At 41.4% G+C, this 229,199-nt stretch overlaps 17 protein-coding genes across 33 annotated transcripts; 11 read left to right on the top strand and 6 right to left on the bottom strand.

The window, feature by feature from the left end:
- Window positions 1-2,261: 2,261 nt before the first annotated feature.
- bmal2 (basic helix-loop-helix ARNT like 2) lies at window positions 2,262-15,862 on the top strand. Of its 4 annotated transcripts, none has more exons than XM_054733188.2 (17): window positions 2,262-2,415; window positions 7,301-7,430; window positions 7,523-7,576; window positions 8,516-8,557; window positions 8,686-8,843; window positions 8,968-9,047; window positions 9,325-9,417; window positions 10,916-11,033; window positions 11,103-11,252; window positions 11,392-11,635; window positions 11,791-11,897; window positions 12,071-12,221; window positions 12,319-12,389; window positions 14,223-14,334; window positions 14,462-14,552; window positions 15,314-15,413; window positions 15,498-15,862. In XM_054733188.2, exons 2-17 carry the CDS (start codon window positions 7,354-7,356, stop codon window positions 15,653-15,655), a joined length of 1,806 nt encoding a protein of 601 aa, XP_054589163.2. In that variant the 5' UTR covers window positions 2,262-2,415; window positions 7,301-7,353; the 3' UTR covers window positions 15,656-15,862. The 4 variants fall into 4 exon arrangements, with proteins under 4 accessions (XP_054589163.2, XP_015820255.3, XP_054589162.2 ...); XM_015964769.3 differs by lacking the exon at window positions 2,262-2,415 and adding an exon at window positions 2,419-2,648; XM_070550692.1 differs by lacking the exon at window positions 2,262-2,415 and adding an exon at window positions 6,781-6,911.
- A 3,074-nt stretch (window positions 15,863-18,936) lies between these two features.
- ppfibp1b (PPFIA binding protein 1b) lies at window positions 18,937-44,973 on the top strand. Of its 4 annotated transcripts, XM_015964765.3 has the most exons (27): window positions 18,937-19,088; window positions 29,216-29,297; window positions 29,593-29,798; window positions 30,865-30,954; window positions 31,422-31,535; window positions 32,017-32,148; window positions 32,837-32,929; window positions 35,811-35,928; window positions 36,012-36,056; window positions 37,312-37,373; window positions 37,463-37,547; window positions 37,788-37,927; window positions 39,199-39,296; window positions 39,946-40,006; window positions 40,083-40,251; window positions 40,614-40,646; window positions 41,248-41,389; window positions 41,481-41,612; window positions 41,857-42,007; window positions 42,094-42,205; window positions 42,309-42,397; window positions 42,588-42,710; window positions 43,102-43,227; window positions 43,301-43,489; window positions 43,667-43,831; window positions 43,970-44,035; window positions 44,113-44,973. In XM_015964765.3, exons 2-27 carry the CDS (start codon window positions 29,234-29,236, stop codon window positions 44,194-44,196), a joined length of 2,889 nt encoding a protein of 962 aa, XP_015820251.3. In that variant the 5' UTR covers window positions 18,937-19,088; window positions 29,216-29,233; the 3' UTR covers window positions 44,197-44,973. The 4 variants fall into 4 exon arrangements, with proteins under 4 accessions (XP_015820251.3, XP_015820253.3, XP_015820252.3 ...); XM_015964767.3 differs by lacking the exon at window positions 36,012-36,056; XM_015964766.3 differs by lacking the exon at window positions 40,614-40,646.
- Window positions 44,974-45,409: 436 nt separating this feature from the next.
- On the top strand, window positions 45,410-47,760 carry endouc (endonuclease, polyU-specific C). The gene is made up of 8 exons (XM_015964764.3): window positions 45,410-45,556; window positions 45,656-45,709; window positions 45,783-45,888; window positions 45,974-46,085; window positions 46,155-46,276; window positions 46,744-46,856; window positions 46,941-47,091; window positions 47,158-47,760. The coding sequence occupies exons 1-8, from the start codon at window positions 45,546-45,548 to the stop codon at window positions 47,431-47,433; spliced, it is 945 nt and encodes a 314-aa protein (XP_015820250.1). The 5' UTR covers window positions 45,410-45,545; the 3' UTR covers window positions 47,434-47,760.
- A 140-nt stretch (window positions 47,761-47,900) lies between these two features.
- Window positions 47,901-63,169, top strand: polr3b (polymerase (RNA) III (DNA directed) polypeptide B). Its single transcript, XM_015964763.3, has 28 exons — window positions 47,901-48,088; window positions 48,331-48,363; window positions 48,676-48,732; window positions 48,811-48,875; window positions 48,955-49,030; window positions 49,151-49,251; window positions 49,358-49,449; window positions 49,540-49,657; window positions 49,727-49,835; window positions 50,364-50,486; window positions 52,421-52,537; window positions 52,613-52,747; window positions 53,758-53,919; window positions 54,063-54,263; window positions 54,336-54,498; window positions 55,612-55,765; window positions 55,853-55,927; window positions 56,146-56,244; window positions 56,338-56,465; window positions 57,558-57,767; window positions 57,832-57,990; window positions 58,456-58,573; window positions 58,658-58,800; window positions 60,860-60,963; window positions 61,668-61,834; window positions 62,365-62,478; window positions 62,568-62,741; window positions 62,812-63,169. Exons 1-28 carry the CDS (start codon window positions 48,017-48,019, stop codon window positions 62,936-62,938), a joined length of 3,396 nt encoding a protein of 1,131 aa, XP_015820249.1. The 5' UTR covers window positions 47,901-48,016; the 3' UTR covers window positions 62,939-63,169.
- Window positions 63,170-65,010: 1,841 nt separating this feature from the next.
- On the top strand, window positions 65,011-81,313 carry rfx4 (regulatory factor X, 4). 2 transcript variants are annotated; one of them, XM_015964760.3, is made up of 18 exons: window positions 65,011-65,826; window positions 67,508-67,594; window positions 67,733-67,793; window positions 70,550-70,673; window positions 71,638-71,699; window positions 71,837-72,050; window positions 72,488-72,565; window positions 72,648-72,811; window positions 73,775-73,875; window positions 73,956-74,014; window positions 74,094-74,238; window positions 74,521-74,615; window positions 75,025-75,142; window positions 75,805-75,924; window positions 77,948-78,112; window positions 78,234-78,354; window positions 78,435-78,573; window positions 80,113-81,313. In XM_015964760.3, the coding sequence occupies exons 1-18, from the start codon at window positions 65,784-65,786 to the stop codon at window positions 80,383-80,385; spliced, it is 2,169 nt and encodes a 722-aa protein (XP_015820246.3). In that variant the 5' UTR covers window positions 65,011-65,783; the 3' UTR covers window positions 80,386-81,313. The 2 variants fall into 2 exon arrangements, with proteins under 2 accessions (XP_015820246.3, XP_015820245.3); XM_015964759.3 differs by having other exon boundaries at window positions 65,012-65,826; window positions 78,195-78,354.
- Window positions 81,314-81,958: 645 nt separating this feature from the next.
- Window positions 81,959-90,680, top strand: ric8b (RIC8 guanine nucleotide exchange factor B). Its single transcript, XM_015964756.3, has 10 exons — window positions 81,959-82,533; window positions 82,925-82,972; window positions 83,056-83,679; window positions 84,320-84,414; window positions 86,951-87,101; window positions 87,295-87,390; window positions 87,502-87,646; window positions 87,731-87,875; window positions 87,954-88,073; window positions 89,353-90,680. Exons 1-10 carry the CDS (start codon window positions 82,285-82,287, stop codon window positions 89,459-89,461), a joined length of 1,782 nt encoding a protein of 593 aa, XP_015820242.2. The 5' UTR covers window positions 81,959-82,284; the 3' UTR covers window positions 89,462-90,680.
- Window positions 90,681-90,805: 125 nt separating this feature from the next.
- si:dkey-103i16.6 (SIRT1 domain-containing protein) lies at window positions 90,806-100,131 on the bottom strand. Its single transcript, XM_015964758.3, has 8 exons — window positions 99,754-100,131; window positions 92,528-92,759; window positions 92,258-92,440; window positions 91,947-92,179; window positions 91,668-91,768; window positions 91,436-91,597; window positions 91,151-91,363; window positions 90,806-91,073 (listed from the first exon to the last, which is right to left on the bottom strand). The coding sequence occupies exons 2-8, from the start codon at window positions 92,746-92,748 to the stop codon at window positions 90,942-90,944; spliced, it is 1,245 nt and encodes a 414-aa protein (XP_015820244.3). The 5' UTR covers window positions 92,749-92,759; window positions 99,754-100,131; the 3' UTR covers window positions 90,806-90,941.
- A 591-nt stretch (window positions 100,132-100,722) lies between these two features.
- Window positions 100,723-105,498, top strand: tmem263 (transmembrane protein 263). The gene is made up of 4 exons (XM_015964754.3): window positions 100,723-100,970; window positions 101,069-101,291; window positions 103,286-103,352; window positions 104,472-105,498. The coding sequence occupies exons 3-4, from the start codon at window positions 103,286-103,288 to the stop codon at window positions 104,756-104,758; spliced, it is 354 nt and encodes a 117-aa protein (XP_015820240.1). The 5' UTR covers window positions 100,723-100,970; window positions 101,069-101,291; the 3' UTR covers window positions 104,759-105,498.
- A 963-nt stretch (window positions 105,499-106,461) lies between these two features.
- On the bottom strand, window positions 106,462-113,122 carry LOC107388941 (nuclear receptor coactivator 6-like). Of its 2 annotated transcripts, XM_070550419.1 has the most exons (8): window positions 108,631-113,122; window positions 108,283-108,467; window positions 108,089-108,186; window positions 107,855-108,012; window positions 107,573-107,765; window positions 106,838-106,985; window positions 106,687-106,765; window positions 106,462-106,600 (listed from the first exon to the last, which is right to left on the bottom strand). In XM_070550419.1, exons 1-8 carry the CDS (start codon window positions 112,922-112,924, stop codon window positions 106,512-106,514), a joined length of 5,244 nt encoding a protein of 1,747 aa, XP_070406520.1. In that variant the 5' UTR covers window positions 112,925-113,122; the 3' UTR covers window positions 106,462-106,511. The 2 variants fall into 2 exon arrangements, 1 of the variants encoding a protein (XP_070406520.1); XR_011520356.1 differs by lacking the exons at window positions 106,462-106,600; window positions 106,687-106,765; window positions 106,838-106,985 and having other exon boundaries at window positions 107,627-107,765; window positions 107,855-108,023.
- A 3,561-nt stretch (window positions 113,123-116,683) lies between these two features.
- LOC139069795 (general transcription factor II-I repeat domain-containing protein 2-like) lies at window positions 116,684-118,924 on the top strand. Its single transcript, XM_070550755.1, has 3 exons — window positions 116,684-117,362; window positions 118,222-118,367; window positions 118,793-118,924. The coding sequence occupies exons 1-3, from the start codon at window positions 116,735-116,737 to the stop codon at window positions 118,922-118,924; spliced, it is 906 nt and encodes a 301-aa protein (XP_070406856.1). The 5' UTR covers window positions 116,684-116,734.
- Window positions 118,925-126,075: 7,151 nt separating this feature from the next.
- Window positions 126,076-128,745, bottom strand: LOC107372943 (zona pellucida sperm-binding protein 4). The gene is made up of 8 exons (XM_015941139.3): window positions 128,059-128,745; window positions 127,733-127,917; window positions 127,377-127,474; window positions 127,147-127,304; window positions 126,865-127,057; window positions 126,513-126,660; window positions 126,347-126,425; window positions 126,076-126,264 (listed from the first exon to the last, which is right to left on the bottom strand). The coding sequence occupies exons 1-8, from the start codon at window positions 128,624-128,626 to the stop codon at window positions 126,173-126,175; spliced, it is 1,521 nt and encodes a 506-aa protein (XP_015796625.2). The 5' UTR covers window positions 128,627-128,745; the 3' UTR covers window positions 126,076-126,172.
- A 5,802-nt stretch (window positions 128,746-134,547) lies between these two features.
- LOC107372942 (uncharacterized) lies at window positions 134,548-146,574 on the top strand. Of its 3 annotated transcripts, none has more exons than XM_054738196.2 (19): window positions 134,548-134,739; window positions 139,358-139,464; window positions 139,535-139,643; window positions 140,052-140,168; window positions 140,250-140,311; window positions 141,086-141,295; window positions 141,841-142,032; window positions 142,116-142,215; window positions 142,291-142,432; window positions 142,511-142,694; window positions 144,089-144,188; window positions 144,363-144,487; window positions 144,588-144,619; window positions 144,920-145,032; window positions 145,114-145,259; window positions 145,334-145,428; window positions 145,499-145,577; window positions 145,659-145,767; window positions 146,171-146,574. In XM_054738196.2, the coding sequence occupies exons 1-19, from the start codon at window positions 134,685-134,687 to the stop codon at window positions 146,242-146,244; spliced, it is 2,151 nt and encodes a 716-aa protein (XP_054594171.2). In that variant the 5' UTR covers window positions 134,548-134,684; the 3' UTR covers window positions 146,245-146,574. The 3 variants fall into 3 exon arrangements, with proteins under 3 accessions (XP_054594171.2, XP_015796624.3, XP_070406511.1); XM_015941138.3 differs by having other exon boundaries at window positions 134,548-134,754; XM_070550410.1 differs by lacking the exon at window positions 134,548-134,739 and adding an exon at window positions 136,533-136,586.
- Window positions 146,575-158,948: 12,374 nt separating this feature from the next.
- LOC107388937 (kelch domain-containing protein 10) lies at window positions 158,949-168,507 on the bottom strand. Its single transcript, XM_015964751.3, has 10 exons — window positions 168,202-168,507; window positions 167,527-167,619; window positions 167,196-167,417; window positions 163,509-163,663; window positions 163,288-163,436; window positions 163,113-163,197; window positions 162,975-163,041; window positions 162,848-162,895; window positions 162,633-162,772; window positions 158,949-159,486 (listed from the first exon to the last, which is right to left on the bottom strand). Exons 1-10 carry the CDS (start codon window positions 168,284-168,286, stop codon window positions 159,277-159,279), a joined length of 1,254 nt encoding a protein of 417 aa, XP_015820237.3. The 5' UTR covers window positions 168,287-168,507; the 3' UTR covers window positions 158,949-159,276.
- A 1,890-nt stretch (window positions 168,508-170,397) lies between these two features.
- On the top strand, window positions 170,398-174,684 carry LOC107388936 (ubiquitin-conjugating enzyme E2 H). The gene is made up of 7 exons (XM_015964750.3): window positions 170,398-170,689; window positions 172,775-172,851; window positions 172,993-173,067; window positions 173,166-173,205; window positions 173,299-173,351; window positions 173,584-173,712; window positions 173,811-174,684. Exons 1-7 carry the CDS (start codon window positions 170,637-170,639, stop codon window positions 173,933-173,935), a joined length of 552 nt encoding a protein of 183 aa, XP_015820236.1. The 5' UTR covers window positions 170,398-170,636; the 3' UTR covers window positions 173,936-174,684.
- Window positions 174,685-184,012: 9,328 nt separating this feature from the next.
- On the bottom strand, window positions 184,013-195,759 carry LOC107388935 (S-adenosylhomocysteine hydrolase-like protein 1). 7 transcript variants are annotated; one of them, XM_054733167.2, is made up of 17 exons: window positions 195,287-195,759; window positions 192,508-192,619; window positions 192,123-192,260; window positions 191,868-191,968; window positions 190,921-191,023; window positions 190,731-190,825; window positions 189,834-189,940; window positions 189,631-189,747; window positions 189,494-189,557; window positions 189,325-189,413; window positions 189,166-189,236; window positions 188,991-189,085; window positions 188,815-188,913; window positions 184,614-184,682; window positions 184,444-184,522; window positions 184,233-184,353; window positions 184,013-184,148 (listed from the first exon to the last, which is right to left on the bottom strand). In XM_054733167.2, exons 1-17 carry the CDS (start codon window positions 195,584-195,586, stop codon window positions 184,142-184,144), a joined length of 1,767 nt encoding a protein of 588 aa, XP_054589142.1. In that variant the 5' UTR covers window positions 195,587-195,759; the 3' UTR covers window positions 184,013-184,141. The 7 variants fall into 7 exon arrangements, with proteins under 7 accessions (XP_054589142.1, XP_054589143.1, XP_054589145.1 ...); XM_054733168.2 differs by having other exon boundaries at window positions 192,123-192,257; XM_054733170.2 differs by lacking the exon at window positions 195,287-195,759 and adding an exon at window positions 194,602-194,739.
- Window positions 195,760-198,127: 2,368 nt separating this feature from the next.
- On the bottom strand, window positions 198,128-201,697 carry LOC107388934 (muscarinic acetylcholine receptor M2). Its single transcript, XM_054733179.2, has 4 exons — window positions 201,565-201,697; window positions 201,202-201,466; window positions 200,185-201,033; window positions 198,128-198,610 (listed from the first exon to the last, which is right to left on the bottom strand). Exons 2-4 carry the CDS (start codon window positions 201,370-201,372, stop codon window positions 198,290-198,292), a joined length of 1,341 nt encoding a protein of 446 aa, XP_054589154.1. The 5' UTR covers window positions 201,373-201,466; window positions 201,565-201,697; the 3' UTR covers window positions 198,128-198,289.
- A 16,949-nt stretch (window positions 201,698-218,646) lies between these two features.
- Window positions 218,647-224,712, top strand: LOC107388933 (guanine nucleotide-binding protein G(i) subunit alpha-1). The gene is made up of 9 exons (XM_015964746.3): window positions 218,647-218,963; window positions 221,682-221,724; window positions 222,217-222,358; window positions 222,509-222,666; window positions 222,758-222,886; window positions 222,970-223,099; window positions 223,173-223,326; window positions 224,172-224,365; window positions 224,438-224,712. Exons 1-8 carry the CDS (start codon window positions 218,846-218,848, stop codon window positions 224,360-224,362), a joined length of 1,065 nt encoding a protein of 354 aa, XP_015820232.1. The 5' UTR covers window positions 218,647-218,845; the 3' UTR covers window positions 224,363-224,365; window positions 224,438-224,712.
- Window positions 224,713-229,199: the final 4,487 nt, after the last annotated feature.

Genomic DNA, 229,199 nt, shown 5'->3' with positions numbered 1-229,199 from the left:
CAGAACTCTTTTTTTACTTATCTTTAGATCTCAGTTCTACAGTGTTCAGGTTTATTTTAGTTTAGTAGCTTTGTTTTTTACAGGATTTCGATCTGGTGTTCTCTCCTGCCTGTTTCTGCTCCTCCTCTCAGTTTATTAGTCTCACCTGTGCCCAATTCCCATAATCACCCAGCCCCTGTGTATATGACCCTGTCTTGTCTCTCAGTGTTTAGTTGTCTATTGTCTTTGTCAGCGTTGCTCAGTTGCCTCCTGTGCTTTTGTGTGTGTTTGTTTTTTTGTCTCTCTGTGTGTGTTACTCCTCCAAAATAAAGGATTCTTATTTTTGCAACCGCTCCTGCCTGTGTAGTTCTGGGTTCCTGCATTTTGGGTCCAAACCTTCTTCCCTCATTGTGACACTCACCTTCTGTCTTTTTTGCATTCATGCTGTGTGTCTGCATTACTTTGTTCTTTTTTTAACATAGAGAGGAGTTGTTTTACCTTTTTTTGCTGATGTTTAGACTACTGCGGTCACCTTCAGAGTTCCATTTGACGCAGCACACCTTCTGGTTCTTGGCTACGCTGATTTTACCAAGACTTTTGTTCTTGAAATTGATGCAAGTCACGTGGTGGCAAATCAGAGAAAACATCTTTGGAGATTGCAGAAATGACTAAAACTGGGTCAAGAACTGTCCAATACATTATTGAAAACTGGTCTGATGAGTTCAGATGGACCCTGTTTCAGGTTGATGGTGCATCAGGGTAAGAAGAGAGGCAGATGAAGTGATGCACCCATTGTGCCTGTACAAGCCTGTGGGGGCAGTGCCATGATCTGGGCTTGCTGCAGTTGGTCAGGTCTAGGTTCAGCAACAGGATGTGCTCCAAGAATGAGGCCAGCTGACTACCTGAATATACTGAATGACCAGGTTATTCCATCTTCCCTGATGGCATGGCCATATTAAGATGCCAGGATTCAATGGGCTCCAATAGTGAAAGAGTGGTTCAGAGGGCATGAGACATCATCTTCACACATGGATTGGCCACCACAGAGTCAGGACCTTAAAGTAGCTTTCTGGAGTTTTCCTCTTTCAGAACTTATGTATGATTTTTCAGAAATCTGTAAAAGTGATTATCTCATCATGTACTGCGATATAATGTAAGCATTATGTCTTTTTTTTCTTCATAGCACGCTCCCTGCACCGCAGAGCTCCGTGCCGACCAGAACTAACCAATCCGCTTACATGCTTCAAATTTAAGGAATACCTTGACTGATGCAGAGTTGATGAACTTTCACGGACAAGTAAGTCTCTAAAATATAAATATACGAGTACACAACATGACATGAGAATAATACTTGTAAAACAATGTGTTTTAGCTCTGTTTTTTGGCCACAGAAGGACATAAATAAACAAGAAACGTGAAGTTGCCATCTTAAAAAACGAAAGGAGAAACCATTTGTGTGATATGCTTGTCAGCCACTAGATGGTGCCATCGGATAAGAGAAATACTCCGGAAAGAATCTTTGGGACGTGCTGGAGAAGGCTTTGTGCAGTCGTCAGACTACCATCATCAATGCAAGATCTTGGTGAAACATTAATGCAACACTGGATGGAAGTAAATCTTATGACATTGCAGAAGCTTATCCAAACAATGCTACTGCGAATGTGCACCGGAATGAACGCTTAAGTTCCAAGGAAAGTCCAACAAAATATTAGTATTTTGGGTGACCTTTTTTTGGCGTGCAGTGTATGTTTGAAGTGAATAATGAATCAATGGTGGCACTTTACATCCTTTAGTGAGTAGTTCAGAACTCTAACAGGAAGACAAAAACTGCACTCCTTTAATGCTGGAGGGCAAACTAATAGCTGTTGAGTGTGTCACAAAGTGGAAAAGTTTTAGATTTAGTTTAAGTTGCATGATTTGTGTTTTATTATTGTTGACATGTTTATATTGTGTTTGGAATGGTCTTTCCCATTGTGGTACCTCCCAGAGACACTACTTTGAACTAATGGGAACAGGTGTGGAATTCCCACAGGTGCAACGGACTAATAAAACGAGATATAAAGAACTGAGAAGACTTCAGAAGAGCAGCAGACAACAGAGAGATGCATGATGAGACCTGACTGAGAGCAAGAGATGCACCCTGGACGGCAACAGACTAGCATTTTTAGTAACACTGCAGATATTAACTATTATTTTTAAAAGAAAAAACATGTTTCATTTTTCTCATGGATTATTATATATTATTATAAATCAAGAACGACCCAACTGTTAGTTGAAATAAAACTTTTCAGCCCGATTTGGAGGCAGCGGAACCCCGGGGCGGCATCAGCACTGAACCCGGTGAACCAGTAGGAGGAGACTCTCCTCCGGCTTCCGCGTTTCCGCTGCCTCTCCACCGTCGATGTTCTCCACACTGTTGTCATCGGTCCCACACCGGTACCTCTGCTGCTTACCCCTTCATCTTTACGTTTCGTCTTCCGACGGAAAGCATTAAGCGATTTTCAAACATTTTTGCGGCCCCCCCACAGCCTGTCTAACACGAAGCTGTCGTCCGCCTCATCCATGTTTTGCGGGAGTCCTGGGCCCCGGCACACCGGCTTTGGCTCCAATCATGTCGGCAAAGAATGCAGCGGCTGGCGGCGGTGACAGAGCGGGAAGCGAACCGGCAGGTTATTTAACTAGAACGACCCTACTAACTGTTTATGTACAGAGACAGCTGTTTGGCGTCTGGGTTTAAAATGCGGGGAGAATAGTTGTGTTTAAAAGCCGTTTCTCGACCATTGACTGTAACTTTGCTGAAACTAGGTCAGTAGATCAGTGGAGCAAGCGCGCCCTCTACGCCATTTATGTAACTCTACACGACCTTGTTATTCCTTTCACCTGCTAATGTGATTTTCCTATTCTGGGTGTTTGTCCGTAAATGTGGAATTACAAATAAACCGTTTTAAAAAAGCTCGTTATTGGTAATCGTAAACATCGACGTAGCTTAGCGGTGATGCCAAGGCCTGCTTATCGGAGGCAGTGATGTTTGTGATTTGTGATGGTGCTGTGTGGACAGCTTGTTCTGGTCGGATTTTCGATGTTTTGACTCCTGAAATACAAATTATGTCCTGCTATAATACTTCTTCTGTGTTTAGGCTTTACCAAAATGGTTTTTCATTGTCGGTTGGATCGGCTTTAGTCGTTTTGTTCTTTTCGTTTAGCGTTAGCGACGTTAGCCACAATGGCTGTATGGCAGACTGCTGTAACATATAAGCAAATTGTACAAATTTAAATTATTCCTTGTTTTAAATTCACCAGAAGTTTACAATTTCAAAATGTATTGTTTAAATTAACTTTCTTTAGTAATTGCTATTTTCTTAATATATACACTCCTACTAGATGTAGATAATTTTCTGAATGGTTTATGTTTTAGCTATACATCAGTGGTGTCCATTCTTGGAGTTCAATGTTGAAAATTTGTTGTATTTTATTAATTTCCCTGCATAAACCCACCTGTTTAGCATGTCATTGTGTTCAACAGAAGCATCTTACTCGTCCACTGATTCAAATAAGTTGTGTTGAAGCAAAGAAGCATCTAAAGATGTGGTTCTACAATTTTTATATAAAGTAGTACCTCAGAACATACTAGTCTGTCTTGAGTACTACCATTATTACACAGTAGTACAAGCTACTAATACAGAGTTTTAAAGATCTGTTGCAAAATTGGGTCTGGAGTTTATTATGAAGGAAATAAATAACAGAGGCATAGTTTTTGAGCAAGCAAGGTTAATTTATTTAAAAATAGTAAGGGTTTTAACAATCAGATGTAATAAAAGACATATCATAAAAATACTAAAGTGATGCATCAAACTGTAAAACCATTACAAATATCAAACACAAATGGTTAATTTCAAAACCAACTGTCATAGTTCACTTCTGTCCAGCTGCTGTTGAGGGCATAAATAATTTACTAATGAACTGTAGATGTAGGGGTGGGCAATATAGATGATATAAGGTAGAAACAATATAAAATTGGGTAATGATAGAGTTTTTGGCTATACCGCGATATCGTGATAACACATGATGTCACTAAGATGTGCACCCTGCTGACATTGGGACAACAGAATGGCAGTGACTGCAAGCATGGGGTGGGCGGAGGAGGAGGCTTATATGACTCATGTGGCATATATTTGTCACATGAGGATATTTAAAAGCATGTCATTTTGACATATATAAACAGAGGAAAAAATGTATCGCAATATATATCGTTACCGCACATGCTTCAGATTATATCGCAATATAGATTTGAGGCCATATCCCTCAGCCCTATCTAGATGAATCAATTATTTCCTTCTTTGGGGCAGCTTCAGTTTTTGATGCTGAGCTGCTGCAAAACAAATATATTTAGTTATAGGCATCAACCTTGGTTGTTCCTTTTGTAAAAAAGAAATGGTAGCTTAATTATGGGTTCTGGTAAACATGACTATTGTGTGGAGTGATTATTATTGGTGTTCACATTCACTCACTCACTCACTCACTTACACAAGGATCAAAATTTAAGCCAAAGTTCAGTAAAGGACTCATGTTCCTCCCCTGTCACTAGGCTTCTAAAATGTGCCACTAAAGAGTGTTTATGGTTTGGATGCAGGTCTGGCAGTCTCAATTGTAGAGCTGAAGAAAAATAATCGATGCATCGAGGTGCAGACATAAACGATTCTGAATTGTAGATTCAGCGTGCTGTGATCGATTATAGTGAAATGCAGTTTTGTTTTGTTTTTACCCCGGCACTGGCATCACATCCAAATTTGTCAGAGTGGGACGTGTCCTACATTTACTGAGTAAAAAATACTGGTCCGCCTTTATGTGTTGATCCAGGGCTGAGCGCTGGAGTTCTAACCTGAGACTAAGACTGGGCAGTAAATCAAAAATGTATCTTAATCTAAATTTCTGACTCTTAATATCATTTTTCCTATGTCAATAAATTCGATAGTAAATAAAAAGAAATACGTGTGTAGGTTGGGAGCATTCAAGCCCCTGTAAGAAGTGATTCACGTGAAACATGATTTAATGTAATACATGTTACAGCCCCATCTATTGAACAACTTTTCTCTCTGCGCATGCGTGCAGTTATGGTCCATTTATCATTATCAAGGTGAAATCCTCAATATATCGTAGGGCTGGGCGATATGGCCTAAAATTAATATCACAATATATTGAGGATTTCACCTCTAATGATAAATGGACGATAACTACAGGTATGCGCAGAAACAGAAGTTGTCCACTAGATGGGGCTGTCACGTGTATTACATCCAGTCGCAATTTTACATGACTCAAGGTGGTTCAGCTTCTTAAAGGGACATGAACGTTGTCAACCTACACACATCTTTTCATTTTTTTGTTATCAAATTTGTTGATATGGGAAAATTTATCTCGATAATTCAGAAAATTTCAATGCCGATAAATTCTTATTGCCCAACCCTAATGATATTGATTTTAGGCCGTATCCCCCTCCCCCAGCCCTACCTCAGACCTGACCTGAACCGGGTAAATGCAGTTGGTTCAGTCAGATTTGGGCCAGTGAATTATGTTGATTGAGCAGGTTGGGTCGCTCGAAAACGAGAGTACAGGAGAGTAAGCTACAGGAATTCCCATCATCTCCAGAGATGCCATGGACATGAGGAGATAATAAAAGTTACACAGGACAGGTTTGTGGAAAGGTGTGTTTATCTGATTAGTGAAGGAGATCTATCGGCTCGGCAGAATATCATTTAATCCTAATCCAGCCTACGGCCTCCTGTTGGTGTTATCAGCAAGAATAAAACAAACATTATTGGAAGTTTAGGATTTCTAAAAATGTTTTTGTATTTTCTGCATTAAACAGAACTTGATTAGTTCTCAAACATTTCTGAAATGAGATTATTGGGTTCAAACTAAATAACAAACTAAGCCAAACATTTTATTTTGTGTTATTTATTTCTTACACCCTTGAACTGCAGCATAAATATTTGACTCTAAAGTTGCTCAAAGACAAAAACAAAAAAAAACAAAGCTAATATATGGACCCATTATGGATTTTATAACCTAAATTGAAGAATTGGACATGTCCTTTTAAGTTTTCAGCATTTTTTATTTTAATATTGTTAGCTTCTGCAGAGCGAGTTCTCCCATAGCCTGAGATGTTGAATGAGGACACAGATTTTTTTTACTTTGTTAAATCTTAAATGTCTAATGTTTTGCACTTTTACATTGTCCTCAGGTCTGCTGTGAACGAAGAGCTTTTGGGGATGGTCAGACATGTTTTTGATTAAATAAGCAATTATCTGACATCTATTAATCGATGAAACACAAATCCATATGAAATTATCGCGAGACATCAAAATATCGGATTGAATCAAATCGCTGACCCAATCATTGTATCAATGTCCCCATAATGAACAGCAAAGGTGTGCATGCGAGCCACGAAGCCGCTTTCTGATCAGGGTCAAGGAGAGGTTGACCCTGGCTTCAGGGTCTCTCCACCACCACATGTTGAGTTTGGAGACATTTTTGTTGGAGCCATATTTGCTCTTTGCTTGATGCAGAGTAGAGTAAAATGTATTTTTTGTTCAATTTAACATCACGTTAGTCCAACTATTACAGAAATGTTTTTATTTTAACCTATTGCTGTATTGATACCAAAATAGAAAATAAATGAAAAATAATTGTGGAAATTAAAATTTTAAAGAATTAATAAGGAAGTAATGAAATACATTACAAGAATATATAATATTTTCTAAAAAATTTTCCCTAATTTATTTATTGTCTATTTTTGCAGGAAGATCGATCCATTGATACATACTATATATACACATTTGTTAAAGTGCAGCAGATGCTCATTCAGGTCTTAAGTGAATGGACGAGTTAAAGACCAGATGAGCCTGAGAGAACAGCTGAAGGAGCTGGGTAAACGGGTATGTTTACAACCTGGTGACCATTCAGCTACTTGCCGCCTTTGTAGCTCTGTAATCTGGAAAAATTTGGCAGGTTGAGGTGGATTAGGGCCGAGTCAGGTCAGTGCTGATCAGTTAATGAATATTTAGGTCACAGAGACTCTGGAGCTCAGTAGAAAGTAAGTGTCATCAGTTACAGCCATCTTTGCGTTTCTGATATCTGTAAAACTCTGCAGAATTGTGTTTTTGCCTTTTTCTGTCTCACTCAAAATAGAATGATTGCATGCAAAGTCAGTGGTTTCTGACAGTAGTTAGTTTTTGTATGCTGTAGGGGCTGAATTCATAATATTTGCACCTCTGCCTCAATAAACATGATTGAAAAACCCAAATCACTGTTCTTTGTGTTTTAGATGACGTGCTGGTTGAGGAAGAACAAAGCAGGTCAGTGTCTCTGTCCGGCTTGATGTCTCCGTCTCTGACAGCCGGTATGTCCCTCAACATGGAAATGCACAGGAAACGCAAGGGCAGCACAGACAACCAGTGAGTTCTTTATTTTCCATTTAACATGCTAACAAGTCCAAACCCAAAGGCTAAACTGATAGTGATTTTCATTGTTTTTGTTTCTTTATTAGGGATTCAAAGCTGGCTGCAATTGAGGATGGAGATGTGGAAGATGACCAAAACAGGTGCACAAAACAAAAAACTAAAAGCATTCCTGTTTAAATAAACGTAAAACTAATTAAGTTTGTGCCAGTCAAAATTAAAGCCATAGTATGCAACTTTTACATGTTAAAATCATCTCATTTAGTCAGTATATGCTAAAATGAGCCTTTGCAGGGTTAACTCATTCACTGCCAGCCATTTTCTGAACAGAAAGCCTCTGACTGCCAATGTTTTTGAGCATTTTTACGGTTTTTTGAAGAGTCACAGAATATTGTGCTCTATGACCATTTAAACACCAAAACTACCAAAACAAAAGAGAAGACTCACTTCTTCCATCAGGAAGAATCAGCATATTTCTAGCTTTTTCCGTTCTTTCACAATCTGTTGTCGAAGTGTGAGCTGCAGAAGCTTTTCTGGGCCTTTAGGCATGGTGGCGTCCCAAAACAATCTCCTAATTCATGGATTGTCTGATTTCTGATCACATGACATGTGACACACACGGATGGAAATCAACTTTAGAGCTGTGATGTTTACTCTTAAGGTGTGCAAGCTCGTTCCCAAGCCTTCCCCGTTAAAAAACACAATTGACGACTTTAGTCATCAATGGCAGTGATTGAGTTAATGAAGTGTCACTCAGACCCACACTGCCCCCTGTGGCCAGAATATTGCACTTGCAACTTGAGAGTGCTGGTCCGGTTCCTGTTGGACTTAGTAATGTGACGTGTCAGCCTTGCAGTCTGCTTCCAGCATCCTGCATGTTTTAGATTGTGAACACAGCTGATTTGTTTGATTTAGTAATGAAAGGCTCCTGTAGAAACGAATGAAGGCTGAGGAGACATTTCAGCAGTTAGACTAAGGTGTTAAACAGGCAAAAGAAACAGAACACTAAGGGTGCTAAAAGTGAGCTAAAACTGCCTAGTATTCATTTAATCAGCTTAGATATTTACTTTTTCCCTTCACAGGTCAGATGGAGAAGACCAACATGCCAAAATAAAGTGCTTCAGGTATACTCAATTTATAAAACATCAATCCTGAGCTTTTGCTCTTGATTTGGCCATGTTTTGCAGGTTATTGAAGTTGTACGGTAAAAAATAACCTATATATTTACTTTTTTCTTTATTTGTTTTCACAGGGAACCTCATAGCAAAATTGAGAAAAGGAGACGGGAAAAAATGAACAATCTCATTAACAGGCTTTCAGCCATGATACCGACGTGTAACCCCATGTCTCGTAAGCTGGACAAACTCACCGTGCTCCGGATGGCGGTGCAGCATCTCAAATCTCTCAAAGGTGCAGGATTTCAGACTGTTTAGCTCCGCTTCACCAATAGGACAAATTATTAGAGCTTTGAGATTCATTATATTGTGTAGCATGCAGTTATCTGGAACTGGACTAACGGCGTCTTTGTTTTCAGGTTCAGCTAGCACGTTTTCTGAATCTAGTTACAAACCATCATTCCTCCCTGATGAGGAGCTTAAACACCTAGTCCTCAAGGTAAACATGCTGATAAAAGCATTGTTAGGAAGCATCACCTGTCAGTCTTATAATTCACAACTAGGTGATGCTAATACATAAAAATGTTAGAACTTTGTATAATATGTTGTATAATCAAGTTTCTCACTTAGTGCTTATATATTATTATGTTTAGAGTTTCTGCTTTAAAAGTGTAAAATCCAATGTTTTTTGATTAGTTTATAAAAATCTCAGTGGCTACTTGTTCTTGTCTTGAACACACCATCTCATTGGCTCTTCTTTTATTTTCACTGTGCAGGCTGCAGATGGGTTCCTGTTTGTAGTGGGCTGTGATCGTGGAAAAATAGTGTTTGTATCAGAGTCCGTCACGACGATATTAAATTATAGTCGGGTAACACTTTTATGTTTATCACAGAAGAGTGTTTGATCGTGTGAAAACGCCTGGCACGCCAGATGGGTTGTGTTATTTTCCGCAGTTAGCAGCAGGCTGGAGTTCACTAGGCGAGGCTGATTCTTGAGGGACGGGTTTTCTTTAGTAAGCTCAAGGAATGATAAATTATGAAGCTTTTGATCACTGAATTAAAGGTGTGGTTTACTTGTTTATCCAATCATTTGCAGTGTTCCCTGGTGTAAGTCAATGTCTTATGAGTCATAAAAATAAACCTATGGTTCCTTCAGTCTGAGATGCAGAATAGGCTGGCACAGAGGTGAGCTGAAAACAGCAGAATTGCTCATTATTATTAATGATATGCACACAGCTCGCTTCTGACTGGCTAACAGAACACGTTCAGCCTTGTTGCAAGGTGATGACCAAGACACTCGCCGCTGTCCGTCCCAATCCCAACACTTGCACTTCCACATTCACGCCCTACGCCTTCACGATCCCGGCCCGGGGTGCGAGTGTGTAGGGTGTCCTGTTTCTCAAGTGCACAAGTTGATCACGCCTTTTTTGCACCCTTGATCCTCACTTCACTTAAGTTGGCATCGATGGGTACTTGGGCGAAGGGCATTACCCACAATCCTTTGCTGCGGGAGAAAAGTGTCTTTTCTGAAAATATGTATTTTCAAATGAAAGTAGTTTATTTTAGGATGATTAATTGATGCTCTTCATGTTTTAGACAAAGCAGAAATGAATGTAACTTTATTTCAAATAATTGTTTGGTTGTTTCTTTTAAAGTTGTTAATAAAGGTTGTTTTTTTTTTTAAGTAGCACAGCGACCAGCATCCCGGCATGCGTTGAAGTTGATGATACAATGCTCCCCATTCTAATTTGGCAATTATTTGCACACTTGTGTACCACACACTCAAAGCCTTACTGCACACTTCCTCCAAGTGCACTTCACAGAAAATCGTTGGGCGCAGTGCGAGTATTGGGATTGGGCCTCTCTCCTTGCTGCAAAAAAAAAAAAAAACATTTAAAAAACCTGTCCTGTGGGCGATCGTGAGCCAAGATGGCCGTGGCCATGAATGCAAATTCAGTGTGACATAGATATGTGAGGATTTTCAAATCCTAGAGTTTCACTGTCTATTTTCTATCAGAAGCTAATGCAGGATATCTGTGTAGGAGACTGTTTTATGTTCAGCCTGCATGAAAAATTCAAGAGTGGCCGATTATGATCAGAAATAATTAGAAAAGGTTTTTTCTGTGAACCACACCTTTATAAGCATAACAAAATTCTCTTACTAAAGTCTGAATCTGGCTCCATTTCTGCTTCACGCAACATCTGGTGTGCTCGGCGTGCAAATAATCGATTTTTATTCTGCAAAGTATGCATTAACTATGTTTAGTTAAACTAGTAATAACCAGTTCTAGATGTTTTAAACCTTTTTTTCTACATAGGAGTTCTGTTTACGTTTATTTAGTGTTTTTTTGTTTTATTTTCTTTTAGGCGGAGCTGATTGGACAGAGTTTGTTTGATTACATCCACCCTAAAGACATGGGGAAAGTCAAAGAGCAGCTGTCTGCTTCGGAATTACATCCTCGCGAACGACTAATAGATGCTAAAAGTAAAGCATTCATTTTTGTATGCATATGTGAGCGTGTGTGAGTGTACTTATGTCCTCTTGTGTCTCCAGCTGGTGTTCAGGTCCAGGCTGACCTCCCTGTTGGTGCATCACGGTTGTGTTCTGGTGCACGTCGCTCGTTCTTTTGTCGAATGAAGTACAACAAAATACCTGTCAAAGTGGAAAACAAGGAATCCCAGGCAAACGCCTCCAAAAAGAAAGGTACCACCCACAGCGGACGACTCGTATTTCTGAAAAACTTTTAAGTTGAAGGAGCAAATTTATTAGTTTTTAATGCATGTGTATGTGTCTGTTCTCTGTGCTATTGGATGGATGGGATCTTGTGTTTGCTTATGATTAGAGACGCAGAAGTACTGCACAGTCCACTGCACAGGCTACATGCGCAGCTGGCCCACCAGTCAGATGGGAGCAGAGGGCGAGGGCGAGGCAGAGAAGCAGGATAGCTCCTTCTTCAGCTGCCTGGTGGCGGTGGGACGCATCCACTCCCACGCTTCTCCTCAAGTGAACAGGGAGGTCCGAGTTAAACCCACGGTGTTCATCACGCGCTACGCCATGGATGGCAAATTCACCTTTGTTGATCAAAGGTACATTTTAGTAAGAAGATGGTGAGGGGCTGGAATCGGGTAGTTGGTTTTGTTTTGCAGAAATGAGATGCAAGCGTCTTAAATCAGAACTTTTTCATTTTAAAACCCAGTTAATCATTATTATTTACATATTATAAATCCTCTCTCTTTTCCAGAGCAACGACTGTTCTTGGTTATCTTCCTCAAGAACTACTCGGGACATCCTGCTACGAGTACTTCCATCAAGATGACTTACTACATTTAGCTGATAGACATCGAAAAGGTGAATTACTGATATTCTCAGACATCTACCATTTTTATCTTTTTTAATTGTAAAGTAAGGTTGCATCTATATGAAAGGATTTTAAATTATTGCTAATATTTTCTTGCTCTCTGCTTGCACATGCCGCTGTTTTATTTCCAGTGTGTGTTTTAACTTGCTCTCTTCTCTCGTAGTGCTGCGGAGTCGAGAGAAAATAGAGACAAACTGCTATAAATTCAAAACAAAACATGGTTCTTTTGTCACTCTGCAAAGTCAGTGGTTTAGTTTTGTAAATCCCTGGAATAAAGAAGTAGAATACATAGTGTCAACTAACACCGTTATATCGTGAGTACATGGGTTTTTCATGTTTTATTTGTGTCTGAATGTTCGGACAGACGCTAACCAGAGTTTTTCTTTATTCTGTTCCTCATCTGATGTGCAGGCATGACAACAGTCGAACAGGACGATCGGGAAATAAGTCGGATCAGTCAAGCAATTCCAAGATTTCAGAAGGTCAGCTGTCATAATAATAATAAAAAAAACACAATATTTACGGTTTTGACTGTAATTTTCTACCATTCAGTCATTTCTGTTAAATAACCTCGGTCAGACAGTTTGTGGCTGCTGTTGGTCTTAAAAGGATACTTTGCAACTTTTTCATATTTTTCAAATCATTTTCTTGACCCAGTATGTGCTTAAATGTTTACAGGGCTAATGAAAGGCCACACAGCCCCTATCGCCATAATATTCCACTTGCAACTTCAGACTGGCAGTCTCTCTGTTGGGACTTAGAAACATTGAGTTCACATGCCTGATGCTGCAGTCTCGTTCCAGCACATTTTCTGCATGTTTTAGATCATTAACACAGCTAATTTGTTTACTTTTATGATAAACCACTCCTGTAGACGTTAAATAAGGCTGGGGAGACATTTCAGCTGTTAGATTAAAAAGACAAACACACAGCGAGAAAATGAGTTTTCTCTGCAGAGTGGCTGGGCTCTCCCTTAGAGATAGGGTGAGAAGCTCGGTCATCCGGGAGGGGCTCGGAGTAGATTTGCATCTCCTCCACATCAAGGGGAGCCAGTTGAGGTGGCTCCGGCATCTGGTAAGGATGCCTCCTGGACGCCTCCCTGGTGAGGTCTTCCGAGCACGTCCAACTGGGAGGAGGCCTAAAGGGAGACCCAGGACACGTTGGAGGGACTATGTCTCTCACCTGGCCAGGAAATGCCTTGGGATTTCCCCAGAGGATCTGGCCCAAGTGGCTGGGGAGTGGGAAGTCTGGGCCTCTCGACTTAGGCTACTGCCCCCGCGACCGGACTCTGGATAATGGGTGAAAATGGATGGATGGCACAGCGAGGAGATAGATTTTGCTTTCAGTTCTGCAAACGGACACTAGGGGGTGCTAAAAGCAAGCCAAAACTACCTACCGTAATTTACAGACTATAGAGCGCACCTTAATATAAGCCGCACCGGGCTAAAAGCCGCAGATATCTACTGAATTGAAAACGTAGTTTAACTGAACGTAACTGAACTGATCAGTATCAAACAAAACAGAAATTATTGATTAGTTTATTCATCGTCCTCCTGCGCACTGAAACCACTGAAGTCATCTTCTTCAGTGTCGGAGTTGAACAGCCTCAGAAGAGCTTCGTCACACACCTTTTCTGTGGCGATGTCAGTGTCGCTCTCCGTGTTGCTGTCATCCCCGGGTGAAGCTGGGAAAACAAGCAGCGCCGTTTTACTGTGAAAAAAATCCTCCTGGGCGTTTTCCGTAGCACTCCTTTAACCATTCCTTCATTAGACTTTCCAGCATCCATCCTTTCTGGTTGACTAAAGCCGCACCTCATTATAAACCGAACGGTTCAAAGCGTGGGAAAAAGTAGCAGCTTATAGTCCGGAAAATACGGTAGTTCCCCTTTAACTTTTTATTTACCTAGAATTTTGTTTCTAATGAATAAAAGATCAAATCACATGAGAAGTGATTTTAAAAAGAACAGGAACTCATTTAGAGAAAGTCAAAAGTTACCTCCAGCTTTGCAACAAATAATGTGCGCAAAAGTGGGATGTTGAACAATAAAATGTCCATTATAAAGTTAATGTAAACACAGGAGTACAATGCTGGTTTGCTCAGGTACTGTATGTTACGGTAGGCAACTATTTTTATGACCAGTCAAACCTAGCATAGATCAGTTTTAAATGCAGCCATGAGAATCTTAATTACAAACGGTCATTAAAGTGTTACGATTATTTCTATAAAACTGTAAAAATACCAAAATGGTTCTATATCTGAGATCACAGAGTTTGTGGTCATGTTTTAATTTTTCTTTTCATGCTGTATCTGTTAAGACTGCAAAAAGTCCCTTCCAGTGATACCAGGCATCTCCTCTGCACCTGGAACCATGATTTATGCTGGGAGCATAGGGACCCAGATCGCCAACGAGCTGCTGGATTTTAACAAGTACGCTCTAACTCCGGCAGATCGATAATAACACACAGATAATGATAACATCAGCCTTTTTTTGTTGTTGTGGTTCTCACTGCTGTGTTTTATGATTAGGTTAATTTGTGTCTTTTTTTTTCCCCAGGCTGAACTCATCCCCTTCCAGTGGAAACACGAGTCCTTTCAGCCAGCCACAAGATAAATCTCCTCAAACACTCAATCAAATCAGCAACAGTGTACGTTTTGTGATATGTCCCAAACTAAAGCATCCTTATCCACAAAACCTCATGAATGTTGTCGCTCAGTCCACATGTTCAGTGTTAGAGTGGCCCCTAGTGGACACTTTAGCATCAAGCTTTCACAGCTACCTCACATTTCTATTTTTAGCGTTGTTGTTAGGCCATGTTATATTTCAGCTGAGACCTGGATGCTGCACAAGTTCCATTCATCACACTCTGTGTTCACAGCAGACTGTTGAGTTTAGAGCCTGTCCAGCACTTTTCACATGGTTTTGATGATGTTTAGCGCACAAGGCAGACTTGACTTTGGGAGTTAGGGGTGCTGATGACACTTGTGTGTTCAGACTGAAAGTCTGAGGTTTTAGAGATGAACTGGTCGGTGTGCACTTGAGTCGCAACAAATTTCTGTTTCAAAGCTAAACAAGGAAATCTACTTGGGAAATGCAAGTAGAAAACTCTCAAGGTGTTTTAAGGAACTTTCAATCCATCAGATTAGATCGGTTGAGGCTCTGCTGGGTCATTAGTTGGTTTTATCCAAAACGCACCAATGAAAACTAGTTTGCTCCTGCTTGAATGTGGCCCTTTTTAAGTTCAAAATGTCACAGATCCTTAATGCAGAAGCTGGTAATTAGGAGAAAACCTGCTGGTGAATGGGTTTTCAATTGGCCTTTCACACGTGCCCTGTCTGTTTGTTACCACCCCTTTTGATAAAAGCATACTTTGATCACTATAAAGCTCCCGTTTGTTTTGGTCCATAGGTGCCAATGGGCGAAACATCTGACATGGAGATTCCAGGAAAGTCGAGCTCTGAGAGTGAGCCTCAGGGAGCTTCATTCTCAGGAGGAGACTCTCTGATGGGTACTCTCACATTCTGTTTAATATACATGTGCTCAGATACGTATGTCTTTGTTTATGCGTTTTCTCTTGGATCTCTTGCATCAGGGGAAAATTCCCAGCTGGATTTGGACAGTGTAGTTGGACCTGGTCTCAACAGTCTTAGTAACGATGAAGCGGCCATGGCGGTGATCATGAGCCTCCTGGAGACGGACACAAACTTCGGAGAAGCCGTAGACTTTGAAGAGATGCACTGGTCTTTGTAAAACCTGCATTACAGCTGCTGGGAGACATTGTGGGACCTTAAAATTCACAAAGCAGCATTTAGTTTTTTTTTAAGGACATTAAATTATTAGTTGCCCCTTTTGAGCATAAGCTGTGGAGTGTTTGGGTGGTTGCTCTGAAAAGAACTGGACTGGTGAAAATAAGGGACACTTAACGCCTTGCAGCAGTCTGTTTGCCCTGAAACACTGTTCCTCAGTACTTAAACCTAGACTTCTTCCTTCCAACAAACATAGATGGTGGCATTACAAAAAAGTCTTTTCACTTGGTACTGTATGATTAATTAAAGCGAAATGTGAGGAAGAAAGCTTGACACCAGATAGCGCCTCTGCTTAGTTAATACCACGCCAGAGCAAATCCTCCGCCTTTTAGAGTAAACCACGATGTGGCGCTCAGAAAGTTTCTCATTATTGGTGGAAACGGCCCCGTCACCTCTTCTCATGCATGCTGACCCAAACACGCTGTGCATGTGTGTCTTAAAGGGACAGTGTGCATCAGAAGGTTCTCGTTCTAATGTGGAAGAAGAGTTTTTTTTTATCCCTATACATTTAGGAGAAAGTAACTCGTTGTATGAGTGGGCACCACAGAACAACTTCATGCAAAGCGGAATAAGGCGCTTTAAAAGTGCTGAAAATAAGGTTCAAATGCAACAGCCAAACAACCGGAGAAGAGGGGACTCAGGGAGTTAACCAGTTTAAAGTTTTACGTGCTTTCCTACCTGCTGTACCTGATACTTGTTGTCACGAGTACTAGTTCACCTGCGCATCCGTCGTTCTGCAGGTAAACCACCACTTTGTGTTAGGGGTTTTTGTTTAATGTACTTTTATTATCATGCACTGACTTGTTTCTGGACACGTATTAATGTTTCATGTGCTAATTTGAAGCACACAGCGTCATGCCATCAAGGAGTTGTGTTATGCAGAACCATCATTCCTTAAGTTCTAAATTAAAATATGTTCATAAAGTTTTTTTTTTTCTTTTAACAGTTTGTGCATGATTCCTGAAGTTACAAGAACACTTACTGTCTCATAGGTTTGGGTAGAACTTGGGAGTCCTTGAACTTTATGAATTCTGTCACCTTTTACCTCAAATGAAGTTCTGACCTTTCTCTTAGATCTGCACATTTTAGCTTTTTGATTATTTTGGTTGGCAATCTATTGCTCTGTCATATGGTGTCAAGTCTTTGTTACTACATTGCAGAAACATTTACAAAAATGGTCATTTTCCGTCTTAAATGGACAGTCTTGCTAATTTAGCTGAGATAATATTTTTGGTTTTTACCTATAGGGTCAGTTGAAGAAAGCTAATGTTTTATCTGTTTTCTAGGTTCTAAGCATTTTGTTTCAAATTGTAAAATGTAACAATTCCCATAACTTTAGTTCAATTCTTTATGCAGCTAAGCAGAGTTAACATTAAGCTCTTTGTAAATCCTGGGGACTGCTGTGTATGTGACATTTACCCGTTTGGTTTAAGGTGTTGTAAGTCCGATTGAAAGCAACATTAGTATTTTAACAAAATTTGTTTTTCCAAGTTTTTTTTTCATTTTACCTTAAATAGTAAGTACATCTACAGCCAAACATGGGTTAGTTTGAACTGTGTTGATATCTCAGGCCACGATTTAGGAATTGCACAAGGACTGTTAAGTAGGAACTCTTGTTTCTACGGTCAAACAAGTTCTTGTGAATTGTGAAGAAAACTGTCTGTTATGCTTGAATTGTGAAGAGCTGGCTGATGGAGCTGCTGAACCCACAGGATCCCTCCTGCCTGTGTCCGAAGTGCCTTTGGTCATTTGTTCTCGGACACAATCCCAGCATATTGACCGGACGGCTGAAATACAGCATCGGATTAAAGTGATACTGGCATTCGTCCTAAATGACATGGACGAGGAGACTAAACACAAGCTGGACATGTTGGTTTCTGTACCAAACATGCAATGCTATGGAGCCATGCCATAGATGCTAACTGGTAATTTTTAAAGAAAAATGTCAATTTTGTAAACATATTTTTGTTCTTCCTGTGCATATTCTTCCATGATTTCAGTGTTGTGGCTGTCATTTCCCTAGAAAACTAATATATAGCCCAAATATCATTTATTGAAATTTTTGTCTTCTTTTTCCACAAATGTTTTTGTCTCCATTTGAAATAAAAAGTAGTTTTTCAAAAGCCAGAAACCTGTTATTTTAATGCTTTAATGTAATGTTACGTTAGTAGCATTGAAAACATGGACTAGTCTGTACACCAGAGGAAGGATTTTATTTGGGATTATTATGAAGTTTGTTTCTAATTTCCATTCTTGTCCTTTCAAGCTACAAGGTAATTGTCTGCATAAAGGAACCCCAAAGCTTTTGTGTTGATCATTATTCTAAATTATGAATCTTTTATTGGTGGGAGTTTCCTGGTGTTGCCAGGCCAGTTATAGGATTCATATAGCTGCTGCTTCAATCAAACCCAACACACTTCAGCAGAATAATGCACCTTTATAGTTGTTTGAACGGATAATGGTGGGAAATGTTTGGATTTTGTATGGGACTGGCTATATTAGTGCAAATATGTAATCAGTAAAAGCCTCTGTGCATGGAAGGGGTTTTGAGATTAAAGGGGATACCAGTTTAAACTCTGTTTGGATGCGTTCATAAAAGGAGCACTGAGTGATGATTGGATAAGAGACATGGTGGAATGCAACCCCAGCATGGTGAAGGTAGAGAGGCCCCACAGGAGGAATTCTTGCAGAGTAAACCTGCAGACACATGGATGACCTGATCTTTGGTGTCACTGAATAAACTGTGTGTGAACAGATACCCACACAAACCATGTTAAAGTGCCTTTTTCAATATGATTTAATTCTATTTATTCCAATATTTTATCACTAGATAGTTATTGTTTTTAGTGCATCAGGGATGACCTGAACCCAATTACAAATACTCACCGGTAGATGTCGCTTTTTGTCATTTGATGCAGATAAGAATGCTTCCTTCTTGTTCCAGCACAAAATATCGGGGGGAAAATCATACACCTTTATTTTATCAAATGTATGTCGAAATTGTCCATTGTGGAAGGAAATTTGAACTACATTCCCCCCAAACGGACGAATGAAAATGTACTGAACGTCAAACTGTGAGATTCGCGCAAGATTTTTTAACAGGTAATAAAGTTTTTGTTTTTAATTTTCCTGGGAAAACTTGTTTCTCCCATGTTTCACCTACAATGAACGCCCCGTCGGGCGGAGCTTTCCAGGCGTGACGTCCCACTTTTTCCAACTGCCGTGTCACTTCGATATCATGGCGTAGAGATGTGGAGGGACGTAGGGCTGTTCTTGTGGGCACGGAGAAGTTCACAAACTAGCTCCTGTGGATGTCAAAGTTCGCGAAAAGGGTTAACAAACCAAGGGGAATCGTATCTTCTTCGAGGGGAATTGTGGTAAGCGTTCCTGTTGCTTTACTTTTTGTGGGGGTTGTGATTTATTTTAATATTTAATTTAGCTACTGGGTTTAGTAGGGTTGCTGAATGCAGCAAGGCTAATCGTTGGCTTTTAACACGTAACCACTATTACTTATGCCTCCCAGGTATTTTGTTTGTTTATCTTGGGTCAGTCTGGCTCAGGCTCTCGAAGATCCTCTCTTTCTGATTTTAGTACAATAACTGAAAGTTTTGAAACGAATTAATCAGTATGACTCACATCTGATTTCCAGATTTATAACAAGTGTCAACTGCAGAAGGGACTTTTTTTAACAACACAAAGTTTGATTTTAGCGGTTAAATTGTTAGCTTTTTTGTGTGTGTGAATAACCCAATCTATAATAAAGTTTACTGTCTGGAAATGGATCTATATATTTATTTTCAGACATGTAAAGTTCGATTAGTTATTATCTTGACATTATTTTTGTGATGAATCACTGTCCAAAACAACAGAATAATCTATGAATCTAAATTCACATGCTTTCAACATCACAGTTTATTAGTGGGGCTTTTTAACTACGTTTAGGAAAACCTCCCACGATCCTTGTTGAGTTACTTTCGGCTATTAATGCAGTAAAATGCAAGGAGTTCATGTAAATAGAATGAAACATGTTCCAAAACAAACTAAATATTTGAGTGACCCCAGATTGTTACGCATTCTTCAAAACAACTGCATAAAACGCTTGTAATCTGGGCCACATGTGCACAGTGCAGTGTTGAATTTCACTTTGCAGCAATCTCAAGAATGAATGCCCCTTTTATCGAATTAAGAGACAGGTCGTGAGTAAGATGAAAAGAATGCATGCAGCTATCCAACATAAAGGGAAGTCTGAGCTAGTGCATTCATGCTGGAAAAAAGCACATTAAATTTGATTATCCCTTCCATTTCATTTCCATCTTGGGTTCCTTGTTTCACTTTTTAAAAATAGTTTATTTTAGTTAAAAATTTGTTCTTGGATATTATACAATTAGTGATGATACTTTCTGCTCACTAACAGTTTGAAAATAGCTACTGGTTATTCTGGTGCAGCGTCCTGCAGGCGTCTGTATGTTTACTAGTGAATCAAAAGAGACAGCCTTCTCAATGTATTGCTACAAGCCACAGTCTTTAGTGTGGAAAATATAATGACTGTTTATATTTAGGTAGAATAGGATAAATTATTCAAGGTGAAGTTGAGTTTTTCTCATGGAATCCCTGTTGAGATGAAACTGAGCTGAGGCCTGCATGAGTCAAAACATAGAAAGTGTCATTATGTGGAAAGACTTGGCTCTTCCTCTGTCATGGCCTTGGAAATCCTTACGGTTAGCCGTGTAAAAATAGAAAAAGCTCCATGATTTAATGCTCAGTTTGTAAATTCTTCTCTTTCCAAGCTTTTCCATAGTAACTGGGTTACAACCAACATGGGCTGTTAAAGTCAGCGGCTTCGTGGCTCCAAATTCTCTTTTCTGCCCTCCCCTTTTGAATAGATGAGACCCCGAGGCTTTTATTTAGTTTTCTACTTCCTGTGCATGTGTAGAAACAAGTTAACAAGGGATTATGGGACCTTTTTTTTTCAAGAATACTTGAGATCTCAGCTGGTTGTCTTGTGAGGATGGGCTGTAATGGTATTCTCTGCCTAAGGGACCACCTCTGAAGGATCTTACAGCAGTTATTGCGCTCCACTACCCCTCTAGTATTCATTATCTACTTGATGTCTTCGTACGCAATGTAGCTATTTCTTTTACCAAGGGGCAAGATTTCCTTTTGCAGTTGTTTTTATTTATTATATTTTTGTCCATTTTAATTTAGCTTTGAGAATCTTTTGGTTTAAAAAGCTGGGAGATGGTATTGCAAGCATTCGATGTGTAATGCAGCTTTTCATGCCTCTTAGTCAAAATACCCCATCACGATGAACAAGAGGGCTCTCTTTGTGTCTCATGGTTGGTGTAATGCTCAAAGACAGTGATGCTTTGTTTTTGAGAGAGGTGCTTGGTTGTTGAGATTTCTGAGATGTCGCCTTTTGACAACAAACCTGCAGACTAAAACTAAAACTGAATAGTTGGAACAACAGATCCAAATCTGTTTTTGGTTCTTCAGTAATACTTTTTCAGAATCAATTGATGCATGAATTTAACTCATTGTTTAAGTTGTCTAACATGTCTTTTAATTTATTTCCTAACCAAGGAAACAAATCGTATTTAAGGAATTCTGGCCTTTGTTCTGGAAAGACACCATCTCTGTTTGCCAGACAACTCTCATGTGTTTACATATGACAACAAACCATACAAGCCTTTCAGGACTTGAGGACGAAGTGCACCTCTCTATAATTAGATATTCTTTGAGTTCAGCTCTGAATGAAGATGTGGAAAGGCTCAGACAGGTACTTCACACGTTTAGCACTGACTGACACATGGACAGCAGGTTTCACAGCAGCATGTCTGGACCTGGTCGGCTGTGTTTGAAGTATGTTTGCTGAAAGCCGCGTGTTAACTTTACCCATATTTGCTTTACTGCAGTGAAAGAAAACTGACTCGGTCTAAAGGAAGAAAAGTATTACCTACAGGCCTTCATTTCAGTTCAGTCACAACAAACTCTGCTTTGCTTCAGTTACTGTTGAGTGCTGGAGTTGTGATGTTGTTGTAAAGAAGTGTGTTGATTGACACAATATTTTCCTAGACAAAGTATTTACAGTAAATATGGAATATCCAGTATGTGTTCAATACCAGATTTACATAGTGTGTCCTTGTCTCTTGCAGTATGCTGCATAGTGTTGGAACCCAATTGTTTTCCTTTTATATTCGTGGTTTTTAGTGGTCAATTTTAGACTACTGCCTATGTGTATATACATGCATCTTTGTTATTATTTTTCTTCAAATTATTCCCTTCAGTGTTGGTGCTGCTCAAACAAGTGAATTTCCTCACTGTGGGATCAATAAAGTCTATTATTCTATTCTAAAGTCTTCTAGGTTCTGTTTTGTTTTAGTTGGTGAATTAGAGGAAGTAAATATGTAATGATTTGTCCAAATTCTTCTGTTTGATTTATCAAAATTTATGACAATATTGTTTTTCACAGAAAACCTTTTTTTTCTGTGGTTGTTTGTGCATGGTGGTACTGCTGGTAGCACCGCTGCTTGCAGACAAAAGGATGTTTTGAGTCCTGGTGAGATGAAGAAGAAGAAATTATCATTTCTATAGTGCCTCTCAAGATAAAAATCATGAGGCGCTTCACAAAAACAAAAAATTTAAAAATATAAAAAAGCATTTAGAAAATGTTTTAAAATATATTAAATGAGCAAAAATAGGCAATTATGATTAAAAAAATGTTAAGAAAGAGAGAGAGTGAACAGGAAAGAGGGAAATCAGTGGATCCTGAGGAAGGTGGGATAGGTGGGGAGAGCAGAATAAAGAGAGAGTGGTGAAGAAGGTCATACAAAAGCCAGCCTGAACAAGTGAGTCTTCAGCTGCTTTTTAAAGGAGTTCACTGAGTCCACTGATCTCAGGCTCAGGGGGAGAGAATTCCAGAGTCTGGGGGCCACAGCAGCAAATGATCCGTCACCTTTGGTCTTTAACCTGGTGCACTGCACAACCAGTAGGCTTTGATCACTGGACCTCAGGGACCTGCTGGGGGTGTAGGGACTAAGAAGATCACCAATGTACGATGGTGCTTGTCCATGTAAGGCCCAATAGACCAGAACCAGGATCTTGAAATGAACCCTGAAGTTGACTGGCAGCCAATGAAGCTGGAGGAGAAGCGGGGTGATGTGGGTGTGTTTGGAGGACTTGGTCAGAAGCTGAGCACAGGCATTCTGAACCACCTGTAGACAGTTCAGGGAGGTTCTGCTCAGACACGTGAAAAGAGAGTTACAGTAGTCTAAGCGTGAGGAGATGAAGGTGTGGATAACTGTCTCAAGTTCAGAGCGGGACTGAATGGAACTCAGCTTAGCAATGTTCCTGAGCTGGAAGAAGGAAGAGTGAACAAGATAACTGACATGAAACTCCAAGGTGAGAGTCAAAGGTCACACCAAGATTTCTGACAGAAGGTTTGGTGTGAGAAGCAAGTTGACCAAGAGAGTCTCTGACTTTGGAACCAGCTTGTCTGGGGCACAGATGAGGATCTAAGTCTTGTCTTCATTCAGCTGTAGAAAGCTCCCAGCCATCCAGGTTTTTTGATAGAGTCTAAGCAGGTGTGTAACAGCTGCAGCTTAGACATCTCATGGGGCTTAAAGAAGATGTACAGTTGGATGTCATCTGCATAAAGATGGTAGGAGGTTCCTTTGAAGGAGCTCAGGATGTGCTGAAGAGGAAGCAGGTAGAGGAGGAAGAGCAGAGGCCCCAGCACAGAACCTTGTGGGACACCATGGGTAAGGGAGGTGGTGGAGGACCTAAACTTGGAGACGGCCACAGAAAAGGAGCACTCAGAAAGATAAGAGGAGAACCACTCCAGAGCAGTTCCTGATAGGCCTACCCAGTCTCTCAGCCTCTCCAGTAGCAGGTGATGGTCAACAGTGTCAACGGCTGCAGTCAGGTCCAGCAGGACCAGAACAGAACAGTCCCCTGCATCACCGTGAGTCAGAAGGTCATTAGAGACCCTAAGAAGAGCTGTTTCAGTAGAATGAGCTCTACGAAAACCTGACTGTAAGCTATCATAGATGTTATGTTCATCAAGAGCAGCTGTGAGTTGTTTAGCCACAACCTTTTCCAAGATCTTGGAGATGAACGGAAGTTTAGAGATGGGTCTAAAGCTGCTATGGCGAGAGTTGTCAAGACTTGGTTTTTTAAGAAGCCGGTGGATTACAGCGTTCTTAAAGTAAGCAGGGACCTGACCAGAAACCAGAGAAGCATTAATTATAGAGAGCACGCTGGGATCGATGGACTGAAAAGCACTTTTAAACAAAGATGAGGGTAAGATGTGGAGGGGGCATGCAGAGGTCTTCATAGAGTTAACTAGTTTGGTTAACTCAGGCAAAGAAACAGGAGCAAAGCTATCTAGGATGATGGGCCTGGTTGGAGTCGGGAGAGGCAGCGATAAGGCGGAAGAAGAGATGCTAGATCTAACCTTATTGACTTTGACTTTGTCCACAAAGAAAGACAGAAAGTTCTCACAGTCTGCAACAGAGTGGATGGAGGCTGTAGGAGTGGCAGGAGAGACAATGCTGCTGATGGTGTTAAACAGCACCTTGGGGTTCCCTTTGCTCTGGGACACCAGGTTGGAAAAATAGGAAACCCTAGCTTCTCTGACTGCAGAGTTAAAGGATGTCAGAAGATCCTTTAGGTGCAGCAGATGGATGTGGAGATGGGTTTTCTTCAAGCGCTCAATTTTTCTGCATTGGTGCTTTAGGCTGCGGCTGTCATTAAACCAGGGAGTAGGGTTCCCTGCAGGAACTGATCTGGTTCTGACAGGACAGATGTTGTCCAGAATAGAGAGCAGTGCTCATTAAACTGAGAAGTTAAGGAATCTGGGTTGTTATCAGAAGAACAGGGTGGAGAAAACAAGAACTAACCATACGGCGAGCAGGAGGTGGGGACGCAGAAACTGACAAGTTAAAGAAAGTCCTCAGGACAAACACTGTCAGCATTTAGACTCAGGGTAAAAACAAGGTCTAGAGTGTGCCCCCTGGTGTGTGTGGGGCCAGAAACATTCTGGGTAAAGCTGAAAGACTCCATAAGGCTGGAGAATTTCATGGCAAAGTGATCAGAGGGATCATCAACGTGGATATTAAAGCACCAACAATCACCAGTCTGGACAGCTTCACAGTGGAGGATAGACACTAAACTCCTGAAGGAAAGCACTGTTTGGACCAGGTGGACGATAGACCACCGCACAGTAGAACGGGTCCTTACCATCGACATACATATATGGACAATGGGTTTCCATAGACTCCAATAATAAGTTTTTGTACTAAAATGGGAGGTGGCCACCACCGCCATTTTGACCGTGTCACAGGTTCCGTCAAGCCCAGACAATTCCATAAAAGGGAAGAGAGGTGGAGCTGAGGGTGGGGCTGTAAGGCTGGGATCAACTGACGACACCCGGTCGAACTAGCTACAAGCTAACCTGAAGCTAACCCAAAGCTAATGCGGAGGTGGGAGCTAAGCTAACGGAGGTAGCAACCTAGCTACAACTGGAGTTAACTGTGCACAACACCAGAGCTTCTGAGTCAGAGATACGCCGGGCTGACCGCTGGGTAAAACCGGGTGGAACACAGAGGTCTCCGAGACCTCCACAGAGGTCTCCGAGACCTCCACGAGCCAGCAGCCGTATAGCAGACAAGCGCCGCTGTGACCTGAGATGCGCAGAGCTGCCGCTGGGGAGAACCGGGTGGAAAGATGTCCATCCCAGAGCTCCACAAGCCGTCAGCCCGCGCAGCGCACAGAAGCCGCGATCAGACAGAGATGCGCCGAGCTGCCGGAAGACCCAGCCATCAGCCCGCACAGCACACAGAAGCCGCAATCAGACAGAGATGCACCAAGCTGCCGGAAGACCCAGCCATCAGCCCGCACAGCACACAGAAGCCGCGATCAGACAGAGATGCGCCGAGCTGCCGGGAGGCGAGAACGGGTGGAAAACAGAGGTCTCCCGAGAGCTCCACAAGCCCGATAGTCGGAACCCAGCTCCACCAACATGTTATATTTCAACCCATTTTCTAAGTGCAGCATTATGTTAAATGCACTGGGTTTTACCCTATTACATTTAAATTTCATGGTTAAACAGTACTTGTTAAAATCTAAGCTCAGCTCGGCAGTGACCTAAAATACATAAATATAATTTTACTTACCGAAAAAAATGAAGTGGAGACTCCTTGGACGCTCTATTAGTGCAATTAATGCCACAGCAAGTCATTTTGTCCAACAATTGCACAAATAATATCCTAAAAAGAATACACAAACACAGAGACTCAAAATCCCGGAGCAGTTTCCAAGCCAGACCGAGGCTCTACTGAGGCCTTTCCACGAAGCTAGCTCTGTGGTCATGTGGGTCTGAGGCGGTGGTCACGTGGGTCGGATGCTCATTAATTATACAGAATTTTAGGCTTTTAATACACTTAAACAGAAGAGTGAGAAAAAAATTCACCCCCCTCTGAGTTGTCATGAGTGTAAACTAGATAATTTAAACAAAAAAACATGTTTTGGTACCAGGCTGTAAACATGTTTATTTCTGCTGTGAAATTGGTATTTTTAACATGGGAGTCAATGAGGATTTGCTCGCATCTGACACCAGCCCCCAGCGGATGAGGGTGGAACTGCAATTTTTGGTACTTTTGGGTTGAGATCACTTTCTGAGCCGCATTGTGGGGGCTTGGTCCTTACGCCCGACTTTAATCAGCTGCAGTTCAAAGGAAGCAAAGCGACCAGAGGTTGTAGAACTATATGGAAGATGGTCTCTGAAAACAACAGCTAGGCCTCCACCACAACCAGAACCCCGGGGCTGGCTAAGAAAAGAATAACCACTCGGGCAGAGTTCAGTCAGACCAGAATAATCAGATGTTTGCTGCTAAACTTCAATCAGAAACAGAAAATCCAGGTTTTTAGAGAGAATTAGATCACTGAGCAGGAAGGACTTATTGTTAACAGAGCGGGTATTTAATAGAGCCATGCTGAGTGAGGTGGAGGAATCAGAAACTACAGAGACAGCTCGAGTTAGTGGACGTAAATTAATAGGGTTAGATCCATGGTGTTTATTAAAAACCACTTATGTAGGGAAGAGGAGGAGAAACCACTGAGGAATGAGGATAAACCGACCTTAAAAAACTTGGATGGATGAACCGCGCTGCAATGCGGCCTGGCGGGAATGCAGAAGTGGCGCTCAAGTCGCCAAACAAAGTACAAGAAGCTAGAAAATCACGCCGATGTTTACTAGATAAACCACGCTTTAAGAGAAGTCTCATTCTCACCTGGATTCCTGCTCCTTTACCTCTTTTCCTCCCATGTTTTCCCGGGACCGGATAAACATCGCTGAGGCGCCCTGGTTGGAATCGTCGTTTGGCTCCGGGCCAGTGTGCCACTCAGATAAACAAACAGGGAGGTACGTGCTCAGTGCATCTTGGGTGATCGTGAACAAACGGAAGGACAAAACAGTCTGGCGATCATAGGAGATGGTAGCAGGGACACTACTGAAGAGGATCGCAGACAGAAGCAAGGTGGAAAAGAGGAGGTTAGTGGAGAAAAGTTTGAAAAAGTGGCCGGTGACTGCGGCTAAGCCAAGCACAGGCGCCATCTTGTTACCGACCGGAGCGTGTGTCCCTACCTACAGACATGTTAGACACCAGCTCACCGTGACCATCACTCCATTCCCACAGGTTGTTACATTGGCATCGATTTATATACAAAACAATCATCGGTAGAGCGCCATCATATCTTCGCTCATTACTCATCACGTCCAACAAACATCACAATTTAAGTTCCAGTAACCTAATCTCTGTGGTTATTCCCAAAGCTCGCACCTCCTTTGGTTGCTCCTCATTCCAGTTTGCTGCTTCCAACAACTAGAATGAGCTGCATAAATCACTGAAGCTCACTACCTACATTCCATTATCTACCTTCAATAATTTATTGCAATCAATAGTTTCTGATCAAAGAACCTGCTTCTGAGTACTTAAAAGATTGTTTTAAGTCTGTTTTGATTGCGAGTACATATTATATATGAAATATATCTTTATGTCTGTTTTTATCTTGTATGTTTTTATCTTATCTGCTTTTCTTTGGTGTAAAGCTTACTGCGTGTCTGTTGCTGCTGCCTCTTGGCCAAATCGTCGTTGTAAACGAAAATGAGTTCTCTATCAATTCATCAGGTTAAAGGTTAAATAGATCCTGCTGGGGAAGAAGTGAGTTCTGTGCATCCAGCTTTTTATGTCGAAGTGCTAACCAGCTAATATTTTGCTAATTCCGACTTTGGCACAAATCTTCTGAATTTAACTGCAAAGCTAGACTCTACAACTGTCTGATAGTATGTGATTTTATTAGAAATATTTTTGACAAAATTTGTGCTCAAGATGTTTGAGATTTGCAGCAAAAGGTTGAGGTCCAAATCTAAAACATTATTCTCTGCGAATAAACAAAAAGGAAAATTCAATAATCAGAGTTTTTTTTTGTAATTTAGAAATTTTAGGGTCATGAAACCAATATGATAGGTTTCTGCATCAACTTGGTTTGTTTCATATAATAAGAGTAAACAAAAAGTAGGTACGCTCTTTTTGGAAACTTTTTAGCAGTTTAGTGTGGCATGCTGGTTCCTCTCCTCTCATCTCCCCCTGCTGCATGTTGTGACGAAGCTTGTGCTTCACTGCGTGCTTATTTTACACATAATGGAAAATGTTACCACAGAAATGCTGAAATAACAGTCCTGGGTCTGTGGGTGGTTTCTATAAAACTTGAAAATGTTGGGCACTCCCAGGATTTGAGGCAGCGATTGAAGGAAGAGGTGTGTGTGAGTGTGTGTGTGTGTACACACAAGAGGTGTTTGATTAAATATATGAAGAAAAAGGGACTGTTGTCCTTGGAGCAGATGTCCCAGACTGAGACGCTTATGTCTATCTTCACACTCCTCCAAACAAAGTGTCCTGTGTGCAACACACAAAATACTCTGTGCTAAATGCTTAGGTAAATGGTCAGATTGATATTTAGAAATAAATTGTTTATTTTTCTCAGAACAAATTGGATTTGTAGCATTGAGCTGAAAGAAAAAAACAGTTTAAAAAAAGTCCCACTGTCAGAATATCATATGTTAAGATGAAATTTGCAAACTTTAATTTAAAATTCCTGACAAATTGACAAGCATGTCATTTTACCAGCCAGACGTCTCCCCTTAGAGGATGAACAACAACCTAATGCCAGGGTGGTAACATTTTTTGTAAAGATACTTTCAATGCCAAGGTTACTGCTGTGTTCTGACCAGGAATCTCAGCAGCTCTGTAATTGCTTTGCTAAATTTGTCCATGTAGCTGTATCACAAGCTCGCATACCAGCGGCTGCACAGTGTGTTTTTAATTACCTAAGGTCATTAAAATATTAAAATTGGATCAAAATATGTCAGATGGAGATGCATTAATTATGATTTAAAAAATGTTTAATTCTCTGAGTTAATTGTTTTTTTTTTTGTGTGTGTCTGCAGATTCGTCAGTGACTCAAGATGATGTCTGATGCCAGCGACATGTTGGCTGCTGCCTTGGAGCAGATGGATGGCATAATAGCAGGTAACATGCTTCACCTCTGCATTAAATATCATGACTTTTGTATGTGAAATCTAGGTAAGTACAACTCTCAAGGTAGTCATGTTTTTATGCTTTTTTAGATGTGTGAAACCTTTAAAAGGCTCAATATATTATGGCTAAAATATGTAAATGCTGATTAAGGATTTGTAGGTTTTGCTGCAGTGAATTATAATAAGATGTGTGTGTTTTAGTCCTTTTAAGATACTAAGCCACAAACTATTTCATTGCCTATTAAGTTTATCACTCCCTCACTTTCTCTCTTCTGCTGTGCACTCAGGCTCGAAGACCTTGGACTATTCTAATGGTTTATTTGACTGTCAGTCGCCCACGTCCCCTTTTATGGGTAGCTTGCGGGCTCTTCACCTTCTGGAAGACCTAAGGAGTGTCCTGGAAATGATGGACACAGAGGAAAGAGAAAGTTTACGCTGCCAAATCCCAGAATCCACAGCTGACAGTATGGTTGAGTGGCTTCATGGTCACCTGGTAAGACTTGGTAACCTCCTGAAGAATGAGATTTACTCATTGCTTAATGATGACACTTACAGGATGTTTATGAACAATAGATCAAAGAGTTTTTGCAATGATCTCTGGCCCCTTTCTCCTCTAACTAGTCTATCCCCATAACATATCTGTTTACCTGTTATCTGAAGATTTACCTAAAGGACACAGCACTCCTGTTGTTATCTAGATTATGGCACAGTACCAAAAAATTGCATAATAAAGTTGTGTAAATGTGACTGACAGAAATGTGCATCTTAGCGTTTTAGACTTTAAAGGTATGGCGAAGGATGTTTCTGAATTTCAGGAAAGAACCGCCCTCTTCATGTTTTGAAAAAAAAAATGCACTTGAGAGAGAACGCCCAGTTATCCTTTTGCACGCTCTGTTTACAAGTAGCTGCTGGCCTTGCAGCCAACTTCTAGCTGTAATCTGAAATAAATTTCTCCAAATAGCATGGCGAACTTTAGCTCACTTGTCAAGTAGAAAATTGACGATTGAGGCGTGGGGGGCCCAACCTTTGCATCTTATGTGAACCGATGGTTCAGATGATCCACCCGGAAGAGAAAGATCCGCCACTATACCTGTAACACAGTTTTTATTTTATTTTATTATTTTATGAATGCACAACTGCCTGTGCAAGAATTTTTTTTACATTTTTGTACAACTTATTTGTTTGCTGAGAGCAATCACAGTTGTCCTGCTCTGCTGTGTTCCCTGTGAAAGAAGGATGTATTACCCATGTTGATGTCAAAGCAAGGTTTCAGCAAGAAACGCACAGTTTGTGAATCAGAGTTGTTCTTGGGAGGGTGAAGGCCCGTAGGCCATGGAGAGTTTTTGTGTAATGCTGTAACTCGCTCCCTGCACAGCTGTCTGAATGTGAGCCAGCATTTATTTAACCATGTAAGGTTTTATTTGTTCAGAGCAGTTGAATCAGTCAGTTAGATTACAAAGAATAATCTTAGATTATTAATAGACAGATTAAACCCTCGAGAAGGTAATGATGATTAAAGGACTAAACTGTTTTTTTTTTCCTTCTTCCCTTTCCTGCAGTCAAATGGACACATCTCTCTGGGTGGGGGTGACCACTACCAGGAAAGGCTGTCACGACTAGAGAGCGATAAAGAGTCTCTGGTGCTTCAGGTACTGTTCTACCCCCTCTCATCAGCACAATTTGATATCAAATGTTTTTTTAAATGCATAAAAGTGTACAGACTAAAATGAATAAAATACTGCAGCTGCCTTGATTTATTGTGAATGCATTAGATTTTAAAATACGTTGGTCTGATTTGTCACCATTTCCCACACCAAGCCCGCAATACCAGTATTTTTTATAGAATACATAAAACAAATACAATTAGCTTTCTCTCCATTTGTAATTCTTGGTCCATGTTGTGCCTGATAAATCTGTTTCTTAGCATTTATGACATTGCATCATGAAGACTGTTAACTTGAACTGAAACTTTTCACATAGCATGCATGCATTGACCGATGTCTAGTCACATCTGTAAATCAGCTTGTGTGTTTCACTGTTATATCACTGCATGAGTGTTCTATTACTGTAGGAGTGCTTTTGTCTAAACACGCCATCACATCTTGGTTGTGTGCAGGTGAGTGTGCTGACGGACCAGGTGGAGGCTCAGGGAGAGAAGATCCAAGATTTAGACTTGTGTTTGGAAGAGCATAGAGAGAAACTCAACGCAACTGAGGAGATGTTGCAGCAGGTGTGTGTCTGTTCAAGTTTATAGAATAATGCTAAAGTTTCATTACTTCTGTGTATGAAATGTGCTATATAAATAAAACTGCCTTGCCTAAAGTTAAACTTGTCTCACAAGAACCAAGTAACGGTAAAAGATGTGATGTCCATGTAGGAAGTTGGCTCTGACGTTTAACCGACACTGTTTGTGCATTTATGGAAGTAAAATCTTAAAGGGCTGATATAATTTTATATGAAAATGCTGATTATTTAGTAACATCAGTGTGGTTGTTTGTTAGCCATATATTTACAGTCTTAATCCTTTAATAACTAAATGCTTTCTTAATAAAACAGAGTGGTTTTACTAACAACACAGATTCTAAATTCAAAACAAATATCTTGCATATGCAACTGGACTTGAGTTTTACTGTTCCATCAGCAATAAAATCCACAAATGCTTTTATATTTGGTTAATTAAATCTGTCTTCTTGGTCTTTATCATTTACCAGGAGCTTTTGTGCAGAACCTCACTGGAGACTCAGAAGCTTGAACTGATGTCTGAAGTGTCCAACCTCAAGCTGAAACTCAACGCTATGGAGAAGGAGAGGATGAACTTCGATGAGAGGTTCAGGGACAGTGACGTATGTTAGCTCCTTATTCTTGTTGTTTAAAATCTGTGTGAGCAATGTTTATTCTTACAGAGGTTTTTGTTTAGCTGCAAAATTTTGAGATTAGCTGAGAGCCCACTGGAGAAATACCTTCAGCGGTTCTTGTGATAGTAGATTAAAATCTGTATGGTTCGGGTATTTTTATTTATACATCACCTCATTTCAGTTTGCTACCATGCATGCATGAATAGAAAGTTGTTTATGGGAGATGAGGAGATATTTAGTCCCAGATGAACCATGCCAAGTGCTTGGAAGACTTTTAAACATGTCATGTTATTGTTGTTGCAGCAGCGCAGTTGTCTCTTCCACCCCGCTGGAAGAAAAAAAGCTGCTGTCTGTGTTCCTCCTCACAGCACATAAATCACAGCTTCCTCTCATTTTATCTCTGCTGCTGTTGCGGCTTTGCAGCTTTTACTCTCTGAAGAGTTTCCCCAAACACATCTGGGATAGCTTATGGAGTTTGTCTAGACTGCATCATATCGGTTTTGCATATTTCATCAACAAAAGATTTCCTGATTTGTGAGCTATAAGCAGACAAATCTATTTTTAGCTCCAGTTTTACCTGAAAGCTGCTACAATGGAGCGTCTTCAAAAAAAGCAAGCGAAGTGTCAAATTTGAAAGTCTTCTGAGCTCTCAGTGATATTCGCTTTTCTTTTGTAGGATTTGATTCTTGAAATTAATGAACTGCGGTACAGACTGACTGACCTGGAGAGTGAAAAATTACAATACGAAAAGAAACTCAAATCCACAAAGGTGAGTTCTCAAAGGGCTCTTTGCTGTCTCAAGTTCTCTTAGTGCAAAACTTTATTTGTAAATAATTTGGGCACTTTTTCTCTACCTAAATACAAAAAATGATTCAAAGATTCAAAGTCATTTATTGTCATATTCTCCACATGTGCAGGACATACAGAGAAATGAAATTCAGTTTCAGCACACACAATTCAAAGATCAGACATATGTGGGTAAGACAAATAACAAGAATTGGTGACTGCGGTCATTCGCAACATGAGTTTTCTACACTTTTAGGTCATTTTTGCCTCAAAGACATATTACTTTGTGTCTTTAACCTATATTTTAGTATGGGACAAATAAAAAATCGTTCTTTACTTCTGTTAAAAACCCACTGTGATGAGGGTTCAGTCTATTTCAGGAATTCTTATCCGACCAGATTCAGTGTCTCCACTTGATCTTTGTTCATAAAACATCAAAGTAACACATGTGTGTTTTCATGTTGAGACTTAGTGTTTTTGTATTTTCCCAGTTTTACCACACAGTCTCTAAATGTGTGTGCTTTAAAATCTTTTCTGTCCAAAATCATTGAAAGGGTGGCTTTCAAGCAGATCACAGAATACCTCCCACAAAACTGTCTGCTTGACCCTTACCAATCTGGGTTCAAAAAGGGCCACTCCACTGAAACTGCTCTGTTAGCAGTGACGGAATCCTTAAAAGAAGCTAGAGCAACTGCCAAATCCTCAGTGCTTATCTTGCTCGACTTATCGGCTGCATTTGACACTGTCAACCATGGCTTCCTTTTGTCCACACTCTCTAGCATGGGCATCACAGAGAAGGCACGCCTGGTTTGAATTGTACCTCACAGGATGATCATTCAGTGTATCTTGGCTTGGACAATCCTCTACCGTGCACCATCTTGCCACAGGAGTCCCCCAGGGCTCTGTACTAGGACCTCTTCTCTTTGCCATATACACCACCTCACTGGGTGAGATCATTCGATCACATGGCTTCTCCTACCACTGCTATGCAGACGACACCCAGCTCTATCTGTCATTTCCACCGGATGACCACACTGTCTCTGCACGAATATCAAACTGTCTCTCTGACATATCAAAATGGATGAAATCCCACCATCTCCAACTCAACCTCTCTAAAACTGAACTGCTTGTCATCCCAGCAAAACCATCCATACAGCACAATATCTCAATCCAAAATGACTTCCTATCTCTGGCTCCTTCAAAGGCAGTTCGAAATCTGGGTGTTGTGATTGATGAACACCTGACCTTTAAAGACCATGTTGCCTCTGTTGCTCGTTCATGCCGCTTTGCGCTGTATAACATACGAAAGATCAGACCATACCTAACACAGCGTGCCACCCAGCTCCTGGTGCAATCTACAATCATCTCCCGCCTCGATTACTGCAATGCCCTTCTAACTGGTCTTCCAGGCTGTACTGTGAGACCTCCTCAAATGGTCCAGAACGCAGCGGCGCGTCTGGTCTTCAATCGGCCAAAAAGAGCACACGTCACCCCTCTGTTCATTGAGCTACACTGGCTACCGCTAGCAGCACGCATCAAATTCAAATTGCTGACACTAGCATACAAAGTCCGAGATGGTACGACTCCCATCTACCTGAATCCTCTTGCAAAGGCTTACGTCTCGGCCCGGCCGCTCCGGTCATCACAGGATCGTCGGCTAGTAGTGCCTACACCACGCTCGGGACAATCCAGACTCTTCTCATGCATCGTTCCACAAATGTGGAATGACCTACCAAGCACTACCAGAACAGGGGCTTCCTTTTCAATTTTCAAGAAACTCCTGAAGACCCTGCTCTTCAGAGAGCATCTTCTAAACTAGCACCCTCCCTGCATGCGTCCCCCTCTCTACTGTCCACTCCTTGTTCCCTCCTCTCCATGATTCATCATGCTGCCTCACTGCCACCTACGACTGACTGGAAATTGGTTGTTGTTGTTGTTGTTATTGTTGTTGTTAGCCTCAAGGGCAACATGCCGATTATCACTTGTAAGTCGCTTTGGACAAAAGCGTCTGCTAAATACATAAACATAAAATGAGCTTATGGCTTTAAAATTTTAACATTCCTTTTTTCTTGACCTCCTGACTTTTTCTATAAATTTCTTTCATCCTGCGGCTGGTTCTCTACTGCCAAGTCCCTAATGGCTAAGCTTTCTAGTATGAAACTCAGAACGGGCTAGCTGAAGTTTGGGAAACAGAGGAAAGAGCACAAACTTCAGGTTGTAAAGGTTGGATTTTCTCTGGATGGTTGTTGTGTTTGCTGTATGATTGTGGATTGTGGTCTTTCGTTTAATAACAAAAACCTAAAATAAATCTGTTGGCTCTGCCGTCTTAAACTACATATTTGCATCGTGGTTCGATTTTTTGCAGAATAAATTAACTTAATTTATAAAACATTGCGATACAAAGATAAAATAAAAAGTCAAGTGCAATTAGAAATACCACTTCCTCACACCAACAAAGCACTTATTCTGCAAACACGTGTTTCAAACCACAGGTATGCTTTAATTCTAGGTTCTTGCTTCCCAAAATGTGGGATTATTTTTCACCACCTTTTCACACTTGTTAATCTGTTTTCCTTTTTCTGCTCCTCTTTTTACCTTTAAATGTTTGTCTCTGTCCTTGATTTCTGCTCTGGTTTCTTACACCTTTATATTTTGCTGATGTTTTGGTTTTTCCTCAGCCCTGGAAGACATCTGTGCATGCCACCCGCCTCACACACACTACACTTCCAGCAGGTGTGGCCTGCAGGCTTCAAACACAGCGTCGGCATCTGTGAACCTTTGTGTTTTGGTTTATGTTAAGTCAGGGTGGGGGAGGTGATGCCTTTGTGGGGAAAATGCTCTCACTGTTGTCTTGTGTGGGACAGGAGGAGCTAACTTTACTGAGAAGGCAGCTGGAGGGCAAAGATGGTGAGATGAGAAGACTACAGAGTGAGACGGGCTTCAAATCCATCGCCATGAGCAACGCGGATTCCCTAGAGAGAGGTGGGAAACGTGGCTGATCACAGAAATCAAGCATGCCTCCAGTTTAATCTCAACAGTGTTTGTTCATTTTTTGTCCCGTTTAGTCTCTCATCCCGATGAAACGTTAAGAAAAAGGCTGAAAGAAAAACGTAAGGGGGTGGGGTTCTGCTTGTGTTCATTACTACACCCCTTTCTACCTGTTTGCATGAACGAGCATGAGCCACCTGAACTCTGCTTGTCCATCGTTACTCATCCAAATGCTAATAACACAGAACTAGATCATGAACAAACCACTGAACTTGTTTGTTTTTTATAACAGAGCAAGGCCTTTTTGACCCCTCTTCACTGTGTTTTAACAACCAGCCTAAAACAGCAACACAGGCTGTTGGCTTCATGTTTTCTACAGGAATGTGGAATGAAGTGTTGTCTTAACCACTGAAGCTATCCACTCATCTTCCTGACTCGTGTTTTCCAGCAAGAATCACCTCCTGATGATGATAAAGTCTTCTAAACTTTACCTCGTTGGCACCAACGCGTGCGTGCGTGCCTGCCCTGTTAACCTGTACTTTCTTCTTGTTCGTTGTCTGACTGGTAGAGTTAGTAGAGTTGTGCTTGTCCTGTTTAATGAATTTAGGTGTAAGGAACCATTTCATTTTTCAGTGTATGCACACACTCCTTCAGCAAAAGTCTGAACACATTCAGTTTAGTAGATTTTGGACGTTACCATCTGTTCCCTAACTCCTGTTTGATCGTGTCTGAGCTCGTGTGTTTAAATATTCTTTATCTCTGGTAAACAGTCGTAGATTCTCTGTGGATGCTTTAAGTTTCCCGTGATTTCCCTTTCGTCATTTTACCTCGGTGTTCAGACAAAACCACTACATGACAGCATCTCCATCTACAGTTTGCCCCATTTGGAACTGGTTTATATTTTAACTTCCTCAGATTACTCAGAAACCAATTCTAGGCTCTCATAGAACACATTTTTGGTGTTGGAGGCTCAGAATGTGTGCATAACATAATGTTTCCAGACAAGAACCATGTAATGCGTGTTCATTATATGATAATACCTGTTTCTCATTTAAATTAATGTCTTAATGAGTCCAATGGTTGTTTTACTGAAAAGCCTTTTGTTTATGGACTAAATAATAAGCTAAAGTAGGTGAACTGCTTGAACAACCTTGCACCAGAGTGTGTGATCTGAAAACTGAGAATGTTCTAACAGAGGTTATAATCTTTCCTTACACAAATATATTGTGTTATGGTATGGATGACACTGGAATGGAAGTAACATAAATGTATTTACATTTCCACCTTCACCCTGCGATTACGCTTTTTATTCCTCCCACAGTTGATTTTTTTTTTACAAAGCTTTCTTTGATTATCACTGTATTCTGTCCTCACTAGATGTGGAAGTGCAAAGAATGAAAAAAGCAGTTGAGTCGTTGATGGCAGCGAATGAAGAAAAGGTACTTTTGACGTTTTACCCTCACCAGATTATTCAGATCTCTTCCTGGGAACTGAGCCTAATTTTATGAGTCTGACTTTTATTTTGTAGGATCGAAAGATTGAGGAGCTGAAGCAGTCACTTCTTCGGTACAAGAAAGTTCAGGACATGGTGATGTCTGTACAAGGAAAGAAAGGTCAGACTACTGTAGAGTAGCAGACACATATATGTAGCGTTCACAAGTGCAAGCTTTATATTTTTCTATTATTTCTCCAGTTGTTTGAATTCTGCTTCTCAACTTGCACAAACTTGTAATTTGTTTATTGTGTTTGATGAATGGGTCATAAATAATGGCTTTAGATGATATCTGTCTAGTGAGCTAAAGTTTTACACGCCACACGATTTCTTCTTTGATCTCGTTATCCTTTCATACCAGAGAAAACAAAAGATAATGAGTGTGGTGAGAGTCCCACTGATGGATCCAGTTCAGTCTTCTCCTCCATCTTTGGATCTGTGGAGTCTGAAAAACAGGAAGTTTCAGATTTTGAAGAGCTAAAACCAAAGAGGCTGGATGAGGTCAGTAAATTAAAATATAACGCAATAGTATAATTTGCATTTGTTAGCTTTTTTGAAAAGACTAAATTCAAGCCACAGTATGTCTTAAAAATAATCGTTAATCAGTAGGTTTTGTGCGTTTTTCCACATCAATCAGATTTAGTCATTAAACTCGCCGAGTAAAAAATGTTGAGTATTTTTACAGGGTATCTGCGGGTCCTTAAAAATTTGCTTTTCTAAATTTAAGGCCCTAAAAATCCTTAAAAATGACAAATAATCCTTAAATACAGTGTACAAAGGTCTTAAATTACCAAAGACCCAATAAGCAAGATTCTTTTATTTCTATAAAATTTGTGATTTTCTAGTTGGTGTTCAGCATTTTTTGTGTACGATGTTGGCGTAAGCGGAAAAGTACACATTCAGTTGGTTGTGAAAGGGGGCTATTTTTAGATTAGCACATTAGCTGGTTGAGCTAGTGGGAGCTTGCGCCATGGGGAAGTGGAAGTTTAGTCAACACATTCTCACACCCAAGTTGTCAAAATATGACGCATGTGACCAAGCCTCAATATATGGCGATTCGGGACGCACCAGCGCGTCAGAAGACGACGATCAGGGACAAACTGGTGACGCAGTGTCCCAGAGTGTCGGTATCCGACGCTGGTGCTGAGACGGACATTAGAACTACTTAACCTTCCCCTCACCCCAATCATAACCTTAAGGTCACAGTTTATGGACCTTAAGGTTAGGATTGGGGTGAGGGGAAGGTTAAATAGTCGAATATTGTCCGTGTGACCGCGCTCGTCAAACAGTGATGCCAGCGGAGCCACGTGTCCCTGATCTTCGTCTCCTGACGCGCTGGGGCGTCCCGAATCATCATATAGTGAGGCTTGTTCACACGCATCATATTTTGATGCCTTGGGTGTGAGAACGTGTTTGTTTAATGGTAACTGGATGGCAAATCCCACGTTCGCGACGTGGTAAGCACCGGTTCCAGGCAATAGCTGGAAATTATAGCTTAAACTTAATTTTAAAAATAGCTTAAATTTGGTCAAAGTGGCCTTAAAAAATGTCTTAAAAGTCTTAAATTTGGCTCCCTTAAACCTGCAGATACCCTGTTTTTAGTAAAGCGTCAGATTCAAATGAACAAGTTTCAATGTGAAAAATCTGGTCACTCAATGAAATGCATCCGCCCTTTCTGAATGTTTCTTCAGATTTAGACAGTTGTAATGGCTTAACACAACATTTAGCTGGATGTTAAAAACATAATCTGTTTTCTCCTGATCTATTTATAGTTGGAAAGTCTCAGTGGACTGAGTGAAGAGCCTTCTCCTGCTGCCAGCCCTCCTGATCCAGAGCAAATTTCTGAGCATGCGTCAACAAATGTGGAAAAGTAAAATATTTTAAAAATTACATTTTATTTTTGCTGCTTTTTTCTTGTTTGAATAAAGTTGTTGTGGCACATGTTATTACTTCTACCCATATGTACGTAAATTAATCAAATAAGGAAACAGAATTCTAACCATGAATTTGGTGTTTATGCTGTTTGGAGTTTTTGATAAGGGTGATGAGACTAGCTGGCACACTCGTGCAGCATGTTTGACATAAACATCTCATTGCCTCACAGAGTTTCCCGTCGCATTCCAGATCACCACAAATACAATAGTGTCTCTTCATTAGTATGAGACGCGGTATTGTGCATTCAAGTGACAGGAAATCAGACCATTTGAGGCAGAGCTTCACTCATCATGAAAGCAGGAAAGGGCAGTACTTACAAAATTAGGTCAGCTCAGAGTAATCATAACTGTTAAAATGATTATTGAGGAAACAAACAATGCAAATTTATTTACTTTTGTCAGTTTTACAACAAAAAGGAAAAGTGAAACGATGTTTAAAGTCTAATGCATTTACTTTTGATTTGACCGGTCAGCATTAGAGAGATGCTAAATTGTTATAATGAAGCTCTAGCTGCAAGATTTTCTGTCGGCTAAACCGTTTACCATTATTTTGTTGTGCAAAGTCCTGTTTTTATCTCCTTTTAGAAGCCAAGTTGTGACTAAAACTGAGGCCCAGGTGGATCTGGAGGAAAGCAAGGTTGAGAAGGTAAATGGGGGGGCAGACCAATGCTCGTATATTGATATTGAGTCAATATGTAACTTTTATGTTTTGTGTTTTTCAGTGTTCAGATAAAGACAAGGCGAGTGAAAAGCCACCTCTGAATCCATCTGCCACCTTGCCTGCCTCCTCAGAAGAGGACAGCTTTGGCTCCAGGAAAGCTCGCTCATCCTTTGGAAAAGGTTTCTTTAAGATCCGCGGAGGCAAGAAGACATCCAACAGCCCCAACCTCGGTAAGACGGCGCAGTTTGGTTTCATATTTATCACGTTGTCATCAGTAAGACGTAGAGATGTTCACTTGTTCAGTGAGAGATTTTCTTTGGGATATTTTTCTTCCACCCTTAACCACTCATTTTCCCTCTAAACCACACCCATACGGGCCAGGATTATAATTTACAGCCCACATAAACTGTGATTCATGGTTAAATATGGAGGTCTGTTTCCATGATAGCGTGTGCCCTTTGTCTCCTCCGTGTCCTTTCCGTTTGTGTCTCTGTCTCGCCTCCAAAACCGTTATTATTTCAATCATAATTTCTGCCCTCTTGTCTTGTTCTTCTGTTGGACGCTGTCGTGTGTATTTTTGTAACACATGAAGACCGCAGCAGGAGTGCAAGTGCGCCTATGCTAGGTACAGTAATGACTACATGTCCTGAAAGGTTGCTGTAGTTCTCCAACAAAAACAAAGGAAACTACCAGCTGTTTCTTTGTTCTCTTGATGCTTTTCTAAACTCATTCTAACCTTTTTAGGTAATGATTTAGTATCTGAATGCTTTCCTTCACGTCATCTCTGTGCTTTGCTGCACAAAAGCCTGCTCAACATACAGTCCTTGTGCTGTGTGTTGAGACACCTGTGTGTCTGCATGTATAGAATGCACCTTTGTCTATTAAAGCCTTACACAAACCCAAATCTGTGTTAGGATCCAGGTTTGGAGCTTAAAATGTCCGTTTAAAAGTTTTAAGTAAAACAACTAATGATTAAAACGTGTGTTAATGCAGCCTAGGTCAAACATCAGCATGCATACCACACACACACACACACACACACACACACACACACACACACACGCCATGACCTCTCAGTCTGTGCTTGTCTCAGAGTCGTCATGTGTTGCACAGTGCTTTCTGGCACACTGCGCCGCCTGTGTGCTTTAACTGCATCTCTACCAGTCTGTTCACGTCTCTCACCATCGATTCTCACGAGGATGTTGTGTGGGAATTTGATTATACAGCTCAAACAGAACTGCAAGGCACCGACCATTTGGATCTGGCCGGGATGCCACAGAGGTCACCAAACAGTGACAGCACACACACACTTCCTACAACTCTGGAAAACAGGAAGAAGTCCAAAGGAATAAAGAAATTCTTTGGAAAGTGAGTCGAAATCGTACTAAAATGAACTATGTACTATTAAGAGACTACCGTGAGGTTGTTTTAATTTCAAAATCTAAATGTATCGTTTAAGGCTCAAAAGGAGCCAGTCCACTACATTTAACCTGGATGACAACTTGCCAGAGGGAGAGTTCAAGCGGGGTGGAGTCCGAGCCACAGCAGGACCCAGACTGGGCTGGTCTCGTGATCTCCAGCGAGTCAACAAGTGAGTCTGTGCATTCAGCCTGAATAATGGAAGCCAGAATGTGGTTTCTGTGTTTTGAATCTCTGTTCAACAACGACTATGGGCGATAATGAAAAGCGTTTGACAAGAACAGCCTTTGTAGGGATGACAAAGACACAAAAGTCTCAGTAATAATGATGATCTCATATCTGTGTTTTTGTAAGTTGCTAAGGACGAACCTGCAGACATGGAGCTGTTTAAAAATTTTTGTCATCCGTTTTTTCAGTGAAGTAGACGCTCCATTTGCTCGATGGTCAAAGGATCAGGTTTGTGATTGGCTGCAGGAGCAGGGTCTCGGCCTTTACGTGAACATGGCTCGTGTGTGGATCTCATCTGGGCAGACCCTTCTGCAGGCTTCACAACAAGACCTGGAGAAGGTGAGATGCTACAAGTCAGCAAAGCGGTTTTCTAACGCTCACCATGCGGGGTGTAATTATCGCTTGTCTGCCATGTGGATGAATAGGAGCTGGGCATTAAACACCCGCTGCACAGAAAGAAGCTGCAGCTGGCTCTGCAGGCCCTCGGCTCAGAAGAGGAGGATAATAAGGGAAAGCTGGACTACAACTGGGTGACAAGTGAGTACTTGTTACCAAATCTTTTTGTAAATTAAGGACATTTAACAGTTGTTTTGAAGGTTTGTCCAGCTTATTTTGGATTTTATTCGATGGTTCCTCTCAGGGTGGCTGGATGACATAGGCCTCCCTCAGTATAAGACCCAGTTTGATGAGGGCAGAGTGGATGGTCGCGTGCTGCACTACATGACTGTGGTGAGTGTTGTTACACACCTGGTTGAGTAATCTGATTACTTCTGCTGTATCTGAGTGTAGAAACATAGCATTTAGCATCAGATGAGCTCCACAGGAAATGACCTGATTTCTGCAGCTGATGGTTCTGGTTGAACTTTTCTTTCTAAACACCGCTCTACGATGACTAATCTTTGATTGCTGCCTCTTTCAGGATGACCTGCTTTCTCTGAAGGTGGGGAGTGTCCTACATCACCTCAGTATCAAGAGAGCGATTCAAGTTCTTCGACTCAACAGCTACGACCCAAACTGTTTGCGTCGCAGGCCATCGGACGAGGTTTGTTCCGGTTTCTTCTCGTGGTCCAGTTAAGGGACAGCTGGAGGTGTGAATAATGATGATGTTGATGATCAGAAAACGCTGCAAAGTTTCTGCAACAGTTACACAAAATCAGCCTTATAATTACGACCACCCGAGATAGACGGTGTAGGCGGGTTTATGCTCCTACAACCAGGCTCAAATTAAAAATGTGCTTTTCCAGCAAATATTTAACTTTAGTTCTGACTTTCCGGAACCCGTTAACAGTTGCCTGACTTGGTTTTGTAATATTTAAACTGCAACAGAAACAGAAAATATGCAGTTCATGGAAACATTAAAGTTTAAATACAGTTTCATGGATTATAACCATTTAAGCTTAATTAATACTCTCGCTGTACTTTTTTGTCTGTAGAACAACATTTCACCTGCGGAGATTTCCCAGTGGACCAACCACAGGGTGATGGAGTGGCTTCGGTCTGTAGACCTTGCTGAATACGCTCCCAACCTGAGAGGCAGCGGTGTCCACGGAGGCCTCATGGTGAGAAAACCAGGTTTCTGTTTTCTCTCCTCAAAAGGATCAGCTCCTAAAAAAAAGTTTGACTTCTGTTCAGGTTCTGGAGCCACGATTCAACGTGGAAACCATGGCTCAGCTGCTGAACATTCCGCCCAACAAGACTCTGCTGCGTCGACACCTCGCTACGCATTTTAGTTTGCTGATCGGTTCAGAAGCTCAGCAGCTCAAACAAGAGTGTCTGGAAAACCCGGACTACATTCTGCTCACAGCCACCACAAAAGTCAAGGTGATGCTCTGTTCCAAGAAACTGTTTCAAGTCCGGAACAAGGCCAAATTAAAATGTGATGAAAAAAGATGATGTGTTTTTAACTGCTGCTGGATTTATTGAGTTCTGAACGAAACATTATTTAGTCCTTTGACATTAGAAGTTTTAGACCTTAAAGGTGTCGTTATTTGATTCCAGCCCAGAAAACTGCCATTTGGTAACTTTGGCAGTCTGAGGAAGAAAAAGCAGGATGAAAATGAGGAGTACGTTTGTCCGATGGATGTGGAAATGCCAAAGGGGCGGAGCTTCCAAAAAGGCTTTGAGCTTCAGATCTACGAGGACGACCTGGACAGGCTGGAGCAGGTGAACTTGAATCACATTCAGTCTCTAGTTCCAGGAACAATCCTACCTGAATATCGGATATATTTAGGGTTCAGTTCATCTGATCCACATTAGTTTGTGTTTTCTTAGTTTGTTTATGTTCAGCATCTGTTTCTCCAGATGGAGGACTCTGAGGGGACAGTGAGACAGATCGGTGCGTTCTCCGAAGGAATTCAAAACCTCACAGTAAGAATAAAGCAGAAGCACAAAAGCCAAGAGGTGCTGATTTAAGAGCTGTAAGTTGTGACTCTTGTTTTATCCAGAGCATGCTAAAAGATGACGAATTCTTCAAAGAAGTGTCAAATTCACCGTACCCCAGCGTAACGGACGACGAGTCCAACGCGTGAGGCGGCCGTGGACCTGGCTCTGCTGTGAATCAAACTCTGTGCCAACCTGCTCTGTTTGCAGCTCCGTGCCAGCATCGCTATTTTAGTGTTACCATTCAAACAAAGAGCCAAAAGTATTACAGCTTGTGTCTTCTCTGTTTCAAACCATGTGAAAGCCTTCAGTCTGACCTTAGAGGGAACATTTAGGACAACACCACTGTTTGCCTGCCAGCTGGTTTCTGGAGATATTTTCTACTCTTGTTTTATAAACCTTTCTGATTCTGATGGAGCTAAAGTGTCAACCAGCAGGGAAATGCCAATATAGAGTTAATATATGTCTTTTAAACTGCCTTCTGACTGTAGAGACATTGTTAGAAAGGCCTGCTCTTTGGAGAAGATTTCATAAAAGTAAGTTCCTGTTTTTAAACGTTAGAATAACTCCGATAGCTGCTATGTTTTTTTCTACACGACTAAACAATAATGGTCTTATAATTGTATTATTTTACAAAAACTTTCACATGTACTCAAACATTTTCATATATACATGGTTCAAACTACGAAACTTAGAAAATATCCTTGCATGATCTGAAAATTCCTCATATTTTACTAAAGTTTCTTTTTATCCTGGAAGGATTTTGGAAACCTGTTGGCTTGTTGCATTTCTAAGAAAAATGTCAGGCTGAGATATAATGTGATGTTTTATGAAAGGAAGTAAAAATTGTGTAATTCAGGTCTCAGCCTTATCTCTGCATGTAGGTTTTTTTTAACTGTTAAAATCAATAAAGTAATTTAAGAGATTTTGGGATGTCCTCGTGTATAATTTACTCTCCATGCAGGGACTTCATGTTCTAATTATTCTCTGTTATTGTAGTAGTTTATTTAAAACAGTTACGTTCTAGTAGCAGCAGTCTGTCTTTTAATACGAATCCACAAAAGATCGAATGTTTTTCTGGTTTATTTACCACCAGTTTCTTATCTCTTCTTTGTCTTTATAGTTTCACCCTTCTTACTTTATTTGCTAATGCTAGCATTTCTCTTTTTCCTTCTCATTTCATCCCGTCTCGTTTCTGCCCTCGTCTCCTATTTTACTTGATAAATTAAAGCCTGATGAGGGTCATTAAACCTGGGATTTGCTTCTGATGCCTTTCTAGTGATTATATAGGAGATCAATGATCAAGTTAGCCAGTTGTAAGCAAGGATCGTATCGTGAAGCGGTGCGCCCTCTAGTGGCCAAACAAGCTGCAGCTATGTTCTTGTTCATCCAGCCTCCTGAAGGACTTGAGGATCTGGGTGGAGAGACTAGACTTAAAGTCAAACACGAGTGAAAAATCTGTTGTAGTCTGAGCTGGGAAAGCCACCTCTGTGGGATCATGGCTGCAAGGTGTGTATTTTTACTCAAATATAAACTTTAAATGCTGCCTTTCAGACTTAAAATCAGATGTATTCATTAGAATAAACATGTTTAATTTGTGAAATACAGATTCTGCAGATTTCTGCTCCTTGCTGTATTTCTCGGTGAACTGAATGCTTCAAGGTAAAACGTTTAAGTACATTTAGTCTTGTTTTGCATATTTATGTGAGTATTTATCAGGTTTCTACTCTGTCAGTAACCGACCAGCTGTGAACCAGGAGTTATCCAACATTTTTAATGAGCTCTGGGGCTTGGACGTGAATCGGATGAACCCTGGAATAGACTACACCATCGCTGTTCAGGTGGGGGGGTGGGGATGTTCTGACTCAGTAAACATTCATCTGTTTTTATTATTATTTGTGAGGACTGTGGGACTCTCCTGTCCAGGGCAGAGCAGGATTTGTAAGCCAGGGCAGCCTGGTGGTGCAGGATCACGCCTCTTTGCCTCTGTTCTCCAACGTTAATGAAGCAAAACTGGGAAACATGACCACCTTTTCTCGTGAGTTTCATTGTGACTGGTAGATTGTTAAAACGATTTAGTGTTAAAAATGTACATTTATGCTTTTAGGCTTAATGAAACTCCTGGACAACTATGAGCGGTCTACAGGCATCACGGAGCGAGTCACAACAGAGGAGCAGACAGAGATCAGTCTCTTCCTGGATGCTGTTTTAGAAACTCAAGTTATGAAGGTGACTTGTTGCAGATTTTGTTACTTAGATGTCTTTAACCTCTCATCGTTTCATGCATTTTGTGGTTTGAAGCTGCAGCTGAACACTGCAGAAACTCGACTCATCGTGATGTTTGAAGAAAGGGAAAAAAATAACAAAACAGGCAGCTGAAACATCTGTGTGCAGCTGTGGAATGTTGTGTTGGCCTCAGTGGGCTCCCCAAAGAGGATCACTGGAAAAATGTGAACTTTCAGTACTTGTTTTAGGAGGAAATACTTTTCTGGTCCAGTTAAACCCATAAAGTGTTTCTTACTCTATAGTCAGGGAACAAAATTGTTTTACATCACGTTTTGATTCAATTAACGTTTCAAAACACTGCCTCAAAGGAAAGGTATAAGCTGCAGCTTTTATTTATCATTTGCAACATTAACTGTTCATTTGCTCAAACTGGAGAAACTTTCTGAGTAATCTATGTGATTTCTTCTCAGCGTGCCCATCAGTATCTGGTGAGCAAAGGAAAGTCCAGGTCTGACTTGAGGCTGTTCAAGAGTCAGCTGAGCTTGATCTGGTTTCATCTTTACCACCGACAGAGGAACACGGGGTGGGAGTCTGAACATCAATGCGTCAGAGTCTTTTATCACTTTGTTTGTGACGATAATAAGTAACCATTTTGTTTGTGTGACAGCCCAGACTCTTGTGGGTTTGAACACGTTTTTGTTGGTGAAACCAGATCCGGAACAGAAATAATTGGCTTTCACAACTGGGTTCAGTTCTACCTGCAGGAGAAAAACAGCCAATTGGATTACAAGGGATACAAGGCCAGAGAGCACGACTTGGTAAGTTCACCACATGGAGGAGACGCATCTCTGTCGGCACCATCTCATGTCTGCTTCCACCTGCAGCCTGACCAGGATGACCACGTTTTGAACCTCCAGTTCAGCTGGCACGGTGTGCTGAAGCCCGTCGGCAGTGCCTTCATTGGGACCAGCCCTGAGTTTGAGATGGCCATCTTCACCATCATCTTCCTGATGAACACAGAGAGGAGCACCACAGTGCTGGTCAACATCGACCAGTGTCAGCTGGAGCTGGTGGTCGTCAGGCAGGGACGTTGTCTGGGGACGGCATACCCCAAACTGCTCAGCAGCAACAGCAGACATGTCAGGGGGCACGCTCGCTGACCCTGTCCACACCTGAAATGACAGGTGGTGTCTGTATGGAGGCAGCAAACTGAACATCCATCATGACTGTTCTAAACTTTATTCAAAAATGTAGAAGATGCTTTTAATAGAATAGTTTGTGTTGCTTTTATCAGCATAGCGTTAGAGGATCAATTGATTCAATCAGATTCCTTAGTTTTTTCCTCTGCTTTAGTCAAAACCAAAAGCATTAATTCTAATTAATTTTCTATTTATGCTTGAAAAAGTCAACGTGTTTTTCCAGTACATTAAGTTACTTTTTGTTTGTTTCTCGTACTAAATAAAACAACTAAGTAAAACAATCAAAAAGTGAATTTCTTGTCTTTTTTTGTTTCAGTAACGTTTTGCACCACTAGGTGGCATACGTTTATTAAACTGTTGAGATCCCGCGACCTCCGAAGAAGTCGTTCCAGACGGAACTATGTAGTTCCGCCCAACGTTTCTACGTACGCTTGAAATTGAAACACATAGCTGGGACGCATGCAGCCGACACTTCCTGCGTGTTGTGTCAACACTAACGTTATTTATATTTTTAAATGTTTAGAGTAGAACAGCAACGGTGACTATGGAGCTGCTGGGAGGAGAGTTTGGAGAAATGACTCCTCAGGAGTTGGCGGCTCCTGTCAACACTGTGGCGGTAAGTTCGGGGAAAATCGGACAAAAAGGTTTTTACACCACGAGTGCAGTGCAGTAAGCTAATTCAACAGATTTAACTGATGGTGTGGTGCAACGAAGCTTCTTAGTTGTTAAATGAGTCTGGAATTATGTCACAGCTGGAACATTGTAGCATTAAATCCAGAGTTTGGCCAACCTCGGCATAAAGTGCTCCAGAAACGGAATAATTTAATTAATTAACTGGTTTGTTTCTCTTCCTGACAGGAAAAATGGAAGTTGTTACCAGCCTTTCTGAAGGTAACACAATAAGTAGAATTATCCCCCCCCCCCCCCCCCCCCGAGGAAAATCTAGACAAATATTTAAGCAGAAATTTCCATTTATAATCCAGATTTTTATTAATTCTACAATTTGAAGACTTCTGTTGTATTTTTAATTTAATTTCCGACTTTTGTTAGTTAATTTGATCTAATCAGATTCATTAATTTATGAAAAGTCAGGTTTAAATAATTAAAGTTAATCCCTTTAGCCCTCAGTGACCTAAGAGTTTAACCATGAGATACATCCATGCTCCTCTCTTTTTTTCTCTTTCATCTCTGTGTGCGTTGCAGGTGAAAGGTTTGGTGAAGCAGCACATTGACTCGTTTAACTATTTCATTAACGTTGAGGTAAAGCTGAAACCCACCAACCGGGCTTTTACTCCTCTGTTTAAGATTTCACTTCACTAAAAGCATCTTGTGTTTCAGATCAAGAAAATTATGAAAGCAAATGAGAAGATCACAAGTGATGCTGATCCACTGTGGTACTTGAAGTAAGTTATTCAATCGTTATATTACTGACACGCCCTTTATCTTGAATTGGAGTTAATCTGAGAAGTGGTTCCTGTGCAGCTACCTCAATATCTACGTTGGGATGCCCGATGTTGAGGAAAGCTTTAACGTAACCCGACCGGTTTCTCCTCATGAGGTGAGTCTGATCAGATGAGATCATGTTTCAGTCTGACAGGTTTGTAAATTAAATCCATCAGTGGATTTATGGGAATATTTGTTGATTATTTTGCTTAAAGGAGAAATTCTGTTTCCACAGTGTCGCCTCAGGGACATGACCTACTCGGCGCCCATCACAGTGGACATAGAATACACTCGCGGCAGTCAAAGGATCATCCGAAACGCTCTGCCTATTGGAAGGTTTCTGATTTTTGACTCATTCTAATTTATCTCTCAAATTCTGCATTTCAGCTTTCAAAACTCGTCAAGATGTTATTGTTAAGAGGATTCTTTCTACTCGTGTCAGGATGCCGATCATGCTGCGAAGCTCGAACTGTGTTCTCACAGGAAAGACTCCCATGGAGTTTTCTAAACTCAACGAATGTCCTCTGGACCCAGGTACACTGTTGTTAAAAAGGATCTAACTCTAATTCTTAATGTTTTATTCTGGTCCTCTGTTTGACAGAGTTGTGTTCTTTTGATTTTCAGGAGGTTATTTTATTGTAAAAGGCCAGGAGAAAGTCATCCTGATCCAGGAGCAGCTGTCCAAGAATCGGATCATTGTGGAACAGGACAGGAAGGGTGCAGTCGGCGCCTCGGTTACCAGGTAGGAATAAAGTTACAGCTTCCTCCCAAATGAAGGAGTTAGACAGTTTAACTTGTTGTTTTGTTTCAGCTCCACTCACGAGAAGAAAAGCAGAACCAACATGATTGTGAAGCAGGGTCGGTTCTACCTGAGACACAACACGCTGTCTGAAGACGCTCCCATCGCTATTATATTCAAGGTAAAACCAGTTTAAGTACGTCCAGTAGGTGGCGCTGCAACACAACTAAAGAGAAGATTTTCTCTGCAGCTCTGATCTGTGTAAAATCATAATTGATAAACTCATGCTGTGGGAGGTTTTGATGAACTCTGTTCATCAGCCGGAGTGAAAATGTCAGTGGAACAGCTGGTGCTGTGATCTCCCATCACCTCTGGAGAAAAGCTTTTCTAACACATTACCTTGTGAGTGTCTGAACCCTCGGTTCTGTTTGCTGAGAGCTCGTACATCCTGGACTGCTCCTTCCCCACCTCCTTCTGCGACCTCATCTCCTCCGTGGAGCACACGAATCAGTTCCCACAGCTTCACATTTCCATAAGCAAATGTCATGCACCCCCATGACTCCGAGCTAACCTCTCTGACCCCCACCAACACTCCACCTCCTAATGTTTCAGCTCATATAGTCTCAACGTGGTTATATATTGAAATGATTTAGTTCACCCCTTTCACATTAGTCCCTTGTCTTCTGCATCATGTCTGTGACCCACACAGGGTATGGGTGTAGAAAGTGACCAGGAGATCGTTCAGATGATCGGCACCGAGGAGAACGTCATGGCTAGCTTCGCCCCGAGTCTGGAGGAGTGTCAGAAAGCCCAGATCTTCACCCAGACTCAGGTATTTCAGTAAAAAAAAAAAAGCCACTGGTTACATCAACATGTTTTACAGGCTAATCTCAGGTCAGGTTACCAATCTGGTGTTTATGACGCAGGTACAGATGAGTTAATTTTACCCCTCCTCTTTGTATACTCAGTGGTTCCAAAAGTCTGGGTCAGGGTCCCACTGTGGCTCATGAAACACTTAGCTTTGGTCTAGAGACAAAAATCTTAGGCCTAGTCCACACGTAGCCGGGTTTTTTAAAAACGAATATCCGCCCCTCCAAAAACTTGCATCCACACCACCGCGTTTTAAAAACAAACTCTGTCCACACGTACCCGGATAAATACGTTGTTAAGGACATGCCAGACCTGTAGGCGGCAGTACTTCCCCCGTTCTTAACCTCGTCCTTCGTCTGTGGTCTTCCGCAAGGAGCAGTAATTCCGCTTGCAAAAACAAACAAGCAAAAAGCGCTTGGACAATTGATGGATCGGGTAGTGACAGAGCGCAGCTCTGAAGGCTTCCATGCTGTCGGCTAGTGTAAACACAGGTCGCACACGTGATGTCAGCATTTTTTTTTTTGTCGCGGAAAGTGACGTTGCGGACCTTAAAACTCCGGTTTTGTCCGTCCACACGCAGACACCCAAAACGGAGAAAACGCAGATCTTCACTTTGGCCGGAGTTTTTAAAAAACTCAGTTTTCGTGTGGATGACAGGCCAAAACGTAGGAAAATATCTACGTTTTGGCATATCCCCGGCTACGTGTGGACAGGGCCTGAGTTACAATAGGTCTGGGGTATTCAATTGCGGGCCTGTAGGTCCGCTATCCAGCAAGTTTTAGTTTTAACTCTTTCAACACCCCTGATTTCAATCAGCAGGTGATTAACAGGCTTCTGCAGAGCCTGGTAAGCTGATGCACAGGTGAATCAAATGTGTTGAGTCAGAGGAACCGCTAAAACAAGGTGGATACCGTACCTCCAGGACCAGAATTGAGCACCCCTGCTATAAGTGAAGTAAAAGCCAAGATTAAAAGTCCAAACGGGACATGAGTAAATTTTAAGTGTTGAAGCAATTTCAGTTTTTATTTTGTTGATTACCGCTCTCTACAGTAAATCAGAAGCCGCAGCTAGCTGCTGTTAGCTTAGCATGATACACACGGCACAAAAGCTTAACCGTTTGTCCTCCAAACATCACTAATTGGAGGCACAGTTGGTTGCCAGGCAACGATGTGATGACATGAATCGGGTATCTCATCTTTTTAACTTTTTAATCTTTATTATTAATAATACTGATTGTTTTAAAGACTAACAGAAGTTGTAAAGTTTGTACAGACTGACGTCTTTACTGTTTGATTTGTCAGACGCTCGTTAGTCTGGATTAGATTAGGATTTTTTTTCTGATCGGATGATAAAGATTCCATCTTTCCAGACAGTTGAGTAACATTTTCGTGGTCATTTTGGAGATGAATACAATCAGCCAATTAGTTTTTCAAAAAGATGAGGTCATTAAGAGGAGCGGCCCGTGCATCGAGGAGGCCATGTTTGTGTCCTAACAACCCGCCGCTGCAGCCCTTGTGTTTCCGTGTCTGCCAGCCTCCACCGTGTCCTTTCAGGTTATTCACTGGACCATTGTGTCTGGCACAATGAGACCTAAATCTATATAATTAAAGGAAGATAAGGCTTCTGAAACATTGTTATCTGATTAGAAGTAATCTGCCCAAACCAAATTTGACTCTTATCTGGTTTTAGATACCAGAATCTCAAAATGAAGAGATATTTTCATCTATTTTTCAGAACTTGATGGTGATTGTGTTTTTCACAGCCGCATTTAAGTCGCTTATGTTTAAGTGTTTGTGAGTAAAATTTCATGCGTTTTATTTTGTAAAAAGTTTCTGACCGAATGTTCTTGTTCTGCCTGAGGGTTTGGTACCATGACTCAGTGCTCCCGTGTTTCAGGCTCTGAGGTTTCTGGGTAATAAAGTCCGGCGCCAGCGGATGTGGGGGGGTCCGAAGAAGACCAAGATGGAGGAAGCCAGAGAGCTGTTGGCGTCTCTCATCCTCACCCATGTTCCAGTAAGTAACCGAGTTCAAACGTGTCACACGAAGCTCGCTGGAGTCGCTGACCGTTTCCTGTGCTCCGCTCGACAGGTGAAGGAGTTTAACTTCCGGGCGAAGTGTATTTACCTAGCGGTGATGGTTCGGAGAGTCATCCTGGCTCAAGGCGACAACAAGGTGGATGACAGAGATTACTATGGCAACAAACGTCTGGAGTTGGCCGGACAGGTAAATCAGCTGCGCACCTGTGCAGCATGTGGTTTTATTCTCCATTTGCTTTATTAAATCCTCCATTCAGTAATTTTCGTTCTTGTCTGAAGACTAAACCACGAGCTCCAGAAGGTTCTCCGTCTTTGTTGAGACGCTAAAAGCTCCCTGTTGACTTTGTTGTTTACTCATCCATTCATTTTCGTAAACTGAAAGGTGTTTGCTGCCTTCTCTTTACTCAGAAACACGGAGCGTCTGTATTGATGCCTGTTGGCGTGTTTCTGTGTGAATGGATCAGAGCGCTGCGCCGGCAGCTCCGGCTCTGATCTTTCACCTGCATCTTTGTTCCTGCCACCTTCTTTTAATAAGACTCTCATTATTTCCCCTCAGCTTTGTTTTTTCCTCTTGTTTTGTTTTCATCCCCCCCCCCCCCCCCCCCCCCCCCGTGTTCCAGCCTGGCTTTGTCAGGAGAGAGATATGCGGTGGCACCAAAATCCCAACGCCGTGGAAGCACGGGGGATTTTTCAGCACCGTGACAATAGAAATGCTGCCTTGACTGGAGCGATTGAGCTAATCCACAGGCTCGGCTCTGATAATGTAATTACTGCTGTCTTAAGGCCTTTAATTCACCCCCCCCTGCCCCAACCTGCTCTGTGTTAGGAGCAGGAGATGGGAGGAGGAGGGGGGCAGCAGAGCCCTCTTTCAAAAGGGGGCTTACGCACCAGCAACGCCAGCAATCTCCTCGCTCTCCAATTATGGTTCCCTGACATTCAACTAATTGGCCCGGCTGCGCAATGGAAGCTTAATTTCTTTATTAATTTCAAGCAGCACTGCCTGTTTGTTTTGATGTATGTTAATGTGTGTGTGTGTGTGGGGGGGGGGGGGGGGGTGATTTGGCCTCCTGTAGACCTGCAGGAGGGAGACGGGAATCGGGCCAGGTCACGGCGGTAAACACACCTCAGCGCTGGTCTTTGGTGTGAACTCTGTCCAAATGAGTCTGACGAGATGTTGTCTGTTTTTGACATCTGTAGCTCCTGTCTCTGCTGTTTGAGGATCTGTTTAAGAAGTTTAACTCTGAGCTGAAGAAGATCGCTGACCAGATCATCCCCAAGCAGCGAGCCGCGCAGTTCGATGTGGTCAAACACATGCGGCAGGATCAGATCACCAACGGCATGGTCAACGCCATTTCCACCGTGAGTCTGAGTCTGACAGAGCAGAACCTGGCTAGCTTTAGGGATCAGAACCTTCACATTTTAGAAGGTGATTTAGTGTAGAAGTATTTTTGAGCACCGTATCTGCTGATCGCTGGTCAGTTAGGGCTGTTTTCCATCAACAGGGTAACTGGTCTCTGAAGAGATTCAAGATGGACCGTCAGGGTGTCACCCAGGTTCTGTCTCGTCTCTCCTACATCTCTGCTCTCGGCATGATGACAAGGATCTCCTCCCAGTTCGAGAAGACCAGGAAGGTCAGCGGGCCACGCTCCCTGCAGCCGTCGCAGTGGGGGATGTTGTGTCCGTCTGATACTCCCGAAGGAGAGGTGAGCCACCCGACACGACGCCGAAACCTCGGACGGATTATAAATCGGCATCTCTAACGTGTATCTATGCAGGCCTGCGGTTTGGTAAAGAACTTGGCTCTGATGACTCACATCACCACAGACATGGAGGACGGCCCCATTATAAAACTGGCCTTCAACCTTGGGGTGGAAGACGTCAACCTGCTGTGTGGGGAGGAGCTCTCCTATCCAAGCGTCTTCCTGGTTTTCCTCAACGGTACAACTCCCGCCCTCCAATGGAGCTGAATTATTAAGCAGAATTAAGACCTCCTGCTGTTGCTTCAGATCATTTTTTAAAAGAAATGCTAATTCTTCTCGTTTTAAACACGTTTTGCTTCATAAACATGAAGAAGAAAATACTCTGTTTAATTTAGCAGAGGAGCTGATAAGTTTTTAATTTCATAGCAGCAGTAGGTGTTATTCTCTAGTCAAAACTCGGACATTTAATTACAGTATTTGTTTGTCTTTGCACTGATAACTGTCACATTATATTAGTTGCCATGCTCTTTAATTAGTCATTAGCAGCAGGTGCCGGAGCCCTTCAGGGTGCGTTCAGAGGCAACGTGCACACTGAGGTAGACCTCTGTTCTCCACCCGATATGAACAAGCCTCCTGCAGGAGGTTTAAACTCCACTCTCGCAGCAGGGCTCAGGGTGCAAAACCACGGCTCACGCTTCAAGTTTGGAGTCAGAATTTTGTGCTTTTTTTGAGTGAAAGGCTTTAAATTTTCTGAATCTTTACGCACATTATTACTATACGTGAAAGGAGACAGAAATGCTTACTCAGAAATGTCGTTTGCCGAAACGTTAAAGACACTGTTAAAGCTCTGAGCCGCCTGTGCTCTGTTTGAACTACCGGAAGAGAGCAGCAGCCTTGAGTTCAAGCACATCTGTGATCAAACAGTTGAATCGAGCTCTACTGCACACATTACTGTTTGTTGTAAAACATCTGTATTACTGATGGAAACTCCTGAATCCAGTGTCTCACTGGGCGGAGACTGTTGCTGACTAGTTTGCAAGAATTCATGCAGGATTTGTGCTGGAATTGGGTTTTGCAAGAAGTTTCAAATATGGCCGCCAGGTCATGAGAGGTGTGTAAGCAACAGTTAAGCCAAATTTTCTTTTTGAAATTTAGTCGCGAAGTGTTTCAATCTCTGTGCAGTTTGCCGTCGTTTTACGTGCAGCTCGATGCTCCTGCTCCTCCTGAAGTCATCTCGCTCGAATCGAGAAGCCAAATGTCCCTGTCGTCCTGACCGTGAGGTCTCCAGGCTTTCTGAAGACCACGGCTTTTCTTTTATACTTTGACCGCTCTCTCATGTTTGTGTCCACAGGAAACATTCTGGGTGTGATCAGAGACCATTACAAGCTGGTCAACACTTTCAGACTCATGCGCCGGGCGGGTTTCATCAACGAGTTTGTGTCCATCTCCACCAACCTGACCGACCGCTGCGTCTACATCTCATCTGACGGAGGTAGACTCTGCAGGTGGGCAAGGCTGGAAGAAACAAATATCTATAAATCTTGTTTTATTTTGCGTTAAAGGCTTCAAATGACTTTTCGTTTCTCCTGCAGGCCGTACATCATCGTGAAGAAGGGCCAGACGATGGTGAATAATAAACACATTGAAGATCTGTCTCAAGGCTACAGGTGAGAGTTGAGGTAGCTTCTTGGTAAACGTCAGCATTTAATTTAGTTAGGCAACACCGGGCCTAATTAAAAAACAGATCTATTATAAGACCAGACATAACCCCTTCTAATCTCTCTAGATGCATAAATTAGATTTTAGTCCATTTTTATCCTTAAACAGCCTGTTTTGATCATTTCTTTGATCATTGTAATGATTTTTTTCTTTAACTTGTCTCCAGAACCTTTGAGGACTTCCTTCATGAAGGCCTGGTGGAGTACCTGGATGTGAACGAGGAGAACGACTGCCAAATTGCTCTGTATGAACATATGATCAACAAGTGAGTAGAAACGTGAAAGCGGACATTTTGAAGCGCGTCCCTCCTTGTTTGTCTCAATCCTGGCATGCTGCTTTTTAAACGCCCTTTTTGTAGAGACACGACCCACTTGGAGATCGAGCCCTTCACGCTGCTCGGAGTGTGTGCGGGCCTCATTCCCTACCCCCACCACAACCAGTCCCCCAGGAACACGTACCAGTGCGCTATGGGCAAGCAGGCCATGGGTAAGCCTGATCTGAGCAGGTAGTTTCACATCGTACACACAGCTGAGCCGCTCCCTTTGTACGCCCAAACACACACACACACACTTGCAGTATTCTAATCTTACATGAACACCGTTTTCAAGCCTCCTAAATCTGCAGAGTTTAAACTTTTTATTTGCATGAGTTAAAAAGGACATTAGAATAACAAACAGGGTGGATACAAGCAGCCCTGCTGGTTCTTCATGAACAAGCTCTGCGGCTGCACCACTTCTTGTCAGAATACATTTGGATGTGTGATTGAGTGTGTGTGTGTGTGTGTGTGTGTGTGTGTGTGTGTGTGTGTGTGTGTGTGTGTGTGTGTGTGTGTGTGTGTGTGTGTGTGTGTGTGTGTGTGTGTGTGTGTGTGTGTGTGTGTGTGCATGGACATCAAACATGGGGCGCTTGCGTAGGTTTTCCTTTGTGCCGTGTGTGCGGAGGCCCTTTCCCTGCCAGTCACCCAGAGTGTCATTAGCAATTCATTGTGTCTGCTCTGGCTGTGCTCGGGGGGTCAGTGTGCTCAGCTGCAGAAAGCCCACAGAGTGTGCACCCCAAGCTCCCTGGTAACCAAAACTTCCCCAAACAGCCCGGCTAGCATTCGTAAGAGCTACACGCGCACGCACACACACACACACACACACACACACACACACACACACACACACACACACACACACACACACACACACAGATTGGCTGCTGCTTCACCTCCATCCATCCGCTCCTGCCCTCCCCCCACCTTTACAAAAACACTGACTGGAACTATATTTGGACTAATATCCTCTGTCCTGTCTGTTTTGTGTGGGCAGCTCTTTACATGTGCAAATCTGGTTGTGTGGCCTGAGCCTATTATCAGCCACTGAGCTTGTAGCCTGATTGTGAGGTAATAGCATCTGACAAATGTCAGGGCTTCCAGGGAGGCCAGGCTTTATGTCATAACTCTCCTGGGTCTTCCCCAGAGCCCCTTTGAAATTAGATTAAATGGCCAAACTGGAAATTACTTATTGATAATGTTTCAGGCTGTTTTAATGATTTATTCCTCATCCACTTTTTGTTTTTTTGTTTGTTTGTTTTTAGGAACTATCGGCTACAACCAGAGGAACCGCATCGACACTCTGATGTACCTGCTGGTTTATCCTCAGAGGCCCATGGTTAAAACAAAAACCATCGAGCTGATTGACTTTGAGAAACTGCCTGCAGGTCAGAACGCCACCGTGGCCGTCATGAGCTACAGCGGCTACGACATTGAGGACGCTCTGGTCCTCAACAAGGCCTCGCTGGACAGAGGTGAGAGCCTTTCTGCGTTATTTAACCCCAACCACAGCAGAAGGCTCAACTTGCCTCTTTTCAGGGTTTGGTCGGTGCCTTGTCTACAAAAACGCTAAGTGCACCCTGCGTCGCTACACCAACCAGACCTTTGATAAAGTGATGGGACCCATGCTGGACGCTGCCACGCGTAAGCCCGTATGGAGACACAACATCCTGGATGCTGACGGTATCTGCTCCCCTGGTGAGTAACAGCCACAACGGATGTTTAGGTGACAGCACCAGCTCAACAGGTTGAGCGGGCTGTCCAGTAATTGGAAGGTTGCAGGTTCGATCCCGGCTCTGGACAGAAAATTCTGCTGTTGTGTCCTTGGGCAAGACACTTAACCCACCTTGCCTGCTGGTGGTGGTCGGAGGGACCGGTGGCACCTGTGCTCGGCAGCCTCGCCTCTGTTGGGGCAGCTGTAGCTACATCGCAGCTCATCACCACCAGTGTGTGAATGGATGAATGATACACTGTAGTGTAAAGCGCTTTGGAGTCCTTACTCTGAGAGGCGCTATACAAGTGTGGGTCATTTATCATTATCATTTATCATGTTGGTGATTCATCTTTGTTCCAGATTTCAGAGTTTCTGCTCTCTGCAGGTCTCTCGTTGGTCTTTGTAAAGCTGTTTTTCTGACACTGATCGTCGTTTCTTGTGGTTCTCAGGTGAACGAGTGGAGAACAAGCAGGTCCTGGTGAATAAATCTATGCCAACCGTCACCCAGACGCCACTGGAGGGCAGCGCCCAGCCAGGCCAGCCCCAGTACCGAGACGTGCCCATCAGGTGAGGGACGCTCAGGTCCACCTTGAGCTGTGGACTGGTCAATCCCGCTGCAGCAGAGTAGAGGTAATGGCTTTTTGTGTGCAGCTACAAGGGCTCAACAGACTCGTACATCGAGAAGGTCATGATCTCGTCCAACGCTGAGGAAGCCTCCCTCATCAAGATCCTCCTGAGACAGACGAGGAGACCGGAGATCGGAGATAAATTCAGCAGTCGGCACGGACAGAAAGGTGTCTTCTAGAGCTCAGATGTGTTTTTAAACAGCTACTTTAATAAAAGTATAATTTCAGCTCAGTTCAGGTCCCAGTGGCTGTAGATGTCACTGCCCCCCCCCCCCCCCCCCCGTCCTCATCATTCAAGGGCTCTTTTCAATTAATTGGCTCTTTGTCCTGTGCCAGACTATGCAAATGTATTACACCCCAGCAGAACTCTGCTGTAAAAAAGTGTTTACAACCTCCATTGTTAGACAGCACCTCCCCTATAGAGGGCTCGTATGATGTTTTAATCAAAAAGCTAACTGGCGCCGTGCATAATTTACTCTCTTCATTAACACGGTGAGCACTTGGCGGCCAGCTTGGGGTGGGACATTGTCCTCTGTCCCAGTCAGAGGGGTCGTCGTGGGGTTAGCTGGTGGAGATCTGGATGGAAGCACCCAGATGTGCAGCTGACGGACAGCTGGTTTGATTTTAGCCAGAGCTTTTTGCAGCAACACTGAGCTGCATTAGGGATCAATTTGTTTTTGAAATTAGAGTTTTTTAAAAATATTTTTCATTTAACATTTCATGAATTCTAAATCAAAATAAATAATATGATTAGAAATGAATTCTGGTGAACTGATGGATTTCTAGTGTTCTGGTCAGTAGAGCATACCAAGTTAATTATTTACTACACACACACACACAGCTGTGGAGGTGGTGGAGGAGGGGTGGGGTTGTAGGCCCATTGTGCGAGGCGTCAGCGTGGAGCTGTATGAGCCGTGATGGAGGGCTCTGAACCCTGGCTGTTGTCTTTCTTTTCTCTGCTGATTTCATGCCTCTTTTATCATTCACTTTCACACAAAACAAACAACACCAGAGATGTCTGATGTTGGAACCCGTACGTCTCTCTCCTCTCCTTTTGCTTTCTCCAGCATCTTTTGATTTTCTTTCACGCAGCTTTTACCCCGATGTTTAGCCCCTTTTTCTTTCTCCCGATTTTCTTTATTTTCCCACCTTTTCTCGGCTCTTTTCTCCTCCTTCCTGCTGTTGGATGCTGTTCCACCAAGTTGCTGCACTTGTTCTCGATCAGCATCCTGTTGCAACATCCTGTAAGGCATCAGCAGTCAGCCCCAGGCGCCGGCCTCTCGGCTAATAGTGAATTTTTCCCACGTGCATCGATTCAGTTTCTCCTCTCCAGTTGATCCCCTCCCCTTCCTCCCAGTTGAACTAAAAGTCATGGGTGTGTAATCCAGGTCTCCCAGTACAGCTAAGCATCTTTCTTTACTTCCTGCTCTGCTTCTTTTTACTTCTTATTCTCCTCTTCTTCTTTTTTTTTCATTTGCAAATTGGTCTACAATCTGTTTACCCTGGCCAGTGAAGAGTGCTTCGGCCCCTCTGCAAACATTTACACTCGCACTTAAACTCCAGGCTTCCATGGAGGCCCCCCCCCCCCCCCCCCCCCCCCCACACACACACACACACACACACACCAGGCAAGTCAAAAGAGGATCCAGTCTGTCCACATGAGTATGGAAATGTCGTCCTCTTCCAAGGATCCAACACAAGGATGGTCCAGTTCAACGATCGATCCCGGCCTTGGGCAAGACACTCAACACACCTTGCCCGCTGGTGGTCATAAGAGGAACCGGTGGCGCCAGTGTGCACCAGGATGTGTGTGTGTGTGTGTGTGTACATGGGTGGATGATTGAAAGTGCCTTGGCAGGCTGTAGGACTGTGGAAGGTGCTGTATCCAGTACAGGCTGATTTACCATTCACTGTTCCTACAGAGACCACAAACGAGTGCTTCACACCTTTAAGGAGGAAACGCAAAAAAAAAAAGGTTGCATTCCAGCAAACTCGAGAGCAACTCTCAACAAAACCTTTAAAAAACTAGATTTCAAAAGACTCAACAGATCAAATAACACAGTCAAACCTACTTTGTCCTTTTCTTTCACATTTTGCCCAATTTACCAAAACCTGTAGAGCTGATTTTACAATGACTGTTGCTTTTTTTTTCCCTTTCCTTTCTTCTTTGCTGGTGATATTTTGTGTTTCTCAGCCCTGATCTGGAGAGGTTCTTTGTGCTTTTCAGGTGTTTGTGGTCTCATCGTCCCTCAGGAGGACATGCCGTTCTGTGACTCGGGAATCTGTCCGGACATCATCATGAATCCTCACGGATATCCCTCCAGAATGACGGTACGCCTCCTCACATCTCTCAGTTACGAACCTTTTCCTCAGTTTATTTCGAAGCTGTGGTACTTTTAACAGCTGATCCAACCTGTAGTCGGTGCTTGTTTGTAAGTTTGACCTGAATCACCTCAGCTGTTGCAGTTTGTGTCGACTCTTCTGACTAAACCCTCATTATCTTCACTCCTCTTCTCTCCGGGTTATCATGGGCTTCCAGAGCACACGTCCATTGACGCCGTTAAGCAGCGGTCTTGCTCTTTTCAAACAGATATTTGTTGCTGCGGAGACGGCTGCCAGCAAAGCCGCCGCCTGCTGCTGAATGTGGAGGTTTTATCAAACACGCACCGAGCTAAACGTCACCAACGTCGTCCCCTCACGCAGTAAAAACCAGGAGTTGTGTTTTCTGGCTGTGGTTGCCATGGAGAAGCCTCAGAAATGTTTGGCTCTGGAGGACGTTTCCGTGGCCTGAGAGTGATATGAGAGTAGGTGTTTCCTTTATGTGACGGGGTCAGGGGTCCTCTGGGTGCCGCCTCGGTGGGATTGTTGAAATCAGTCATCCTTGCAGCGATACCCCCACCGCGAAGGGGGGGTACATGTGTAATCTAATTTCACCAACAATAATCAGCACTTTGTGCCAGGAGAGATTCCGCATCCCCAAAACTTTTATGCTTTTCTCACAGCTGTGTGTGTTTTTTCATTTGTTTTTTGATCAGGTGGGAAAGCTGATAGAGCTGCTGGCTGGGAAGGCGGGGGTTCTGGACGGACGGTTTCACTATGGGACGGCTTTTGGAGGCAGCAAAGTGAAGGATGTGTGTGAGGATCTGATCCGATATGGATACAACTACCAGGGCAAGGACTACGTCACCTCAGGAATCACTGGGTAAGCAAAACCAAATGAGGCATCGAATCTCTGCAAAAGGCCTCAGTTACATTTATTTATTTATTTTTCTATGTATCTGCTAAAGCTGACTTGTGACTTGTTTGATCTGTTTTTATGACTAGTTTGTTTTATTCTGGTATTTTACTGTATTGTGTTTTATCTTGTAAAGTCACCTTGGGTGTTTTGAAAGGTGCTTTAAAAAAATATATTTATTATTATTATTACTATTACTATTATTATTATTATTATTATTATTATTATTATTATTATTATTATTATTATTAATAATAAAAACAAAGATCGTGTGACCCGACTGGAGCTTTAATGTATAAACTTTAGATTTTCTATCAAATCTCTTTAAAACTGAAGCTTCCTGTCGTGAAACACCTGAATCTTCGTTTTTAAACAGTTCTTCTTCTCATAGAACAGGAATACATCTTTGACTAATGAGAACGCCGCCATGAAGTAACAGTTAAAACACTAAATGTACTTTTGGTTTAGCTTTGCTGATTCAGTATTTCTAAACCCAGAGAGCCTCTGGAGGCCTATATCTACTTTGGACCGGTCTATTACCAGAAACTGAAGCACATGGTTCTGGACAAGATGCACGCCAGAGCCCGGGGCCCCAGAGCTGTTCTCACCAGGTAGAACCCAAAGTTTCTAAAAAAGTCATTTCAGGATCATGTTTGAGTCTGAGGACAACAAAGTTTCCATTAACGTTCCCCGTCTCCAGGCAGCCCACGGAGGGTCGCTCCAGAGACGGAGGTCTACGTTTAGGGGAGATGGAGCGCGACTGTCTGATCGGCTACGGGGCGAGCATGTTGCTGCTGGAACGCCTGATGATCTCCAGTGACGCCTTCGAGGTGGACGTTTGTGGAGAGTGCGGTCTGCTGGGATACTCTGGATGGTGAGTTAGCGGTGGCGTTGATGGAAAAAGCTTTAGGATCGTCAGTAACCGGCTGGTTTGTGGTTTCCAGGTGCCACTACTGCAAGTCGTCCTGTCACGTTTCCTCTCTGAGAATCCCGTACGCCTGCAAGCTGCTGTTCCAGGAGCTCCAGTCCATGAACATCATCCCGCGACTCAAACTGTCGCGTTACGAGTGAGCAGCGCAGGGACAGCAGCTCGGTGTGTGAGTGGAAGGTTTAGAGTCGGATCCTGTAACCATTAATGATTTAGAAGGCCGAGCTTTAGGTGAGTGGAGACAAACGGGCTGAAGACGGAAGTTTTTGTTGATTTTTCACAAACTACAGCTGTGAAAGTTTCTCCTGTTTTCTGTTCGTATCTTTCACAGATGTTTTCTTTGTGTACAAAATAAAAACAAAACAACAATTTGCTCTGATGTGTGACACTCAAATGAATTTCTTTAAGCTCACTAACAAATAATATCTGAGTAACAGAACGGGTTGGACAGCCTTCCTTCAGATCTGGGTTTTAGCTCCTACCCATAATGCTCAGCTGCCTCTCTCCACTTTAAAAGAACATTACAGCAATTTTTTTTTTTGAAAACCTAAATTTAAATGGGGATAAAAATTAAGTCGTGGATCACGGCAGAAGACAAAATATACTAAAATGGTTCATTTATTTCAAATTTAGAAACTTGAATCCCAACATTTTCATGTTAAAAATAAATAAATGAATGAAAAAAATAAACCACCAGGTGGTGAAACTTAAAAATTATATCTGTGATGCAAAGAAATGTGAGAAAAGCTCAGCTTTTTAGAACTGCAGCATTATCCCAGAATTCACAAATATACAAAAGACAACTTTTAAAACTAAAGGCATCCCTAGAAGGAACACACACACCATCGTTCTTATTTTATTGAAATCTACCATTTTCTTTTGCCGCTATCACGACCGATAACTACATGTTTTCCACCTTATCTGCCTGCTAAATTGTCACTAAAAACAGTTGATGCACCAAGTTTCTTTTAATTAAGCAACTCTTGAACCCTAATTCTCTGCACTGCTCAGTGTTTAATAAAGTTTTTACCAAAGTTAAACAAATCAATAAACTGACCAAGAATTAAATATAAAACAGGTAAATAAAATGTCAGCTGACAAAATTGTTTTGGAGCGTTTATCAACTAGATGATATTCAGGAACGTTAATATTCTTTTAAATAAAAATATTGTTAGAATATTAATGAAAACTAACAGAAGTATCAAAAAATACATATAAAAAGTGCTGAAACATACCTGCAAAATCGAATGTTCATTCAGCACTTTATTTTATTTATCGATTATTTTATAATAATTCTTATCGTGTAAACTAATGAAAACTTTTCATGCAGCCCCCCCCCCACACACACACACACATTCATGAGATTAGAGATGTGTCTGACTATTGAGTAAATCTTCTAAAGAGGTACATTGACCAACGCAATATAGTAAAAAATGGTAAATGTCAGCCGTTTGATATTTGAGTCTGTCCCTAATCCTCCATTTTTGTTTTGGTCACATCTTGTGTGTGTGTAGGGAAAGCCTTCCAGCTGCTGAAAAATCAAACTGTAGCTCAATAGCTGTACAATTCACTGAGTTATGTCCACTTGTTGATCAGCTGTGGCATGCAGACGAAACACTAATGTTCAAATCACAGCAGCAGTTTGCATGCAGAACACCACACACACACACACACACACACACACACACGCATGCATGCATGCACCCTAACTGGGACCCTGGGTGTGTAATAATGAGGATGGAGGAGGCTGCACCTGTTGTTTTACATCCTCTAATAAGGAGATGATGGACAGTCTGGGACCCCCCCCCCCCCCCCCCCCCCCCCCCCCCCCCGTCTTGGCTGAAATCCTTCAGCTCTGTAACATTTAGGGAGTTTGGAACGTATCGCTGTGTATTTCTAGCAGCTTTCTCTCTCCCTGAATCTCTTGATCCCACCGTGTGAACCTGCGAGCTTCATCCTCCCGGTGCTTCAGGTGTCTGCGCTGCAGAGTCCATGCCTGCACACTGAAAGAGAAAGTCCTCCTTCGCCCACCGCGGTGTGGTGAGTAATTCAGCCATAATCCGCCTTTCTCCTCTCCCCTCTGCTTTCCCCTTCTCTCCCCCACTCCTACCGTTCCATTCATATTCTAATCACAGCTTTCCCTTCTCCAGCTCTCAGGCACTCCATCAGAGCCCTCCCAGCCCCGGGCTTTGCACTTTTACTTCCCCCCCCCCCCCCTTTGTGACCATTCCACTCTTCTCAGAGGCACACCAAAAATTAGACTGCTATGGCAAAACTCTGAATTTTAAAAAGAAAAACAGCTACATCAAGGAAGTTTCAATGTAGTTGGAAAAAGTTGGGAAGTCTTACCAACTTTTAAAAAGTTGGTTAAAGAGATGGAGTGTAAAGTCAGCAGTGAGGGGCAGGATGTGACGATGGAGTTAAAAACAGAAAATGTTTATTTGGAGGTTAGAGGTGAATAAAAATGTATGAAGTGCCATAACAGAGAGCGAGGAGGCCTCTGTGTTAGGACTGCGTAGATCTAAGCCTCCTTTTTTTTTGGTTTGGGGGAGCCTTTCTTATTCAAAACAGCCCCACAAAAGACTTCCAGTGAGCCTTGCCACATCCCCATCTGACTTGGGGCCATTCATCAGCCTTCCTAGCCTATCAATGACATGTCCCCATCAGGGCTCCTATAAAATCAGCCCCTTTCCCATGAAACATCAGCAAACATTTTGACGGGTCTGGCTTTCCCCCCGCTGGATTTCTGGAGTCTCTACTCCCTCTCCTCCCCACCTCCTCCTCATCCACCCATTAGCTCCCCACCTCCTCCCCCTCTGTCCTCCGCCAACACCACCCCTCTCTGGGCGAACCTCAGATCCTCACCATCTCCTGTGACGGGCAGTGGTCGTGGAAACGGGGAGCAAGACGAGGGGAGAGTCTCGGAGGAGGGGAAAACGTGCACCGAGCCATTTTCTTGGAGGAGCCTGTGTCGTTGATGGGAAGAGGATGCATTGCGGGCTGCTGGAGGAGCCTGACATGGATTCCACAGGTCAGTCCTGCACTCGTGTGAATCTGAAACTTTCCTTGGATCGTCTGGATGCTGATCCGTAAATATCTGATTTTCTTTAACGAAGGAGCTTTTGTTTGTCTCACACATTCATGGTAAGTGCTGTTATGAGATGCACTTGTTCAGCTATTTCAGATTCCTAGCAGCTTTTCAGCCAAACTTTTGAGTAGAAATAAAACCAAGGAGAGCTCACAGTGCTGCACCTGCTCCCCTCCGCTCATTCACTCAGTTTAAAAGTGGAAAAGTAAAACATTTGCCTTACTTTAAGAAGAATCCTGCAGAAATCACAACTAAAATTTGACAAACTTTTATTAATTGCTGTTGAATGATCTTTTTTAAATCAGATTTTTTTTAGATGATTTTGTAGAAAGGCGCATCAGATGTGTTGATAAAAGAGTGGACATCCATTTGAGCCGCTGATCAGATTTAATCCAATTATTTAGATCCCCAACTTATCTGTTCTTGTGACAAATGAAGCTTGAGGTCTGAGCCTCTGTGGAGAATTAGCTCCACTTGGGTGGATTCCCTTATTCGTTTTTCTTTTCTCTTTTTGTGCTAAAGAAAAACAAAAAGAGAGAAAAAGCAACAGTAAAGGATGGAACAGGTCAGTGACACTGTTGCTGTTTGGTTTAGCTAAAACACTCACCTGCTGCATTTAACTAAAAAAACAGAGAAATTAATCAAATTAAATTTTGGGATTGCACAGAACTTATTTATAATGCAGGTTGGCAACAATCACGACTTCTTCCTGGTAATCAGCTGTTTGATGTTTTCCTTTCTTTTGTGCCAAAGTTGAATAACGTCTCCAATAATTCAAACTTTTAGTCTGTGAGCTTCTCTGCATCCAGAAGTCATCCTGGAAATGATGACTGTGCTGAATGTTGTCAGCTCACAAACTTTGTAGTTTCTGTCTTGTGTCTGCTGCAGAAGCCAAAAATGATTGATTCTTAACAGGTTTTCTTGCTTTTCCTTCTTTGCGATGGTTTTTCAAATCCAATTTAAGGGAAAATCTCAAAATCTAAGCTTTTTATCATCAAAAAGTGACGTTCTTAAAGTGTTTTAATGCAATAAAATGGCAGATCAAAACATGTTTTCCCTCTTTGTGACATTTCTAAAACCTCGAGTTGTCTTCATGGGAGTTTTGAATGGATTTTCACTCAATCGGGTTTCTACATGAAAGCGTTTGTTGTTTTGCTGCTCCTGGCTCACAGAAAGCACACCAGTTGAGCTATTTCTAAGTAGAAATTAAAACGGGACAATGGCCTCTATTCCAGCAGGCTGCTTCAGTAATGTGCACAGGCTCTTTTAAGCTTGTGTGTGCGCTCGTATTCTCAGGGGGAACAATGCTGGATTCCTGCCGTCTTGCTGAAAAACATCTCAAATAGAGCCACGGCTGTGCCCGTCCCATACAATCAATTGTTGTCATCACTTTCTGTCACATTAGTGACATTTTAAATGTCCTTTATGGGCAGTGTTTATGTAAATACAGAGGATGCTCGGTCAGTGGAGAAGAAATGAGTTTCTAATAGGAGATTTACTGACAAAAAACAAAACCAGACTTATATTTTAGCCAGAAAGAAACTTTTTAATATCTTTCTCCAACCGAATGAAAATAAATATACATTTTAAAGATTAAAATTGTTTCTTGATGTCTTTTTCATAGAGAGTTGGATTGAAAGGTGCCTCAATGAAAGTGAGAACAAGCGCTATTCCAGCCACACCTCTCTGGGGAACATGTCCAATGATGAGCGTAAGCAGGAGGAACACTTCTACCTGTGTTGATCCAAATATCTAATACATATGCTCAGGATCTGAGTTTGCATGGATATGTTTGTGTCTCATTTCTAACATTTTATCCTCATAACTTGGTTTGTGTTGCCTTTTGCAGATGAGGAAAAAGAAAACAACAGAGCCTCTAAACCACATTCAACTCCGGCTACTCTGGAGTGGTGAGTTTTTAAAAACTAATACGGAGCTTTTCTTTTTATGTTGTACATAAAAGCAAGCAGAAGAGGAACGGGAGTGTGTTGAATCTGCTTGATGCATCATAAAATATGAAATAATGAATGTTAAAAGGATGTAAATGGTTTGTGGGTAATGACGAGCTGGCTGGTATGGAGCTATTAGTAACTCATAGGGTCTATCAGTCATGTCTGATCAGTTTTGGGTTCACACACACACACACACACACACACACACACACACACACACACACACACACACACACACACACACACACACACACACACTTGCATCATTTAAATTTTCATGCGATATTAAAATCGGCAACAAATCTATTTTGTGTATATTGTGCCTTAAATGATTAGGTGATGCTTTATTAAAGTTACTTATTACATTATTAAGCATGAATAAAATATTAAATAAATTAACAGCTGCTGAAACTTAATGTTAATATTATGTAATGCACTAAGCAGGCACCCCTTGGCTCCTTGTCCTAACCATGACACTTAATAAGGAACAATATTGGAAACGTTAATAAAGGGACCCTTAGTTTCAAGTGTTATTAATGATGAAATAAAAATATGGATGTGCAAGTTCTTCATTCACATCTATGTAACGGTTTGTTTTCCTGTTTTAACTTTTCTTGAATTAATTTGGTGATAGGGGTGTGAGAAAATATCGATGGCCATTGGTCTTTTATGTTTACGGTGTGATGGAACAAAACTAAAATAACTAAATCATTAGATGCATTATCTCATGTGCTGACTAACATCAGTGATAAAAATTAGATACAGTAGTTAGTAGAGATGTAAGAAAAAAACCGGTATGGCAATATACCGCGATATGTTTTCCTGAGATATTATATCGATATTCAAAAGCCGTGTATCAAATTTTTTGGAATAATTTACACGCAGACATTTGTGTATTTTCTTTTCTTTTGCTGCAATTCAAGCACCGACCGCTAGTTGACAGCAGTGTGTAACGGGTTTTGTTTCCACCACTGAAATGTAAATCACTCTGTTATGGTTCAAATACCTCACGTTAAACATGTTATGTATCAGTTTGGACTGTTTATTGCTAACATCATCTAAAAATATCATGATATATCGTATCGTCTCCTCTGTATCAGGATACGTATCGCATCGCCAGAATTTCACCAATACACATCCCCATTTGCTAAATTTTCTGTAGTGAACTAAACCAATTACTGGAGATTTCTTTAGAGGAGAAAATTGGGCTGCTCAGGGTCGTTTTTTCTTTATGTTGGGCTGCAACATTTTTGGATTGCTTCCTGAGCAACAGAAAAAAACTCTTCAAGTGTTCATCTCCTTTAGCGTAATAATACTACTTTATGTAATGTAAAGTTCTGTGTTGAAGGTCTGACTGAAAGTTTAAATTAAGTCAAAAATGAACATAAAGTAAGTAAAAGTAATTACTATTGTTACCAGTACTATTTTATATAACAGTGCATTATATTATGCATGTGTACAACTGTAGTTTGTTCCATTAATTATCACTTAAACAATATATAAATATTGTTATGTGTAATATAAATAAACTTCTGTATCTAGAATGCTGTAAATGATGGTTTCATACATTCTGTTGATGAAAAGAAAACCATGGATATTAATCCAGTTTACACCTGTTGGACCTGTTGCTGGTGTACCTCAGGGCTTAGATCTTGGTCCTCTGTTGATCCTTTTCTTGTATTAATAAGAAAGCTCCATCAAAGCACTTTATTTGTGGAGACTTTTGGAGGCAGAAATAGTTTAGAACACATTCATGAAAACATATTCCCTTGGTGTTTGTCATTCATGAACTTTCAACAGTTCTTTATGTACAGAAACCGCTGAGTCATCAAACTTTGCATTTTGAAAATTACAGAAGCAGTCTTAGTTTTCAGCAGTTATTTAAAATGATTGATTTTAGATTTAAATCGTTCTGATTCTGAATGACTCCTTACTGAGGTTGTAAATCTGCAAAATTAGACAATAGAGTTTTTCTGTTGAATACACTTTTAGAACATTTAGTTAATTCCTGGTGGGCAAGTTTGAGTTTTGGTAATGTGCACATCATTGTTTATATTTATTTGTGAGGAACCATGTACAAAAACATTAATTTCACAAGAGAAAAGATGCTTCGGACCAGATTTAGCTAAAGTCACTTTCCATCTTCAGAGCCAGATCGAACAATACAGAATAAATATTAGTTCCTCCAAATAGAAAAACCTTTCTACTGTTACTAGTTCATATTTGGTACAAATTACATTTACTAAAAAGACAACCATGGCAAAGAGCCTGTATTTGTATAGTCTTCTTAGGGTTCTACAACCCCCAAGGTGCTTCACAACACCTATTCACACACACACATTCATACGTTGCTGGGGATGAGCTACGAGCCACAGCTGCCCAGGGGTGCACTGAACTAGTTCAAATACTTGATAATTAAAATCCCAGTGAAAATAAAACTAACAATAAATGTTCAAAAATGTCTTGATGTGAGATGTTTGGTATCTGAGTCCTGCTTTAGCATTTAATGTAATTTCTTAATGAAGCACCTTTAAAAGCCTAAATCTTGTACTTTTAGTTTCTCATTGTTGGTTCTTTTATATCACAGGACACCTTTTTACCAAAAGTGTCATGATGACTGGGGCTTGCTCAGATTCTGATCCTCTCGTGTGTGTGTGCGTGTGTGCGTGTGCGTGTGCGCGCGTGCATGTGTGTGTGTGTGTGTGGTGTCCCAGGTTAGAGGAAAATTATGAGATAGCTGAAGGTGTGTGCATCCCCAGAAGTGCCCTCTACATGCATTATCTCGACTTCAGCGAGAAACACGACACGCAGCCCGTGAACGCAGCCAGCTTTGGAAAGGTGAGATGTAAACCTGCATCTACTGTAACTCAATCGCTTTTGAGCTGAAAATAGAGCCTAAATATTTACATTTCCTATTCCTTTGCTGATTCGTAGTGATGGAATTCAAATAGTGAACGCAAAGTGGCTCAGAGTAAGCCTCCAGTCTGACCAGTTCAGCCTGAGTTGGTTTGATGCTGCTGTGTTGAAGCTGCATGGACTCAGCGTGAACACATAATCTAGAGCCAAAGGAGATGTGCAGTCGTCTGTTCCCACAACCCCTACCAGTTCCTCGGCCTTGCTACCCCCGGCCGTCCCCTGTACCCCGGACTCCGGCCCCAGCCCCCAGCCCTCAAGCCCACCCCCGCCCTTCCACAGCTCCTGTCGGAAGATATTGAAAAAGAGAAGGGGCCTGGATTAATGTGTAATTAAAGGAAATTTGGAAGGGTGAGATGTTGCGGAATGTTAGATCAGTGGCTGGAGCAGTGTGGGGTGTCCTTTAGGAAGGCTTCATTGATTCGGGACAAAAAAACGAGAGAGGGCCCGGACTGCCTCCCTGTCTGCTCATTTATCAAGCGGGGGCCTGACAGAAACTTCACAGCTTGGCCTCCTTTTTCATCCCACACAATGGAGAGCTACACTGTTTGCTAAAGTTTCTGCACCAGGAGCCGGACTGAGGAGCCAATCTCTTCAGACAAAAAAAAAAAGAGAGGAAAGGAGGGAGGGGAGATGGGGTGAGGATGGGTGAGGTGGCAGAAAGTAATATCATAAACGAGTGACCTCCATGTGGAAACGACACCTGACAAACTTTCTTCTAAATATCTAAAGACCCACGTTTAGCTAGTAAAGGCATTCTCATTTCTTACATTCGGTCCTTATTTCACCTGGTTTCACCTTTTTTGTGTATTTGTTAAACCGTTTCAGTTTAATGTTGATGTAATAAACAAAACAGTAACTGACTGCTTTTATTTTCTCATTTAAACAGATTATAAGGCAGCAGTTTCCAGCACTAACCACCAGAAGACTGGGAACAAGAGGGCAGTCCAAGTACGTTTACAGGGTTAGGGTTAGACACATAATGAGATTTTTAACAAATAAAACTGCAAACTCGCAATAAGCCAGCTCGTTTTTTACAGCTGAGATAAGTTAACTGGTAAAATCCATCCCGTGTGTCTGCTCCTCAGGTATCACTACTACGGCATCGCAGTGAAGGAGACGTCGCCGTACTACGACGTGATGTACTCCAAAAAGGGGGCGGCGTGGGTGAACGAGACGGGGAAGAAGGAGGTCACGAAGCAGACAGTGGCGTATTCACCGCGCTCCAAACTGGGGACGCTCCTGCCAGAGTTTCCAAATGTCAAAGATCTAAATTTGCCTGCCAGCCTGCCAGAAGAGAGGGTAAACTGGAGTTTTAAAAGTCCATACTTACACCCCACCACCACCTCTCCCCTACCATCTCACCATCTTCACCCCCCCACCCACCCACTGACTCTTTTATCTGGGGTTGTGTTGAGAGAAGGACCTTGAGGATTTATGTGCTGGCTCCTCACTAACTCTTAATCTTCGAGGGGAGATAATAAGATCTAGCGGTGGACAAAAGACGGGTACTAGCTGTCCGGCCTTTAAAAGGGGGCCATGATTTTAAATGGTTTGTGTTTTGCTGATCTCTAAAGCTCGTTTTAAATCACTCTGGACCTGTAACATGTATTTATTGGTTCACAGGCAGATTTATCCTCTTGTTTTTGCTCTACTTGTGTTCTCCGTTTCCCTCAGACGAAAGAGAAAGCTGCTTATTTTGTGCTGCAATTAGATTAATACCAAGTTGTTGCCTTCAGGTGTCGACGTTCATCATGATGTACAGAACGCACTGCCAGAGGATACTGGACACGGTGATCCGAGCCAACTTTGATGAGGTGAGGTTATTCGTGTTTTAAGCTTTGCTGCATTTTAGATTCGGCTTCAGCAGACATCAACATCACGTCTTGTGTGCCGCAGGTCCAAAGCTTCCTGCTGCACTTTTGGCAGGGCATGCCGCCCCACATGCTCCCCGTCCTCGGCTCCCCTACGGTGGTGAACATCGTTGGTGTTTGTGACTCCATCCTCTACAAAGCTATCTCTGGGGTTCTGATGCCCACCGTCCTGCAAGCACTGCCTGACAGGTCGGTGTCTTCACTCACGGCGACCTTTTAAACATCTCATTCTGCTGCAGTTGAAGCTGGTTATTTAGATCGTGTATTCGCTTCTCAGATCTATTAAGTTTACATAAACCTGCTGTGTTAATTAAAGCTGTTAATCATCAGTAATGAGTTAAGTTTATATGCATATTTCATGGACATGTTTTATTTATTTATTAGGATCTTTGTGCACAGCTCACACACTCATTTAGACTCCACTTTACTCTGACCAAAGTGTTATTTTAGTTTTGCAATCAATCCACGAAAATGAAAAAGCAGTGAAAGGGATTATTGGAGAGTAAACCTGTAGAAAAGGCTCAGAATAAAGTTTCTTTGGAGGTAAAGTCCGTTTGAGATTGAAATATGGATAAAAAATGTAGGACTCCGTTTGATTGGTTAGGGTGAGTCAAAGTGGCAACGTCCTCTCAGCTGTTTGGATAAAATAAAAAACACATTTAACCTTTAGTGGTAAACAAAAAAGTTTTAATCTGAGAAAATAGGATTTAGTCAAGTGACTTGCTCTTTTTTAAAGTCACTCCGCTGCATTTTCTCTGATTTCTTGTCATTTAGCATTTTTTTGAAGATTAAAAAAATAGCTGATCTTGTTCTCTGATCTTCCAGTAAAGATTTTAACTCTAATTCCACCAAAAACATTTTTTTCATTCATACATTCATGAAGACGTTTTTGTAGTTTTCCCCTCAGTTTCTTCATTTCAAACCTGCTCTTTATACGTGTGTGTGTGTGTATGTGTGTGTTGGGGGGGGGGGGGGGGGGGGGTCCTAAAACCTGTATTTTATTATTATTTTTTTTAGTTTGTTTGGAGATTTTTTATTGTAAGGACATAAATATTTTTATCAGTCTTGATAAAATACTTTTTCTCTCATGAGAAACATATTTCTAGAGTCATCGGGTGAAATCTAAGAACTCTGTTGTTTCCTTTTCTTCAGTTTGACTCAGGTTATTCGGAAATTTGCCAAACAGCTGGATGAGTGGCTTAAAATAGCACTTCACGACCTTCCAGAAAACCTGAGGAATATCAAATTTGAATGTAAGTAAACAGTAAATCACAAAAATGGGCCCCATTTACATTTTTTTCTCATAAAAATTCTGTTCTTTTTTTATTTCTAGTGTCAAGAAGGTTTTCTCAGATTCTGAAGCGGCAGACATCATTAAACCATCTATGTCAGGTGTCTGGTTTAGTCTGATCAAATCCCTACAATATAGAGACACAGGTGTTGTGTTCTAGCGTTATTCTTCTGTCCACAGGCGTCTCGGACTGTGATAAACAGCGCCGACATCACCTTTCAGATGCTGGAGGACTGGAGGAACGTTGACCTGAACAGCATCACCAAGCAGACACTTTACACCATGGAGGACTCGCAGGAGGAGCACAGGCAGCTTATTATGCACTGTAAGTAACGCAGGAAAACCGCGTCTGCTGAAACGCACCCCTGCGAGGGGAGAGTTGCACTTCACACCCACGTAAACAACACACTTGGGGACAATTATTCCCACGACCGGCCGAGTCAAAGCATTGACAGAGGAGGCCAGGAGGTTAAACAAGTTCGCTCTGCTTTCAAACGCCCTGAGGAGGACCGGAGCAGAGGTCGCTGATACGTACACGGTGCTGCCTCACGATGCTGTTTGAGCCGTTGAAGTTGTTGAAGCTCTCTTTCTCTCTCTCTCGTCACAGTGTATCAGGAGTTTGACCGCCTGCTGGAGGAGCAGTCCCCAATAGAGGCGTACATCGAGTGGCTGGACTCAATGGTGGACCGCTGTGTCGTCAAGGTGAACTTTTTCAAACATGACTCAGCACGTTTAAGCTGCACCAGCGAAGATGATGATATTAAATGAAGTGCACGCAAAGGTCTGATGATCTTCTTTGCAAGGACACCTCTGCATGTGTTCCCCTCACAGAGGCACCCAATCCTCCCAGTTAATGATGTCTTCAAGCTTCCCATTTGCGCCCATTATGTGCCAGATATGGGCTTGTAAAATTTGGTTGTCCTGGCAACGTCTTGCACCGCCCAGACAATAGTTCAATAGGAAGGCGTGTCCCTGGGGGCAAATTAAATAGTTGACTTGTTGACATGTTTTTCGTTCCTGAGGGTTAAGCTCCAATATGGACCCAGGGGTTAATTCTAGCCCGGCGTCCCCACCCTTCCCCCATCTTTTCTCATGGAAATGTTCTTTCTAGGTGGCGGGGAAGAGGCCTGGGTCGCTGAAGAAGGTGGCCCAACAGTTCCTGCTGATGTGGTCGTGTTTTGGTACCAGAGTCATCCGGGATATGACCCTCCACAGCGCGCCGAGCTTTGGTGAGTCGCTAATGTCTCTTCATCACTCTTCTTCTTCGTGGCATCCCGCCTAACATCAACCCAACATCTGAGTAGAAGTCATGATGACATTAATTACTATTACACTAACTAAGAGTTCAGAATGATAATAAAGATAAAATAAAACAGATTCTCTTCTCCTGTCTACCAAAGCCACAACTGGTTTTTTCTCTGCACAAACAGCTAATTAACAAAAGCCGCCCTCCCCACCTCCCAGTGTGCGTGTTTTTTTTTTTTTTCCATTTTACGACCAGTCAGTATTGCACCCTGCTCCCCTGAATGGCCACAAGTGTTTTTACTATTCACACAGCGGCAGCAGCGAGCGGCACAATGACACAGTTGTGATGACACTCCCTCACATGCCTCGGCCTCCTCTTTCCTGTGACCCAGGGGTCAGCGAGCTCTGAGTCGCCGCACAGAAACGAGCGCACATGCTCCTTTTTTTTTATTAACAGCTACTTTCCCCATTTTGCTGGAAGTGATGTCATCAAACACATTTAGACTGTCTCAGCGAGCAATTTTTTTGTTTTATTCTACATATTTCACGTGTGTGTGTGTGTGTGTGTGCGCGCGCGCGCGTGCGCGTGCGTGTGTGTGTGTGTGTGTGTGTGCGTGCGTGCGTGTGTGTGTGTGTGTGTGTGCAGGATCCTTCCACCTGATCCACCTGATGTTTGATGATTACGTGCTCTACCTGTTGGAGTCCCTTCACTTCCAGGAGAGGGCCAACGACCTGATGAGAGCCATGAAGGGAGAAGGAAGCACAGGTGAGGCACCAGCAGCATTAAAATATGTTTAATTTTCTTGATTTCAAAATAAATATATTTTTTAAATAAATTATTATTTTAAACAAGCTGCCTAAATAAAGCTGGGCATTGCCAACATTTAAAAAAAGAGGATACAAAAAAGTATTTTAGTTTGTCTAAAGTGATTTTATTTTATTTTATAATATATAATATATTGAATTTCAATTGAAGTTAATCAGTAGTTATTAGGTTAGGCATCAGTCAGTTCTGATTTAAAGCTGTTAGCCGCAGAAACACAATGATAACATTTTTATTGTTTTCTGGCTTTTTTTAAAATCCAGACATTGAGTAAAAGCCAATCAGAACAACAATCACATGCAGTAGTAAGTTTTTAAAATGTTTTTATTTCAGTAATTTTTCAAGCATGCGAGTGAAACTCAAAAAGGTAAAACTTAATTTGTTTCCTAAATTCTTGTTTCCTAATATGAGATGGACTCGTTCCATGCAAAGCCAGACATTTTACGCCTTTATATGTTATAAGTGGGATGATTATGGTTTACAGGTTATGAAAAGCCCAAATTCAGAATATTATGAAAAAGTTAAATATTGTAGGCTCAAAGAGTCACAATCTAATCAGCTAATGAATCCAAAACACCTTCCTGAGCCTTTAGATGGTCTCTCAGTCTAATCTAGTATCTGAAATAAATCAGGGTATCCGCGGGTCCTTAAAAAGTCTTAAATTTGCTTTTCCAAATTTAAGGCCTTAAAAATCCTTAAAAATTATAAATAATCCTTAAATACAGTTTCCAAAGTTCTTAAATTACCAAAGACCCAATAAACAAGATTATTTTATTTCAATTTTCATGAATTTCTAGTTAGTGTTCAGCATTTTTTGTGTACGATGTTGGCGTAAGCGGAACCATACACATTCAGTTGGTTATGAAAGGGGGCTTTTTTAGATTAGCACATTAGCTGTTTAAGCTAGTGGGAGATTGCGCCATGGGGACGTGCAACTTTTATGGTAACTGGATGGCTATTCCCATGTTCGCAACGTGGTTAGCACCGGTTCCAGGCAATAGCTGGAAATTATAGTTTAAATTAAATTTTAAAAAATAGCTTAAATTTGGTCAAAGTGGCCTTAAAAGGGTCTTAAAAAGTCTTAAATTTGGCTCCCTTAAACCTGCAGATACCCTGAAAATGCACGCTCTCATTTTTCCAGTTTCACCTGTAGAGATCAGTGTTCACAGTCAGAAGGGTTTTGTTGCCATATGTGCGAGAATCACAATAAGAAATCGCTGCGGTACTTGGTGCAAGAAAGACAAAATAAATGATAAGAAAATTTTGAGTTAAGATATAAACACAATTAAAAGATTACTATATACAAGCTACTATGTACAAGTCGGAACTGGTCAGAGCGGGCCAGTTCAGGTGCAAACACAACAGTAGTGTCATGTGACTGGAACAAGCAACTGGAGTGGGCAGTTCTATGATTGACATTCATGAGTCCGACCGCAGAGGGGAAGAAACAGTTTTTGTGGCGAGAGGTTCTGGTTCGAATGGATTGGAGCCTCCTGCCAGATGGGAGTGAGTCGAAGAGACTGTGTCCAAGGTGACACGGGCCAGCCGTGATCCGACCTGTACACCTCAATGTCCTGGAGGTGTGCAGGTCCTGCAAGGAGGGGAGTTTGCAGCCAATGACCTTCTCAGCAGAGAGCACGATTCACTGCAGTCTCTTCATGCCTCTGGTGGTGGCTCCAGCATACCACACGGTTTAGGAAACACTGAATTTTTTCGGTTTTAGTTTTTCTTCTTTGTTCCCATCAGTGATAAACTAGTCATTTCCAGCTGTTATACAAATATTTAATGTACATTTTTAATGTGTAAGATGACAAACCTCAAATTATTTCAGAATGAGCCCAACATCCACTCAGTCCTGTCCCGTAATAGATGTATTACTCATTTATTTTTCCTTCACATTTAAGGTACGCTTGGTCTTTTCCTTTTTAGACTTTCAGACACTAAACGTCCATCTTGATTCTTTCAGCGGAGCGAGAAGAAGAATTCACGCTGACAGAAACCACCCCCACCTCCCAGTCTCCCGGATCTTACTCTCCCGCCCGCTCGGTCCAATCCATTGACGTCTCCTCGGCCGGCTCCCCCACAGCTGCCTTGTCCCCAGAGTTCACCGGGGTCACCGCCACCTCCACAGGTGAGGCCAGACTCAGCTCTTTAGTGGGTTTCACAGCAACCTAGCTGCTCTGGGCCAACACATTTATGTCTGTGTCTACTAGGCGCTGTTCAGTCATATACCTGGTCCCTCACATACACAGTGACAACAGCAGGCGGGTCTACTCCGGAGACCGGACAGCAGCTGTCCTGCATGAGGAGCAGCGCTCCCGTCCCCCCTCCATCCTCCACCCACAGGATGCCGGTGTACAGGGAGGAACACGGGTGATTACGACCGTTCAAATACTCTTAAGGGTAGTTTTGAAATGTCTGAAATTCTTTTAATAGTTTTTTTGCATTTGTAGATACACCGGTAGCTACAACTATGGCAGTTACTCCAACCAGCACCCCCACTCCATCCAGAGCCAGTATCCAAGCCTGGGCCATGATCCTCCCATCCCCGCTCCCCTTCACTACTCTGCCTACCACCGCTCATCTGCACAGGTCAGAGATGCCAAATCTCCCCAAGTCCTAAACGAATGCTTCATTTCTTAACTAAAACTTTAAATGTGGGAAAAGAATAAAAAGGCAGAAAGACACATAATTCAAATAATAATAATCTGCAAATTAACTTAAACTTTAGAAACATTCACATAATGAGCAGCGTTCACTTTAAAATGATGTATTTATTAAAAAAAATTACACTGTTGGATTATTTTTACTGAAAGTTTATGCTAATTTTGCCGTGTGGTTTAAAGGTTTCTTACTTTAAAAAGTCATTTTTTATGTTCTAAATACACATTCGCAGCCAATTTATTTAAAATTTCTTTCTAAAAATGTTCATGCTAATTTTGTACAGTAGATGTAAAAAGTTGCATTATTTGACGAAATAATTGCCTAAAAAAACAAAATTACTTCATTAGTCATTTACATTGGAAGCTTTAAGTATGGGTTATGGTTAGGGTTAATTGTGATTTAAAAAATATGTCTTCATAAGGTGAAACTGTTGCATGAACACAATTTCAAACATTTTAGCTGCAAACGTGCCAGATTTCTGAAAAGTCATCAGAAACTGTGTGTAAACATTTGTAGGCAGATCAGGAACATACAAAGCCTCTCAGCGTCATAAGAACTGTGTTTTTCAAGGGAAAATTCTGTTTTTCAGCAAAGATTTGGTCTGTGATGCTACAACTCGGGGTATATTTTCTCTTTTGGAGGTAATTTCCTGCTGAGGGTGCTCCAGCCTCCGCTGTCTTCATGGTGGGAGGAGATCAGCTGGACCTCAGCGCTCACAGCGTTTGTAAAAGTCCCTGAATCAGCGGAAGCCAACTGTGAAAGGTGGCTTGGCGGGGGCCAAGAGGGGGCCCTGCTCGGTTACTCTTCTTCCCAGCTCTCAATGGTCTCTTCATCTGTTTGAGCCTGCAGCCAAGGAGCAGGGCAAAGGGGCGTTTATTAAAATATTGTTATTCAATGGTCTCTTTTCTGCTTGTGAACAAGAGGCAGCTGAGGAGTCTGTTCTGCTCTGACTGTCTTTTTCCATGCTGTGATCCCTCATAAAAGAATCGACTGTCGTGTTTATATTTAGCGAGGAAAAAGGAAAAAAGGGGTCCTACTTCCACTTTTCCTTTTTTTAGTACCCGTCTGAGCTTAAATGGGGCACAATGCCTGCACATTGTCAGTGTTAGAGGTTGGACACGGAGCTGAAAACTCTGCCGGATCTCCGTCTGGTCAGAGTGTTTGACTCAGAATCCGTCCTGGCTGCAACAAAAACAGCAGAAAGCCAGTTTAGAATGACAACCCCCATTTTCATAAGTGGTTTAATTTTCTATTTTGGCCACTTTTGGCACAATTTATGAGGCAATTTCCCCCGACAGGAAATTACTGATTGCAGGCTGAGCCCTGATCCAGAGGACACTGAAGTTATGTCTTCTGTTAGAGTGAATATGTAAAAGAAGGATGCTTTTATTATTGTTTTTATTTAATTTAAAGCTCTATCAGTCTGATTTAATAAGTGCTAATCACTCGTTTCCTTCTCTTGCTCAGTACCAACTCAACGGCCAGATGTCTCGAATGGAGCCCTGCCTGATGGGCACTACTCCTCGATTGCACCCCACGTCTGTCGCCCCGCGCTGGCCAGATGTGTCTCCTGCTAACAGCTGTTATACCAGCCCGCCTATGCATTCATCCCGTTATGCCAGCTCCGGGGACATGTACTCTCCTCTGGGCCCGCGCAGGAACTCTGAGTACGAACACTCGCAGCATTTCCCCGGCTTCGCCTACATCAACGGGGAGGCCACAACAGGCTGGGCCAAATAGTCTTAAAACTTTGACTTTGGACATCTTTAATACAATCTCCAGGCCCAGTAAGCTGGCAGCTGCGTTCAATCAAACGTATCAAAACAAAAGAAGAGGAGCCAGCATGAGGGGGAAGGAGGACAAGCCGCGCTGATGGTGGTGTCATTTTCAGCAGAGGTTTATTAAAGAAAATCAAAATTAGCAGCAAAATGATCACGAGTGCAATGATGCTGCCATGCCGTGCCTTTGTTTAAGGGAATGTACACTTCCAACGGAGTTATCTTGTTTGATCTGAACAACAACATCCAGAAAAACCACATTCTGTTAGTGGATGTACTGGCACCAGTACAGTCCCAGTGACTGCAGGTCTTTCTGGTGTTGCTCAACACTGTGCAGAAATGAGCCTTAACCGTCTTGGGACACCAGATATCTGCGTCTGAGTTGACATCCATCGATGTTTTAAGGTGTTTCCAACTTGGATTTTTTATTTTTATTTTAAATAATTCAAAACATCAAATGTATTCTGTTGCAACCTCTCCTGCTGTTTGTCTGTGACTTTATATCTGTATATCTATATAGAAATATGCATATATAGATATATAGGTAGAGATATATAAACTATGTATTTTCTGTAACTTGGTGTACCTTTTCCATTTTAAACTGGTACATTGTCTCTGTTTTGTATGGGTAGTAATGGATGCATTAACTTAGGGTTGTGTGTTTTATAATGCACTCAAATCTACTGAGGACCTATTACCCTATGGGTATTTATAAAAAGGGAAATATCAAAGTGTACAGTAAGTAACATGAAGTATAGTCACTTTTTCTCTGTAAATAAAAGCACTGGAACACATCTGTGGTGACGGTTAAACTATCACTGATGTGTATGTTGGAGTTATTCTGTCCCATATATGAGTTCTCAATTTAAAATGGTGAGTTGTTGCTTGTTTTTTTTTTTTCCTCTTTTGTCTGTAAAGAAATCACAATTTCACACTCTAAAATCACCCTGCTGTGCTAGAGGTCCCTGCATCTCAGACCTCTAACCCCTTCAGGATTGTATATTAGAAAAATAATCTTCCTTGCTGAATCTCGCAACTGAGACTCTGAATGCAGATGTAAGAAAAACAACACCAATCTACCCTTGTTGTGATTTAATCACCTGACCCGCGTGTCAACGTCAATTTCCTCAATATTTTCTTCTGGCAGCTGTGAGGACTGCTCTGCCACATCTATTATCACCACAACATCACAGGTAAATAAAAGGGTGGTTTATTTAGGTGCTTAAAATAAATACAAAAATTAAACGGGTTTGCTTTAATCCTTAAAGTAAACTAAAAAATTCAATTCAAGTAATCAAAAACGAATATTACTACACAGTTGTTTTATTTCCTTAGAAGTAATACCACTCAGTTTTATTATTCAAGTGTGTTGATTGTTTATCAACTTGCAAACATTAAAAACCATGACATTTTACCACTAATAGATGTGATAAAATCGTCTGGACCTGTTGTATACAAACCAGACATTTGAAATCAACTTTAAAGAAAAAGTAGAAATGCAAACTTGCTACCTACATTTTATAAGAAATAATCATTTATAATAAACAAGTAAAATACAAAGATATATAAGTTTGATCGGGCTGTTTCTGTATGAACTTTAGTAGTCACTGAGCTCAGAGCCTTGCTGCTGCTGGCTCTAAAGGCTGATGGAGACAGGGGAGTTTCCCTGGCTGACAGCTGCGCGCATTACTGGGTTAACTCCTCACCGCTCTTCCGGCGCGTGATTCGGCTAGAAGCTCTGATGAACGCATGGACATAAATGCGCGTCTCCGTGCGGAAGTAAAATAAGTTTACGATGTGGAATGAGGTGTTACTATAGAGCAGGGACGATACGACTAGAGCAAACTGCGTTTACTATGTGATGCTGTGTCTGAGCGTGGTAATTCGCACAAACCGCATGAAACGTTGTGTAAATTCCGCCCACCGCGTGCGCCTGCGTCTAAATGGTGTGGACCCACTGACACCAACTGCCTGCAAGCTAGCACTGAGACGTCAAACTAAGCTTGCTGAGCTCGGTATTCACATCATGGATTTGAACAGCATCCTGTCCCAGCTTGAAACCGCAAACGAAGAGGATGTAGAGAAGCTTTTGCACCGGTACAGTCAGGAAGTAGGTCACAAGTTAGCGTATATACATTTGCATTTAAACTATATAGCTTTAAAAAATCAAAACAAACAAGCTAGCTAACGCTATAGCTATCTGATCTGCTAAGCTTTAAGTTAAACCTCAGACCAAGGAGCTGAGCTGAGATTGAGGGTTTGTCAGATGGATTTATTTTATGGTTGAACACATCACTAGGATTCTGTGAGTGAACCTATCTGGATCGTTAGCTGTTTACAGTAGCAACTTAGCCGAGAGGCTAACAGTGACTTCTCTTGTTTTGGTGAAAAACGTTTCCCTGTGTCTAGTGAATTTGGCTTTAGTTATAAAAGTGCATTTGAAGTCTGCTTTATGTCAGATTAACTCTAAGTTTCTAAACATTTCTTTTTTTCTGTTGCAGAACACCAAGACCTTCACGTTCGACCAAAAGGAAGAGTCCCTGCGCAGTGTGAGTGCCTTGTAGGCTGTAATTAGATGAAGTGATGTCTGATATGTCATCATGACTGCGTTTTTCTCTCTGTGCTCACTCAGAAACTGTGTCAGCGTGTGCTGACGATCCTCAGGAAACAGACACGGCCCAGCTGTCAGAAAGCATGTCTGGAAACACTCCGCATCCTGTCCAGAGACAAGCGTGTCCTGGCACCTGTGGCCACCAGGGAGGGGATGCTGGTGCTGACCAACCTGGCAGGGCTGCAAGCAGGACCAGAGGAGGCGGATCACAACCAGAAAGCCTCCACACAGTCAGAGGAGGAGCTGAGAGTGGTGGTGGAGGCTTTAAAGTGCCTATGCAATGTGGTGTACAACAGTCCAGCAGCTCAACAGGTGTGTGTAGACATACAGCTGGCTCGTGGTCTGTGTGCCAGCCTTCACACTGCCCGCTCATGGCACCACGAGGTGGGCCTATTCATACTGCGGCTGCTCTTCCTGCTGTCCGCCCTCCGACCTGACGTGAGAGGAGTTCTGAGGAAAGATTGCCATGCTGTGAGATTACTAGCAGAGGTGCTGGAGCACACCCTGAATGTGCGCTGGGTCGGTACCTATGAAGCTGCTCGTACAGATCCACAGGCCCTGCCTCTACCTGCAGAGAATAACGAGCGTGCCATGGAGGCTCTCAAAGCCTTGTTCAACCTCACACTCACTGAAGTCCGTGATGAGGTGAGGAAACGGGACGGGATTTTCCGAGATGTGATTTGGTTTTACGGCAAAAGATAAAACCCTGATGAGAAGTTTAGCGTGATCTGGGGAGTCTAAAGGCCATGACAAAACTTTTGAGCTTGGATATTGACTCTTTGGTGTGTTGCAGATTATTAAAAAAATATTCTTAAAAATTTGCATTTAGCAAGGGAGTGGCAAGGGGTTCCCAACCACTTTTTTTAAATTAAGAAATACTTTACTCCCAAGATTCACGCTACGATTACAAGATGTCACTATTTATCCTCTGTATGACAGAGTGACAGAAGTGCTGTGGTTAGTGGGGGATGTTTTTAAAACTTGTCTGTGAATTTTCACGCTGTTTAAGCTGAGGAGATATTGAACTTCTAACACTACGTAAGTCCAAACAGCATCACATTTAGTTGATCTGCTACTAGAAATCCACATGTTTTATCCCGTTTTCACTCCTCTCTGCTGCCGAGGCTCTCATAGATTAATTTAAAAAGTTTCAGTGGGTTTTTTTTTTTTTTGCCTTTAGAGCTTTTACCTCCATTCCCCTTGTAGGTTTAAATTTTTTCAACTTTATCGATGACGATAAACAAGATTTTCTCTCTGGACTCTTTGTGCATGTTCTTCTTGACAGGAGGACAACCATCAGTTCCGACTCATCGCTGCCATCCTGCGTCACCTGCTGATGCTCAAAACTGAGACGGAGGATAAAACGGAAGAAGCACACAGGTAGGAATCTGATCGGGTCTGTAAAGGGACGGAAAAACACGACACGACACAACTTCATAAACTAACTGTTTTGTTACGAATGTGGGCTGTTGGAAACTTTATAACAGCCATCCAAAATGCAGCAGCATCGTCTCCCTTTTGATGGAAGGTTAAAGCAGGAATGTCAGGAATTTGCAGCAGCAGACTTGTGAAAGTGACTGACGATCCATGCTTTCATTCTTTTTTAAACACAGAAACAGTTTTGTTTACCTGTTTGTAGCTACAGTTTCGCCGATGGCTGCCGGCTTCTTCAGGCTGACGCTGATGGTGGCGCGTCACTTCCTTCTCCGTTTATCTGCGGGCAGCAGAGGACGTTGTCGCCCTCTACTGCCCGCTCTCCCCTCTCCGACGATGCAGTCCCATGCGTGGTCCAGCGTGTAAACTCCGTCGTCCCTGTTCATGGTCCCACATCCACGTCTCCTTATCTCGATTGCTTCCTTGATCCATCTTTTGTATTTTTGTTGTTCGGTGGTTATGATCCGTGTGCTGTCCCAGTCCATTATATGGTTTTCTCTTAAGCAATGATCTGTTACGGCTGACTTCTTTATTGTACTTTCTGCTTCTTCTTTTGCTGCTCTTGTGTGTTTACGATTTGCCTCTTTCTCGCACTCCTTTCTGTGTTCTATTGTCCGTGTATTGAGTTGGCGTCCGGTTTCTCCTATGTATGTTTTATTGCATATTTTGCATGGGATTTCGTAGATGACTCCACATTTTTGTCCAGCTGATATTTTGTCTTTTGGGTGTACTAGTCTGTTTCTAACTGTTGTGTATGGCTTTGTTGGTGTGTTTATGTTGTGTTTTTTCATTGTTGCTCTTATTTTTTCCGTTATGCCTCTGATGTATGGTAGGGTTATCACTGGTTTTGGTTCTTGTCTTTCTGGGTTTCTGGTTCTTTTTTTGGGTTGTTCTTTGCTTTCTGTTTTTGTTTGTTGTTTTCCTTTGTTTATTGCCCATGTCGGGTATGCGCAGGTCTTTAAAGCGTGTTGTATGTGTTTGTCCTCTTGTTTACAGTCTCTCTCTTCTGTTATTATGTTTGCTCGGTGATATAATGTTCCGATTACTGACATTTTGTGTATGGTGGGGTGTTCTGATGTCCAATATTGACGACACGGGCAACATAAAATTCAATTATGAGTTAGAAACAGAAGGCAGCATAGCATTTATGGACATGAAAATCACCAGACAGACCGACGGGACCCTAAACATAAACACATACAGGAAACCAACACACACAGACCAATATCTATTATGGACATCAGAACACCCCACCATACACAAAATGTCAGTAATCAGAACATTATATCACCGAGCAAACATAATAACAGAAGAGAGAGACCGTAAACAAGAGGACAAACACATACAACACGCTTTAAAGACCTTGGCATACCCGACATGGGCAATAAACAAAGGAAAACAACAAACAAAAACAGAAAGCAAAGAACAACCCAAAAAAAGAACCAGAAACCCAGAAAGACAAGAACCAAAACCAGTGATAACCCTACCATACATCAGAGGCATAACGGAAAAAATAAGAGCAACAATGAAAAAACACAACATAAACACACCAACAAAGCCATACACAACAGTTAGAAACAGACTAGTACACCCAAAAGACAAAATATTAGCTGGACAAAAATGTGGAGTCATCTACGAAATCCCATGCAAAATATGCAATAAAACATACATAGGAGAAACCGGACGCCAACTCAATACACGAACAATAGAACACAGAAAGGAGTGCGAGAAAGAGGCAAATCGTAAACACACAAGAGCAGCAAAAGAAGAAGCAGAAAGTACAATAAAGAAGTCAGCCGTAACAGATCATTGCTTAAGAGAAAACCATATAATGGACTGGGACAACACACGGATCATAACCACCGAACAACAAAAATACAAAAGATGGATCAAGGAAGCAATCGGGATAAGGAGACGTGGATGTGGGACCATGAACAGGGACGACGGAGTTTACACGCTGGACCACGCATGGGACTGCATCGTCGGAGAGGGGAGAGCGGGCAGTAGAGGGCGACAACGTCCTCTGCTGCCCGCAGATAAACGGAGAAGGAAGTGACGCGCCACCATCAGCGTCAGCCTGAAGAAGCCGGCAGCCGTCGGCGAAACTGTAGCTACAAACAGGTAAACAAAACTGTTTCTGTGTTTAAAAAAGAACGAAAGCATGGATTTAGAAAGACACAGCAAGAACACACCTAAGATGACTGACGATCCTCTTGAACTCCCATGCTGGTGGCAGAGATGGTCATGGAAGTTTGACCCATTGACCGGCATCTTTTTTAGTTTGCTTGAATGAGAGCCTGGGACAAAACATGGCTGAACAGGAGGGAGGACCTAAAAGGAGATGTTGTTTTTTTTTTCCCCCTGATACATTTGGATAGTTGTATCTGCCAGGTCTACAGACAAACCGATATATAAAGTAACTTTTTCTCCCCATTTTAAAAGATTTCATCTCTTTCTAAGTCCATGTTTGATGTGTTTGCAGCCATGCTGTTAACCTGCTGAACAACCTGCCCGTGTCCTGCCTGGACGTGCTGATCGACACTCCCGTTCAGGGCGGGCAGGAGAAGTATGGCGGTAAAAACATAGAAGCTGTACAGGTACTACTGGACTTCATGGAGAAGAGAATCGACAAGGTAAAGTTCATCTTCCACAATAACCACAGGTGTTATTTTAAATTTGCTTACATAAGAACTGCATTGAAGCTGTGAAATAGATAAATTTAGGCAAGGATTCACTCCAGTCTTTTGCAGCTGTCCTGGCATACCGCCATAAAGCAGCTTTAGGGAAACAAACGGAACTGTTTGTGGTCTGTTTTGCTCCACGCAGGGCTCCAACTACAAAGAGGGTTTGACTCCGGTGCTCAGCCTTTTAACAGAAGCGTCCAGGTGTCACAGGGAGCTCCGCAGATACCTCAAAGCTCAGGTGACGCCACCTTCAGAGACTCTGGAGAGAAATCAGCTGATGATTTGTGGCCTTTTTTATCGTATAAATGGGAAAACGCTCGGATATTAGACGTTCCTGCTCTGGTTTCAGGTACTCCCTCCACTAAAAGATGTGAAGAGCAGGCCAGAAGTTGGCACCACCATCAGAAACAAACTGGTTCGCCTCATGACGCATGTCGACATGGGAGTGAAGCAGACGGCCGCGGAGTTCCTCTTTGTCCTCTGTAAAGAGAGCGGTGAGTTAGTTTGAGTGCTGCAATGAGACACGGCGCATCAGAAAAACGTGTGTGACATTTTCTACGTGTGATGTCACCGTTTAGTGGACAACCTGCTGAAGTACACGGGCTACGGAAACGCAGCGGGACTCCTCGTGGCTCGAGGGCTTCTGGCAGGAGGGAGGGGAGAGACTCAGTACTCCGAAGATGAAGACTCGGACACAGAAGAATACAAATCTGCCAAACCTTTGTGAGTGATCAACACCAACTTATTTACCGTTGTTTTTGAGCACGGAGAATATAAACCCGGCTCTTTGATCCCCCCCAGCATCAACCCCATTACTGGTCATGTGGAGGAACCCATGCCAAATCCCATTGAAGACATGACGGAGGAGCAGAAGGAGTATGAAGCTGAGAAATTGGCCAATATGTTTGACAAGTTGTCAAGGTAACATGCTGAAGTCTCGTTTTCCCTGCAGAGAAAAGTAGAATTAGTCATAAAAACACCAGAGAACGGCACCAAACTACAGGATTCTGCTCAAAACTGAAAATGTTTCTGTTGTTTCTTCTCAAATGAGGCTGCAGCCATGTTTGTGTTGACCTTTTCCTTTCAGACCAATGTTACCTGCAAAAAGGTGATGGGGAGCTTGCTCCCTGCCAACCGCTTCCTCCAGAGAAGAATCTCCCGCCGCTCAATTAGGCCTCGACTCTCAGCCTGCCGCATTCAGCCGGGCTAAATGGGAGCTTTTCGGCGTGCCGCCGCAGCATCATTACCACCTCCACGTTAATTGTCGCCTAATTGGCCGACGACTCGTCGGCTCTGGTGCCTTTATGCGCCTCGTCTGGGTTTGTAATAACGCACGTTCTGACTTTACTCCATGCATTTGAAGCGCCAGTCAGATGGAGGCAGAATTAGACAAACCAATTTGGGAGGAACAAAGAGGAAAAAGACACGGCTGAATAAACGTGGAAGGAAGCGGAGCGTGTCATTGTTAGGCCGAGAGGACGTTAGGCTGTAATGAGGCACGTGTGTTCAGAATGAGAAGATTCCTCTCCAAGGTTGCGTCTTCTTTCTTCTCTTCCTCGATGAAGACTACAGGTGCTATGGAGATTGCTCGATGCCCGGCAAGAATGCTCCTCCAATTAGCACCTGCCAAACCCTCCAGTCACCCCTGGAGGGGACAGATGAGATGTTGTCAGCTCTTAATTGGAAGTGACCATATACGCGATTTTATGGATTTTACCTGCTCAGTCTGCAGGTGGGTTTTAAATGTTACCGCCACGCCTGAACGTGGCGTTTTTCCCGCATTAAATCCCTCCAATCATGAGGGAACTTCTGAGTTTGAACCTGTCAAATGAAGGCAAATGGGTCCCTTCTTAAATGTTTGATGGATGTTTCTCAGATGAATCATCTGAGAGGGAGTGGTGGCACACAGTGCAGGTATAATTGGATTAGGATAAAGGGGCAGTGGTGGCTTTGAGGAGATTAGTGTGAGCACTGATCCTGTAATTAAACTGCAACAGGAAGGCAGAGGAGGGGAGCTGGGCCAGAGGGATGGCCAGACTTGGCCGATTTTCCATAAAAGGGTTCAGATGGAGGGTCCTCGAGTTGTGTATGAATAAGAGCAAACAAGTCCCAGTTTAAGATCTCGTTAAGGCCGTCCAGTGATACAAAAGCACCTGAATTTAAATGTGTTCTATTATTAGTCCTCGTTTTCTCTCCACAGGCAGAACCTGATTCGGCCGATGGGCGTCCGGCCGGATGGGACATTAGCGCCTCTAGAAGAAACGCTCTGTGATCCACCTGAGGACAACTCCGAATCCGACTCGGACTAGCGCACCAGGCCTCTTTTCCCCAGACAGGAGTCCACCGGGGCCTAGGCACATCCAGATCTGTCCCAGCTCCTCTGGTGGATCCTCAGCGGTGGGCCCAGAATCTGTCATCTTCAGACAAAACTGTTACATGCTGCACTTATTTATGACCTGTTAAAGTCCAGTAGGAGGTGAGATGGTAGAAGTGTGATGTGTTTAAGGTCCTGGCCCACATTCTGGTGCGTTAAAGATAATAAAAACATAGATTGACTTTATCTGTACAACTATGACATTTATAACTACAACTTTGCAGGGTTAATCATTCTTTGGTGTGTTTCAGTTATATACTATTTTCATTTTAAACGATGACAGAAAAGTTTCAGCACACAGCAGGTGGACAGCGGTAAACCGAGGGCTGCCACATCAGGATGTGTTCAGGTAACATGAGAATGGTGATCCAGTCCTGAAGTGGGACACAGCAGAATATTTCCCAGGAGTCTCCGTAGCGACCACACACCCTCTGAGACAGCTGTAAGGTCGTAGGGGAGGTAAATTTAAGAGCCTTTATGGTTGCTGTTGCATCACAAGCTGAGAAAACATGAATATTTTTTTGCTGGATTGTTAGTTTTTATCTGCAGACACTGTTGCTAAGGTTTGAATCATTCCTTCATGTGTACTTCATTTATTCCACTTTTGAGTTTATCGATAGAATGCGCATCACGTACAACTTCGAAAATAACGAACGTGGTAAAGACGGTACAGGAAAGTGCTCTTTTCATCTGAAATCATGCTGCTTGGTGGGATTGGAGGAAGCTGGACACCAGTGCATCACAAGTCCAGAGCTTACTTCGTCCTTTCCTGTCGTGAATTTTGACAATATAAACTTTATTTTAAATTTTTCTACATTTCTTTTGCCAAATCTGCATGTTAAATGGGAAGTTTTCCAATTATCTGTAATTGAAACATTTTTAATAAGCATTTTATTGGTCAGCAGCATGATTAATGACATTTAACACCATTTTAACCAGAGAAATGTTTCATAGTGAGAAATCACAAGCACAGCTCACCTGTGAATCACTACTGCCTGTTCACACCTGAGTTTACTGATGCTTTTTAATATGAGTCTTGTATTTGTTTTGTAAAGAAATTGATTCTAGACCTTTTTGGGTTTCTAATTGGGTTTTGGACGAGTTTGTTTTTGCTACGTTTGTTTTGGGGTACATTAAAAGCTGCATGTATCTGAGGGAGTTCTGTCCTTTTTGTTGTTTTTGCACACAGTAGGCAGAGGATTCCACTTAAAGTTAAATAAAGTGGAAACCGAGAACGATAGTCTTCTCTGACTCAAACTTTGTTCCACAAAAGGAGCTGATTAGAAAAATCTTTATTAAATAACAGCATTGATTGATTTAAAACATTTGACATAGAAAAATCACTTTTTAAACTTGATAAAATATTCTATATACACATACATAAACACAGAAGAGCCAGCAGGGCATTTGAAGAGTTATTTGCTGGCGTTAGACGAGGCTGAGCTCTTGCTGTCCGTCTCAGAATCGGGTTCTGCTTCTTCAGATTTTCGGCTCAGATTAAAGGTTTGATCTTTCTGAGGTGAGATGCTCACCGGTGCAGGGATGCTCTGCAGGGAAGACATTACTCAAATATAAAATTCTAATGAAAACAGAAAAAAAAAAAAAGTTTCAGAGCAGAACCCACCAACGCTTCCCGATCCTTCATCATTTCTTCTATTTCACCATTCCAGCCGAGGAATTCCGCAAACCTTCGGATGGTTTCTGCCAGATCTCCTAGCTCCATGTGGTCCCGCCTCCGCAGGGGGACCCTCTCAAAGGGGCCCACGGCGTGCCGGTTAAGGAGGAGACGAGGCACGGAGGAGCCCACTGTATTCACCAGACTGGCAAACGGCTCAATCTGAAACCGGAGAAACGTTTGTGGCACCACAAAATGCCAGTTTGATTTGAGGAGGTGCAAAATGCTGTTTACCTTTAGAGATGTGCCCATGATGATGAGCAGGTCTGCTTTTGGGAAGTCTTTAGTGTGGAGGAAATACTTCTGAGGGAGGTCCTCTCCAAAGAACACAACATCTGGTTTGACTGTTGCGGCGCAGAAAGAGCACGTGGGAACGTTGTCACTCATTATAGCGCACTGAAACACACAGGAGGCGTTACCATCACATGCAATCACGTTAGGCTGCAGAGAACATCGTAGGACCTACTTTAGCCTCCTCTGAAGGATACGGCGTGTGGCATAGGTGACAGGAAGCAGTGGCGAAGCTACCGTGGGCCTCCACCAGCTTCTCATCGGGGATGCCACACACTGTGAGGAAACAGAAGTTAGGAGATGGAAACAGCTGGTGCAGGTAGCAGCAGCCGTTGCTGCAAACTAGGAGTCATTTAGATGTTTGCATGAAGATCGCTGTAACATACTGCACCTAAATGGTGCACACCAGTAAAAGACCAAACATACAAGCACGTTATCAGAGACAGCTGCTCACATTTCTCCAGCCCGTCGATGTTCTGGGTGTAGACTCGGAGCAGCAGGCCTTTGTGATGAAGCATGCGGATGAAGTAATGGATGTAGTTGGGCCGGTGGCCTCCAGGATACAGAAACTTGGCCAAGGAGAAGAACGGCTGCGGGTCGTTGGAGAAGTAGTCAATGTTGAAAATGGCTTCTGGGTAAGGAACGTTATACTTCTCCAGGTTAGCATAGAGGCCCGTTCCAGGAGTCCTGGAAACGTTCACGTTTCACTAAGAAATTTCATCTTGTAGCGAAAAAAAGTGAAACTTTGAAAAACCTGTTTCTAACCTGAAGTCTGGAATGCCACTAGCCGTGCTGATCCCTGCTCCAGCCACCACCACCACCTTCTTACAGCGGCCGCGCTTCACCAGCAGAGCCACAGAGGACAGGCCGCTCTGGGACGACGACAATGATGATGATGTGGCCCGTAAAGGATCACTGCTGGTTCTGGACTTCTTTTCTTTACTGCAACTTTGAGGCAGATAATAAAAAACTGGCAACAATGATTTACTTTCCATGACTGATTCATGAAAAAAATCTGAAACATGCTTCATTTACCTTGAATATAAGACGTCCTGCTCATTCACACCTATCTGACCGAGGTCCTGACCCAGAGGCGAGGCGGTTCTCTTCCTTCGCATTTTTCTACACAAGCTCTGCTGAGACTCATCAGGCTCTGCAGGGTTAGGGTGCTTGGTCTGGGAGCTCCAGCTGCGTGTTGTCCTGCTGACCAGAGGCTGGGCAACGTTTTTATCCCTGCTGGACCTGGATCTGCTCATTCCAGCACCTGCTGCAACAACAAAATAAATGCAAAACTGATTTCATACCTCAGCTTAAAGCAGGAGCTGTAGCTTCTGGCTTTTGAATCTTCAAAAAATCCCCGATTCCTGTTTTCTGTCCCTCTCATCTTCCGGGTCCCATTTTAAAAAAGCTGTTACCCTAAAATCATCTCAGCATCCGTTTCTGCGAGTTTCTCTGCACAGAGGGAAGCTGAAATGATTTAAAACTGTCAACAGTTGAACAAAAGGTAATGGCTGCAATATATTTGCCCCCCACCCCAGCTCGCGCCTCAGCAGCTATGCTAATATAGTCCACAGCTGTGGCAGCTTTACTGTTTGGGCAAAGCGGAGCGAAGAGCTGGGAGGGGGCGCATGGGAGTTTAAAAGAACCACAGATATGAGTCAACAAACCCAGCTGGGTGAGAAAAGATGTCCCTCTTACAGCCCCCACAAAGTGAGAGAAATGGAGGCGGGGGAGGATAAATGATATGTAGAAGAGTTTCATTAAAGAGAGCTGGGGAGGAGGAGAGAAGAGGCTCCTACCGGCACGTTTCAGAAAGACAACAGAAACTTTTGAATTTACCATATTTTAAGTGACGAAGCAACGCCGTCTCATTCTAAAGCTTTAAAAAACTATTTAAACTCTGCAGACGGCTTTCCTTATTTACAACTTTCATTTCAGGCCCTTAATCTTAAAACCCCAACACCTCATCAGTACAGTGGGCCTTCTCTCTCCCCTCCACATCCTACAGAACTATTAAAAACAGCAGGAGGGGGCCGATGGCTTCGGCTTTTGTCTGGTCTCGTCTCAAAAAGACACGGCTGAGAACGGTCAATAAATCACCGGCCGGTTATTACGGGTTTGTCACAGACTGTGGAGAGGAAGCAACAGGCTGCACCTCCACTGCTCCGCCCAACTGGACGGTGGATTGTTACTTTTAAACTGAAACGTTCCCCTTCTCCTCGGATAAAGCCCTAAATGTGCCACAGATGTTAATATTACTCTTTAATGACTAATATATCCCTGTACGAATGACAAAAGGCTTTAAAAGGATTTGGATGCCCCCCCCCCCCCCCCCCTTGCATGCTCTGGGGTCTCCTGACTGAAAGTCTGCACACATCCCTCGCGGACCACCAGGAGAGTGGCTGATCATACGAGGGTTACAGTTGCCTCAGTGGTCACCAGTTTAACTCCCCCGACACATTGCCGATCCAAACAGACGTGCTGATTAATAATCCCCAGAACAACAAACCGATAAGTTTGCATAAAAGCAACAAAAGACTGAGAAGGTGCTGCTTTGACTGCATCGCTTAGCTCTGAAGTTTAATCAGCAAATATGTGCAAAACTCCATTCAAGAAGCTGATCAATGATTCATTTAATTCCATCTACTTGAGCATTTGTCTCATACGGTTTAACTTTATTCTGAACAGCTGAGAGGTCAAAACATCGGCGAAGAGTCTCAGCTGAGCCTAAAAGCGGGTTTAGTTACGTTTAACGAGGGCTTTTCTGCTCCAACCCCAGCGTTTAACCCTCCACTCACAGCAGCAGAGTCGAGGACGGCCACCTTTGATCTCGCCGCTCCACCACCACCCAGAAAAAAAGCTGAAACGGCGACCGGCAGCCTGGTCGTCATAGAAACCTCTTCATTACTTAGCTGAAGAGGGAACAGCTCCGTGTCCTCCCTCCCCACCTGCTCGCTAATGACATATCACTCTGTGTAGCATCTTTGTTGGCCTCTCCATTGACACAAAGCAGCGAGTCCTAATTTGTGTTAGGATGTTGTTTGCTCACACAGAGGAAGGTGGAGGGGAGGTGCATTTGCCCAGTGGGTCACAGTTCCATAATGACCATCGTTTTGTTGTGATTTCAAAGACCCGCTGGCGCTTAATTAAAAAGAAATCAAGTATCAATACAAATCCTGTTAAAGGAATCAGATGACGAATCAAACTACCTAAAATTGTCCCAACATGTAACAATTAGAGATGCATTAATTGTGGTTTTAAAGAGAAAATTTGTAGTTTTTTTTTAATTGTTAATCTCTGGAAATATCATCGAAATGTTGTAGAAAATGAATTAAATGATGCCCAGTTTGAGAAATATTGACCGTTTTGTAACATATAACCATTAAAAAAAAATCAGGTTTCAAATAAGTCTACAGGAGCCCGTTAGGACTAAATACATTTACTTATTTGTAACAAGTGGTTACAAAACTTTCATCATTCATAAACGTTGTCGTTTTACACATTTACCTCTTCACTCGCTGCCAGTGATGAAAGGAAGTCTGATGTGCTTGTTGTTTTACTGGAGGTTGAACTACCAGAGATTTTTTTGCCATTCATTGGGAAGGTCTTACTCAAACTAGGGATGTCCAGATCTAGTCACGTGGTTTCAGCCCCGATCGGCATCGGTCGTTACTTCCCGATCCGGACTCGGATACAGGGTTCAGATTACAGGAGAGCTCAGGTGAACCCGGTTCTCCTGAAAGGTTGCCAGGCTCCCCTGAAAACCTCAACTTACACACCCAGAGGGAACCTGAAAAAAGATCCTGATTCTACTTATATTACATTATTTATATGGACTCTCAGCATAACGGGGATTCTTTTGAGCGGAGACCGGGAGATGCAGAGCGCTAATTTTTCAAGCGCTCCAGGAAGCTGCGTTCTCCTCACGGCTACATTAACGTTTTCAAAGTGGTGTCACCCAAAAAAATATATAATTAACATGATTGGTTATGTCCGTTCATATTCTCTCTGGTAATTTCTGTCTTTTATTCGTGCCCGACGTGCTCTGCTGCTGGAGGACTGAGAGGAGATGCAGGAAGATTAGAGACGGACGAGAAAATAAAAACCAAGAAAACAAAACAAAGTTCTTGAAAAATTAGATGTATGTAGATTTATCCCACTACACATTTTAGCTCTATAAAGCAGAAATTTACCAACATGTAAACTTTACATTTTTGATAAAATTCAGTTCACGATCAAAACTCTGTCCCATGCCCAGGGCTGTAGCAAGGCATTTTGAGGGCCAAGACAAAATAGACCCCTGCCCGGTATTTTAAGTTGAGGTGCCATTTGTTTTTATATTAGACTTTTTTATATTTGCACTAAAGTCCAAAATTTTACAATTTATTTTATTTATTACTTGATTGTTCAAGCTACCTCCCAGAAGTGATCTGTTTGTTAACAGAGTTGTTAAACGTTAAAATAAAGTTAATTCAATAAAAAATAAAGTACATTCTGGATCTTTTTCTTGGCTTTCTTTCTCTTTTGATGTATCGGATTTGGACTCTGTATCTGCAGATTCTCTAAATCAAATGGCTCAGAGGCAAAAAAAAAACTGATGGGGACATCCCTAACTCGAACACAAAAATACAGTTTGCTGTGAATGATTTAGCTATGTACTGCCCCCTATTGCCAGGGCAAATGCACATTGTCACTTTAAGGGCCAACCCCGAGTCCTGATTATCAAACAGCTCCGACCTTTCATCCTGGATGGTTCAATTTTTTCTCCAAGAATGCAAAAATTTGATTAACTTTAAAATCGAACCCCAAAAGTGAAAACGTCTGCATAGATCAATTGATACTTGTAGAATTTTTTGATTTTGTGAGATTGGTGCTTGACAAAAAGTGCATTTACAAAAAAAAGAAATAGAATATTACATTATATACATGTTGAATACCGAATGAGTCCAAATTTTTAACTACTACACAATTCTTCAAATTCACAACTAGTAACTTAAGGTGACTGTGTGCATTCCTCCTGGCGATAGGGTGCTTTTAGCTTTAGCTTAGCATAACACAGTAAGTGAATGGAACCAACTAGCAATACGAGTAATAAAGTCCTTAAAATCACTCAGTAGTGATCATAAATCTGCTTGGTGACCTAAATAATCAGTCTGACTGAGTGAAAATAACTAGTAACATAAAGGCATCACAGCCACCACTTTAGTCTTGGGACTACATTGACAAAGCACAGCTGTAAGCCTCCGCTAAACGGTGCAAGGCAGCCCCAAAGACACCTGATTCCATTAACAGAGATGCCCACATTAGCGAACTGGCTCACGTAAAAGGAAACATGATGTCTAATATAGCGTCACTCAGAGACTTAGACCTGCTCCCATGTATTTTTATGGTTATATGTTATGAAGACGCTAATATTTTTCAACAACTGGGCATAATTTCATTCATTTTCAACAATATTTCGATAGATATTTCCAGAGATTAATGGTAAAAACTACAAGTTGTCTCTGTAAGTTAAACAGATGCTGTGTAAATAAATGACAATAAGGTTTTATTAAACCCTTTTATTAAAATATTGTGTTGATTCCGTAAAAATGAAAAGTCTTTACAGGGCTTGCCATTCTTTGATACCATGTGCCCACATCTTAAGGCTTTTTACAAGGAAAATTCTGAAGGTTTAGTTGATAAATAAGTATAGACATGGCTCTGGATTATATAAAATGCTTATAGAAAATGTATAAAATAAAACAATTACCTTGAGGTTATATTAAAATAAAAATATGGGTATAAACTTCCATTTAGATAAGCAGATGAATTAAACTGATGAATTAAACTGAGCTGAAAAAAATGTTTTTATGCATGCCTGGCAAGCCAGACTAAATAAATATTATTTAAATGTATTTACTTAAAGGGGCATTATGGAAGTTTGACAGCCAAAACATGTATAGAAATAATAAATTTCTTCTTCATACATTCTCCTGCAATGCCCTGGTCCAGTAGAATGAGCCCTGGCATTTTTACTGTGATTGCCTGTTTTTCTGTAAAATCACAGAAAAAGAGAGCTGCTCGGGTCGAGCAGGCTGCTTCATGCGCGTTCACGCTCAGGCATAGCCCGTAGCATTTGCTATCCGTAGCTTTGGCAGCAGAGAGAGGCAGTGCCACTCTGTGTCACGCATAGTGACAAACCTAGCTACATTTCTGAGGACCCTTAGCTACTTTCTGTAGAACTTTCTTCTAGATATTTCCTGCATCGTTCTTTGGTTTGACGTTGTTTCAGGTGTTATCAAGGATATAAAAGTTACAGATGCTATGAAAGTTACTGGTGTGTAGCTCACCTTGTAAGATGTCTGACTCTCATGCAGAAGACCTGGGTTCGATTCTGGGTGTGAACGTAGTATATTTAAAGTTTATTTTTTACATTAATGGTATATTTTTTCACAGTAAAATGTGCAAATTTTTGAGACTCGCCGAATGACATTGAATTCACAGATAAAAAAGATGTGGGTTCAACTTTCATTTTGGAACAATTTTTCAAGCAAGGGAAGGGAATGATCTAAGCTTGCAGGAGGACTGACCCATCATAAACCTTTGTCGGCTGTGCTGAAGAGAAAGGTACAGAACCAAATTATTTAATTAATCAGATGTGCATTCTCCTGTCATCTGGGCCACACACACACACACACACACACACACACACACACACACACACACACACACACACACACACACACACACACACACACACACACACACACACACACACACACACACGGGACTGTCTCAGCTGTTATTTTCATTAAGGAGTGTGCAGGTACAGCATACGCGCCTCGTGCACGAGCCTACTGTTGAAGCTGCCGTTACGCTTTCGGCCTGAGGGGGCAATCGCGAGCATAAAAATTCAAAAGTCCGTAAAGTCCCTTTAAAGAGCAAGTCACCCCCAAATCAACTTTTTTTCTGATAAACAATTTAAATGCGTGTCTAATCGTGCTGTAGACATGTGTAGTCAATAGTTTTACACTTAAGTGCATTTTAGTTAAAATTTGACTTTTCTGCCTAAAACTGTCAGTGTTGTGCCGTTGTCAGGTAAAAACTCTGCACTGCATTTGAATTTAAATCTGCCATCGCTATTTATGCCATAGCTGGTACCATATGATGTCACAATGTCGTTGTGAACCTGTGTGTGTGTGTGTATTTGTTGGTGGCTCTGCCCTCCGTCTGCTAGGCAACAGCATTTGTTGCATTTTTTCAAACAGGAAGTGGGAGTGGAGTAATACTCTGGTAGGGGATGACTTGCTCTTTAAACTTTGCAAAGCAAGAGTTTGGCCAGTCCACTAGTCTAATTATTTGCAGCTTTGAACAGGAATTCCATTTAGTGGTGCTACGCTGACCCCTAGAGGATGCGTTAAGTCATTACAAATAAAACCACAAGATCCATTGATTGTCTTCTTTTAGCTCATCGTCTCACTTACCAGTTTTTGTACTGATTATGACTGATTTCCTAAGGTGTCAACTGAATAAATTACATCACACCAGGACTCTCAACTTTCCTAAAGCTATTTCAAATTAGGGTAAAACTTTCATTTTAAAACATTGTCTTTATGCACCTCTCTATTTGTTCTGACTATTGTAATGCACATATAAAGCTGCTATGTTGTCAGTGTTTGACTTTAAAAAGTAAGACTAAAAGGATATGGTTCCTTTTGGCCTCAAGGGCCACCATCCAGCAGGTTAAGTGTTTATTTTACTCCAGCACACTTGATTTGAATTTCAAATGAAAATGCAACACGTGCATGTGTATTTTTTATATGTATATGCGTCCATTAAGGCTCTGAAACAATAACCGCTCAGAAACCCACCTTTTTATTAGTGGAGTTCATATGAATCACAGCTGAAGCAAATGAAGAACCATTATATAGTCCCTAAAAGCTTAATTATGTTTCATTGGACAGTTTAGTGGCTATTTTAACAGAATAATTTAACTGTTAACGATGTCGTGCGTTTCCCGTATTGATTTTTGTGACTCAGCTCATAAATATTGACCCAAAGTAGAATCTTACTCTTTGAAACTTTAATCCTGTAAAACCAGGGGGAGATAAATATATCCAAATACTGCATGCTGCTTTTCAAAAAATGAAATTTAGAAATGGTTATCACGTCATATAAAGGAAATGGGTAATTTTGCTACTCGGCAAGAAATAATCTCAGTAAAACTTAAAATTATTATTCATGAGAACGTTGAAGGTTGCAGCGTTGTCAGTAGCTACCTGTCTCCTCCCAGACCGCCGAGCTTCGGAGTGATGAAAACACGACAGGCAGAAAACTCTGGGTCAGTCCGGAAGTTCCAACATCCAAATGAGAACTACCTTAACGACGCTGGTACAAAAAATAAAAGTTTGAACCTTGTCCCTGCCAGCATCCAAAGCGACCGGCTTAGCTAAAAGTGTCTCGTTCCTCTGAAACTCACGCACAAACGGTTATTTCTCAAGACAGAGGTCTCACTCGGCTATGTTTTCAGAATATTAAATCAGTCATCACGACACGAACACAGGCGGGAAACAGGGGTGGAGTGGAGGTCACGTGATAATGCATTTCCGCTTTTCAAAATTCACTGTTGAATATAAAAGCGTAAAATAACCGTATCTGGCACCACACACCAGAATGTTCTAAAAGCAGCTGAAACAAACTCAACCGATTACGTTTTTATGTTAAATGTTAACCCAAACCACCCAGAAAAACGCATCTATTTAAACAGTTTTCTCATTCTTACCAAATTCAAATTGGGGGCGTGGTCAACTTCCACACTTGAGAATCGGGACACCCTACGCACTTGCACCCCTGGCCAGGAAGTGCAATTGAAGAGCGCAAGGGTGCAAGTGCGAGTATTGGGATTGGGCCAAAACCTTTCCGACACTCAAAGTGCGCGGAGCTCACGGAGGAGTACAAATCAGGCTTTACTGGGTGTTGATAGTGAGGTGGCCAGCAATTTTTCAGGGGTGGTTATGGCCATCTCTTAGGGGCGCCACTGCCTATGAAGAGACAAGAATAGTTTGAGTACATTAAACATAAAGCTGTATTTGAAAACATTTATAACACAGGTGGTGTTACACTAAAAACGGGGTCATTGTTTCAATAAGAGTGTGTTATAAGACATCTTTTTTAAAGACGATCTTAGGGGACAAACAGTAATTGCGTCACTTCCTCTTTAAGAAAAAAGAGGCGGTCTTAACGTGTTTTGGTTGTTATTAAACGCATGAACGAATCGGTTTATTTTGAGGCTCTATTTGTTCTGTCCCGCCTGAGGGGTCTGCATTTTACTGCGATATTACCTAAAAATTCTTTCCATCCTCTCAACGCAACGCCCAAACATGAAATATGTTCCGATCCATCTCTGACCAAAGGGTTCCTGGTTAATTTCAATTTGATGAAAAATAATAGTTTATCCTTTCGAGGCCTTACTCGATGGTTCTTTTTTTAAAACAATGTACGAATTTAAATGTATTCTGCTGTCAGCCATGACATTGAGCAGCTTTATTTCACATTCTGGTTGTGTTTAATCTGTTTGCGCTCTTGTGTTTTTAGAAGATCATCAGATAAAACGGAGCTTCAGTTTGCAGACTACCTCCGTGTGTTTAGTGGGTGGAGATTGAGGACCTCCTCCTAAAAAACAGTCATCAACACAAGCCAGCGAAGCAGCTTTGCTGTTACACAAATTGGGGCCAGAATTTTTGTTGTTTTCGATGGTTTTAATAGTCCCACACTGCTTGTAAATTCATTGGATCTATACTAGCTACCATTAAATAAGGTATGTATTACATTTGACTGTTGTTGTGAAACGTGCGTCACATTTTGAGAACTTTTGCAGCACCACTTTTTGAGGGAAAAAAACTAGCTAGAAGCCACAGTTTCAGATAAAAACGTCGACATTTTTAGCGACTAAAATATGGATTTGCGACTTGGAACATTTTTATTTGATAATCGCGTCTGCCTCTCGCGAGCCAGAGTGCTCTACAACAGCGCGTGCGGTTAAAACTGATGAAATGTAGCCACACAAAACTGCGAGGTAGCCGCTCGGAAACTGGCTGAAAAAGTAAAAAATGTTTGTTAAAAGTAGCGTTGGATTGTTTAAAACAATAGACCCGCGCCTGGCGGTTCTAATTGTTAACACTCGTTTAAGTTGAAGTCAACATCCTCACAAAAATGTCGAAGGTTAGGCAGCTAGCTTAAAAGGCTCAGGCTTCGTTGTCACCTTTTAGCTTAATTGACGCGGCCGTGTTTAAAATAACTAATAAATCCATTTGCTGCCACAACTTCCCGCGAGACTTCCTGTTAATCTTTAACACGTTTATCAGGTAACAGCGATGATGTTTACCCCCCCCCCCCCCCCCATTGGATTAATGACAATCACTTGATCAGTTATGCTAATGTTCTGTTAAAAATAGCTCCTAGAGTCGCTTAAGAACTGATTCTGAGTCAGTTGTCTGGAAATGTTGCTGATAATCATAAAATGATCACCTATCATTTACTGTCGTTTTCACATTTACAGTACCATTTATCACGTAGAGAGGGTGAATATGACGCAAACGTTGCTTCTAACCTGACATTATTTTCCCCACAGACTTAATGTGTTCAGCAGTGATGTTTACGTGTGCTGCATCTGTCCATACATCCATCCATTCAAATGTCTGCCACGATATGTCACTTATACAGCTATTCATGGGTTAAAACAGACAAAACTCTTATTGACACTTAAGTAGACTTAACGACATGTTTTACTGATTAGATGCCATGTAAAACACCAGTAAAATGCATTTACATTTATGAATTAAAACCACTGCTGCAGCAATTGTTGAGTGTAAATATTAGGGGAGTTATAGATCATTCTGTTGGTATACTGCAACAATCAAAAACTTTGTGTGAAAAAAATAAATAATAAAAAACATTGTTAGGTATGTCCAATTTGGTTCAACTGGTTTTCTATATTCATGGTGAAAAATGAGCTTCTTTCATTATAAATGTTAAACTGATCTGTTTCTCGGGATTCCATTAAAGGAAAATGAAAATTTATGCATTTTCCTTCTGATATAAATATATGGTTAAACTCAAACATACACACAGATATTTAAATATTTAAAATGTCCAATAATTTTAAAACCTGACGAAAGAATTAAGAAACTACATTTTTATTTAGAATTTTTGTAAATGTCATGAAATATTTAATTTTTCTCAAGTGAATCTATGATACATTTTATTTATTATGAGTTGCTGTGAACACCTGCTTTTTGTAACCTGTTGTTCAGACTGTGAACTGGTCTACCTTGTTTTTACTACTAGCAGCACACCCAAAGAGCACACTCCTTATTTCTTTACACATTGTGCTCACAATGGCAACATTTGTAATTCTGACTCTCAACCTCAGTTTTCCCCAACACACGCAAAACATAGACTTCTGATTACATGATTACAGCAAAACAGTCCCTTAACCGGAAGGTTAGCGCTAGGATATGCTGCTTGTTTTTTTTTTCTCCAAATGTGAGTTATGGGCAAACATCTGCATCTGTTTATCTAATTGTACTGCATGGATGTGCAGCATGCTTTCTGAGGCATTTAGAGCTGGATCCATTACTATTGAGATTTTAAAAACATGTATATCTACTATTTCAGTTAGAATTTGTGTGGATAAATCGGACATCTTTGTTCTCTCCAGGAAAAGCATCTTCCTATCCCCCCCTTAACATGCACACAGTGTGTCTGTGAGTCTTTCTGTCATCATGGTAATAAGATTATTTATATTCTCAGATGAGTCAGGCGGAGCAGGTGACTGAGGACATGCCTGCATACCACGAAGATGAGCCAGTAGCAACAGGTAAGCGTTGTTGTCCTTTCCACAGCTCTAAGGACATTTGCACAAGGACAAGTCCTGGTGTTGGTGTGTTACTGTGTCAGAGTGCAAAATCCTGGAGCCATGGGGGAGGGCAAAAGTGAAGCAATGGCTTGTTTGGGTTTATTTCAGCACTGGTATTGCACATAAATGAAATAAATACTTCACAGTCTTCTGTGTTTCTCAGTCACTGCTATAGAGAAAGTTGATTGAAATGAACTTTAATGAAAAACTATGTTCAGGTAAGATCATGTTTAGCCTTTTAAACTTCCTGTACTGTAGATGTGCACATTTGCATTTTTAATTTATCTAGATCAGAACTCCCATGAAGGTTAGGCAACTACCAAGCCATTAACATATGACACTTATGCACTCTTGTATTATGTAAAAATGTTGTTTTTCTACTCATTTTAAATCGCACTTGTCAGCAGGACATTATCTCCCAAACTAAAGAGCCACACGAGTGCCATATTTGGGAGTTAAAGAGAAAATTGTTTTTCGTCATAAAGAACAACGGAGTTAAAAATAACTTGGTCAACATTCTGGTGAATTTATTTTTATTTTGAGAACTTGGTTTGTGCAAAATACTGGTTCTTTGTGTGGTTAATTAAAAGTCTGGTGCTCATGTGGGTTACTTCAGGGACGACTGCTGAGCAAACAACAATTTGGGAGTTAGTCACAAATCATCAGCTAAAATATGATGTTTGTGAGAGCTTTAGTCATCATCATCCTGGTTTCTTATTGTAAATGAGGACGCACCATCCAGTTGGTTTTTTAGTGCAGATTTAAGATTTTTGTACAGAACTGATTTGCTGAATACACATTATTTTAAAACAAAAACAAAAAAATCTCCACATAGCAAATCATGCATTGTTTTTTCTACAAATAAAATCATCTGAACTGATGTTCAGTATATTTAGGAGAAAAGTTTGTTTATAAAATGTAACTGGAAGAATGGCAAACAGCTGCAGTTTTAGCTGAAAACAGTGAATTAACCCCCCTAAAACAGAAAAGGGTTAGCTTATGCTAAAGCCTTTCAACCTAATTCACTATTAACATTCATTTTTAATGCTTATATTTATTTATTTTGTTGTTTTAAATCAGACACCAACAAGGATCATCCGCAAACACAACCAGGCATGTTCAGCAGGTTGGCAGGGGGGTTGTATGGAGCCACTAAAGCGACGGTGGGCGGCGTGACCTGGGTAGGAGGAAAGAGCCTGGACCTGACCAAGACAGCTGTGTGCTCTGTGGCTGCTGTGCCTGCTATGGGGGTCGGGCTGGTGAAAGGGGGAGTGTGTGCTGTAGCAGGAGGAGTGACTGCTGTTGGCTCCGCAGTGGTCAGCAAAGTTCCCATAGGAGGCAGCAAAAAGAAAGACAAGTCTGACTGACGGGGGATGGATGAAGAAACAACACACACATGGCCAAGTTAAACAGCTCACACTCCGTTTTGACCATTTCTGCACTTGTGAACAGGAAAAATGCAACAAAGGACATAAAATTTTAGTATACAAGTTTTGGTGTTGGTTTTGTGTTTTTGAGTTACTTATTAGGAGTCATTCAATTTTGTGTCCAAGATTTGTACTGAAATAAACCCACAGCGCACCATAGGAGGACCAACAGGAGCGTGAGCGATGTGAAACCATTGTATGACAATCAGTGAGACTCAATGCCCAAGAGTTAGAGGTTCATAGGAGACTACAAATACTTCACTTTCTTCTAGAAAACTGTCAAATGTACCTGGAAATTGTCCGTGTTATTTGTTTACACTCCTTTAGCCATCACGTTTGTTCAGAAATTAGATTTGTCTGAACAAATACTTGTAAGGAAAAGTCCTGGTTAATAATGACGTTACATGCTGGTTTATGATATTTCACTGGTAGTTTATTTTTAATATATTTCCATTTCAATTGTTTCTCTGACTTTGTATTGCCATCTTGTGGTTAGGTTTGCAGATTAATGGAAAGCAGTTTTTGCTCTCTATAAGTTTTAATTGATAAAAATCATCTTTCTGCAGAAAAGATGGTTTATTGTGATGAACATTTCCCTAACTATTTGTTTTTCCTTTTTAAGAAAAAATAAAGCTTGAACATCATGTTGAAATAAAGCAATAAACAAATATCAAAACCCAGTTTATGTCTTTGTAGTTTTGAAAAGTAGTATTTCATAGAAAATACTTATGAAATTTGGGTTTAAATCTAAAAAATGAACATTTATGTTTGGTAAATTCTTTTTTTATTGTAACAAGGTCTAATTAGGCTCTTTTACTATGAGGTTTAATTTTTTAGGGATGTGCAGCCATAAAAAAAGCATCACAAACACTGCCAAATACACAAGAAGCATGCCTAAAAATGCCAAATCCCTTGGAATATTCCGTTAGTATTGGCCCTTGTTTTGGGCTTCAAGTGCTACCAGGTGTGTGCAGCACACAGGTGTGTGGCGGGCTCTTGACTGACCTCTTGCTGTGTAGAGTGATCAACACCACCTGGTTGAGACTTGGGATGCAGCTCTTCATCCCAGATCAATGGCCCATATGAGAAGGAGCCAAGCTGTCGTGGCTGCGAATGGAATTCCCGCGTGCTACCGAGGCCCCTGATGGATAAAAAATAATCATGTAAAAATGGCCAATATTATTGTTTTATTAATATTATTAATGAGGGAAAGTGGAACCATCTAATTAACCAAACAACTCAGAAGAGTAAACAGCATTGCAGGGACATTTTGTTCAGCTGTGTTGAGAATTCAGTGGATGCACAATCCTTGAGAAAGAAAGAAGAATCATTACTCTTTCCTTACTTTTTATGTTTAGATATTGATAAAAGTGTGCTTGTTTAATTGCAGATAAATATGCCAAACTGACAATAGACATCACAAAACACATTTTAATAGACATTTTATAGACATTCCATTGTTGTTTTAAAACTATTAATATATTACTTAGAAAGTATTGGTTTGCACAAAACAATTCAAAAACAAATGGAAGATTTTAAGTTTAATGTTAACCTCATTGTGATGTATTGGCATCTTTCTGCCAAACACACTGTTAGAGGAAAAAATATTGTTTTACCTTAATAATTAAACAAAAATATTAATCAAAATAAAATTTCAAATAGTTTTCATCTGAATTCTTGTGCTTGTCTCTGTTTACTGCTGAGGAGCAGTCATGATCACTTCTCCAGAAGACACCACAACCTTAGTATCATTCTTCTGGTCCACTGCCTTGGTATCTCTCTCTGCACACAGATAAGCAAATAGTCTTATTTGGGAAATGTTTTGTTTGTGAATTTTTAGATATTTCTTTTAACAAGAAATAACCTACTTCCTTTTCTGTGACATGCTGGTTCACAGCTGACTCCTGGTCCTGACGCGCACACAGCTGCGCTACAGTGAACGTATATCTAAACCAGAATAAACACATTATTCATTTAACTATTTTAGAGATGTTTCTTTCTGATTGTTGTATTTATTACCTTTTCATGTAAGGGTCCCGTGGTGCTGTGATCTATAAAGGTTAACATTTTAAAAACGAAACGTCTGTAGTGGGTTGGATACTGCAAACCAGATGAGGCATCTACTGGAACCAATGAGGAAATGTAACGATCATCTGAGTTAGGACATCTGGATGGAAAAAAGTTAAAATTTAGGAAAATTATTGATTATATCATCAATACACCAACATGACGAATAGTACTCTGATATCTGAGCTACATTTAAATTTCTCATATAATTTTTTAATGAAAAGTGTCAGAAACACTAATTCATTTATGTTCCGTGTTTCTAATGTGACTGTCAAGGTTGTTCATCAACCATAAATTGTTTTATGGACCAATTTGTAGATGTGGTTTTAAAAAGGCTGCATGGTGGTACAGTTGGTAGCACTGTTTCCTTGTAACTAGAAGGTTAAAAGTTTAACAAACAGCTGCAAACTGTCTGCAGAGTTAGCATGTTCCTGCCATACTTGCTCTGGTTCTTCAATAGATGAAAAAAAATGTATATGAACTGTGACTGTCTATGTTAATAGTTTTATGTCTTGTTTGTCTTTATGTCCAGGGTGTGCCCTGCTTCTTTCCTGTTGAAAGACAGGGATAGTAGTGTATAATATGTATACATTTGAACAAACTAATTTTAGGAAATTACTTTTCAGCAATTTCATCTCTAACTATATGATGATTGCCAGTGAAAAATTATAAGGTGAATTTAATTACCCATTTATCAGAATGTCCCACTGGGGGAAGCTGTGTGGGATGGGGCCTGTTGTTGCCCAACAGCGTCCAAGAGTCAGAACAAGTGCAGGATCTGTCTTGTCCAGGAGCTCAACTTCCACATAAACTGGATCTCTCAATACTTTAGTCACAGGATAGTCTGAGTCCACATAGTAAGAGGTGTAGGCTGCTGCCACTGTGGGACCAAAGCCACAAGTTATTGTGACACCAAACATTGTGAAATGATCAACAAACGGCATCTCTACTTGGTCGGCACATACTGACCTTCATTACAACCCTTGGTACTGCATTGGCCACTGGCCAGCCTTATTTCAACATTGATGGGTCCAAGAGCAGCAATCGGCAGAGGGGGTCCAAGTACGTCTACTTCAAGTATCAAGGTTTCAACTGAAGTACCAATGTACTTACATTGGAAAAGCAGTCTAAACGAGAACTGATGTTATGTTATTTAATCTCTGTTTTTGTTCTGAAAAATCTTTACTACTATGTTTTACTTACTCATAGCTGCTGTCCCAAGTGATAGCACCATAAGCCCCAAATTTCACTTCAAGCAAAGACATCATCCTATTTTGATAGATTATAGCATTGGGCTCTTCCTACCAAAAAAAAAAAAAGAAATAAAATCAAGTTTGCTTGTTGATTTTGAAAATTGTTGTTATTGGTAAGAATAAACAAATATATTAGAATATTACCATGACAATGGTGCCACAGGCAGTAACAGGAAAGAAGTAAACAGCAAAAATTGAATTAGTGTGAGCAGCTTTACAGCTTTGACCATGTCCCAACAATCCAATGGATTCAAGGTCAATATGGGGTAGAGTGACATCCTTAGCCACAACGACAATAAATTGGCCATCCTTGGTACATTGGACTGTCACTGGTGGAGGAAATAAAATAGCACGTTGAGGTAAAACACCTTCGACTAGAATAATAATGCAGCTGTAAACAATTTCATGTGTTTGAAAGTAGCTCTCAGAAAAATTTAAAATTGCTGTAATAAACAGTGAGGTTTTTCTGAGTCCTTTATCGACGTTACTTACCTCCTTTTCCGAAGTAGCACCGCTGGCCATCAAAGCAGCAATCCCTGGCCTCACAGTCAGTAGCAGAGATATCAGCAACTCCACAAGGAATTCTGGCATTCTGTGGGACATCACAGCTTGACTGGATCTGAGGGTAGTAGGAAGGTGTCTGAGGGTTCTGAGCATATTGAGGGTATTGAGGCATTGATGGTATTTGAGGATTCTGAGGCAGTTGAGGGTTCTGAAGAGGTTGAGGGTTCTGAGGCTTTGAAGGCATTTGAGGTTGAGGGTACTGAGGAGGTGCTGGAAGTTGGGGGTTCTTGGGAAGTTGAGGGTATTGAGGATTTGAAGGTATTTGTGGATTCTGAGGCAGTTGAGGATACTGAGGAGTTTGAGGGTACTGAGGCTTTGAAGGTGTTTGAGGTTTAGGGTACTGGGGAGGTCCAGGAATCTGAGGGTTTTTAGGAAGTTGAGGGTACTGAGGAGGCTGGGGTACCTGAGGCTTTGAGGGTATTTGAGGCTGAGGGTACTGAGGAGGTCCAGGAATCTGAGGGTTTTTAGGAAGTTGAGGGTACTGAGGAGGTTGGGGATTCTGAGGCTTTGACGGTACCTGAGGATTCTGAGGAAGTGGAGGATACTGAGGAGGCTGAGGGTACTGAGGATTTGATGGTGTTTGTGGGTTCTGCGGCAGTTGGGGGTATTGAGGAGGTTGGGGATTCTGAGGCTTTGATGGTACCTGAGGATTCTGAGGAAGTGGAGGATACTGAGGAGGCTGAGGGTACTGAGGATTTGATGGTACTTGAGGATTCTGAGGCAGTTGAGGGTACTGAGGCTTTGAGGGTATTGGAGGTTGAGGGTACTGAGGAGGTCCAGGAATCTGAGGGTTTTTAGGAAGTTGAGGGTACTGAGGAGGTTGGGGGTTCTGAGGCTTTGATGGTTCCTGAGGATTCTGAGGAAGTGGAGGATACTGAAGAGGTTGAGGGTGCTGAGGATTTGATGGTGTTTGTGGATTCTGAGGCAGTTGAGGGTACTGAGGAGGTTGCGGGTACTGAGGCTTTGATGGTATCTGAGGACTCTGAGGAAGTTGAGGTACCTGAGGCTTTGAGGGTATTTGAGGCTGAGGGTACTGGGGAGGTGCTGGAAGTTGAGGGTTCTTAGGAAATTGAGGGTACTGATGATTTGATGGTATTTGTGGATTCTGAGGAAGTTGAGGATTCTGAGGAAGTTGGGGGTACTGAGGCTTTGATGGTACCTGAGGATTCTGAGGAAGTTGGGGCACCTGAGGCTTTGAGGGTATTGGAGGTTGAGGGTACTGAGGAGGTGCAGGAAGTTGATGGTTTTTAGGAAGCTGAGGGTACTGAGGATGTTGGGGTTTCTGAGGCTTTGATGGTACCTGAGGATTCTGAGGAAGTGGAGGATACTGAGGAGGCTGAGGGTACTGAGGATTTGATGGTGTTTGTGGTTTCTGAGGCAGTTGAGGGTATTGAGGAGGTTGGGGGTTCTGAGGCTTTGATGGTACCTGAGGATTCTGAGGAAGTGGAGGATACTGAGGAGGTTGAGGGTACTGAGGATTTGATGGTATCTGACGATTCTGAGGAAGTTGAGGATTCTGAGGAAGTTGGGGTTCCTGAGGCTTTGAGGGTATTTGAGGCTGAGGGTACTGGGGAGGTGCAGGAAGTTGAGGGTTCTTGGGAAGTTGAGGGTACTGAGGATTTGATGGTATTTGTGGATTCTGAGGCAGTTGAGGGTACTGAGGCTTTGATGGTACCTGAGGATTCTGAGGAAGTTGGGGTACCTGAGGCTTTGATGGTATTTGAGGCTGAGGGTACTGGGGAGGTGCAGGAAGTTGAGGGTACTGAGGAGGTTGGGGGTTCTGAGGCTTTGATGGTACCTGAGGATTCTGAGGAAGTGGAGGATATTGAGGAGTTTGAGGGTACTGAGGATTTGATGGTATCTGAGGATTCTGAGGAAGTTGGGGTTCCTGAGGCTTTGAGGGTTTTTGAGGCTGAGGGTACTGAGGGGAGGTGAGGGGAGGTGCAGGAAGTTGAGGGTTCTTGGGAAGTTGAGGGTACTGAGGATTTGATGGTAATTGTGGATTCTGAGGCAGTTGAGGGTACTGAGGCTTTGATGGTACTTGAGGATTCTGAGGAAATTGAGGATTCTGAGGAATTTGGGGCATTTGTGGCTTTGAGGGTATTGGAGGTTGAGGGTACTGAGGAGGTGCAGGAATCTGAGGGTTTTTAGGAAGTTGAGGGTACTGAGGAGGTTGGGGGTTCTGAGGCTTTGATGGTGTTTGTGGATTCTGAGGCAGTTGAGGGTACTGAGGAGGTTGCGGGTACTGAGGCTTTGGTGGTATCTGAGGATTCTGAGGAAGTTGAGGTACCTGAGGCTTTGAGGGTATTTGAGGCTGAGGGTACTGGGGAGGTGCTGGAAGTTGAGGGTTCTTGGGAAATTGAGAGTACTGAGGATTTGATGGTATTTGTGGATTCTGAGGAAGTTGAGGATTCTGAGGAAATTGGGGGTACTGAGGCTTTGATGGTACCTGAGGATTCTGAGGAAGTTGAGGATTCTGAGGAAGTTGGGGCACCTGAGGCTTTGAGGGTATTGGAGATTGAGGGTACTGAGGAGGTGCAGGAAGTTGAGGGTTTTTAGGAAGCTGAGGGTACTGAGGATGTTGGGGGTTCTGAGGCTTTGATGGTACCTGAGGATTCTGAGGAAGTGGAGGATACTGAGGAGGCTGAGGGTACTGAGGATTTGATGGTGTTTGTGGTTTCTGAGGCAGTTGAGGGTATTGAGGAGGTTGGGGGTTCTGAGGCTTTGATGGTACCTGAGGATTCTGAGGAAGTGGAGGATACTGAGGAGGTTGAGGGTACTGAGGATTTGATGGTATCTGAGGATTCTGAGGAAGTTGGGGTTTCTGAGGCTTTGAGGGTATTTGAGGCTGAGGGTACTGGGGAGGTGCAGGAAGTTGAGGGTTCTTGGGAAGTTGAGGGTACTGAGGATTTGATGGTATTTGTGGATTCTGAGGCAGTTGAGGGTACTGAGGCTTTGATGGTACCTGAGGATTCTGAGGAAGTTGGGGTACTTGAGGCTTTGATGATATTTGAGGCTGAGGGTACTGGGGAGGTGCAGGAAGTTGAGGGTACTGAGGAGGTTGGGGGTTCTGAGGCTTTGATGGTACCTGAGGATTCTGAGGAAGTGGAGGATACTGAGGAGGTTGAGGGTACTGAGGATTTGATGGTATCTGAGGATTCTGAGGAAGTTGGGGTTCTTGAGGCTTTGAGGGTATTTGAGGCTGAGGGTACTGGGGAGGTGCAGGAAGTTGAGGGTTCTTGGGAAGTTGAGGGTACTGAGGATTTGATGGTAATTGTGGATTCTGAGGCAGTTGAGGGTACTGAGGCTTTGATGGTACTTGAGGATTCTGAGAAAATTGAGGATTCTGAGGAAGCTGGGGCATTTGTGGCTTTGAGGGTATTGGAGGTTGAGGGTACTGAGGAGGTGCAGGAAGTTGAGGATTTTTAGGAAGTTGAGGGTACTGAGGAGGTTGGGGGTTCTGAGGCTTTGATGGTACCTGAGGATTCTGAGGAAGTGGAGGATATTGAGGAGGTTGAGGGTACAGAGGATTTGTTGGTAATTGTGGATTCTTAGGCAGCTGAGGGTACTGAGGAGGTTGAGGTAACTGAGGATTTGAAGACGTTTGAGGTTGAGGGTATTGAGGAAGCCCTGGAAATGTTTTTTTCTGATGAAGCTGATGGTTCGGAGGCTGTGATGGTATCTGCAGATTCTGAGGAAGTTGAGTGTCTTGAGGAGGATGAGGAGGTGAAGAAGGTTGAGGGTTCTGAGAAGGTTGAGAATATTGAGACTTTGAAAGTGTTTGAAGGTAAGGACATTGGTCTTTTGAAACTGTCTGATGCGCAGCACCCTCAGGGTTTGAAGGTGTTTGAGGTTGAGGGTTCTCGGGTTCCTGAGGATGCCGAAACACTGGAGGCCAAGGGTATTGGGGCTTTGGTTGTGTTTGAGGCCCAGGGTATGGAGACAATTGTGGTGGAAAAGAAATGGGAATCTTAGGGTTTGAAGGTATTTTACCTCCCTGAGGAGACGGTGGATTCTCAGGAATTTTAGGATGCTGAGAATGTTGGGGGTTTTGTGGATGCGGTGGGTAGTGTGAACCCAGAAGGTAATAAGGATCTTCAGGCTCCTTCTGAGAAGCTTGAGAAAGTGGACCACCCTTGGTCTGAGCCTCTGTTTCTTTCTGCGCTAAGCAACATAGAAGAGCCAGTGCGGCAAAACAGGTGATACTCCAGTGAGTTGCCATGGTCGCAGCTATTTGGCCTCATTAGTCCCCCTGAGTATAGTTTGTATCTGCTGCTGAATTTATTTCTTACCAGACCCGAAACCCCACCTCTGTGGCAAAATAATCATTACCCACTTTAGAGAAAGGGGAGAATTAGCTCATGTTCTCTTTTTACTTGATTCAAAGAAAAGATTTGAAAAAATTTTCAGCAATAGGGCTTGTTTAAACAAATCAGTTCACTGTTATCATTTAGATATTTATTAACAAGTCCCAACCTTTGGGTCACAAAAACCTTCTAAAGGTCTTCATAACCTCAAAACAACCTGTAACCCTAAGTTATATTAGTCACATAAGATTTACTTCACCAGAACAAATGCCAGACAAGATAATTTCTTTTCTTTTCAAAATTGGCCTTGATGACTGTATTATTGCAAGTCAGGTAGGACTTTTAATGTTTACTGCTGTTATATGAATGTATTGCAAACTTAATTCAGAAGTGAGTCCAGAAAGCTTGACCAACATAGACTATCCTAGACCTAAAGCCTTTCCAAACCTTGTAAACAGACACAATGTAAAACAGCAGCAGAATCAAAATGGATCAAAACTGCCAATAAAAGATGGGAATGGTTCTGAACATGCAGGGTATGGATTCACCAGTCAGTTTTAGTTTATTTGCAAAGTAATTTTCAAAAAACATAGTGCACCAGAGTGTTATACTCCAGAAAGTCAATAAAAATATTAAATAATGACAACAACATTGAAAATTATTAAACAAAAATACAAACTGAAATGAAACAGATGACAAAATCAAAAATAGAATGTAATGAAACACCATTTTGTTAAGATTTAAGAATCAGAAAATAGACAAAGTTAAAGGGTGAGCAGTTAAAGTTACAGAGGTGCAGTATAAGAACCATTCATTCAAAGGCTGATGAATACATGAAATTTTTACATTTTGATTTAAAGGTTAGAGATGAGGCAAATGTGAAGTCATAAGGAAGCTGATTCCATCTGTGTGCAGCATAGTAGCTAAAAGCAGCTTCACACTGTTTGGTTCTGACCCAGGTTCTACCAGCTGACGGTTTCCTAAGGATCTCAGAGCCCTGCTGGTCGTATACAGGAAAGACATCCGAGATGTATTTAAGCCCCATGCAAAAGAGTGATTTATAAACTAGTAGAAGTACTTTGAAATGGATTCTGAAGTTTACTGGTAACCAATGTATAGATTTAACAACCGGAGTGATTTGCTCGGTTCTCTTAGTTCTTAAGACTAGCAGCAGCGTTCTGAATAAACTGCTGTTGCTTCACAGCTTTTTATAAAGACCAGTCAAAAGACAACAGCATCTCCTGCTGGAGATGAATGCATGAATGAGTTTCTCTAGGTCTTGTCTGGACATGAGACCTCAGAATCATGCTATTTGATGAGGATGATAAAATGCTGATCTATTTACAGTATAGCCTTAATGTTACCAGTCAAGATGGGTGAGTCCATGAATGTTAGGTGACAGTGTGACGAAGATCTGTCAGGATTTTCTAATCGAAGCATTTTACCGTCTATTTTCTATCAGAAGCTAATGCAGGAGATAGGTGTGGGAAACAATTTTCACATTTTGCATGTTAACCTCAGAATGACCAATAATTTCCAAAAACAAGTAAGAAATGGTTTGTCAGTGAATGACCTTAAACACATCTGGCCATGTTTCTCTGTTTATCAGTGCATCAAGATTAAAATAACTACACATAAATGTGCATAAAATATACAACATTATGTAAAATGATAAAAGAAAATAGAAAAATGTAGAAAAAATGCTGGAAGTACTGCAGGGGTGTAAAAAATTATCTGGAACTCCCACTGGTGCTCTTCAGCCAAGGGATCCAGATGAATGTTAAGCAAAAAGAGGTCTGAGGCACTCGGGAGATAGAAAGTTAAAAAGCCTTTAATAATACATGGCTTAAATGGTTAAAAACTTTCTGCCAACGCGTTTCAGCCCAAAGGACCTTCGTCAGGGCTCAAAATGTTTTTAGGTCCTCTCACTTCCTTTTAAAGAAGGCCAATCAGTGACACCTGCTGAAGTTGGGCAGGTAGACAGCATCATGATTGGATGACCAGTATCTCACAAAAAAACTCTTACATTCTGAAAAAACCTATTATAAGGACAAATACTCACAAATGTTAAATTACCTCTGAGAACTGAGAAAAATGAAAAGTAAGTAAATACAAACTTAAAGACAAACAGTACAAATATAGTAAGAAAACAGAATTACAAAAACAGAATTACAAAAAAGGAGCAAAATCCAATTCTCCATTAAGGCCTGAAAATGTGTAGCTTTTAATGTATACATACAAAATGGTTCTCTGCAAGAGTTTTTTCAGCCTATCACCTCCTCTAATTGAATGTTTTATATGTTCAATCTCTGTAATTTTAAGAGAGTTGCAGCTTCCATGATTTGCATCTTTATAATGCAGTGCCATAGGGTATAGAGGATTACCAGATCTGATTGCTTGTTTGTGTTCTGCAAGTCTTTTAACTTACGTTTAGTTCTTCCAATATAGAAGTAGCCACATGGACATTCTAGTCTGTAGACCACAAATGAAGTATTGCAATTGATGAATGAACCAACGTTAAAGGTGCGTCCTGAGAAAATATCAGCAAAACAATTATTATTAGTCATGTTGTCACAATGAACACAGTTTCCACATTTATGCGGTTACCTTTTCGAGTTGAGAGCCAAGTTTTTTGTTGCTGTAGGAAGGTGACTTTGAACAAGCTGATCATTTAACGTTGGAGCTCGTCTGAAGCTGATAGTAGGAGTATCTATGGGAGAGATTCCCTAAGAGTACTGTCACTTTTTAGTAAGTCCCAGTTTTTTAATTCAATTCAATTCAAATTTATTTATATAGCGCCAAATCATGACAAGCGTCATCTCAAGGCACTTCACACAATAAACATTCCAATACAGGTCAATTCATTAAGCCAATCAGAAAAAAGTTTCCTATATAAGGAACCCAGCAAATTGCATCGAGCCACTGACTAGTGTCAGTGACTTTACACTAATCCTCATACTAAGCAAGCATGCAGCAACAGTGGAGAGGAAAACTTCCCTTTAACAGGAAGAAACCTCGAGAGGATCCTGGCTCAGTATAAGCAGCCATCCGCCACGACTCACTGGGGATCAAGAAGACTGAGCAGATCTAATCTTGTTGGCTTGATCACTGAATTGTGTCACAAAATAAACACCATCTGATCTTTGTTGATTCTTATGTTTAGGAACCAATAGTTGTTCTCTTGGAAGGCTTTTAGTCTTATTATACGCTTTGAGTATAGTTATTTGCTGGTAGCCTCTTGTTTTAAATCTCTGGCACATATCTGTAGCATTTTTTTCAAATTCTTCTTCTGTGTCACAAATATGTCCAAGTCTTTGAAACTGACCAGTAGGAATGTTGTTTATTAAGCATGATGGATGGAAGCTGTCTGCTCTAAGGATTGTTTTGCAGTGAGTTTGTTTTCTAAAAATAGAAGTGTGTAAATCTCCATTCACATTTTTTGAGATTTTCAGGTCTAGGAAATTAATTCCAAATGTGGAGAAATCTAAGCTACATTTCAAACTTTTGTTAGTATTGTTCATACTATGAATGAAATTGAAGTAGTTCTGATTCTGACCCAGACCACAGCAAAAATAATCCTAACCCTAACCCTAACCCATGCAGATCAAAAATGGGTGTTTTTGCATTGTATTATACACCAACATGTGTTGTGCAAGTCAGTGCTAAAAATCAACCATGTTACTGATGTTGTTACTAAAATAATAAGCTTCATCAGGGCGCGGGCAATGAATCACAGACAGTTTGTCGCTCTTTTGGAGGAGCATGAGACTGAGCATAGTGACATCGGCTACCACACAGCTGTCAGATGGCTCAGCCTGGGGAAAGTGCTGAAGAGGGTTTGGGACTTGAAAGCAGAGATTCGAGAGTTTTGCGAGAGGAAAGGCAAAGACATTCCAGAGCTCTCAGATGAGGATTGGTTGGCAGATTTTGCATTTGCTGTTGATGTGACTGCACTGATGAATGAACTGAACACCAAACTGCAAGGCAAGGGCCTTTTTGTTCATGAAATGCACAGCCTCGTGAAGGCCTTCATGAGAAAGCTGCAGTTTCTTTCAAGTCAACTGGAGAGCAACACTCTCACTGACATGCAAACCCTGAACGAAGTCACACCATCAGCTGATCACCTCAGCAGGCACTCATCCATGTTAGGAGCATTACATGGTGAGTTTTCAAGGCGTTTTGAAGATCTCAGAACAATCGAGGATGAAATGCACATGATTTCCTCTCCCTTTACCTGCAGTGTGGATAATGCACCCAGTGATGTGCAGCTGGAACTCATTGACCTGCAGTCTGATGCAGTACTGGCAGAGCACTTGAAGTCAGGATCTCTGCTGGATTTCTACTCTTCTCTTGAGGAGGAGAACTTTCCAAACCTGAGGAGACATGCTCAGAAGATGTTAGTTCTCTTCGGCTCTACCTACATTTGTGAACAAACAGTTTCAATGATGAAGTTTACAAAATCCAGGTATAGATCCTCTCTCACTGATGATCATTTGTCAGCTGTGCTTCGCATCTCCACCTCAGACATTCAACCTGACTTTGATGCACTTGTTTAAGCCCAGCAGAGACTAGATTTCTCTCACTGAATAAGAAAAAAATCACTTAAAAACACGAAATAAGGTGTTTGGACCACAAATGTAGGCAACTAGCAGTGAACTGAGACACTTTTTTTTAAAACCTCTTTCTCAGTTCAGTGATTTTATTTTACAGACAATACTGTGAGTCTGTAGAATGCTAAGAACCTCTTTCCAACAATATTTGAAACTCAAAATGTGTTTTGCAGTGAATGTGACTGAAACTGTTAACTAATATAAGTCACAAATGTTTAACAAAAACCAAATTCGCACACTTTGTTTACCATTGCCTTGGGAAATTCGAATAAATCACATTTTTGCAAGCCAACCTCACTTTTTCCTTTTTGCTCATTTATAACATATAGTCTACTCTTACCAGCTTGAAAAAACAATGGTATTTACTGCTTTTTATAAAGAAATACCATTAATATTATGCACAATTGACTTCAGCCTTTTGGCCTGGCCCTCCACAATATTTTCTGTTTCTCATGTGGCCCCATGGAAAAAATAATTGCCCACCCCTGCTCTAGAGCAACAAAACACTTGGCTCTCAACTCGAAAAGGTAACCATAAATGTGGAAACTGTGTTCATTGCGACAACATGACTAATACTAATTGTTTTGCTGATATTTTCTCAGGACGCACCTTTAACGTTGGTTCATTCATCAATTGCAATACTTCATTTGTGGTCTACAGACTAGAATGTCCATGTGGCTGCTTCTATATTGGGAGAACTAAACGTAAGTTAAAAGACTTGCAGAACACAAACAAGCAATCAGATCTGGTAATCCTCTATACCCTATGGCACTGCATTATAAAGATGCAGGAAGCTGCAACTCTCTTAAAATTACAGGGATTGAACATATAAAACATTCAATTAGAGGAGGTGATAGGCTGAAAAAACTCTTGCAAAGAGAACCATTTTGTATGTATACATTAAAAGCTACACATTTTCAGGTCTTAATGGAGAATTGGATTTTGTTCCTTTTTTGTAATTCTGTTTTTGTAATTATATGTTTTCTTACTATATTTGTACTGTTTGTCTTTAAGTTTGTATTTACTGTACTTACTTTTCCTGTTTCTCAATTCTCAGAGGTAATTTAACATTTGTGAGTATTTCTCCTTATAACAGGTTTTTTCAGAATGTAAGAGTTTTTTTGTGCGATACTGGTCATCCAGTCATGATGCTGTCTACCTGCCCAACTTCAGCAGGTGTCACTGATTGGCCTTCTTTACAAGGAAGTGAGACGACCTACTGTCACACAACCTCCCTCTCAGCCGTCAACCTCCTCTAGGGAGGCACCGCAGAGCCGCTCAGACTCCATTACCCAACATCCCTAGCGCCAGGCTTCCGTTTCACGTCACCCGCCAAATCTATATGGGGAGTGCCGCACAACGCCGGCTCACTCAGTCATCGTTCTCACCGAACTTAACCTAGAGTCCAAACCAGATCAGCTCAGATCACAAAGCCTGTTCAGATCAGACCAACCAGATCAGACCAGCCAGATCTCAGAATCCTGCCTGTTCGTACAGATCAGCTTCAGACCAGGAGTCGCCGTGTTCAGCTGTGTCACCATACAGCTGCGCACCCGGCTCCCAGATTAAACAGCGTGTCCATTCAACCTGGCGTCAGTCACTCCGCGCTTGGGTTAAAAGCCACGCCACATCCAAACTCTCGCCCAGCTCGAGTCACCCCGTTACAGGATGACTGAGTCCACAGTTAACCCAGCGGAGTTTGATAACCTGCGTGCTCAGGTCAACCGGATGGAAGTCACGGTGGAACGCCTGGCCGCCAAGGTGGATTCCATCGCCACGGTGGTTCTCCAGCTCTCTGCTGCGCAGCAGCAGCAGACCTCCAGAGACCGAGACCAACCTATATTCAGCCTCCCGGAGAAATGGGATGGAACGCATGGCTCACCTGAAGGACTGTTAGCCACGTTAGCCATGACGTTCGAATGTCAACCACACCGATATGCCACACCCCGCTCCCGGGTGGCGATGCTGGTCTCCCTCCTCACCGGCCGAGCTCAGGAGTGGGCAGCCGCTATGCACAATAAGAAATCGGAAGTCTGCAATGACTATGAGATGTTCGTGAATGAACTCAGGAGGGTTTTCGTTCCCCCCAGTGGCGAGACGTCAACGGAGACGCAACTCCTCCAGCTCCGGCAAGGAAACCAGACGGTAGCGCAGTACACGTCTCGGTTCCGGACCAAGGCGGCCAAGCTGAGATGGGGAGACGATGCGCTAAAGGCGATCTACCTGGAGGGGCTCTCCTCCCGCATCAGAGACGGGATGATCGGACGGGAGACCCCCGGGACCCTGGACGAGGCAGCCGACCTCGCTCTCCAAATGGATTTGCGCCTCTTTACGTGCCGACCTGCTGAGCCCGCGGCAGCGGCAACCAACGATCGGTCCCGCTCAGCAAGCCCACTCACTGATGAGCCCATGCAGCTGGGACACTTAAACCCAGAGGAGAGGGAGAGGCGCTATAAGGAGGGGCTATGCGCCTATTGCGGCGCACCAGGCCATCGGCGCTTCTCTTGTCCTTCCCAGCCGGGAAACGCCGTCTCCAAGTAGGCAGCAGCAGAGGGGTCCTACTTGGGTCAGCCGGAACCCCCTCGACCCGCACCATGCTCCCAGTGACACTTCATCTCGCCCAGGGGCCCGTTGAGCTGGAGGCGCTTTTGGATTCTGGAGCAGCGGACTGTTTCATGGATAAGGATCTGGCGGCCCGCCTACACATTCCCCTGTCCGCTCTCCACCGAACCATTCCCGTTATTTCCGTGGATGGTACTCCTCTCCAGCCCTATCCCATCCACCAGGAGACGGTGGACCTCCGTATGGACGTACCTCCCCATTCTGAGACCCTCCGGTTCCTGATTATCACAGCCCCTTTATCCCCACTGATCCTGGGTCACTCCTGGTTCTTACGTCATAACCCCCAGATCTCCTGGTCAACTGGGCGGGTGCTCACCTGGGGAGCGGCTTGTCATTCCCATGTACCTTCTCAACCTGACTCTGAACCTGAAACCCCAGATGTCGATGTCTCTCAGATCCCCTCCTGCTACCATGACCTGGCCCGGGTCTTCTCAAAGACATCTACCACCACCCTTCCTCCTCACCGACCATATGACCTGGAAATAAAGCTCCAGCCTGGCACAGTTCCACCCCGGGGTCGCCTGTACTCTTTATCCCCGGCTGAGACCCAGGCCATGGAGGCGTACATAACGGAGGCTCTCCAACAGGGGTTTATCCGACCCTCCACCTCGCCTGGAGCTGCGGGGTTCTTCTTCGTAAAAAAGAAGGAGGGGGGCCTTCGACCCTGCATCGACTATAGGGGTCTCAATAAGATCACGGTCCGCGACCGTCACCCTCTGCCCTTGATGTCCACCGCCCTGGATGTAGTGTCCCAATCCGCCATATTCACCAAGTTGGACCTGCGCAGCGCCTACAACTTGGTCAGGATAAAACAAGGCGAGGAGTGGAAAACCGCTTTCATCACCCCAACAGGCCACTGGGAGTACCTGGTCATGCCCTTTGGCTTGTGTAACAGTCCTGCGGTTTTCCAACGGCTAATCACTGACGTCCTGAGGGACATGCTGGGCCGGTGGGTGTTTGTTTACCTTGACGACATCCTGATCTATTCCCGAACCCTGGACGAACACATCACACACGTGCGAGCCGTTCTTTCCCGGCTGCTGGAGAACGGTCTCTACTGTAAACTGGAGAAATGTGCCTTCCATCAGGAGACCATCTCCTTCCTGGGTTTCGTCGTGTCGTCAAGAGGATTTTCAATGGACCCCCAGAAGGTCCAGGCTGTCGCCCAGTGGCCGCAACCCACTTCCCTAAAACAGCTCCAGAGCTTCCTCGGCTTCGCGAACTTCTACCGCCGCTTTATTCGCGGTTTCAGTTCCATCGCCGCGCCCCTCACTGCCTTAACCAAGTCATCCAACCAGACTCACCCTTTCCGTTTCACTCCTGAGGCCACACAGGCATTCCGCACCCTGGTGCACCGATTCACGACCGCTCCCCTCCTCGTTCATCCGGTGTCGGTACAGTATCTGCTCGGGTGCAAGATCGGCTCGGGGTCCTTCGACTGCCGATGACGTCAAAGTACGGCAAACCCACTCGGACAAAATACACTACACATCTATACTGTTGGAAAGAATTTAGCAGTTTCGTTATTAAAATAATGTTTCTTAAGACGTAAGTTTGTGTTTATAAAGGTATTTGTAAAATAAAACACTATTTTATTCATAATGTTGAACTCCTCTTTGAGCACATCCCTTGAATAATCATAGGTATTAGCAACACCTGTGAAATTGTATTTGCAGGAAAGAAGTGTGTCCCGTTTATTTAAGTATTTTGTGTTTAGAGTTTTTGACGTCTTGTCCATGAGTAGTTCAGTTACGCTCATAGCTGCTAGCTAAAACTCTGGAGTTAAAAGTTTTCTGGCTTTACTAAAATACCTGTCTGTACTTATTTGATTGATGGTATTTTTACTTTCTATTAGACTCCAAATGTAATCATTTGGCACGTTTCTAATTCATTATTTGCAATAATGTAATCGGCGATATTAGCATTAGCATTCCTATGGGTTTTTCCATGTATATTAGCATTGCGCTAACCACTCGCTGCCAAATTGCAGCCTTTGAGATTAGAAAATCTCCTGGCTTTACTAAAGCCAGGATCTGTCTGTACTTATTTGATTGATGGTATTTTTACTTTCTATTAGACTCCAAATGTAATCATTTGGCACGTTTCTAATTCATAATTTGTAATAATGTAATCGGCGATATTAGCATTAGCATTCCTATGGGTTTTTCCATGTATATTAGCATTGCGCTAACCACTCGCCGCCAAATTGCAGCCTTTGAGATTAGAAAATCTCCTTTTGTCACATCGCAATTTAATTGCACATGCAGTTAATCGTTCAGCCCTAATATACATGCAGCTCTATGCTAAAAGTGTATTTTCAAAAAGGTAATGATGGATTTCTTTGTAAAAGTTGTCCATCTTTCTAATAGAAAGATTTGCCTGGACCAACGTAACGTGATAACAACGTAACGTGATTACGTAATTCCGTCAGGTTCATGTTCAGCCAATCAACTACTTAGACGTCATCGGCAGTCGACGGACCCCGGGCCGATCTTGCACCCGAGCAGATCCTGTACCGACACCGGACACAACAAAGCCATTCATTGTGGAAGTGGATGCGTCCGAGGTGGGTGCAGGGGCGGTCCTATCTCAACGCGGTCCAGACTCCAAACTCCACCCCTGTGCCTATTTCTCCAGGAAATTCATACCAACCCAGAGGAATTACGGGGTGGGGGACAGGGAGCTCCTGGCTATTAAATGGGCGCTGGAGGAGTGGAGGCAGTGGCTATTGGGTGCCCAGGACCCGTTTACCATATGGACAGACCACCAAAACCTAATTCATATCCAGAATGCTCGCCAACTCAACCCCCGTCAAGCCCGGTGGGCTCTGTTTTTCGAATCCTACCACTTTCATCTGGCCTATCGCCCTGGTTCTAAGAATCTGAAGGCGGACGCCCTTTCCTGCCATCACGCCCAATCTGCACCCGTCAAGGAACCACCGCCTATTTTACCTGCCCAGAGGTTCGTTGCAGCCCTTCACTGGCCAGTGGAGGACGCCATCCGAGCTGTTCTTCCCACCGAGCCCGCACCTGCTGACACACCCTCCAACCGACTGTATGTGCCATCCACCTGCCGGTCTGAGGCCCTAGCATGGGGACATGCTTCCCGTTTGGCTGGCCACCAGGGGGAGACCCGCACCCTCCAGTTCCTACGTCGGGCCCTGTGGTGGCCCTCCATGGCTAAGGATGTCCATGAATACGTGGCTGCATGTTCCACCTGTGCCCATTCCAAGACTCTGAACCAACCCCCGGCTGGCGACCTCCACCCTCTTCCTGTTCCCCACAGACCCTGGTCCCACATAGGCCTGGACTTCGTCACGGGGTTGCCTCCCGTCACCCAGCTCGACACCGTCCTGACCATCGTGGACAGGTTTTCCAAGGCGGTCCACCTGGTGGCTCTTTCCGGCCTGCCCACCGCTAAGCAGACGGCCGAAGTCCTTCTGGAGCAGGTGGTCCGTCTCCATGGGTTCCCTCAGGACATTGTCTCGGATAGAGGGCCCCAATTCATGTCCAGGTTCTGGAAAGCCTTCTGCCGGCTGGTTGGTGCCAGTAGCAGCCTCTCGTCTGGCTACCATCCCCAGACCAATGGACAGACTGAACGCGCCAACCAGCAGCTCGGGCGGTACCTGCGCTGCTTCGCCTCTTCCCAACCAACCACATGGCCAAAGCATCTCTTGTGGGCGGAGATGTCCCATAACCTCCACGTCTCCTCGGCTACTGGTCTTTCCCCGTTCGAGCTGTGTAATGGTTACCAGCCCCCTCTGTTCCCTCACCAGGAACCGGAGACGGAGGTTCCTGCGGCCCAGCTCCTAGTTCGACGTTGCCGTCTCGCTTGGATCTGTGCTCGGGCTGCCATCACACGAGCTAACACGGAGTACTCACGCCAGCATAAGCGCCGCCACCGGCCTGGTCCGACCTTTCAGCCGGGCGATAACGTGTGGGTGTCTACTCGTAACATGTGTTTGCCTGCCGGCTCCAAGAAACTCAGCCCACGGTTTCTGGGTCCTTACCCCGTGGAGAGGGTCATTAACCCCGTGGCTTACCGCATCCGCCTGCCCCGGTCTCTCAAGGTTCACCCCGTCTTCCACGTTTCTCAGCTGAGACCGGTCAGGACCTCTCCTCTCGCTGCCCCCCCTGTGCCCGCTCCACCGCCTCGTGGGGTGTGCGGTGATGGTGTTTATGCTGTGCGCCGCCTGCTGGATGCCCGTCGCCGTGGCAGGGGATGGCAATACCTGGTGGACTGGGCGGATTACGAACCGGAGGAGCGCTCATGGGAACCGTCGAGGGTCATCTTGGACCCCTCTCTCATAACGGACTTCTGGGCTCGCCGCTCTGGGACTTCTGGGGCCGTCCCTCGGGTGGGGGGTCCTGTCACACAACCTCCCTCTCAGCCGTCAACCTCCTCTAGGGAGGCACCGCAGAGCCGCTCAGACTCCATTACCCAACATCCCTAGCGCCAGGCTTCCGTTTCATGTCACCCGCCAAATCTATATAAGGGAGTGCCGCACAACGCCGGCTCACTCAGTCATCGTTCTCACCGAACTTAACCTAGAGTCCAAACCAGATCAGCTCAGATCACGAAGCCTGTTCAGATCAGACCAACCAGATCAGACCAGCCAGATCTCAGAATCCTGCCTGTTCGTACAGATCAGCTTCAGACCAGGAGTCGCCGTGTTCAGCTGTGTCACCATACAGCTGCGCACCCGGCTCCCAGATTAAACAGCGTGTCCATTCAACCCGGCGTCAGTCACTCCGCGCTTGGGTTAAAAGCCACACCACATCCAAACTCTCGCCCAGCTCGAGTCACCCCGTTACACCTACAAACATTTTGAACCCTGACGAAGGCCCTGTGGGCTGAAACGCGTTGGCAGAAAGTTTTTAACCATTTAAGCCATGTATTATTAAAGGCTTTTTAACTTTCTATCTCCTGAGTGCCTCAGACCTCTTTTTGCTTAGTAAAAAAATATATGTCATATTTTAGCAGAAGTAATAACAATAGCATTTGCATTTATAGAAAAACAAATCTTAATGTGGGACCTTGTTGTTTTAGCGCTTCATTTGATTCTATCATCAGAATCTCATATTTCTTAATCTCAAATTTGGGAAGAAAACTAAATCTGTGCTCATATTTTACATCTGATACAGCTCTTTCAAACAGCTCGTTTTAGAAAATCTTTAAAAGTTTGTTAGTTCAAACTTTTTTATTGGTCAATAATGCCAGAACAGACAAATACTATTTATACACATATTCATTGTAAAAGATTCACACATTTTACACCCATTTCTATATATAAAAAATTCTTTGAGAGAATGTTAATCATAAAACATCAGTGTTTGTATTTGAAGTAATGGGTATTACAAAGTTGGGTCATGTTTTTTTTTCCATTTAGTTTACATTATTATATTTTTCATGAGTTTTAAACCTTTCTTTTTCAACTTTTGATTATCTTTATTAGGTTAGGCAAATTTGGCAAATGTATTGAGAGCAATTTTTAAAAATACTTTTTCAATATTTTTCCCCCTGAAATTATAGAAGTAAAATTAATTAAAAACTTAAAGTAAAATAACAAATTAAAATCTAATATAATGTCAACACTAAATACACTCTCAACTTTATTAAGCAGCTTTATTACGTAGTACTGATTCCAAATTTTCATTCTAAGTTCAAAATTGAAACTACTTCAGGTGATTTTTTTTGCATTGCATCAGAGAAAAAGAAATGTAAAGAGGATTTATGTAAATGCAGCCCATTTCAGTTCATTTTCCCGAGTGAGATAAAAATCACAGCAATTCAACCTTGTCATATTGCAAATATCACAAATACACAGGATGGCATTTTGAATTGATATCATGAATTATTTAATAAGTATATGTTGTAAATCTTCATGCTTTTTCCAAATGTTTTTAGCTGAATTCTTGAGCTTGTCTCAGTCTACTGCTTAGCGGCAGACATGATCACTGCTTTAGAAGAAACCACAACCTTTGGAGCATTCTTCTTCTGTTCCGCTGCCTTGGTATCTCTCTCTGCACACAGACAAGGAAACACGGTCATTTTTACGAAATTATTAATTGTTGAATTTGTACCGATTTATACCATATCACTTACTTCCTTTTGTGATACATAGCGGTTCACAGTTGACACCCAGTTCTGGCGAGCACACATCTGTGCTACAGTGAATGTATACCTAAACAAGACAAACATTTTTAAAATCAAATCTAAAACAGAAGACTCATTTTACCTGTGATTTTTTTCTGATTACTACATTCATTACATTTTCCTGCAAGGGTTCCATGGTGCTCTGATCTACAAAAGTGAACATTTTGAAAATGAAACGCCGGTAGTGGGTTGGATACTGCACACCAGAGGAGGCATCTACTGGAACCAGTGCGGAGAGGTAACGATCATCTGCGTATGGACATCTGGATGGAGAACAAGTTTAGGTCAATTACAAATTTTGTCATCAGTACACAAACGTGACAAATTGCTCTCTTTACAATTGAATGTAGGCATTGTAAGACAAATATCAACTGCCTATGTCCACTACAGAGGTGAGGCAGATTATATATAAACTAGTTTTCTGCAAGAAATTGTTTAGAAATTAATGTTTTAGTTCATTTACTTACCCATTTATCAGAATGTCCCACTGGGGGAAGCTGTGTGGGTTGGGGTCTGCAGTTACCCAACAGCGACCAAGAGTCAGAACAAGGGCAGGATCTGTTTTATCCATGAGCTCAACTTCCACATAAACTGGATCTCTCAGTATTTTAGTAACAGGATAGTCTGTGTCCAGATAGTACGAGGTGTAGGCTGCTGCCACTGTAGGACAAAAGCCACAAGTTATTGTGACACCAAACATTGTGAAATGATCAACAAACAGCATCTCTTTTTGGTCAACACATACTGACCTTCATCACAACCCTTGGTCAAACATTGGCCATTGCCCAGCCTCATTTGAACATTGACGGGTCCAAGAGCAGCAATCGGCAGAGGAGGTTCAGCCAGGGCTACTTCAATAATCAAGGTTTCAACGGAGGTAGCAGTGTACTTACACTGGAAAACCAGCCTGAAGAATACAACTGGTGTTATGTTGCATAGTCCATGTTTTTATTTAGAAAATTTTACACTGTTCACCTACTCGTAGCTGCTGTCCCTGGTGATAGCACCATAAGGTCCAACACCCACTTCATAGGATGAGGTCATCTTATTTTGATAGACTATAGCTCCAGGCTCATCCTGCCCAAAACAAGTAAAAGTTTAAAATGGATTAGTGACCGTCAAGAACTGCCATCTTAGTCAAGCAAACTAAAGCAAATAGAATAGAAAAGACTCTCTTAATCCCTCAGTGGTAAAATTCTCTTGCTAGAGCAGCACACACACTTAGAGAAAAAGGAAGAAGAGAATAAGATTGTAGGTAAACACACAAAGGCAATAAGCTATCATTGTAACCTTCAACCATTAAAAACCATTTATAAAAAGTAATGAAAAAATTACCGTGGCAATAGTGCCACAGTCAGTAACGGGAAAGAAGTAGATGGCAAATTTTGAGTTAGAGTCAACAGCTGTGCAGCCTTGTCCTTGTCCCAACAGTGAAATTGATTCAAGATCAATGTACGGTAAGGTGACGTCCCTGGCCACAACAACAATAAACCGGCCATCCTTGGTACACTGGAGAGTCACTGATGGAAGAAAGACAGATTAAAGATAAATATTTTTGTCTAATTCTAACAAATTAAATAGCAGTCACAGTTTTTCAACCTTCTTTCTACATGGTCAGACAGGAAAATCTGGATGAAACGTTTGTAAATAGATTCACTTACCTCCGTTTCCAAAGTAACATGATTGACCATCATAGCAGCAGTCTCTAGCCTGACAGTCAGTCGCGGAGATACCAGAAACTCCACAAGGGACTCTCACGGATGCGTCCACGTCGCATGTAACAGGAGGAGCAGGGGGCATTGCAGGGATTTTTGTGTTTTCAGGTGGATTACTTGGAATCTTGACAGACTGATCATCAAACTTAGGAGGATACTGAGGAGGATACTGAGGAGGAAACTTAGGAGGATACATAGGAGGATATACAGGAGGATATACAGGAGGAGGAGGAGGATATACAGGAGGAGGAGGATATACAGGAGGAGGAGGAGGATATACAGGAGGAGGATATACAGGAGGAGGAGGATATACAGGAGGAGGAGGAGGATATACAGGAGGAGGATATATAGGAGGAGAAGGAGGAGGATATACAGGAGGAGGATATACAGGAGGATATGGAGGGTATTGAGGGTTCTGAGGGTTTTGACCCTTCTGAGCCTCTACTCCTTTCTCAGCTAAGCAGCATAGCAGAGCCACTGCTGCCAAACCTGTGACACACCAGTGGTTAGCCATGGCCTCACAGCTGTCTGACCTGGTATGTCCCCAAGTGTATGGCTTGTGTCTGCAGCTGCATTTATTTCCTTCGAGGCCTGGTGCCTCACAGACCCCTCCTCTAAGTCCAAACGATCACCAATCATTTGTTTTATAACAACATCCAACACCCCACTTGACTCTTGAGCTGAAACAAGTGGTTTCAACAAGTCTTATCAGATGTGATCTTTGTGTCAGATGACAGCATGACATTACAATTCAGGTCACTGTAACCTTTTTAAGGTCTTTGCTCTCTGAAATGTAAGTGTCACCAGGTGTTTGCTTTACCAGTGCATGGTCACAAACACATTGATCCTTTCTCTGAACTTCTACAGAAACTTTACAAAATGCACCTCAGCTAAAGCTAGAGGACTAATTTTTGATAATTTGCTTTAGAGACCACAGTGATTCATTTGGCAGTTGTCACTATGCAGTTTTATTGTTTTTAGAAATAAAATGGTTTACAATTCATATACACAAATAAAATGCCTAATTATTGGAGGACTTTTTCCAAGCATAATTTAGTGAGCAACATAATACACATTCATGAGATAAAAAAAAGTATAGAGAATCCTTTCATAGCATCTATTTTCTGGCCAGTTTATAACTCAATCAAATGTAAGTACTACAGGTACTTCACAACACTGGTCAGCTGTGGATACTTAGACCAACTGTGCAGTTCTGGAAAAATGAGTTAACACTGTTGTCTTTAGCTCCAGGCCACCACATGACACTACCACTGTCTCTCATAGAATAGAATAGAATAGAATAGAACAGAATATTAATCCCAAATTTATAACATTCACTTATCAATGCAGCACATACACTTAGTGAATAGAAAAAAAATACAGTTAAACACACAAAGGCTATTATAGTAACATTCAATATTCATACAGTTAGTATAACAAATAAAAATGAAAAAGTGATTTATATATTTCAAAGCATTTCAGCCTCCAGCAAAAAGAAAATAGACTGTTCAGCATTTACACACTGGTGATTATTAAGAAATTTACCATCATAACATGGAAACCAAGAAACAACATCGCATCTCCATAAACCATAATTTATCTGCATAACATAACATTTTGTTGTATATTAGTTTTTAGATTCCATTGATGTTTTCTATCTGCTGTTAAGTGTAAGGAAGAAATTGCTTGTTGGGAGTGTTCACAGTTATGGGAAAGGGTAAATAAAGACTGGTGCATGCAAACACAGATGTGCAGTAATCAGGTATAAGGAAATACCCAGTGACCCAGTGTTATAGTCCATAGAAAATCACACTACAGATGGCATGCTACTTTAATCCTCTAGTTTATGACTACAGACATGCAGACACTTTTGAAAATACATAGGATTTTGAAATAAAAGTAATTCTGCATGAAGTCAAACAGTTACACTCCATAAAGTCAACGTCTACATAGATCTAAAAGTAAAAAACTAGCTCTCTTAGGTTCAAACTATGCTGAAGAAGGACTTTTAGAGCATTAGTGTGAAAAATTACATTACTGGTGTCTTCAGGGGTCGAGTGACTTGGGTTGATATTGGTGTCAATACTTTCTCAAGATAATTTGGGTCCTAGAGTTTGTTGTTGAATGAAATTGAATGTGATGAGGTAATTGAAGGTTTGGTAATGAAGATTCAAATTATATTCTGCAGATTTGAAAATGAAGGATGCTGAATAATTTAAGGGGTAAATGATGTTTCTGAGGGTCCAACGTGTTGGTTGGTGATCAACACAGACACTGAGGACCCTGTGACAGCTGATGATTCTTGGAAAATTGAAGATTTTTAGGATTCAGCCATGAAGGTTGTTGAAAGTTCGTATGAGACTTCATCACCAGAGGAGACAGTTTGCTTCAGGAATTCAGTGAAAGAACCCTCGTTGTAGGAATCAACCCTGGCACTCAAAAGGTACTGAATAGGGAGCGGCTTTGAAACATAACGAATCTGCAAACAAGCTAGGTTTTGAACGCAAACACGGTCATGGAACACTCACCCCTCCCCTTGGGATGTTTCTGCCGGAACCGGAAACCCGTGATGCAGTACAAAATGAGATAGTGCTAAACACCAGTCGCCGTTTTCTAGGTCCAAATGTCTTTTGTTGTCCATAGCCCCTTTTACACAAGAGCTGGCTCCGCTCCGCGCGGTCAGCCCGAGCCCACCTCAGTCTGGCTGGGTTGATTACACACATCCTTCCACACATCCTTAGGAATGTGGACGTGACTGAAGATATGGGCCGTCTCCAAAATAGGTGCGAAGTTATTAGTGATGCAATGAGCGCATCTCTGAGCATAAAGGCTGGGCAAACGACATGTGGAGAAGTCTGCGGTGTTGCCCTTAAATTAAACAAAGGCGGCCGTGAGCAGTGTTGCTTTTGGAGACTCTAATATTGCATCCAGACTGCTGTGTCTGTCCTGGTGCAGCTCAAGCCTGACAGCGCTGTCTCTGTGTGTGCTCCTCAGAGAGAGACACAGAAAAAAAAAGAGATGTTGTGTGTGTGTATGTGTGTGTGTGTGTGTGTGTGTGTGTGTGTGTGTGTGTGTGTGTGTGTGTGCGTGCGTGCGCGCGCTCCTCAGACAGAGATGGCTTCAGTCAGAGGAGATGTTTCCTCCTCTTCATAGAGAATGTTGATGACTCACGCAAGTGGGAAGACCCCGCTGACTGATTCTATCCACCATTCGGAGGCTCCCCCTAATGGTAAGCATGAAATTGAGCCGACCAATCTGTTGGCAGTGGGTGTGTTGGACCAGTTCACCCCGAAGCAGACCACCTTGGGAAGAGGGCTGAAAAAACAACAGGTTGCGTGCAGAAAAAAAATCCGGGCTGTGCGGATGTGAGCACTCTGTATCCTATCTAGGCGATGTGGAGTCGGTGTTAGTGTGGAAGACCTACATGACTTCAAATGGCGATTTTCTTTTTGGGACTCTGGTAGTTTGTCCTTAAGTTGAAGTGGTAGCAGCCGGCTGTTTAGTGATATTATTGAGCCACGAACCTCTCACACCAGTGGTGTTCTGTTGACCGGCGACAACTGGATGGTCCAATAGTTGCTTTCGGTCCAAAACATGTTATTGGCGGTGGTTTTTAGACAAATGTGAGAGAACCACTTTATTATTGTTTCCTTTTTCTTAAATCTCCACAACATATTTATAGCTGTACTATGTTAGAATATTGTTTAGATGCATGAAAGCAAATTTGTTTTCCAAATTTGCCATTGCAGCTTTAATGCTGCAAAAATTTAGATGGCTCGGTAGGAAGGCCCTCTTTGATCATCTGGTTCCCTACTTAGCACCATTTTGTAGGTGACATTTTGCTATGAACAGCCCAAAAAATAATACATGTGTGTTCCTTCATTTATAAATGACTAGACTGGGTGTTTTAAAATTTCATCCTCTAATATTATAAAGTATTTTAAAACAGCCACTTGTTCCTCAGTTGTGAGTTTTTTTCTAACTAACTGCTTAGATCATTTGAACAGATTTTTTTTTGTCACAACCTCATGAGATGACCCGTGTTGGCAGGACAAAGTTGTAACAACAGTGTTTTAGATGACAGCATGACACAAATATATTTATTTGCTCGGTCTTGGTGACCCCTTGGGTTTTATTTGAATTCATGTGCCTGTCTTCCACATAGTACACAATAAATTGTTCAGTCGGAATGTTTTTAATAGTAACTTAACATGTAAATCGTCATCTAAAAATAAAATTTGGAGATTTAGTTTAATCAGTCAGAATGTGACTTTTGAATCAGTTGAGTTCTGATGTAAGGCAGGCTTATTGTGCTACTGATCCATTGTGAAAATAAAACCAACTTTAACATTATTTTTTTTTACTCAGTAATGTTCTTAAAGGTGTAGAACATTTTAGCTGGTTTATTCCCACTTATATATTTTTCAGGCTAAATGAAGTAATTATATCAGATACAGTAGATCTGTAATAGTTTGACATATGTGAATGTGGTATAAAATTATTTTAGGATATTAAAATACAAAACAAAAAGTTTTTCATTGTAGTATGAAAGTCAGACATTTTTGTGAGTGCAAAACATAAAGCACTTCAATAAAAAAACAGAGGAAATTTTATTTTTAAATTAAGACCAAAAATAAGCAGTTTGTCTCAGAAATATACTTAATGTTCGCTAAACATTACAATGCATTAAAATAAACTTATAGTAAAATGTAGCAATATTACAGAAATATACCTAAAATGCAGGTATACTAGTAATTATTTTGTTTTCTATAAGGCACATAATATGTATTTTATTAAAATATGTAGAAAAATCTGTTTTTTAGAGATCATTTTATGCAATTCAAATGCATGAGGTGGGTGTGTACAATTGCAGCAATATTCACCTCTTTGCACCCGGCATCAGAATTAGTGCCATACTTCATTTTGTCCTCACTGTGGAGCTATTCATTACTAAAGCTTGTGTGCCTGCCATGTTTGTGCAAGTTTGTTACATAAAACTCCACCACAGTATCTATCTATCTATCTATCTATCTATCTATCTATCTATCTATCTATCTATCTATCTATCTATCTATCTATCTATCTATCTATCTATCTATCTATCTAGCTAGCTAGCTAGCTAGCTAAAATACAAATTTTATTTACTTTTTTAGGAATAACAGGTAGAACTTGAGAATTGAACTTGATAATACAGTTTGATTTAAAGAACAAAGTATGTGTTTCAGAGAAAGTTATAGATTAAATGGGAAAGAAAAAATGTGGAAAGTGAATTTGTTTTTAGAAAATTCTTCTCTGAGTTACTACTAAAGTAAAACAACTCAATCAAAATTTCATGGTTCAAGGTTCAAGGTTGTCTTTATTAATCCCCAAGGGGGAAATTGAATTGCCTTGGACAAATAAAACACAACAACAACATGCACGCACACACAACAATAATTATAATAATAATAATTCACTGGACACTGCTATAAGCCACAACCATGATAGAAATATCAAATAAACAGTCGTACAAAATGCTCGTTGTAAAAACGCACTGCAGCAGGACTAAAAGAGTTCCTAAAACATTCGGTGGAACAACGGGGCATTAACATTCGCCCACTAAAAGAGCTCCTGAGATCCTTAAAAATATGAAGGGGCTGATCCTCCAGAGACATAACTGTCTTAAGTTTACTCTTCATCTTTTTGTTGATGATCATGTCTAATGAGTCCAAGCTTTGCCCAACCTCTGAGCCAAATTTCTTGATCATTTAGTTGATTTAGTTTTTGTCCTCAGCAGTGAGGCTCCTGCCCCAACACAACACAGCATGAAACAACACACTGGCCATAATCCCCTGATAAAACACATTCAAGAGCCTCCTACTTATATCAAAGGATCTTAGCTTCCTAAGAAAAAACTATTCGGACTGGGCCTTTTTAACAACAGCACAACAGCATTTTATGTACAAATTTAGTGCCTTTAATAACCATTTCAATTCTATTAAAAAAGAGAACATTTTTGACAGAATGAAACCTACAGCAGATTCAGTGTGGTGGATTGGATCAAATCGCAGGATGTTCTTTGTGGAAATGAATGTTTGCTTCTGGTTTTTTCTTCTTCTTCTTTTTTTTGCTGACACCCCAGCATTGTCCCTACAAGGTGAATCAGGGATTATATCGATTTAAAAGTGTGAAATACATGATTTGGATAAAATGTCACTGGTGGTCCACCAACTGTTGACTGCTGGTCCCCTGCAAACCTGAAAAGAACAAAGATTCAACAAACAGAATTTTGATTAGCTAAGGTAATGTATTTATTTCTATAACTTATAATGTGCATAGCATACAAAATGTCTCCTGCTGCTGTAAAACTGCCCTGCTCTGGTTCGTTTTACAACAGGGGATTACATTTTAATCGGTTTATTGTCACATTTCCTGTTCCAGCAACGACAAGCAGTATAACCTACATTTCCCACAATTCAAAGCGGTACGTCGTATTCGCAGGAGCAGAGCGACAGACGCATCTGATCTCGAAGATATGTGCGGCTCGGACTGAAGTAAAAAAACGTTTTGTGTTTAAGGTTTTCCCGGTGGAAATGTCTTTGTCGTCCCAGCTGAGCTCAGACACAACGAACCGGAGGAGAAGACCGGGTGAGCACACGCAAGGTGCTCATCTTTAGCTCCGTATTTAGCTTTTTAGGATGAAAGAAAACTTTATTTGTATCTGCTAACTGTGCTGTTGACGGCTACTAGCAAACATTTTAAATGGCCAACAATATTTTAACCTGAATGCGAGCTGTGGGCTTTTCTTTTGTTATTATTCATGCCGGAAGTAAGACTGAAGCTACAGACAAATGTTGTTACACAGTCACGACATATTGATTAGGAGGCTGAACCGCTGTAAAATCAAAGTATCACGTTTTGAATGAATGAAGAGTGGGGAAAAAAATCCTCACAGATTTACCTTTAATTCAGATTCAAACCATTAGATTAAATCAGCTGAATTTTGCTTTTCACCTAAATAAACATATCTCCTTTACAAAGCAGCATTTTCTGTTGCGTTTGCATCTCTCATTTGCATGCAACCAATGCTTTTGGCAAGAAAAACTGATATTTTTTTTATATCAATACTTCCTGAAATAGAGATGTTTCCATATTTCAAATTCACATTCAATCATCAAGGTAATGAAAATGCAAATATGTTTCTGTCAAGCAATTATATTAAAATGTAGCTCAGCTAAACACATTTCGTCTGCTTTGTAAAGTGATTTGTCTATACTACTGTCTTTAATATTTGCTTCCATTTTAAGTCATGTATTCATTTGGGAAATTAAACATCAGAAAATTATTAACATTTTTGAAATCGCTCAAATGTCTAAAACCAAATTAAAGATTAAAGTCCCATAGTTCTCACACACACTGGTGTGGCATGCTGAAAATTGTCTTATTTGACCCATCCCCATGGGGAGTGGTGAGCTACAGACACAGCTGCGTTTGGGAACCATCTGGTGGTTTAACCCCCCAATCCAACCCCTTAAGGGTGGGTGTCAAACAAGGAAGCATTGGGTCCCATTTTTATAAAGTCTTTGGTATGACTTGACTGGGATTTGAACTCCGATCACCCAGCCCCGGGTGTACACTCTACCACTAGGTGTCACGGTGAGATCAGGAGGTTAGGACCCAAGATGCAGAATCCCCAGAACGACTCAAGGCAGGAGAGGTTTGAGAGAATACTTCCTTTATTTTAAAGGCGGATGCGCCAAAGTCCAGAGGCACAAAACAAACCCAACTTAATATCAAATTCACAGAACGAACACAGACAGACAGACAGACAGACAGACAGACAGACAGACAGACAGACAGACAGACTAAAGCCTGGTTTATGCTTCTCCGTCAGCTCCGCAAGGGACAGACACGCACGGACTGACGGAAGCGTTTTGCTCTTGTACTTCTCCGTCTCCTGGAGAGTGTTGCAAAGCAATTGCCTGACAGGACAACAGAGGGCGTAGCGCTGTTCTGTGGTATCCTGTCATGCATCGGTCCAAGATCGTGTGTTTATATTGTGTTTTTTGTGTATATAAGTGACTTTTAACAGGTACATATTTGTCTCTCATTCTCCCACCCCTTCATGCGCTCCCCACCTCTAAACCCACGTTTCCTGTCTTTTCCGTCCACAAATAAAACGCTTGCTGCGCATCTTTTCACTCCTCCAGTCACGGGAGGATGAAACGTTCATATTTTTAGAGTTTTTTCGCGAGGTATTCTTCAAGCTTCTCCGTGTCTGCCGCTAGTTATCCTCGGCTCTCTTTGCAATGGCGGCGCTGTAAACAACAGCGGCATCCTGACCAATCACAAGCTTGCGTAATCCGTCTCGTTCGACGGATGTTTAAAAAAGTGGGCTCGACTCCGTACGTACTTGCGTGCCCTACGCAAGTACGGATAATGGCGTTGCGTGTCTCCGCACTGACGCAGACGGAGAAGCATAAATCAGGCTTAAGGTAACTAGAGGAGGACAGAACACGCTGACAATTACAATGAACCAACACGACATTGAGACGCAGACAGGGTTATATACACAGAGGGGAGCAATCAGGGAAACAGGCAGCAGGTGCGTGGGGAGTGAGAGGTGAAGGGATCAGGCGAGACTAATTAGCTGAGTGGGGAAAACTGACTAGGTAAAATAAATCTACAGAGAAACTATAGATAAGTGAACTCCTAAAACCTGAAAACAAGACAACCATAAGAAAAACAGGGATGGGATTTCTAAATCTGAAAACACTACGGGGAAACCTGGAGTGGGCTGGGGAACACAATGAGACACAAGAGGAGAACCTGGAGTGAGAACAGGAGGAGGCTGGGGACTGAGGGACACAGAACATGACACTAGGCCACTGAGCTGCAGCTTTCAGTTGTTAATCCTAACTCATGAGAATTTTACTAATTCTGTTAAATGTATTAATTTAATGATACATAACCTACACTTGCATAGCGCTTTCTGAATCGGGACTCCAAAGCGTTTAACACTACAGTGACTCAGTCATCACCATCACACTGGTGGTCGTTGATAAAGATGGTGGAACATTTAGGTTACCATTTACTTCTTATAAACATCCATCTGCGAAAATGACCTACATTAATTAACTAAAACTTAATACAACTTTGCTGTTTTTTAACAAAACTTGAGTTCTTTTCACAATATCGCTGAAAAGTGTTGGCAGAAATATCGTGACTAAAGGAAACCACAGCAGGGCTCAGCTTAAAGGTTTGAGGGTTGAAACTCATGAAAAGAGGAAGTGATTATTTTTGTCAGCTTCTTTTTTTTACCTCAGTTTCTTCAGTGTTATTCATATTATTGAACATTCGTTATCTTTATCTAACACACTGGGCTTTGTCTCTGCTTTATTAAAAAAAGCGGAACACATATGGAGCTGCAATATTTGACTCAGGTCTCGATAGCGATCAGAACCTTGTTACAGTCCTCAGAATGGTGCACTTTTCATGACAGAAAAAAGGGTAGATTTTGGCATTGATGGTTAAATTATCTGCAAAGAGAAAATAAAAGTGGATGAGGTGTAGCAATATATGTGGAGAAAAGCTTAAAGTGTAAGGTAGTGGAGAGTATGATCGTAGCAATAGAGGATATGTTGGAATGCATCACTATGGAGATTTGCATGGAAAAGACAAAAAATAATATGGTTAGTTGTGTTTATAGGGTTTCTGGATTTTCACAGAATGGATGGGAAAATATTTTCCAAATGTCTAAATAAGTCTGAGTTTGTTTGTGGAGACCCTGCTCTTCAGAGAGCATCTTCTAAACTAGCACCCTCCTGCACCCGTCCCCTTCTCTACTGTCCACTCCTTGTTCCCTCCTAGGGCTGCACAATATATCGTAAATATATCGTTATCGCAATATCAGGATGCACAATATGTATATCGCAAAGAACAGATAAATATCGCAATGAACGGTCAGCTCAAATGTTTGCTACACAATTTATTCTGTCAGTCAAATGGAAGCATGATGTTTTTTTAACACATCAAATAGAGCTCTTCACCCATTTGGCCAATCGGGTGGGTTCTCATAGGTCAGAAGCCCGCCCCCGAGGCAGACGGCACTTAATTTGGATGGTTAGCAAACACCTGATTTAGCTTTGCTCTGCTCTTTCTGCTGATTCTGCTTTTCCCGGGATCCACAGATTTCATTTTCTTTTTCCCTTTCCTCACATATTTTGCTTTTCTCATTTTTTTTATTTTTTTTATATCTTTGTTTTTGATTATTTTTATTCCTGAGTTAAGTTTTTATTTATCACAAGTAATATCGTCATCGCAGTCTTAATCACTGTTATCGAATATCGCAGGTTTTCCTAATATCGTGCAGCCCTATTCCCTCCTCTCCATGATTGATGTCAGGTTGTTGTTGTTGTTGTTGTTAGCCTCAAGGGCAACGTGCCGATTATCACTTGTAAGTCGCTTTGGACAAAAGCGTCTGCTAAATACATAAACATGAACAATATCGACCTATTAAATTCAGAAAATCACTGATGAACAGAAGAGATTATAAGCAGTATGTACAGCATTGGTTTGTATCCAGAAATCACCAGACCCGGTCCAATTACTTCATATTCGGCTACATTAATAGATAATATATTGAAAAATGAAGTCAAAATTAACATATCGAGCAGGCTCCTATATAACAACATAAGTGATCACCTACCAGTTTTTATAGTTCACAATTGTAAATATAGGAAACTATAAGAAACTAACCATTTAAAGTATACCAGAATGAGATCAGAGGAAAACATAAATGCATTTAAAAATGACTTATTAAAGCAAAACTGGAATGTGATCTGTGAGGAGACACCAGTACAGCATAGGATACATTTCTAAAGATATTCATAACATTATACAATAAGAATTGCCCTGTAAAGCAACAGAATATGGGTCATAAACAGAAAGCATAAAAAATGCCTGTAGAAAGAAGAATGCTCTTTACAAAGAATTGTTGTGTGTTGGACTGTTTTTGGCTTGTTGTCCAGAAAGCAGCAGAGAATGTTTCGACTAGTAGAAGCTAACCGTTAGCGTTGGCAAATCCACCACACAACAGAGCTCCTCCAGGCTTGCATTTGTGGGGATAAAACATCCACATTGCAAACCAAACAGGCATTGGTAGAGTTGTGTTGCTGGTATCCAATCCAGGTGAGGTGCCCAAATATCAGGAACTACGAGTCCAAAGTGAAAGTGGCGTGTTTGAGGATAATGCATGCCGTTTCAGGTGCGAGGCGTCATTCCTGTGAAGACAGCTGGGAGGAGATCCAGAGCAGGAGAACCATCAGGGCTGAGAACGAGGTGGAGGCCAATAAACTGGTCAACAACTACAGGGTAAGAACTCTGCAGATGAGATACTGGAGTGGAGCGGAGGGATAAACTGAGGTTCTGGTGTGTGTTTTAGTTCGGTTTCAGAAAATGGAAAAGCCACGTGACGGAGCGACCGTTTGAAGACCGCTCAGAAGTTGTGAAAGAGCTCTACTCTGAACTAAACATCATCAAACCACATGCAGGTACAGGTGCATCTTAGTGAGCTTGTAACGTTTCTGTTGACGATATGTTTTTGTCTTCTCATAAATCTCAGTAGCAAAGATTTTAGCAGAAAAATACCAGAAAGATTTTTAAACGATTGCTGATGAGTTGAGAAATGACCTTTGGGGTTGACTGTTCAGATTAAGAGATTAAATAGCTTTTTCTTACCATGTGAATTGAAAGTTTTATTTAAATTATTAACAAGTTCAATATTATTCATCAACTCTACAAAAATGACACCACCAAAACCGTATTAGAGCTAAGCTATTGTCCAAGAATATAGTTGTAAAAGCACCTTGCATGTACCCAAAATAAACCTTTTATATAAAGAGGTCTGGAGAACAAGTCAGCCTTTTACTGTTAGATGTTTCCTTTCTGTTTGTTTCCAGATCAGTTCATCACATGTGGAAATGTTTTGTATGTGCTCCTCTTTGGTTGGTGGGTGTCTCTGGTATATTTAGTAGTCGGCGCTCTGATGTTCGTCACTGTCATCGGGATACCTTATGGTAAGTGAGCCGGTTCTTGGTGGACATTGGTAAATATTCACTCACTTTTTTCTTTGACTCTTTGGATTCCTCTGTTTTCAGGTAAACTTTGCTGGAAGCTGTGCTGCTACTTCCTCTGGCCATTTGGCAACACGATCCACGAGGTACCATTTGGGTTTGCTTTAAGAAGTTCTTCCTGTTGCTACTTTCCGTTTGAAGTGAGATTGATTCATGATAAGTTTCCTCACTTCCACACTGTCTCGAGGTGATAAAAGCAGAAATCGTTTAACATCACAAGTTTTCAACATTGCACCTCAGTATTTCACAGTGACGAATTCAAAGTTACAGGTCACATTACCACGTTCAATTTTTACAATAAATGAGGCGAGAAAGGTGCCAAAATGGGTCGTTGTTTTCAAAAAGTAGCAGTTTTGTGAGGTGTTTAAAGTAACAAACGTCTTTACTTGCACAATAGATGTACTTTAATTATGCAAATGATCTAAGAAAAATAGTAAATATTAGTAGTTTACACGTATTGTGTTGCAGCCGTCTCACCCTGTAGCTGGTTGGCTCGTACTGATTGCAAGATTTGAATCTCTTGCAGCAGAGAGATGTTCTTCCTGAAAACATGCAGCAGAAGTTGGGTGACAACATGTCAACACACTTTTTTAGTCATTCATAGGTGACCTAAACAAAAAAATGTTAAATGTCCCTATTTTTAGTATAAGATGTTTATTTGGGACAACATTTTAGATTGTCCTACCTGCTGCCTTAGCACCATGACACCACCATCAACATCTATTGAACTAAGTCAATTTGTCCTACTTGTTACATCTCAAATCCTTTTTAAGGTGGGACTGAGCTGATGTGAGACTAGATTTTAATATTGACATTAAAAACAACACTGTTCTGTTTATGTCCTGATTTTGTTTCACCAGATTGGGAACACGCTAAGGAGATGTTGCGAGGAAGCACCAGACTGTGAGTGCAGTGTGACTGTGGAGGACAACTCACCAGTTCTGCTGCCATCACCTGCAGAGGTACCAACTCCAGAGGTACCAACTCCAGAGGTACCAGCTCCAGAGGTACCAGCTCCAGCGGTACCAGCTCCAGAGGTACCAGATCGACCTCTGCGGACCCCCTACTGGGTAAAACATACATAATTTGTGTTATTTGTTGTGACGTAGAGGACTGTAGTTTTCAGCTCATTTAAAAAATGTGCAACTGACTGATTTCTTACATTTCTTAAATTTGAAATTTTACTGTTATGTTTTAAAGCCTTTCGTGGTTTGGCGCCTTCTTATTTGGCTGAGCTTCTTATTGTTCACGCCCCCTTGAGGGCCTTGAGATCCTCATCTAAACATCTCCTGAGAGTTCCACCTTCAAGGCTAAAGCCTAGGGGGATAGAGTGTTTTCTATAGCCGCCCCGACACTGTGGAGTAGTTTACCATTGCAGATCTGAACCGCGAATTCTGTTTGTAGTTTTAAATCTCTTTTAAAGACATACTTTTTTACTCTTGCTTTTAATTGATCTTAACCTTGATTTATATGTATTTCTCCTCTTTTTGTTGTGTTGTTGCTGTTTTTGTTTGATTGTTGTTTGCTGATGTACAGCACTTTGGGCACTCTTTGTATTGTATTTAAATGTGTTTTATAAATAAATTTGACATTGACATGAACCATTGCTGTGTAGCATCGTCTCTCCACCTATGTGTGGTTGCTCCTGGGATATCCTCCCCTCGTCATCATTCACTCTCTGGTCTGCTTCATCTCCTGGATCCTGGTCTTCACCATCCCAGTCTCTAAGATGAACGCTCAAACTCTTAGCATCATTCTCCTCCTGCCTCCTGAGGACGTCCTCATCTCGACCAGCTCACACAGAAAGGTAAAAGGATTAGCTTTTCTTTTTTAGTCACAGCACACGATCCCAGAAAGATTCACATGTTCGTTTTTGTGTCTGATATTTAGCATCAAGGCTATGAGACCAGAGCGCTGCTGTGCTGCTACCGCGCTGCAAACTGGTACTACTACAAGTACGCTGTTGATGGGATCAATGTGTTTGCTGTCAGTATCCTTTACTCTCACTCGGTGTCTCTTTGTGGCATGACCAAAACACTAGTTAAACCTTTCACTCACACGTCAGACCTCCTCCCTCTAGTTATTGTAGCTCTGGTAATCGGATATGTTGACAAAGAAAACCAGCTTGCCAGTTCTGATGTGAAGTTCGCTATGGCCATCAGCTCCATCATACCTCTCTCATATTATATTGGTATGGGCATTGCCAGGTAAACAGACATGATTTTTTATACGTGTTACAAACAAATGGAGTCTGATTGGACTGTTGGTTGTGTTTTCGTCCTCAGCATCTCCGCTCAAAGTAACTTTGCTGTCGGCGCCGTGGTCAATGCCACATTTGGCTCCATCACAGAGCTGACCTTTTACATCACAGCCCTGCTCAGAGGTCACCGGGCAACCAACCCGTGTCTGCAGGAAGTGGTTAAGGCGGCTCTGACTGGAACTCTGCTTGGCTGCATCCTCTTCATCCCTGTGAGCTGGCTGTAAAAACTAATTTACACACCTTTGGGTTGTATTTGGCATCTAGTCTTAAACAGACATGTTAATTTAGACACTAAAATAAAATCTTCTGTTTTATTTTTTTAATAAACTTAACAATTAAATACTTCTCAATAATTGTTCATGAATTTCTAAATTTTGCAACAACTATTTATAAAAATCCTGATGAAATATGCCAGATCAGCTCAACAGCTCTCAGCCCAAAACAAACAAACGAGCCTCCATAATCAAGACATAAATACAGAACTTTAGAAACAGAAGAATTACATTTGCTGAAGCGGTTTAATTCTGCCAAACTAAAATGTTAAACCGTACATGAGAACTAACACAACAACGCAAACATTTCATTTGAGGAAATCAAAATAAAATGAGAAAGCACACATTTTAAAACAGGTAAGGAATGTTCGTTGGATGTTTTAGACTAGAATCGACTTCATTGATCCCTCAGTGAGGTATTTCACTCGTCAAGGCAGCACATACTGTACACTTGGAGCAAAGGAAAAAATAAGAGATAAATACACAAAGGCAGAAGGCGATTATTGTCACCTTCAGTTTCTAGAATGACGAATAAAAAAAAAAACGATTCTCCAAAAAGAAAAAGCATAAAGGACACAGACATACAAATGTACTATTGCTCAAATACAGCATATTGCACTGATGTTGGCGTGTTTTGTTGTTTTAGTAAATAGAAAATTTGCTAAAATACTTTTTATTTACTTGTCAGTTAACTAAAAATCTCCAAAAGTTACTTTAAAGGTGTGGAACAATAAAAAAAATATTTTTTTAAATATTATTTTTGATTATAATCAGTCACTCTGAGCTTTTCATGCAGGCTAAATGTGAAAATAGTCTCCTACACCGATCTCCTGCATTATCTTCTGGTAGAAAATATATGGTGAAACTCTAGGATTCTGAAAATCCTGACAGATCTACATCACACATTCATGGACTCACCCATCTTGTCTTGTGAAAGGGAAGTCTGTTGTTGGTTCAGCGTCCAAGAATCAGCAGAGAACGTCTTGGCTAGTAGAAGCTAATCGTTAGCATTAGCAACTCCTCAGCATAGCAGACTGCCTTCAGGCTTGTGTAATTTGTGGAGATAAAAACATCCACGTTGCAAAAGTCAGTGGTAGAGTTGTGTTGCTGTTATCCAATCTGAGGCGAGATGTCCAAATATCAAATAAGACTCCTAAACCTGCCGTCTGAAGCTCAGCTGTGATGTGGGTCACTTCTAGTTCCTAAAAATGGTGCACTGGTGTATTTTTTCTTCATAGTATGACTCACAAGGCATTCTATTAGAGACTACGGCAAATGTATTAATTAAATAAGTACTCAACACCTTTAAAGACCATCTTGTGTATTTTTAGGGCATCTGCATGATCATTGGAGGCCTGAAACACCAGGAGCAAAGATTCAACAGTCGATCTGCCGGAGTGAGCTCTGCGTTGCTTTTCATCTCAGTGGGAGGCAAGTTTTTAGAGCCCAACACACAGAGCGTTTTTACATTTTATGTTGTATTTTATACGGTACAAGAAAACTCACAACGTTTAACAAGTCAGCCATAAATGTAATTAACAAGATCAGTTAAAACATGTTGTGCACTAGTTTGTAAAGTTCATCTTTGTGTCCTGTTCTGTTCAGGTGTGTTTGCCCCCACGTTGTTCTCCAAGGCTTATGGAAACCTGGTGTGTGACGCCTGCAGCAGCATCAATGCCACCAGCAACAGCAGCGGACCGTTCGTGTGCCACAACTGCCACTATGATCTAGTAATAAACATGCACACACACACACACACACACACACACACACACACACACACACACATTCTGCCTTAAGCTTAATGCTGATTTTTGCTTTTATCAACAGAAAAACGGTACACTGTTCCACGACCACATCGAGTGAGTTTAGTTTTGTTTCTCAGTAATAAGATTAAAATAACGATCTATAGTAAAGTGCGGCGGTGCATTCCTGGAGGAGTTTTTTTAACATGTAGTAAAGTATAGGAAGTACACAGTTTCATATTGTGGAGTTTATATTTTAATTTACTAAATTAAAGTTTAACGTTTTGGTAGCTCATTACATCAAATGGGATCTCTCAGGGTTTATTGTTTCTAGTCCGTCTGGTGAGTCAGTCTGAAGCTATTGTCTAAAATGTGAAAGCTTTAAGCTTGTTTAGAATAAACTTGTGTTTTTGTCAGGCCTCTGGTGTACACAGTGTCTGTTCTCCTGCCTGCTGCCTACGTCATCGGTTTGATATTTACTTTGAAAACACACTCTCACATCTATAACATCCATGTTGGAGAAGTGCAGGGTAAGATTCAACAGGAAAACCCGCTCCTGTCACTTTTTTACCTTTAAAATCGTCGTGATTAAAGAGTTTGTGTCCCTGCAGTGGGCGGCCACCATGGGACAGTTGTCCACTGGTCACGGTGGAGGTCTCTGCTCATCCTCATCGTCGCCACCGTGCTCATGTCTGCGTGTGCGGATCTCGCCACCGAGCACATTCAGCCGATTCTCAACCAGCCCAACATTTCTCAGGTGCATAAGATCTGAGCGTGCCCAGTTACTACCCCGCTCCTGTTATATTTACCTGCTCTGCTTCTCTCCTCCAGTATTTCATCGGTGTGACGGTTCTCGCGATGGTCCCGGAGATCCCGGAGATTGTAAATGGGATTCAGTTTGCTCTGCAGAACAACATCAGTCTAAGGTTGTTTCTCTCTTTTTAAACCACCATTAAAAATAATAAAAGTTGTTTCTAAATGATGTTTTTGTTCCAGTTTGGAGGTTGGAAGCTGTATAGCTGTGCAGGTCTGCATGCTACAGATCCCAATCCTGGTTTTATTTAATGCTTTCTGTGTAAGACTCTACTTTCAGTTTCCATTAATACAAATTAGTAAATAGAGTAAATATAATAATGTCTCTCCTAAATCTTTTTAGGATGTGGGATTTGTGCTCGTGTTCAGTGACCAGCACATGTGGGCCAGCATCTTCAGTGTTATTCTAGTCAACTACATCTTCATGGATGGAAAGTCTGATTATTTCCAGGGTACGGTTTGAGGAGTTAATGGTTTGGAGAAAATGAAAAAAAGATTAGTTTCATTTTTAGCAAGAAAATATGTACATTTAAGTGAATTAAATAGAGAAACCCAAGTAAGTATTAAGATACATCACATACTATGTAAAATGAGAATCTGTGTGGCAGTGTGAGCGTCCTGTCACAGTGTTTGATCATGCGCCCTGGCTACTTGGCCAAGGGGATGTCCCTTTGGCTGACTGGTAAGGGCGCATGACTCTCACCCAGGAGTCTGGGGATCGAATCCTGCTCTTGTTACTCCACCTTGCCACATCTGCATCACTTCTCATCCCGTTTTCTATTGTATTTGTCTTTAATTGGTTGTTAGAAAACCCATCCAGTTGTCATGCATTCATCAACTTCTTGTTTTCTTCAGGCACAGCTCTGGTGGTTGTCTACCTTATCCTCCTGGCTCTGTATTTCTTTGCCCCGTCTCCAGCTGGCTGTTAGGACCACGACTAACCCTCACATCAAGCCTGAAGGACTTTCGCGGATCAAAGTCAGGCTTGAGTCTCTTTCACACCAAATCCAGAAAGGTCTGGCTTCTGCACGACTTCTGCATTGATCAAAAACCATCTAGCCCAATCAGAGCATCAACACCGGCCGCGGTGTGGTACAGATCTGAATGCAAAGCTCCAGAAAGTTTCCACATAATCTATTTTTCTGAACGCTGCATACAGATTGTCCTGAAGTTAGATTACATGAGCCAGGCAGGAAGTGAGACGTGTTTCAGTAAGATGCATCCGGTATATTTCAAAATAAAATCCGTGTTGCATTGTTTTTACCAGCTTTTGTTTTATTAATGGCGGAGAGATCAGTTCACAGTGTATGATAGTTTATGTTATTGTTTTACCACTTCGTAATTTTCCAGTTGTCAAACAGAACAATCATCTTTCTCCACAAACAACCACAGAAAAACACCCCCACACATAAACTGAACCAAAAAAAGAAAAATCTACTTCACATACTTCTCACAACTTAAAATAACTTATCTGTGGGAGCTCTTGTGGGAGAAAATATCCAGAGACTAAGCACACAAACTGCAGTCAGTGTGAATGGTTTGCCCAGAAGAAACTGGACCAACTCCGGTGTGAAATCAGGCATGGGGTGATTTTTCGTGAGGAACTCTGGGAGGTATCTTTCATGTATTTTTTAATATTATACAGAGAAAAGTTTTAATCTCAGGTAGGTACTTCTATGACTGCACACTGTAAAAAAGTGACAATTATAACATAAGTTATAGACCACCATACTCAACAATGTTGTTGGACCCTTAGAGCTGGGAATAATTGTTTTTATGGCACAAATGATTATTTTCCATTATTTGCATGATGATTTATAGCTGTAAACTGTGTTAAAGAGAGCAAAAGAGAGAATTTCAAAAAACAGCTGCCTTTATTGTTTGTACAGTTTGAAAATAAAAACGTGCAGCCATTTTTACATTTAAGGAGACATTTGTTTCTTTTAAGAACTTGTGTAAAGTCACATGCAAACCACATTTACATGCAGGAGCTTTAGCTTTAACATCAGAAGTAATGCAAAAAAAAAAAAAAACAAGCCTGGGGAATAAATTAGGAAAAGACAATTAGATGCCATGTGTTAGTAAACAAGTTATGCAAAACGACATATTCGGCAAGTGGAAAATATTCAGCAGGTGGAAAATAAAGGCAAAAGTGTGTCTGAAGGCTCAATCAGAATTATTATGATGCACATGTAACCGGATTACAGGATACAATAAGATAATTAAAAGAAAAAATAAACAAATGGGCCAATAATTAGGTTCGGGGAGAATTGGAGGTTGTTTAAGAATGACTGGAGTCACGGGTATAGCATGAAACGGTTTATATACTAAATTTTAATAATAATGGGAAATATAACACATAAAGATAACACACAAAAACAGATGAAAACAATCGACAATAGTAAAATGCTCGGTATGAGATTTGATCATATGAGTCACAAGTCAGCCGGCGTCAAGTCAAATCCCCACGCTTGGGGTGAAAGTCAGAGTCCGGTGGTGCGATTTTTTCCTACCGCACCGTTGAGATTGTTCACAGAAGAGAGCAGTCTGCTCTTCAGTTACTTGAGATGTCCTGGTTCGTTCAGTGGTTAAGGCTCGCCATCTCCCTCGTCAGGAAGAAATCCAGTTCTCGTTCCAAGTGAGTGATCATAGGAGTCGGGATCAAACCCAAGGAAAAAAAAAAACCCAGCCTGTAAACAACAGGACTGTTAGCGAGTTGGCATCGACCCTTCTCGTCACATCACAGCATAAAGTCTTACAGACTTAAACAAATGCTTCACTCTATTGGCATAGCCAATCATGTTTGGGTTCACAGTTCAACTAACATAACATCAATTTGATTGTCTATTAAAATAATTCTCAGTAGCTCTGGAAATATAATTACATATGACAACAATTGTTCAGCTCAATAGGCTCAGTTAGATTCTATTACTCTACACTATTCAACAAGAAATACATTCATGACAACAAGGATACATTTAGTTGTGTTTCTATACAGCATTGTGACACCTTGTATATCTGTAACACAATAAATAAATAAATAAATAAATAAATAAATAAATAAATAAATAAATAAAATGTTCTATAACAAAATTCAACAAAATATAAATTCTGGTCCTTTGGTCCACCTTTGTAAAATAATTCCTCCCTAATCAGTTAGCTTTTATTTATTTTTATTTATCTATTTTTTTTATTATTAAATGTTTGGTTAAGGGACGCATTGCTAATTCTATGGCGTTAGCTATAACGCCCCTGAGGACCTTGTACATCTAGGCCGTACCACCATTAACTGGCGGTTTGAGCCGTTAACTCCTGGGAATCCCATATGCCCTACCGCCGTTAACTGGCGGTTTGAGCCGTTAACTCCTATATGCCCTACCACCGTTAACTGGTAGTTTGAGATGTTAACTCCTGGGATCTAACGTCTAGCAGCCCACTGCTGTCACCTCGGTTGCTGTAATTAGCTTTTTGAATTTAATAATTTACTGAATTTAATCTCATTCACTCACCAACGCGCTCCAACGGTTCCCTCCTACAGAGGATTGGTTCACTCTGTCGTCTCCACACAAATCTATAAGAATGGAATTAATTTGATAAGCTATTTAAGGTTCCTTTTTTTTTTTAAGTTGCATCGTTAGCTTTTTCTCTTCTTTTTTCTTTACTCACCGCGTTGGTTCCAAGTTCCTAGCTCTTATTAGAAGGAGTCAAGTCCGCCTCTCCCTCTATCTATGCGGCACCCAAATCAGGGTTCTTCACGGCCTCGACCGTTGTTTTTTTTTTCTCTCTCTCTCTCTCTCTAACCGCTCAGTCTTTGCTTTCTGTATCTGCGTGCTGCACAGCCGTTTGTCTCTCCTCTCGCTCAGCTGCGTCGCACGGTTTTATTTCGCGGAGGCGGGACTTATTTCTCTCAGCCAATGAAATTTCAGATTCCCACCTGGACCAATAGTATACAGCTTTCCTCTTCTGTTTCTGTTAGGGATGTTCAAGATTCTTGTTTTAACCGATGTTTAATATTAAACTCGTTATTTTAGTTATTCACCCTTCCAATAATTCATTATGAAATTATCTATTAGTTAATTAGATATCTATTAATTAGTATTGTTAATTTCCTTAATTTATATTTTATATTTTATCTAAATTGAGGATGGATCATATTAGTAAGCCAATTAGTTAATACCTCATTAAGGTTCTAGCTTCTGGGTTACATCCTCCCCCATTAAATATCATGCACGTCCCTGTGCATTGTTTCTACGGGGTACACAACTTCTTGAGTAAGAGAGTCAATAAAAGCTTTATTAAGTCCTTGGAAAAGGGACCTAACTACGGTCACTAGTGGATTGCCCAATTGAGAGTAAGTTAGTCTTTGAGGAGGCTGACTACTTCGTTCAGATCTCCTGACATACATCTCTGGTTGCACAGTATCATGCTCATCCATTTCGGTTTGATTCTCAACTGAGACAGGACGAAGTGAGCTCTCTGTTTCCGACAGAGCTGATGAGCTATTCTCTAAGACTTTGGTCTTTTCAGATGTATGTGTCTGATCGTGTATGATGGGTTCAAAACTTACATCACGTTGCTGCAACTTTAGGACACCATCCAATTGAGGTAGGTTTGTGTTAGTTTCATCCCCCGTTTCTACGTCAGGTAAGTATACTTCATTTTTTTTCGTTTTTTCAGGTAAGTATGTTGCTGCTTCTTTCACTCTTTCAGGTAAGAATGTCGCAGTTTCACTCATTCTGTCAGGTAAGAATGTTTCGGTGTTGATGCCTTTGTCAAGTAAGGACAATTCAGCATTTTCATTACCAGCTAAGGTTGGTTCCTTGCGATCCCCTGTGTGTAAGGATAGTGTGTTTTGTTGTTGAATATTATTTACCGGTCCTGAATCTGCTATGAGTTCCCTATTTGGCAAGGTGACCGCTATTTGATAGGATGGTCGGTTTAGCACTTGTGGAAGATCAGAGTAATAAAACTCATCTACCTCTTCGTCAAGTGGCTCATCTGGGTCAGGTTCTAAGGCTGAACTCTGTCTTGTATGAGGTCTGCTAGGTTTCGTAACGCGTTCTGTTTCATTTTCTAATGAAGAGAGAAAACCACAAGGCAGTAAAAGATCTCTGTGGAGTGTTCTGTTGGGTCCTTCTCCGTTCTCTGGTTTTACAGTGTATACTGGCAAGTTTTCCATCTGTTTGAGAACTATATACACTGTTTGCTCCCATTTGTCTGCTAATTTATGCTTTTCTCTTAAGCGAAGATTTCGGACTAAAACACGATCTCCCACACCTAGTGTGGACTCACGAATGTTTCTGTCGAACCGTTCTTTGTTCTTCCTCGCTGTTTTTTGAGAGTTTTTTATGACAATGTCATAACTCTGTTCCAGATGACTCTTCAGTTCTTTAACATACTGAGAATGAGTTATAGAGGGCTTGTTCAAATGCGGTAACCCAAAGGCAATATCTATAGGCAACCGAGGCTGCCTACCGAACATTAGCTCGTAGGGAGAGTATCCCGTCACGTCATTTTTTGTACAATTGTACGAGTGAGTAAGTGGTTTTACAAAATCGCGCCAGTGATGTTTCTCAGTGGCTTGTAAAGTTCCCAACATGCTGAGTAATGTACGATTGTACCGTTCAACGGGGTTGCCACGAGGGTGATAAGGGCTCGTTCTGACTTTACGGATACCAAGTAAAGAACAAAGTTCCTTGATTGTACGTGATTCGAAATCCCGTCCCTGATCACTATGAAGGCGCTCAGGAAACCCGTAGTGGACTAAAAAATGTTCCCACAGGTTCTTCGCGACGGTGGTGGCTTTCTGATCTTTGGTTGGGATGGACACTGCATACTTTGTAAAATGGTCTGTAATCACTAAGACATCTTTAGTGTTCTTACTGTCTGGTTCTATGGAGAGAAAATCCATGCAAACTAACTCCATAGGTCTGGTGGTGGTAATACTCACCATTGGAGCAGCTTTGTCAGGGAGGGCCTTTCGACGGATACATCTTTCGCAAGTTTTAACTTTGATTTCGATATCACTAGCCATTCTTGGCCAGTAAAAACGGGACCGAATGAGATCTGTCGTACGTTCAACCCCAAGATGCCCCATATCATCATGTAGGCTTTGCATGACTGTTGAACGTAATGAATCAGGCAAGACTAACTGCAATGATGTCTCTGGTCCTAATTGGCGTCTCCGGTACAGTAAATCATTTTGAAACTCAAACCGTTTCCACTCTCTCAAAAGGTTAAGAACCACCGGGGGTTCTGCAATAGTATCAGTTGGCGGTTTATTGTCAGTCATAAGCAGCTGAATGACTCGGCCAATGGTTGGATCTTTCCTCTGCAAGGAGACAAGGTCAGCATGGTTATACTTGGGCACAGCAAAGAAACTGTCACTATTGTCTTCCAACTGGAATAGGTCTGGAATGGCCGCTGCAGACATGGCAAGTGACTGAACTAAACCACAAGGAGAATCAGTCTCATCCAAGACCATGTGCTTTTGGCATGTTGCCTTCACTGCTTCGGCTTGAAGTTGAAGCTCGACTTCTTTGACAGAGGATAAAAGATGAGATCGGAACTCATCTAGTCGTTGGCATTCCTCAGTGAATTTTGAGTTGTCTTCAGGTTTATCATGCAGCCTCCTAGACAGGCCATCCGCGTCAACGTTCTGTGTACCTGCACGGTATCTGATGTCAAAATTATAGGTGGACAACGCAGCTAGCCAACGATAGCTCGTTGCATCGAGTTTTGCCGTTGTTAAGAGGTAAGTTAACGGATTATTATCAGTAATGACAGTGAATGTGTTCCCATACAAATAGTCATGAAACTTATCTGTTATGGCCCACTTTAAGGCTAGAAACTCCAACTTGTGCGCAGGGTACCTAGTTTCACTAGAGCTTAAACCGCGACTTGCATAAGCGATTACCTGTGTGACACCGTTTTGCACTTGGTATAGCGCTGCACCGAGTCCGGTCGTACTAGCATCTGTGTGTACTAGATATGGGAGTTTTGCGTCAGCGTAGCCAAGAACTGGCGAAGTGGTAAGTTTTTCAATAATAGTTTGAAAGGACTTCTCACAGTCTTGGCTCCAACGATTCCCAAAGGGTTCTTTGGGGTTCAAGTACTTTGATCTACATGGTGGTGTTTTAAAGTTTTTCCGTTTGGGTGGATAACCAGCCGTGAGAGATGTTAGTGGCTTGACAATATTTGAGTAATCTTTAACGAAGCGTCGGTAATAACCGGTAAATCCTAAGAAAGATTGGAGTTCCTTCAAAGTCTGAGGCTTCGGCCATGTTTTGAGTGCTTCCACCTTATCTGGATCGGTTTTTATGCCATCTCGAGATACTATATGTCCAAGATAACGCACAGATGTCTGGAAAAAACGACACTTATCTGGTGATAGCTTGAGTCCGTATTCTCTAAGCCGTTCAAGAACGTGAGAAAGTCTGGTTTCGTGTTCTTCCAAGGAGTTGGAAAAGACGATCAAGTCGTCTAGGAAAACTAACACTTCCTTCAGATTAATGTCCTTCATACACTTTTCCATAACCCGTTGGAAAGTGCTTGGAGCATTTGTTATTCCTTGTGGCATACGGTTAAATTCATAAAACCCAAACGGGCAAACAAAAGCAGTTTTAGGTTTATCCTTTTCACACATCTCTATTTGATAGTAACCTGACTTGAGGTCCATCACAGAAAACCACTGTGATCCAGCGAGAGCAGAAAAGGACTCCTCCAAGTTAGGCAGGGCATATGCGTCGCGAATGGTTTGCAGATTAAGCTTTCTATAGTCTATACATAGACGTACCTCACCATTCTTTTTCCGAACTACCACTATTGGTGAGGCAAATGGAGACTCCGACTCTCTTATTATACCGGTTTCCAAGAGGGCTTCCAAATGTTTTCTCACGGCTTCATAATCATGTGGATGGATCGGCCGAGATTTCTGTTTGAATGGGGTCTCGTCTTTTAAGTTGATGTGATGTCTTATCTGTTGTGTATGACCAAAATCAAGATCGTGGTGCGAAAACACATCGGAGTAAGTGTTAAGTTTGTTGGTGATCCTCCCTTTCCATTCTTCGGACAAGGGCGAAGTACCGAAGTCAAAACTGAGAGGAGGGTTTGAAGGTGAAGTCTGTTGCTGCGAACTACACGCCACAAGTACTTTCTGATCACTTTTGTCAGGTTCTGGATATGGCATAACACGATCGGCTTTAACTAACTCAGCGATCACACAGTTAGTGGGTAATGTGATGTCATGGTTAGTTTTGTTTCTTAGTACAACAGGTACTTTGTATGGACCATGTGAAGGTAAGGAAATGAGGCAACAGTCTACAATTATACCCCCTGGTAGAGAACCATTGGTGGGTTGTTCAATGAGTGCATAAGGCTCATGCTTGTTTTGGCTGGGTTGCATAAACCCTTCTAGTAACAGTTTTTTATTTGCAGGGAGAACTTCTTGGGTTCTCCCTCGAAGCTTCACCACACCAACTCGTCCATCTTTGCTTTGTTTTTTTCTGACTGCTAAGGCTTTTAGCACGTGTTGGTACCCATAAGAGAGTGCCTTGGAATCAGGTAAGTTATTGGCAGACAATTGCTCATACAAAGGATCGAGTGTGTTTGTGCCAATGAGTAGTGGTGTATCAGAGTTTGAGCTTATATCCGGAACCACTAACGCAAGGGTAGGTAACTCAAGTCCAGACTGATCGAGCTCTTTTGGAAATGTGACACTTATCTCTATGTATCCTAAATAAGGAACTGCTTGACCGTTTGCGCCCTCGACTTCTAACAGACTACTGATGGGTTTAATTGAGAGGTCAGGTAAGTGTTCTTGGTAAAAAGAATTGGCAATGGTGGTTACCTGGGACCCTGAATCCAGTAAACAATTACATTCAACACTGTTAACTGAGACTGTAGCTGTGCATCGCCCACCCACTAATCTTTTGGGAAGTTTTGGCACTGAATGAGCATGAACTGGCTTGCAAAAAAGTCTCTCTGTCCTTTCCTTAGAGGGACTTGGTTCTACTTTAGCACCTATCTGTCCCACGATAGGAGCTTCTACCGGTTTAAAGGAGGAGACTGAGCAATTGGCTTTGACATCTCCCACTCGCGCTGCTTCTGTCTAAGAGCAAGTCTTTTAGTTGCAACTAGTGCTGGATTTGGCTCGTTGCTACAGCTAGAAGCTATGTGCCCATCTTCTCCGCACTTAAAACAGTATCCAGGCTTTGGTCTGGGCACCACTGCTGTTATCTGCTGAATCTGTTTGGGCTCATCTGGAATTTTAGTCCCCACACGGGGTTTTGACTCTTTTTGAGTTTTCTTTGCCTTTTTATCTGTGTTGTTAACCTTAAGCTGTGCAATTTGGCTCCTGAGCTCAGCGATTTGTTTGCGTAAGTCATCACAGTTATCATCTATTTCCAGTTCACAAGTGTTTTTACTCTGAGAGCATGTTGTTTGCACATTTGAATACACTCTAGTTCGTTGTGCCCCTAAGTGTTGTTTCATGCGTGCTGCTTTAGTAGCCTGTTTGTCTTCTTCAGTGCGCAGTTTGAGGAGAAGTGCTGTAAAATGAGGCGGGTTGTCTTTCTTTTGTTCGAGTTGCAGGTTTGAAATCAGCGAGCTGTCCCAACAGCCTCTGCAAAACTGCTTGAGCAGCTGCTGGTCTGCGTCACTGGAGGAAATTCCATTCCTCTGAATAACTAGGTTTAACAAGGTGTATAACCTCTGAAAGTAATCGGAAGGTTTTTCACCACTGTCCTGGTTTGTGTTTAAGAAGCGAGCAAAGAGCTCGTCGCCGTCTTCGACAGCTGCGTAAGCTGAATCGAGATGTTCAAGGTACGTTTCCGGGTCGGATTTTGGACTAAGAGCTTTAACGATGCTCGCTGCTGGGGCTGACAGACTCTCCACGATTCTTCGTACAATTTGGGACTTGGTGAGTGAAGGATCATTTATGCATAACACTACACTACTACGCCAAGTATCATAGTCAGTTTCAAAAGAAGGGTGTGGAACTCGCCCTGAGAACGGTTTTAGTCTGTATTGTGAAGTAGGCGGAGGGATAACCTCACTGCTTTTAACAATGTGTTCCACAATAACTCGCTGAACCTCAGGTGTGTTTAAAAGATTTGGTGGAATGCAAGGGTTTTGTTTTCCAGTCTCTGTAGGTGGACAATTGTCCTTTGAGTTGTTCATATAGTTAACTTCTGGTGTTAAAGGCAGGGAATATGTAACTTGGTCACTATGGAGCATTGGCTCTGGTTCAGTGACTGGTTCAGATGCATGGGTATCCCTTCCTAAAGATTCCCCAATTTTTGCCAGTTCCTCCATTAGAAGGTCTTTAAATGATTGATTGCTACGCGCAGCTATGTCCCTGAGCTCTGACAGATAGGCATCAGTGGCAGATGTGCTAGTTTCTAGACTGTACGCGCTGGCTAGGTCTTGAATATGGAAGAAAACATCTGGGTTCCTAGTACAAGGTTTGTCATAGGGTAAACATTGTTTCTTTAATTCCTTAACAGTGGCTTCATGTTGAAACTCCACAATAATCTGATCACAGTTTGGTAACTTAATGCGCCTGTTAACTGGTCCGAATCCTTCCATAAACCCAAAGACTTCGTTATCAAGGTCTGTATCAGTTAACCCACTGATTAAAACAGCATTTGAAACTTTGACCTTTTCTGTTTTCACAACTTCCATTTTAAAACACTCAAAAGTACCAATAATGCCAAAATGGCAAACCACTGTGACCTCCAGGCACTCTTATGATGTCAGTCAATGGTTAGCTAAGGTAACAACTCTACAATTCTCCTGGCTGGCTCGCCAAGTTTTATGTAACCGGATTACAGGATACAATAAGATAATTAAAAGAAAAAATAAACAAATGGGCCAATAATTAGGTTCGGGGAGAATTGGAGGTTGTTTAAGAATGACTGGAGTCACGGGTATAGCATGAAACGGTTTATATACTAAATTTTAATAATAATGGGAAATATAACACATAAAGATAACACACAAAAACAGATGAAAACAATCGACAATAGTAAAATGCTCGGTATGAGATTTGATCATATGAGTCACAAGTCAGCCGGCGTCAAGTCAAATCCCCACGCTTGGGGTGAAAGTCAGAGTCCGGTGGTGCGATTTTTTCCTACCGCACCGTTGAGATTGTTCACAGAAGAGAGCAGTCTGCTCTTCAGTTACTTGAGATGTCCTGGTTCGTTCAGTGGTTAAGGCTCGCCATCTCCCTCGTCAGGAAGAAATCCAGTTCTCGTTCCAAGTGAGTGATCATAGGAGTCGGGATCAAACCCAAGGAAAAAAAAAAACCCAGCCTGTAAACAACAGGACTGTTAGCGAGTTGGCATCGACCCTTCTCGTCACATCACAGCATAAAGTCTTACAGACTTAAACAAATGCTTCACTCTATTGGCATAGCCAATCATGTTTGGGTTCACAGTTCAACTAACATAACATCAATTTGATTGTCTATTAAAATAATTCTCAGTAGCTCTGGAAATATAATTACATATGACAACAATTGTTCAGCTCAATAGGCTCAGTTAGATTCTATTACTCTACACTATTCAACAAGAAATACATTCATGACAACAAGGATACATTTAGTTGTGTTTCTATACAGCATTGTGACACCTTGTATATCTGTAACACAATAAATAAATAAATAAATAAATAAATAAATAAATAAATAAAATGTTCTATAACAAAATTCAACAAAATATAAATTCTGGTCCTTTGGTCCACCTTTGTAAAATAATTCCTCCCTAATCAGTTAGCTTTTATTTATTTTTATTTATCTATTTTTTTTATTATTAAATGTTTGGTTAAGGGACGCATTGCTAATTCTATGGCGTTAGCTATAACGCCCCTGAGGACCTTGTACATCTAGGCCGTACCACCATTAACTGGCGGTTTGAGCCGTTAACTCCTGGGAATCCCATATGCCCTACCGCCGTTAACTGGCGGTTTGAGCCGTTAACTCCTATATGCCCTACCACCGTTAACTGGTAGTTTGAGATGTTAACTCCTGGGATCTAACGTCTAGCAGCCCACTGCTGTCACCTCGGTTGCTGTAATTAGCTTTTTGAATTTAATAATTTACTGAATTTAATCTCATTCACTCACCAACGCGCTCCAACGGTTCCCTCCTACAGAGGATTGGTTCACTCTGTCGTCTCCACACAAATCTATAAGAATGGAATTAATTTGATAAGCTATTTAAGGTTCCTTTTTTTTTTTAAGTTGCATCGTTAGCTTTTTCTCTTCTTTTTTCTTTACTCACCGCGTTGGTTCCAAGTTCCTAGCTCTTATTAGAAGGAGTCAAGTCCGCCTCTCCCTCTATCTATGCGGCACCCAAATCAGGGTTCTTCACGGCCTCGACCGTTGTTTTTTTTTTCTCTCTCTCTCTCTCTCTAACCGCTCAGTCTTTGCTTTCTGTATCTGCGTGCTGCACAGCCGTTTGTCTCTCCTCTCGCTCAGCTGCGTCGCACGGTTTTATTTCGCGGAGGCGGGACTTATTTCTCTCAGCCAATGAAATTTCAGATTCCCACCTGGACCAATAGTATACAGCTTTCCTCTTCTGTTTCTGTTAGGGATGTTCAAGATTCTTGTTTTAACCGATGTTTAATATTAAACTCGTTATTTTAGTTATTCACCCTTCCAATAATTCATTATGAAATTATCTATTAGTTAATTAGATATCTATTAATTAGTATTGTTAATTTCCTTAATTTATATTTTATATTTTATCTAAATTGAGGATGGATCATATTAGTAAGCCAATTAGTTAATACCTCATTAAGGTTCTAGCTTCTGGGTTACACACAGTAGCTGCAAAAGAACTGCTGGTCTCCCAAAACTTGGTTTGCAAAAAAGCTGAATTTTTGAAAGTGAAGGGTTTCTGCAGAGCTCTTCAGTCACAGTTTTTAATCACTGAGTACAATAAAACTGTACCAAGCACAAGAGAACAAGAGAACTGGAAAAAAAATAATACATTATGATGACAGTTTTTTTTTTCAATAAAAATCTTGAACTTGAACAAATTTGCAACTCTTAAGTTACAATGAAATGACGCTGAGCGACTCCTGTTTAAATAAATTTGAAAGGTTCGTAACATTAAGCGGCACGGTGAAATAAATAATTTAAAAGGTCTGAGTTTCACTTCATGTAAGCTTAAAGGCTCCGGTGAAAAACCGCACATGGAACTTTAACACAACTGAACAATGAAGCACTGAAATCCTTAAAATGGATTAAAAACGATTGGACATTCAGAAGGCACTAAATAAGGAAAAAGAAAGACTGGGAGTCACTGTGGAGCTACTCGTGTACATTTATAATCATGGAGAGGAACTTTTGTAGAGGCATGGATAGTTTCACAGAGATTTTAGTCAAAAATCTGTTTTTATCCAATCATAAAAGTCTAATGGTAGCAGCTCTAGATCCAACTAATCATCTAAAATCCTTCCTTCTTAGTGAATAACCCTAATAAGACTTTTAATCTGTCACTGTGTTTTCTCATCACAGGAGTGTTTTTTTTCTTGAGAATTTACTTTCTAAGAATATTTCCGGCTCTTCAGACTCATAACCAATTCCACCAGTTTGGAAACACTGACAATTGAAATGGCTCCAGACACAACAGCAGGATTCATTTTATACACGGTGAAATTGGTTCATCGCCAGCTTAAAATCACACTTCTAAAAGTCACTTTACCTTTAAACAGCTAATGTTTGGACAGTTTCACTATTTTCCATCAGGTTTCACAAGTTTCTGTGACAAAAAATAAAATGTTACAAAAACCAAAACATGCATGAAGGTTGAAATCAGCTCAAACTGCTGTTCATGAAGGAAACATGAAAATCTGACAGAATCACAAGAGTGACCTTAGAAAAATTGTTTTCAAAACAATCAGACATCATCAAGCTTTTTTTTTTTTTTTACCTACTTGCTACCATCAGTCAGTCTATTTGAGCCTCTGAATTAAAGTGTGTGTGAGTCCGAGGCTGAGCAGCTGCAGGGTGGACAGCTGGGTTAAGTTAGGGAATGTTTTCAGCAGTTTCTCCCAGGTCATTTCCAGCAGACTGGGCACCACCAGCCACACTTTATACAGAGACGCAGTCCGCTGGTTGCCAGACATGTTGACAACCCCGCCGTGGACGTACATACAACCTGCCTGAAGGAGAAGACCAGGAAACAACATTGAATATGGGACTTCCCTTAAAGGTGCATTATGTAGAAATAAAGTAAAAATGACATTCTGTGGTAAAACGTTACTAGAACCACTTTAAACAACTCTGGAGCTTTCTACTGGCCAATCGTCAAATTACAGTTGTTGTGCTGCAGTATTAGCTCGCAGGAGACATGGCGACCCCACACTCACTAATGGTAAAAAGTAGTTACATCCCTCACTGTGTTTTAAAAGAAGAAAAACTGACAATCCCCGCAGCCAGCTGGACGTGTAATATGTTTCACTATAACCTTCCTTCCAAAATGACTGAAACATTATACTCTTTTGGGATTTGCTCACTGTAAAATTCTCACTATATTCTTACAAACTGCACCTTTAATAAGTGATTTTTCTGTACAGAACAGAATTCTGCTTTTCAAATGTGAAAAAAAAGTATTTTTATTTAATTTCTTGTGTCAGTTTTCAATATTAGTATCATTTTATTAATATTATTTAGCACCAAGAATGATTTGGTCATGTTTTACCCAATATTTTTAATCTAAATACAGTGTTTTATCTTTATAGAATGCTTTTAACATAAATCAAAACTTCCAAACCCCGCTCCTGGCTTTTAAACATGACTGCTTCAATATTTTATAGGCGTTTACCACTGTTGGGCAAGTTACTTCAAAACTGTAATGCATTATTTATTACTTGATACCCTCATTTTAAAGTAATTCATTAAATTACAATATTACTGATTTTAAAATGTAAGGTATTACACTACTTTTGCATTACTTTAAGTTACTTTCACCAAAACAACTTCAATATGAATCTGGTAATCTGACGCTCAGTGAGCTCATGACATAGATGTGGAAAGTGATGTGGTGTCTGAGCTAGGGTTGCTGTTAAAAACAGCCAGATATAATAACAGTGCTTTAAAATGATTGTTTATTAAATAAAAGCAACAACAATCTGTACTCTCAGCACGCTGCCATCTTATATTAACTGAGCAGGTAGTGAGGTGGTGGGGGCTCCAAGCCCATATTTGCTTTGGTCCCCAAATGCCTTGATACGGCCCTGGATGTGGGACGGACTTCTGGGGTGATCTGATTCTATCACATGTATAAATATTAAATGCTTATATATTATTGCTTCTCACTGGTAAAAATGTCTATTGGGGATAAATCTACCTACTTTTTTTTCTTTTCAAGCACTTTGTTTTGTTTTCTTGATTTTATTTGAATAATTTCTTGCCGTTTCTCTCTCTAACCTTCCTGCATGCTGCATGTTTTCTCCGTCTTCCAGAAAAACTGTTTCCTAGATTTCCTACTTTCTAACTAATCAGCCAAAGGGATCTACCGAACGCAAAAAAACAAACAAAAAAAAAACCTTGACATGCGCTGCGCTCCAGCAGCAATGAGTTGAAATTACCGGCGCACAGATTATGAACTCAGCTGAAAAGTACATGAAGTACCAGAGAACATGGGCTGATAACATGGGAGAAAAGTTGTCTTCTCAGCCTTCAGAGAGTACAGACGCTTTTTTTCTCAGCTCCCTTATCGGCTTCCCCAAGGCTCTTGTCCTGTCTGCCTACAGAGCACTTCTCTGCATTTCTCCTGAAACCACTACTCTTTTTTGGAAATATGGACTTAATTAACTGGTCATTCAACGCGACTGACAAAATTTTTTCTACAATGAGAATGGAGAAGGGGGCTCCCACCTGTCCCGAGGGGACAATCGCATCGGGATATGCACTCGATTCTTGGGAGGTCTGGCGAATCGTGTGCCTCTCTCAGCTGTCCATCGAGGACGTGGAAGATTTGTGGATGTTCGGCCTGATGATCACTGGATTTCTTCTGATTGGAGTGGGAGGATATCTGGTTTTCTGGAAATTTGGGAAGACGGGAGCGATTGGAGTGCGACCCGTGCCCACAGAATGTGCCGCTCGGGCGGTGACCTCACAGACTGGGACGTTACTTGAGGTGAACCGTAAGCTGGACAATGTCCTCGCGGCATTGCCTGTGATAGTACGCAAGATGGATTTGATCTCGGAGAGGGTCGCCGGACGATGCAGGGATGTTTAGAATGTAAAATTGGCTTCACTGGTGGACATGAATGACCACTTAGAGACTCCAAGGCGGAGAGGAAAATTATCTCTGCCTGCCCTAAACAAAGTCATGTTTATCCTTATCTGACGCCATAGCAGCCTCTCAAGGCTGCCTCAACACACCCCCACGAAAGGAGGAATGCCGACAGATGCTGTGTCCCGACCTTCACCCTCTTCCTTCAGACTGACATGTCTGCGGGAACTTCAATGTGCTCTCTGGTCCTTATCTCTCCCTCCCACCTATTGGTCTGCAGCTGGTCGATGCGCCGCAGTGGCAGCTCCCATTGGAGGCTTCAGGATCCCGCCCAACCCTGCCTCCCCATCGGACTCTGATGTTGTATCTGTGCTGTTTTGTGCTTCCATGTTGAAAGGAGTTCTTTTGTATAATAGAGTTACTCCCCGCTGGGGCTAACTCTGCTATGCCTTTTTTTACCTACCCCCACTTATCCTCATGTAACACCCTTTTCATCTATCTATTAAGGTAGCGCGACTCATGTTGCGAATGACCGCAGTCACCAATTCTTGTTATGTGTCTTACCCACGTATGTCTGATCTTTGAATTGTGTGTGCTGAAACTGAATTTCATTTCTCTGTATGTCCTGCACATGTGGTAGAAAATGACAATAAATGACTTTGACTTTGATATAAACGATCGCAAACGAATAACTTTGTTTTGGTGGAGTGATTTTGTGAATATAACAGCGGCCGCGCGCAGGACGCAGCTGGAGTATTTGAACCATTACCGCTGCATCCTCTCTGCTCGTAGAATGCCCGCAAAGCTGAGTCCATAAATGACGTAACATATGTAGATACTGGATCTTTTTTCAGGCTTCCCGCAATTTGAATTTTTAGGAAACCCACATCTTGATTCTGGGTTTAAAAATGCATTGTAATTACCGCGTTACTGACAATTGTACCGAGTAAATATTACCATTTTCTGTCCCTGTAATGCCTTACATTACCACATTACAGCAAAAAGCAATGCATTATAGTAATTCATTACTTTTGTACCGCGTTACTCCCAACACTGGCGTTTACTGACCGGAGTGACCGCTGCACAGTGAAAGTAGGCTGGTTCTGGCATGACGGCAGGAAGCTTCGTCCACTGGAAAGTCTGAAGGTTTATCTTCCACAGGTCGGACAGTATCAGTCCTCCGTTATAGCCTCCACATATAAAAACCTCTGTGCAAAAAACAAGACATTAGGAGTAAAATCCAACATTACCGTGTCCAGTTGATGCGTGAGAACACCACCTACCATCTTTGAACTGAACACAGCTGTGACACCTACGGGCCGCAGGGTATCCTGGGACAAGACACGTTTATTTCATTGCGTGATTTGGTCCTAGAAATAACTAAATAGTATCTAAAGAGGATTAACATACCTATTTTCTCAAAAGGTTTAGTAACAATTTCTTCCCAGTAATTGGTCTCCAAGTTATATGCATGAATCTGAGTGATAAAAACATTTTAATAAAAAGCAGCAGCTTTTGATAAGCAACATATAAGTTCCTTATACTTACTTTATCCAGTGGATACGATGTCCAAGAAGTTCCTCCTCCTAAAATGTATATTTTCTGTCCGTCATGAGCCAGCTCATGTCTGTACCTGTACAATAATGTTCAATATCGTCAGTCACCCGCTGAACACACATTTGAATAGAAATTATGGAATCTAGCATCCTCTCCAAAGCCTGACCTCTCCTCAGGGAGATCTGATGGTTTGTTGTTGGGTTTAAGGTGGGTCCACTCTCGGGTGGTCAGATCCAGCCGGTGCAGGTCGGTGCTGTACAGGTAGCCAGTTGTCCCTCCAAACACATACAGGTAGCCGTTTATGATAGCCATCGCCTGGAAGAAGAGGTCACAGATAAGTCGACAGTATAGTGGTACACACCTCAGATCCTCAGAAACACACATTACCTGTCCGTAGATCTTATTGGGTTTCTTCCCTCTGCAGCTGAGCAGGTTCCATCGTCTGTACTGCACATTGCAGACGTGGGCGTCATTACTGTTGTTTTCACCGAAAGGAATCCCGGTTCCACCAAAAACAATCAGGTTGTTCCCGTGTAAGACAGCTAGGAGACATAACCTTTGTTAAACTTTGCAATGGTGGCATATCCTGGTCCTCAAAGGCAACCATCTAGAATATTTTAGCTACTACTCATTTTGTTTTATTTCAAACATGCAGCATTGTACAACGTGAACGAAAAGGACCACACAAAAAAGCAAAAGCATAATAACTAAATAAAGGTATTCTACTAATCTGCATCTTTCTTACAACCTACTTTAAGCCACATGCTCAAAAAGGTGTAGGAAGTACATACTTAAAAACTCCCACCCCTTTTCCACAGATCATAACTTATCCAGCTAGTTACATAATATTACATCTCACTCAAAACACAATCACATTATTATGTCTGCATTTCATGTTTAAAGAGCAAGTCACCCCCTAATCAACTTTTTTGCTGAAACTACAAAGGAGTGTCTAATCGTGCTGTAGACACATGTAGTCAATAATTTGGCACTTTAATGCATCTTAGTTAAAATTTAAATATTCTATCTAAAACTGTCAGTGTTGCACCCTCTTCAGGTAAAAACTCTGCACTGCGTTTTAATTTAAAGAGGGACTGCACACCATCAGAAAACGTAACTCCAACCCTAGTCAAGATTTGAAAAATGCCATGAAGGTGGGCGTTACCAGGAGGCACAGAGTGGCATGGCCAAGTATGGGGAATTTCCATCCTGGGAGGAAAACACACGTTTAAAATGCAGTAGCCACTGTTCTGCCACAGGGGCAGCACTAAGACGTTTTTAAGACCTAGATTCTAGATTTAATCAAGTTTACACAAACATGTCAAAAAAATGCACAGAAACAGAAAGATTGCATTTGTAAAGACCCAATTATACAGTTAACTAGCAAAAAAAGGTGATTTTGGGGTTTAGTTACTCTTTAAATCTGTCATTTCTAATGGCTAAGAATTATCCTATGACGTCAGCTGGTTCCATCAGATTTCACGTCATTGTGAGCCTGTGTTTGTGTGTATTCATTAGCAGCTCCGCCCTCTCGGTCTGTCAGGCAACAGCATTTGTTGCATTTTTTAAGCAGGAAGTGGGAGTGGAGTAAGATTCTGGTAGATTCAACTTTTTTTGCTGATAAACTATATAAATGCGTGTCTAATCGTGCTGCAGACATGTGTAGTCAATAGTTGTGCACTTTAGTGCATTTTAGTTAAAATTTTAAGTTTCTGCCTAAAACAGTTGTTCCGTTGTCAGGTAAAAAATCTGCACTACATTTGAATTTAAATCTGCCATCGCTATTGGCTAAGAGGTACCCTATGACGTTAGCTGGTACCATATGATGTCACAACGTCGTTGTGAGCCTGTGTGTGTGTGTTTGTTAGCGGCTCTGTCCTCTTGGTCTGCTAGGCAACAGCATTTGTTGCATTTTTCAAACAGGAAGTGGGAGTGGAGTAATACTCTGGTAGGGGGTGACTTGTCCTTTAAACATTCGGCTTAAAATTGTCAAGCCAGGGGCACAATGGAGGCAGACGCGCCGTGCCGTCATTTTAACTAGAAGCCATTAAAGTTAATGAGAGTGGGCACACGGGGAGCGGCGCGCCTAGGTGCTGAAGATTGGCACCAGTTGTATCTCAAGCGCCGCTGTTCATGTCATCGTGGAGTACTTTACAACAGACAATACGATGCAGAACGGCTTTATGACACAAACTAAACCGCCAGCACAAACCCAGCCGCAGTTTTGATAACTTTAGAGTAAACATTGATCTTAAAATATTCAAATAAATAGCGTATTTATCCATTATTTATTTACTCAAGTCTCGCAAGACATGACAGCAAGTCTGATCATGTATAAACAATAGTCACTTCCCCCTTTTGGTTCTCATGTCCTGCGTGATGTAGGGATGGGTACCTTTGACATTTGAATCGATTCGGTACTAATTCCCGGTACCTAGGAATCGATACGGGTACTTAACTGTACCAATTTGATACTTTTGAGTGTTTATTACTTTAATTATTTTATAATTATATATTTTTTTCTCAATATATAACAATATTTGATAAATATCACGATAAATAACATTCAACTGTTTGTATTTTAACATTGTCCTTGTAGTTTTATAAGCTGATAATTAAACTGACATCTTTACTGTGAACTAAATTTACTGTGTATCTTCATTCCTTTTGCCTCTTTTTCATTAGATTTTTCCTACTGGGAAGTTAGAATTTCCGAGGAGAAAGCGAACGCACCATTAGCTGATAACAATGGTGGCAATGGAAGCTAACATATCAAGCTATCGTTATGTTAAACAGTTTATTTAACTGCTGGAGCAGATTAAAACGATGATGCCTCACACTTAGATCGTTGTCGCTGGTTTCATCTTCACCCAATCACCCGTCGCATTTAGTAAAGTGAAGCCAAACTTTAGAGCGCGTTCATGTTCTTCTTGTCGGAAATTCGGAGTTCCGAGGAGAAAGCGAACGCACCATTAGTGAAACGGAAGCTAACATATCAAGCTAACGTTATCTTAAACATTTTATTTACCTACCGGAGCAGATTAAGATGAGGATGTCTCAGTTTGTTGTCGCTGGTTTCATCATCACCCAGTTACCCATCACATTTAGTGAAGTGGACCCAAGCTTTAGCGTGCGTTCCTTCTACCATGCTGCTCTGTTTACAACTGGCTCGCAGCGAGTGACGACATAACGCTCTTGCGCATGCACAGCGGTCTTGGCAAGTTTTCGTTATGAAGGACGGGTACCGAAACGAGGCACCGTTTCAAATGACGTGAATGGGTGCTCAGTCAGTACTGTGGAATTCGGTCGGTACCTTAAAAAGTACCGAATTCTGTACCCATCCCTAGTGATGCGACTATCGTGCAACCTTCCAAGAAGCGCTCAGTGGAGCGGCGCGTCCTATGTGACCACTAATGTCAGGCACAATGCTGCGCAGCGCGTCTGCTTCTGGTGTGCCCCAGGCTTCAGAGTTGCACCTCCTTCAAGGAAAAATCTCTGCCCTACATTTAAATTTAAATCTGCCATCAATATCGGCCATCTATGACGTTAGCTGGTACCATATGATGTCACAATGCCGCTGTGAGCCTGTGTGTGTTTGTTAGCCGCCCTCTCGGTCTCCCAGGCAACGTCTCCTTGTGGTGCATTTTTCAAACAATGGGAGTGGAGTTAGACTCTGGAAGAGGATGACTTGCTCTTTAATCACAGAGCTAGTCAATTAACCATCGATTTAAATCAGGTGTGATGGAGCAAAGAAACATCTAAAACATGCAGGATAGAAGCCCTTGAGGATTGAAATTAGACATTACTTCTCAAGAGTCTTGCATTTAGCTAACAGATTGTTGACGTTTTACTGCAATATTGTTAAAATTAAGAAATTATTAAAACTTATTGTACTAGAACAAATGTTCTCTGTGCTGTGGATAACAAACATATGCATTGTAAAATATTGAGAGAATAAGAAGGCAATAAAGGAGGAAGAATTGACCATTACATTGCAAAAAAAAAAAGCACAAAAAGGTCAGCTGCCAATACTTTTTTTTTTTTTTTTACAAAAGAGGATCTATTAGTTCTTACCAGACATGGACGCCAACTCTGTTGGCATGTAGCCTTCTGTGCGAACCTGCTGCCACGTGGATGTGGCAAAGTGAAACCGCCAAAGCTCCCTGAAAAGAGGGTAGTCTTCATTTTCTGACCCGCCTGCCTCCTCAAAGTCAGGGTTGTATCCTCCAAACACATACAAGTTAGTGTTGTCTGCAACACAGCGGTGTCCACTGCGGGCAGGCGGTATACAGTGTCCTGTGGACAGAAGTGAAACAGAACCATCTCACTTCACAACATGCAGAAATGCTCATTGAATTCCTGGTTAATTGTTGCTCACTGGTCTCCTTTGCATAAGTTTCACTACCTTCTCTGAGAAACCTGTTAGGGATCCGCAGGTTGGGGCAGCTGGGCGAGAAGATTCGTCGAGCCTGAAGCCACCGAGCTCGTTTCTTGTTGCCTGAAAATGAAACAGTCAGAAAATCAGTCGAGGTTGAGGATAAAAGCTACAAACCAATACAATCTCAGCTTAATAAGGCACTGTATAAAATATAAAATCAATAATTAATCAGCAGAAACTAATATGGAACTAGACTTTACCATCTTACACATTTGTTTCAGATGTTGTATAATAATATTCACCACTTTAATCAGAGTAAATCTGTTGTAAAAGGTTTAAACACTTATATTATTCCTTATTGATAAAATTTTAAATATTTTCATGTTTGCAGCATCGACATGATCGTTCTCCCCTGTGTATTATTTCACAACACTGCTACATTTTGATATCTATCTGCAGTAATTTAAATACCGAAAACACTGATAACACAAGCATTATCACTTCCGTAGCACCCTAAGCTAACATTAGCATTTATGCGGCGGCGACCAACGTTATCTGTTCATCAAGCTACAAAAACAAAACAATGCGGGCTCACTTAGATATAAAAGCGATGCTATAAAAATACAAGTCTCCCATTTAGCTTTGCTGTCTGCGTGACGATAAAAATACTTGTTGCGTTAGAAGCTGGTTTTGTTTACAAACCTGAGTCGCGGACGGAGGGCCTCCACGACAGTTTCTCAAACGTATTAACGTGGCTGAAGGTTCCATCAGGTTCTGGCGTCAACATTTTTACACACAGACAAGCTTCACGCTGAGAGCTGGACGAGAGCCCGTTTTAGTCTGATCAGAGCATTGAATAACAACGCCAGTTCACCAACAATAGAAATGTTTCGACCATCGGTTTCGACCCTTGGAGTCTTAAACTTCACATGACGTAAAGTCCAGGTGGTCTAAACGAACCAATCAGAGGGAAGAAACGCTGACGTTGCTTTCATGTACAAGTGAGCACGTGGGAAACACCTCGTTCTTCATCATTACTTGTCTCTAAAACACATTTTGATTCCAATACACCGTAAAACAATTCACAGATAAAGTCACACCCTTAGGAAAAAAAAGCCAGTTCTTGTTCATTCATTTTCCATGCACACATATTAAAATTTTCTATATGATAGTTTGCATCAAGATGCACATTTATTACTTCACCATGCAGCATTTGGCTTCTACAACTATCTGATGCTATAACAACTACTACTGCTATCACTAAGTCTACTACTACTATTACTACTAAAAATAATAATAGAAGTTATCCCAAAGTACTTACACATAAACATGAAGTATTTAGTTATTTTCTTTCTAAATATGGAAAAACTTTTGTGTAAAACTTAAAGCAATGCATTCGAGCCAGTCAGGTGACTTCTTTTCACAACAAATTTGAAACATCACCTTTTCCTTAGGTCATCTAGACCTGCTTTTCTGACATGTTGTAATTTGTATTTGAGTTGAAGCTCATTTGGAGGAGTTGGAGGAAGAAAGCATTACAAATGAGACAATCCCATGAAAGGTTGTGTTTGGTTAACACAGTTGGGTTATTTGAAAATTGTGCAAATTGCATTTGGGAGAAGGTTGAATAAAGCCTTTCATTTTGTTGCCACATAACTTTTCATGCTCAGATCAGTCAATAAAATGCTCCAATTACAATGGGACACCTTCACCAGCTCAATAAATATATCTTTGCTCTGAGGATCCTGGTTAAACTCCTCAGATCGGCCACCATAAAACAACAACAACAAAGCTAGTCTCTAAATGCAGTGCACTTACGTGGATTTTGTTGGACACAAATGTTGCGTTCCAAATGTAAAGTTGACCATGACTTTCAGGCATTTTAAACAAAAAACACATGTGTAGAAATGAACTCCCAGTGTGTCAAAAACCACTGTACAGCAGCATAAAATGAGAACGTAGTTTTAACTGAAGGTCAACCCAAAACATTTTAATTACACACTGCCAGATTTCAGCTTTGTTCAGTTTGCTTTAAGATTTTAGTCTCTGGTGTTTTTGTTCCACCAAGATAGAACATAAACCACCAAGAAAATATACAGTGTTTAGTGTCTTTAAAAGTGTAGGATTCAGACTCACTGTAATAGCATTTAAAAAAAAACACTGAGAAAACAGAAGATGTGCAGCTTGTGTGCAAAAGATAATGAAGCCCTATTTGTCAAATGGCAATTTAGAAATAAAAAGCAAGAAACGTATTGAGTTTTTCTTTGTTAATTCACACAACCTAATTATTGTCATTTTTTTAAAGAAACTAAATGATGATAGTGAATCTAATCATGGTGTTTCTGCAGAACTTGGCCAGAAAAGATGTTTATAAACACCTGTAAGATCTTCTATACAATTTTGCAGTCTGCACTTCTCAGATTGCAAGATCTTGCATCTTATTGCAGTTTTATTTACTATTGTCATTTACACACACACACACACACACACACACACACGCACGCACGCACGCACGCACACACACACATTGTAAATGGAACATATCTGCATTCTTCAAGATGAAAACCAGAGTAAGGGATATGCCCCATCTTTTTCTATAACTATTCATGTTTATGAGTCATGTCCGTCACGTGACATAACTTGTTTAATCTGGCTTTTTTTCCGGGGCCCTAATGAAGGGAGTGGATGTAGATAAAATAGAGGAGCCACACGATTTCTATTAGAAAAATTTTAGAGTATTATTTTTTTCAACAAGCATAAGGGTGTTTGGATGTCAAATTAGAGTCGTTTTTTGTATTTTTGCAGAAGTGCCAGTAGCAGTCTCGCTTGAGTTCCTGGTTTGCTGACAGCGTTGCAGCTTTTGGAGTGTAATTGTGTGTCTGAACTCCTCCTCTGGTCGGTCTGGTCGCTGGAGGTTGAAGTCACTGGCAGGCAGTCTTCAGGACAGGACACAACTAGGTAAAGCTGGCCAGGGAGACGCTCAAGAGGAAAAGAAGGCCATGTTGCAGCTAAGATCTCGCTTGTGGACGTTGAGGGAAGCCTGCTGATACAGTCCAGCGGGCTTGTAGGTATTGTCAAGCTGAAAGGTTAAAGTAGCGTCATTATTTTTAGATCACTTCTGTTTGAGGTACACAAAAATGTCGTCTCCAAGTCCGGGAAAGAGGCGAATGGACACTGACGTGGTGAAACTGTATCCTTTATAGCTTACCAAAAAATACCAAGAGACAAATGACACATCTTTTAAGGAAAAGTATCAGCTGTTTTATGGTGGTTTGTTACATAATTTGTTTCTGGTGGCTGCTGTCTATTCATTCTAAGTGTGAATACTTTGGCGTTAATGTCTATGATGACTGTAGCGTCAGCCAGTTAGCAGAACGGTGACAAAAAAAGCCCCAAGTAGGCGTTTTTCATCGAAACTCCCTTAGCATTAGCTTAGCTCTGTTCGTGCTGTTTGTATCAATAGCAAATTAGCAACGGAAACTATGGGTGGGTTCCTTAACCGTTCACCGGTGCATGACCCGGCTAGAAGGGAATGACAACTGGCAAGGGAGGAGTTTACTTTGGCATTCCGTGACTGCTACGCAGCTGGAAATCGAGTTCAAACTCTATATACATGGTGCACCATGTTGTGCGCCGTGACATAAACGGTGCTGACCCTGTTGCAATACAATGCTGGCTGTTAACTCTGTTAGCTTTGAACATTAGCCTAAGCTTGAAACCGTCAACTCGATTATCAAATATATCCTCCCACTCTTACTGACAACACGCTGTAAAGTGTAACGAAATGGCGTTTTACTTAATAGACACTTTTTTGAAAAGACACAAGCGCCAATTGTTTATGTAGCGTTTCAGGCTGCAGTAGCTAGCTATTTAGCTTGCTACAGAACAATTGGGCTGCTCAAGAGTCGATCTTTGGTAAACTCGAAAGTGCATTCATTGAACAAATGATCAATATCTTATCACTCCTTGGTTATTTTGTACTTAAAGTTCTCGAATGCAAACAATTATTCCAAGAGCAAGAGAACGAATCTATTTCTTTATTCCACTGCAAAGAAGTCACGGTTGGTGTATTCATCACGAATAGTACAATTAATAATAATATGACAGATTTAAAACAGAAATGTTTAATCATCTTATATCATCGTAAAATTAACATGGATTGAGCACAATTGTGTTTCAAAATAGCTTCTAACACCAATATTCTCTTTTGAGGCGTTATCATTCCATATCATGTTTTTGTTTGTTACAGTAGTCCAGAATATAGTTTTTTTTATTTAAATGTTCATGAATCAGATGAAGTTTTCTTGCATGAAAGGTTTCCTGACAGCGTGAGCTGAATTGTTTTGTTTTTGTCCTGCAGCTAGATGCTGCTTTCTGATTGGTCGGCTTGTTACCATCCGGAACATTGTAGAGGGCGGGCCTTGACTCAGCTGATGGGGGACAACAAGCTTGCTTGTGGGGCCCATGCATGCAGAGATGGGGGGGATGGGGACATCCGTCCACAGCAGGGACAGGACCGAGGACTGATGCAAGATTAGTTTGACACTAAACTAGTATTTGCCTGATAAAAGTGTAAATTGAATATTGAAGCAAAAAGCTTAAACTTTAACATGTATGTATGTTCTGGATGAATGAGAATCTAATCCTTGTCAGCATTTTATTTTTTACTGCATGGCTGCATAAACCCAATTAAGAAGTGCCTATTAATACCAATAAGAGAACATTCTTATGCTTTTGATTTGGAGAACAGTGCTAATAAATTGCAGTGTAGTGTCATGCTGTGTCAAAATCGATTTAGCCCCTTGTTGTTAGTAATGTAGAAGTTATCATCTCAACATTGCCATACTAGAGATGACTAAATGATTAATAACGGTGAGAAACCAATACACAGGACCCATTTGTTGTCACTGTTAAATACCTTCTACTTTTCTGTGTTGTTTTTAGACGTCTGACTCAGTCTCATGCTTCTTATCGCCACATCCTCTCACTATTAACCAACCAGGGCACTCAATAGCTTTCTTGGAATAAAATGACTCATAACTGTCATTATGCGCAGTGTTATGTTGTAAAGCTAAAAAGTTTGATTTGAACTGATGTCGGGCTCTCGTTGGGTTGCATTTTATTGTTATTGAGATTTTTTTCTTACTGGCTGAGTTTAGATTATTGATCTTGTGTTTGACTTCTTCCATGCTGAGTTCACATGGAAAGAAAAAGAGGTATGTTGAATAAAAGTATACTGTCTGTGGAGTGCTCCTTTTCCCTAACCAGCCATCAGCATCGAGAGCAAACACGAAGTTACCATCCTGAGTGGACTCAATGAGTTTGTTGTAAAGTTTCACGGCCCGCCTGGAAGTAAGAACCTATTATATAATGATGTTAATCATGATTTCATCCATCAAAATGTTTTTTTCAGGGAATAAATTGCCTTTGCTGTATTATATTTTAATTGTTCAGTGTGTGTAAACAATTCTAAATGCACGTTTGTCACTTTAGCACCGTACGAAGGTGGCGTGTGGAAAGTTCGGGTGGACCTACCAGATAAATACCCCTTCAAATCACCATCAATAGGTACGAATGCTGCAAATCTGAAGGCTACAACTTTACTTTAACTGCTTTTGTGGTGTGCAAGTAAAAGTTAAAAGAAAAATCTTCCTTTTTTTTTACAGGATTCATGAATAAAATCTTTCATCCTAACATCGATGAAGCGTAAGTAGAACAACTTTTGACATCTGGAATGTTTTTTTTTTTCTTTTTTTAAAGCAGTTTAAGTTCATAATCTAATTGCTCTGTGATTCCCAGGTCAGGAACAGTGTGTTTAGACGTCATTAACCAGACATGGACAGCTCTGTATGGTAGGTCACTTTGTTTAAACTCAGCCTCGCTAAAATGAGCAGTTCAAAGTATTTCTCAGCTGTGCATTTTTACACGGCTTCTTTGTTTAGTCAGGCTATACTGAAATGATAACTACTCCTTTTATTGAGGTCATTCATTCAAATCTTATTAATGAGGAAGTCTGGGAACTGAAACGTGCGACCTCTAGTGGTTCATGTTGGAGTTGTTGATTTGTCCTCCATCTTCCTCCAGACCTCACCAACATCTTTGAGTCGTTCCTCCCCCAGCTGCTGGCCTACCCCAACCCCATCGATCCTCTAAATGGTGACGCTGCTGCCATGTATCTGCACCGGCCAGAGGACTATAAACACAAGATCAACGGTAGCTCACTACTGTCTCACACCTACACGTATCTGTAGTTTTACAGGAGGCTACAGCTTTATTAATTTCTGTAACTCATGCCACTTTCTTTTTCCCAGAGTACATCCAGAAATACGCCACAGAGGAGGCTCTAAAGGAGCAGGAGGTCGGCGGGGGTGACTCCTCCTCTGAGAGCTCCATGTCAGACTTTTCGGAGGACGAGGCTCAGGACATGGAGTTGTAGTGAGGGTTGTCCTCACACTCACAGCAGACTAAAGAGCAGAAACTCACTACTATATTCGTACTTGAACAAGACAATTTTTTTACAGCAACACAACAATTTTTATTGCCACACAAGGTTTTTGGCAGTTTGAAAAATAAACTCATGTTTAGGAGTTCACCACCGTCTGCCCAGAGACTGCCTGGATCAGAACGGCGTGCTTTCATTGCCCTTCTTCCTCAATATTATTTTCATGTTTTCAGTTAAAGTCTCACACGGCTCTAAACCAACAGAGTGTCACCGACTCAGTTTCCCCTCATCGTGCCATCTTTATTTTTCCCCAGCTGATTTTTGCTCTCAGTTGGCATCTTTCCCTCGCTGTCAGCAGGAGATGGCCCACAACATCTGAGCAGATTAATATTAGTAAAACCCCTAATTTTTCTGCCACCCTGAAGAGCTGCCATTACTGTCATCACCATCATAGGATTGAAGAGCAGAAGGCTGCAGTGTGTTCAGTCTGCAAACTAGAAATGGTTGCTCTAACAAGACTGCACTCAGTGCTGAGCTGCAGACACATCACACACTGTCCAGTAACGTTAGCCATGATTGTGTGTGTGTGTATGCATGATAACCTGGAGAATGGCTCATAATTATCCCTCTGTTGTTCAGTGCCCTCTTCTTCCTCCTCTTCCTCTGTTTTAGGAAAAGGTTGGCCATGCTCTGAGTATCGTGTATTGCGGCGTGACACAGAAGTAAAGTTATTGTGGGCCTTTGTGGAGCTGTATTGCTATGTGTCGGGCGGGGTTTGGTCAGGATTGTTGTCCAACTTTAAAACTTTGCCTCTTGCTTGTGTTGAACTATAATAGGTGTCTGACTTGCATAGGGATAGCTGGTTATTTATTTATTTTTTGCAGGTGGTGGATCCTCACTGTATGGTTTAATACTTCTTTAACACACAAGTTCAAAGTAAGTTTTTCCTGTAAAACGTGTGGAGTTGCGCATTTTTTGATTGATTCCTTTAAATCTTTGCTGTTCTGCACCTCCTTTTGTTACCATGTCCATCGCACACAAAAGCTTTTCTCGTGATGGTCTGTTCTTTTTCTGAAATATTAGAACCAACATGTGACCGATCCAACACAGCTGAGGAGGCAAATGATCAACTTTCACCATAAAACTCAAATTTGTGACAGTTTTTGTTTCAGCTTTAGCTCCGTTGGAGGGAACTGAACATCAGTTGTCCTGATGTACTCGTGAAGGTTTGCTGATGATTCTGATGAGGAAACACTGATCAGTGTTTTAGGGAAGGCCTGAAACTTTCTTGTAACATGCATTTGTTGCATTTTTTTTAAAAACAAACATTGAAAAATTCAAATGGATCATTAGAAACTGTTTGCAAAACATTGATTATAACCAAAAACTGAGTGAATAATCCCTTTACAGAACATGTTGGTTTGTTTTAGACCTGTGAATGCACCGTAACCTTCATGATAATCTGATTTAGAAGTTGTATTTTTTTTTTACATAAAAGTGTATTAAACAGCATCAGTCAGATGGCAGTGATTAGCCTTTGTACCAAATATGCTACATGTTGATATTAGCCTTAGGACAACGCCATGTCAGTCTAAAGCACACAGACCAGCCTTGTTTGCCATCATATGGGTTCAAAACATTTTTTTTATTTACACATCACATATATTTGATACATATAATTTGTCTAAATGTTTTTACATTTGTCTTTTAAGCCCTGCGGGCAGGAAACAGATCAAGATGTTCCTAATTTTTAAAAGGCAAAAAAATCAATAAATGTGCTTCCCTTGTAACTTGAAGGCAGAAATAAACAAAAAAAAATCTGTTCAGTGTTTTTGTTTACAAGTTTGTAGCAAGAAAATATTCCACAAACTTTATGCTGGTGTGTCTATCATTTCAGTATTTTTAGACTTGTTTTCTTTTTTAATTTAAAATTTCAATCTTAAAAATGTAAATTTTGATTGTGCTTGTGACTTTTATCTTGAAAGGCACTGTTTAAAAAAACTTTTTGAAATGGGTATTTTCTTATTTTAATCCATATTACGATCTTTCATTTTGCTGTTCAGCTGTTTTCAGTGATTCCAATCGAAACGTTGGTTCTTCCTTTGTCCACCAGAGGGCAGTATTTAGGCGTATGGATTTTACGTCATCAGAAATTGAGACAAATTGTAAATTAACTTATAAAATGAGAAAAAAAAAATTGTAGAGGGAAAAAATGTGTAATGTTGCATCAGATTTGTAATCATATAAAAATGCGTAGCTCCCCGTTTTAGCCAAAGTTTTAACAGGAAAAGTGGTCTTAAATTGCTGGATTATGTAACATTATTTCTTAATGTATCTGCGTTTGATTTATCATTTTTGACTCCTAATCATTTAAATTAAACATCTACTTCATGTTTGCAAAACAACCATTAAAGGCCGCATGCTTCTCAAATAACCTTTTATTGGAGGCCTAATACGCAGTTTTTCTCTCAATGAAGGCATTCTTGGCTCATCCTATATACATGTATGGATTACAGAACGATGCTGATAAACTCAGACCGGGAGTATAATGATCCAATCAAATTTTCATCGCTGTGTGGCCAAGCTGCCCCTTTCTGCGCATATTCTGGTTTCCAGTTGCAAGTGTTTACTTTGCCCAGACGGCCACTCTCGTAATTAGGAATTGCTTCAGTCTTTTTTAACTGTTAAAACATCCACCAGTTCTGGTTTTAAGGCTTAAATTCGAGGAACTTAATGATACATAACACATTAAGCTTTTACTGTTTCTTCTTACACAAAGATGCGCGTGATTAAACGCGATCAAACAGGAGTACAGTTATTCCAGAGTAACCGGAGAAGCGGAGGACGCGCGGAGCGCACAGCCTCTGCTGGCCGGCTGCGTCCTTTTTCATAATGCATGGAGAGAACAAAGGGAGCGCGGCTGGATTTCAGCCTTAACTTTGAAAAAAGCCGTAACCCAAACCCGTACTATCCGGCAACAGTGGATTCACATCAGCTGAAAGGATGATGCGTCTTTTTCCACCTGCAATCTGTCTAATAATCACCGACAGCAGGTAAGTGAGCTCTGGAGAGACCTCCTGGTGTCCGTATAAAACGAGAGGAGGCCTGAGCTCAGAGAAACTTTTACTAGAGCGCAGGGAGGAGAGGGTGGAGGTGTCGCAATCCGTGGATCCTGGTAAGTCCAAGAGATTTGTTAAAATTCAAACTAGACTTATTCTTTCTTATGTAACGTTAAACTCAAATTGGTAAGATAATTATCCAGTGTTCCATCGTTAAGACGAATTTTGTTAAAGGAAATAATTTTGTGTGTGTGCGTAAAAGACGCACCGGAAACCCAGGTCTGCCTTTAGAGGCGGCAGAAGGAGAGGGAGGAGGGCGGCGTGGATTATTATACTGGCAGTGGGTTAAGATGCTTACCAACTAATTACCTGTCCACTAGAAAATCCCCTGCTACTGCACAGGCCAAACAAGCAGGGAGCCGCAATAGACGGACAGCTGAAGACCTGAAGGCTGGACGCAAAATTCCAAGTTTTTATTTTATTTTTAATTTTTGAAGTTTGATGTGATTGGAGACATTTTGCAGCTGGATACTTCTGATCAGTGAAGATGCGTCTTTCTGTGAGTTCTTGGAGTTTTCTTTAAAAGTTAAGAAAATGTTTAGAAACTGAAATCAGAAACTTAAAAGCAGCAGTTTGATTGTGATGGTCTCTTGGTGTTAACAGAATCTGTAGCCGGTTAAACTGTCTGAATGTAACTTATTCTTTCAATGGTGATTTTCAGCTTCCATCTGATTCAGATTCATCACACAAAAATCTGTTTACCAGAAATAGGAGCAGCCCAGACGTCAGGAGAGACTAAAACAACTACAACACAGCACCTTTAGGAGGTTTTGATTGATACTCTGCCTCACACACACACACACACACACACACACACACACACACACACACACACACACACACACACACACACACTCACACACACACACGCACGCACGCACGCACGCACGCACGCACGCACGCACACACACACACACACACACACACACACAAGCTTTTTACTCTATTGATCTTTCCCAGAAACTGAAAGGTGAGCCCTGCTTTGGGACCCATTTGGCGCATCTCAAAAATCACTTAGCGCATCATTCCCTACAGCCAGAATCAATCCAAGCTGCGTGTCTGCTCCTTGTATTCGGGACCGCTTTCATGGATGCCACAATTAGGCCAAAATGCCATCCCAACTTTCCAGCATCACTAAATAAGAGAAGCAGATTTTGATGGGGGGTTTGTGGGAAAAAAGTGGATGAACTGGTCTGAGCAGGGCTGCAGGCCTTTGTGGGCAGCAGCAGCAGCAGCAGATGGTACAGGTGGATTTAATCTTCATCCTGTGAGGTGGGGATGAGGAAATGACATCATCATTTCCACTAATCCTTCAATGACCTCTCACACTGAACTCCAAAAACTTTAAAAAGGTCATGAAAAGTTTGTGTTTAGGTTTAGCTGCTTTAAAATGGGACTAACTAAGCTTCTATTTCCTCCTGTTCTGTGTATGGCACTGGTAGAATTCACTGTCTCGGCACATAATCAGTGAATTACCATAGGGCCATAAACAGAGTAGAGACAGAACCACCCGGTTAGAGTCCAAAAACCTGGATATGTGCACGAACACCTCTGATTCTCTTTGCTTATTTTGGCACTAGCACATTTTTGCTGTTTCCTCTTTGAGCAATCATGTGTAGTGCCAACATGAGATAAGAGAGACACTCGGCTGTTTTTCTCCACCAAAACGATTCTGTCTGCTGCTGAATCCTAAACAGAGCAGAGGGAACAGGATGGAAGAACCATGGATCCTGTCGATAACGTCGTCCCTATCAGATGTCAGGTTGCCATGGAGGATGGTTCTCCATCCCTGAGATGCTACTCCGTGTAACCTGATCTCCAGCCAGCACATGGATCAGGTGGCGGCGGCCGGTGAACTCTCCTACAGTGTTTGGCAATGGTAGAACTCACTCTGGTGGGCTGGAAGGATCCGGTGGTTCTAGACTTGCCAACAACTGACCGAGAGCTTTTAACCATCAAATCTCCACGGCAACAACGGGTGGTATCAGAAGAGCAGGGGACTGAAATTCTTATTTTCCTACAAATTCGCTGGTGTGAGGTTTTAGGGGGTTTAGGTGGAGTGTGAGTGACTGCAGGCGGAGCAGTGAGGGGTCAAAGTTCACCATCCCCCCCTGAGCGTTCTTGCAGTCTCAGAACACCAAAGAGGACCGAAGAAGGAAGAAGAATCCATCAGCATCTTGGTCACAGTGGATCCATGGTCTATATCGTTTTTTTTTTGTCCACATGACATCAAGCTCTTGTGTAATCCTTCACTTGTGTTTAACATTAATAAATAATGGTTGTGATTTCACAAATATTGGTTAATACTTACCAAAAAATTTAGTTGGTCATTACTAGGGCTAAGAATCTTTTTATCTTTTAAATTAATTCATTAAATTTTTCTGGATGCATGCACAGTTTCCTTCTTTTTTACTTTTCAACCCAAGTGACAAACTGGGGATTTGCTGCCCTCTATCAAAGTCTTTAAAAGTCCTAAAATGGGATTCGATTAAAGGAATACTCTACAGTTTTGGCTTGCTTTTAGCACCCCCTAGAGTCCATTATTAATCCGCTGTCATAAAACCAAAACTGAACGTCTCCTCGCTGAGCGCAGCTGACATGTCTCCCCAACCTTCATTACTTTCTACAGGAGCGATTCATCACAAAAGCAAACACATCAGCTGTGTTCATGATCAAAAACATGCAGCAATCATGTGCTGGAAGCAGACTCCAGCATTAGCATGTCAGCTTTACTTTACTATTGGTAACAGAGTTCCTGGTAAATAATATGACCAAGATCCTGAGAGGAGGACTCATGTGACCACAGGGAAACGCACGGGTTGGCAAACCCAAACATGGATTCAGAACGCTGGATGATCACAGACAGACAAGTTACTCTACAAGCTACGAGTAGCTAATCAACAGGACCAGGGCTGGCGGCACTGCTCAAAGGCAGCCGGGGTCGAGGATTTGATGTGTAAGGAGACAGGGACCTTGGTTAAAGACAAGAAAGTGTCAATGACTGAGCATTTGCCTAGTAAAAGGCTTCTGGGTCTAGGTGACAGGTGTGATCGGTGACAGAACTGGACGTGATCACTACCGCCTGACAAACATTTTTTAGAAGTAAGGAAAAGCTAAAACAAACAAACAAACATACTAAATTTGTTCTTACAATTGCAACAGGATGATTTTCAAGTCTGCATTCAGTTTGAAGCTTTGTCTTTGAGCTCTCGTGATTCAAAAAACTCCCAAAGTTGACTTTAGTTCAACTCCTGTGGTTGGACGATCATTTCTTTTTAGCTTCATCAGATGAATGTCTGTTTGTTTCTGCTGAGGCTCTGCCATGATAAACACGATGCATCAAATGCTAACCAGGTATAGCTCGTCTGTCCTGAGGTGTCAACATAGATAAAGTAATGCGTTGCTGCTTCACGCAAGACACGTGACTTCAGGGGAGCGGTCCGGATACTCTGAAGTTGCAAGTTCGGTATTTTGGCCACAATGAGCGGAGGGGGCTGAGTGACTCTTCATTAACCCTGAAAAGGGTCATTTTAACACATAATGGCTTAAGAAAACGATTTAAAAATATGAAGAAAAGAAAACATGCTTAGTCTGTTTGATTTTTGTTCAGCTGTTTTGATAAATAACATTTGTGATTTTATACATTTTAGTTAATCTTACATAAAAGTATTAACTGGTGTTTACTTAGGCCAATATTCAGTTTTGAGTATAGATCTGAAACACTGATGGTAAGAGATGCTCACAAGTCCCATGGCGGTCAAGGTTTTGTGTTCCTTTAACATGAATTGTGATGCCAGTGTGTCCTGGTTCTTTTGTTTTATACTGAAAAATAGCCTGTTTTTAATATAGGTTCTACATCCCCCCAAGGTGCTTCAACACAATCTGTCATTCACCCACGGACACACTCATTCACATTCTGATGAGCCACAGTGTAGCCACAGCTTCTGCCGTGAGGTACACCAACAGAAGTGAGGCTGCCGAACACTGGCGCCACCGGTCCCCTGGACCACCACTAGCAAGCAAGGAGGGGGAAGTGCCTTGCCCAAGGACATAATGACTGCAACAGACTGAGTGGAGCTTGAATCTGCAACCCTGCGGTTACAGGGTGGGTACTTAACTCCTTAACACAAAAGAGCCTGGATTCAGTAGATGTGTGTTTTTGACCGTTCTTTCCTTTGTTTCCATTTGGAAACTTGCAGACAAATGCAAAGCTGCAACACACCAAATGCATCTCTAAGCTGCACGTCTCACACAGCCTAAAATGCACTAAACATATTACTATCAACAGCACTGAGAGCAGACCGAGCCATCAGCCGCTGATGTGTGTTCATCATGTTTCAGTTCGGACGCTGTGAGAGTCCATTACAGCCACTTGCAAAGGAAGTGAGGTTAAGTGGTGCCAGCAGAGTGGAAGAGGAGGCAGGCAGGCCGACACACTGACAGCTGGTATCAGTGATTAGACCTTGTAGTGATGCAGCAAAGACATCAAAGCTCTTTAGGGAGAATCCCTAAATGGGAGGAGGCAAGTACGCACGCACACCAACCAAATCCTGAGACTCCCTGGTCACTAAAACTGCCCACAAACTGAGCTGACTGGTCCAGTAGCATGCAGGCTGCACACAGACCATCTGTCCTCCTCAGACGCAACATCAACTGATGGATTATCAGCAGCTACATGGACACACACACACACACACACACACACACACACACACACACACACACACACACACACACACACACACACACACACACACACACACACACACACACACACACACTGCTGTGATGCTGGTAACAAGAAAATGAGTGGTTATTAGATTGGGAGGGGTGTGGATGTTAACGGATCTCCTCATTTATCTCACACACTGATGGCTCTTTAAATGCTGCCATCTCAACAATTCTATAATCCTGTACATCACTCTGTCTGTCACAATAGAAGTTTATTTCCCTAATCTCAGCATAATGATGAGTGTCTGTCCTTAATCTTGGAATAGATTGTTCACGGAAAAGTGATATTTGGAGTTTGATCGACTGATTTATTGTCAACATTTGGACATGTAAAAGTCTGAAAATGAGATTTGTGTGAGTGTGTATGTGCGTATCTGTGTCTGTGCTTAAATAATTTGATAAAATAATCACAAAAGAGAACAAATACGGAGAAGCATATTGTGTTCAGGAGAATTTTACTGTAGTAGTAAAGAAGTAGTAACAGTGGTAAACTCACCTTTTTACTTTGAGCCTGCAAAGGGAAACAACCCACACACACGCACACACACACACACGAACACACTCACATACGCACACACACACACACACATGCGCATGCACTCACACACTCACACATGCATACACACACACATACACACACGAACACACTCACATACGCACACACACACATGCATACACACTCACACACTCACACATGCATACACACACACATACACACGCACGAACACACTCACATACACACACCCATACACATACACATGCACACACGTACATGCGCACATGTACACACTAGAATACTTCTCTCTCACACACACACATCCACTCACACACACACACACACACACACACACACACACACACACACACACACACACACACACACACACACACACACACACACACACACACACACACACACACACACACACACACACACACACACACACACACACACACACACACACACACAGGACTGGGATTACAGTAATCCGGTGGACATTTTTAGCCCTTCGTGACCAGAGGCAGACAATCAAGAAAAACAGACGACTGTCATCTGACCAGCTGGATTTTCTTGGAACGGAGTTGATTTCCAACACTAAACTAATGACAACTAATGAGTGAGTATTACAAAAACTATCAACATGTTCCTACAACGCCATCTGAAGTTATTAAAAATGACCAGAATTATAGATTTTAAAAAACACTTTTGAATTGAAATGACCACACTTTATTTTAGCCAAAGGTATAATTTTATTTATGTTGTGTTAAAAATCAGACATTTTGTAGTTTATTTATCTTATTATCTTACTAGCAGTTGATTGTGATACTGAGCCAAATTTTATTTGGATATTGTGGAAAATGTGAATTATTGTGCAATATGAGGATAACGCTGTGTTTACAAATCATCTAACTGAAAATGAAGAAAATTAGTAAAGAAATCTGATCATTATAGCTAAAATAAAAACCTGGATGAATCCATCTTTTCATTGTTTTGTTATTTGTTGTTAACTATTTCCTCCTCTGATGCCATATTTAGACATTTTCTAATAATTCAAAGGAACAAATCTGAAGCTTTAATCAGTAAACAGTTTATAGCATCTGCTGTGATTTCTTTCTTGCTTGTATTTAAGAAAAATAATAAAGCATCATGACTTAAAATTTTATTGACAATTATGATCTAATTGATAATTTTGTCCCATAAATGGATATTACTATTAATTACAATAAACTTTATATTAGATTTACCTCCAACATTTAAAGTGACGTTACCAACTAAATAACAAGATCAATTTAAGTTTACAAACATATTTATAACTCACCATTAAATAAAAATAAAATTTCATCCCTGAAGTAGCTTGAAAGATTTGGATTTGGTATAAAATATACAGTACTCGCTTTCAGGTCAATGCATAGTTTATTCTGGGCATAAAAGATGAAAAACAAAACTTTGACAACAATTCAAGTCGATAAAAAGTTTTTCCAACTAAATACATATTTTGCTGCCAATTTAAATATTTCTGAAGAGGCTTAGTGAAAATGATACGCAATATTTAAAACACATTTTTTTGTATTTCCCAACAACGGTGCTCTTCTGCCCCCTGGTGGTTGAAAGTTTTATCAGCTTTGTAGATGAAGAGCTGAATAAGAAGCGTTTCCATTTCTCTGTTTTTTAAATCTCGTTTAATTTTAATCATCCCAGATGTGACCACAATCTGGATACGGCAGCGTGAAAAAACAAGAAACAAAACAAGAAAGAAAACAAATGTTTTCTGTGATTCCAAATCTATTATGGGTGCAAGTGATCCTTCTGCAGGAGGTGGATTTAACCTGCAATGACTTCTCTGAGGAGTCAATATCTGTCAAAATAAAACAAAATAAACATTCAGATTCATTTTTTATCATTTCATCTGATTTATAAACATGAAAACTTTAAATATCACCTGTAGTAGTTGGGTTTGAATGGTCCGTGTTTGCTGATGCCCAGGTAAGAGGCCTGATCGTCGGTCAGCTCTGTCAGATGAGCCTCAAACATTGGCAGATGAAGGCTGGCCACATATTCATCTGAAGGCACAGGAAAATACATTTTCATTCAAATCATGAATTGCATTTTTAAGGGATCCAGAGAAATTATTATGTTCAGCCAGAACTTGCCCATTTTCTTAGGAAGCAGGTAAATATCCTTCTGGTATCGTCCCTGTGGAGCATTGTACAGCTCTATTAGAGCCAAGGCCTGGAACATGTCAGGAAAAATTAAAAGTACATACACACATACAAGAGTGTCAGAAATAAATATCTATTGTAGTTAGGGAGACAAAATATACCTGAGTTGTGGCTGAGACAGAGAGGACAACAGACGGCACTGTGGAGCAACACAGATTCAACAGGCGACCCTGAAGACAAAACACCCCCAGACTAGAACAACTATGAGAGATTAAACACTTGAAAAGCAATCAGTTCTAATCAAAATGATATTTTAGTGTACATAATATTCTGGGGTGATGTTAGCAGAGGTGTTAAGTGCCTGCCATGTAATCAGAAGGTTGCAGTTTAAATTCCGGCTCTAACCAGAGAATACTGCTGTTGTGTCTATGGGCAAGGCACTTAACCCACATCGCCTGCCAGTGGTGATCAGAGAGACTGGTGGCACGGGTGTACAGGACAGCTGTGGCTCATCCCCACCAGTGTGTGAACAGGTGAATGACCTTTGTATTGTAAAGCACCTTGGGGGGTTGTAGAACCCTAGAAGGTGCTTTTTCAAATACAGGCCAACTACATTTAAGCCTAATTTTAGAGAACTTTACTGCAGATAAGCCTTGAGCCACCACTGTGTAACGTCCAAAAGGGTCAATTTTCTCCTATATGTTGATCTACATAATAACCTTTCATCTACAGAAATAAATCAACTTCCTATTTGGCCTTCTAAATCCAGAAGGTTCTGTTCAGCACGTGTTGACATTCCACAAAGACAAGACATTCAGGCAGGTAAGCCTTATTTGTCTGTGACACTAGAACAGGTGCTCCCCTGCGACGCTCTTCTGGACACTGGTTCAGAATATACTCTCATGTCCCATTCTCTTTTCAACCGCCTCTGCCTAGCTGCTGGAGGAGGAGGTCGACCACCAGAACTCACTTCATGTGCGTTAAATGTCTGTGCATTTTCTCCAAGTAACATGATCTTGTCGTCCAGGTCTCTTCTCCACTTCACGATCGGTCCTATGATGTTGACACACCCCGTGTACATCTGTGAACCATGCCTTTGATCCTTGGCGTTGATCTTTTGAAGCGCCTTGAAGCTGTTATCGATCATGATGGGGGTGAACTTTGGGCGGGTGTTGAAGACCCACTGCCCATCGTTTTGACTCCTGACCCTGACCTTCACTGCCTTGTGGTTGGTGACCCTGAGCATGGAGAAACCACGTTCTCCCCGCTGAGCTCAGAACCTCCACCACCACTACCACAGCTTCCTTCAGAGCCATTCTCTGATGTTCTCTCTCACATTGAACAGGTCATGGACCAAGCCGATGCTCTTACCAATGAGGTTGAGCGAGACAAACTATGGCAACTTCTGTTAAAATACAAAGACTCTCTTTAAGTTGACTCCTTGGACTGTGGGTTAACCACTATCCATGAGGTCAGGATTCCTACACCACCACACGCACCGCCAACTTTTGTGCATCAATACAAGATTCCCCTGGCGTCCCATGGACCGCTCCGGGACATCGTTGACAGCCTCTTGGTGAAGGGTATCATTCGACACTGCAACTGTACCTACTCGCTTCCATTTTGGCCGGTAAGGAAACCTAATGGTAAGTGACGACTAACCATTGACTACAGGAAACTCAGCCAACAAGTTCCCTTGTCTTGGTGGCCGATGGCACACCTGGAACAAGAACTTCCGAAGGTGAGAGACACTAAATACTTCTCTACTCTTGACATTGCATCTGGATTCTGGACAATCCCTGTCCATAAATCTGACCAATATAAATTAGCCTTCACCTTTACCAACCGCCAGTACACCTTCACTCTGTGTTCTTTTGGCTACTCCAACTCACCATCTGAGTTCAACATCTTCTTGGACAAATCCTGCCCCGATGTCAGCAGTGAGGTACCATCATCTACATCGACGACATTCTGATTAGTAAAAGTACTTTGGATGTCCGCCTGTCCGAGCTGGACCATGTCCTCCTCCCACCCCTGTCCAGACTGAGGTGACGAGCGCTGCTTATCGCGGCTGCATTCACTGACGTGTGGAGAGTCCCAAACCCTACCACCCCACCTAGTGGACACTTATGTTGTGTTATGTCTGACGTCTGTTGCAATTCTGTCTGAGGTGTTTTTTGCGTAGCAAAGCTGCCCTCCCTGTGGAGGGTAACTCTGAAGTGCCTTTTTTTTCCTCCACCTGACCCAATCCTCATGTAAACCCTCTGATCTCTATTAAGGTAGCGCGACTCGGGTTGCGAATGACCACAGTCACCAATTCTTGTCATGTGTCTTTGCCTATGTATGTACGTCTGATCTCAGAACTGTGTGTACTGAAACTCTAATTTCCCTCTGGGATTAATAAAGTATCTTTGAACTGAATTTGAATTTTGTCCTGGGTAAGCTCGCAGCTGCAGGTGCAAAGATTTCCCTCGCCAAAGGTCAGAGGTGCAGGTCAAAGGTTCAATTTGTTGGCCTCCTGTTGGGACCACAGGGAGTGCAGCCTCAACATGGTAGAATTCAAGGGGTTGCCACCATCAAATCTCCTACGAATGTCTCTGAACTTCAGAGTTTTCCAGGTGTGTGCAACTACTCTCGCCAGTTCGTAGAACACTACGGTGGAATGGCGAGAGAGGAGGAGTGGAGTGGGGGGTAATGATCACGCAAGCTCATGACTCTCCTTCTGCTGGACACAAAGGTGTCAAGGCCACGTTCTGTGCCCTGAGCCAGGTTGCTTACTGGCCCGGGATGCGTCGAGACATCTCAGACTACGTCCAGAGCTGTTTGGTTTGCTGTCAATTTCAACCATCAAACCCCATCCACAGAGCTCCTCTACAAAGAAGGGGAACATCCACACCGTGGTCAGACCTGCAATTTGATTGGGTGGGGCCCCTGACCAAGTCCAGCAGAGGTAAAAATACTTCTTGACCATGACCTGTACATTCACCAAATGGGTTGAATGTTTACCAGCACCTAACGACACGGCTCAAACAACTGCTGTCCTTTTGATGAATCACATCTTCTCCCGGTTCGGTCTCCCTGCACGTGTTAACTCGGATAGGGGAACTCACTTCACATCTGAAGTGATGGAACACCTTTGGCAGATGTTGGGGGTAAAGGCCAATTTCCACATTGGTTACCGGCCCCAGTCTTTTGGCCAAGTTGAAAGGATGAACCGGACGGTTGTCAGCATATTAAAGAAGTACGTGTCTTCTAATCACAGAGACTGGGATGTGAAGTTTCCGTTGGTCCTGATGGTCATACGGGCCACTCCTCATGAGTCTACAAGCATCCCCCCGTTTGAAATGATGACGGGTAGACAGATGACCCTGCCGCTCCACCTGCTGTATCAGTCAGTTCAGTCCAAGACTTACACTAATGAGCAGCATCTACAAGACCTGAAGAACCATCTGCCTGCAGCGTTTTCTTTTGCACAGACAAATCTGGAGAAATCAGCTGAGGGCAGGAAGGCTTATTATGATCAAAAGGCATCACATTCTGAACTCAACGTAGGTGATAAGGCCTGGTTGTACAACTTTGCTCCTAAGTTCGGTCAGACAAAATTCACCTCTGGTAAATTGGCTAAGAAACTTTTGCCGAAGTGGTCAGGTCCATACCTGATCACTGAAAACCTCTCGCAGATCGTGTAGCAGATCAAGATCACCAAAAGTAACAAAGATCCCATCTGTAAGTGTGTCCACAGGAACCAAGTCAAACCTCTCAAGGGTTCCACAAACTTTGATGATAACATCACCCATAAATCTGATGACCCAATTCAAATCGCACCAAAGATCAGTCAGATTGATATTTCATATTTATATGGAATATCACATCTTATTGGTCATAATTAATATGTATTAATTGCCACAACTGCTACAACAAAGCAAAAACACATTTCATTTCATTGTATCTTGGTGCTTTTTGCCGAAAAGCAGCAGCTGATGAAAAGTGCCCAAACCTCACATCAGCACAATGTTTTAACAGAAACCCAAAGAAAAAAGATGCATAAAGATTAAACCACTGCAGGTGTGACCATTGCAGGTGAAAAAGTGTTAAACCTCTGCATGAGGAGGGACACAAAGCTACAGCATGAGTTAATGTTCCGACACCAGGAATAGCTCAGTTAGGTGTTCCTGTGAGTCATTAATGATTTTATTCCTATTTGTACTTCTCTAACCTGCCTGGTGCAGTAACAGTGGGTCACTGCAGACCCAGATCTGTGTTGACACACTTAAACATCCTGATATGTGATGGCTGTTTCATTATTTATGACTTATCTAAATAATATTCACGCATGGAACTTTATAGAAGGGGCATCAACACCTCAGCCAGCAGCACGACTCGTTTGCCTTCAGGCCAGATGACGTGGTCCACATGAGGCCTGACACGCTGCCACTTCAGCTCAGCAGTCCTCAGACTTGACTAGGAAACAGGAAAGTCAGGTTTATAACACTGAAGCATTCAAACACACAAATGCACACTAAAGGATTCAATCTCACCAGATCTATCTCCGTGTTTGAGTGTCCCATGTTGCAAACAATGCAGCCGTTCTTCATTCTGTTAAAATGTTCTCGAGTGATCACGTTCTTGTTGCCTTCAGAGAAACATCAGATCATTAGTATTGTGTGATTAATTGCTCCTGAGTGTATTGTCATCAGAGGGCAGCAGGCAGACCGGTGCAGGAGATGATGATGTCGACCTGTCTGACAACTTTACTCAGTGTGGTCACTCTGAGGCCGTCCATGCTGAGAGAACGAGAGCGAATTGGGTTAAAAGAGTCATTCTATGTGTTTTTATGCACTTTTTGCTGATAAAAGCTTCTTCTTTTCATACCAGGCCTGAAGGGCACAAATAGGATCCACTTCCGTGATGTAAACAACAGCGCCCAGTCCTTTCAGAGCAGTGCAGCAGCCTTTACCTACCTGCAGCGATAAAGACAAGAAGCCAGTCTAGTGAAAACAACACAAGTTGCTTTAGGGACGTGCTCTTTTGTACCACTGACCTCCCCGTACCCACACACCACGACCTGTTTTCCTCCAAACATGACGTCAGTTGTTCTCTTCAACCTGGAAAAGCTCATGTTAGTCAGGATGTTGCAAGTGTTCCGTACCTGTTGATGGTCCAAACACAACTCATTACCCGTCCAGGATGGACTCCTTGCAACAGTAAAGGTTGTCAAATTTCTGCTTTGTCACAGAGTCGTTAACGTTCATGGCAGGAACACACAGCTTGCCTGTCTTTGACAGCTGGTACAGCCTAAAACACAAAGACACACACACACATGTGTGTGTGTGAGCTGGAGAATGACCTCAAACATCATTTAGGCTTTGTGGAAAACAAACCGATAGATCCCCGTCACACTTTCCTCCACGATGCCTCTGATGTTCTTAAACAAATGTGGATACTTCTTGCACATCAAGTGGGTCAGATCACCGCCATCATCTAAAATCTAATGAAAATACATTTTTAGGTCTTTATTTGTAGATCAAGCATAAATATACAACAACAATGCAGCTCATGGAAAAGCTGTAAAGTAAAATAAACACAACCAAATGACTTCAGTGTCTGTGTGAATCACCTATCTGACCGTTTGTGTGTGTGCATGTAAACACACACATTTGTTGTAACACAAAAGGATTCAGTGTGTAACAATGCTATCACTGTTTATCCCTCGGCATTCTGGTAACGCTCATTTTAGTCCATATCTTATTAAAAATGAGTGAAATTAATAAAAAAAATGCTAATAAACCAATATAAATCCAAAAGTCATGGGATTGTTTAAATAAAAGTGTGATGTTATTGTTGACATTGGCCAAAATTAATAAATAACCAAAGAAGAACATTTTTCATGGGGCCAGTAAAGAGATTTTAATCAATTTGACTAAAAAACACCTAGAAATACTGAAGAAACAAAAAAATCCCACCAAATTCAGGTGTGAAAATGTGAAGTGTTTTAGAGAATATGTAGATTTTCAAATTTGGGTTTGGTTTTCAAAAAAAAAAAAAAGAAAATTCATATTTATCACTATATGGCAATGCTTCCCAACTTTTAGGATGTGTTTGCAGCATTTAAATGTTGATGTGGCCAGAAGTGACTCATAATCATTAGGTCTTAACCTGCTTTGAATAAATTTGGGTAACATCAGTCGTTATCATTTAAAATAGCTCATTTCATCTTTTTAAGTAAACAATCTTTGATCCAGAGACATTTTGTTACACATAGTCAGAAATCAACATACCAAGTCTGGTTGCCAGTTATCAGGATCAATACATCGATCGATACACCACCAGAAGTCTTCCTCAGATTCTCCTTTCCAAGCAAACACGGAGATTTCTGAGAGACAAAGAGGTTCGAAGAAGAGAGATGATTGAAAATAAATGAAACTAAGGCAGAAACCATCAGGTGGAGTTGTTTAAAGAAGAACCTGCCTGCTTCAGCCAGAGCAGCAGCCACGGCGTTCTGGGTGGAGAAGATATTACAGGCGGCCCATCGACACTGAGCGCCCAATGCAGCCAGAGTCTCGATTAACACCTGCACCAAAATATCAACACAGACATCCACTTATTAGAGTTCACTTAATATAAAAATACAAAAATATAATTACATTAAAAAAATTTAAAAAAAGTATCAGAGTTAAATCACCAAACAGTAAAATTCCAATCAAAATCAGTGCTTGGAAGGTAATAAAACAACACGATGCCCTTTTACTGAATTTTATGACCTTGTACATCATAAGATTTTCATTTTTATATTTTTGTTTATAATGCAAGTAGGCAGTTTTATTTGTAGAAATATAACCAGTTCATGCACATTATGTAGGGTTTGTTTATACTCTCTAATTGTTTATTTTGTCCTTTTTTGTTGTGTAAAAGCCCAAAAATATTTTAGACACCTTTAAAGGAGACATAATGTACAAAACACATCGTTTGCATCTTTTTTGCCGCTATGTGGACCTCTGCTGCCTCTATAAACACTTCAAACATAAATAACACCTGCCCATTCATTTTCTGTCAGTGTTTGGTTTTAGCACGTATGTGCATAAAACAGCCCGTTTAAAAAACGTCTTATTTGTGATGTCACAAATGGGGAAATTAGCACAGAACCAACAAGTGCAAATTAGAGCTGGGCGTGGCCCATTCCCACTTTTTTTTTCTTCCTCAAGTTTCTTAAAGTGACAGAGGTCTGAAGCGGCTCATTCTGGAAGGTACTGAAAATGTCAAGAATAAAACTGCTAAATAAATAAAACACTTAATGAGAGAGTGATTTTTGTAAATAAAAAAAAACGAAATAACTTCCATTAACATGTTTTGTATCGACCACAGAATTATTATAACGTAAGAAAATAAGTCATACGCTGTGAGAAAGTTGAACTGACCGCTGTCTGTGCAGTGATGTGCGTGCAGCCCACCACTTTGGCTCCAGCCAGAGGTTTTTCTCCACCCGCTCTTTTCCTCAGGATCATCAGTGCCGGCATTTCTAAAAGACAAGCACAGCAAATACATCAGCAGGAAACATCATACGACTCCTTCTCCAGCGAGTTAAGTCTCTCAGTGACCTCAGTTAGATGGAGGCAACATAAATAATGTTATCTTTTCTTTGAAGACAAAAGCTGTGATGTAATATGTTACACCTTGCTGTGCGATTTCTATTTCCTTTCGCCCAAAAGCAGCCTGTTTGATGTTTTTAACGCAGAAGTCCGACAGGCCTTTGGAGGTACTCTGCAGCTTGTCTTGTGGAGACAAGTCGTCCTCAGAGCTTTCGCTTCCTACTGCAACACAAAACACACATGCAAGAACAATCATCAGGATTTTTTGGTTTGATTCTGAAGCAGTTTAGTGAAGAATTTTAGGTTTTTATGATCTAAAGCAGAGACGTGTGAGAAAGAACCAGAAAAGGTTAAACATTTCCTAAATCAAAGTCAAGCCTGAGGCAAAACACGCGAAAAGGCACAGAGGATAATCCCCAGGACTTGATCTCCATTTGTAAATGAGAGACACATGATTGTGTTTCTATACCTGAAGTGAAGCTTTCTGTAGATGACTGTGAGATGGAGTGAGACAGAGAGCGAGGACCAGCTTTGGTGGGACGTTTGTTGAATTCTTGTTTCTCGTCATTGAGCTGGATTTGCTGAAGTGAAGCAGAAGAAAATCAGAAACTGCAACATCTTGTGATCCTCGGATAAATTAAAACAAACCAGCCCATTTTCCATGTTCCTCTTTGTTTACGGCCTCACCCTCAAGTGTGTCTGATCGAAGGCTGAGATGCTACCTGAGTCCCACCTGTCCATGCCAGCTCTTTGGTTCCCCACTCTGATGCTGGCCTGTTTTGTCTGCAACCTCAAGCTTTCTTTGATTTTCTTTCTTCTCAAACCTTGTGCAGACTCATAATCACCCCCCCCCCCCCCATGCAGACACACCCACACGCTGACAAAGTGTTCAAAATCTGGAGTCAGAGTTGCATGTTTTAGAGGATTACTGCAGGAGAGAGTTAGCTGCTCTGCACTCTGAAAGGATTTACATACTTATAATAAAAAACTCAGCTATGCAGAAACATAAAGTTAAGCCTCTGTGACATGAAGGGAATAAAACAAAGTGGTTTAGATCAGTGACACCATCAGATCACTCCACAATTCTCCTGTTTTCTCCAGGTTTTACATTCACAATGTGCTTTTGCTGCTTTTGCTACCTTGAAACTGGATGGTAAATGATCTGCGTTTGTATAGAGCCTTCTAAGGTTTCTACGACCCCCCAAGGTGCTTCACAACACAATCACTCATCCACCCATGCACACACATTAACTTGCTGCTGATGATGATCTACAATGTAGCCACAGCTTCCCTGGGGCACACTGACAGAGGTGAAGCCTGCCATACACTGGCGCCACTAGTCCCTCCAACGACCACCAGCAGGCAAGGAAGGTTAGGTGTCTTGCCCAAGGACACAACAGCAGAGTTCTCCAGTGGGAGCAGGGCTCAAACCTACAACCTTCTGATTACTGGACAACCTGTTCTACCTCCTGAGCTACTGCTGCCCCCCCCCCCCCCCCAAAAAAAAAAAAACTGCCCTTAAAACTTTAGATTTTGACATCTTTATGATGTCCTGCAGCTGAACTTTATTTTGGCGAAATTTCAAAATGTTCACGTAGAAATGAGAAAAATTAGGCTAAAAAATAATAGTTGTACTAACACGCAAAAATTCAGACGAGAAGACATTTGTAAAGTCTGTTATTTATTGGATTAATTTAAGTGCACATTAAAAATGAAATAAAATAATTAAGAAGTAAATGAGAAGGAAAAATGTAGAAATTATTTAAATTATGTAATTTTTCATTCATTTCCCCATAATAAACACATGAATTTTAATGTATTTTCTAATTCATTGTTATGTTGAGGTTTACCCTTGATTTTAATCCTGAATCCTGGAATATTTAAACCCACTACTCTGCTGCACACTGAATGAAATAATGCACATTGTTGAGTAACATTTTTCAGGAGGTTTAATGCAATTTTTGTTTTGTTTTATGAGATTAATAAAGACTGCCCTGGCTGTGTCAAAATAAAAGCATCAAAACAAGATTAATGTGAAGAAATACACAGATTTAAGATAATTTATTAACACTTCTTTGATTTTACATTCAAAATCAAAACTTTGACCTGTTTGTATATTTGATGAATGCATAAGACTGATTTTTTAATGTTGCTTATTAAAATTGGATCTGAAACAGGTTCAAATAGCTCAATAAAGAGATTTGTTCTCATGAACGATCACTTGAATCTAATCCTCAGAAAACAGTTGTTGGCTGTTGCTCAATCAGCTGCTTGATCTTTAGCACAGAGAGACATTAAGCTGTGACTTGGAGCTGCCTGAAAGTTAATTTAATGATCTGAAAATAACAAAAGTCTTGAATCTGGGCCAGTTGCTGTGATAAAAGACCCGATTATTTCAACCAGTGAGTCTCTGCATTACAGTGTGTCAGATTATTAATCCAGATTGTTCTCAGAATGAACAACTCAGGTGTTTTCATTAAAAAATCCCCTCCTTCTTACAGCTTTTGATGCTGGCTTCTGTCCGCCTCACTGATCCCAAAGAAAAGAAAAGGAGTTGTGATACCTTGACACAAATGGACTGCACTGTCTCCTGCTCCCTGGCTTTGGTTTCAGTCACCAGATTATAAGTTTTCTTCATGCTGGCACAGAACTCCCACCACTGATGCCGAGGCTACTCGTGGAGCTGCAGGCTGATACTGTTAAACTGCTCAGAGAGAAACGTTCTGTCACGCCCACAAATAACAGGTGACGGGAGACAAAGGCAGTAAATAATGGAGTCTTTGTGCTTATGGCATGCAGTTCTCAGAAATTTAAGGAGGAGATATCATCAACATAAAGACGGATTTAATGTCATTGTTTTAAAAACCTGTCAGGGTCATAATTATACACATTTGGTAGTGAAGAAATGTCTGGTTTAGCTTCTGAATTATTCTAATGCCCAGTTGCAACGTCAAACCCAAACATAATTGTCATTTTTTAACATTTACTTGAATATTTTTGCATCATAGTTATGTATGTGGTGCTTTAATCTTATAATATTTGCATTGTTTATTAGTATAAGTTTGTTTTAATCATTTATTAAAAACCCAGCAGCTGTGTATTATGAAATCCACCCTTCCTTTGCAGAACTTGGTCAAACATTTCTAGAAGCCGCAGACTCTGAAATCATTAACATCCTGAGTAGATGCAGATTTGTGCTCCCTCTGTGTTATCTACAGCCCTGGGATCTAGAACCAGACTTTTCTCACCATGTTGGTCTTCAGAGCCTCAGTAATTGCCTCTCTTGTCTCAGTTTCTGAAGCTTCTGCCTTGTCTCTGTCCTGATCCTGAGGAGTCCACCTGGTCTCTGCTGCTTTCAGCATCTGCAGCAGCTTGGGGCTCCATTTCACAGGCTTTTCTTTGGGTCCTTCCTCTGCACCGGCCTGAACGTTCTCCCCCGTGACTTTATTTATCTCAGCTTTGCCTCCATCCACATACTGTTCTGGATACCCATCAGGAAAAGTCAGGTTCTCCCAGGAGGACCCGATCTGGTTCCTTTCCTTTGCCATCACTCCTCTGGTGTTACCTGTGGAAAAGTGATTTAGATTCCTGCTCAGGTGTGTTTGCCTCCCATCCTATACCCTCATCTGTGTGTGTCGAGTCCAAACAGCAGCGCTCGCTGATGATTTAAGAAGTGTGTCCACAGTAAACACTGGTTTTCGTCACTCAGGGAAATATGATCTGAAAAAATAAGACGAATTGCGTACTTCATTTTGACAAACCAGACGTATCACTGCACTTCATTCCTGTTATGATGAAAAGAATTGAAAAGCACTGTCTGCTCTTTGTGTTGATGCTGATAACAAGGGTGCCAGCCTGAAAAGAACAAAATACAGAGTCATAGTGACAGAAGGTGACATTAAAAACGATCAGGTGACGACTTGTGTACATTAAATCCAACCAGCATCAATAATGTCCCAAAGAGGCATTAAAGGGTTAAGAATTACATTTACCGGTCACTTTATTAGGAACTCACACATTTAGGAGTCTGTTTATTAACCCTGCAGGTGTAAAATAGGCTGTAGGAGTTCAGAGTTAGCAGTTCAAAAGTTATTATGACCAAAATGACACCTAAACTCCTTTTTAATGTTTGACTCACTATTTGGTATGTCAAGTGTTACATAGCAACTATATAACTATTTTTAGTGTTAAATTGACTCTACACTTGCTTAAATTGGATCAACACTGCCAAAGTAACAATTTTAAATTTGCTGTGCCTCTGGATGTGGTGAAGATGACCAGTCAGCCTACCTGAGTACTGTTGCTGGCCTTATGACTTCTGATACTTCCAGCAGGATAATGCACCAAGTCACAAAGTTTAGATCATCTGGTTTCTTGAACACAGTCTCCAGAACTCCATCCAGTCCAGAACCGTTGGGATGTGGGTGAATTCCCAGCTATTAGAATTGCTCAAAGACTCAAAAGGTGTTTTAAACAAGCAAAACTGAGTCGGAAATGTATTAATATTTTTATGAATAAAAATTTTCTAATGTTACAAAATACATTTGAATTAGTCGTAGGTTTAGCGTGAAACAGTTACGAAAAAGCAAAACTGTCAATATTTTGAAAGGTTTACATTCACAACCAGATGTTCAGATCAGAATATTTAACCCTTTAACTTCCTAACCAAGATGAAAGCAATGAAAACAATTCCCATTCGACATTTTTGAGGCGTTTGGGGAACATTTAAATTTCATAATAGTAATAAAATAATATTTTTAATAATGATTATTCAATGCATTTAACTCAAACACAAGGAAATGGGTTTGTTACAATATAACAGTGAGAAAGCTGGTGTTTGATTGCTATTGATTGTTATGGATTTAACATATTGTGTACAATGTCTCAGGATTAATACTGATGTTGTTGTAACTATCATTGGCATTTTTATAATATATCAAATTGTGTATAGGAGTGTAAGTTGAATTATTAAAGTGTTGATATGGTGTTGATTGAAGTAATATTGTGATAACTATGGTTAGGGTTAGGGTGGGATTACATAAGTTATTTTTCCTCCCACTCCTTTTCGAGCAATGCCTGTGTGGATGATCATTTCTTTCATTTAGTTCAGTTTTGTTTTGTCTGTATGATGTACATGGTTGTTATGTATAATATATACCGGAATTGTTTATATATGTTATCATTTTTAATTTTCTTTTTTCATGTCTCGAAAAAAAACTTAAAAAAAACTTTATAACGTGGCCTTTTCCCCAAACATCTCCGTTTGAGGAAATGGTAACTTTTATTACTTCTTAAGTTCATTTAATGCTTCAATAAGATGTAGGGTAATTTATTATGTAATTATCATCCATACTATATCCATCACTGCTTAAATATTTGACTGGTGTTTGATGCAGCAAAACACAATAATGGAGTTTTGTTAAAGTCGTTTTTGATCCACTAGGGGGCGAAGCAGCTCTGAAGCAGGCTTGTCTCTCTAGATTTCCTGAATTTTGGGGGTGTTCATGACATTTATCAAACTTACCCAAATTATTCTGCAATGATACGAATGCCAACTCCAAAACTCGAATCCAGCTTTGAATAATGAGTTAAAAATGTTCTTTTCATGGCTCATTTTTTCTTACACAAAGAAAAAAAATTCATTTGGTGAAACATTTCCCTCACTTAGCCTCCAGTTTGGTTGCTTTTCTTTTGTTTTTACAAATTCAGGCACATGCAAATGTGCAACTAATGATCAGGTTTTTTGGAAGCATAAAACAGGCAGAGATGCTGACACCAAACACTAAATATTATCTTTTGAATTTTTGACAAAACGTGGAAAGAGGACATGATGTGGACAAATGTCACATTTAGACTCATTTCACAACATCACAGATTACAGACAGCGTGAGTAAATGTAACTAGAGAGGAAAGATCAACGCTAAACACTCTCAAGACAACTGCTTAGTTCACTTTTCTCTGCTTAATTTGATAAGAAGACAAGAAGTTTTATTTACACACATTTGTTTATATGCTTCATGTTTTCTAGCTCGCTTTGGGCGGATCTGTACGAATGCTCTTGAGGTGAATTTACATAATATTCACAAGATTTCATTTATCATAGATCATGGATTTAAAGGGAAATAGTTAATCAAAGTAAAAAAAATAACTGCCAAATGTAATCAAAATTCATCCACTTGCAGCAGTAAGCACACAATAAAGTCTGTTGTCCGTGTTTTCGATGTTCCATCATCTAAGTGTTAATTTTCATCTCATCGTCCACGGATGTTTTTGTACTGGCACAGAAGCAGGTGCTTAAAGGTGTTTTTAAAGGTGGCGTTGCAGAGGGCGTAGCAGGCTGGATTGACGGTGCTGTTGATGTAGCAGAGCCAGTAGCCAATCGTCCACAGTGAGTTTGGGATGCAGACAAGGCAGAAAGTGTTGATGAGGACCATCACGTTGTACGGCGTCCATGTGGCTACAAAAGCAACCAGGATGGCCATGATGGTGCGTGTCACTTTTCTCTCCCTGGAAGAGTTGCCCCTGCTTTTCCACTTGGCCACGACTCTTTCACTCACAGCTCGCTTCGTCACCTGAAGAGCAAGAGAATGTGGAAGAGTTTTGAAAGAGCAATGGGCTTCTGTACATAATAAAGCTCCAAAGTCCAACAATTTCATCTGTTCAGCAGAAGTGCAACAATAATGCTCATCATTAACGGACAAACAGAATTCTGAGTTTAGATTGGGTCATTTTAGATTTCTCTAAATTATTTTAGTTTGCTGAAAGGTTTTATGTTTTCATCTCAACATCACGTTCCCATCCAGGAAGCACAAAGGTGTGGAGGTGAGCTCATATCTGGTTTCTTCTAAAGTTCAAACTGCATTTGGATGGTGGAGTTTATCCATAATAAACACAATGAAATAAACAAATGCGTGTAGAAATTGCACAACTTTATTGGTTAGTTCCTGGTTAAAATGAGACAAATTGGGTGTGGTTCACTGAAAAACCATTTAAAAAATATTATTTTTGATTATAATCGGTCACTGTGAGTTTTTCATGCAGGCTGAACATGAAAATAGTCTCCTACACCCATCTCCTGAATTAGCTTCTGATGGAAAATAGATGGTGAAACTCTTGGATTTGAAAATTCTGACAGATCTGCATCCCACTGTTACTTAACATTCATGGACTCACCCATCTTGACTCATGACGAGGAAGACTGTTGGTTTAGCGTCCAGGAAATAGCGGAGAACATCTCAACTAGTAGAAGCTAGCTGTTAGCATTAGCAACTCCACCACACAGCAGAACTCCTCCAGGCTTGTGTTATTTGTGGAGATAAAACATCAACGTGGCAGATGAAACTCAGTCAGTGGTAGAGTCATGTTGCTGTTATCCAATCAGAGGCGAAAAGTCCAAATATCAGGAAATATGACCCTAAAACCTACCGAAGATTAGCTGTGATGTGGCAGTCATAGACATGAATACGTAGATGCCCCATTGGGCGCTGGAGAGTCTCACTGCCATATTGGATGGGTCTCCCCACCCTCCAAAGTCAATGCAGAGTGAGCAGCTATGCTTGTTTCTGTGCAGCCTACGGTTACAACAACCGGCGTACTATTGAAAACAGATCATGTGGGATTAATATTGGCTTTTCCAGTTTACCTGATGGGATTTTATATTTTAATTTATTTAGTTAGGGTTAGGGCTATAAATTATATTTATATGTTAAACATCATGCTAAATAATGTGTCTGATTTTGTGAAAAAGCTTGATAAAATGTGTTTTTCAGTTGAGTAAGCCCCTTCTTCAGTAGAAATGCACTGCGGGTGAATGGAGACCCATCCAAGATGGCAGCTGGCCACTACCGCAGCTCCAATAGGCAGTGCCAATGCACGGCGTCTATGTATATATGTCTGTATCCTATATCTTCTAGTTCCTGGGTATTGTGCACCAGTGTTTTTTGCTCCTCCTGAGTACAACGTACAAGGCATTTATCCCCTCTAGAGACCACTGCAATCGTACTGATTAAATGAGTGATCCACACCTTTAATGTTGAAGATATAGACATCTTGCTTTAGCAACCATAGCTAAAACAGAAGCTTTCCCTTTTAATTAATGGATTCTTTAAAAAATATTGCATGTAATAAAATAACTGTTCATGCTCACCAGTAACAGCGTCCATGCAACCATACTTTGTCTGTCGATAGCTGAGTTCTGCGGAGAAGATGGTTGTGTTTTATTTTTCCCACCACTAGAGCTCTTTCGTGATGAAGATGGGGCTTCGGGGTCCTTGGATGTTGACGGGTGGACAATCTCTGGCGTCGAGTCCACCTTCTCCTCCATATAGTTACCACTTCCATTCTGTTGCTGCAACATGTCCCTCTCCTTCTCATCTCCAGCCTCATCCTCAGCTTGTTTAGTCTTTTCACAGTTGTTCTCACACCCTTCCTCCTGGCTGTTAGAGGGGGCCTCTGCCAAGCTGGTACCAGATGTCTTCCTGCTGTCTTTCCTCATGCGGCTACGGCTAGCCTTTGAGATGCGCCAGTAGAGGTAGATCATGATGGCCACCGGCAGGTAGAAAGCTGCAATAGCGGTCCCGAAGGTCACTGCTGGGTTGGAGAAGAACTGAATGTAACACTCATCTGGTGGAACAGTCCTTTTTCCAACAACAAACTGCCAAAACAAGATGGCGGGAGCCCAGAGGATGAAGGATAAGACCCATGCTGCTGCAATCATCAGTCCAGCCATTTTGGTGCTGCGGCGAGCGGGGTAGCTGAGGGGTTTGGTGACACAGAAGAAACGGTCGAAGCTTATGATGAGGAGGTTCATAACGGAGGCATTGCTGACAACATAGTCAACAGCCAACCACAGGTCACACACCACCGCTCCCAAGGGCCAGTAACCAATCACAATGTAGACAGTGTAGAGGTTCATGGAGCAGATACCAATAATGAGGTCTGCACAGGCCAGGCTGAACAGGAAGTAGTTGTTGACAGTCTGCAGGTTCCTGTTTACCTTTAAAGGAACAACAAGCAGTGGGTTGTCAGATCCTAATCTTTTTTGTGTGCTATGATGTATGCTCTCTCATTTTTATTAGATTACATCTCTGCACAGGGGTGCTCATATTCTTATCTGTGAGTCTGAGTGAGCAGGGATGGATGATTAATTCAGAAAACCCCAAACCTTTATGGAGAGCATGACCAGGATGTTTCCAATGACAGTGATCAGACTCAAGGATCCAGCCACCAGGATGATGAGGACTATCTCCACCGTCGTGTACGGGCTAACGGAGAAGAGGCCTCTGTGATCGCTGCTGGTGATGTTGGTGGTTTGAGAGTCATTCAGGGTCTCCATCCTGTCTGGTGTCGCTCTTTCAGAAGCTTCAGGATCGATTCGTGGCAGCACAATTCCTGGCAATGGCCATAGTGAACGAAATGACTCAAGAATGCTGGAGAAAGGGGTAAAAAGAGTCAGAAGTTAAAAATAACTACTCAAAGGCAGCTGAGGCTGTGTTTCTGGGGCAGGGGGAGTGAGTTAGTGACCTACTGTTCTTTTGTTTGTCTTTGCCGGTTTGGGGGAGGGCTGTGGGGTTCCAGGAAACCAAGGAGTCAGGATCAAACAGGTAAGTCTGTGAAGGTGAAGTGGTGAAGAGCGGGCGAGGCAGGTGAAGATTTACAGGTGAGTTCTCACAAATCCTTTCCACAGAGAATATTTGTTCTTGTCAGGTGAGTTTCCCCAAACGGTTCCCTAATGACACTTGTCTGTGGGAAGCTACAGGTATCAGAAGAGTCGGGAAACAAAGAAAAGGTTAATCTGGTTTAAAGTTTAAAATTTTATAACAATTTAAAAAGTAAACTTGCCTTCTCTCTGCAACAGTGGTTAAATGGTCTGCAAAGCAAAGGAAGAATGAAAAGAAAAAGGGGAATTTGAAAAAGAGAAAAAGAGGGAGAGGAAAAACAGAGGGCCCCTATAGGTCCAGACAAAAACTGTATTTTTACACCAGTTTTTCCCGTTACGATGCTTGTCTTCACAGATCAAGGCAGGTGCTTGAGTCTTTCCAGCCTAGGTGAGCAGAATGAACAGGTGTGAGGTGAAGAAAGGCTGCAGCAGGTGTGTTTGCAGGAGCTTCTCATCCGTGTCAGGAATAATAAATTTTACATTTTGGTTTGGACAGTTCTGGTAAGGCATAATTAAACAAACATGCAACATTTTACATTTAGTTATTATTGCTGAATTCTGTGAAGCTCAATCTTGACTACTAACCAAAGTCCCAGGAGAATGGATATAAAATTATTATTGTCCACCTAAATTTGTTGCATTTTTTAAATTAAGTCAACAGACATTTATGAATGTGTGCATTCATCCGGCTCTCACTGGAGCGGTTCGCCACCAAGTGTGAAGCAGCTGGGATGGGAATCTCTCCTCTAAATCCAAGACCATGGTCTTGAGTCAGAAAAGGGTAGAATGCCTTCTCCAAGTCAGGGATGAGGTCCTGCCCAAAGTGGAGGAGGTTAAGGTTCTCTGGTCTTGTTCACGAGTGAGGGAAAGCTGGAGCACAAGATCGATAGGCGGATTGGTGCTGCATCTGCAGTGAAGTGGGAGTTTGTACCGGTCTGTCGTGGTGAAAAGAGAGCTGAGCCAGAAGATGAAGCTCTCGATTTACGGGTTGAGCTATGTTCCTACCCTCACCTATGGTCACGAGCTTTGGGTAGTGACCGAAAGAACCAGATCGCGGACACAAGTTGTTAACATGAATGTTCTCTGCAGGGTGTCTGGGCTCTGGGGTGAGAAGCTCATCTGGGAGGGCTTGGAGTAGACCCGCTGCTCCTCCACATCAAAAGGAGCCATTTGAGGTGACTTGGGCATCTAGTTAGGATGCCTCCTGGACGCCTCCCTGGTGAGGTTTTCTGGGCATGTCCAACTGGGAGGAGACCTAAAGGAAGACCTAGGACACGTTGGAGGGATTATGTCTTTCGGCTGGCCAGGGAACGCCTTGGGATTCCCCCAGAAGGCCTCTTGATTTAGGCTGCTGCCCCCACGACCCAACTCCAAATAAGTGGAAGACAATGGATGGAAGGATTTCTGAATTTTCATTCTCTGGGGCTAAAAAAGATTTATTTGTAGAGTAGCATTTGTATTCAATGACGCTGTGCCTCGTTCTGCGAGTTATGAAAGACATTTTCACAAACAGATTTCCACTGGGGCCACCCACACGCTACATCTAGGTATTATGGATAAAAGCATCAACATCATATGGAAACTCTGTGTCTTTTGACTTTCTAATGGACGGCGCTCACCACAATGACCCGAGAACGCATCAACAATCAGTTCTCTGAGGAGCATCATTACAGCTGCTATTTAGTTATAAAACATCAGGAATGGAGTCGCAGCATCACAATGTGATTACCTTTTGGATTCGGATCAGAAAATCAATGCAGGCTGAGGCCATGTGGGTCACTGCTTCTAGCTGAAACTGTAAGTGACTCCATTAAGCCACATGAGATCATACCTGCGAGACATTTTCTTCCTGCTCTTACGATCAGATAAAACTTCATTACAGCGTGTTTAACTCCATCGCCTACTTACCAGAGACCCATTCTGGGACTTTTCTGTCATAGATAAAAGAAGTAGTGTGTGTGTGTGTGTGTGTGTGTGTGTGTGTGTGTGTGTGTGTGTGTGTGTCTGTGTGTGTGTGTGTGTGTGTGTGTGTGTGTGTGTGTGTGTGTGTGTGTGTGTGTGTGTGTGTGTGTGTGTGTGTATGTGTGTGTGTGTGTGTGTGTGTGTGTGTGTGTGTGTGTGTGTGTGTGTGTGTGTGTGTGTGTGTGTGTGTGTGTGTGTGTGTGTGTGTGTGTGTGTGTGTGTGTGTTCCTGTAAGAAGCTCATTCAGACTTTTGGTAAAACCAGTCCAGATTTAATCATTTAAGAATAATTTAAATGATCTAAATTAATTTATGTTTATCAAGTCCCTTTGGGTTATGAGAATGTGTGTTTTGGAGCCTAAAGGCAGCCACATTAAAAAAGCCAATGGGGTGAAACTGTGTCCTTGTTTTACACAAAAATATCCGTTAATGATGGCTCTGGGGAATTAAAATAGTCTGTGTGATTACCTCCTACAAAAAAAGCAGGGGGAGACGAGTTATTTTGTATTAACGTAGCTATGAAGCAAGAATATAGATTTAATTTTAAATCAAACAAATTGTGTTTATGTTTGAAATAGAGATCAAACAATGTGAGAAACACCAACTACAGCTGCAAGAAAAACTACAGGAAACATTTGGTTCAAGTTATAGCTGCCAAAGGGGGCTCAGCAGTTGTTAAATTCAAGGGTTCACAAATGTTTTCCGCCAGCACTGTGAATGTTTACATGGTCTGTTCAATAAAAACAGAGAATATTTGTGTGGTGTTAGGTTAGGTAGACTGTAATTGTCTGTTGTTGTGACTTAGATGAGGATCAGATCACATTTTATGACAAATTTGTGCAGAAATCCATTAAATTCAAATTGTATAGATTGGTTTTGGCTTACCAGAGTAAATTGCCGGTAGGTTTACAAATCTAACTGTTCAAATTTAAATTCTGAGTTTTGGTCAGTATTGAACATTAATGATACAACCTTGCTGTACTTGACAACTTTATGTATGTAAATTTGCTCCACTAACTATTTTCTGAAATGTATGTGAAACAAGTCAAGTCTCAACCACTTCCTATCACTTCTGGAGTCCCCCAGGGCTCTGTCTTAGGATATCTTTCTTTTATATGTTGCTTGTTTTACTTCAATCAAGGATTTTTCAAATTTAATATCAATTCCCGTTGTTATGCAGATGACATCCAGCTGTTCTAACTTTCCATGCACCTTCATTTGTGATTGTGGCCAACAATGTAAACTCTTGGTTCTTTTAAGTATTCTGAATCTCGATAGTTTTAAAACTGAGTTTCTTATTGGCACCAAAAACACCACAACTGGCACAGTTTTCTTATAATTTTCTCGGAAAAATTGCTAGCATCCGGGCTCAGATTTGTTCTCCCTTTGTCACTAGTTGTCCTGAACCCATTCTGCATCGGTCTCTTGATAACTTTGACTTACTTTCTTTGTCCTCTCTTGAGAACCTACTGTCTGCCTTGAAGCCGTCAGGTTGTCCAGTTGACCCTGTCTCTCCACACCTCCTTAAAGAGACATATTCAGTCACTGGCCCCCTTATGCTGAGCATTATTAACAACAGCTTATCCACTGGTGTTGTTCCCCGTGCTTTTATACATGCAGTAGTTCAACCCGTTCTGAAGAAGCCTGGCCTTGACACCTCTATTATGAGTAATTTTCGCCCAATCTCCAAGCTCCCATTTCTATCAAAACTACTAGAGCGTGCTGTTTTTAACCAAATAATTTCTTATCTAGATGATTATGGTTTAATGGATCCCTTCCAGTCAGGCTTCTGATCCCTCCATAGCACTGAGTGAGCTCATCTTGGTGTTTTTAATGACATTTTATTAACCCTTGACTCTGGTTCTAATGTATTGCTGGTTTTGTTGGATCTATCGGCTGCTTTCGACATGGTTGATCACGCTATTCTGCTGACTCGGCTGAACAGGCTGGTCGGCATTCAGGTGACTGCCTTAGATTGGTTTAGGTCCTACTTCTGCGACCGCAGCTTTAATGTTATGATGGGTAGTGCAGCCTCCCCCTCTGCAGCTTTGACTTGTGGTGTTCCTCAGGGCTCTATTCTTGGACCCCTTTTATTTCATTTATATATTTTGCACCTGGGTGACATTTTTAAAAAACACCACATTGACTACCATTTATATGCAGACGATTGCCAATTATATGCCTCTGTGAAGCCTAATGACTCCTTACAGCCCCTTGTTGAATGCTGCAATGATGTGAAGAGCTGGCTGTCAGAAAACTTTCTTTTGCTGAACGACGCCAAGACAGAGGCCATCATTTTCAGCCCTACTACTTCTCAAATTCCCCAACTGACCCTTCCTTTTATCACAAGTGGGTTGAAAACCCGTGTCACAAACTTAGGGGTTGTGATGGATGCTAAACTAAAAATGGACATTCATGTCAACCAGGTAGTTAAGACCTGTTATTACCACCTGAGGCGTCTCTCTAAAGTTAAGCCAATTTTAAAAAGGCGTCATCTCCATACAGTTGTCCATGCGTTTATTACTTCCCATCTAGACTATTCTAATTCAGTGCTCTTTGGTATCTCCTCCTCCACTCTCGCTCGACTACAGCTTGTGCAGAATGCATCAGCTCGTTTCTTGACTGGCACCAGGCAGCGAGAACACATCACACTGGTTTTAGCAAATCTCCATTGGCTCCCCATCCATCTCCGGATAGAGTTTAAGATCCTGGTTTTTGTGTTTAAATCCCTCAATAACTTAGCACCTGGCTACTTGTCTGAGCTCATTCACCCTTATGTCCCTACAAGATCCCTCCGATCAGCCAACCAGCACCTCCTACATGTCCCTAGCTCTCGCTGTAAATCCCGCGGGGAGCACGCCTTTTCAGTTTGTGCACCGAAGCTGTGGAACCACTTGCCCCTCCTGATCAGACTCTCTTCCTCGCTTTCCCTTTTTAAGTCTCGTTTAAAAACTCACTTTTATTCATTGGCTTTTAATTCAGTTTAACTTCTTCCCTTTCTCCCTTTCTTTTCGAGTTGGATTACTCGATTTTAATGGTTTTAGTTTTTATTTTTGATTGTTTTTGTTTAGCACTTTGGTCGGCTCTCATGCCGTGTTTAAATGTGCTATATAAATAAAATTGGTATGGTATGGTATGGTATAATGCTCTCCATAGCATTTCCTCCCATCCAGCTGACTGGATCTCATGCTTAACAGGCTTCTTTCATAACACAGTTCATTCTTATTTTGCCACATCATCCGTTACAAGATAGCACTGCTGCTCTGGTCCACACCCTGGTCACTTCATTACTGTAATGACATTTTCTTTGTTCTCCTACAAAAGTCAATTAAAAAAGTCTTCAGATGGTTCAGTACTCTGCTGCCTGTTTCTACATTACCATCATCCTTCAGCAGCTTCTCTGGTAACCTGGCAAATGCAGCGTAGATAATAAGATCCTGCATCTCCCTTTTCATTATCTATTGTGCATGCCATTATTTCATAATGCTTCACTTTTATCGTTGTACATCTATTCTACATATTGTCTTGAGTTTATATGGAAGGCAGTAAAAATGTATCAACTATTGCTGTTCAGAAAATTAAATGACGCCCAAAGTAAAGCCAGTTGAGGTAGATAAATGGCTCTTTTCACCTATAAAGGTCCCTAACTGTGTAAAACAACATAAATGATTGCATCTAAAGGGCAGACACGATACGAGTTGATTAAATTAGATAGTTGGTAAAGAAAAGAGCTTCAATTATTTCCCTTTTATTGATCTCCTTTAGCATGAGATGCACCAGAATGTCCTTTATGAGCTGAAGGAAAATGACAAAATCTAACAATTCTGTTGCATTAAAGGCCAAACAAGGAAATAAATTATTTTAATTAAAACTAAGAAAAGGCACAAAATTGTTTGACGCGATGCAACATAAGACACCCACAAAATCAACCTAAAATAATCAACCAGCAAATCAACCAACTGAACCCACTTCTATAAAGATTAATGCCCTCCTATTGAATTCACGCTTGTTTTGGGTTGTAGATTGGATGACCTCCCACAGTAAATAGGAAAATGGCACTCTACTCCCAAAGCACTTTATATTGCAAGTCCCATTCACCAGGGTTTAGTGTCTTGCCCAACGATATGTTGACATTGATGGGAAAGTCTGGACGGAAATTAAAACCTCCTGATTGGTAGATGACCACTCTGCTGACTCAGTAGCATCAGGAAAATTCATACGCATCCACCTCCTCATGCTGGTTACAAGCCTGGTGCCATTTTGCTGTGGAATACAATCCCATTTATCTACAAGGAGCTTCTACAGGTCAACAAGTGAGGTGGTGTTGGTCTCAGCATGCCTAAGCTGCCCAAGCCCTGTCAGGTGTGTACCAGTAGTACGCACCTGAGACTGGAACACTTGGAGCTCAAAACGAGAGTGGGTCCAAACATTCACCATCACTTCATTCATTGGTGGTTTAAGGATAGCAGTGAGCAGAGGCAATCTCATGGTGCCATATTGTGCTAAATTCCACCAATCTCTAAAATGCAAAAAGGACCTTCGTGACCTTGATGTGATCCTACACCCACATTTAACCCTGACTCAAGCGTAACTTTAAAAACATCTGTCATAAAATATTTTAATGATTTACATGAAGTAAGTGTGCCATGTGGTGAATGTGTTGGCTAGTAAAGCACCTGTTAACTTTTAGAAGCTAGTGTGAAGGCAAATTAAATGTAGCATCTAAACTTTTATTGGTTCTCTTTAATTGCAGCTTCCAGGGTTTGTTTATCTGCCTCTCCTTGGTTTATTGCTCATTTTCTGCAAATATAGTTTTACAAAGATATTATAAAAGAGACAATAAACTTAAGAAGTAAACAAAAATCATCATACAAAGTAAAATATCACATTTTTTTGTTTCCTTGTCTTTTAAAGTGTTCTAGGACAGGAAATTGATGCTTTGCTCAAAATCTTGTCTGCACATTTCTCCTTATTCACCACAATAATCAAACCTGATTACAGGACCTCCCTAATTGATATGCAGGGCTACTGGAGAGAGTCACACAGGCAACCAGGATTTCTTTGACATGGACAGAAACATAGTAATTAGATCCAGCAGATACCGTCTGCAACAGCTGTACCGGTAATAGGCCTCTAGGATATAGGAGCACTCGCCTGGCTGCGTGAGCTCTGCTTTAAAAAAATCAGTGTTGACTTTAAAATCATATACGATGCAGCTGTCACCACTGACAAGCAGATGGAAAGGCATCAGGCTTGTTTGCAGAGATGAGGACAGGCAAAGGTTACTTGGTGTGGAGATGCATCTAAAGGTGGACTTCACCAATGATCAAAGTTCATCTTGTGAAAATATTTTATTATTTCACTGTTTCAGGACTAACACGATGTTTAAACAGTTCTGTGACAGCAGAGCAAGCACATGAGCTCACACATTCGTAAAACAACTAAAATTACATTTAAGTTGTGTTGACCCTCTCAAATAAGTTTTGATAAAAGGACGAACAACTAAGTCCTTCAGGGGTACTTCTGAGTTGAAAAAATGTTCGTGAAATACGTATGTGGAGTAACCAGGTAGGTTTTAACTGTTGCAAATCTGCAACACCTGCCTCCAGAGGGTTAAACTGACTTTCAATACAACATTTGGCTCTTGATGGTAACACAACAGAGGAAATTTTCAAAAAGTGTGTCCTGAAGGAGAATTAGTGAGAAATTTCGCATCAGGCTGAGCCTTGGCCTCACACAGCAGTGTAAAAAGAGAAAAAGAAACACTGATTTTCTAATGCTGTGCAGCAAAGAGAGCCACATGTAACAAAAATGCTGCTGAGGTTTCAGTTTGTGAAGTTTCTCAGAATAAAACTTTTGAAGTTAAAGTGTAGGAGGAGAAAACCCAAACGGAAAGCACAGGTTCTACTTTTCGCACATCATGTTTGAAAATTCCTTCTTCAACTGTGATTGAGGTAATGAAGGAGATTCCTCTGAAGCAGTGAGATCAAGAGCTGTTTCTGTTGGCTTGCTAAGACCACTTTAGAACATTTCAAGATAGATCACAATTTAACTGCTTCAAAAAGTCTAACCAGCATCCAGACTATAAATTCCAAATTTGCTGCTTCTGTTTATTCTTTGATTATTTTTATGTTTGTTTCATACTCTTCAATTGCTTTTCCCTGTTATTCCACCCAATAATTAGTGTTTCCTTTAAATTAAAACATCTTCATTCCAGAAGAAATGTAAAATAAATCTAAAAAAAGAAATCCAGTCGGGTGCACGTAGAAATTAAATATTCACCTCTGTCCATTTAGTGACACCATGTAAAAATAGTTCATCTTACCTGCGTGGGTTTGATAGAAGTTGTCTGCGGGGAACAACTCAGACGAGCTGTTTTGTTTTTGTCCAAGGTTCTTTCACTTCTGCTCACACACCGATGTGGAGACAGAGTCAGACCAGACGCTGATGCAGCTCCTCCTCTGGGAAGAACCAGCGTGTGTGTTGTTGTGTTAAGGGGACTGACAGGCAGAGCTGGGAGGGGGTAGTGGGAGCTATTAGTGACTGCTGTTCTGAATCCTTTAAGCTTGGGTTGCACATTTAAATGAACAAGACACTGGGACAGACAGGGACGGGTTTTCTTTTCAGGACCCTGGAGAGCACAAACCAGATGTTTGCACTTTGCAAAAGCTCTGGGCAGCCAGGAGGAACGAAGCAAGCATGAATGGATGGGGCACAGAATAAGATGGTAAAGTTCTATTTAAAACGAAGACAAAAGAAACGGGTCGCTCTCTTCCTCTGTTACTGCAGGACGTTAACCTTTAAGACTCCACTGTTTTGACCTTTTAACTAAACCAGTGACGCAGGTTGCCCCAGTTAGCGGATGACCTTACTTTGATGGAGTTACCACTGTGGAAAATGGCCCCTGTCCTCAAAACAATATCAGAATCATGCCATCAAACAGACCAAGAATGTACAAATGATCAGAATGAATGACCTTATGGGGTAAACGTTCACTTGTTTGTTCCTTGAAGTTATTTAATTTAACATCACAGACCTTGAGTTTAAGATACGCTGCTGAGCTTTTAATGTTTAATCATTTGTCACAAACAAAAATCAATACAATATTGATTTGTATATATCTGACTCTGTTCCACAGAGACAACATTTCTGCATCGCCTTAAATCATCTCTATCACATCTAAACTGTAAAAAACACAATGAGCTGAGTCCAAAAGCTGAGAATAAACATGAAGCTGACATCAAAAGCATTCTAATGAATAATGTAAACAATTAGTTTCTTACTTTAGGAAAAATCTTATTTTGCAACAACTGAACAGTCTAATAACAGCTTTTATTATGCAAATACTTAACTGAAAGTAACCTAAGCAGCTGACCACATGCTTACATTTTTATTGCATGTTTGGCAAACATTGGGCGTTGTTACAGTTATGTGCAGAAGGATTAAAGTACAGGATGTATGAAGAAAAGGCACCAGTCCAAATCAGGAGCGCAGAACGTCTACAGTAGACTTAACATCATAAAGTACAAAAGTAAAAAATGGAAAACTAGTTTATAGGTGTGAGGACTACTGTCTGTCGTGTTCTTACAAACACATCTTTAGTTTTAATAATAAATAATTAAATCGTAAAGATTCATGTTGCTGTGAGTACTTCTTTGGTTTTGGGTTTTTAATTAAAGCCATACTGTGCAACTTTTTCATATTTTAAAATATTTTACTTGAGCCAGCATGTGCTAAAATGACCCAAGTTTACAGGGCTAATGAATTGTTACTCAAACCCCCACCGTCCGCTGTGGCCAGAATACCGCATTTGCAACTTAAGAGTGCTGTTCAGGTCTGTTGGACTTAGAGCTGACATACCTGGCACTGCTTCCAGCTCGCTTCAACTCAACTCAAGCTTTATTTCTAAGGCGCCTTCCAGGCACAGGGTGACACCAAAGCGCTGCACAGACAGACATGTATAAAACAAGAATAAAAATAAATACTAAAATTGAAATTAAAAGAAATAAAAACATCATACAAAGTGCACTAATAAAAGAAAATACAAGCAGACTAATGTCCATGCGTAAAAGCCAGATCAAACTAAAAAGCCTGACCTTAAAAACTGTCACCGATGGTGAAGCATGCACGTTAAAAGCTAACTCATTCCAGAGTTTCGGGCCTGCCACGGAAAAAGCCCTGTCACCTCTCATCTTTAAACGAGTCCTGGGAACTGTGAGTAGGAGACTATTGAGTGGTGTGCCCATGCTGGTGCATATGGATGTACCAGTGTCTGCAAATATGCAGGAGCCAGTCCATTTGACGATTTAAAAACCAATAAAAGGACTTTAAAACAAATCTGGAAATCCACAGGCAGCCAGTGCAAGTATTCCAAGACCGGGGAGATATGGTCAAATTTCTTTTTTTCCCACCAAAAATTTAGCTGCCGCAGTTTGCACTAGTTGCAGCCTTGCCAGAGTTGCTCTGGTCACTCCAATTAATTTCCTGCATGTTTTAGATCATGAACGGAGCTGATTGGTTCAATTTAGTGATAACCCACTCCTGTAGACACTAATGAAGGCTGGGGAGTAATTTCAGCTGTTAGATTATTATGTTTAAAAGACAAACGCACAGCAAGGAGATACATTTTGCTTTTGGTTCTACTCGACGGACACTAGGAGGTGCTAAAAGCAAGCAAAACTGTCAAGTGTGCATTGAAAGCATACAAGAATTGACAACACCCAGCTCTACCTAGCAATTAAACCTGCAAGTATAATCAGTCACTGAATCTGCTGATCTGTAGAGAAGAGAGTAAGGTGCGGCTGAAAGGCAGATTTTTTTTAAGTTTAAATTCTAATAAGACAGAAGAAATTGTCATCATATTTCAATGATGTAGAATGAGAAATGAATGAATAAATAAATAAATAAACTCCACATTCAATGTTGTTCTTTTATACATGGTCTCTCCAGCATTATGCCCAAACTTATCTATAAAATCTCAGTAATTGATCCAAACATCTTCCAAAATTGGATGGGAATGAAGTGAAAATGCAAAGGAATGAAAAGCAGCAAAACGCTGAAGCTTTCTGTTCTTCTTCATTGAAGAAAAGGCCAGAGGCTGCAGAAACAAACAACTCGTCTGAGCGTCACAATAAAGATGGGTCACACACACACACACACACACACACACACACACACACACACACACACACACACACACACACACACAACACACACACACACTAGGACCTTCCCAGACATGCAGATGCACTTCTGTTTTCATTAACTTGCTCAGTAAATAACAATCATGTAGGTAGGACACCAGGGAGAGAGTATTTGTTCATGATCTTTGGATAATGGAGCAGTGGTACTTCAGGAGGTAGAGCAGGTTGTCCAGTAATCAGAAGACTGTAGGTTCATTCCTACCAGAGAACTCAACACTTAACCCATCTTGTCTGCTGGTGGTGGTCGTAGGAACCGGTGGCACCTGCACTCAGAAGCCTTGCCTCTGTCAGTGTGCTCCAGGTCAACTGTGACCAGCTTGTAGCTCATCAGCGTCAGCATGTGAATGGATGGATGCATGATACTCTGTAGTGTTAAGCCCTTTGGAGTCCTCTGACTCTGAAAGGCGCTATACAAGTGTGGGTTGTTTATCGTTCGTTTATCATAATGGTACACTATCATTAACTTTGAGCATTCAGAGATGTTTACTGTAAACCTCCTAGAGCAGGAAGCAAACTGTGACAAGATTATTGTGTTGATTCATTAACATAAAATTCATCGTCGTCATCATCATCATCATCGTCATCATCATCATCATCATCATCGTCATCGTCGTCGTCGTCATCATCATCATCATCATCATCATCATCATCATCATCATCATTGTGTGGGTTGCAGATGATCCTGGATTTGGATTCCAGTTGGAACAACACACACAGATTTAAGTGTAAAATTTTAATATGAATGAGATTTTAACATTTTATGTGCTGAAATTACTGAATAAAAACCATTTAATTCCCAGTCTAAACAGAAAAGTTTTGTTTTCTTTTATATTTCAGCAAGTTTTCTGTTAATTTGCATTGTGCTTGTGTGCCTTGTGATTTTTATCCAGAGAGACGCCATATGTAAAACAGGATATGGGTTTTCTTCTACACATATTTACGTATCCTCATTGCTGTTTGGCTCCTTTTCCTCTCTTTTCACTCATGCTTTTTTTCTTTAATATTTTAATGAGATCTCAGCCTCAAATGAAGAGTCCATATCAATTAATTCCAACTGAATAATTATTTTTTAAAGCATGACCTCGACAAAATCAAGAAACTACAAATTCACAACATCAAAAATCCGTGTACAAGGCATACTTAAAGCAGAAACTGCAACAAAAGTGGAAAATGCATTTATTTATTTATTTGTTTGTTTGTTTATTCATTTATTTCAAACTGCAGAGTTGCTGACTGAGCTACTTCCTCCCTTAGTGTTCAGATTTCTGATCCAGACGACCAGCATATTAGATGCAAGCCCAACCAACATAAACACAAAAACTTCAGTTTCAGAAGTGGTCCGTCTATTCTCCCTGCTCCAACACACCTGGTTTGAATTTCTTCCTCTTTACATCCTTGAGATGATGAAACCAGGAGATCAGCCATTAATCAAACTGGAAGCGTAAAAACACCTCAAACCTGCATGATAGTAACCCTGGAGGACCAGGATTGGACACCTTTTAGTAAAAGCATCCTCTCATGGTTGTTGCTGGTTTCCTGTTGATTGACTCTGCTGCCACCTGGAGGACTGATGTTGGTTTCCACAGCAACCCGTCACATTTCCTCTGCCTCCTTCAGGTGTATCTTATGTTAGAGTCAGAGTACTCAGCTTTCACCATGATTTGCACTCTGGTACTTATCCTTCGAATATTGACAAATTCCTAAATCAAGACTCACTTTCAGGCTCCTGTCGGTGATGTGGTGACAAGTTGCCATGGAGATAAATATCCTGTCACTGTGTGACGTATAATGAAGGCTTGGTTAATTTGGTAGAGGAGGGAGGAAATGACGGGTGTGGGTTTATTTTATTGAATGATCGTTGCTCACATTGTTATCTCGCTGGTTGATGATTTTCACTCTTTCTAATCTCCTATGATTCCTGTGTTTTTTTGGGGATTTAAGTCAAATTTAAAACATTTTCATTTGCAGCTTTTTGTTTAACTATTACAATTTGCAGATTCTTACAGAATGGAGCTCCAGACTGCAGGAAGTAATGCCAAAATCAAAAGTGGGTCTGTAGTTAATTATCTCCAAACTTACTGACAATGAGACATTTTTCCAACATTATATCATCTTTCTGTTTCCCTGGGGCACACAGATGATTGTCTATTTTTATATCATAACAATCCTTCTGCAGGTATGGTCTTGCAAGGCCATTCAGCCAGACCACCTTCTTTAAGAAAGCATTTAGAAATGTGCTTTTTTGCACCAAAAGCAAAATTTACTTTGGCCAGGGTCAGTTTGATTTTCATTACGTCTTTTACATTGACTAAAAAAAATCAAATTTGTTTTAGTTAAATGTTAAAGAAAAGTGTCATTTTCCATTTCAGGGGAAAAATCTTTCAGAAATGTTACTTCTTATGTATTTTATTTTGCACGCACGCACGCATGCACACACACACACACTCACTCACACGGACACAACACACGCACACGCACACATACAGATGCACACGCACGCACACTTATTTCCCACTTTGCCTTTGCTGGGACCATCAGAGTGCTGACGATCTGTCATCTCAACAATCGTTGCACTAACGAGGCTCCATCCTTAAAAATAATCTGAGTATTTCCTGTTGCCCTTAGATGCACTGACATCGTGGTGCCATGGCAACAACAACACACATCCTCTTCAATCAGGGAAAAACAAACAGACAGGCACACGTCGTTTGAGCTCCTGACTTGTGTTTCGCTGATGATAATTAAACAGAATTTTGTGCTGTTTTTGTTTATTCTGCACATGCAAAGATAAATCTTTCCGTGTCCACTTACAGTGGAAATATGATGGCACTAGTTTGCATAATGTAGGGCTCATCTGCAAAGTAAAATAATATGTAAAGTGAGGAGATGAATTCTGACCACATCTGAACCTTTTCCCATCCTATTGTACGTATAAAACAATAGAGAAAGAAGGTTCACTTGTGGTCAAATGTGCTCACTATGATGACGAGGATGGAACAGGAGGAGTGATTCTTTTTTCTCCTTTTTTAAACTATCATAATCATTGAGAATGGCAATGAAACATGTTTTATCACATCATTAGATCGTTTTCCTGCCCTGTTTATTTTAGCTCGTCATATTTCAGGTGCTTTGGCGTTTGGGCGCTTATTTGAATTCATGGATGTGGTCTGGGAATCTCAACCACAGGGTGTAACCCTCATTTGGGAGCCTTGACTTTTCCCTCCACCACTTGAAAGCAGAGCAGCAGGCCTTCAGATCCGACCCTCTTAAGATTCAGGGCTTTTATACCGTTTCTAAAATGGTAATCATTATGCCTGTAATCAACGGCTGTTTCATTTGTGTGACTTTTAGCTAGGCCTCCTCTCTTTTTCATGCAAAATATAATTTTTGAACTATTCACTCTCCAAGCGTTGCTCTGGCTATTAATTATGTTACTGTATTAACAGATATTGAAAATCGTATGTAAAACCACCGCAGCTCATGGATTTATAATATGGTTATAAAAATAATCAGCTGTTTTTTGTATTATTTTGCTGCAGAGTCACAAAACAAACGTTGACATCTAATTGCAGCTGATTTGCCTAAGTTGTAATAATGCTGTCTGCACAACTGGATTGTCCATGTACAGCAACATATGAGATGCAAGATATAAGAGTTTAGAGTATAGAATAAACTTTATTGATCGAACAGTGAGGAAATTCGCTTGTTACAGCAGCACCAACACTTAAGAGAATAATTGAAGAAAAATAAAAAAGGTTCAGTGATTTTCAGGGTTTCAGGTGATGTTTCCTTCCAGATAATGTCTTGTCTGTTTTCTCTGTGCATTGCCAAACCTCATTCTGCTCACTTCAACATGATTGCTGCAAAGATATGATGTTCAGGTGTAATGATGCATCTCAAATTGGCCAGTCCCCAAAAAATTCTAAGCATTTTTTGGAACCTGGAATGTTCCATTTGCGTCATGTTGTGTTAGTGCCTCAGTGGTGGTGCAAAATATGTTACATCCTTCCATCCATCAATAAAAACATTGTTGGCTTTTCTTTGTAACTCTGGAAATGTTGTAGCTTTCTAGCTTAGCTGCATTTCTGGGTAGTGAATAATTTGCATCAAACAACTTTCACTTTCCATTTATCTGGTTTGTGTAGAGTTTATATCCAGGTTTTTAAATATTTCTCTGGATTTGTTTGTAAATTATTTATCATCAATTGACTAGTTTATTATTAATTTATGATTTATTTTCTATAGAATAGAACAGAATAGAACAGAATAGAATAGAATAGAATATTTCCTTTATCGTCCCTCAGTGGGGAATTGTTGATGTAACAGCAGCTAAGTAGATTCAACAAGAATAAATGGCTGTACAGTGAATAATATATACGTTTAATATACACTTAAAAATGTAAAAGACTGCAGCAGAATAATGTGTTCAACAGTCTATAATATGCAAATTATTGATCTAGTTTGTTTTTGTTTTAAAAGTTGTATTATAATGTCTAGTTTACTTATTGTTGTGTCTATTTTGATAATTGTTTATCATTAGTTTAGTTTATGATGAATATTGTTTATTATTTAGTTTAGTTTGATAATTGTTTCCAGTTTATTTTTTACACTACTTTGTTTATCTGTTATCTAGTTTCTTATACCCTGGGAGATGAAAACACAATTTCATAACTGTTCAGAAATAAAAATTTGACAGAACAACAATTTTTAAAAATCAATTCTCAAATCATTCTTGATGAATGCAATTCATGTCCAGTGAGCAAATTAACAAACAAACAAACAATAAATAAATATTTGTAGTATTGTTTTTTTTTCATTTCTTGTACAGCTGCATTGTTATAACAGATTAGGTATAATGCTGGATTTACTTTAGCCCATAACACATTAAAAACAGAATATGTGCTGATAGTTAAACATCAAGGTTAAGATTGACTTTTATAAAACATTTTATAAAGTTATTAGTTGACAAAATTCGCTCCATACAGTAAAAACTCAAAAACAAGCATTTCTCTCCCTCAGTTTTTTTTTATTTCTGTCACACCTGTCCTGGTGTGACAGAAATTTGTACTCAATATTAAATTACCTTTTAATGTTTTATTATAATAAAAATTTCTAAATAAAAAATTCGATTGTTGAGAATCAGGGTACAAATAGAGGCTTCCAGGGGAGCCCAGTATTTTGCCTTGGCCCTCAAAATGCCTTGAAACAGCCCTGGGTGTGGGACTGTTTTGAAGGTGATCTGAATTGTATCACATGTATAAATATTAGCCTACTACATGCTTATAAATGATTGCTTTATACAGGTAAAAATGTGTAGGGGGGGATAATAGCTACATTATCTTTTTCAAGCACTTTGTTTAGTTTTCTTGTTTTTATTTTTTATTTTTCTGTCTTTCGGGCCCCCCTGGATGTGTAAGTGGAGGGCCCTTTCTGCTCTCCTGTAAATTAAACCCTGTCGAGAATAATTCAGTATAGTTTTCATTCGTGAAGTGTATTTTTAATCACACAAACACTTTTATATTTGTTTCAGTTTTGCCACATTATTTTTGAGGATCCATTTTTCTTTTTTCCTTTTTTTTCAGTTGAAAGCTTGTTGCTGTGAGGCGCATGCGCAGTTGATAGGTATGTGGAAAGAGCAGGAAACATTTTAGAGTCCGTCACAACAATTTGTTCTTTGGTCGGTTCGTTGTGAATAACCGAATCCGATTGACTGAATCAAGGATTATCGCGCCGACTGAACGAGCAGTTATCATTAATACCTATTTTGGCTTTAATATTTAAAAATTTAGTTTTTTAAATCGGAAAACCGTGACTGCGAGGTTTGGGCGTGTTTGAATCTCAAGTGCTGAAGAGACTGACTGACTGCCTCCTCCTCCTCACTACTGGATGCTAGCGCGATAGCCTCTGCATGTCGTTGCAGTCGTAGTTAAAGTTGTGTTATAGTCTGCGGTTCTTTTATTTATTCGGAGGCCAAGAGAGAAAAAGATGGGATGTACGCTAAGCACGGACGACAAGGCGGCGCAGGAGAGAAGCAAGATGATCGACAGGAACCTGCGAGACGACGGAGAAAAGGCAGCTCGAGAGGTCAAGCTGCTCCTGCTCGGTAAGAAAGATGGGTGGAAACAAGGGTCGGTGTAGTTTCTAGAGTAAGACCTCACTCCCTCATTCAGAATGCGGTACTTCGTACGAAGGCCGTCTCATATCAAGGTTTTATCTGGATGTCGATTAAGCAAACAAGAAATGGTGCTGGTGACATTTTGTGCCTTATTTGAACAGCTCAGTCGATGTACAGTTAACAGTTGTTGTGCCAAAAACTGTACCCCCTGTTTAAAAGCCCCTCACAAACCATAACACTTGACTTGCTAAAATTTATGCCATAATTTTATTAAGAATGTTGCTAGTCAGTTCCTTATTTTTAACTCTATTTTTTAGTGAACAAACTGTATTAAAGGGGGTTGCTTTCCTCGCCAGGGGTGCATTTTTCATCATAGCATGTGCAGTTAGCCAACAAAAGTTAGAGCTATTGCTGTTTCTGTGTTTTATTTCTGTTCATCCCGATCAAATCAAAACCATTACAAACTGTGAGTTAGTCAGTCTTGGTCATTTACGCATCTCGCTCGGGTTAGTCCTCCAGTAAATCTGTAAGCTAATTTACCTAAACAAATTAGCCGATTAGCTACTTTAGCAGCTCTGCGTTAGCATGGATTAGTTTAGATTCCACAAAGCGAGCTGTTTTCTTTCAACAGGTCAGAAAGCTTAAGTCCCCGCACTGCTATTTAACTACACTCATCTGTAATAAACACAGCTATAGCGTGAAACTAGCCGTTCATCACATTAAATCTTCAACGATGGCCTTTAGGCCCGTTGAGTTCTCATAATGCACAAGTAAACATTAAATCAGTTTTTTATTGATGGTATGTTCACGACGTAATCAGCGACGTGTCAGTGATGACTGCTTGATGTTTTAATAAGATTAGATTGTTTCAACAATGCTGCTGAACAAGTAAATTAAAGGAGAAGCCAACGAGAGCACCCTTTAAATCATTTATGTATGTTTCTTTAGGTGGTTTTAATATTTCAGGGCAGGCTGCCTTCATCAGCAGCTCACTGATGGTGTCTTCGGTGTGGCTAAATGGGGTAGAGGTTGCATAGCAACTTTAGCATTCTGACTGATCGTAATATGTGTCTATGGCAACTTTTAGTCCCTCAACAAAGACCAATCACACCATGTCTGCCATGCAGAATGCAAGCTGGTTTTATTGCACCAGTTTTTTGTTGCATTTTCTTGTATTAGCTTTCGTGCACTTTTTGTTTAACTGCAATAAGTTTGCAAGCATGAGTTTGGCAAATCATTCGATTTATTTTGTTTCCACATTTGTGACGTCTCTTATGTTCATATATCTATTTCCAATGGAAATACATGCTCCCACAACATTTGCTTCTTTGTTGGACTTCCCAGTTTAGAGGTTTGCAGCAATCACTTAATGACTTGCTCTCGCCACGATTGAGGGAGTTTCCTGGTGTGCTGAAACAATACAAATGATCACGTTTTGATTGCAGCGTCTTTGTGACAAAGCAGCCCACAGTGATACAGCGACAGTTTTTGGGCTTTACAGCCAATGTATTACCATTAAATATGTCTGTGGGATTGCATCCTGTTAAACCTATCGTCTGAAATCACTAACATTTCACTTTTTCTGTTATTTGCAAAAAAGGGGAAAAAATAACTTCTGTGCCCTTAAGATTGAACAACTTTGTGATTGCAATTAAATAGATCTTTCTTTGGTAGTAATACCTCAGTTGCATGAAGCTGTTGATCTTGTGGGACAATAAATTGCAAAACATTGCAACTCACCTGGGAACTGGGGGCCCCTACAGAGGCAGCGTAATTAAAATGTTGTGTGCTCAGCTCAAAACACTTTTGGATCTCAGAGGGAGCTGCAGGGCTTGTTGTATGTGAGATAGTGTACAAAACACTTTAATTGCAAGTCAGAAGTGGATGTCAGGGCTGCGCAGTTACCGTATGTCTTCTACATATTGATGATGCCTGTCAACCGTAAAGCTGCAGTAGTGGCCTGATTATTGTATTTTGATTCCAAAAAGGGCCCGTATGGGATCCATGTGAGCCCCATCTGTCTGATACAGCACAGGATTGTGTCCAGGGAAATGTAAGCTGTGTATAATCCTATTGACAGGAGGATCACTTTGATTAATCCAATTGCTCTGAGACTACTAAACGAGGCCTTCAATAGCTGTTCTCTGGAATGATGTGTTTGTTGATTTGACATCATTAACAACATTCTCAAAGAGCCTGTTTGGTTGAAATGATCAGATAAGCAAAAAAAGGTTTGCTGAAGTAAAATTTAACAGTGCACAAATAACTGGAAGCACAAATCACAATGAGTCAGTATACCTTAACAGACAGGAGGCGTATTATCATCATGTTCAGTTATGATGTCGAGCAAGTTCTGATAGTTTTATCAACTTTTGAAGCCTCTTTTGGCAAATTGTTTTCTTTCAAAGGCAGCTGTTTCTGTGGCTCACTTCTGTAATGTTTGTGTTGTTGCAGAGAACAGATGGCAGCTGCACCTTTTTTATTTTATTAGATTATTTGATTTGAGTTGGAGTGCTGCAGGTTTTTTGCAGCTCACTTAATCAGATGACATCACGAAGCTTATTATGTTTGTCACAGATTAGAAACTAAATAAGAGCACCACTAAATTTGATTTGGCACAGCCCAAAAAATAAAGAAGTTTAGCATTAATGTAATGGGTTTTGTATTTTCCTTATGATGTAGCCTAATTTTGTCTCTTTGTTTCAGGTGCTGGAGAGTCTGGGAAAAGTACAATTGTTAAACAGATGAAGTAAGTCTGAATAGTCAATTATTCTCCAAAGAGAATGATCTCGAAAAGTATTTTTGAGGTTTACTCGAGCTTCATAAAGACAACTTATTATGCTTGAAAGAGCTGCATCTTTCTTTCTCTAGATTGTCTCTAACTGATCAAAATGTCTAAAACAGGGAGAAAATTGTGGTGTTATGCAAAATAGTTTACAATTTCAATTGCAATCCTGACCTGAAAAAAAATCTACTTTTAATTTAATGCTGTCTTGATAAATATGTATGCAAGTCTAATGTATACAAATCCAATAATGGCATAGATTAACCATCCCAATCCGTGCAATTTACCTCTGCTGCCCCCAAGTGGTCAACAAAAGTATTACTCTTTAATCTCTGATTGAATAATCTTTAGTTAACTATTTATTTCATGTGTGTTGACATTAAGACACTTTGACTGTTTTTTTTTTTTTTTTACTCTGTTCATTAAGAAGAAATCAGACTTTCTTTTTGTGTTCAGGATCATCCATGAGGCCGGCTACTCAGAGGAGGAGTGTAAGCAGTACAAGGCTGTGGTGTTCAGCAACACCATCCAGTCCATCATCGCTATCATCAGAGCTATGGGACGCCTTAAGATCGACTTTGCCGATGCCGGCAGAGCGGTGAGTTGAGTTTATGTAGTCAGTCGCCCTCTCATTTTTCTTACATGTAAAAGATACTATTTATTTTTTACAGTGTTAAATAATTACCAAATGTGTTTTTTCCTGCAAAAAAAGCCCTCTTTTTTTAAAATTAAGAGTGTTTTTCTCTAGGATGACGCCCGGCAGCTGTTCGTCCTGGCGGGATCGGCAGAAGAGGGCTTCATGACCGCGGAGCTGGCCGGTTCCATCCAGCGTCTGTGGAAAGATGGAGGCGTTCAGGCCTGCTTCAGCCGCTCCAGGGAGTACCAGCTCAACGACTCTGCATCTTAGTGAGTTTGACACACAGAAGAACCGTTTTAACATGCATGCTTTATACCTGTTAATTATTTGTGTCTCTTGCTGTCCTGTTTTCTATTAAAGTTACCTAAATGACCTGGACAGGATATCCAACCCTTCTTACGTCCCTACCCAGCAGGATGTGTTGAGGACCAGAGTGAAGACTACGGGTATCGTGGAAACACACTTTACCTTTAAGGACCTGCACTTCAAGTGAGTACGACCACACACCAGAGCATTTCCAAACGCAACTCTGTTAGGTTCGGCCGTTTAACGTTGCATTTCTATGATCTCAGGATGTTTGACGTCGGTGGTCAGAGGTCCGAGAGGAAGAAGTGGATCCATTGTTTTGAGGGAGTCACCGCCATCATCTTCTGCGTGGCTCTGAGCGACTACGACCTGATGCTGGCTGAAGATGAAGAAATGGTAAGACCCGTCAGAGCCCACCCACTTGCTGCTGTTTGCTCCGTCACCAACGTGCTTCCCTCCTCTCGTTCAGAACCGAATGCACGAGAGCATGAAGCTGTTCGACTCCATCTGCAACAACAAGTGGTTTACAGACACCTCCATCATCCTGTTCCTCAACAAGAAAGATCTGTTTGAGGAGAAGATCAAGAAGAGCCCTCTTGTTATCTGCTACCCGGAATACGCAGGTGAGGGACTGACACAAGCGCTCGCATGCAGAGCGATGCTCTCCATGCATGCTTCATATGTGGCTGTAGCAGATAAAGCCCTGAACAAAATGGCTGAAGTTTGAACAAGAACACATCCAGATCTTTGATGATGTTCTCTCAGATCCTTAATGATTCTTTTAACACCTTGTCTCACATTAAATCCTCTTGTTTTAAAAGCATTCAGCCCACTGGAAACCCGAAGATAATACACGACACAAAGAGCTTGTTTTATCCTGCTCTTGGGTTTGGAGCGACTGCTCAGAAGCAAGGTCATCTAATAAATACCTTCTTCCTTTTTGTCTGTCTGCTCACATCTGTAGTGAAAGACACCAAGGAAGTAGTGGACTCAATGACTGATTCAATGTTTGCTGCTTTAAAAATTATTTATTTTTTGCTGCATTTAAAGCAGACCTAAATCCACCACACACACTGGTGAGTTACACACCCCCTCCCAAAGGAATCTGACATCAGGTGTCCAGATGTTTCTGCAGCAGGTTTGGGGAAGTCAACAAAAATGAAAGATTTCAGGGGGTGTTAAATCTGCTGTAAATAAATAAAAAAAAGGTAATTTCAAGAATGCATTTTCTGGTTGTGAACACAGCTGAAGAATCTGCTTTTGCTGCTCAGAAAGTCACCAGATAAACATGACAATCAGTGCTGCAGATGGAGTTGTGAGTCATTTAAAAGGCAGGAAGAAATAATGAACTATATTCAGCTTTAGTCCTGATTCGATATTTTCTATTTTGTCTAATTACATCTGCTTAAAATCTGAATATTTTTATGTGGAAAGAGATGGATGCACATAATTCTGACATGATTTTTAGGCTCTAACACCTATGAGGAGGCTGCAGCTTATGTGCAGTGCCAGTTCGAGGACCTGAACAAGAGAAAGGACACCAAGGAGATCTACACCCATTTCACATGTGCCACCGACACCAAGAACGTGCAGTTTGTGTTTGACGCCGTCACCGACGTCATCATCAAGAACAACCTGAAGGATTGTGGCCTTTTCTAAAAGGTATCCATCCCGGTTTTATGCACCAGCTGCACGGCTCTGATCACACTGATCACGTTGTGTTTTTATGTTCAGGCAGCCCAACGGTCAGCTTACACACCGACTTTATCCAAGTGAAGTCTGAGTGGAGGAGCCTTTGTGGACCCTGCTGAGAAAGTCACCTTTAACCTCTTATTAACTTATGTTCATCTCTAAAAGTTTTACAGACCGTGTGTAGAGAAAAACATTTTGTGTAAAATATTTGTACAACAGTCTATGGCCAGGAATTTTTAGGAGTTTTTAAAATGTGTTTTACCTTATCATTATTTTTATTTTTTATATATATAAATAAAAAAAAGGGGGGCCTTTTTTTTTTGTCCGTAAATGAACACTTGTTTGTAGTTGTTCTTGCTTTGCATGCTTTAGTTATTGCTTGTTTTTTGTTATTTTAAGGATTTAGGTTAATCCCGTTGCCACCGACCATCTTTCCAAAAGTCCACTAATTTCATTCAATCTGTTTAATTTTTGTCTAATTTTGTCTCCTTGTTCAACAAAAACAAGCAAGACCAGGTCACACCGCAGACCAATTCACTCTGACGCTGACAAACTGTGAGCTGTGTGTGTGTGTGTGTGTCTGTGTGTGTGTGTTCTGTGAGAGAGTGCGTTGTTTCAATTGAAGCCAAATGCTGGTTAGAGTGATTGTGTGTGTCTGGGTGTGTGAACGTGAGCACAATATAAACAAAGGGACTTTTATTCCTCTACTTGTCATCCTCTTTCAAAGTTTTATTTTTCTAATCAACCAAAAACGAAGCTAACTGTCCGTAGTGAAGGCACAATGTGGCTGCTACAAGCATTCCTCAGTAGAAAATGAAGGAAGGAAGCTTTGAGAAGAGGATGGCCGATGGTGGCCTTGTAGCGGATGTGTCCGTGTGTAGATCTGTGTTCGGTGCATTTAGACAGACAGCCGGATGAGTTCAAGTGCACTGTTATTGATTAGAACCTGTGATGGTTTCAAGTCGCATATCTGCCCATCAGAACCCCCCACCACCTTCCCATTGTTTCCAGTGGATGGGGACATTAGTGGACTAACCTCCATGATTTTGCTAATAAAGGGGTTGTCGTGGTGAAACCGTGGCAACTTGCACAACAGAGCTGTCTCGTCTTTGTGTGTGTTTTAGTGACATTTGCTACAAAAAACAGCTGAAATTCTCAACTAATACATTCATAAAGTTAATGTCCCGTAGTCATCATCGCACACTGGTGAAATGTCATCTCCATCTTTTACTCATCCCTGTGCGGTGCGGTGAGCTGCAGCAGTGGATACACTCCGGAACTATTTGGTGGTTTAACCTCCAATCCATCCCCTTAAAGCCGAGTGTCAATCAAGGAGGCATTGAGTCCTATTTTAAACAAGTGTTTGTTATGACCGCACCCTAATTTCCTAATCCCAGTGTGGAAACTCGTACCACTAGGCCACTGAGAAGGTTCATCTTCCAAATTAGTTTAATTTGTTAAGTGAGTTGTAGCATTCAGTCTATTCAGTCTAGTTTAAAATAAAATAAAAACTTTGTAGGTTTGAAACCGGTTTTCAACTAGGAACAATCTCATTTGTGGCACCTTTGAGCCAATTACAGTGAAATTATTTGTTCATGTAAGATGATGCGTCCTTTCTTTCTCCTGCATCTGTTGCCAAGTGAAATGCCAGTGACAGCTGAGCTCAGAAGTAGTGAAGAAGATGACACGGATACTCAATCAGAATAGTTTATTCTATATTATTACGTTAAAAGTACTATCAGTGTTCCAATTCGAGGATATGTCCTTTTAATTGATTTGTGCTTTTATCTCTCTCTCTCTCGCTCTCTCTCTCTCTCTCTCTCTCTCTCTCTCTCTCTCTCTCTCTCTCTCTCTCTCTCTATATATATATATATATATATTGTAGTTAGTTCCACTTAATTCTAAGGAAATTAAAACAGAACCACAAAGAAAAACCCAGGTAACAGGAGAAAAAAAATGAACTTAGAGATTTCTTCAATTTGTGTAGAAACTTAGAGTTAGATATTTCCATTTATCCTTATGAAGTCTGTATTTTAAGAAAACTCTGGTGAAACCTCATTTATGCAGATTACTGCCATATTCTACAGACTGTGTGTGGTGTTAAATATGTGTGTGAATGAGTAAAAACAATAAACACACAAAAATACATAATTTTATTCACTTTAAATAAAATAACCACTGATGTTGTTTTTTATATTCTTTTAAATAATTAAATAGGCTTTTTTTTTATTCATTTGTGTTAACGAGTTCTGCAGTGAATGTCTGCCTCTAGTGGTCATGATGTGTAACTACATGTAATGATTAAACCTAATGGTTACTGTGGTCATAAAGAAGAAAACGGAGTCAAATCTAATTACTAGTTTTAATCTAATCAACATAGATTATTTCTTAAATGATATTCTGACCTGTCATGTGCAACCCATTGAAAAAAACTAAACTAATTAGCTTGGAGGTAGAATGAGAAAATGAATATTTGGCTGTAGTGATTAAAAAAAATCCTTTCCTGCATCCATGAGCTGATCAAAGGAATTAGTTGGGATTATTAGCACAACTGTCAGAACACTAGCATTATTTATTTTATATTTTAAAGACGCCGAAATGAGCACAACTAAAAGGAGCCAAAGATAAATTCAGCTTTGTTTTCCGTAAAGCTGAGAGGAATCATATTTATTAGGGGGAAGTATTGTGTGATTTAAAAGTTAATTGCAAAGTAATTTAGCTAATCTCTAAAGCCCCTCCAGCTGGATCAAACTGCGAGTTTGTAGCTCCTTCATAATGAAAGGTGTGAGTTTGAGTGGGGCTGTGGATGAGGATGGATTTTGTGATTGGATCTAACGTCTGCAGCTGAAAATCAAAGTGAACTCCATCTCTAAAGAAACACCTGTCTCTAAACACAACAATGAGGTAAATGTGTTTTAGAAATAAGAATGGTTTGAGAAAGATTTACATGCACAGTAAGAAAACACACTATGGCATGTTGCATCAAAATAACAAAAGAGCTCCTAAATTCTTGTTCCTGATTGGATTATCAGTAATCTCTCTTTGAATCTTCACATTTCTGTCCAAATTTCCTGTCGGAACATCTACATAATTGCCATTATTATAAAAAAACCAAAAACAAATTATAGCTGTTTCAATGATACAAAAACAATTAGAGCAGCTTGAAACCGTGTTTTTGAGCTGCATGTGGCATGGCTGATTGCATGTAGCTGACAGTGATACAGAGACAGGTCTGTGAAAGCTACTCTCTGCTAGATTACAGTTTCCTCCAGAGTCTGGTGTGGTTTGGAGTCGAGCTGGATCTTGTGCAGGTACCCCGCCATCACAAGCACCTCTCTATAATTAAATCTCATTGTGAGCTTTGAGGAAAAAGCCATCGTGATTTACATGCCAATTCCCTAAAGCCATTGAGTCCAATTAACTTTTTCTCAGTGTGTGAGTGAAGCAGATTTTTAACTGCTGCTTCAGTCTCTTGGTTTCACACTGATGCCACAGTTTCATCAGGTTTATTCCAAAACCTTGCTTCCGTTTCAGAAGATATTAGATTGTAGCTGGGGCTGTTTTCTCTTGTTTAGATGTGTGAGGGTTTTAAAAAAAACATGCAAAAATCACGAGTCTGTTCCCCCAGTGAGTGGGAGAGCCAGAGCCAAGGTGACTCGACTCCTTCTTCCCTTTGCAGGGCAATAAAAACAACTTAGTGTGCATTTCTACCCCAACAACAAAACCACGAAGTAGAGTCGAGGCTGTGCTGTAAATCCATATAAGCTCTATTAAAATCCCCCCTCAGAGTGCACAGCCTGCCTCGTGTTATTGTATTTTTCTCCTTCTGTTGTTTGGCGTTGTGCTTTAGGATGTTCATTACTTTCTGTCTATAATGATGATATAAAGTAATCTCCTCATCTTTCCTCCTCTGCTCCCAGCTGGTGTGCACAAACAGAGTCACGAATGTCTTTTCAGAAGTCGGTGGATTCCTCTGGGGATCGCTTTGTTGTGTAAAACTAAACAACTGCAATTTATATTCTGATTATAATTTTGTGCAAAAATAAAATAGTTAATTGCTTCAGACTTCATCTACAACCAGAAAACACACTAATCCGCTGCTATCGGGGTTTTTCTTTTTCACACTGAACCAGCTGTTCCACTTTTGCATCCTGTCAAGAGAAAATCTGAAAATGCTGAAAGTGGCTCTAAATTTAGTCATTTGCACCTCAAAGCTTTTCTTTCTGTCTTTGTTCTTCTGTCAGACTTCCGAGGAAGGTCCAAGGCACAAAAATAATCTGAAATGGATATGGATACACACACACACACACACACACACACACACACACACACACACACACACACACACACACACACACACACACACACACACACACACACAAAGTGAATCACTCATCATGCAACAAAAATACATTTTACACAACAAGAATAAAGTAGTGTGCCAGATTTGTATTTTCTTTGGCATCATGGGCTAGTTGAATCATCTAACCAGTAACTTTATCTGGTTTTGAGGGGAAATCTGCAGATTCTATTGATGCATCATAATGTTGCAGTCTTGACATCAACCAGCAGAGGGATAAATTCATAAATCAGGATTCATTTCCTCTCTGGGGGTGTAATCTCCTAATCTAGCCAGTTTTCTGGATTACATTCTGGCCATTTTTCACTGCAGTGGTTATGCTAGAATCTAGAATAATCTAGACCATAATCTAGAATAAACAGATGATAACCTAAACTGGATTAATCTAGAATCTAGATTAATCCAGTTTGGGTTATCATCTGTTTATGATTAGTGTTAAAATGT

Source organism: Nothobranchius furzeri, chromosome 4 (genome assembly GCF_043380555.1).
Source record: "Nothobranchius furzeri strain GRZ-AD chromosome 4, NfurGRZ-RIMD1, whole genome shotgun sequence".
In the NCBI taxonomy this organism is placed as follows: Eukaryota; Metazoa; Chordata; class Actinopteri; order Cyprinodontiformes; family Nothobranchiidae; genus Nothobranchius; species Nothobranchius furzeri.
This window is presented reverse-complemented; position numbering and strand designations above follow the sequence as displayed.

Excerpts from the sequence above, each read along its gene's own strand:
- tmem263 (XM_015964754.3), top strand. The coding sequence starts at position 103,286 with ATGAGTCAGGCGGAGCAGGTGACTGAGGACATGCCTGCATACCACGAA. Across the intron at positions 103,353-104,471 it reads AGATGAGCCAGTAGCAACAG|ACACCAACAAGGATCATCCG; the intron begins GTAAGCGTTGTT and ends GTTTTAAATCAG.
- LOC107388935 (XM_054733167.2), bottom strand. The coding sequence starts at position 195,586 with ATGGCAAAGGAAAGGAACCAGATCGGGTCCTCCTGGGAGAACCTGACT. Across the intron at positions 189,237-189,324 it reads ATTTGTGCCCTTCAGGCCTG|CATGGACGGCCTCAGAGTGA; the intron begins GTATGAAAAGAA and ends TCGTTCTCTCAG. Across the intron at positions 188,914-188,990 it reads CAAACACGGAGATAGATCTG|TCAAGTCTGAGGACTGCTGA; the intron begins GTGAGATTGAAT and ends CCTGTTTCCTAG.
- LOC107388941 (XM_070550419.1), bottom strand. The coding sequence starts at position 112,924 with ATGGCAACTCACTGGAGTATCACCTGTTTTGCCGCACTGGCTCTTCTA. Across the intron at positions 108,013-108,088 it reads ACTTGGGACAGCAGCTATGA|ACTGCTTTTCCAATGTAAGT; the intron begins GTAAGTAAAACA and ends GTTCTCGTTTAG. Across the intron at positions 106,601-106,686 it reads AGCATGTCACAGAAAAGGAA|AGAGAGATACCAAGGCAGTG; the intron begins GTAGGTTATTTC and ends ATCTGTGTGCAG.
- LOC107388937 (XM_015964751.3), bottom strand. The coding sequence starts at position 168,286 with ATGTTGACGCCAGAACCTGATGGAACCTTCAGCCACGTTAATACGTTT. Across the intron at positions 163,437-163,508 it reads CCAATAAGATCTACGGACAG|GCGATGGCTATCATAAACGG; the intron begins GTAATGTGTGTT and ends CTCTTCTTCCAG. Across the intron at positions 159,487-162,632 it reads ACTGTGCAGCGGTCACTCCG|GCAGGTTGTATGTACGTCCA; the intron begins GTCAGTAAACGC and ends CTTCTCCTTCAG.
- bmal2 (XM_015964769.3), top strand. The coding sequence starts at position 2,591 with ATGTCGGCAAAGAATGCAGCGGCTGGCGGCGGTGACAGAGCGGGAAGC. Across the intron at positions 7,431-7,522 it reads AAGGGCAGCACAGACAACCA|GGATTCAAAGCTGGCTGCAA; the intron begins GTGAGTTCTTTA and ends TTTCTTTATTAG. Across the intron at positions 11,253-11,391 it reads AAACGCCTCCAAAAAGAAAG|AGACGCAGAAGTACTGCACA; the intron begins GTACCACCCACA and ends GCTTATGATTAG.
- LOC107388936 (XM_015964750.3), top strand. The coding sequence starts at position 170,637 with ATGTCGTCTCCAAGTCCGGGAAAGAGGCGAATGGACACTGACGTGGTG. Across the intron at positions 172,852-172,992 it reads GTTTCACGGCCCGCCTGGAA|CACCGTACGAAGGTGGCGTG; the intron begins GTAAGAACCTAT and ends TTGTCACTTTAG. Across the intron at positions 173,206-173,298 it reads CATCCTAACATCGATGAAGC|GTCAGGAACAGTGTGTTTAG; the intron begins GTAAGTAGAACA and ends TGTGATTCCCAG.
- ppfibp1b (XM_015964765.3), top strand. The coding sequence starts at position 29,234 with ATGATGTCTGATGCCAGCGACATGTTGGCTGCTGCCTTGGAGCAGATG. Across the intron at positions 32,930-35,810 it reads AGAAACTCAAATCCACAAAG|GAGGAGCTAACTTTACTGAG; the intron begins GTGAGTTCTCAA and ends TGTGTGGGACAG. Across the intron at positions 40,007-40,082 it reads AGGAAAGCAAGGTTGAGAAG|TGTTCAGATAAAGACAAGGC; the intron begins GTAAATGGGGGG and ends TGTGTTTTTCAG.
- LOC107388934 (XM_054733179.2), bottom strand. The coding sequence starts at position 201,372 with ATGGAGACCCTGAATGACTCTCAAACCACCAACATCACCAGCAGCGAT. Across the intron at positions 201,034-201,201 it reads TGGTCATGCTCTCCATAAAG|GTAAACAGGAACCTGCAGAC; the intron begins GTTTGGGGTTTT and ends GTTCCTTTAAAG. Across the intron at positions 198,611-200,184 it reads TTGCATGGACGCTGTTACTG|GTGACGAAGCGAGCTGTGAG; the intron begins GTGAGCATGAAC and ends CTTGCTCTTCAG.
- LOC107372943 (XM_015941139.3), bottom strand. The coding sequence starts at position 128,626 with ATGGCTAACCACTGGTGTGTCACAGGTTTGGCAGCAGTGGCTCTGCTA. Across the intron at positions 127,475-127,732 it reads ACTGTGGCACTATTGCCACG|GATGAGCCTGGAGCTATAGT; the intron begins GTAATTTTTTCA and ends TGTTTTGGGCAG. Across the intron at positions 127,305-127,376 it reads ACCAGGGACAGCAGCTACGA|GCTGGTTTTCCAGTGTAAGT; the intron begins GTAGGTGAACAG and ends TGTATTCTTCAG.
- LOC139069795 (XM_070550755.1), top strand. The coding sequence starts at position 116,735 with ATGAATCACAGACAGTTTGTCGCTCTTTTGGAGGAGCATGAGACTGAG. Across the intron at positions 117,363-118,221 it reads GGATTTCTACTCTTCTCTTG|GACGCACCTTTAACGTTGGT; the intron begins AGGAGGAGAACT and ends ATATTTTCTCAG. Across the intron at positions 118,368-118,792 it reads CAAACAAGCAATCAGATCTG|CAGGTGTCACTGATTGGCCT; the intron begins GTAATCCTCTAT and ends GCCCAACTTCAG.
- endouc (XM_015964764.3), top strand. Across the intron at positions 45,710-45,782 it reads GGTGAACTGAATGCTTCAAG|TAACCGACCAGCTGTGAACC; the intron begins GTAAAACGTTTA and ends CTACTCTGTCAG. Across the intron at positions 46,857-46,940 it reads CACCGACAGAGGAACACGGG|CCCAGACTCTTGTGGGTTTG; the intron begins GTGGGAGTCTGA and ends TTTGTGTGACAG.
- LOC107388933 (XM_015964746.3), top strand. The coding sequence starts at position 218,846 with ATGGGATGTACGCTAAGCACGGACGACAAGGCGGCGCAGGAGAGAAGC. Across the intron at positions 222,359-222,508 it reads TTGCCGATGCCGGCAGAGCG|GATGACGCCCGGCAGCTGTT; the intron begins GTGAGTTGAGTT and ends GTTTTTCTCTAG. Across the intron at positions 223,100-223,172 it reads TGGCTGAAGATGAAGAAATG|AACCGAATGCACGAGAGCAT; the intron begins GTAAGACCCGTC and ends CCTCTCGTTCAG.
- polr3b (XM_015964763.3), top strand. The coding sequence starts at position 48,017 with ATGGAGCTGCTGGGAGGAGAGTTTGGAGAAATGACTCCTCAGGAGTTG. Across the intron at positions 48,733-48,810 it reads ACTATTTCATTAACGTTGAG|ATCAAGAAAATTATGAAAGC; the intron begins GTAAAGCTGAAA and ends CTTGTGTTTCAG. Across the intron at positions 56,466-57,557 it reads TATGGGCAAGCAGGCCATGG|GAACTATCGGCTACAACCAG; the intron begins GTAAGCCTGATC and ends GTTTGTTTTTAG.
- LOC107372942 (XM_015941138.3), top strand. The coding sequence starts at position 134,685 with ATGTCTTTGTCGTCCCAGCTGAGCTCAGACACAACGAACCGGAGGAGA. Across the intron at positions 139,465-139,534 it reads AACTGGTCAACAACTACAGG|TTCGGTTTCAGAAAATGGAA; the intron begins GTAAGAACTCTG and ends TGTGTGTTTTAG. Across the intron at positions 140,169-140,249 it reads TGTCATCGGGATACCTTATG|GTAAACTTTGCTGGAAGCTG; the intron begins GTAAGTGAGCCG and ends CTCTGTTTTCAG.
- ric8b (XM_015964756.3), top strand. The coding sequence starts at position 82,285 with ATGCTGTGTCTGAGCGTGGTAATTCGCACAAACCGCATGAAACGTTGT. Across the intron at positions 87,102-87,294 it reads TGGAGAAGAGAATCGACAAG|GGCTCCAACTACAAAGAGGG; the intron begins GTAAAGTTCATC and ends TGCTCCACGCAG. Across the intron at positions 88,074-89,352 it reads ATGTTTGACAAGTTGTCAAG|GCAGAACCTGATTCGGCCGA; the intron begins GTAACATGCTGA and ends TTCTCTCCACAG.
- si:dkey-103i16.6 (XM_015964758.3), bottom strand. The coding sequence starts at position 92,748 with ATGAGCAGATCCAGGTCCAGCAGGGATAAAAACGTTGCCCAGCCTCTG. Across the intron at positions 91,598-91,667 it reads ATCCTTCAGAGGAGGCTAAA|TGCGCTATAATGAGTGACAA; the intron begins GTAGGTCCTACG and ends TGTGTGTTTCAG. Across the intron at positions 91,074-91,150 it reads TGAAGGATCGGGAAGCGTTG|AGCATCCCTGCACCGGTGAG; the intron begins GTGGGTTCTGCT and ends TCTTCCCTGCAG.
- rfx4 (XM_015964759.3), top strand. The coding sequence starts at position 65,784 with ATGCATTGCGGGCTGCTGGAGGAGCCTGACATGGATTCCACAG. Across the intron at positions 70,674-71,637 it reads ACGCAGCCAGCTTTGGAAAG|ATTATAAGGCAGCAGTTTCC; the intron begins GTGAGATGTAAA and ends TCATTTAAACAG. Across the intron at positions 78,113-78,194 it reads GGTCACCGCCACCTCCACAG|GCGCTGTTCAGTCATATACC; the intron begins GTGAGGCCAGAC and ends TGTGTCTACTAG.